General features: G+C 37.4%; 1 protein-coding gene across 1 annotated transcript; it reads left to right on the top strand.

The window, feature by feature from the left end:
* Positions 1 to 93,008: 93,008 nt before the first annotated feature.
* OPRM1 (opioid receptor mu 1) lies at positions 93,009 to 266,411 on the top strand. The gene is made up of 4 exons (XM_068550743.1): positions 93,009 to 93,301; positions 125,565 to 125,917; positions 126,829 to 127,349; positions 266,373 to 266,411. The coding sequence occupies exons 1-4, from the start codon at positions 93,009 to 93,011 to the stop codon at positions 266,409 to 266,411; spliced, it is 1,206 nt and encodes a 401-aa protein (XP_068406844.1).
* The last annotated feature ends 21,947 nt before the right edge of the window (positions 266,412 to 288,358 follow it).

Genomic DNA, 288,358 nt, shown 5'->3' with positions numbered 1-288,358 from the left:
AGCCACTTTCAACCAACACCGCGACTGCTTCTCCCTCCCAAGGGTGACAATTCACTGTGCTTTGTTTCAGGGTAGACCACAAGGTCAGAAATTCATATGTACATATGTCAACACCCAATCAACCTAATGTCTGGCTTTAGTCATAATACCTGCACTTCCTTGAACAAATCAGCCTTGCTATTTTTTTTTTTTTTTTTTTTTTACCTCTTCAGGAATTTCAGTGTCCATGTATTTAGATGTCTTTTGCCATCAGTAAAGAAGATAAGTTTTGTAAGCCCTGGACATTCGGAGAAAAAAAAATTATCCAGACTGTACAACATTTTCTAAGATGGCTCTCTGAGGTTTTCCCTGAACTTTAGCCCTCGTAAATCGTTTTTTGCCTTGCCTTGAAGTCATGGGTTTCCAGGCACTTTTTATTAAGAATTCGACAAGAATTCATTCATTTAATTGATATTCAGACACCACAGAGTTAGCCATTTCCTATATAGGCACATGTCTTAAAGTCATAGGAATGGAAATCATTTACCCAGGAGCCATTGGTAACCTTAATACCATTCAGTCAGCCATGAAAATAATCTCCAATCAATTGCCCAAAGGCATGAGAAAGTATCTCAGATCTAAAGAGAAGGAAAATGTATGCTGACAGCTTTTAATCAATCCATCAACTTGCTTTTAATGGGAATCTATCAGACATAAACTAATGTATGTCTGCCTCAGATACCTATGTAATTTCTCTTAGTTTAGTAATGGGGAAAAAGTAAGCGGGGGAAAAAACCAGGCACACAGAATGTTTCAGCTGGAAGGGATTTTGGCAATCACTTAGTTTGACCCATTATTCTATGAATAAGGAAAGGAATGTATAAATTTTAAATGACTTTCTCTAGTTCACACAGCAAATCAATGGCAGAACCAGAACTATGTTCTAGGACTAATTTTTTAAAACCACATAATGAAATATAATCATGGAATGGAAGAGTAAATGACCAAAACTGTAATTTATAGAATGAAAAAAGGAAATTTTTTTCACTAAGATCTACAGGAAATGACAGAATTCTTTTGATACCATCAATTAAATACTTTCCAACCTCATGAATGGATTAGTGATTAATTCTTAAGTCTCTACTTTTGTAGTATTACAATAAATAACTTTAAGTTTTAAGCCCTTTCTCTGTGTTAGGTACACTGTGTACCTGATGTCAAACCTCAGGCCTGGCTTAAAAAGGAGGTATCCTTATCCACAAACAGTGAGGGGAGCAAAGCATAGGGAGTTTGGGAACCTTGCCCAACATGTTTTAGATGTAAAACCAGTTTACCCACAGCCAACACTGCAGCCTCTGACCTTTGTCTACTCCACTATGTATTAATAGGATTTGCCAGAATTTTATTTGGCATTGTGCTTTTATATTTGGTGGTCTCTTTGGACTTCATTAAGACACTATTCGATTTGGAGGTAAGAAATTCCCGTTTCTTTTTTCTTTTCTTACTTTTTTTTGGCCATGCGGCAGGCAGGATCTCAGTTCCCCCACCAGGGATTGAACATGCACCCAGTGCAGTGGAAGAGTGGAGTCTTAACCGCTGGACAGCCAGGGAAGTCCTGAAGTTCCTGTTTCTTTCTAAATCTCCCGGTACTAAAGTTATCGTCTTGCAGGCTGACTCTCTGCTTTTGCTGCTACCTTGGAGGGATTAGAGCTCAATCCCGAGGTTTTAGGAACAGATCATCCACTTTCTCTATATATAAATCTCTATATGCAGAGCAGTTGAGCAATCCTTGATGAAACCAAAACCAGTTTACTAAAGATGGTGAGGATAAACAAGGATGCACAACACATACAGTTGGCAGGGACAGGTGCATAGATTACGGAGCAATTTAGGACTTACCCATGACAGAACAACCGTTTTTTTGGGGGGCGGTGGTTGCTCATCGTTTGAATACTTCTGTCTAGCCATGTGATCTCAATCTATTTCCAACTTAGGCTTCTTTTTCAGGTCTCTCTCAAAAGTCCATATTATTTGTCTGTTTCTAATCTTCCACTATTGCTGGACTAGGTGCAACTTCACTAACCGGGTCACCTAAGTAAGTGTGTTGCTTTATGAGCTATGGCTTCTCCAATATTTTGATTCCTTATCCTTCCCCCTCTCCTAGTTTTCCACTGTCAGAACCTCCTATGCCTACCTCAACCCCAGACCCTCCAAAATACTTCCCGCCAACCTATTCCTGAGTGTTGTGTTTCCCCTTATCTCTTCCTGATTTAGCTAAAGAAGTATTTTGTGTGTGTGATCAAATAACTATTGGCACTCTTCTTGTAATTTAACATAAATGTGAAAGGTATTACAATTTTCTAAAGGTGCCATTTTTTAGAGCAATTTATTGCAACCTAGTGAAATGTACATAGTTAAGTGTATATTTTAACTTGCTGCCTGCATTTATACAGGAATACTTAGTTTCAGCTTAGTTTCTTTTTATAACGTACAATCATTTGAAGTAGTATTTACCTCTACTTAGTTACAGAGTAATAGTCAATGCAGCTAGAATCTCTGAAGTACCTATGACTGTATAATCTTCCATGTTTACCCTTTGCAGGAATCATGCAAGAAAATAGAAACTTTTACTCAACTCAATATCCACAAATATCCATGAGCATCGTAAAAAAAAAAAATGTACATAAGCAAGTTTTAACCTTCAACCTGCTATTCAGCTTCCTGAGAACAACTTGGCTTCATTGTGAACACTAGATCAGAAAAGATATCTTGAACCTATTTAATGTCTTATCTCTCCTGCTTCCAAATGAATAGTGAGCATTTTTTGCTGCCTTTTCCACAGAATTCACACTTTTGCTATTGACAGTCAGCCATTTAGTTTGAGCAGGATTTGCCATCCTCAGCTCTAGGACAAAGCTCTGGTTGGCCTAAAATTACCCCACCGTTATTGGATAAGGAGAGGACACATAACAGAGACCTAAGTCAATCAGTAGATGAATGACAATTCTTCTGACTCACAGAAATTATGAAATACACACTTGATATTTTTATTTTTCCTCAATTAGGGTGAAGCCCACGACTTTTGTTCAGTAGCTTTATATTCTTTTAAAATCACATGGTGTTCAGATGTAAAGCCCGGGTCCACTGCAGACATTTCACTAACATGAGAGAGGATGAGGATGATACCAATACACAGAGCTCAGAGCTATGAGATCAGAGCTCAGAGGATGACCAAGAAATGGACCAAGAGACTTGTTCAAACTGAATGAGTCTCAAGCTTGCGCTATATCTGGGTATTTATAATTACATTATCCAACAAATTCCTATTCATGTTCCAAGCATTTGAACTATTAGTTTTCTATTACTGCAAATGAAAACATGCTAACTGATGCATCCTATTAAGAGCTAGGCACTAAGAGGAACGCTAGGAGTACAGTGCAGGGATGGTGGGTGGGGAGGCTTATCCCGTGTACTCAGAAAGCTCAGCTACTACTAGGGGAAATACTGTATTAACATAATTCATTGCCATCGATCCCATCCTTTAGCTAACAACTCTTTCTGATATGTACCTAAGACTCCTGTTGACATTCCCTTGATCTGAGAAAGCTCATGAGTGAAGTTTTTCAACCATATAATGGATAAGTGAGCAGAATAAAGTAGAAGAAACTCTCTAGTATCATGGTGACTTTTATTTAATAAGCTGGAATAAAGGAAGAGAAAGAGATGAATGCTTTATGTTAAGCAGCTGGTCATTCATTCATTTATTCATTAATTCATTCATTCAATATGATGTAAAAATCAGATACAAAAAGCTTACAGGTAAATGTAAAATGGCTACAAATGATAGTTGCTTTGTGTAGATAAAAGGACATTTAACCTAGTCATCAAGGTTAAGGAATACTTCCCAAGAAAGTGTCAACTGAACTGAAAACTAAAGAATGCATAAGAATTAAACAACAACAACAAAATTGAAAACTATCAGTAAAAAAAAAAAAAAAAAAATACTATGAGCCTATATAATTATTGCTTTAGCTATTTTAGATAATTAAGATATTCTATCGCCTAACTTTAAAATAGTATTTGGATTTAAATTTAAATAAACACATATTTATACGCTACCAATAAGTAGTAGTTTCAGCTATTGTGAGCTATTCATACCAGTTCTTGTGTTAATATTGGTCTTGGTTTGTGTTTTCCATAGAAACCATCAGACATTTTATGCTGATTAGAAATTAGGTAAATGAACCATAAGAATATCATTTTGCAAAATGTCATTCCTTCGTAGAAGCACTGGGTCAACACGTCATACTGCAAATACCGCTGCTGAAACCACTGAGGACTTCACTGATGTCCTAAAGCTTTGTCTAGAGACCAACAAAAAAGAAGAAAGGATTCTTTACAACAAAGGATGAAAAAGGAAACAGATTCTCCACTTGCTTAATTAAAGGTTAATGACTTTTTAAAAATTATTCTCCAAGAAAACACATACTTTTCAAAAACTATTTCAAGAATCCATTTATAAAGACATTCCATGAATTCAGGTAAGGAAATAACAAAATTCAAAAAACTCAAAACTCAAACATCTAATTATAGCTCAAGTTTCTTAGTAAAGTTATATCTAAAGCTTTTTTATTAAATTTCATCATTTTTATTAACTGCTGCAGCCACTGGGACAGTGCTTGGTACCTAGTAGGAATTCAATAACTATTTATTGATTAAAGCTAAAAATTAATTTGAAGTGTCTTCCAGCATCTCTCAAATCTATGGTTCTGAAAATATTAGCATCTGAGGCAATATTCCTGATAATTTTGCAGTCTTCTTCTTTCACTCTTTTTTTTTCAAACATTGTACCAGTGGGACTAGAAATGATACACTTGAAATCCATCAGTCATCAAAGTACAGGTTTCCACAGAAACCAGAACCCAAATGCTTTCATTTTTTTTCTCATGCAGAGATACAACAGCAGATTCAAAATTACTGAAGAGGATAAATACTGTTCAAATGATTACATGTTCATGTAATGTGCTAAATATATGATGAGGATTCTAATCTCATTTGTTTTTAGCTATGAACTTATTTTAGGGTTTGGAATTTCTAATTTGTTTTCTTAAATATCCCAATTGCTATATTCTTAAAAAAGTGTCTTTGTTTGTTTGCTTGGTTGTCTGGTTGGTTGGCTAGTTGTTGTTTTTGTTTTTTAGTGCAAGTAGTTTGAGAGATGATCCAGGAAAGCAGGGAAGTGAGACAGAGAAAGGAATTCAATATAAGGTGTGCTATTTAGTGGATTAGGGCTCCAGGCAAAGGGAGCTCCGTTTCTTTGGGCTCCTACGGGAGACAGTGTAGAGGTGTCTCCCCTGAGAGTGAAGAGACTATCCTTTATCCAGCAACTCCCATTTGTCATCGACTGAGGACTGCTTCCAGCGTTATTAACTTTGTGGCACTTCAGGACCCTTCTCAGCCTAAAGTGGGCCCACCTGATTTATAGCCATTGGAAGGAGCCCGAAGCAGAGGGTTGCACGTACCTGCAATGAGATGCCATCTTTGCACACAGGGGTAGTGAGTGCCAAGGGGATACGGGCAAGGCACCAATAGTGTCTGCTACTGTAGCCTAGAAAGTGTTTTGTCATTTTTATTGTTGTTGTTACATTGCATAATTATTTAATAATTATATTTGGTTATCTTGAAATGTTTAACTGGTATGTATCAAATTCATCTATTGAGCAACAACTGAAAGTATATAAAGGAATAAACAAGTAACATTTTAAAATGTCACTATTATGATATTTATATTTGTGTCACCAAACACCATATGTGGGTACAAAGAAAATCCTAGAACATTTTCATAAAAGACAATAGTTAGTTCCCTATGAAATACTGTAAAAATTCTCACCAGAACTTTCTGGAATTGGTCTCACTCCTGGTTGTTTCTTGGTCTATTTATTGTGGTTCAAACTGAGATTCCCTTTACGCACCCTCAGAAAATATGTGTGTATACAAATCAATACTTCAGTCACACACACACACACACACACACACACACACACACACACAGAACATCTTCTATAATTTCAGACAATTCACAGCCATTAAATATCTGCCAAACTTCAGTCCTAGGCAGTGTCTCCAAACATCATGAGCCACAGTGCACTTGAGTGAGGCAAAGTCCACAGGGTCAACCACCTGTTTTCTCACTCATCATTAAGAAATGGCTTTGTGGTAATAATGTGCTAATATTTAAAAACAATTATGAGGGTGGAGGATTTATGTGTATATCATAAAATATTTAAAAGGACATTTTAAACCGACAATCCAAGAAAATAGACACTATATTCTAAAGCAAGATGCAAAATGTATGGTAAATGGTTAGACATCTGGTTCTGAGACACTTAAAGCCTCCACACTCCTTGAAGGTATAACAGAATCAGGGATCGGAGATCAGAAGAGGAGTTTTTTGTTTCGTTTTTTATTAACTTTTATTGGAGTATCGTTGCTTTACAATGTTGTGTTCGTTTCTGCTGTACAGCCAAGTGAATCAGCGATATGTATACAGGTATGCCCTCTTTTTTGGATTTCCTTCCCATTTTAGTCACCACAGAGCGTTGAGTAGAGTTCCCTGTGCTATACAGCAGGTTCTCATTAGTTATCTATTTTATACATAGTAGTGTCTATGCATCAATCCCAATCTTTCAATTCATCCTATCCTCCCTTCCCCCCTTGGTGTCCATGTGTTTGTTCTCTACGTCTGTGTGTCTATTTCTGCTTTGCAAATAAGTTCATCTGTATCATTTTTCTAGATTCCACATATAAGTGATATTATATGATATTTGTTTTTCTCTTTCTGACTTACTTCACTCTGTATGACAGTCTCTAGGTCCATCCACATCTCTGCAAAAGGCACAATTTCATTCCTTTTTAATGGCTGAGTAATATTCCATTGTATATATGTACCACATCTTCTTTATCCATTCTTCTGTTGATGGAATGGACATTTAGTTTGCTTCCATGTCCTGGCTATTGTAACAGAGGAGGATTTTTGAAGAGAATTTCTTTTTAGAAAGCTTCAGGCATGGGATACTTCCTTCTTTAATATAGTCTAAAGGCTTTATTAAGGTCATTTGGAGCTTGATGTCATTCCTTTGCAACTTACTTCTTTGGAGAAAACATGGAAGAAGTCCACATTCTGATTTATCTGGAAAATCTAAGAGGGTGGTTAGATGTTTTAATGTTAGAATAAATAGAGGTTGCTGCAATGGGCATCCTGAACTTTTAGATCTTGTTGAGACAATGAAATAAATATCTCCTACAATCAAATTTAGGCCACATGCAAAGGAGGGCTTGCTTTATGTCTTTTTTCAATGAGACCATCTGGGAGAGTAAACAGAGTCCAGTAACATGAAGTTATCTAAAGGTATCACTAGTTGACCAGGCGCTGAGGATGGAGTTGATGATCAGCAGGAACAGAGTTATATTCAGCCTTGTCAAAATAATTGCACAGTGAGTGAGGCCCGACGTTGGGAGGGACTCCAAATGTCCCGCAAAAGCACTCCATGAGAATCAGTTTTAAATACCCGTCATGCATAGTATGAGTGTGTTTCATGTTTGGTAATTGCAATCATTGTTGCTTTTGTTGTGGGCATCCATGTACAATGCTTGGTGTCAGTCTATTTATCTCTTGTAAAAATAAAATACAGCGTGTGTGTGTGAAAAAAAAAAAAAAATACCCGTCATGTTTGGCAAGCATCAAAGGTAGATCAGCACCGTTGCATGAGTGAACTTAGAATCCTCCCTTCCCCTTGCCTCCTCTGTCCACAGCCTCCAACTCTGGAAGAGCCAACTCAATATCAAGATCTCATAAGCAAGTACAAAAAAAACAGGCCAATTTTACTTATAAATTTAGTTTCAAAAATCCTGACTACATTACAAAAATAATGTCTCATAATCAATTAGATTCCAGAAATGCAAGAATGAGTCAACATTTAAAAATCTAGCAATGTGATATTCCTCTTCAAATTTCAAAAATAAAATTAAAATAATCATCTTACTAGGAGTTGAAATGCTTTTAATGAAAACTATAAACTATAAAACTGAAAACTATAAACAAAAGCTCTTAGAAAACTAGAAATGCTGGATGAGGCTGCTCACAATAAAAGAGGAAGTTTCTTTCCCCAAAGGGACTCAGATCACAGGTACAAGACAAAAGGGAAATGAATGCTGGACAACACACCTCACAATAATCAACAGAAACCTCTGATAACAGAGACTGTCACCCTCTGAGCTTTTGCTCATATGGGAAGCTACCTACTGTCAGACCTAACAAAACATGAGGAATTAAGGCTGCCTGGAAATCATCTTCATCTTCATCTGAAATGGTGACATTCTCTGCTTTTCCTCTGGATTTCTGGTCCACCCATAACTGTGGCTTCCTTATCGTTTTGACTTGCCAGGAACCCAGAAGACCCTGCACCAACTCATGGCCTCCTTTCATCTTCAACGTCCATGCCAGCAACTCTGCTTCACAATTCACATCCCCAGGAGAGATCATCTGATCCGTCTTGCTTGTCTTTTTATATCAGTCCAGGGCACAGATTTGTAGCTGGCCTTTGGGTCAGATGCCTACTTTTTACCTAGTCAGCGGCTAACAGGAAAGTCACATGGTCTTCACAGCAGGGAATTCAGATGAGGAACTTTTATGTACGAGGGCTGTAACCTGGTACCTAACGAGACCTAGCTCAATGATTACGGAAATCTGAACAAATCACTTAATATCTTTAAGCTTTCCATGCCTACCTCACAAGATTTTTGGGATCATCATATGAGATAATTTACATTCAAGCTTTTTGAAATCTCTACAGTAAAGCAATATATGTGATATAAATATGCACAAATTTAATTTTTAAATCATTTAGTTCTGTGTATGCAATAACTGACTCTGTAGAACTTGTGGTCAGTCCTCAAAAATAAAGTGCTTGGTACAGATTCCCTCAAATATGCAGGGTAAAGCTTCCCTTAAAAAACAGTCTGAGTTATAACTTCTTAATTTAAATCAGTTGAGATGAAAATTTCTGTGATTCTTTTCAGCTGCCTAGCCCTGTGCAAAATGTCTTTCCACAAAAGGATTAAAACCTCATCTTGAAAATATTTTCTATGACTCTAATAATCATTGATCAATTATCTTGCAGGAAAGCACTAAATAAGGCCCTACCCTCAAGGTCTGACCATTTTGAAGGGCTGAAAAATGGAGTTCAAAATGCTTTAAAATATAAAAGAGAAACTACTGTTTTTTGTGAAATTTCAGCCAAGGGTACAGTCTCCACACAAGATCACCCTCATTTCTGACACCAATTCCATGTTTGGAGGCTTCCTAAAGGGAAGTGCATGTTCAATAATTCTCTGGAAGGACTTACAGAACTCACTGAAAGCTTAAACTCACAGTTATGGTTTATTACAGGGAAAGGCTGCAAATTAAAATCACCTAAGGAAGAAGTGCATAGGGCAGAGTCCAGGAAAGGTACCAGCTACAGAGCCTCTGTGGCTCTCTCTTCATAAGTCATGGACACAGTACATTCCCGGCATCAATGTGGGCAATATGCATGGAGTATTGCCAACCAGGGAAGCTCGTCGAAGTCTTTGATGTCCAGGGATTTTTACTGCAGTTAAATCACACACTGCCTATGTGGTTGAACTTTAGTTTCCAAGGTATCCCAGACAGAAGGCTGATACCTTTAGTTTCCTGTTCTTTGCAGAGGCAAAACTAATACCATGTAACCCAAAGCTCCCATCATAAATCACATCATTAGATTGCCAGTGGTCAAAGCCTTCAGGAAAACGAAGAATCTCCTATCAGGCAGGAAATTTTAAGGACTTAAGAGGTTGCCCCCTAATAGCAGAGGACAAAAGCCAGACCTCTCCTTGGGTAAGATTAATTCTTCACTACACAATAATTAAGTGTGATAAGTGGGATTTAACTCAGTCAGAACTTTAATAAGATGACCCTCAGGGAGATTAGGGACCAACAGTGAGGCTAGGGAAGAATCACATCAGATGGATATGATGTATACAGAGGTACAAAAGCAAACCAAGATAATCCAAGAAAGGCAAACAAGCCAGGTCTTTCTGTTTGCAGTCTGTCTTCCCACTAATTTGTTTAGACAGTTTTATTGAAGTATAATTTACATACCATAAAATTGACCCATTTTAACTGTACGATTCAACCATCTTTATTAAACTTTCAGAGTTGTGAAACCATCATTGCAACCCAGTGGGAGAACATTTCCGTCACCCCAGAAAGATTCCCTGCGCCAGTTTGTAATCAATCCTTATCCTTACTCCCAACCTTAGAAATCCCTGACCTGCTTTCTGTCTCTATAGACTTGGCTCTACTGGACATTGCATAAAGTGGAAACATACAGTATGTTGTCTTTGGCATTGGACTTCCTAGCATAATGTTTTTGGAGATTCGTTTATGTTGTAGCATTAATCGGTGGTTTAGTCTTTTTTATTGCTGAGATTATTGAGATATTATTGTATTCCATTGTATGGATATACCACATTTTGTTTATTCATTCACCAGCTGATGGCCCTTTGGATTGTTTTCACTTTTTTTTTTGGCTGTGTGGCATGTGGGATCTTAGTTCCCCTACCAGGGATCGAACCCGTGCCCCCTGCATTGAGAGCGTGGAGTCTTAACCACTGGACCGCCAGGGAAGTCCCTGTTTTCACTTCTTGCATTTATGAATAATGTCACTACTATGAACAAATCTTTATGTGGATATGTTTATATTTTTCTTGGGTAGATATCTCGGAATGGACTTGTCAGTTTTCATGATAAATTTAACTTTTTAAGAAACTGTAAAGCTGTTTTCCAAAGTGGTTGTAGCATTTTACATTCCTACTAACAAAGTATGAGGGTTTCAGTTGCTATATGTCCTTCTCAGCATTTGTTATTATCTGCCATTTTTACTATAGCCATTCTAGTGAGTAAGAAGTGACTCCTCATTTATTTTTCAAACAAATTTATTTTTATACTGCACTGGTAAGGTGCTATTACTATTAAGGTGTTATTAAGAAAAATACAAGGAAATAAGTTCAGTAAGAGTTGCTCTGCCCCTGCCTTTACCCTAGAGGAGACATCTTACTATGATTATTCTTTTCCTTTGAAACTTTTATATCTTAGACCTGTAACTTGCAATTATCACTGGAGAATACCAAATGCATTATTACTGCTCTTCAAATGACTGTCACATCTATTTATCTTTCTGGTGGCAGGCACAATGTTATTTCCCTGTAAAATTGCCCATATTTACTAAGAGAAACTGCAACAAAAGTGGAGTGGATAAAATATGAACAGGAAATATAGCAAGGGGAGGTAACAGAGAAACATATACTGCATTTAGATGAATGATCACAGATTTTATGATATAATGCAGAACAACATTGTAAACACTTAATAATTTGATTGGCTGCCTGATCTACCAATTAAACTTAAATTTACAATCGCAGTATCTACCAACTTACAAAAACCACCATGCACAATAAACAGGAAAGTGAGAAGTGAGAAAAACATGGGAAGCAGAAGAAAGGATACAAAAGGAGAAGGTAGAAAAAGAGATAAAGAGGATTATAACGTGTGATTTATAAATGGTATAAACAAGCACTTAAATATTTAATTTCATACAATTCACAATGTAAAGCACCATCAGGGTGATTAGTTTTGGTAGTGAGGGGAGAGGTATTGCTGAAGTTACCTTTCAGGGGATATAAGGAGCTGCAGGCAGCTATAGCTCAGGAGCTCCTGAGCAGTGATTCCATTTGTCCCCCTACACGATGATGTCACCTTAATGATGCTGAGTCTAGAGCAAGAACCAGGAGAGCCAATTCTTTGTAGCAACACCTTAATTCAGCTATGTATTCCCCAGGGTATATTTGGCAATGTCTGGAGCCACTTTTAGTTGTTACAACACCCTGCAATTCATAGGGAACCTCCCCACAGCAAAGAATTATCTGGTCCACTTCAGCAGTTCCGAGGTTGAGAAACACTGCCTTTAGTGGAAGCATACAGATAATTATTATAAAGTCTACCTGAGTAGTCATTTATGGCCCCCAATTAAAGCTCTGCAGAGCACAAAGAATTGACCTTTTACTGAAATTGCTGGCAGTCTCACCAGCAACTGCATATACTTTTTTGGATCCCTTGGCCAATGTGGTTTTTTTTTCTGCATGGTCACATTCCTCTTGGTAACATTTTTGTAGCCTGGTGAGTTAAATCGTGAACGTAATCTAATCTTAACAATGGACGGGAAGATGTGAGTGTTAGTGCACATGTGGGAGGTCTCTTGCTGCCAATCTGTGGCACACCTGAAACACTAAAGCTACCTGAAAAAATTAAAATCCATAGGTGGCCTGAGAGATATTTTAGACAAGTGCCTTTCCTTCTTGCCTTTCTGCAAAACTGCTTTAAAAAGAGTAAACTGCTTTTGAGTTTCATCTCTTATGTCTCCTGTGTAACTTATTTAAAGCTTAGAAAAATGCAATAACATGTCTTTAAAGGCAGGTTGCAGGAAAGAGGAGGAAAAATAAAAGATGCTAAAAACATAAACTGGAAAAACAATTCCTACAGAAATCCCTAAATTGACTCGAAAAATTCCTCTACTCGAAATGATTCTATTCACAGTATTTCATAACACAATTTCATGATCACTGTGAACTTCCCCAAATTCTTTTGTATTTTTTGTTTATCCCATTTTACAAGTCAGAGAAAAGACCCTCTTTCCATTATGCAAATTTACTATTATGACTTCTAGACTCACAGTCTGTCCATCAAGCTTCATGTAGGAATGAATGGGTTAGACATATTCTATCACAGTAGCTTTATTTTTTATAATTTCCAATTTTCTCACTGGAAACCTCTGGGAAATGGTGTGGAATATACCTCAGATGTGTCCCTTCCTCGAGAAACAAGGAAAGGGAAGCTGGGAATTTATCCTCTGGTTCCTGTCAATCATTGGCTGAGGACTGTCCTGGGGGCATCACCTCCCCAATTCTTCCAGCCTTCCCCATAGGCAGAGTAGGGCGCTTGCAGCAGGACTTCATCTGCAGGTACTGGAAAGTGAGCTCTTAGGAGATCAGGACAGGGCATAAAGGCCCCCTGCTAAATAACCCACATGTATGGATGGATGTAAGAGAAAATGTGGAGAGAGGTTAAAGGCACTCACTATTTTTTTATTCAATTGGTTTGTAGTGAGCCAGTTATACTTTTTTTTCCTAAACAAAAAGTAAATATTACATTGCTTTTAGTAAAGTTAAAAAACGTATCCACTAAATTAAAAAAACAAAAATAGCAATAATGTAACTCCCCCAAATCAAGAGACATGAATGTGGGAAGATGGGAGGTGGTAAAATTGCACTTTCCTCATCTTGCTTACCATGGAGAAAACAAAGAAGATTTACCATGAAATATAAATTGATGTTTATGATTTACATTTGAACTCTTTCTTTAAAGAAAAGTGGATAGATGGCAGTCAGCGGTTTTATGTTTCCTACCATTGCTTCCAGCCCTGCTACACTGAATCCTTCTTTCTTGTCCCTGAACTACATCTTGGGAGGATTCTGCAACTTTCTGATCACTTTGAGTTATTAAAGTCTAGTCTAATTTAAAGCACCAATCCTAAACTCAATTTAAACCTTAGCTCTTTCTTTCTTATTCCATGTCCATTTTCGAGAATATATTTGAGTTGCACCCTTAGTTTCCTGGAGTAATGGAGGAAAATGGAATCTTCTCGGACTTCCTTCTCTCCCTTTTTTCTGTTTAAATCTTCTTAGAGGAAGACTTGCAAAAGGAGAGAGAGTAGCGGTGAGGTTCATCTAAGATACTTACCTCAATGGTGAGAGTGGCCACCAGACTTGGCCGTGCTCTGGTTTGAGCTCGTGGTCCTTGCTGCTGCTGACCTCATGGTGGTGACAGCCCACATAGGGGGGTATGAGTGTTTTTCTTAGAGTAGCGTTCACCTAATATTCACCCAGTTTTCTCTGTCATAGATACCACATTCAGAGACAGCAGTATGTCTCCTGTTAGCTATGACAGTGGTTCATGCCTAGAACCACTTCTCTGGAAGGGACAAAACCTTACTAGGCTTATCAGTCACCTGGGCTCCTACTGCCTCATCAAATCTCTATGTTCTGCTTATGGAGCCACAGGAACTCCATACATCCTGTTTTGTACCCCTCCCAAGATCACAGAGAACTGAGATGGTTTGGGGAACTGGTTACCCCCGTCTTCTTTGCATAGCTCACCACGATCCCATCTCACACTATTATCACAGGCTACTCTAAGAAGCCTCCCATATTAAAAAGTCACAAGGCCGTAAATGGGCATAGTCTCTGTGTTTACATATGTCCCTAAACTCTGGGGGGAAGATTGACAAACTCGTCCAAGAACTCGCATGGTTCCTTTTACTCCAAGGGAAGGACCAGGGTGGCCATGTAGAGCAGGCAAATTAACAAATATTCAGCTTTGGATTGAGTTGCAGGTATTCATTTACTGTCAGCATCTTCTATCTATTACTGATTCCCTTGGAGCTTCTCTCACTTCCTTGGAACAGAGAAAGTCTCTCACTGTGAACACTATGTCTCAGTGTCTCTAATGATGACCGACTTAGACCCACCATCCTCTCTTGTCCTCTATATGGTCTAAGGGGAGGGGCATAGACTATAGTTGGACCATTTCTGCAGCCTCTTGTGAAGTGCAAGAGAAGGACTTGCCCTCAGTGGTTCTGTGTTTGGAATCCGGAGCAGGGCTTCTCAGACATCAGTGTGCATATATATCCCTTGAGGATGTTGTTAAAATACATATCCTGATCCATTAAATCTGTGATGAGGCCTGAGAGTCTGCATTTCTAACGAGCTCCCAGGTGGGCCTGATGCTGCTGATTCACAGACCACGCTTTACACAGCAGGGAGAGAGTGCCTCGCGACTCGATGACCACAGCTGTGTGTGCTCTAGAAACTAATTCCAAGGAGAGATGGGAGAGGGAGGCACACGGACAAGGCAGGAAAGGACACTTTTCTATTTCAAATCCCTTTGAATGAATTAAAAATGTTTTCTTTTTACTTTCATTAAAAATTTAAAAAGAACGCAGAGGGTTAAGCAACACAAAAGCATAAAAATAATTTTAAAAGATTGCTGTATTTATCAGGACTTTGACTAATTTTTTCTCTTCACTTTTATATGGAGTCTTCAATTCTGTTTTTTCAAATACAAGTGAAGGGACATACACAGCAGCTTATTCTGCTGCTAAAAGTAAGCAGCTTATGCCTTTCTCACTTAAGGTGGGTATCTTTGTTTACCAAATATCTGTAAACCAAGAGGAAATCTAAAATACATTAAGTTAGACTCTGGGGGTAGTACTCTATGACGACATCAAACTGCTTTTGGATTCCTATTTGTTAAAGACAGAAAAAGTACAATCAGTCCACTGGCCTTTAGAACATAACATAAAAGCATGAAAATTCCCATAGTCCTTCCGCTAAATAAAAACGTATTAAATATTAGAAAAACTTCTCTAAAGGGTTATTTAACCTAATAAAATAGAACTGATGCCCCAATTCTCTGAGTATTCTGATCTGTATTCCTGATGCATCGCAGGGCTCGTGCTTCTCCCCATATTAACCTGTCAGGAATTTCATTCCTATCTCGTTTCTAATGTGCGACTCCCAAACGCAAGGTCTGTATTTGTTCTTCACGCTTTTCTTTCCCTTCCTCCAGGGTCACTATCTTAGATGTGCTGCCGAGGTTAAATATGGATTCATGTTCACAGACTTTAGTCCTATTTCTTTCCAATTTCCGATTCGGGTAGGCCCTAGGTTCCCTGTACACTCAGCGCCATCTCTGGTCATGATCTGGAACTGCAGGCCAGAAAAATTCCGATGTCATTCTAAAGTCCAGCAGTGCTCTCTCTAATGCGTTCTGGGCTGTAGTTTTATCCCTGTATCTGCTAAAGAATCTGGCAATGGCTTACTGCCACACAGTCTAATCTTAGAGTAGCCAGTGCCAAACTAATGAATTTACAACCTCAAAAAGTGGAAAGTTTTAACTGAGAACCAATTAAATGAATTTGAGGTTAGGCTGCATACAGAGCAAGGTGAAGGCTTGAAATATGTTTTTTTTTCCCCCAGAAAATATCCTCAATTATTAGGATATTTTAGGTATACTCATTTTTCAGGGCTTCAGTAAATATGTAATTATATAGATAATTGCATCAAGTTTTTCTTTTGTGTGTTTCAGACATACTTTCTGTATTCATGCATTTTTATTTTGTCTGAAATCATGTTCAGTCTTTCTTGACTTTTTTCTGCCCGTCTTTCTATTTTTCTCCTTTCTCCACAGTATTCTTTTTTTCCCTCCCCTTGGGCCAAAATTTTTGTGGGTAAACCATGACTAAACATTTAAAAGATGGTACTTCATTTGTACTTCATTTCATTAGTTAGATTGATTTTCTGTCTGATTATAACTTACTTATCTTGAGATCTATATTTCCGACTGCACAGGATAGCTGGATTCCCAAGCTAATATGTTATTCAATATAATGAATATCTGTATTTTACCATTTAAAAACTATTATTTTTTTTTTTTTTTTTGGCCATGCCAATCTTTGTTCCCCAACCCAGGATCGAACCTGGGCCCTCAGCTGTCAAAGCACAGAGTCCTAACCACTGGACCACCATGGAATTCCCCCAAAATATTAAATTTTAACTACATCTTTATAGCCTCATGTTAAGAAGTATGTCTGCTGAAAACTTTTACCCTCATTTCAGGTAGCAAAGGCAGATATTTTGGGGCTAGGGAAGATTGTAGAATCCCTCAACCCATACTATAAAGCTGTTTATCTTTTTACATTGTTATTTTGACTGCAAAAAAAGTCAGTTGGCTATAGTTATAAGATGCAAAGTCAAATCTATACTAGCATAACTTGAATTGGTATACAGACATTCTAAATAGTTATTAAGTAAATTCTAAATTAAAATAGTACAGGTGATAGAGATAATGTCTGCACCATCACTTTTGAAAATTTTAGGGATTTAATTTTTTATACTTTACTAATTTTCAGTATTTTGCAGAAACATTTTTTTTTAATCGAGAGAAAGGCTGATTATCCAGATTATCTATCTGGAACGTGGTCTGTCATTGCCTGTTGAAGAATTTGGCGACTACTTCCATGATATAACTGTAGATTATACTTTATCAGTCAAGATTCTGACACCTAGATGCATATTTGAAACCTGACCCAGAAAAAACTTATTCTTATGTTAAGTAATGGCATAAAATTTAAGTCAAAATATGCTTGATCCCTATAAAAATGTATTAAGAACAAAAATAAATTGTTGATATGTTTTCATAGCATAAAAATATAAACTTATTTCTCTGCACCAGGTTAACTATCCAGGAAATAAGGCATTTGCAAGAGCATGACCTCTACTTCAATGGCCAATGGATGAAACTAGAAATTAGCAGAATTCCTGATTTACAAATTTATTTTTTGGTATTTAATTAAAAAATTAAAACAAAAAGACACAGAACTTCAAGACAGATCTGCATCTTCATAGCTCCACGCTTAGAATTTGACAGAAGGTAAATGACTGACACCTGTCTAGATGGTCATGTTAAAGACCTCCACCAGTGAACCGTAAATCCCAAGAGAATCCTGATGAAATCAAGAAGAGGGAGGGGAAGGGCTAGCTAGCCCCACCAGACACTAAAATAATCCAATCTATAGAGCCTCTATTTTTAAACACTGTGGGATTTGCACATTGTTCATACAGAACTATGAAAAAAGATAAGTATTCTGAAATACATACACAAATAGTATATGATAAAAGAACTCTTTTAAATTTATGGGTGTTGCTTTTTTTAATATGTGATATTGGGATAACTGGATAGTGTATACAGTAAAATTTTCCATTACTCAAACCATACAATAGGATTAGCTTCAAATGGATCAGAGGTTTAAACAAAAAGTGAAATCATACAAGTACTAGAAGAAAATTGGATGAATTACTCTATAATTTGCAATGAAAATAACTTAACCATCTAAGATTCAAAATCCAGAGGCAAAGAAAAATACAAAGTTTTGATCAGATTTAAATATTTTTTTTAAATTGTTAAAAACACTATAAGCAAAGCAGTAAGATAAATTACTGATCTGCAACTTAAACCACAGAGAAATAATTAATATCTCTAATATATTAAGTGCTTCTACAATAGAAAATGGACAACGACCTTATGAAGATGGGCTATAGAAATTAATAGTCAATTCACAGAAATAAGAAACTCAAATGGCTTTAACCAGGTGAATAGGTATTCAACCTTGCTCACAATGAGAAAATATGCAAATTAAAAGTACACCATGCACATATGGTCACCTTATTTTTGATAACGGAGGCAAGAATATACAATGGAGAAAAGAGAGCCTCTTCAATAAGTGGTGCTGGGAAAACTGGACAGCTACATGTAAAAGAATGAAATTAGAACACTCCCTAACACCATACACACAAAAAAACCCAAAATGGATTAAAGACCTAAAGGTAAGGCCAGACACTATAAAACTGTTAGAGGAAAACATAGGCAGAACACGATATGACATCAATCACAGCAAGATCCTTTTTGACCCACCTCCTAGAGAAATGGAAATAAAAACAAAAATAAACAAATGGGACCTAATGAAACTTAAAATCTTTTGCACAGCAAAGGAAACCATAAAAAAGATGAAAAGACAACCGTCAGAATGGGAGAAAATATTTGCAAACGAAGCAACTGACAAAGGGTTAATCTCTGAAATATACAAACATCTCATGCAGCTCAATATCAAAAAAACAAACAACTCAATCCAAAAATGGGCAGAAGACCCAAATAGACATTTCTCCAAAGAAGATGTACAGATTGCCAACAAACACATGAAAGGATGATCAACATCACTAATCATTAGAGAAATGCAAATCAAAACCACGAGGTATCACCTCACACTGGTCAGAATGGCCATCATCAAAAAATCGATAAACAGTAAATGCTGGAGAGGGTGTGGAGAAAAGGGAACCCTCTTGCACTGTTGGTGGGAATGTAAATTGGTACAGCCACTATGGAGAACAGTATGGAGGTTCCTCAAAAAACTAAAAACTGAACTACCATACGACCCAGCAAACCCACTACGTGGCATATACCCTGAGAAAACCATAATTCAAAAAGAGACATGTACCACAATGTTCATTGCAACACTATTTACAATAGCCAGGACATCGAAGCAACCCAAGTGTCCACCGACAGATGAATGGATAAAGAAGATGTGGCACATATATACAATGGAATATTACTCAGCCATAAAAAGGAACAAAATTGAGTTATTTGTAGTGAGGTGGGTAGACCTAGAGACTGTCATGCAGAGTGAAGTAAGTCAGAAAGAGAAAAACAAATACCGTATGCTAACACATATATATGGAATCTCAAAAAAAAAAAATAAAAAGGAATCTCAAAAAAATAAACAGTTCTGAAGAACCTAGGGGCAAGACAGGAATAAAGATGCAGACGTAGAGAATGGACTTGAGGACACGGGGAAGGGCAATGGTAAGCTGGGATGAAGTGAGAGAGTGACATGGACATATATACACTACCAAATGTAAAATAGATAGCTAGTGGGAAGCAGCCACATGGCACAGGGAGATCAGCTCGGTGCTTTGTGACCACCTAGAGGGGTGGGATAGGGAAGGTGGGAGGGAGACGCAAGAGGGAAGAGATATGGGCATATATGTATATGTATAGCTGATTCACTTTGTTATAAAGCAGAAACTGACACACCATTGTAAAGCACTTATACTCCAATAAAGATGTTAAACAAAAAAACATGACACCAAAAGAACATTTTTCATTTATTCCTTTGGTACAAAATCAGAATACATACTCTGTTAGCAAAACTGCAGAAAAAGAGGCACTTTCATTTCTCTTCAGAGAGAATGCAACATGGAACAATCTCTTTGGAAAATAATTGGGAAATATCTGGCAAAATTACATAGAAATTATCTTTTGACCCAGCAATATCTCACTTGCTCACTTGTTTGAATCTCACTGCTCACAGATATACTGGCAAAAAAAGGTCTTCTGTATTAGATGATGTATTGCAGAAATATCTGTTAGAGCAATCTAAATGTACATCACTGGTGATCTGATTGAATTGCATGCTACATCCACTCAATGGATTGCCATGTAGCTATAAAAATGAATGTGAAATATCATATACTACCAGGGATAGATCTCAGGGAAATATTTTTCCGTGAAATATCATATCAAATGCCATATACTACCAGGGATAGATCTCAGGGAAATATTTTTCCGTGAAATATCATATCAAATACCATATACTACCAGGGATAGATCTCAGGGAAATATTGTTCGTTGAAAAAAAGCAAGGTGAGCAAAAGTTGGTAGAGAATGCTACAATTTATCTTACAAAAAATAAAAAAAACCTGATGTAATTATATGTGCATGTGTATGCTTAACACAAAAAAATGAAAGAAAGTGAACATTTATACTGGTGGACACTAGATATCTTTAAATATACCTTGCTTTGATTATTAGATTGTGAACATTTTTTTTTTAATTTATTTACTTATTTATGGCTGTGTTGGGTCTTGGTTTCTCTGCGAGGGCTTTCTCTAGTTGCGGCAAGTGGGGGCCACTCTTCATCGCGGTGCGCGGGCCTCTCACTATCGTGGCCTCTCTTGCTGTGGAGCACAGGCTCCAGACGTGCAGGCTCAGTAGTTGCGGCTCACGGGCCTAGTTGCTCCGCGGCATGTGGGATCTTCCCAGACCAGGGCTCGAACCCGTGTCCCCTGCATTGGCAGGCAGATTCTCAACCACTGCGCCGCCAGGGAAGCCCGTGAACATTTTTATAATTAAAAAAATTACATTCTCAAAATATCTTAAGAAAACTTAAGACAATGAAACAAATGAATCTAATTAAACGTCTAGTTGGTGATGATATATTCACACAGAAAGAAACTGAACTAAGCGGCTTTAAAATACATTAGAGATTTACAATCAATACATATAACCTAAGGACAAAAAACAAAAACAAAAAGAAAAACAAAAAGAACTGGCAAAATAAATTGAACTATTTTGAGAAATCATATTGTTGGTAGTAGTGCTTATATTGTAATTCTGACAACATTGTATCTATGTTATGAGGTAAATTAAATAAAGATATTCCTTATATTTTATTCAAAGAAATTAAATAGCTCATTCAGCAGCTCTGGGCAGGAAATTAATGAAGTGGAGTCTAAAACATTTTGTTATACCAGGTAGAAAGAAAAGACTTGCATGGTCCTCAAAAGAACTCATGACCCGACTTAAGGAGACTCCATTGACCAATTTGAACATCAATAAGAAAAATAATTAAAATGGATTGAAAAGATGAAGTATGTGTCAATCAGTTCATAAATAAAAATCAGTTCCAAATAAAAATGTTTAAATTGTTGGCCAATTACTCTTTTGAAAACTGGTAAATAATTAAAACTTGTAATAAAGGTACTTGAGCTCTATCTCACTGATAGCCAAATAGTATTAATAGATGAGGAGCTGTTTCTATTTATCAAAGTAATCTATCAAATGAGGAATAGATAAAGTTGTGATACCACCATCTGGAAGCCCCTAATGGATTAATGAATCAAGAGTGTAAACAACTCCTTGCATCATAAAAAAAAAAGAGGTAACCTGACAGTAAGTGCTCTGATGCAAGAGCTACCTTTAAAGTAACCTTGTCAAAAACTTTGAACCTGAATACTATTAAGTCTCTAGATCCAGCTATCAATACAGACAGAAGAGATTTCAGAACATTGGAGAACATTGACACAATCTGCAAAATCCTGATAGTTGGAAACTCCCCTGGATAAATAACCTAATTTCTTCCACAAATAAGTTGTAAGGGGAAAAATGTTGGAGGGAGAACCTGTAGATAAGAGACCATTTACACTGTTTGCACCTTATTTCAATCCAGATCCAAATAGCAAACCATAGAACATGTAAAAATTAGAAAATTTCTAAAAATGATAACACATGTGCAATAGTTGGAAATCGAACACTTACTGGATATTTTGTGGTATTAAGGAATTACTAGTAATTCTTCTAGATAATGATAGAGTGATTTGGTTAAAAACAGTTATCATTAAGAGGTGTATACAGAAGCATTGACAGAAGAAATAATATGACTAATGGAATTGCTTCAAGATAATGAAAGAGGGATGAAGTACGTCTGAAAAATATTGACCATGAATTAAGAGTTGAAGATGAGGAATTGTTACATGGGATTTCATTATACTCTTCCGTCTACTTTTATATATGTTCACAATTTTCCACTAAAAAGAAAAAAAGCAATATGGTGCTCTTGAAGTACAAATGAAACTTAATCAGAGGTTAAGAAAAGGATTCTTAGTGAGAATAACAAACTGTAGAGGTGTAAGCAAGTCCAAGTCAAGAAGCAGACGTCATCTGTACAGTTGCTGCTTCGAGTTTAAAGAGCAGAGGGGATATAAGGTTGGGATGGTAGGCAGAGGTCAGGTCTTGGAGGATTTTCTGTCTTATGACAAAAGCTGTATTTTATTGTGAGGGGCATAGGGGCAACCATTAAAATTTTTTGAGCAGGATAGAGCATCACTGGAACTGGATTTAGAAACCCCAGATAGCACCTGTGAGGAGAACTGATTGAAGTGAGAATAGACGGTAGCAGAGCAGGCTATTAGAGTAATTCAGGAAAAAACATTTTTTAATGGAGATAAAATTGACAGGGACTTCGTCATTGGATGTAATAGATCAGAAATAAAGAAAAAGTCTAGGATGACTCCTAGATATTTGGTTTTGTGACCTGTATGATGGGAATATAGTTAAATTAAAATAAAATATAACCGGACCTCCCTGGTGGTGCAGTGGTTAAGAACCCGCCTGCCCGGGGGTTAGGTGGTATGAATTGGGAGATTGGGATTGACATATATACACTAACATGTATAAAATGTTTAACTAATAAGAACCTGCTGTTTACAAAAATAAATAAAATAAAATTCAAAAAAATAAATAAATAAAATAAAATAAAATGCTGAAAAATAGAAGAAACACCTACCATACTAGAATTATATAAACAGTGAAAATATCCTTAATATGAAAGCAAAATAAAGACATTTTCAGACAAAAAAAAAAAAAAAAAAAAAGAACTCAACTGCCAATGCAGGGGACACGAGTTCGATCCCTGGTCCGGGAAGATCCCACATGTCACATAGCAACTAAGCCTGTTCACCACAACTACTGAGCCCACAAGCCACAACTACTGAAGCCCGTGAGCCTAGAGCCCGTGCTCCGCAACAAGAGAAGCCACTGCAATGAGAAGCCTGCGCACCGCAACGAAGAGTAGCCCCCGCTCACCGCAACTAGAGAAAGTCCCTGTGCAGCAATGAAGACCCAATGCAGCCAAAAATACATAAATAAATAAATTTATTAAAATTAAAATAAAATGTAACTAATTTTTCAGGGTTCTGGAGACTCCTAATGTATCTTGAGCTAATGATATGCCTGGGTACTACAAAACAAGAGCTGCAAATCACAATTAAAAAGCAATTCTGACACAAGTGTCCACGGAATATGAAAACTTACAGTCACATAACATGGTTCTTTGAATCATGCAAATGATTCTCTACATGATGGTAAATAGACATTTAAATGTTCTGAGCCACCGTGTTGCAGATAAGAATATTTGCTTCACAATCATTTAGTAAGACATACAAAAAAAGTTTAAGTTCTTCTGTTTTTAAAAAAAATTGCATTTCACCCACTTGCTACAATTTTCTGAGTTGTTCTCTATAAAAGATAGGGGTTTTAATAGCTCTTTTCTGGTCTGTTCCTTTGAGGATAGTATGAAAGTATATTTTAAATATTAAAATTACGATTCTGGAAGTTACGAGATAGGTGAAACAGTGAAGCAGCATGAGCTCCTGAAAGAGTCTATAGCAATGTGATTGGTTCCACCGCTGGGTCTCTAACTTGAATGGCTCCAGAAGTAAAAGAAGTGGAAGTCCAGAGGACATATCTTGAAGTTACATTCAGATATAAAGTGTAATGCTTATATCTGAACAGATGTTTATGTGTAGCGGTGTTAGGAACTGATGGTAAATGAAAGAAGCTAAAACCCAGCTAACATTTGATTCTGCTGTTGATCACGAGGGAAGGTCTTCAAGTTCAAGAAGACGGTTCACCTCAATTCACTAAATCCAAGGAGGCAGAGAGCTGGCGCTCTCGTTAAGTAGCTTCCAACCAAGGTGTCATAGCTTGTGCACGACCACAGTGCACGTGACAACAAGCATATGAGATGTGAAAGCTACATCGCCACAGAATGAGCTGCATCCACTTCTTGCGGGTCAATGCTGTTCAAAGTCGTGAATTAATCTGGATCTTTAAAGTTAGTTTAGTGAACTAATTGATATTCATTTTTACTTAGAGGTATATGTAATATAAACCCTGCAGTAAGGTCCACTTTCTCTCCATTGGTGTCTATTACATGGAGGAGAATTTTTGCAGACAGCAAAAAATATTTGACACCTCTCTGGTTATCTGTTATAGACAATACAAAGAGCAGAAAATATTCTTGATTAAATGACACAATGCAAATCAAAGACATTTACTTCCAGGACTCATGGCCAGGTACCTAAAATGGCTCATGCACCCAGTTATTTCACCCTTAATTAAGATGTTTTAAAAGTTATAAACAAAAAAAAAACAAAAAACAAAAAAAAAGTTATAAACCTATCTTAATGGGAAGTCCTCAAAACATCCTTTTTCTTACAGTTTATTATGTATAGAGTATCTTTCTCCCATTCTTTTTGAGGTGTTGACTTTAACAAGTGATTAATCCTAATGGGATTCTTTGCTTAATTACATTTGATGAGATTTTGGTATAAGAACCCTTGAACATACAGTCCAATGTCTAGGCAGGGAGGAAATATATTTTCTTTGGAAAAGAAAAAAATACAGCAAAAAGTGTTAGCTATGCACTAAACATGTTCCCCACTCCCCGCTTGAGTATTAATTTCCTCTAGAATAAGGATTTGATCCACTCCAGATGTAAATTGTGATCCAGCAAATTTGATAGTACAGCTTTAAAAGTCCCTTAATTACTGTTAATTTCAGTGCCTTTTATATCATGATTGAAAGTTACACAAAAACATTCTCTGCCTCCTGAAAACTATTTGCTATGGAGGCACACACACACACACACCGCTTATAAAAAGTGATATGAAATTATGATAAATATATTTGGTTTTTCATTTTATACAAATAAAAGTTTATTTAAACAGGTGATATGAACCATTGAAGCACTTACCCAGAAAATTTAAAGCATAAGAAAACTATTCTATTCACTAAAATAAGAGCGATACAATTACAACATTTTTGAGCATTAAGAAAAACCCTAAGTCATTGTCTGAATTTCCTCCTTTTACAGAGGGGTGTTTGAAATATTTTACACTGATAAGATTCTAAGAATTGTTGAGAACAAAAAATGCATATTAAAGTATGGTTGAATACTATCTTCCAGACTTAGCAAAAGATGTTCAAGTAGTACTGGCCATCTGATAAGTGGCATTTTGTCTTGCAATCAGGATAATAGTATCTATTACAATATATCAAGTAATATTCTGGGTTCTATGATGGAAGGGAAATAAAGTTCGATTTCTGTAACTTTCTATTCTTTTGACATATTTATGTATGAATTTTCCACTATCCATTTCAAACCTTTACAAGTATGAATGCTATGTACACTAAAGATTTCTTCATGGCTCATTTTGCTCTTGTTTAAAGGCTTAAGCTCTGCATGTCTGCTATGTACAAAGCAGCTGTTGCTAGGATGCATCTGTTTCCATAGCAATAGACAAACTCTTCAAATGCATCTAGAATTCCTCCTCTTCTTTGCTATCCCTGTCTCCCATGTCATATGTAAATCAGTGTATCAGTGTCCAGATCTCTGACTGGAACAGAATCACTTGAAGTGATAATATCCTACATTTAATACCCATGTATGTGGAGTACAGTACAATACAATATTGACTTTTTCCCCCTTTAAGCTCTGCATTCTTTTCCGAAGCTGTTTAGTCTGCAGAAATTCCTATGACATGGAGATTAACACTGTGTCAAATTAATAAAGATCAGAAACATATTCTGCTAATGCACTTTTCAGAAACAGCAATTAATAGGAGAAAACAACTAGGTGCAAATTGACTCCTTTCTTCTTTAAAGAAAAACATTTAATGTGGAACCAAGAATGTGTTACAAAAGTAACCGGCATTATCCTCCACAAGGATTTGAGCCAGTTTATTTTAGACTCAATCTCAAATTGGACACGTCAGTTGAGGTTGACCCTTCAAAGCGTTTCCAAAGTTCTCAGGTGCTTGGCCTGAGGTGTCACCATAGCTTCTCCAACTGTCATGTGATAACTCCTGCTGGATCTGAAATTGTCACTACAGGTCTTACTTTCTGATGCCGTTGTTCAGGAGCTTCAAGAATCTGCAGATTCAATAACTTCACTCAACTAACTGACAAGTTCCTGAAGAAATAGAGAAGCAGTAGAGTTATCACTAGAGACCTTTCATTAGGCTCTACAAGTCCTGCCAAGTGCTAAACAGACTGAGAACTTTGCAATGTCTGGGAGAAATAGAATAAGTAAAGATAGTAGAGATAGAAATCCCTACAAATAATATTTGGGTGGACTCTTGGGAACAAACCCTTGTTTTGGGAACACCGACTTGACACTGGGTCCTTTACATAACTTCATATTTTCAGAGAGTGAAAAACATCACTTTCTGTTTCATGTTTCTGTTCAGACATAGGCTCTCTCTTCTGTGCAAGAAGCATTCCTGCTTCTCTACCCATCTATCTTCCCTAGAGGGAAACACAATATTCAACCAAACAATGCATGCTTGTGCCCTATTTGTCTATGATGAGAGAACATATATTGATTATGTCAAATTCATTGGCAATTATTTATTTCATTATATTTTCCAATGAAAATACACTGACTTTTGTAATAAGACAAATGTCTCTGGCATCACTATTACCTAAAGGGAAAAGAAATAGTAACTGTGAAAATTATCTTCCAAATATAAGTTATCTTTTATAAATCCATTTAGAGATACAAAATGATATTGTATCCCCTCTATATAAATATCTTAGGAAAGAAATTGGAAATTGGAAGCAATTTGTTATGTGATGTAATGTCTTCAATGTTACTTTTGTAAAGGAAAGTAAAAAACATGTATTTTTTTAAAAAATACCTACTGGCTAATTTGTAATTGCTATTCAATAATTTCCCCAAATTGGTATTAGACACATTAGAAATTGCATCCTTTTCCAATTGTGGATTTGACTTTTTTAAAAATTGAAGTGTAGTTGCTGTGCAATATTATATGTTACAGGTATACAATATTGTGGTTCACAATTTTTACAGGTTATACTACACTTATAGTTATTATAAAATATTGGCTATATTCCCCATGTTTGACTTTTTAAGATGGTTAATGGAGGAGAATTAGGAAGTGTCTCCTCAGAATGACGATGAGCTGAAACTTCTTTTTTTTTTTTTCACACACACACACACACACACTGTATTTTATTTTTACAAGAGATAAATAAACTGACACCAAGCATTGTAAATGGATGACCACAACAAAAGCAACAATGATTGCAATTACCAAACACGAAACACACTCATACTATGTCATAATATTGACATTCAGTCCAGTAATCCTCCACTGCAACAGCTCCTTTACTTTGCAGTGAAAATTGATTTGTATATTTTTTGCCTCTGAGTCCTTGTGGGATTTTTTTTTTTATTCAAACAGAAAGTCACAAAAATTATAATCATCCTCATCAGTTCACTCATTTCTCTTTTGTCCTCATTACAAGAAAATAGCAGAAGATAATTTTCAACACTGATTATATTCCTCACTAAGAAGTCAATTAGGGAAAAAAGGAACTATCTCAAATAAATGTCCATTTCAATAAATGTTCCTTATAATTTTCCTTTGTATTAACTTTTATATTAAATATAGAAACAGTGACTTAGAAATCCTGATTTCAAATTATTTTCCCATATTTAAGGTTTCATTCATTCATGTTCAATCATTCATTAAACAAAAATATAGACTTACCACTCTTTGAACTTGGGCTAAGTACTTAGGTCACAAAGTGGTCACATATAGTTTCTGCCTTTGCGGAGTTTTGTTTAGTTTTTCCGCAGTAGTAATTATTAGTATGCTACATATATCAAATAATAATTAATGACTATAATGAATATAAGCTTTTAAGAACTTTTTATTGTAAGATGTTATATGTATAATGAAAAGGAAAAACATGAAAGAGTTATATAGGTGATTTAGAATTTGTTTCACAAAGCTTTAAAAAGGCCTTCTTATTTCTTGGAAATTGCTCTAAAGAAATCATAAGAGTTTATGCAAAGATGTATGTACAACAATAGGGATTGGTTAAAATGATGATGAAATATCCATACAATGGATGTAATTCAGCCTTAATGTCATAATGTAGAAGTGTGTTTAGCAACTTATAAATATATTTACAAAATATGTTAAGCGAGTAAAAGGTGAATATACCACAATCCACTTTTTAAAATACATCAAAATGATAACAGTAGCTATCTCTAGGGTTGGTACTACAGGTGACTTTTTTTTCATTTTGTTTATTTTCTAATTTTGTGTAATGAACACATACAACATTTTCAAGTTATTTAAAAATAAGTGCCTTACCCCAGAACCAGGTATTTTGAAAATAAGTGTAAGAAGTAAAGACATCACAGTGCTTCTACTGCTAAATTACCAAAAAATTGCATCTCAACCTGATGAGAAACATACCAAAGATTTCCATGCTTTCAAATCCACAAAACTCTGTCTGAATCCTAAGTAAAGTAAATACAATAAGGAAACCCACAAAACTCTGTCTGAATCCTAAGTAAAGTAAATACAATAAGGACATTAATATGAACAAGCCATCAAAACCAGTTACATATGATCCTGCAATTCCACTTCTGGGCATATACCCAGAGAAAACCATAATTCGAAAAGATACATGCACCACCATGTTCATTGCAGCACTATCTACAATTACCAAGACATGGAAGCAACCTAAATGTCCATCAACAGATGAATGGATAAAGAAGATGTGGTGTATATATATATGTGTATATATATATATATATATATACACATATATATATACACACACACACACGTACATACACACACACATGTATATACACACACACATATATATATACACATATATACACACACATATATATACACATATATATACAATGGAATATTACTCAGCCATAAAAATTGAAATAATGCCATTTTCAGCAACATGGATGGACCTAGAGATTATCAGAAGAAGTGAAATAAGTCAGACAAAGACAAATATCATATGATACCACTTATATGTGGAATCTAAAAACATGATACAAATGAACTTATTTACAAAACAGAAACAGACTCACAGACATAGAAAACAAATTTATGGTTACCAAGGGGAAAGGTCGGGGAGAGGAATAATTTAGAATTTGGGATTAACATATACACACTACTATATATAAAATAGATAAACAATAAGGACCTACTGTATAGCACAGAGAACTACACTCAATATTTTGTAATAACCTATACAAAAGAATAGGGAAAAGAATCTGTAAAAGAATATATTTATATATATATAAAACTGAATCACTTTGCTGTACACCTGAAACTAACACAGCATTGTAAATCAACTATAATTCAACTAAAAAAATAAATTTACAAAATCCATCAAAACCAGAATGCAAACTTTTTTACCGTGAGTTTGATGAGAATTAGCCAACATGGAAGCTTCTGATCAACATGTGTTCAAAAATAAACCATGCACAGAGGTCAAGATGCGGTTGTGTGAGTGCAGATGTATTTGCAAGGACACTTTCCTATCTTAGCTAATAAGAATGAAACTTTATGAATGGTCATCCAGTCAGATATCAGAATTACATTTCTGTTGGTGATTTATCTTAAGAAGTACTCCATGAGAACTCTTGCTACAAAACACCCTCATTATTTCATTTGAGAATGACATAGATCTCCACTCCCAGAGCAGGATTTCCTGCCTCTAAGTCTTTTGTTCTTGCTATTTGTTTTGTCAGAAATAATCTTCCTCCAAATTTTGCCCAGAGATAATCTTTGTGTTCTTCAAACTCAAGTGCATTTTGTTCATTTCTGTTATTCCTCAGTGCATGAACCAAGCCTGGTACATAGTAAGAGCTAAATAAATATTTGATGAATGAATGAGTAATTGAAATGCTAATTCTCTGTGGCTTGCACTTCAGGTAAAAGTGTTTTTGCCTTCCTCCAAATGTCTATAATATTTTGTTGGTATTTTTCATAAGTTACTTAAAACATACTGCCTAAAACTACCGTTTTGTTCTTAGATAGGTTCCTCCCCAAAAAATTGAGAGACTATGAGTGATTATTGTTTTAATCTTTAATTTTATTTAAGAAATTTCCCTCCATGGGAAAAAAGACAGTTTAAAATAAAATAGTTTTAAATAAAAGACAGTTTTAAATAAAATAAAATAGCTCCTCCCCAATAAATTGAGAGACTATGAGTGATTATTGTTTTAATCTTTAATTTTATTTAAGAAATTTCTCTCCATGGGAAAAAAGACAGTTTTAAATAAAATAGACCAAAAAAGTAATACACAAGGGCAATCAGAATGGAAAATAAAATTTTAAATGTAACTAATATGTTTCTGGAGTTTTGTCCAAAATCTTATTTAGTCTACATTATTTCAAGTGGAATAAAGTACAAATAAAGAATTTATCAAATATGTTGATAAAGATAAACTTGATAGGAGTGTGAATTAATTGAACAACAGAGTTCATATCAAAAAAGAACTTTTTAAGGCTAAAAAGTGAAAGTCTAACACACTAGAATTTAATTGATATAATTATATGGGACTACATTCATATCCAGATAGAACAACTATATAAATTCTAGTTCTGAGTGATTTTAACTTAACAGTAACTTACATAAGACTAATTTAGTTGATTTTTTTCTACATTAAAATAAATATGCGCCAAAAACTTGATATGATGGTCAAAAATCAGCAGAACCGGAAGATGATATCATATTTACTAGGTACTGATAAGAATACCCTGAACAATTATATTCAGTTTTTTGTTTTTTTTTTTTAATTTTCTTAAAGACTTTTTTTTTGATGCGGACAATTTTTACAGTCTTTATTGAATTTGTTACAATATTGTTTCTGTTTTTTTTTATGTTTTGGTTTCTTGGCCACAAGGCATGCAGGATCTTAGTTCCCTGACCAAGGATCGAACCTGCACCCTCTGCATTGGAAGCATGGAGTCTTAACCCCTGGACCGCCAGGGAAGTCCCCATATTCAGTTTTAGACCACACTTATAAAAGGTACAGAAACCTGGAGAGCAAGCAGGTGGGTGATGGACCTGGAAACCAAGTTACACAGAATTCTCAGTTGAGTTCAAAGAAGAGTCAAGAGGACATGATGGCTTCAATTATTAAAGGAATTATCATGAAAGAGTGAAAGTCACAGAAAGAGAGGTTAGGACCCAAGTTAAAGTGGGAATGTAAATGGTCAGAGCTGGCAGGTGATAGACTAGGCTGATCCTAGAGAGATTAGGATTCCCTGCCACTGAAGATGTCCACATCCCTGATGAAGGACCACGTGATGTACTCTGCAGGAATAAGAGCATGATATAAATGATTTAAATAGATAATCTTAATGTGATTTTCCTTGCAAAGCTGAAATTCTAATTTAAGGTCTTAATAGCATAATTTGCTAAGTGAGCTGCTATGAAGACTCTCTCTTGGCTGTCCCCCTATATGCATTAGATTGGTCCAAGATTAGGGATCTTTCTCCTTCAATCTTGCCCACTCAGAAGAGCTACTACAATACATTAGAACTATTGTAAGATTTTCTTTGTAGTTTCTCTTTGTGCTGCAGTGTGGCAGCAAATGAAAAATCATCCAATAATTTTTAGTTGACTGAAAGCTTCAAACAGTAAGAATTAGTCTGCCAGAAACAGACTTAAGAATTAGATATGCTACATAAAGAATGAAAAAAGATAGCAGGACAGGACACCCAAATATGATCATTCAATCATGAAAAACAATAAGCTTATCAAAGCTGTGTACTGAAAACCAGGGACAAGCGAAAATTGAGTTGATGCTTATCAAATAAATGAGCAAGGAAAGATGAAGCTCTGAATGAATAGTCCCCTGTTAGCTATTGGTATATGACATGACAATCTCTTTCTTCCTGAACTTGAGATTCCTAATAAATATTATTTTCTATCTCTTAAGAACATACTAGAACAACTCATTTGCACCAACTTTTCTGAAGCTAATTCCTTAACACAACTTGTAGTTGTAGCTTTCAGATGGATGGGAATAAGGAGTGATAACATAGAAGGTCTGAAACAGCAAGTTTTTAATATTTTTTAATAAACTCTTAAACACTGTTATCCCTGAATTTCAATCTCTTCTGTCTCTTATTTATCATTCAATAATGAAAAAAGCATAAGATTTGAGATCAGGTAAGCTGGGTCTGAATCCCATCAATTCTGTTAATTAGATAGATGTATGACATTTCTCAAGTTATGTAATTTTTATGAGAGTTGATTTGGGGGAAAATGATCTTATAAAGGAGTGTTTTGATTTTATTCCTTTAAGTTTATGTGCTTACACTCTAAAAGGGCAGCTTGGAAGCAGAGCAGTAAGCTCAAGTTTGTAATACTTAACAGCTACTCAAAAAAATTACAAGATGTATGTGAGCAAAACTTGGCTGCGATAAATCCTTAAATTTCATTTTTAAAGCACTCTTTTAAACATTCTCCTAATGTTCCTGAAGAAATAACACAGTTTAAAGCACCTTGATTAGCTGGGCTGTACCTATTGGCTTGGCTGGATTCCATAGTTTTTCCCATCTTCATCTGTTTACAGAAATTTTTGCCTTCCATTGATCCTTGAATAACCCTTTTTTGCAGATACCTGAGCAATATATAGTACACACCTCTAGCTTGAAATTAGTCCTTGACAGTCAATATTATTCTCAATAATGTTTGGGGTATTATTTTTTAATCTTCTCTACTTCATATATATGATGCGCACTCAATAACATGTATCAAATATTCACTATGTACCTAGAACCAGGCTTAGCAATTTGTGTGCTCTGAAGAAGCCACTTTTCTATTGGTATTATGCATAGGGTTGCCAGATTTAGCAAATCAAAATACAGGAGGCCTAGTCAAACTTGAATTTCAGATGAACAACAAATCATTTCTTCATATATGTGTATCCCATGCAATATTTGGCATCCTGTATTTTATCTGACAGACCTAATTATGTTCCACATTGTATTATACAGCATTCTTCATGAGCACATTGCTGAGCCAGGTCTAAAGGATATTCAGATCAATATAATGTTTAGATTAATATAATATTGTAATATTAATACTGATGTATTATTGCTTATCTCAGATAAACTAGAAAATATAGCCATACCATCTATTCATGATGTTTTCTGAATTTGTTCAAAGCCACTGTATATGTACAATAAAGCCTAAAGCATCCTTAATTCTAACTGTAGAACTTTTGAATCTATTATTGTGCACTTTGCATTATGTCCTGAAAACAGTGCATGATAAGCCAAATATAGAAGGAACTTGACTATGGGTGGAAAGAAAACCAACTTTAGAAAGTAAACTCTTTGAAAACACTTAAACCTACATTAGCAAGACCCATGTAGATATAAATATTGAATTAATATTTTTATGCACATTCCCATTTGTTTTTCATTTTTAAAATCTATTTAACTTTATCTCTAAGAGATCAGTACCCGGCAGAAACAAATTAGGTACTAGTTCTGATACTATGTATAAGAAACTAGATAAAATTATATTTCTTTTTATAATTGTGTAATTCAAAGTTCTATAATTTCCAAATTTTATTTACTTTTAAAGAAGTTTATTGTAATTTATTTCCATGAATACTAGATGCTTTATATTTATATCAGGTAATTTCACAGCTGTGTTATCTGAAGTTTTGCTGATGCAAAGGGCTTATGGATTACCATTTTCCTAAACAAGGGTGAATTACTCTTCCTCAAATAAGGGTTGGAAAATAAGTCAAAATAATCTTATCCCACAGATTCACATAAAAATACTTGTTTGTCTGTCTTTAGAAATTGTCATATTATATGAAGAACTCATAGAACTCAAAGAAGAACTCAAGAGAGCTTTAAAAATAATTTGCAATTAAAAAATAATTCACAACTGAAGAATGAACAGCAGAATTTGTGTTGTCCATTAGCATCTACTAGGAATATATTCCAAACTGTTCATCACTTATAGATAGATTGATAATAGAGAGATAGAGAGATGATTAATAGACAGACAGACAGATAGATAGAGTGAGCTATTTTAAGGCTCTAATTTAATCCATAAAATGAATCAGAGCAATGATTGAAAAGTGGTAGAAATGCTTCCTCAGTCAGAGATTTTTATTCATTTTGGAGTTGGTAACACTAAAAGAAACTGTGAATTAGAATTTCATGTATTCTTGGGAACTATGCCTCCTTTACTCATGAGACTTGGCTTTCCTTAAATGCTTTGTCGACTTCATTTCACTGTAAATCTTGAAATGGTGTGAGTTTTCCTACTTTGGAAATTGGTTCATAAAATAAATCTCTGGTATTTCCATGAAATTTAATTCTCTGTGTGTCAACTTTTGTCATAACCATCCTGAAACCTCTGATGTCACTCAGCACTGTGTAAAACTATCACATACAATTATCTCTGGCAATTGGAAATCTTGCTGTCTAAAATTTGGAAGAATTTTGGGCAAATACTTGATGAATGCTTTACTATTCAAATTCTCCTAAAAAAAAAAAAAAGTAAAAAAACAAAATCTCCTTATTCATTCTGTGAAATCAAGGACCCAAATGGAATTGGATATCAATATAACCTCTTTATACCTGACATTGTTATTGATAGTTTCATTAATCAAACTCAGGAAATAGAGAGATTTGACTATTAGAATATATATATATATCCACAAACAAACAAATGTAAATATCTCTATGTTGAAAGAAATCAAAAGGTACCCTAATGATGCATTAAGAAAGACTACATGTTGGGCTTCCCTGGTGGCGCAGTGGTTGAGAATCTGCCTGCCAATGCAGGGGACACGTGTTCGAGCCCTGGTCTGGGAAGATCCCACATGCTGCCGGGCAACTAGGCCCGTGAGCCACAATTACTGAGCCTGCGCGTCTGGAGCCTGTGCCCCGCAACAAGAGAGGCGGCGATAATGAGAGGCCCGCGCACCGCGATGAAGAGTGGTCCCCACTTGCCGCAATTAGAGAAAGCCCTCGCACAGAAACCAAGACCCAACACAGCCATAAATAAATAAATAAATAAATAAATAAATAAATAAATAAACAAACAAACAAACAAACAAACAAACCAACCAACCAACCAACCCAAAAAGTTAAAAAAAAAAAATTTCAAGCAAAAAGCACTTTCTGGGATTTAAAAAAAAAAAAAAAAAGAAAGACTACATGTTGAGAAAAGGAATTTCCAAGTCTCCATCATAATAAAGATCAAGCTTAACATCCACTGAATAACAATTATTTTATAGCAAACACCATTCCAATCATAACTGCCTGGTTTCCATAGCACATAATAATACATTAAAATAATCGGTAATTTTAATAACAATAATCATTGGAATTATATATTTCTAAAAAGCTATGGATACCTTTTATTTTTAATTATTTTTTAAAAATATACAAAATATTTGCTGTCTAAAAAATATGTGTTCATGTATCTCCTATCACAAGTATTCCCCAAGCTGGTTTTTCCTTCCCAGCTTAACTGAAATGGCTGATGAAGAGCTGCTTTTAATATCCCACTGCTAATGTAGAAACATTTGGAAACTTGACAAAGTAACTGAGTATTATTAAAATTTCTTCAAAGAACTGAAGATGATGTATCTTACCTAACAAAAAAGATGTTGTTTTACCAATGCCAAGGGTAAATATACTTTAAAAGGTTACCTTTAAATAATCACCCAAGGAGGTAACACTCTCATATATAAAGCAACAATCAGAAAAAAATGAATACATTCTTTAGAACTAATTTTATTAGGTTTCAAACTACTGAGATTTCTTATGCTAAATTGATGTGATTGATTTCCTAAATTTATCACAATGTAACAGAAAACCTTATGTACAGTGTAAGTTCTTTAGAATATACTAAGGTTTCCTTTGAGACCTGGTACCTGATTGATTTTCTTGTAAGTGTGTTGTGAAGATAAGTTTACATTATCTTTCTTGGATTCAGATTCTCTCTATATCTTTTAGGTCAGTTTTGTGAATCATTTTTAAATTGTCCATATCTTGTACTTTTTGAGATTTATCTATTTCTCCCTGTGATTGGAACTTATGCTCCATTGGGTCAAAGACTTTGTCTTTTTTGTTATGTATATCTAATGCTAAAAGATTGTTAAATGAATGAAGAATTAATTATAATCAATCTCAGCAGTATTGGAAGGCAAATTAACATATGATTCTGAATATATTATTGAATAATAAAGGTACAATAATAATTAAAATGTGATAAAAATTAGAAACAATGGGTTTTGCAGACTAATAGATAATGGCATATTACAAAGCTATAAAAATTGACTTCTTTTAAACTTGATCCATGCTATTTTTTATTCTTTACATATTATTTGAAGAAGTATACCATCAGTCCATACAAAGCTGAATTGTTTCCTTCATCTGAAATAATAACAACAGAAACTGTAACAATTGACAAAAACAATATAAGACTAGGTAAGAAAGGTAAATAGAATTATCGAAACAAAATAGAAAATCCAAAAACACTTCTACATGTTTATAGAAATTGGGTATATAAAAGATGTGCCATCACAAACGCTCATGTAAGAGCTAACATAAAAGTACTCACTCTATGCCAGATATGATTATGAGTTCTTTACATAAGTAAGTCACAACTGTTAATGATATGCATGGTACTTTTATCTGCATTTTACAGATTAGAAAACCAAGCCATAGAGAACTGATAAAATTTGCCCAAGGTCAGAAAACTAAGAAATAGCAGAGCCAGAACTTGAAACAGGGTAGTCCTAACCATTCTGTCATGCTGCCTTTCCCACAAATAGGTGGAAAGGAGACAGATAACTTATTAAATGTTGGAAAAATGAGTTCAATACACAGAAAAAATGAAATTAAAATTAGACCATTTTAACACTTTATTAAAAATACAATACATAAAGTTTAAAGAAAAATGTAAAATTCAAAACTGCAAAATTATTCTGATAAAATATGAGACTACATTTCTGTAACTGAATTGGAGAACAAAGTTTTAAGTGTAAAACCTACTTCCAGTTCTAGCCATAATGGAGTAACTGATATCAAAGTTACCCAGTACCTTCGAAAATGAAATACATAAAGCACCCATTTTTAGGCATTGAAGGGCTGTGATACTTAAGAGAAGGGAAACACATGAAATGATCTCGGGTTTCTCTTGGCTTCCTGCCTGGTGGCAATTGTCAAACCATGGTCCCGAGAAGTAGAGTCCAAGCAGGGAAGATCAGCCTCACTGAGTGGAAGAAACAGAAATCAAGTTCCAGAGAGGCTGGGGTGATTGGAAATAGCGGGACAGGATTTCCTCAGAATATTTGGCTAAGAAACATCTATATAGTTTCGGCCAAATACGACCAAGCTGTTTACGCCAAAGGCAAGACTCAAGGCAAGCAAAAAACAGATCCTGTGGGTTGTAGGCTGAACGAGAGCCAAGAGATTGCATAGTGCTGGCAACATAGTGCTGACCATTCAAAGTGGACAGAATACACCGAACACCTGACCTTCAATAAAGACTTCAAAAAAGCCACTTCTTGAAAGTAGGGATAATCTGGAGAGAAAACAAAAATACAACTTTGGACAAAAGTTGATGCAGACCATTTAATACTGAATTAGTAATTATGTAAGGTAATGGATCTTAAGGCTGAAAAATGAATTCTTTGGGTATCTGTGCAAAAAAAAAAAAAAAATCAAGTAACTGTTATAAAGAGCTTAAAAATCAGGCTGGCTTTATATTTCTGCCGAGGCACATTCAATTCTGGAAACAATGAAGCAAAAATTTCTCAGCCTCAGCACAATGATATTTTGGGTCGCATAAATTTTTATTGTGAGGTGCTGTCCTGTGCCTCTATCTATGAGATGCCTGAAACACATGGCCCTCCTAACAAATACGACTCAATATTCCTGATGTTACTGCTATGGTCTGAATGTTTGTGTCCTCCCAAAATTCATATGCTGAAATCTTAACCCCCAAGGTGATGGTATTAGGATGTGGCGCCTTTGGGAGGTGATGAGGTCATAAGGGTGGAGCCCTCATGATAGGAATTAGTGCTCTTATAAAAGAAGCCCAAGAAAACCCACTTGTCCCATTTTATATATGAAGACACAGCAAGAAAATGCCCTCGTCAGATATCAAATCTGCCGGCAACTTAATCTTAGATTTCCCAGCCTTCGGAACTAAGAAATGAATTTTTTTTTAATGAAGTCACCCAGCTGACAATATTTTGTTATAGCAGCCCGAAGAGAATAAGACAATCCCCATAGTGGAGGATGAAATTAAAATTGCCTTGTCGTTCAAAACTACTGAGCTAGAGTATTAAGGTAGAGAGGGAAAGTATGATCTAAAAGTACTGTATCAAGGATGACATACAATCCAAAAAATGAAAGAATCATTGGAAGTCATTCTTGAATGATATGAATCATTCTTTAAAATGAAAATCAACAATAGAATCCAGGAGACCAAGCAATAGGAGTATATGTCAGAGTCAAAAGACTAGCGGCTTATGATTATTGACTCTATTCAAATAATAAGGAATAAATCTAAACAACCATGGATATACGGCCACAGAAGATAAAAGCTATAAATGGAAGAATCTAAAATAACACTTTAACAAGTAAAAACTGTGAGATGGTGACAGAAAATAAATTGAAGAATATATGTAATTTCATCATATGTCTTAAAGGAAATTCAACAGCTCTGGTAATGGATAAATTAAGGATGAATGTGATGTAAGTCAATTAGATAAATTTATTAAGATAGAAGAAATAAAATCTTTACAAGGAAGAAAGCAGATGTAGTAGAAATATGTTTATGTTCTCATCTTTCAAAATAAGATATTAATGGATGAACCTACAGTGGTTATACAAAGAGATAAAGGATTAAGTGTTATAAAGATTCTCACTAGAAGAAGTAAAAATAGACTAGAAACCTTAAAAACAGTCACATAGAAACTCACACATTCACTCTATTCCACATAAAACAAAACAGAAAAAAGGAAGTCCAACTAGCAAAAATAGAGCCTAGGAAACGTTCTAAACAGAAAATAAGATTTACAAATATACACTAGTTATATCAATTTTATCAGAAATTTTAAATGGAACTTAAACTAACCTGTTGAAACATAAAGATTCATACCTGGTTGATAAAACCAAAACAAGCTATACGTTTTGTACAAGTAACACAACTAAACTGTGCCTCAGATAGATTACAAGTAAAACGATGAAAATATTAAATCAAGAAAGTAATAACAAGAAGAATATTGGAATTGCAAAAATAATATCAACTAAGGTTGAATTCACAACAGGTAATGTTAAATAAATCAAAGAAGGGCACTTAATTTATAAATTAATAAAAACAGGGATATTTAGCCTCTCTAAAATATGGAGTCTTTCATTTAAAAAGCAAGATATTACAAAATGTATTTTAAAATTTTTTTAGTGTTCTTAAAAGTGTGTTTATCTTTGTATTAATAAAAAGAAAACTAGATTTTTTTAAATTACACAAACCTTTTGATACAGCACTCCTACATTGGGGACGATGTCTTACAGAAATAAAATTTCCATTATGTGAGGTTTTGTATGTAAAATTGTTTACCACAGCTGGGTTAGAAGATTGAAAGTATAATGTATGTACGTCCAAAAGTGAATGGCTGCATAAATTATGGTATATCAAAACTACTGGGAATTACTAAAAACAATGGGTTAACATAAAATCTATCAGGAACTGCGCTTTAAGTTGCAGATTGATATATAATGTATAGTTCTTAAACATATGCACAACACAATACCCATATTCCATGCATGCTTCTTTCTGTCTGATTAATCATAGAGCAACTTGTGGAGTATATACATCTAACTGTTAATATTTTTTATTTCTGGCAGAGAGATTTTACAGATTTGGTAAAAAGGTTTTATTTTTTTCTAAAAGCATCTCTTAATTATTTGATTTGCTATAAAAAGCAAGTATTACTTTGGCAGTTTAAAATATAAAATCTTAAGAATTCAAAAAGAAAATTTTAAGAAAAAGGCTGTTTCCTGAAAGATCCATTATTTAGTGTGAACATAGAGGCACTAAATATTATTCTAGATCAGGAAGTGGTGATTTGGTTCTGCAGTACCATGTGGGTGTTTTTCTGTCTCCTGTGTTAAGGCAGGCAAATGTTATCTGTAAAGGACCAAATTGTAAGTATCTTAAGCTTACAATAATATTAATAATTAAGAAAAATAATACTTCTATAGCAAAATATGGCCTCTGTCACAACTACTCAGCTAGTACAAAAGCAACCACAGGCAACAGGTAGACAGATGACAGTGTGTTCTAATAAACTTTATTTGTGGACACCAAAATCTCAGTTTCATTTCATTTTCATGTGCCACAAAATATTATTCTTCTTTTGATATCTTTTCAACTATACAAAAAGGCAAAAACCATCCTTGGCTCGCAGGTTTCCGCAAAACAGGCTTTGGACTATAGTCTCCAACCCTTGTACTAGGGAGTGCAAGTGGAAATGGAAATACACCTGCTGGAATTGGGTCACACTGTCCAAGCCAATGCCTTTGGGACCCTGGCGAGCCCAGTGCAGAACTTAACACAAGATTGGAGGTTATCCTTCCGCCATGACATGATATATGGATTTGGAAAAATAATATCTCTCCATGTTCTTTCCTGGTAAAATGTACTCGATTACTTTACCAGCTCTAATTCTATACTTAGAAGTCTCATTGTTTCAAAAAAACCAAAAAAAAGCTAAAATTCTAAGGAAGGGAAATGCATCAGGCTGTGCTCTCTCTCACTGTGTTGAATTGTGAAAATGATTTTCTCCTAACAACTGTACCCAGAAAAAGGAGGTTGTAATGGGGTAGAAGAGAGGAGGAAAGCCCCCTTTTAGGTCATGGACCACTACTAAGAAAGGCTGGATGAGCTGTGAAGGTGGGGTGTTGACCAGGCAAGGAGAGACGAGGCACGAGAGACAGGGCGAGGGAGGCAATGCAGACACTGAGAGTGTAGGAGCAAACAAGATAAAACAAATGTGTTAATAGTTGGCCCCATTCTGCTCAGCACTCTGTAACAACCTAAATGGGAAGAGCATCTCAAAAAGAATAGATACTTGTATACGTATAACTGAATCACTTTGCTGTACCCCTGAAAATAACACAACGTTGTTAATCAACTCTACTCCAATATAAAATAAAAATTAAAAAATAAAAATAGCTGGCCCCAGACAGTATCCTGGTTTTACCACTAAGATCGAAACTGAATTTTTTTAAAAGGCATTTGAAGGAAGGAAAGAAGAAAGGCAAGAATCGTTTCCACTTTAATTCAGATTTCTAGCTAGGAATTACTCAGATGTCTTTCAGTCAGAGAGCAAAACAGCATCATGCATTGAAAATGTGGGCCTCTAGAGTATGACTTAAAGGCCAACCAGGATTTCATGAAGTGTGAACGTTGAAAACTCTAGTAAGAAGGGAAAATGTTCAGGTTTAAAACAATTTGAGGAAGAATGTGTTAAGGAGGTTCATTTTCTGTAGGACTATTTAAAGTCTTAAATATTCTCATATGATTTGATAACCTCCAAAGAGAGTGCGTGTGTGTGTGTGTGTGTGTGTGTGTGTGTGTCTAAAACCTCTCAAGATTAATCCCCACAAAACATATTTTGGAAAAATACTACCTTAGTTATAGCATTCTATAACAAAAATTTGTCCTAAGACAATAGACATCACCAAGCACATACACACACTAATGTAGAGGGGGAAACAAAATTTTAATAAGCATTTATGTGCAGTTATATGCATTTAACAGAATTGTCCTCTTGTGGCATAGATGGTGGGAGATTTTCTAAAAGCAAATACTTCAAAATACCAAAGGGATTTCGTATTCTAAAAGTTCGTTTGTGTTACTCTTAATAACTCAGAATATACTTCTAATAGAAACTAATAAAAATGGTGGCGAAGTTCCCAGCCAAGCCTAATTCTTTTTAAAATAAATTTGAAATAAAATTACTGGTGATGCAGTAAAACTTAAAAAAAAAACAACCCACTATTGTTAAAACCATAGTAGTTAAATAAATGCAGAGACCTATTTTTAAAATAGTATATTAAATTTAGTGCTTCTGGAAAAGAAAAACAAGTGAAAGGAGGTATAAAAGTTTAAGAAAATTATAAAGGGAATTTTGTTGCCTGCCACAGCGTTGAGGTATTTGTTTTTATTTTTTAATAGTTTTATTTTCTTTCAAACTACAAACAAAATGGCATAACAAAATATGTAAAATAAAGAACATTGAAGAGTATAAAATCATCTGTAATTTTACCATACAGTGTAATTGGTTCAAAATATATACTCCCAGGCTGTTTTGTTTGTCTACATGCACATTTATCAGAAAGAGATTTTGCCTTAATAATATTCCTTTTAAACATTTTTATTTAAGCATAACAAAAACACAGAAAATGTGTTCAGAACAAATATTCATCTCTGTGATTTATCACAAGATGAATACCCTGTAACCACCACTTAAAAGATATTGTATGCACCCCAAAAGCATCCTTGAACAAATTCACAATCATTACCCCTCCCTCCTCACATATAACATGATCCTGACTTCTAACATAATCATTACTTTGCAAGTTTTTGAAATTTATGAAAAGGAAAAACACAGTATATCTTCTGCTAGGTATGGCTCTTTTTAGTCAATACTATGTTTGTGAGATTTATCCATGTAATCATTTCTTGCTGTAAATTGTTTACCTTTATTGATGAATAGTATACCACTATATGAACATGCTACTATTTAACTACTTTTATTTTCAGGTTTTGGCTTTTTTACATTGATATCTTGTTGACATCTAGCAGTGGAATAGCTAGGTCATTGGGACTAAGTACGCTCAAATTTAGTAGATAATTCCACAGTTTTGCAAAGTGGTAGTACTTATTTATATTTCTGCCAGAGTTTCCATTGCTTCATATCTTCATTAACACTTGGTATTATCAGTGTGTTGAATTTAGCCATTCTGTATATGTATGGAGTGTCATTATGTTTTAGTTTACATTTCTCTAATCACCTTTTTATATATTTATTGAACATTTGTGTATCTTCTTTTCCATTCAAGACACTTGCCCATAATTTTACTAGGTCATTTATCTTTTTTATTTTTATTTTATTTTAATAGTTCATATTATAGCCTGGATAAGCCCCATCTTATTTTTCAAATTATTTTTTTTAATTTCACATTTTGGTGAGTTTGTCAGGTTAAGCTAAGCATATGCTGAGGGAATAAATAACCCCAATGATCAATGGATTCACACATAAATGTTTAGATTTGCTGCAGGTCATTGAATTTGGGGACAGCTACTTTGTTCCACACTGTTCCTCAAGATTCCAGAGTGATCAGTGTTCCACCACTTGGAATGCTGCTTGTTACCAAGGCAAGGAAAAACAAAGAAACTGGAAAATCTCACACCAGAAGTGATACGTTTTATTTCTGCTCATATGACGTTTTCCAGAACTATTCACTCGTTCATACCTAACCATGAAGAGATGGGAGGTACAGTCTCCAAAAATCCCAGGAAGGAAAGGGGAATGCAATATTTGTGAGAACTAGTAATCTACCATGTCTGGACACTTTCCTTCTCAATAATATAAATCTACTTTCATGTTTCTAATATTTGCTGTACATTCCAGTGGGCTTATACTTTAGTTAATTACTTCTCCAAATTAGTCACACAATAGCACAAGAAAAAATAATATTTCTATAGCAACATGGGATAAATACTGGGATATTGGGTCATGCCAGTGGCATCTATATGGTGTGTAGTAAAACAAATGTATTACACTTTCTTTTTATTATTTATTAGAAAAACAAAGTGTTCAGTCATACAAAGCATGATGAATTTCTATAAAACATTGAAATTACAGGTTTTCAAAAATGTAAATGAGAAATTTGAACTTGTTTCTATAAACATGTACTTTTAATATCAGATTTTTGTGCTTGAAATGGTAAGAGGTAGTTCCTGATCAAGGCTTTTAAGTGATGATATTTTCAAGTTCTTGATGTGATCGTCAATAAAACTTTGTTCATAATAAGTTTGTGGGAAAAAAATTAAATTACCACATTACAAATTATATTTGAAGATTCCAACAACACTTCTTTTTCTTTCTTGACAAATTAATGTTGAAATTGCTTATGAAAATATGGATGGATTTTGAAAACCGATTCAACATTGTCAACTCAACTCTTCCAAATTACTGATGAAGGTCTAGTTTGCAGAACACGCATGCGTTGTTAGAACAGTACTCTACCACCAGCATAAGCATTGTAAAAGGGACACGGCCTCAAAGGGATAAAAGTATCTGATTTATGCAAAAACAAAAATTTAGAGATTGGGCCAGGTACACCCCACCAAGAGCCCCTGCCTACCTCGATACCTAGAACTGTGTGCATTAACCCTTGGACTTCCAAAGCACCGCTCCTCCTAGCAGCACACGGACTCCAGGATCCTGATGCACAGAAACATACTCTGCAGCTGGCCGCTAATGAACTTGTCAAGGTGATAGATGCTGACCAGTGTGCGGCGGAGAAGTCATTAGTGCCAGATGTTGCTGATCAGCTGCAGAGAACTTGAATGTATCACAGCCTAGCTCCAAGGAGCTCTGCGGGAGCTTCATGCTAAGGCAGAGGCAACTGGCAAGAAGATGTGTTTGGCTAAGCTCCATGTGGCTGGACTCTATGACTCTTTTCACAATAGTTTGGGCACCAATTAACTAGACTGAAACAGGAGGTCACAGTGACATTCACTCAACTCAACACATGAGGAATCTGGGGCACAGAAAGATCTAATGACTTTTGCATGGCGACACAGATTGTTAAGTGGGGAGTTAGGATTTGAAACCAGGGAATTTGGCTCCATTACTGGCACTCCACATTCTAGAGACATTCATTGATTTTTCTCAAGGTGAAACGAAAATGACACAGTTGACAGGAATGGATATGTTGTGTTGATTTTAACTATCCTCCAGGGTGTGCCCTGTTGATCTACAGATCCTAAACATCTGCAGATTTGCACTAAAAAATTAGTGCAAACACACTAATTTTTGCAACACATCATGACACTGGCTCTTCCTAACTGAACAAAATGAATTGAGGAGAACTAGTTTGCCTACAAGTTTAACATCTTAGAATGAATGATGAAAATTGTAGTGGTTACAGTTGTAGTTTGGAGAGAACGTTTAAATTTTTCAGTGTTTGAACATGGTGTTAATTATATCTTAAAATTGTGTTGGATACTTTTTTTTCAGGGTGAGGTAAGTAGAATTTTAGTTGCCAGAATTGGTCATTCATTAAATTAGAGCTTGAGTAGGTACATTATTTTAGTAACACAATTTCCCTATTCTCTTGTAACAATAAAAAAAGTCACATCTACACTAAGGAAATCAAAAATTACTTAAAGTAATGTGATCTTGAGAACTCTTTTTCAAGTATACTCTCAATCTATTTTCTTATACAAGATTCATCTAGTTAATATGATTACTTAAACTCTACTGATAAAGGGGTATTACTGTAGATTTCCTTAAAGTACATAATTACATTATAGGAGCTATACTAGCAGATTTAGATTAGTAAAAATAAATCTAGTAAATTTTTCTGACACCTAGCTCTTTAGAAATGAGGGAATCCATATGGCATTATCTTTCTAACTAAAGCAGATCTAATGATATTTTAATTTCAATCCAATACCCAAAATCTAAGAAAATATTACATAAGCTAAGCATAGTTTGAGCTCCAACAAGATCCTGCAGCAAGGTGTGCTACAAACAATATTATTCTGATATGGTTCTTGCCTTGTCCAATTTGTTCATTTTTGATATGATTTTGCAGCATAAATTGCAACTGAAAGGAAACAGGAAATAGCTTGTTATTTTGTTGTGTTTTCTGGAAGGCTATTTTATTCTTTTGGACTTCAAGTGCATAGAATTTGGGCAATCAGCCATAGTTTATGGCACACTATAATACTTGCTCTCTGTATTCTTCTTTTTAAATTTATTTTCGTCTGCTTTTATTTTCCTTACCTTTCTTCCTTTGTGTCATCCCTCATGTCACCTCATCTTCACCCCCACCCATCTTATCACCATAAATTATGTAAATACAATTTACCAAATGGCTTGGGGCTATTCAACTCTTTTTGGTTTTATTTTTTTACTTTTTGGCCACCCCACGTGGCATGCAGGATCTTTGTTCCCTGACCAGTGGTTGAACCTGCGCGCCCAGCAGTGGAAGCATGGAAACTTAACCACTGGGCCACCAGGGAAGTCCCTATTCACCTCTTTATGTTACTTCAACATTTTCGTTCAAAATACTCTTGTGAGTCTCTATCCTGTACCCTGCAGGCACAGTAGTTTCCTTTTCACTGTAGCGTGGTATTCCATCATTGGCAATACCACATTTTACCTATCCAGTCCCTGTTGATGGTTATTTAGATGGTTTCCCATTCTTTGATTTTACTAGCAATGCTGGAAATTTCTTTGTGTATATGTAGAATGGTTTTTTTCTCAAGAGTACATCTCAAGAAATAGAGTTGATGAGTTATGACATATGTACAGACACAAATTCACTGCAAATTGCCCTGAAGAATAATCCACCTATTTATATTTCAGAAGTAGGAAGAGATTCAGTTTTCCAAGCTGATATCCTATTTAATTTTGATGGCAAAAATTGGCATTTCATTGTTTCTTTTAATTTGAAAATTTTCCTCACTAATGAGATTGAACAATCTTTACAGCCTTTTAGGTTTCCATGTTTCTTCCTCTGAATGTAATTGATCTATTACCTCTTTTCTTGGCTTATTAACGGGTTTCCTGTTTTATTTTTTCTAAAGTAATGTCTTGTATGCTTAAGATTTTAATCCTTTTTATTTGTATATTGTGCCAGAATCATCTCCAGCTCTATGCCTCTCTGTTAATTTTGTCCATGATGTTATTTGGATAACAGAAATCTTTATTTGTGCTGTATTCAAAGCCCCTAAACTTTGCCTTTATATGTACGCTTTTTGCACATTTTATTTTTTAAGGTTTTGTTGAGGTCAAACATGCATAAAGAACACAAATTTTGAGTGTACAGTTTGATGAATGTTTATGAATGCTTGTATATGTGTAAACCGTTGCTTCCGTTCCCAGACAAAAACCCACTCCTATACCTCCTAGACCCAGATAGCCACCATTCTATAGCCAGACATTAGTTTTGTTTGTTCTTCAACTTCATATAAATAGAATCATACATTTTGTACTCTTTTTGTGTAGTTTTGTTTACCCATCATTATGACAGTGCGATTCATCCATGTTGTTGCAGGTGGCAGTAGTTATATTTAGTAGCTGTGTGGTTATATATAAATATACTGTAATGTATCTATCCATTCTACTATTAAAAGGCATTTAGGTTGTTTCCAGTTTGGAGCCGTTATCAATAAGATGTTACATATTACACAAAATATTTTACAGACATATTTTGTAAATATCTTTAAGTGGAAGTATACACTTATTTCTCTTGAATATATTTATACAAACTATATTACATTATACATAAGTATATATAAAATTTCTGTCTCAAGGGTTGTGTATGTATTTAGTATTAGCAGATATTGCAAAACTGATTTCCAAAGTGGCTGTCCCAATTTACACTCCAAAGAACAATATGTGAGAGCTCTAACTGCACCACATCTCTGCCAAGATTTTGTATTGTTGGTCTGTTTAATTATAGCCATTTTTGTGAGTGTGTAGTAAAATCACATTGTTTTCATTCTTTTTTTTCCCTCAATATTTGACTTCATTTCTCTGGCTTCTTTGTCAATTGTTTTGAGGAGAGCATTGCCTGGAGTACCACAGTACTAAAGTTGTTGCATATGGACTATTATTGCATATAGTATGGATAAATCAATTTCCTATTCCAACACATTATTTAACAAGATAAATTTCCAATCACAGGTAATAACCTTTATCAATTTTATTTTTCAGCATTTATTTACATGTAAAATTACTATTTTAATGTATTCATTGCTGAATTATATTACTAGCTTTCCTGGTGCTGAGCCTTTGTTATGTAACTAGAATAAAATTCAGTTTATTACACTGCTAATGTGTTGCTCAATTTTGTTTGCTTAGAATCTGTTTACTTAAACTGTTTCTATCAGTATCCATATGTGAGTTTGAGTTACTTTTATGTGCTATATTTTGGGGGAATTAAGATCAAGGTTATGTTTGTTTCATATAATAAACTGGAACTATTTTGTTTCTCTTCTCTGGAACTAGTTGAATAGTATTCATTAGATCTTGTTCAAAGCAAAGTAGAATTCTCTTTGCCTCTCTCTAGCCTGATGCTTTTTTCCGGAAGTAACATTTTGACAGCAATTTCTATTTCTTCTGTGGCATTTGGCTTGCTTATGTTTTCTTAGAGACAATGTCGTAAACTTGCTGAAATCATGGACTCTGGCGCTGGAAGCCCACAGTTAGAATCTTGGTTTCAGCACTTCCTAGCTGTGTGTCCCTAGTGAAGCATTTATCCTTCTGTGCCTCCATTTCTTCATTGAAGAATACGAATGATAAAAAATAATGATAATTCTTACCTCATAAAATTGTTGTGAAGATTAAAAGAATTAAGGTATGGAAAGCTCTCAGAACAGTACCTGGCACAGGATAAACAACACTTAGTACTATTATTTCCTCTCTTTTGGGGGCAGTTTGGGCAGTTTACATTCTTGTAGAAAATGTATTTCATCAAATTAAAATGCATAATATGGGCAGAACCATCTCTTTTGCATCTTTAAATTTCCTTTGTAGCTTTTGTTATTTCCTTATTATCATTTTTTATTCTTTATTGTCAAGTTCTCCTCTCTTTTCCTTGATTGGTTTTGCTAACAATTTTAACAATTTTATGGTCTTGTTTTTTTCCCTAAAAAGCCAAGACAAGATTTGTTCATTATTTCTAATGATTTTCATTTTCTAATTCATTATTTTCTGCTTTTACTTTTATTTGTTTCTTACTTGTTTTCTTTAGGTTTATTTTTTTTTCTAAGTTCTTATGTTAGGTGCTTAATTTTTTTTTTCTTTTCATATGTCTTGATTATTTACTTACAGTTTATTCCAACTATATGGCAAAGGTTCAGGTATGTAGTCTTTTCATTATTTTTATTTTTCAGGTATAGACTTCCTCTTTTACCAAATAATTCTTTGAGAGGTTTTTATCTGTTGATTTTGTTTTTCTATTGTTTCAATTTTTTTTTTATAAATATTGTCTTATTCTCCAATTCTCTTTTGAGTAAATTAATTTTTATTGAATTATGATCAAGGGAATTCCCTGGTAGCCCAGTAGTTAGGACTCTGTGCTTCCACTGCAGGGGACACGGGTTCAATCCCTGGTCAGGGAATTAAGATCCCGTAGCACAGCCAAAAAAAAAAATTCCTCTGAGTTTTCATAAGAAAATGTCCAAAGGTCTTCTGTTTTTCTATAACTTGTTTTTCACTTTTCCTAGTGTTGTCTTTTAATGAACAGAGTTCTTTAATTTAGGGAAATTTGTCAAATGTTTTATTTATTGTTATTTTGTGAATATTATTTTTAAAAATGTATTATTACTCAAAGATCACACAGGTTCAGCCTTCATTTTTTCTATTTTCATTTTGCTTTTCACACTTAATGCTTTAATCTACCTGAAATCAATTTTTGTATGCGATATGGGGTCCAATTTCAATTTTCCCCATTTCTAATCTATTTTCACAACATAGTCTATTACATTTTTCCTCTTCCACAATTCCACTTCTCATATCTCTTGTGTTTATATAGATTTATCAGTTTGTCTTTCCTAAGTCCAATACTACACGGACCTAAACTATCATATCTCTATAAAGGTTTGATGGTTGATAGGACAATTTTCTACCTATCATCTTAAATACCTTGCTAAATTTCACATACATAAACAAATTTAATCCTTATTGGAATTTTAATTTCAATTGTGTTCAACTGACAGTTCAGTTTGGGGAGAATCAACATCTTATAACCTAATAACACAATATACTTCTCTATTTACTTTCTTGACTATGTGTCAGAAGATGTTTACCTTTTTTTCATACATCATTTGCATATCTTTTGTTAGACTTAAATCTAGGTAGCTTATATGCTAGTTTTAATAGACATATTAATTTATTTTTCAAATTTAATTGCTTGTGTATAGAAAAGCAATGAGTTTTAATATATTGACATTACATTCAGCTGTGTTAGTGAACTCTATTTCTTCTAATGGTTTGAGTATCTTTTTAAACTTTGTTTCTTTTATTTTCTTGTCTTACAGTGGTAACAGTAATTTTATCTTATTCCTAAAATAAAATGAGTTTTTAAAATATTATATCATTCAAAATGTTTGCTTTTGGTTTATGTTAGATTTCAATTATCAAGTAAAGGAAATCCTATTTTCTATTTTGATAAGAATTTTATCATGAGGAGATGTTGAATTTCATCAAATGCTTTTCTTATATGTATCAGTATGACCATATATCTTTGTCTTGTTAATATGTTAACGTGGTAGAAGATATTTCTAGAGACTTATGCCTTCCTGGGATAAATTCAACTTGTTCATGATTTTATTCATTAACATTTTGCTTGGGAATTTTGCATCTTGTTGAGTGAGATAGGTCTGTAATTTTGTCTGATATGGACATAAAGTTTCTATTGGATTCAAATGAGTTAGGAGATATTATCTCTTATCCTATTCTCTAGAATTGTTTTTATAAGATTGCAATATTCTGTTCCTCAAGAATTTATTAGAATCAGCCTGTAAGGCCATCTGGTGCAAGTGTTTACCTTGGGAGAAAAATTTTCACTATAAAGTCAACTGTATGAAGATTGTAGGAGTAGTCAGACTATTTTTTTTAATAAATTATAGTAAATTACATTTATGCCCATTTTATCTCCCTAATCTTATTTTATTTTGTCTAACAGTTTTCTTGCTAAAACTCTACAAAGATTTTCCTTTTTTTTTTTTTTCAAAAGAACCAACTTTAGATTTTGTTGAGACTATGTCATCTTTGGTTTCTGTTTTATTAATGCCTCCCATAACCTCTTTATATTCTTCTTTCACTTTTTAAAAATTTTGTTCTGTTCTATATGTGTGTGTGTGTGTATATATATATATATATATATATATATATATACACACATTAAGTTCTACTCTGTTAGCAAATGTCACTTGTATAATACAGTGTTATCAACTATAGTAACCATGTTATACATAAGATCCTAGACCTTATTCATCATACAGCTGAGAGTAGTTCTGTTCTTCTTCTAATTTCTTAGGTTGACTGCTTAGCTCATTCATTTTCAATCTTTCTTTTGTTCTAATACAAGATTTTAAAGCTATCAATTTCCCTTTAAATAGTGCTTTTCTTACATTTCACTATTTTGCTATGATTCTTTTTAATTTTCTGCTTTATTTTCCTTTTGTTCTTTCATTCTTAAGTTTATATATATGTATGTATATTACACACACATATATATACATATTTGTGTGTGTACATTTGATTGTGTTTTCTTGTTATTGCTCTTATTGTGTTCTAGTACAATTACACTATAGCCAAGGAACATTGTTTGTATGTTCCGAAGTCATTTATTGAGGTAGACTTTAAGGCCTGTATGGGATCAAGTTCTGTAACAGTCCCATGCATATTTGAGAAGATTGTAGTTGGGTGTAGTTTTATAATTGTGCTTTTCAAATCTTAGACATGTTTTCTAAGTTTTTCATTTTCTTAGCTTCTCAGTGATTGAGAAAACTGTGCTAAAATCCAGTATGACAGTAAATTTGTCAGTATCTCCCAATAAGTCTCCAAGTTTTTGCTTTAAGTATTTCAAGGCTACTTTATTTGACATATACTCTAATAGAATTACTCTGTCATTTTGGTGAACTGAATTTTTTATCGTTAAGTACTATCCCCTTTAACTTTAATAATATGTTTTTTCTTAATGTCTATTTTTTTCTGATAGCAATATAGCTACCTCAGCTTTCTTTTGGATAGTGTTTGTACATGTTTTTTATATCTTTAAACTCCATCCATGTCCTTAAGTTTTAGAGTGCCTCTTGTAAACCACATACAGCTACGTTTTTAACTTATTTTGCTTCATTTTATTCAAATTCCACATTATTTTTTAAATTAACAAGTTAATTTGTGAATTATTAATAAAGTTACTAATATATTTGACTCACTACTGCCATAATACTTTTAGCTATTTTTGCTATTTTTTTCTCTTCTTTTTTCTCTGCTTTATTGCATTTTCCTATTTATTTCTCATATTCGATTTTACTCCCTCTTATCTAATTGTAATGTATACAATCTATTACTATACCTGTTAAGCTTAACAATGTCCAAATCGTATTTTTTAACCCTCGAAAACAATTCAGGAACTTTGATTGCTTAAGTGTAGATCAATCTCCCCCACCTTAAGTTCTACTATTGTTCCACTTTCTAGTGCTGTCATGTGGGTCCTAATAATTAGACATCATTATTATTACAATTTGTTATGAATTTCTTTGCACACCATTATTTCTTACATCAGAAGTTCCTTCTGAAATAAGTTGCCTGCTTCTGCAGATTCATCTTTTAGATTTAATTTAGTCTCTCTTCCTGGTAAATATTACTAATATTCAGCAATACCCTTCCCTTGTCTGATACTACATGGTTCCTGCGTAATTAGGTAGGCCCTTTGACTACTTCTTGGCTAAGGAAGTGAAAAACGCTTTCTCTGCCTTACAGATGAAAGTTCTATGCCAACATGGAGTCAGAAGATATAGTATATAAATTCCTAAGTAAAACATTTGGAAATGCCTACCTTGGAAAACCCTAGAAGCACAGCAAAATTCATATGATTAAGAAATAATTTTTTAATGTTTTCAGCCACTGAGATTTGAGGTGAATTCATACTGGATCCTAACCTAGAGTTACTCTGTCTAATGTAACATATTTTGTGGTGAACCAAATTTTTGTTTATTTGAAAAAGTCTTTATTTCTTCTTTGTTATTTAAAAATAGTTTTGTTGAGTACATAATGCTAAGTTGTCAAATATTGTTTCTCTGGACTTCACCTATATTAATATTATACTATTGGCTTCTGGCTTAATTTTTTTTTCCTGTTGAGAAATCTATTAACTGTCCAAACTTTATTCCTTGTGGGTGACTTCCTTTTTCTCTGATGGCTGTTAAGATTTTTCTCTATACCTATTGCTTTCTTCAGTTTCACCACAATTTATGTAAGTATAAATTTCATTGTGCTTATCCAGACTGATGGGTGTTTCACTTTCTTGGGTGTCTATGGATTTGTTTCTTTAATCTATCAAATACTCAGAGAGTATCTCTTCAAGTAGCTCCTTTTATACACTTTTTTCTATGCTCTTTTACTGGAAGTCTACTTAAACAGTTTAAACCTTCTCATTTTTTTATCCCTCTACCTTAACCTGTCTCATATTTTCCATCTCCTTGTCTCTCTGGGATGTATTAATTACCTCAGTAGTACCTTCAAGCACTTTTATTCTGAGCTATGTCTTTGAGTTATTCTAGCATTTTCTATTTCCAAAAGTTATATTTGGTTCTTTTCTCATATCTGCCTATTTATTTTTCTAGTGCCTTTTACTTGTTCATTTTTATGTCACTATGCATTTCTTTAAACATTTTATCCATAGTTACATTGTCTTTTCTGTTTCAAGGATTTTTACTCTAAGAGAGCCTACCTGAATTCTTCTACACCGACAGTTCGATAATTTCTGGAGTCACAATATTTTTTTCCCTTAGGAGATGGTTTAAGATGAGATTAGAGACCTTAGTGTTGCACATGAATAGTCAACTGTCAGACTAACTTTTTCCTTTGTAGATAACTTATTCTATCTCTATTGACATTTATAAGATTGTCCTGTATTCTTAGAGTTAATAAATATTATCAGAATATGTTTGAACCAGTTAATTTTTCATCTTTCCTACCAGGAGTTTGATAAGCCCTCTTCAATTTATAGATACAACTTTATCTTCAGCTCAGAGATTTTGTTTTTCTTTTTTTACGTAATACATATCCTTTATATATATTTTTTTCTTTCCTTTCACAATTATTCACGTTAGGTTCCTGGATCTATCAAGCAAATCTGTCATCTTTCCCCTCTTAATTGTTATCTCTTTGTCTTTATTCTGGGTTTTGAGATAATTTATGCTCTTTGACCGCAAAGGCTTTTCATTCTGGCCTCAACAGTGAAAATATATTCCCTCAATTCATCTACTGAATGGATTTATTTAGATAATCGTGGTTTTTAACTCCAGAAAAATCTTTTGTGTGCTGCATTTGTATCTCCTTAAATGCTGTCAGGGTATCCCTAAATTTTTTATCTGTCTATAAAAATCTGGTCTGTTACACCAAGTGTCTATTTGTTATAATTGATAACCATTTTTCCAGCTGTTGGATCCCCTTAGAGGAGATATATTATTCTTACCCAGTCATTACGAAAGCTGAGCAGCAAAATGCCTGTAATATAGAATGAGGCATGCTTCTTGCCAATGCACCTGGAAGAGGCCTCCCTTCTCTTCAGAATCTTGAACTCTACCGCCTCAAGGACTGGAATGACTTAGTCCTCCTTCAGCTTCTTTGACCCTCTGGGTCACGGAGACACCAAGCTCCCTGGTGGTAAGTTCTGCCCATTCTGCTGCTTTCCAGGGCTTGTCCCAGAACGCCAGGCAAAGCGTCAAAAGCTCTGCACAATTTTCTCTGCAGAGACCCCAAGGGAGCCCTATTGTTTGTACCTAATTGCCTATAGACCCATCATTTCTGTATTTTGGCTTTGTTTTCCACTATTTGTCCCTCATTTAGCTATTTATAGGAGACAGAGAAATATTTTAAGATTTGGTCTTATTCAACCATCTAAAAATGGTATTTTTTTTTTCTAGAACCTGGTTTGGTGTTATTGCTGTTGTTTTGTTTTCTCTATAAAATTTTTTTCCATGACCCTCCAGATTGGAATTATTTTAGTGTCCCTGTCCTCCAGATATTGCAATATTGCTTCTCTAAGTGCCTCAAGTAAGGGTTATTGCAATTATCAGGATCACCATTTAGTACTTGTGACCCTTATGGTTTTATGTAAATTAAACTGTTGTACATTTCCAAATCTTAGGAGATTTCTGTTTATATCCTGTGGCAGACAGAATGGAATTGGAACCAGACTCCTCATGTCTTCTGAATAAAACACAATAGAAAGAGAAAAAATACTTTTCCCTTGTGACAAGCATTGCCTTGGCTCCAAACGAGAAGTTGTTCCTTCTGAGAAGCTTCTTCCTCTGCCTCCTGAGCTCTAAACATCCTGGAAGAGCTCTCCTGGCACAATGAAAGCTTTGCCATTACTGTTCCATGGTGCCTGAGTTCCTCATCCATGTCCAACATCAATAGATGAGAAAAATACCCCAAAGTACACCAAAACTATATTTCAGGGGAAAAGTGAAACAGTCTAAGAAAATTAAAAGGCAAGTTAATATCATGTGGCTTTGTTTCACAGATAAGGAACTGCAAGGTAGGAGTCTTTACCATTATTTAATTCAGCTATAGTTATAATCCTAATTCCCAGTATTTCTATTGAGAACCAGGATATCCCTCTCCTATTCTATTCCACCTTAACAAGGCCAGGCATCCTCAGGCACCCTCTCGGCTTTTCCCTCTAGTGTATGGGAAACGTATGTTCTTTCAGCTATCCTCCCAATAACTGGTGTCTGGCCATGCCCTGCTACACCAACTTATTACATACCTGAATACCTTCTTGCCATGCTTTGGTCTGAGTTTAACCCCAGCCTGTGGACATCCACCAGTCCCATTTCCAAAAGTTCTATTACTTGGACTAAGCAGTTTCTCTAGAGACACGGGGCTGAGAAAATTCTGGGTGCTATCACTGTTATTTCAAAAGCTAATTCCCATTCCACAGAATGAAATATTTATCCTCCAGGGGAACCAAAGAAGCTAAAGAATAGGTTGAAATCGTCTGCCCATTATCACTTCTGAATGCTTTTGCTGCTCGTTCCATTAGACAATCAGTAACTCAAAGCCAGATTTTTTTTTTAATCCCCAAGTGAAAAGTCCTACATTTGATCTAAAATTACAAATATACTGCAGTGCAGAAAATGACACTCTGAAATTGGCCAGAGGGTTTTTATTTAACATCAGAGCACTTAGAGCATTTCTGAACTAGCACCAGAAATTTACCTTTCATAAGTATATTCTCTGTATCAGTATGTGTTTCATGATGTATCAATACTTACTATTCTGACCAATAAGACTTTGTCTTCATACAGCTCTGGTATGAGGTAAATGAAGTTATGGCTCAAAAATAGATTGTGACAATTTCTTTTTTCTTTTGGCTCTGGGAAAGACAAATCGCATTTCCCTGTTACTCCTCCATGAGTTTCATCACCAGGTCATTTCTCTTTTCCTTCTATGATGTTGGATGTTCTATTCATTTTTTTAAAATACAGTAACTAGTCTATTCTTAAAACAGGCTTCTGCTAGCAATTTTTTTATTTACCACTTGAATAATTATCTTTTAAAATCACATATATATATGTGTATACATACATATATATATATGTATGTATACACACACACATATATATATACACCTCAGGAATCCATGGTATTCAGGAGTTTAAGATCTTTCTGTAGTCCTATGGTTCTTCACTGATAAATAAGGAATAAGTCAGAAAAAAAAATGTGTTGATGGATGAAAATGTGTTGACAAAAATGCTGGAGCAGCAAGATAGAATGATAACACACTAATAATAATTCATAGTCATCTGAAGAACAAGGAACCATCCTGAGGCCAGCTGCATGGCTTCAGCAAGTCAGCAGATGCAGAGCAAACACAGTTTCTACCTCTAGAATGAAATAATATCCTTTGAAATAACTCTGCCATAGGGTGTTGTTAAAACTTTCACAATGACAGGCAAAGGCATTTCTGCCTATATAGAGTCTAATAAGGTGTCCTGATCAATATCTCACACAGCGGCACATCCATCCTGAATCTGTCCCCAACAGATATGGAATCTGGGACAATTCACTCAGCCTACTTACATAAGCAATCTGGCAATATTAATTCAGAACAATTTCAACCATGAGTTTTGGGCAGAACAGCACAGTATGTAGCAACAGGACAGAGAGTCAGGATCACATCATTCTTCTGTAGAGAAACAGAAACTCAGAACTTCAAATATGTTTCCAGATGCCTGGTCCATTCACTCTACTCAGATGCTTATTTCACAATATTTTATTTCTCCTCAAAACTCTATCACCATGTCCCCAAAACATCATTCTAGAAACAAAAACAGAAGCATCAGAAGATAATTTCCTCATTCCATTCCATCAAATCCACCAAGATCAAACATCTGTTCTTTGTACACTGCTTCCTTCCTGAATGATAGGTGAACAGCATTTCTCTTAGATAAAGTCAATTCCTCCAGCTATGTTCTGGATCTTAGCTCCTGAAATTACCTATTTCATCTCCCCTGCCATCAGGTTTCTCCATTCACTGGATTATTCTCAAGACATAACATATATGTGACATCTTCCTGCTTTTAGAAATCCTCTTGCAATCCTACATACCTCCAATTTTGATCATACTTCTCTGCTCCTTTAGTGGCAAAAAATTATAAAACCGTTTTTATCTTCGTTGTCTCCATTATTTCATCACCAGCTCTCTCTTGATCTTGTCATGTCAGGCTTTTATCTTCTCTACTCCAGTGAAACTAGTCTTGTTCTTGGCCAATAATGACAGTCATAAGGTCACATCCAATGGTCATGGTTGATCCTCTTCTTACACAATCTCTCAGGAGCACTTGACTCAACAATTCACACTTTCTTCTTTCAAACACCTCTTTACTTGGATTTAAGGACATCATATTTTTCTGATTTTCCTCTCTCACTGGTCATTTCTTCTTGGTCTCTTTTTTTGGATTCTACAAATCTTCCTGACTTCTAAGTACTGGCATACTTGGGACTACACCTTGGACTACTTCTATTCTCTGACTATAGTCATTTCTGGCTGACCTCATCCAGTACCATAGATTAGTGTCACCCACACATGAGTGCCTCCAATAGTAATACCTCAACTCCAACATTCCCTCTTGGATTTATCTAATTACTTATATGACATCTCTACTAGATATCTAATAGTCACATTAATAGTGATATCTAACAGCTAAACTCCTATTTGTCCTTCTTAAAAAGACTTTTTTCTAAGTTTTTCTCAACTCCAAGTGGTATCATTGCTATCCCAGTCATGCCAGCCAATAAACATAGAATGCCTTGATATTTCTCTTTATCTCCCACCCCACCATCAGTCCATCAACAAATCCCACCCTCTCTGACTTCAATGTCTTCTTACCTCCTGAAATGTTAGTTCAAGGCCACGTCATCTCTCACCTGGACTACTGAATAACCCTCTGTTCTCTCTTCCTCTTTTGCTTCTCCACATCCATGTTCTATCTATTGCTGTGTAACAAACTTTCTTAAAGCATAGTGACTTGAAAACAATAATAATTTTATTGTTCTTCATGGTTCTGTGTGATGACTTGGCTCAGCTGAGCAATTATTTGGTTCATCTCACTTGATGTCTTTAACACAGTTGCAGTTGGATAGTGATTAGGACACTGAAAAACCTGGACCTTTCTTTCTCCATGTGGTCTCAGGGTTTGTCCTTGTTGGGGCCCAGAGTAGGCCACCCCAAAATGTGCCTCCATGGCATATTGATTATTCTGAATTACAGTTTCTTAAGAAATGGCCAACACAAGAGAGACACTCTGACCCTCCTTTCTGTCTCCTTGAAAGCAGGAAATAAATCTCCTGCACCTGGAGGTAGAAGGACACCCTATCACCAAAGACAGGAACGTCAGGCTGAGAAGCCTGTATAAACAAAACTTGTTAGTTCTTTAATTTACTACTCCAAATGCAAACTCTGTTTAGATTCTTCACTAATTGGGTACCTAAAATCTGAGTTTCATTGTCCTGTCAGTTCTTCAGAAAGTTTTTCCTTCTTTGTCTAAAGAGTATGAAAGCTGCCTGCTTTGGCCACTTCTTAAGTTTCATTTCTATGGGACCTCGTTGTGCAAGAATTAAAATTTGCTTCTTTTTCTCCTGTTAATCTGTCTTGTGTCAATGTTATTATTAGTCCAGCTGCAAAAATATCAAGATGTATAGAGAGGGAATTTTCTCCCTCTCTAACATCTTCTCCGTTTGATCTCTTCAGTACGATAACCAGGCTTATTACATGGTAGGTAAAGACCCCCAAAGTAAGTGACAGTCCTCTTAAAAAACTAGACCTGGAACTGGTACAGCAACACTTTTGTATATTTTATTGGTTAGCATAAGTCAAAGGCCAGGCCATATTCATTGTGGTGGGAGAGAACTACACAAGTGTATGAATTCTGGGAAATATGGCCCATTTTGAGCCATCTTTGGAGACTACCTGCCACATTCTCCAAAGAGATCCTTTTAAAACATAAATTATATCGTGTAACTCTGCTCTCAATGCTCCAGAAAGATTTCCATGACTCTCAAAATAGATTTCAAAGTCCTTCACATGGCCTACCAGATCCTACACGACCTTGCTCCTGGGTACCTCGCTAATGTTATTTACTGCCACTCTCTGGAAATGCCAAACACAAGTGTACTGGTTTTCTAAATTATCTGCACAATGGCTTCCATGTTTTAATTCATCTTACATTTTTGGTCTCTGATGGACTGTAGGAAATGCTCATCCAAACAAAGTCACAGGTGAAAGATGAGTGGATAAGAAACTAGCATCGCTCCTGCAGAACCAAGAGACTCAAAAACACCATTTCTATTACCTTCTAGGGTTTTGTCGCCTATAAAGGCCATCACACTTATCACATCTCCTGAACACTGCACTAACTGGCAAAGTGGGAATTACTTTCCTAGTTTTCAATTTAAGAACCCATAGTGACTTTTCTAATGTCAGAGATGTAGTAAGTGGTAGAGCCACAACATAAACTCAACAACTCTAATTATTTACTCAGTGTTCTGGCTACTTTCTCATAATAAAAATTCAGATAGGAGAAACTCTGAGATATCAGACTATCACAAAAGAATAAACAGCATCAATTTATACTTGTAGTGTGTTGTCTTATCTCCTCAATTCAGTTACTGGATAAAAATTATGTTGCAAGGTGCTCCTTGGCATTTTATTTACTTTATTGTAAACAATAACCAGAGGCACATGGGCACAAATTATAGTCTTCACGAGCTTTTTAACATGGGCTGGAGTGATTTGGGGTTCTCCTTATCCTGGTAATCATTCATTTATCAATACATTCACACTTTCTTTCCTTCATTTGCCCATTCAACAATATCTTTAAGTGCCTTGCAACCCTTGTTTGTGCAATGCTTTTGTAACTGGTGCCACCTGTGCCAAATAAATAAAGGACAAGCTCTCCCCAAAAAGAATTTGAAGCCCAGCTGAAAGGATAAGAAGGAAATACATAACAATGTAAGAACAAAGCAAGAAATTTAGCCACAATGCAAAATAACAAAAGTAAATGTGGGCACGTGAAAGACTTTTTAAAAGTTCATTACCTCCTAAAGGAAGGTCTCAAATTATTACTGGTCCCAGGCATAGACTGCTTCTCACACCATTCCCAGGAATTGATGCTTCTCAACTGTTATTGGGAAAGCTACTCCCTACAAAGATCTGAGGGACTTTAGAATATATAGTTATTCTTTTGGACAACTCACCCACTTACATTACCTAAATATTTGCAATATGTTATCAATCTGGTTCACACTGATGAAGTCTAGTTACAGAATAAACTTCAAAACTTTCCTCATTTTGCAGACAAACATCATGCTCACTGTGCTTAACATTAAAGGCTAGAAAGGAAAACCCATATATTTTCATCATTAGCTTCAGAAATCTAACAAGCCATGCTGATTCACAGATAACCAGAGCAACCTCTCCTGTAGAATTTCAACCTCAAAGCAAGTGGGGATGTGTCTAAATATAAATAGAAGTCATAAGAACAGAGTGGAGCATATTTCCAAAGCAGTACACTCATGGATGTCCTTGTCCATTGACAGCCACGTGAATTGCCTATCCATCTTCTGAGAACCAGCAGGGAAAGGTACCCCTGGTCTCAGTAGCAGGAAGAGTTCTGCTTCTACAGAGAAACTAGTTATTGAACTCTGTGAAACACATAACCGCTTATATTCCTTTTTTAGCAAGTGTATAATATTTCGTGGTTGTGATGATTAATTTTGTGTCAACTTGGCTGGATCATGGTGCCCAGTTATGTGGTCAAATATTATTCTGATTATTCTGTGAGGGTTTTTTTTTTTTTTTTGGATAAGATTAACATTTGAATCAGAGCACTCTGTGTAAAGCAGATCGTACCCTATATGTGGATGGGCCTCATCCGATCTGTTGAAGGAATGAATAGAACAAAATGTTGACCTCCCCTGAGCAAGAGGGAATTCTGCCCGCACGTGGCCTTCAGACTTGAACTGCAGCATTGATTCTTCCTGGGTCTCCAGCTTGCCAACCCACACTACAGATTTTGGACTCACCAGCCTCCATAATCATGTGAGCCAATCCTTAGAATAAACATTTATTATTTATTATAAATATTTATTATATTTATTTCTTGAGTACATACTACATGCCAGGCTCTGTACAAAGCAGTGAACAAAACAGACAAGATCCCTGCCCTCACGAGATTTATAGTGTAGACCTGTGGTAATCAATAACTACTGTAGCTGCTAGACACATGTGGCTATGGACTACTTAAAATATGGCTAGTCCAAGTTGAAATGTGCTGTAAGTATAAAATGCATACTGAATTTCAAACACTTAGTATGAAAAAAAGTTAAATATCTCAAATTTTTATATTGATTACTTGTTGAAATGATAATAGTTTGGAGATATCGGGGGAAATAAAATATGTTAAAAAATTTTTAAAGACACAACCTGGTACAACTATTTCTACACATCCACAAAGAGAAGGGCAACCCTGGCAGAAAGAGAGCAGGTAACTAATGACTCAAACTATTTATCCTGAGATGTGGTCCACAATTGAGGTGGTAGAAACAAGAGAATCCTGGTAGCAGTGCATGCTGAGAACTGCAGTTTTTATGCTCTATAGTAATTCAAAGTATAAAAGGGAATTAAGAGCCCAAGAACAGGAAAATTATGATGAGCCCTAAAACCAGATAAAGTAGAGGAACTTCTAAATAAAATTAAATTAGGACTTCCCTGGTGGTCCAGTGGTTAAAACTCTGCCCTTCCACTCCAGGGGGCACGGGTTCTATCCCTAGTTGGGGAAGTTCCACATGCCGTGCAACCAAGAAATTAATTAATTAATTAAATTTAATTTAATACCAATATGAACTTTTTTTCTTAAAGAGAATCTTCATTTTGAGCAAAAAAAAGTATATATCTTCTATATACATATTTTATCTGTTCTGTTTCTCTGGAGAACCCTAATACAGTGGTGCACATTTTGGATACTGTGCAGTCTTTCGACTTTCACAGGCTTTCCTATCATTAATGCTTCTTTGACTGATTTCTCTTACCAAGTTTCATTTTAGTTTATCTAGAGACAGAGAAATGCAGTCCCTGACAGTCAGGAGTCAATCTGGCATTCATATCTAGACCTTGGTGCTCTCCTATGGAAAGTCATTTCAGAGAACATCAATGTCACACAAGGCCAACTGTGACTCTGATGGATCAAGGACAAGAGCATAATCACGTCTGAATACAAACAAAAATATTAACATTGCCGGAACCACAAAAATGTCTAAACATCCCCCTATCTTGGCTAGTAGGAATGACTACAATTTTAGCCTCAGTCTAGTCTTTTCTCCTTTTAGATAAGATTTATTAAGATAGAATTACTCCCACTCTCTGACAGCATCCAATTCAGAACAAAGTCTGCTTCCTCAACCCTATTCAAAATTGATAAACCCAAACCTTTTAAAAAGTTATTTCTAAAACTCTTCTACTGAGGTGACTCACAGTTCTTGCTGGTGTGCGTTTTCTTTTGAAGAAACAAGCAATAAACCCAATTTGTTCAACCATAAGTATATTTCTGATGGTCTTTGGCTAGAGAGTATTGACAACTTATCATGTATCATTAGTTGCCTTCAACTACTTCTGGATCAAATCAAGGTGGCTGCAATATTTAAGCAAAAACAACACAAAGTGTGAAATTTAAAAAGACCAATAATAGTTTTGTATTCTAAACACATTCTCAATGCTACATTTGCTGATTTCAATGTTTATTTTAGTATCTTATGGTTATAATCCAATACTGAATATCAAAAGCACTCTACAAAATTGCTGTCTAGGAGTATAAAATTAATCTCAAGTAGCTATATTGTTGCCTTTTCCTGAAGAAAACTATGGATTTATAATCATTGTAATTCTAGGTCTTATGAGTATTCTATAGCAAATACTTTTTAACTGCCACTGTTAATGCATCCACCAAAAGAAAAAAAGTAAGATTATAAATTCCAATTCAATTTAGGAGGTAAAGGAATGACACAGTTACAAACTCAAATGATAAAAAAGACCGAACAAATTTGGGCGCAGAAAAGAAGTACAAAGAGAAAACAGAAAATAACATGACAAACAAATCCAAATGTATAAAAATACAAAACAAATTTAAAGTTCTTCTACTATCAAAAATGGAGTTATAGAGACTTAATTAATGATCCTACTGAAGGAATCAAAAACAGGATAAAATAAGTAAAACAAAAGTCTTCAAGACATCGGACTATGGCAACAAAGGACAGTGATGCCTGAGAAATGCAGATGAGGTGAGCCCTAAAATTGCCCCTAAAATTTGCCTTGAGGTGTTTCTAGAGCACTGAAACAGGAAGGGGGAACTTAGGCAGAGAATCTGAGTCATAAGGAGATGGAGCTAAGAGGCCAGGTAAAGCAAGGCAACTAGAGTTTACCAGGCAGAATTCTCAAGAGGAGAGGGCTACACAGAGAAAGGACACTGAAATCTGCAGAAGATCCTTCTTGAGTATTTGACATAGTACTGAACATTGCATATGCATGAAGAAAATATCAGAGGTCAGGGAAAACACCACCCAAAAGGATTACCTGTCATACAGGGCTGAAAACAATGCCCGTTCCTACCAACCAAATGAGAAAACATTGTATTTTATGGAGCATTGGGTAGAGTATTCAGATAGTCCTCTATTCTAATATTCAAAAAACACACATAAGTACATGGGCTAGGAAGGGAAATGATGTTCCTGCAATTTTATTTATTTTCTTAAACATCAGCCTTTATTTTCATTAATTTTCTCTATTGTTTTTCTGTTTTTTATTTCATTGATTTCTTCTGTGACCTGAATCATTTCCTTTCTTTTGCTTGCTTTGGGATTAATTTACTCTTCTTTTCCAGTGTCTTAAAGTTGGAAACTGAGGTCATTAATTTGAGACCCTTTTTTTCCCTAATATAGGAGTGTAGTGCTATAAATTTCCCTCTAAGTACTGTTTTAGCTGCATCAGGAAAAGTTTAATATGTTGTGTTTTTCATTCATTTTCATTCACTTCAAAATACTTTCTAATTTCCTTTTTAATTCTTTGTCTTATGGGTTATTTAGAAGATCTCTAAAATTCCAAAGTTTAGTTTTATTATTATTACTTCTAGTTTAATTCCATCGTGCTCACAGAACATACTTTCTATGAACTGAATCTTTGAAAATTTATTGAGACTCATTTTATGTTCCAGAATATGATCTATCTTGTTTAATGTTCAATGTGCATTTTAAAAATTGGGCAGTTTAGTCTGGTTTGGGGGAATGTTCAATAAATGTAATTTAGTTCAAATTGTTTGAGACTATTATTCAAGTTCTCTACAACCTTACTGGTTTTCTGTCTACTTGTACTATTAATATCGAGAGTAGATGTTGAAATATTCAACTGTAATTGTGGATTTGTCTATTTTTCTTTACAGTTCTTTCAGTTTTTGCTTGATGTATGTTCAGGCTCTATTATTAAATGCAAAAATAATTAGTATTGTTAAGTCATCTTAATGAATTTCTCCCCCTTATCACTATAAAATGACTCTCTTTACTGCTGATAATATTTATTCTAAAATCTACTTTGATATCAATATAGCCACTCCAGGTTCTTTTGATTACTATCACAATGGCATATTTTCATTTTACTTTTATCTATTTCTGTCATTTAAAAAAATACTTCTTTATACTATTTTCTTATTCCCTTCTCCTTTGGGGACTCCATTTTACATTTATTAAGCTGCTTGAAGTTTTCCCACAGCTCTCTGTGTTATCTTTATTTTGTCATTCTTTTCCTCTATTTCATTTTGAAAACTCTCATTACTCTATCTGTAATTCTCTGATGTCTAATCTACTGTTAATCTCATCTAATGTATTTATCATCTTGGACATTGTAGTTTTCATCTTAAGAAGTTTGATGTGAGGATATATATATTTTCTTCATGTCTCTACTTAATATGCTCAGTCTTTTCCCAGCTTCTTGAACACATGGATTACAATCACAGTTCTAACATCCTTATTTACTAATTTTGTCATGTGTTTCATTTGGGGGTTGTTTTAGTTGATTTTTAGTTTTACTCCTCAATATTGATCATATTTTCTGCTTCTGTGACATGCCTGGTAATTTTTTATTATATGCCAGCATTATGAATTTCACTTCGTTGTATGTTGGATATTTTTGTATTTCTATAAATACTCTTTACCTTTATTCTGGGACAGAGATAAGTTACTCTGAAACAGTAGAATTACTTTGGGTCTTGCTTTTCAACTTTCTGAGGCAGGACCAGAGCAGTATGTAATCCATGATGAATTTTCCCTACTACTGAGATGAAAGCCTTTTGAGTATTCCTTGATGTCCTACGAATTAAGAGGCTTCCCACTCTGGCTGGTGGGAATAGGAACTATTCTCAATCCTAGTTAAAGTACTATTTTCTTTAATCCTTTCAGGTAATTCTTCGTCTGGTTTCAGATATTTCCTTTACATGCAAATGTTTAATCAGTATACACAGAAAGACTTGAGGGGGAATTCTTCAGCTCTCTCTATCTGCAGCTCTCTCTTCTCTGCTGCTTTTCCCTGTCAACTCAAGCCACCTTGGTCTCCATGGACTCACAACTTTCTCTTCTCAGTTGAAGGAGACCGTTGGATTCTATCTAGGTTTTCTCTGCCTGTAACACAGCCTCAGAGTTTTCTCCAGGCAAAAACCGGGGCAGTGTTCAAGTTCATCTTGTTTGTATACAATCTCCCAGACTTCATTGTCCTTTGTTGCCTGATGTCCAGTATCTTTAAAACCACTTTCGTGTATGTTTAGTTATTTCAGAGGTTATTTCTGGTCCCTTGTATTGCATCCCCACTGGGAGTAGATCCCAGAATTGAGGCTTTAAATTTACAAAATACTGATGGCAAATAGGAAAAAGAATCCAAGTTTGATATAGTATGCCCTGATTCTGCCCAAGTATGTAATTATTGGTCCAAGATATGAATGATTACTAAGAATGATAAGGATTGATATTTCCTTAATATTTTTTATTTCATACACAATAAAGGGAAGAAGAAAGATGTCTCCCATTAAAGGCATCCGAGTCTACCCCTACTTTTATTTTCTCAACTGTTATGGTCTATTAATTCTCCCATTAGCTACATCAAAGGAGTGACTGGATAGCTCTCATTTGTTATGGACACATTTTTCTGCATTTAGAACAATACAGAGAATCATACTGGCAATAATTTGGGGAAGAAAAGACTATGAACTGTGCTCATGGTGTTTCCTTTTTACTGTTGCTTTATGGACTTCATATCATACTTGGGTTGAAGTTCATAGAAGTTTTAATAAGTGTAAACCCAGGGAGCTCATAAGCCATGTCCCAAATTCTACAACTGTGGTCATTCTTTATTTTGCTCTGCTGTAAGGAATGCTGACTCATAACCATATCTCAAAGCAATTTTCCACTCCATTTAGCTTATGTGTTTATTTAGGAAATACGTATTGAGCGCCTACTATGTCAAGGCACTGTGTGAGACACTAATTTTATAAAATATGAAACAAAGAAGAGTCTCTGTACTAATGAAGTATATAATCTAGTGATGGCATAGATAATACAGGTTATCAAATAAATATGTATTTAAATAAAAAATGGAATTAATTGCTATGAAAGAAAGTAACAAGGGGCTATGCTAGAGAATAAAAAACAATCAATTCTGATAACATGGGGAGGTCCTATCTAAGACAGTAACATGTAAGTGACCCACTGAAGGAAAAGAGCTAATCATAGCAATAGCACAAAAGAGAGCTGACAGAGACATATGTTTGTACTGACGTATTATGAAAGGAAAGACAAAGTTGTTGTGTTCAAGGATATGAAATTAAGCCATTGTGGCTGAAGTGCAGCAAGGGAGAGAGCGGAACCAGAGGAGGTTGGGAGATAAGCAGATGCCATACCACACAGGGTCCTAAGTGCAATACTCATTGAAGAGTTTAAACCATGGGGATGTCAGAATCATCTTTATGTTCTTGGAATATTACTCAGCCATAAAAATGAATGAAATAATCCCATTTGCAGCAACATGGATAGACCTAGTGATTATCATACTAAGTGAAGTAAGTCAGACAGAGAAAGACAAATATCATATGATATCACTCATATGTGGAATCTAATTTTTAAAGATACAAATGAACTTATTTACAAAACAGAAACAGACTTACAGATATTTAAAAGAAACTTATGGCTACCAAATGGGAAACGTGGTGGGGGGAGAGATAAATCAGGAGCTTGGGGTTAACATACACACACTACTATATATAAGATAGATAACCAACAAGGACCTACTGTATAGCACAGGGAACTCTACTCAATATTCTGTGATACCTATATGAGAAAAGAATCTGAAAAAGAATGAATATATGTATACGTATAACTGAATCACTTTGCTGTATATCTAAAACTAACACAACATTGTAAATCAACTGTACTCCAATAAAAAAAATTTTAAGTAAAAAAAAGAATAATCTTTATGTTCTTGAAAGATCACTCTAACTTCCATATGTATAACAGATTGGAGGAAGCAAAAGTAGAAGCAAAGATATCAACTAGGGAACTAATGCAGGAGTTCAGATGAGAAAGATAGTGAAATACACTGAGGTGGTGGTGGTGGTGGAGATTCAGAGAGTGGGTGACTATATGTTAGGATAGAGAATTTGTTTATGGATGGATATTTGAGGATAAGGAAGGGGAGGAATAAACCTTAAGTCTCAAGTTTCTGATTTAACGATGAAATTAACAATGATGTTGTTTACTGAGATGGGAAAAGACTAAGTGAGAAAAAGTTTTAGAGGTGAAATCAAGAGTTCATTTTTGGGCCATTAAGTTTGGAATATCCAGGGGTTATCAAAATAAAGATGTTAAATAGCCAGCTGAATAAATAATTCCAAGGAGGAGTTTGAAATGGAAATACAATCTTGGTAGTTATTAGAATTTATGTCATATTTAAAGACATGAGACTGGATAAACTAGCTAAGGAGAGAATGTAATCAGGGGAACCTTGAGGAATTATCCTCAAGTATGATAGCTAATATTATATGTCAACTTGACTGAATCATAGGATGCCCAGATGTCTGGTTAAACATTATTTCTGGGTGTGATTGTGAGGAGATTTCCAGAAGTGATTAGCATTTGAATTGGTAGACTAAATAAAGTACATTGCCCTCCCCAATGTGGTTGGGCACCACCCAATCCACTGAGGACCTGAATAGAATAAGGAGGAGGAGGGGAGTATTTGCCTTCTCCCTCTGGCTGACTGTTGAGTTGGAGCATTGACCTTCTCCTGCCCTTAGCACTTCTGATTCTCAGGCCTTCAGACTCAGAATGGAATCTACACCATTGAATCTCTGGCTCTCAGGCCTTCAAACTATATGACTGGTCTTCCTGGGTCTCCAGATTGCAGATGGTAGACCATGGGACTTTTCAACCTCCATAATCACTTGAGCCAATACCTTTTTGATAAATAGATGATAGATAATAGATAGATAGATAGATAGATAGATAGATAGATAGATAGATAGATAGATATAGAGATAGGTTCTTTTTCTCTGGAGAACCCTGACTAATACACCAATAGACGCCAACATCTAGATTTCAGACAGAAGAAGAAGAGTACCATAGAAGAAGGGGGGGAAGAGGACAGAGTGATATCATAAAAGCCAAAGGAGGAAAGTGTTTTAAGGAAGAAAATGTGAGTAGGTTGAGGAAAGGCATGTGTCAATTAGTTTCAAGTGTCAATAGCGCCCTTGTGAAGAACAGTTTTTATGAAACATTAGAAGTAACAGCCAGATTGACTAGGTTGAAAAAAGGTAGGAAGTGAGGAAGTAGAGACTGCATGTGTGACAAATAACTTGGGAAAAAATTATTTGGAAGGAAATCAGTGAAGTGGGGTGGTTAATAGCGGGTGACATGGGGTTAAGAAAGGAGTTTGTAAAGAGATATATATCTATATATATAGATATAGATGTAGACGTAGGTATAGATTTAGATATAGATAGATATATCCTTTCTCATTTTTCTTACTGAATTAGACCCTGAATATTTGTCCTGATACCAATTTGAAACATACAAATAAGTTAGGGGAAAAAAATCAAAGTTACGTATCATCATCAAGGATGGAAGGCTTCATGGCAGTTCACTGTCCTGAAAGGTATGTGGAAAGCCACTCTGTCTATCAATATTTGTACAAAGTGACGTATTTTTAAAACTTATTAGTATCAACACAATTTTACAAAACAACTATCCAACCAAAAATAGCCTTTCTGTTTAACAAGAAGAAATGTTTTTGACACAGATCCTTGTAAAATTGCAGTAATTCATATGATATTTGTAGCTATGAAAAGCTTTCTTTCTCTGACTGTATAAAACTAAGCACTACCAGACCTAAGACAGAGGGTTTGACCTCAAATTTAACTTCAAGATTTGCTTTTCCTGCAATTTTACTGCAAAAAGAGCTAAACTCACAGGATATTTCCAACAAATATGAGAATTTTTCAGTTTTTCCCCACATATTGTGTGAGTTATGGATAGGTGAAGAGTAGATAAATACGCATAGATGAAGAAATTTGCAAAGCCCCTAATTACAAGGGAGCAGTTTAGAAACTAGTCTTATTATTTAATATAAAAACATATAAAGTTTAAGGGAAGGGATTGTTTTTTAATTTAGTAGTTTTTATCCAAGAATACCCAGCATATTCCATTCATTCTTGCTGAACACAATGAGGTTGACCTTATTATTTTAATTTTACAGATGAAGAAACTAGGTTTTATGGAAGTTAAACATCTTACCTAAGTATATACAACTGGTAAGTATCAGAGCTAGTGTTTAAGTCCAGCTTTTCCAAGTCCAAAGCCAATGTTTCCGAAGATATAGCATAATGATCTGCAGAAGAAGGAAGTGGTTAGGAATGTAGGCTAGGAACCAGGCTGCCTGAGTTCAATACCTAATTCCATTCCACTTTAATCTGTGAATTTGTACAAGTTATTTCTTCTGCTCTATCTCAGTTTTCTCATTTATAAAATGGGGGTAATGATATTTACCTCATAGGATTTTTATGAGAATTAAATGCGTTTAAACAGTGCTTGAACCCTATACCTCAGTAAATGACAACCATTAGCACACTAACATTCTTTTAAGAAAAACGGTTCTTCTCTATTTGGTAAGGTTACCCTTTTATGAAGAGTGTTCTTAGTAATTAGTGAGCAAAGATGCTTCACAGTCAAATCACCCTAAACTACTTTTGATCTTATATCTGAACACAGACAACCAGAATTTTAATTTCAAAATTCTGACAAAATTGTCTTCCGTCCATCACTGCTTATGTATTTGCTTTTTTGTTCAAGCTTTCCCTACCCCACCCTCCAGTAAGTCTTTGTTTATCTTCCTGTAAAAAAAAAGACAGTGACTAAATCCAGCAGCACCAAAGCTGGGAAAGCTTCCAAATTCATTTGCAGAATACTCCGCAGAGCTAGAGATGTGTGATCTGTCACAATATTGTAAGTTTGCACTAAGTCTGCATTCTAAAAACTCACTGGGAAAAAGGAAAGCAAACAGGAAGAAACAGCTGGGTCAGCGGGCTTCTCCATTCACTGCATGGTAATGACTTCGCTCACACTAATTGCCCGTTTCTCCTACAAACAATGGAATTCAGATGAGTAGATGTGGCAGAACTGGGTTGCTCTAAGATGACAGAAAAGGACTCCTATCTTTTATATAATTGTAGCCTTTTGTCCTTGTGGTTGTTACATGCAATAAATGTCATTTTAAGAGGACTAGCCCTTACATCCCATCAAAATCTTTCCCGGAAACCTGGAGCATAGAACTCTGGTATTCTCTCATATTGTGGCAGAAAAGCAGCAGTACAAGGCACATTACCGAAATAGCATGGTCCAAGGGAGGTAAAGCTGATCTGTTTTGTGGTAGAAAGCTTTTCCACTGAATTTGCTGGAAAAGCAGGAGAAAGGGCTACTTAACACTCATCTTTTGAATATTATGCATCCTGCCTTGTCCCTGTGATGGAAGAGCAGACAAATGAGGGACTGCAGACAGAAAAAAAGGAATCAACAATCTGAGGATAAAATGATACTGGCGTGTATGTGTGCATGTCCGTGTTTTCCTGGAGTGGCTAGGGAATAAATGATAGTTATGCCAAAGCGTGGCTTTATAGAAATTATTTCAGAGTTCTTGTGGCTACTCCTAAATTTTATTACATATTTGGAAGTTTGATAAACATAGGGGAATCCAAAGCTCCTAGCTCTGGGAATTAAATACTTAGAAAAATCAGCTAAAGGCAAAAGAGAAGAGAGAAAAGCTTCAACAGATTAAAAGTTTCACAAAAGTGCCATTTTCCAATATAAGTATAAACTACCTCATAATTGTCTGCATGTTTACCCGTGTGCATATATGTGTGCATTCACACATGGTCACATGCACAAAGAATTTAAAGCCAAGCAATTTGAATTGAAATAATACATATGTCTCAATTATCTGGATGCTACAAGAAAAAGCAAAAATGATTCTGACCACAATAACTTTTATAATTGTTTTAGTTTTCCATTTCAATCATGTGTAGACTATTTTAGAACAGTTTTTTCTTTTCTTTCTTTTTTTTTAAACATCTTTATTGAAGTATAATTGCCTTACAATGGTGTGTTAGCTTCTGCTTTATAACAAAGTGAATCAGTTATACATATACAATATGTTCCCATTTCTCTTCCCTCTTGCATCTCCCTCCCTCCCACCCCTCTAGGTGGTCACAAAGCACCGAGCTGATCTCCCTGTGCTATGCGGCTGCTTCCCACTAGCTATCTATTTTACGTTTGGTAGTGTATATATGTCCATGACACTCTCTTACCCTGTCACATCTCACCCCACCCCCTCCCCATATCCTCAAGTCCATTCTCTAGTAGGTCTGTGTCTTTATTCCCGTCTTGCCTCTAGGTTCTTCATGGCCTTTTTTTTTTTTTTTCCCTTAGATTCCGTATATATGTGTTAGCATACTGTATTTGTTTTTCTCTTTCTGACTTACTTCACTCTGTATGACAGACTCTAACTCCATCCACCTCATTACAAATACCTCCATTTCATTTCTTTTTATGGCTGAGTAATATTCCATTGTATATATGTGCCACATCTTCTTTATCCATTCATCTGTCGATGGACATTTAGGTTGCTTCCATGTCCTGGCTATTGTAAATAGAGCTGCAATGAACATTTTGGTACATGACTCTTTTTGAACTATGGTTTTCTCAGGGTATATGCCCAGTAGTGGGATTGCTGGGTCGTATGGTAGTTCTATTTGTAGTTTTTTAAGGAACCTCCATACTGTTCTCCATAGTGGCTGTATCAATTGACATTCCCACCAACAGTGCAAGAGTGTTCCCTTTCCTCCACAACCTCTCCAGCATTTATTGTCTCTAGATTTTTTGATGATGGCCATTCTGATCGGTGTGAGATGATATCTCATTGTAGTTTTGATTTGCATTTCTCTAATGATTAATGATGTTGAGCATTCTTTCATGTGTCTGTAGGCCATCTGTATATCTTCTTTGGAGAAATGTCTATTTAGGTCTTCTGCCCATTTTTGGATTGGGTTGTTCGTTTTTTTGTTATTGAGCTGCATGAGCTGCTTGTAAATCTTGGAGATTAATCCTTTGTCAGTTGCTTCATTTGCAAATATTTTCTCCCATTCTGAGGGTTGTCTTTTGGTCTTGTTTATGGTTTCCTTTGCTGTGCAAAAGCTTTTAAGTTTCATTAGGTCCCATTTGTTTATTTGTGTTCTTATTTCCATTTCTCTGGGAGCTGGGTCAAAAAGAATCTTGCTGTGATGTGTGTCATAGAGTGTTCTGCCTATGTTTTCCTCTAAGAGTTTGATAGTGTCTGCCCTTACATTTAGGTCTTTAATCCATTTTGAGTTTATTTTTGTGCATGGTGTCAGGGAGTGTTCTAATTTCATACTTTTACATGTACCTGTCCAATTTTCCCAGCACCACTTATTGAAGAGGCTGTCTTTTCTCCACTGTATATGCTTGCCTCCTTTATCAAAGATAAGGTGACCATATGTGTGTGGGTTTATCTCTGGGCTTTCTATCCTGTTCCATTGATCTATATTTCTGTTTTTGTGCCAGTACCAAACTGTCTTGATTACTGAAGCTTTGTAATATAGTCTGAAGTCAGGGAGCCTGATTCCCCCAGCTCCATTTTTCGTTCTCAAGATTGCTTTGGCTATTCGGGGTCTTTTGTGTTTCCATACAAATTGTGAAATTTTTTGTTCTAGTTCTGTGAAAAATGCCAGTGGTAGTTTGATAGGGATTGCATTGAAGCTGTAGATTGCTTTGGGTAGTAGAGTCATTTTCACAATGTTGATTCTTCCAATCCAGGAACATGGTGTATCTCTCCATCTATTTGTATCATCTTTAATTTCTTTCATCAGTGTCTTATAATTTTCTGCATACAGGTCTTTTGTCTCCTTAGGTAGGTTTATTCCTAGATATTTTATTCTTTTTGTTGCAATGGTAAACGGGAGTGTTTTCTTAATTTCACTTTCAGATTTTTCGTCATTAGTGTATAGAAATGCAAGAGATTTCTGTGCATTAATTTTGTATCCTGCTACTTTACCAAAGTCATTGATTAGCTCTAGGAGTTTTCTGGTAGCATCTTTAGGATTCTCTATGTATAGTATCATGTCATCTGCAAACAGTGACAGCTTTACTTCTTCTTTTCCGATTTGGATTCCTTTTATTTCTTTGTCTTCTCTGATTGCTGTGGCTAACACTTCCAAAACTATGTTGAATAATAGTGGTGAGAGTGGGCAACCTTGTCTTGTTCCTGATCTTAGTGGAAATGGTTTCAGTTTTTCACCATTGAGGACAATGTTGGCTGTGGGTTTGTCATATATGGCCTTTATTATGTTGAGGAAAGTTCCCTCTATGTCTACTTTCTGCAGGGCTTTTATCATAAATGGGTGTTGAATTTTGTCGAAAGCTTTCTCTGCATCTATTGAGATGATCATATGGTTTTTCTCCTTCAATTTGTTAATATGGTGTATCACATTGATTGATTTGCGTATATTGAAGAATCCTTGCATTCCTGGGATAAACCCCACTTGATCATGGTGTATGATCCTTTTAATGTGCTGTTGGATTCTGTTTGCTAGTATTTTGTTGAGGATCTTTGCATCTATGTTCATCAGTGATATTGGCCTGTAGTCTTTTCTTTCTTTGTGACATCTTTGTCTGGTTTTGGTATCAGGGTGATGGTGGCCTCGTAGAATGAGTTGGGGAGTGTTCCTCCCTCTGCAATATTTTGGAAGAGTTTGAGAAGGATAGCTGTTAGCTCTTCTCTAAACGTTTGATAGAATTCACCTGTGAAGCCATCTGGTCCTGAGCTCTTGTTTGTTGGAAGGTTTTCAATCACAGTTTCAATTTCAGTGCTTGTGATTGGTCTGTTCATATTTTCTATTTCTTCCTGGTTCAGTCTCGGCAGTTTGTGCATTTCTAAGAATCTGTCCATTTCTTCCAGGTTGTCCATTTTATTGGCATAGAGTTGCTTGTAGTAATCTCTCATGATCTTTTGTATTTCTGCAGTGTCAGTGGTTACTTCTCCTGTTTCATTTCTAATTCTATTGATTTGAGTCTTCTCCCTTTTTCTCTTGATGAGTCTGGCTAATGGTTTATCAATTTTGTTTATCTTCTCAAAGAACCAGCTTTTAGTTTCATTGATTTTTGCTATTGTTTCCTTCATTTCTTTTTCATTTATTTCTGACCTGATCTTTATAATTTCTTTCCTTCTGCTGGCTTTGGGGTTTTTTTGTTCTTCTTTCTCTAATTGCTTTAGGTGCAAGGTTAGGTTGTTTATTCGAGATGTTTCCTGTTTCTTGAGGTAGGCTTGTATTCCTATAAACTTCCCTCTTAGACCTGCTTTTGCTGCGTCCCATAGGTTTTGGGTCGTCGTGTCTCCATTGTCATTTGTTTCTAGGTATTTTTTGATTTCCCCTTTGATTTCTTCAGTGATCACTTCGTTATTAAGCAGTGTATTGTGTAGCCTCCATGTGTTTGTATTTTTTACAGATCTTTTCCTGGAATTGATATCTAGTCTCATAGCGTTGTGGTCGGAAAAGATACTTGATACGATTTCAATTTTCTTAAATTTACCAAGGCTTGACTTGTGACCCAAGATATGATCTATCCTGGAGAATGTTCCATGAGCACTTGAGAAAAATGTGTATTCTGTTGTTTTTGGGTGGAATGTCCTATAAATATCAATTAAGTCTATATTGTTTAATGTATCATTTAAAGCTTGTGTTTCCTTATTTATTTTCATTTTGGATGATCTGTCCATTGGTGAAAGTGGGGTGTTAAAGTCCCCTACTATGATTGTGTTGCTGTCGATTTCCCCTTTTACGGCTGTTAGTATTTGCCTTATGTATTGAGGTGCTCCTATGTTGGGTGCATAAATATTTACAATTGTTATACCTTCCTCTTGGATCGATCCCTTGATCATTATATAGTGTCCTTCTTTGTCTCTTGTAATAGTCTTTATTTCAAAGTCTATTTTGTCTGATATGAGAATTGCTACTCCAGCTTTCTTTTGATTTCCATTTGCATGGAATAGCTTTTTCCATCCCCTCACTTTCAGTCTGTATGTGTCTCTAGGTCTGAAGTGGGTCTCTTGTAGACAGCATATATATGGGTCTTGTTTTTGTATCCATTCAGCCAGCCTGTGTCTTTTGGTGGGAGCATTTAATCCATTTACATTCAAGGTAATTATCGATATGTATGTTCCTAGTCCCATTTTCTTAAATGTTTTGGGTTTGTTATTGTAGGTGTTTTCCTTCTCTTGTGTTTCTTGCCTAGAGAAGTTCCCTTAGCATTTGTTGTAAAGCTGGTTTGGTGGTGTTGAACTCTCTCAGCTTTTGCTTGTCTGTAAAGGTTTTAATTTCTCCATCGAATCTGAATGAGATCCTTGCTGGGTAGAGTAATCTTGGTTGTAGGTTTTGCTCCTTCATCACTTTAAGTATATCCTGCCACTCCCTTCTGGCTTGCAGAGTTTCTGCTGAAAGATCATCTGTTAACCTTATGGGGATTCCCTTGTGTGTTATTTGCTGCTCTTCCCTTGCTGCCTTTAATATGTTTTCCTTATATTTAATTTTTGACAGTTTGATTAATATGTGTCTTGGCGTGTTTCTCCTTGGGTTTATCCTGTATGGGACTCTCTGTGCTTCCAGGACTTGATTAACTATTTCCTTTCCCATATTAGGGAAGTTTTCAACTATAATCTCTTCAAATATTTTCTCAGTCCCTTTCTTTTTCTCTTCTTCTTCTGGGACCCCTATAATTCGAATGTTGGTGCGTTTAATGTTGTCCCAGAGGTCTCTGAGACTGTCCTCAGTTCTTTTCATTCTTTTTTCTTTATCCTGCTCTGCAGCAGTTATTTCCACCATTTTATCTTCCAGGTCACTTATCCTTTCTTCTGCCTCAGTTATTCTGCTATTGATCCCATCTAGAGTATTTTTAATTTCATTTATTGTGTTTTTCATCATTGCTTGGTTCCTCTTTAGTTCTTCTACGTCCTTGTTAAATGTTTCTTGCATTTTGTCTATTCTATTTCCAAGATTTTGGATCATCCTTACTATCATTATTCTGAATTCTTTTTCAGGTAGACTACCTATTTCCTCTTCATTTGTTAAATCTGGAGTGTTTTGACCCTGCTCCTTCATGTGCTGTGTGTTTTTCTGTCGTCTCATTTTGCTTATCTTACTGTGTTTGGGGTCTCCTTTTCACAGGCTGCAGGTTCGTAGTTCCCGTTGTTTTTGGTATCTGTCCCCAGTGGCTAAGGTTGGTTCAGTGGGTTGTGTAGGCTTCCTGGTGGAGGGAACTAGTGCCTGAGTTCTGGTGGATGAGGCTGGATCTTGTCTTTCTGGTGGGCACGTCCACGTCTGGTGGTGTATTTTGGGGTGTCTGTGGCCTTATTATGATTTTAGGCAGCCTCTCTGCTAATGGATGGGGCTGTGTTCCTGTCTTGCTAGTTGTTTGGCATAGGGTGTCCAGCACTGTAGCTCGCTCGTCGTTGAGTGAAGCTGGGTCTTGATGTTGAGATGGAGATCTCTGAGAGATTTTTCGCCGTTTGGTATTACGTGGAGCTGGGAGGTCTCTTGTGGACCAGTGTCCTGAAGTTGGCTCTCCCACCTCAGAGGCACGGCCCTGATGCCTGGCTGGAGCACCAAGAGCCTTTCGTCCACACGGCTCAGAGTAAAAGGGAGAAAAAAATAGAAAGAAAGAAAGAAGGAGGCTATAATATAGTGAAGTAAAATAAAGCTATTATAAAGCAGAGCTATACAGACAAAATCTCACCCAGAAGCATATACATATACACTCACAAAAAAAAGGAAAAGGGGAAAAATTAATATATCCTGCTCCGAAAGTCCACCTCCTGAACTTGGGATGATTCGTTGTCTATTCAGGTATTCAACAGATGCAGGCACATCAAGTTGTTTGTGGAGTTTTAATCCGCTGCTTCTGAGGCTGCTGGGAGAGATTTCCCCTTCTCTTCTCTGTTCGCACAGCTCCTGGGGATCAGCTTTGGATTTGGACCCACCTCTGCGTGTAGGTCACCTGAGGGCGTCTGTTCCCCGCCCAGACAGGACGGGGTTAAAGGAGCAGCTGCTTCGGGGGCTCTGGCTCACTCAGGCGGGGGGAGGGAGCAGTACGGAGGAGGCGGGGCGAGCCTGCGGCGTCAGAGCCCGGCGTGACGTTGCAGCAGCCTGAGGTGCGCCGTGCGTTCTCCCGGGGAACTTGTCCCCGGATCACGGGAGCCTGGCGGTGGCGGGCTGCACAGGCTCCCGGGAGGGGCGGTGTGGAGAGTGACCTGTGCTCACACACAGGCTTTTTGGAGGCGGCAGCAGCAGCCCCAGCGTCTCACGCCCGTCTCTGGGGCCCGCGCTGATCGCTGCGGCTCGCGCCAGTCTGTGGAGCTTGTTTAGGCGGCGCTCTGAATCCCCTCTCCCTGCGCGCCGTGAAACAAAGAGGCAAGAAAAAATCGCTTGCCTCTTCGGCAGCTGCAGACTTTTTCCCGGACTCCCTACCAGCCAGCTGTGGTGCGCTAACCCCTTCAGGCTGTGTTCACGCCGCCAGCCCCAGTCCTCTCCCTGCGATCCGACCGAAGCTGAGCCTCAGCTCCCAGCCCCGCCCGCCCCGGCGGGGGAGCAGACAAGCCTCTCGGGCTGGTGAGCGCTGCTCATTGCCGAGCCTCTGTGCAGGAACCTCTCCGCTTTGCCCTCCGCACCCCTGTGGCTGCGCTCTCCTCCGTGGCTCCGAAGCTTCCCCCCTCTGCCACCCGCAGTCTCTGCCCGCGAAGGGGCTTCCTAGTGCGTGGAAATCTTTCCTCCTTCACAGCTCCCTCCCACTGGTGCAGGTGCCGTCCCTATTCTTTTGTCTCTGTTATTTCTTTTTTCTCTTGCCCTACCCAAGTACGGGGGGAGTTTCTTGCCTTTCGGGAGGTCGGACGTTTTCTGCCAGCGCTCAGTGGGTGTTCTGTAGGAGCAGTTCCACGTGTAGATGTATTTCTACTGTATCTGTGGGAAGGAAGGTGATCTCCGCGTCTTACTCTTCCGCCATCTTCTCTCCTGCCTCAGTTTTTTCTTTTTAAGAAAATTCTTTGGCAACCATTGGAACGGAGAACAAAATAGGCCCATTTATTTATTTTTTTCAGATGGGCTACTAATACAGATGGTGCTATTAAAATTATGTCAAAGTAATGTTCACAGAAAAGTGGAATTTAAATTCAAATATTTTAAAACGTTCATTCAGAAAGAAAAAGAGTGATACTTTGAGTCAAGATAAGACAACCTTCCAATTTGAAGTATTATGCAATACTTCAACTATCAACAAAGTAATCTAAGTTATTGAACTTCCTCTTCCAAATGTAAAAATGTAAATACCTCCTACAATTCTTTTCATTATTCCATGGAGTCTTCATCTCAAGAACACTGGTAAAGGAGAGGAATAATCGCATCGTTAGCACTTGTTTGATGGGGTCTACTCAAAAATACCAGTGGAACTGACTATTTATAATTATTGCTTCAGCAAATGGTTTCATATGGGCTAAATAATTAAAAACATAACAAGCTAGGATTTCTTAGAGGTGGGCTTGAATATTTGACAAACTTCTGAAATAATCTCAAGCCAAGTAAAACTCAACAGAAATAAACATTTGTCTTCTAATTGCTGTCATGATAAAAACTTTCCATAACTTATAAATTATTGAATTATACTGCTCAGACTGAAGCAGTAGGAAGATAACCAACCTTTGGTCTAGATCATAGCTTGGATATATCGCTTTCCTTCCTCTGAGTTGTTGGGTAGATTAAGACAGAAAATACAAATTTGCAGAGCTCCCACTGTTGGCAGAACAATGGCATATATGACAACATCTGATTTCCAGAGCCCTTCTTAGGTATCATACTTCCAAAGGGTTAAAGTGGCAAATAATGCCACATTCTAGCACCTGTGAGCCAAGCTGGAATCTTACATTCAAAGTCAGAGTTTTTAGTCAAGATGGGTGTATGTTTTTAATTACATTTCAATCAATTTAAAATGTTTTTTTTCCTTTAAACTATTCATCCTCAGCAATAATGTTTAAAAACAAAAATAGGCTCTATGAAATATTTTCTAGAAATATATGAAATACGAGTAAACTTGTTTAGTAATATTTATTGTTCAATATCCTTAATCATTTACAACTTTAACAGAGAGAAGGAGAATTTTCCAGTGTGTTTATCCTTGAACTCTAAACATTTTGATTCCTGCCTTTTTGAGGCAGCCAAAAATCCAGAGAAAACAAGGATGATGAAAAGAGTTATATAAAGAGTCAACAACCAGTTGCAGTCAGAATACTTTCAAAGAATCGTGTATGAAATTCTAAGGAGAACTGACAGCTATGTACATTCAATTTAAATCACCAGCGCAAGTGTGTGTGAGAGAATAATTAGTTTGAAAAATTCTATTAGCAAAGTCATTCAAGTGCCTGAAATAATCAATGCATGTTGGCAAAACTTATGAAAATAAGTTTTATGAATTTATTCATATAACAAATATTTATTGAGAACTCCCTTTATGCCAGAAAAATTCCCTGCCTTCATGAAATTAATATTAAATAGTAAAAAACTGTATACGTCCAAATAAAATATATAATAGGTTGGCTGGTGACAAGTGTTAAATAAAACTTTATTTTATGTAGTAAAATAAAGTTGCAATGGTGTGTCTGTTAGTTATCTATTACCACAATATTGCAGCATTCCGCAATAGGTGTTTATTGCATGTGCATCAACTATGCTGATCTGGCTGGGGTTGGCTGGCTGTAGGATGATGAAGTCGATCTCAGGTGAGGTGATTGGGGCGACTCAGCTCTAATCCACGTGCTTCTCAACTTCTGGGAGGCCAGTCAGAGCAGGTTCTCAGGGCCTTGGAAGGGGTGTGAGGGAGCAAATGCAGCCTTCTCAAGAAGCCTTGAGACCTAGACTCAGAACTAGCACACTGTCACTTCTAATTCATTCTACTGGCTAAAGAAAGTCATATTATAGAACCTAGACTCAAAGAACAGTGTAGGGCATCCCACCCACTGGGAGAGAGAACTGGAGAGTCAAGAGTAAACAGTATGGATACAAGGAGAGGTAAAAATGGGGCCAATGATGCACTTACAGTGTGGAGGCTACTTGAAAAGAGTGGTCAAGAAAAGGGTTATTGATCTCTTTGATCCAATTGATCAGACACCTTAGGGAGGTGAAGGGGTGAGCCACTGGGATATATAGAAGAAATACTTCAAGTGAAATGGCCATGAGGCAGAATGGAGAAAATGAGGGGAAGTGGTAGAATATGGGGTTACAGAGGTGGTAAGGGAGGTGAATTGGAGCAAAGATCCTTCAGGGCCTTGTAAGCCCTTGAAAGATCTTTGATTTTACTCTAAGTAAGATAAGAAGACATTTAAAGATTATGGGAAAAGACAAAACATAATTTAATATTTAAGGAATTTACTACAACTAACGTAATGCTGGGTAGGCTAGTGGTTGTCATGAAAATTGAAAGATTAATTGAGAGCCATAGAGAGATATGCACTTATAGACAATAGGAGGAATTGGTAATTTCTACATGTGTGATCCTATATACAAAACTATGTATACAATACCTTAAAGGAAATTGAATGGTTATTGAAGGTAAAGTGAGTTACAACCTGCTTATGCTGAATTTAGAAAATAGCCCAGCTAAGCAAAGAGTTCACTATAGCTACGACCTTGGATGTATTACTGCTAGGCTCATTGAGCACAGATGTCCTTTACTTTATGTAGCATATGCATTTCTGAAAAGTTTTCTGGAGTTTTGGATTTTTAAAGTGAAGTAATTTCCCAATTGTTATAATTTAAAATATGTAACTGCATGCAAAAATGAATTGAAATTCCCCAAAATAAAAAAATTGCCATAAACAATGAGAGAATTTAATAAAGTAGCAGGTAAAAAAGTGAACATACAAAAAGCAATATCCTATGTGTATATAAATATAATCAAATAGAAGATTTAATGGAAAAAGGCCACATTTGCAACAGCAAAAATAATAGTAACAATAATATAAAATACCTAGGCTAAACTTTAAGAAGAAATAGCCACACCTCTATGCAGAGGTCTATAAAACACCCTTAAATGATGCACAAGTAGATGTAAACAAATGAAAAGATATACCATGTAATTAGATAGGAAAAATCAACATCATAAGTAGATCAGTTTTCCCTAAAGTAATCTAGAGATTTAATACAATACCACATGTTAACTAGAATGAGAAATAGACACGTTAACTATAAAGTTCATTTGAAAAGATAAACAAACAAAGATACTGAAAAAGAAGTGGGGGACTGGCTAGTTTTATCAGTTATTAAAATACACTATAGGGTCTCATAACAGTGTTTCATAAAAAGACAGACAAATGGAACAGAATAAAACATTCAGAAATAAACCCCATTACATACATATACACAGGTAAAATATAGAATACAATAAAAGGGACATCTCAAATCTGAGGAGAAAGATAAACTTTTTAGTAAATGGAATTACAATAACTGGAGAGCCATATGGAAAAAAAGATTAAAATTCCATTCCTTATACCATAAATGAGGATAAATTCCAAAAGTAGATTGTAAAAATAAAACATGTCATACTAGAAGTCAATATGGCTAAATTCCTATAATCTGGGAGTGGGAAATTTTGACTCCTTACTACTCAAAGTCCAGAAGTAATACAGGAAAATATGGATAAATTTGAATACATAAAATAAAAAGACACTTTTAACATGGCAAAATATACCATGAGCAAATAAAAAAGACAAATGACAAACTAGGAAAAATATTAGCTAAAGCGTTAACACCCTTAATATATAAAGAGCTCCTAAAATAAAGAAGAAAAAAGGCTAACAACTCTTTTTTAATGAAATAGAAAACTGTACAGAGAATACAAAGAGAACTAAAGGCAAATGACTCAACTCTAAGGAAAGATGTTCAACCTCACTGATAAAGAGATATAAAAATTAAAACTCCACTGACATATTCTTTCTCCACTACTAGAAAATCCAAAAGGTTGAAACCACATTCTGTTGTTAAATCAATGAAGAATCAGGCATCCTTATATAATTTTATTATACCTAAAAAATGTAAAATTCCTCAGGAGAGAAATTTAATAATATCTAGCAAAATAACATATGCATTTACCTTTTTTTTTTGGTTAACATCTTTATTGGAGTATAATTGCTTAACAATGGTGTGTTAGTTTCTGCTTTATAACAAAGTAAATCAGCTATACATATACATATATCCCCATATCTCATCCCTCTTACGTCTCCCTCCCTCCCACCGTCCTTATCTCACCTCTCTAGGTGGTCACAAAGCACCAAGCTGATCTCTCTGTGCTATGCTACTGCATCCCACTAGCTATCGATTTTACATTTGGTAGTGTATATATGTCCATGCCACTCTCTCACTTCGCCCGAGCTTACCCTTACCCCTCTCCGTGTCCTCAACTCCATTCTATAGTAGGTCTGCATCTTTATTCCCATCTTGCCCCTAGGTTCTTCATAACCTTTTTTTTTTTTTTTTAGATTCCACATATATGTGTTAGCATACGGTATTTGCTTTTCTCTTTCTGACTAACTTCACTCTGTATGACAGACTCTAGGTCCATCCACCTCACTACAAATAACTCAATTTCGTTTCCTTTTATGGCTGAGTAATATCCCATTGTATATATGTGCCACATCTTCTTTATCCATTCATCAGCTGATGGACACTTAGATTGTTTCCATGTCCTGGTTATTGTAAATAGAGCTGCAATGAACATTGTGGTACATGACTCTTTGAATTATGCTTTTCTCAAGGTATATACCCAGTAGTGGGATTGCTAGGTCATATGGTAGCTCTATTTTTAGTCTTTTAAGGAATCTTCATACTGTTCTCCAGGGCGGTTGTATCAATTTACATTCTCACCAACAGTGCAAGAGGGTTCCCTTTTCTCCACACCCTCTCCAGCATTTATTGTTTCTAGATTTTTTTGATGATGGCCATTCTGACTGGTGTGAGGTGATACCTCATTGTAGTTTTGATTTACATTTCTCTAATGATTAATGATGTTGGGCATTCTTTCACGTGTTTGTTGGCAATCTGTATATCTTCTTTGGAGAAATGTCTGTTTAGGCCTTCTGCCCATTTCTGGATTGGGTTGCTTGTTTTTTTGATATTGAGCTGCATGAGCTGCTTGTAAATTTTGGAGATTAATCCTTTGTCAGTTGCTTCATTTGCAAATATTTTCTCCCATTCTGAGGGTTGTCTTTTCGTCTTGTTTATGGTTTCCTTTGTTGTGCAAAAGCTTTTAAGTTTCATTAGGTCCCATTTGTTTATTTTTGTTTTTATTTCCATTTCTCTAGCAGGTGGGTCAAAAAGGATCTTGCTGTGATTGATGTCACAGAGTGTTCTGCCTATGTTTTCCTCTAAGAGTTTGATGATGTCTGGCCTTACATTTAGGTCTTTAATCCATTTTGAGTTTATTTTTGTGTATGGTGTTAGGGAGTGTTCTAATTTCATTCTTTTACATGCAGCTGTCCAGTTTTCCCAGCACCACCTATTGAAGAGGCTGTCTTTTCTGCATTGTATATTCTTGCCTCCTTTATCAAAAATAAGGTGACCATATGTGCGTGGGTTTATCTCTGGGCTTTCTATCCTGTTCCATTGATCTATATTTCTGTTTTTGTGCCAGTACCATACTGTCTTGATTACTGTAGCTTTGTAGTATAGTCTGAAGTCAGGGAGCCTGATTCCTGCAGCTCCGTTTTTCTTTCTCAAGATTGCTTTGGCTATTCGGGGTCTTTGTGTTTCCATACAAACTGTGCAATTTTTTGTACTAGTTCTGTGAAAAATGCAATTGGTAGTTTGATAGGGATTGCATTGAATCTGTAGATTGCTTTGGGTAGTAGAGTCATTTTCACAATGTTGATTCTTCCAATCCAAGAACTTGGTGTATCTCTCCCTCTGTTTGTATCATCTTTAATTTCTTTCATCAGTGTCTTATAGTTTTCTGCATACAGGTTTTTTGTCTCCTTAGGTATGTTTATTCCTAGGTATTTTATTCTTTTTGTTGCAATGGTAAATGGGAGTGTTTTCTTAATTTCTCTTTCAGATTTTTCATCATTAGTGTATAGGAATGCAAGAGATTTCTGTGCATTAATTTTGTATCATGCTACTTTACCAGATTCATTGATTAGCTCTAATAGTTTTCACATAGCATCTTTAGGATTCTCTATGTAGAGTATCATGTCATCTGCAAACAGTGACAGTTTTACTTCTTCTTTTCCAGTTTGGATTCCTTTTATTTCTTTTTCTTCTCTGATTGCTGTGGCTAAAACTTCCAAAACAATGTTGAATAATAGCAGTGAGAGTGGGCAACCTTGTCTTTTCCTGATCGTAGTGGAAATGGTCAGTTTTTCACCATTGAGGACTATGTTGGCTGCTGGCTTGTCATATATGGCCTTTATTATGTTGAGAAAAGTTCCCTCTATGCCTACTTTCTGGAGGTTTTTATCATAAATGGGTGTTGAATATTGTCGAAAGCTTTTTCTGCATCTATTGAGAGGATCATATGGTTTTTCTCCTTCAATTTGTTAATATGGTGTATCATATTGATTGATTTCCGTATATTGAAGAATCCTTGCATTCCTGGGATAAACCCTACTTGATCATGGTGTACGATCCTTTTAATGTGCTGTTGGATTCTGTTTGCTAGTATTTTGTTGAGGATTTTTTGCATCTATGTTCATCAGTGATATTGGCCTGTAGTTTTCTTTTTTTGTGACATCTTTGTCTGGTTTTGGTATCAGGGTGATGGTGGCCCCGTAGAATGAGTTTGGGAGTGTTCCTCCCTCTGCTATATTTTGGAAGAGTTTGAGAACGATAGGTGTTAGTTCTCCTCTAAATGTTTGATAGAATTCGCCTGTGAAGCCATCTGGTCCTGTGCTTTCGTTTGTTGGAAGAGTTTTAATCACAGTTTCAATTTCAGTGCTGTGATTGTTCTGTTCATATTTTCTATTTCTTCCTGGTTCAGTCTCAGAAGGTAGTGCTTTTCTAAGAATTTGTCCATTTCTTCCAGGTTGTCCATTTTATTGGCATAGAGTTGCTTGTAGTAATCTCTCATGATCCTTTGTATTTCTGCAGTGTCAGTTGTTACTTCTCCTTTTTCATTTTCTAATTCTATTGATTTGAGTCCTCTCCCATTTTTTCTTGATGAGTCTGGCTAATGGTTTATCAATTTTGTTTATCTTCTCAAAGAACCAGCTTTTAGTTTTATTGTTCTTTGCTATTGTTTCCTTCATTTCTTTTTCATTTATTTCTGAGCTGATCTTTATGATTTCTTTCCTTCTGCTAACTTTGGGGTTTTTTTGTTCTTGTTTCTCTAATTGCTTTAGGCGTAAGGTCAGGTTGTGTACTTGAGGTGTTTCTTGTTTCTTAAGGTAGGAGTGTGTTGCTATAAACTTCCCTCGTAGAACAGATTCTTCTGCATCCCATAGGTTTTGGGTTGTCGTGTTTTCATTGTCATTTGTTCCTAGGTATTTTTTGATTTCCTCTTTGATTTCTTCAGTGATCTCTTGGTTATTAAATAGTGTATTTTTAGCCTCCATGTGTTTGTATTTTTTACAGATTTCTTTCCTGTAATTGATATCTAGTCTCATAGCATTGTGTTCTGAAAAGATACTTGATATGATTTCAATTTTCTTAAATTTACCAATGCTTGATTTGTGACCCAAGTTATGATCTATCCTTGAGAATGTTCCATGAGCACTTGAGAAGAAAGTGTATTCTGTTGTTTTTGGATGGAATGTCCTATAAATATCAGTTAAGTCTATCTTGTTTAATGTATCATTTAAAGCTTGTGTTTCCTTATTTATTTTCATTTTGGATGATGTGTCCATTGGTAAAAGTGGGGTGTTAAAGTCCCCTACTATGATTGTGTTGCTGTCAATTTCCCCTTTTATGGCTCTTAGCATTTGCCTTATGTATTGAGGTTCTCCTATGTTGGGTGCATAAATATTTACAATTGTTATATCTTCTTCTTGGATTGATCCCTTGATCATTATGTAGTGTCCTCCCTTGTCTCTTGTATTAGTCTTTGTTTTAAAGTCTATTTTGTCTGATATGAGAATTGCTACTCCAGCTTTCTTCTGATTTCCTTTTTCATGGAATATCTTTTTCCATCCCCTCACTTTCAGTCTGTATGTGTCCCTAGGTCTGAAGTGGGTCTCTTGTAGACAGCATATATATGGGTCTTGTTTTTGTATCCATTCAGCCAGTCTATGTCTTTTGGTTGGAGCATTTAATCCATTTACTTTTAAGGTAATTATCCACATGTATGTACCTATTACCATTTTCTTAATTGTTTTGGGTTTGTTATTGTAGGTCTTTTCTTTCCCTTCTGTTTCCTGCCTAGAGAAGTTGTATTTACCTTTTGACCCAGAAATAACTCCAGGAATGTATCTAAGACACTCTGGCAAAAAAAAAAAAAAAAAAAAAATGTGAAAAGCACAGGGCTTTTTATTGCACTAGTATTTGTAATAGCAGAAGTCTGAAAACTCAATGGATTTAATGGACTGTAATATCCAGTTTTATATATAAAATTGTTTATGATAAAAATATTTATGGTGAAAACAACATTTTTAAAATTATTGTCTTTAAGTCAGGGAGGAAGAGAAAGAGGTGGTGGGTAGAGAGTAGTTAAACTTCTTTAGAATGCACTTGACTTTGTATAATTCTTAGAGTGTATAAATCACTCTAAGAGTTTAAATTTCTGATAATACATATTTTAATGTTTTAGAACTGACTTGAAGAATTTATACTTAAAGTCATTTTCAAGTCTGTCAATTCTAATTCAACTTTTGTAACATAACATTAAATTATATTATGCAGTTAGTCATACATATTTTGGCATGTGTGAAAGCAAAATATGTGTGGACCGTATTTTCACTGGGATAAGTGCTCTATTGTACAGTGGAGAAGCCTCAGTCTGGTGGAGAGTTTCTCAATTGGAAATCAGGTTATCAGACAAAAATCTAAAAAAGATCTTTAGAAATAAAAACTTTAATAGTTAATAATTGTATAAGAAAATAAAATTATTGGAGTTTATTCTCTTAATGGTTGTGTTCTCAAGGCTCAAATAGAAATGAAATTCCATATTTTAAGAAAGATATTTAGGCTTATGAATCACTTAAACTAAATGCTTGGATGAATTATTTGAAAGAGTTGATTGAGTTGGACTCGTAGACACCACCTTCAGTCCCTTAAAGGAATCTTTAGGGTTAATTCTATGATATTAAATAGAGCGTAATAATTTCAATAATTCTTCTTGCTAATCTCCAAGCTACATACAACAAGATATAAAAAACCAAAAGACAAAGGACAAATTCTTTCATGCACAAGCAGTCCTGCAAAGATCTCTTTGAAGTTGCTTCTCATATTTTTATTTTACTGCGGAGGAAACCCAGTATCAGGAAGCATGAGTAACTTAACTAAGTCACAAGGATGTAAATAGCAGAGCCTGTTTTCTGATCTATCCCAGATGTCTCTCTCTTAAGTTTATCAAGCTGAGGTAGTTTTGAAATTTTTGTTTGTTTGTTTGTTTTATTTTTACCATGTAAATAAGGATATCTGTTCCATTTCACTGGATGTTTATGCAACAATACAGAGATCAGAATAATATTGTATTAAAATGCATTTATAGTCTCATTAGTTATACAAATTTCAACATTAAATAACAGAAAAATCTGTAAACAAATACATAAAATGTTCTTCTAGTGAAACCTTGGATGCCCCTTTTTTTATGAGCTTCAAACCACTGTAATAGTTTCATGTGTATATGTCTGTATTCCTCATTAATAGCTGTTAACCATGTGTTCCATTAACAGCCACTCTCCAAAATATCAGGACTAAGCTATTAAAATAAGTGTGGGATGATGGCAGTTATATGAATAACTAAAGCCAATATATTTTGAAGTTCAAGGAAGAGGAGGGACTTCTGGTACTTGCCTACGATCCAGCCTAGCTTTTACTGAATGCGTTGCTTTGAAGCAAATATTTTTATGAAAAAATGTATGATATAGGTTTTATATCAATGGTAAATCTTGACTGATAGATAAGTTTTTCTTTCTTCAAATAGAAAATATAGGCTAAGCAAAAAATATCAACAAAATGGCAGATATTGCTAGCATACAGGTAACATAATAAGGCTCAAGGAAACTAAAGGTTATATGGTTAGAATCCATGTTATAGAAAATAATTAAGCTTGTAATAAATTGACTTATTTACTTACAGTCCACCTCCTTTCACAAGAGACTTGAGGTTTCACGTAGACTTGAGACAACTCAGCTAGGAAATGTGCAATTATGGAGAAAAGGAAGAACACCTCATAAGAGTAACTAAGATATAATGTAAACTGGAATTTGAAGTCTTTTTACGGAATATACCAAGTGATTTTTTTTTCTATAAAAGCTCTTTTCTGGATTTCTCTAGGCTGTCTTGATATTTGAAAGAGAAATTAAATTTGTTCTGCATTTTCCCAAATTGGATATTGAATAGATGGGGCATACTGAGATATAGATGTTAATACAACTTCAGGGAAGCCTTGCAATCGTGTCCAGAAAATCCTGCATTCGAAACTGAGATAATAATTCTCCTTAATGAAAACTGAGAAAAGTAATAGAAAAGGAAAATATCAAATTTCAGTTAAAAATATATAGTTAAAACACAAAGCTCAAATTCCTACTCCATAGAACAACTACACTTTTATAAAATAGAATGAAAAACAAAAATGTTTCTGGAGAAGGACAATGGAAATTGGATTGCTCTTTGACAGTAGTTCTAGAAGAAAAGTCACATGACCAGTTGATTTATCTACATATAAAGTCCTGGCTGGTGGACAAAATATACTGAGTTAAAAAAAGATTGAAATGTTATCATTAGAGTATACCTGAAGTTTTTAAGCTGTGCCATTTAAAAAATCACTCAAATTATTTTAGATGACATTATTGTCTTAGTCATTTTGGGCTGCTATAACAAAATACCATAAACTGAGTGGCTTATAAACAACAGAAATTATTTCTCACAGTTCTGAAAGCTGGAGGTCTAAAATCACGGCGCCAGCATGGTCAGGTTCTGGTAAGGGGTCTCTTCTGCATTGCAGACTTCCAAACTGCTGTCTTCTCATTGTACCCTCACATAGCAAAAAGAGAGCTAGGGAGATCTCTGGGGTTTCTTTTACAAGGGTAAAAATCCCACTCATAAAGTTCCCACCCTCATGATCTACTTACCTCCCAAAGACCCCATCTTCTAGCACCATCACTCTGGGGATTAGGATTTCAATACATGAATTGGGGGGAGGGGAAAAAACATTCAGTCCATAGCATTTATGAAACATGCTAATTAGTTTTCAACTTTTTTTTCCACTGATGGGAAAATTGTCACTCAGCCAGGTAAAGTAACAAATCCAAACTCCCTCAGCTAAAAAAGTTTTAAAAACTTACAAATCTAAGTTTCACAAAATGATCTGACTTCAAGGCAAGGGATTATTATACTGTGCTTATTTGTCTTTCACATGAAGTAAGTTTAGACTGAGTCTGTGTGTCCTCAAGAGATTGAATAATGGCAGACAAATTTCAGCTCAATATGAGTGAATTAATATACTAGTTCATAGGAGAATATGTGGTAAGGCATTTTTATTCGTCTTTAGGAGATCTCTGTAGCTTTTTTTTTTTTTTTTTGCTGAAATTATACCCTTCAACATAAAAAGATAAAAATAATACTGACCACTGGCCAAATCACCTATGATTAGTAGAGTTTACTGGTGTGATCTGTTTTCAAGACAAATGATAAAAATAATATTGGAATTAAACGTTCTTACCAAGCTCCCTACCTCACCCCCGTCCCTGCTCCCTAAGAATATAGCTTTCTACAACCAATTGGGGGTATTTAATGATAATCTTTCTGTTAAAATATATATACATAGACAAATATTCCCAGGTACAGAAATGAGAATTACTTCAGAATTAGTGTTAACTTTACCAAAACAAAGACAAAACAAAACAAAACCTTACTCCTGGTTGATTTACAAATTTATTTATAAAGTAGAAGCAATTGTAGATTTAGAGTTGAGTTATCAAATTTTAAAATGTATCAATAATCCTCAGCCTTGTGTGAGCCGTTCCAGTTCCAGATGTCTATGTATCAATCGTTTCTCCTGGAATGTCTACACTAGAAAACACTGAAATAATGCAAATGTTTGGTTTTCACAATCTTCTACTAAGAAGCACATGTAGGAAGTCTGGAGATAAAAACAATAATTAATAATTCCAAACGTATGAGATTTATATATGGAATGTCACCGTTATCTTTCTTTGACTTTTCTGGGTGCCACAACTCCCCGATTTCTGTACCCAGTTCCTATGCCTCTTCCTCACCAGAATAGAAATCGGATGCAAATAAAGCTTCTACTCTAGGAGAAATAAGGGAATCTGGAGTAAAGGGAATAGGTTTCCTCTCTAAAAGTTTGTTTTTCATTTCTTTTTCAGAGAAGGAATCACTCTTGTTTCAGGCAGGTTTGAAGGGTTGGAAATTCTCACTTGGTGATAAGAAACACACGGTTACATTTTCGCGGACAGGCGGGTCTGAGGCAAGGAGGGCTAAAGAAGAAGATTTTGTGTACCCTGCCCCCAAACGATTGCTTAGGCAGTAAGGATGGAAGAGCTCTGGGGTGCAGGGTGGTCAGAGTTGCATCACGTCATTGTCTTTCCTGTCATGTTATACTGAGAATACGGCGCTGGAAAAAGAGTGATGTCAGCCCCCTTTCTTATGCTTTACAGCCGCCAAAAACTAACTCTCTTGTTTGTCTCACTCCCAACCCCTTCTCTCCAACTCCCTTCCTGGTTCTGCCCCTCCTCAGAGGTGTTTGCACAGACGCGTGCCGAGGAGCGGGGAAACCAAGTCGTTGGATCGCTTTGCGCAAAATCCACTTCTCTCTCCTCCCTCCGCTCCAGCCTCTGGATCCCGCACAGCCCTCCTTCCCTCCCCCCCAGCGGTGTGGGGTTGACGATGTGTCTGTGTACTTCTAAGGTGGGAGAGGGTTACAAGCAGAGGATCCTGTCAGATGCTTAGCTCTCTCCTTCTGCCTGACTCTCCTCTCTGGCTCCGCCGGGGTTGGTCTATAAGAAATAGCCGGAGCTGTGGCAGCGGCGAGAGGAGGCAGCGGAGGCGCGTGGACCCTGAAAGTCCGGGTGCTCGTGGTTACTCGCAACGTGGTCCCAGCCGGCCGGCCGTCAGCACCATGGACAGCAGCACCGTTCCCAAGAACGCCAGCAATTGCACTGATCCCTTCACGCACTCTTCAAGCTGCTCCCCGGGACCTAGCCCTAGTTCCTGGGTCAACTTCTCCCACTTAGAAGGCAACCTGTCCGACCCATGCGGTCCGAACCGCACCGAGCTGGGCGGGAGCGACAGCCTGTGCCCTTCGACCGGCAGTCCTTCCATAATCACGGCCATCACCATCATGGCCCTCTACTCCATTGTGTGCGTGGTGGGTCTCTTCGGAAACTTCCTGGTCATGTATGTGATTGTCAGGTAAGGAAGGCTACAGGGCTCCGAGTGCAGATTTCAGCGGCTAATAGGGGCATAAAGGGTGTTCGGCGGGAGGATGAGAAAAGGGAGGTCAACAGGGGAGGGTATGGAGGTGACAGTAGGTGGAGAGGTTGCTGTTTGAGTACAAAAACCTACTTTCCTATTCTTCGCTCCGTTGATAAAGAAACAATCCAAAATTTTGGGAACAGAGAAGTTGCTCTGGTAAAACTATAAAGCTCTGGCAAAAAAAAAAAGTCTGTCTTACAGCTTGCTTATACTGAGCCAAGAGGGCTCTTGGCTCTTGGACACAGTGTCCCACATTCCTTCCAAAGGAGCTGTGGAAACAATAATTTGTGAATAATGGAAGAGAAATTCTAGTTATTTTGCCCCTAATTGGGGGGAGGAGGGGCAGGTTTCCTTCTCAGTTCTTTTCAGAGATGAACCTTGACAACTTTCCTACTCCTGCAGGTCCCAGTGGATTTTGCTGCACCACTGGCCCACCTTCCTCTTCCTTGGTCATAGCAGCCCTTATTCCACTCTTTCTTCCATCCTGAGGCCACACTCATAGAGGAAGTTTTTCTGGTGTCTTTCCACAGTAAATAGTACCGTTTTGCTGTAACAAACATGATAGCTGTGTTGTCCAGACCAGTTTGCAGTTGGCAGCTGCAGATCTGCTAGGAGAGTCACAAAGTGAATGAGGAATAGGTAGGATGGTTCAGAACTGCAGGACATGACGGTTTTCCAATGCCTCCAAAAGCTGAAACTAGTTAGAAGTGACCAAAGGCAGCATAATTCTGGATTATAAACTATTACATAAGAAGTTGTAATGGTTGCTCTTGAAAAATTAAAAAGTGTCTTTATCCAATGAAATTATTTCAGAAGAGTTTGTGGCCCACTTTCTATTTGCCCAGATGTTCCAGGTTTATTTGGCAAAGAGTGTGCAAACTCTCAGCATTAATTGAGATTGTTGTAAATAGATTGTGTTAGTGTTGATGTGCATAGTCAAATCCTACATGTTAATATGGAATACTATATTTTCACTTTTGTTGAAGTAGATAATTATTTTAATACTTTAAAATGGCTCCTGATTTAGGATTTTCTTTCTACTAGGAGTCCTATGTATGTAGCGAGCATGGCATTTTCATATTTGGCTACAACATTGGCTTCATCTATTCAGCAAGTATTGCAGGTTTCAGTGGAGCTCTTTAATCATTTAACAATCATTTTCTCCATTATGCTTCCATTGTCAACGTGCTGCAAGTTGCTTGTAATCAATTCTTTCTACCTTTATGTACGATTTCTTTAATTAATGATTGTTAAAGTGTAAAATTAATTTTCCTGATCTTTTGATGAGGAATAAGATAAGTAGTTTCTCTGAGAAAAGAGCACCATCTATTGCAAAGAAGGCTAACAACAAAAGGAAAAATGCAGGGAGAGAAGCAATGGAAGAATTTATTTTTTCAAACATTACTTTATGTAATTCAATATAAAGCTTCATATCAAAGATAAAAACTGTCTCTTTTGCATTTATGATAATAAAAATAACAATTAAAGGTCTGCTTCATGAAGGGAAAATGTTTCTCATTTCTCCTAAGAAAATTCATAGAATCATAAGTTTATAGGGCTAGAAGGGAAACTAGAGCTTTTCTAGGCTAGGTGATTAAAATGTAGCAGAGAAAATATAAATGATTTCTCCAAGGACAGATAATTCATTAGTTCAGCACCATGGAATTGCTCTCAGCCAATATAATTTTGTGTTTATTAGAGTGGCAAATCATGATTTGAGTTAATTCAACTAAAAGATTGACAGAGTAGGTTTAGATAATAATGTGGAAATAATAAATCAGTCTAAATTTATGTCTGTAATCCTGGGAAATGAAGGATAAATAGAAATTACCAAACCATCTTGATACCCTGCCATCTCAAACATAATCTTTTATGCTCTGTTATTGCTTCTCTTGGTATTTTCCTTCCTGACTTTTCTCCCCTCTAGTTTATGCTTTTCTATAAAGCGAGAGCCAATAGAGCAGCAGCTGGCTGTGAAGTAAGCAGATTGGTTTCATTCTAGTGTTTAAGAGATTACTAGTTGGGTGAGTTTGTTTTAAAGGCATTAAAATGTAAAGCCTCTGAACTTTTGATGACTTGGAAAAGGATGGTGACATTGTCTCTGAGAACATGATATTATGCTTTACTTTTCTGTGCTTAAAGTTTTAACAAAATACATTCACTTTGTTATACAACAGAAACTAACCCAACACTGTAAAGCAATTATACTCCAATAAAGGTGTTAAAAGAAAAAAAAAAAAGGGCACCACAAACACCCACCTGTGGCAAGTCAGATGTTTAATTCCAAGGTCAGGTAATCCTCTGGGTATATGACTGTGAAACAGAAAAATAGTTCAGTGACCAATGAAGTGATGAGGAAAGCCTCTGGGGAGTGAAGAAACTATATCTATTTAGCTGAGAAATTTAACTGGACTGTCTCCAGGCTGTGGTTATTTCACTACAGAATGATCAGTTAGGGGACATTATTGCCTCTGTTATAAAGATGAATATAATGCTGCATCTACTAAAGTACTGAGGTGAAATGTTTACTTCCCGCTATTATCTAAAATTCAACAAATACTTTTGAATTTTCAAGTAGTTACGGTTTTCTAATCAGATTAAGATTACATTTATTAGAATGTCTTAACACATTGAGTGAACCATGAGGTCCGATGACTATGGTAACAAAAACAACAGCAAAAATAACAGGTAATATAGATGCCATGAAAGAGTAATGATTCTCAGTTCTGTATCTTAACTCCACCATCATCATACCTTCATCAACAACATTATTAAATAATGTAACTTAAGTAACATTCTTACACAGTGCTGTTCTAAGGAACATAAGGGAGGAAAATAGATACTGCTACTTGATCTAAAGTTTTAAAATTCAGATGTTGAATGATAGACTGTTATAACTGTTCATTATCTGAAGGTTTGTTTGGTTGTAAAGAAAAAAATTACTTGCATGGTAACTATATATTAAAAATTACCACAGATATTCTGGAAAAGTAAGGTGATAAAATATGATAATATGTGGCAATCATTTAAAATGGGATAATAGTATATTATTGTCAAGAATGTTTTAAAGAAATAAAAATCAATCAAAGTAATACACAAAGTTATAGCCACCAGGAGTGTTTCACTTATTGAAAATACTTGACCAAAGTATAGAATTAACCATAACTGTAAAAACTGATATAGTCCCAGATGTATTTATTTTGTGAGTTTTTTTTTAAGAGATTTGTCCATTTAGTCATGGTCTATGCAGACACTGTTGGAAAAAGTAAAGGGTTAGAACCTGTTAGATCTCTGGGGGCTACGTAAGCTATCCTTCCAAATAAAGTTCCAGTGAAGAGTGCCAAATTATATGGGTTTCTTTTTTAAGATTATTTCTTAATTTGACGAGATAAATTCTCAATATGACTAGCTATCAGATAAGAGCATTTAAATATAGGCAAGATGTTATTGTCTTTGATTTCACTAAGAAGTATTTCTAATTTTAAAACATGTCCTATGATCTCTGTGTATTAAATATTATTAAATATTTGATTCAGGTTTAAAGTACAGAATGATCAGTGGAGAGCTCCTAGTAATTTCTATCACAATGTAAACTGTAACTGCTGTTTCCCATACAGGTGCTAATTCTGTTGGGAACACCTCTTTCTCAGTGTGTCCTGACAACACTAAATGGTTTTTCATTTCCTCTGTTGTAAGCTACGTCTCTGTCATTTGCATAGAGTTATCACTGAGTTTCTTTTCCTTCTCTCCTTTCATGAATGAGCTATCTTATACTTTATGAGATATTTCCAATGTAAAGAAATGTATAGAGAATAATATGATTCTTCACCTTTAAACCTTATATATAATTATGATAATTATATATACCTCTAATAATATATATGTTATATTATATATAATAATATATATTTATATATACATAATACATAATTGTATATAATTTACATATTTTATACAATACATATAATACATAATTGTATATACATAATAATATATAATATATATAAGAAGCCATCTCTCTTCTCCCATTATACTCCCTCCCCCGAGACTATCACTATTGTAAATTTGGTGGTTATTATTCATATACATATTTTTAAAATTTTATTTCACATGTGTGTTTCCACAAACGACGGGTAATCATTTAAACATGCTCTTCAAACTGCATATATTATTTATATTTTATATTAATGTTGATACACATAATTTCACTATTTGCCCAGAGTTGTTCAGGTTCCAGCAGATCAAGGATAGAAACAAACGTCAAACAAAATAACATAAAAGCAAACAAACAAACAAAAACTCAGGTCATTACCTCTCCTATATACTTTTAATTTATCTCTAAGGATGTGTTTTAAATTAATGTAAAGATTTCTTTGTGTTTTCCCATAGTGACAAATATTTCCATGTTACTTATCTACAATATTCAAAAAAATGTTTTCAGCAACTGCTGCAACAAATATATCTGTTCATGAATATAACCCAGGCATAATTTCTCCACTTCTAAGCAGGAAATAGAAATAATTTATGACTACTTCAAAATGTCATTCAAGATAAATACTGACAATATTTACTTTGGGGTTTTGTAAGCCTTGGAGGACCCCTTACACATAAAAGCTGAAATGTTATTTCTTTTAGTAATGCACTTTAGTTATAAATTGAAACCAAATTGTTTCAGTCGGCAGGAAAAGATAAACTCATTTCAATAGATAATAGCTGATTCACTTTGTTATAAAGCAGAAACTAACACACCATTGTAAAGCAATTATACTCCAATAAAGATGTTAAAAAAAAAGAATACATATTTCTTAAGAATCCTGTCTTATAACTTCTATTCTAAATCTTAGTTATAGAATTGTCATCATATAAATTAAAACAAGTTGCTTAACACTAAAAAAAAAAAAGCATTTTAAAATATATTGATGATAAATATGAAGACTAAATGTTGAGTGGAATTTTAAAATATGAGACTCATTTTCTCCTAATTCATAGAGAAATTACTTGAATATTTGCCTTCAGAAATTAATCACATTCTGGATGTTGCATTGCAAAACTGATCAGAGAGATAGTGGCTCTACCGAATCTAACCAAGTGAACCTTTATAAGCCAATGGGTAGGGCAGGTAGGGCTTTTACACATGATGAGACACGTGATGGGTTCTATCAAGTGAGAGAGAGAGATCAATCTATTCTAGATATCAGTTTCTGTCTAGGCAAGAATATTATCAAGTACAGTTTGCTTTTTTAATTCAATCATGTATTAGTTTATCAGTTGCATATATTTAAACTTCCGTTTTTAGGAATACAAGGGAATCAATTTAATTTTGAGAATTTTATTTCAATATGCAGAATTAAACGGACCACGTAAGTTTTTAAATTGGCGCGCCATACCTAGGTATCTAGTGACAGACTGATGATTGAAACATATGGACATCCATTTTGTTTTCAAGCTATTCCCTCTAATTTTGATAAATGATAATACAAACATAAAACTTATCTTCATGCCATGAACTCACTGTCATATTTAATATGGAACATAGCTTGTGGATTTTCTTCTTCAGCTGTTTTTAAATATTCCCTTGAAGAATGTTGCATATGTAGTCCACCTTCATTATTCATGGATTCTGTGTTTGCAAGCAAGCTTACTTGCTAAAATTTACTTGTAACCCTAAAATCCGTATTCATGGGCTTTTGGGGTCTGTCGCAGACATGTGCAGAGTTGCTCTGATGGGCAAATTCCCAGCTGAGGTCAAACGAAACAACACTCTGCCTTCCTGCTTCAGCTCTCAGAGTGTAAATATTTCCTTTCTGTGGTCTATTTAGGACTACATTTTTAGCATTTTTGATTTTTTTTGTTGTTGGTGATTTCACTGTTTAAAATGGCCCCAGGTGGATTGACATGTACACACTGTTATATTTAAAATAGAGAGCCAACAAGGACCTACTGTGTAGCACAGGAAACTCTGCTCAATATTCTGTAATAACCTAAATGTGAAAAGAATTTGAAAAAAATAGATACATGCATATGTATATCTGAAACACTTTGCTGTTCACCTGAAACTAACACAACATTGTTAATCAGCTATACTCCAATATAAAATAAAAATTTTAGACATAGCCCCAGGTGTAGTGTTGAAGTGCTGTGTAGTTTCCTAAGCACAAGATGGCTGTGAGGTACCTAATGGAAAAAGGAGGCGTATTAGATAAGCTTCACATGGGTGTCATAGGGGTGTTGGTCATGAGTTCAGAGTCAATGAATCAGCAATATATATTAAATAATATGCCTTTAAACAGGAACACACATAACAGAACGTTATGTATTGATTAGTTGATGAAAATGTGATTGGAGGCTCACAGGAAACTCCCCCTGTATTTATTTGCTCTAGAAGCAAAGCTTCAGTCTTCTCTAATTCCCTAGGTAAAGTGAGTCTATAGAACAAAACTACCATGAATGAGAATTGACGGTAATAGCTTTTTTTTTCACTTTTTAAAATTTTACTTTCTGTGTTTAAATTATAAGAGTAACAATCTATTTCCCATTCAAAGTTTGTGGATTTATGTGTAGATATATATATATATGTTTTATTTGAATTTATTATTTGCTATCAATCCACTGGTACAGCTCAGTTTCCATAATTTTGCATATTGAAATAAAATTCTCAAAATTAAATTGATTGCCTTATATTTCTAAAAATAGAAGTTTAAATATAATTGGGATTATGTAATAATCCCATGTGAATGTCTGGATTATACTTACAATTTAGGATTTAGTTCAGTTGTCTGAAGTCTTTTATTTATTCAGTTGTCTGAAGTGCTTTTATTTCCGGTAAAGCTCTAAACTCCAGAAAGAAAACTTTCACCTAATTAGTAGTATATAATTGCACTATAGTCATACAATCACAACTATTACTGATACTTTTTTTTTGCTCATCACTTTATTTTTTTAATTTTTATTTTATATTGGAGTATAGCTCACTTACAGTGTTGTGTTAGTTTCAGGTGTTCAGCAAAGTGATTTAGTTATACATACACCTATATCTATTCTTTTTCAGATTCTTTTCCTATATAGGTTACTACAGAATATTGAGTGGAGTTCCCTGTGTTATACAGTAGGTCTTTGTTGATTATCTATTTTATATATAGTGTACTTGATACTTTTACTCAACAAACTTCGGAGTAATTTTTAAGCCACAAAATTCTTACTCTAGTTTTCAACAAGAAACTAAACTGCCTACAATTTAATGGCTCCAGGTGTGTGAATTAGCCTGGTCCCTCCGCACTGAGAAGGGTGAGAATGCTCAAATATAGTAGGGATGTAATCTGGAACCTAAAAACCTATTTTATATCAAGATGTTTTTGTGAGCCAATGTAAAGTTTGGATTTAAATGATTCCAAGATAAGAATCTCACCTCATTTTACTTAATTTAGGTGCACATACAACTCACACCCATCAGGTGAAGAGGGATCACCTCTCAGTCTAGACCAGGGGGTGACAAATGTTTACTGTAAAGGGCCAGAAAGTAAATATATTAGGCTTTGCAACCACATGGTCTCTGTCACAATTATTCCACTCTGCCATTGTAGCCCAAAAGTAGCCATGGACAAAATGCAAATGAATGGACATGACTATGTTCCAGTAAAACTTTAGGTAGACACTAAAATTTGAATTTCCATATAATTTTCACGTGCCTCAAAATATTATTTTTCTCAACCATTAAAAAATATAAAACTACCTACAAACATATTTTTGTTTTTTGATTATTCTAACCGTGAAGATGTAAAAAGCAGACATGTAAAAACTTAGCTCCTAAAATATTTCTCATTAATGATAAAAAAAGATTGATTTTCTAACTCGCGTTTTTTAATAATTTTACCTAATCTTTTAGTTGACTTTTATGAAAATCCATACATTTGATTACCAGGAAAATAATCATGCCACACCTTCTTTTGTTAACTCATTTTACAAAAATGAAATGATTCTTCATTCAGTACAAAAAAATGCAAACCTTCATTTTGGTTTACTTGATTATACAATGCAAATTATTCCATAATAAGTGTTACCAAATTACTTCCTTGTAGCAGCCTCAGATTAAAAACAGCCAAACTAATTATTATACATATAAAAAAATTAAAATACAAATTAGAATGTAAAACCGTTCTTAGCTGACAGATTTGGCCCACAAGCTCTCATTTGCCAAACTCTGGTACAAATGTGCTAAATAAAACTAAGTGGTCATAAAAAAGAACATATCTCCTTCTTTGGCAAATTTGATTGCATTTTGTTGTTTACTAGATGGAAACAAAGCATTTTGTAAAAATAACCTAGTACCACCTTGCAGTATTTTTCAACATGAAGAAATATCAATACAAAATGAAGTTTAACACAAATCAGAAAAGCGGTCATAGATTTTTATGACAGAGGATACTGCTTTTCTGAAACTGATGTTGAAGTTAAAATGGTTAAAATAGTAATCACACAGGATCATCTCCATGTCACCCCAGGTGTCCATCTTCAACCCCCAACTCTTCATCCAACCCAGACAAACCACAATATTCATTACCACTCTTGGCCAGTGATTAGGGAGTAAGTGCTTAGAAAATAGCAGTTCTGAAAAATTTCCATCTATTAAATATGCTTTGTGGTTATCTTAAATCAGTGCAATTTTCTAGGCCTTTTCACAGTATTTTCATCTTCAATCATTTGAAGCTTTCAGGAAAAATTGAAATTGTCATCTGTAAACTCACATTAACTTCTTAGCAAATATGAAATCTGTCCTCAAAGACACCTATGCCTACACACACACCCACCCCCGTGCACCCAGATGGTGACTGGCAGCTTCATTTCCCTCCACCTCTCTTTAGGCCCTTTGAAGCACAAAACCTCATTGCTTGGATTTTTTTTTCCTCTTCTTTTTGACTTACGTAACTTGCTCATTTTTTAAAAATTTGTTTTCTGTGGTTCTCAAAAGTTGCTTTGAAAAATGTTATTCCCTGTGTTTTAGAACTTAGACTGTCCAGCTGCATAAAGAGGACTAGGGTAAGCCTAGGTGTTCTGTGGTATTTGTAATCCCTTGACTTCCTGCCCATGGTTTCCCTCAATCATTTCCTAAAACTCACTGAAATCTCCTCCCTGCCTGATTTCTCATCTTTAATTCAGTCCCCATCTGTATCCAAATGACTGCTTCTTTGACCACTTGTGTTCAGAGAGAACTTTCTAGCATGTACACGAATTCTTTAGATCAGCCAGATGGCCACCAGGTACAAGTTTGCAAGGAGAGCTAAGTTAGGGAGAGTTTTAACTGGGTGATAAATAGTCCAGCTGAAGAATGCTACAGTTCCCAGAATCTCTTAGGTGAGATTTGGATCTAAATTCTAGCAAGAAACCCAGACAGGATAAAATGAATAATAAAATTTGAATTTCCTTCCAATTAACTCATGGAACATCAGAGCTATTGCATAAATCCTTGCAACGCACTTAAGAGACAAAGAAGGAGAAGACCTCCCAGATAGTCCATTCCAGTGGTTCTCAATCTTGGTTGCACATCAGATTCACCTGGGAAGACTTTTAAAAAAGAAAGAAAGAAAACCCACTTCCACCTAAGGCTAATTAAATTAGAAACTCTGGGCATAACTCCCGGGCACAGGTAGGTCTAAAATCTCCCTTGGTGAGTCTAATGCGCAGTTGAGATTGGGGCACACAGATCTGGACCAACCTACCTATTTCATGGATGAGAGAGCAGCCCTGTTTGACAAGGAGGTTTAAGAGATCTGTCCATGTTTCCTTTCTCTGAACATTATGAAGTTGCTTGTAGAATAAATAGTAAATTAAACTACCTCCCAGAAAAGCTAAAGCTCAGGATGTTTTAACAATTTTCCTAAAGTTGACCAATCATCTCCCTTCATAGCAGGTGCACTGGCATGGAAACAGTGTTAATTCTGGAATGAGGAATAAAAATCATATTCAACCTCACATAAATTTTAGGTCCAAATTAGATAAGATATTTGGAAATGGGTGGTAAATTCTAAAAGTGTTATATGAGAGAAATGAGTTTTGTTATTTGCTTCCCTCCCACTGGGAATTTCTTCTCTTCCCTCCCACTGGGCTCACACCATCGGCATGCAAGATCTCAACATTCATCCACTACTCCTGCCTCACCACAGATCAATCATATTATTATTCTTACATTTTGAAATGCAGTTTATCATTTTGGAATCACAGTTTCTGCAGAGGCAAGGCAAGGCATTGCGTGAGTGTTACTGTTGTCATTCTTTGATTCATTCCAATGCACTGGATCACTCCAATATCATTTTGTTCAGCAACCATGAAGACGGGAAGAGAATTCTAAGGACACATAACTGCAGTTTACTTGGCTCCCTATTGATAAGTCTTTCTGTATTATATGATAAGTTAATGGAGAAAAAAGATGCAAACCAATTATTTTTTGGAAAAAGAATAGCTATTTTTAACTTAAATATTTCACATTTAAACTGGTGTTATAGTCCAAGTGTCTAAAGCAGAATCCAAGTTTAAATCCTGACTGCATATAATGAAACTCCTATTTACTCAGCAGAGTAGTTTACTTGAATTAAAAGAAATAACTTGTAATGATGGTGTCCTTTGAACACGAGCTTTGGAAATTCAGGAATTTAACATACCATCCCTGTGAAAAGTTCTGGCTTCTGTTATGAGTCTGACTCACTAATCACAGTAAAACTGTTCAAAAAGATGGAGGTCTTCACGGAGGATGCATTTGTGATGGTACCGTGAGTCCGTGTGAATGTCTATTCCTAACACCTTCATAATGGATTTTTCCAGGACTTGCAAGGCAATGCCTGTCAACTTTTAAATCAGAGTAGTAAACTCTATAAATAAAGCAAGCACAAGGTAGAAAATAACATCCTTGAGACCTACGGTGTCCCTGAGAACTGAGAGTATTCCAAACACAGAAACTGTGGCACAAGGAGATCAGTGAAAGAAAAGGCCTTTGCTTCTGAGCATTTTTTCACTGAAACACTGGGTTCAGTGCCACTGAAATGTTGAGCATTTTGTGGGGGACTATTAATGTTAATTGAAAAATGCTGCTGACAGTATAACCTGCACATCAGAACTTGATTGCGCCTGCCAAGAAGAACAAGGGAAATTTTTATCAACATTATAATTTAACACTTACTCAGCCCCATCAGCTCTAAAGAGGAAACCACATGGGTTGAAGGAAATTATATATGAGCATGTTTCTGATGATGTTGGTGATCCAAGGCCACGAAAATAAGAGCTTCTATTAAAAGCAGACAATGTTAATTGAGATCCTTCAAACTGTCATTCCTTCTGATGACAAAAGGAAGCTTATTTAACCACTTTGCAAAATAAACAAAATATGTATTTAAAGAATAAATATAATACCTTAAAATTAGGACTTTATTTTTTTCATTGCATTGAATAATTTGATTTTGTAAAATTCTTGTGAGTTTAAACAAGGAAAAAAATTGTAAGTCAAACTAATACTAAAGAAGATGAAACTGAAGCTCATTTATTTGCTATGTTTGTTCAACACTACTTACAAAGCACCCTCCTAGAAGTTCCAGAATCTACCACTGAGCAAAATAGACCCAGTCCTACCTCTCCCCAAAAGTACAGTCTAGTGGAGAAGAAAATTAAATCATCTCACCAGCTGATAAATGCCAAAGATAGGACCAGGATAACTAACCCGGTGTTCTTCAACCACACTATCAGACAAACACTATTCCCAAGGTTTATTACAATTACTGTAGTTTATCTTCCTCCATCACCAAGCCTAGCAATGGGAAACCTTTTGATTTAAGTCTTTATTTAATTTTCTGAATTTCGTTAAAGGTATTATTTATGTTTCAGAGACAAGATAGAGAAAAGTGAGTGGAGAGGGCCTTGGTTAATTTTCATAGAACAATGAAACAGAATCCTATTGACCAGGATTTACAAGTATTTCTCAAAGCAGATGTTATAAACATTCCACAAATACTAAGGATAAAACAATGGAATAGTAGAGTATGGAATGAATGGGATTCATAGGAAGAAAATCTCAAGAACCACTGCTGTAGGACATTCATTAGTGCGTCACTACACTGAAACAATGTCCATTTTATTTCTGAATACCCTGTCATACATAAACATAGGCAGCAGAAAGCTCAAGTTAAAAGTCAGACCCAAAACTTCTGTTCTTTAAAATTACTATCCATTTTGTGGAATTTAGGATACAAGTATCAAAGGAGAAATTGATGCCATCTTTTGAAAAAGGATCATTACTCTGAAAAAAAGTAGACATTTCCTGCCTATAAATGAATATGTCACATTCCCACAAAATACATTGGTACATTGGTACGAGTCAATGCCACAAAGCATATATTAAAATACATAAACCACACCAATGATAATTTCCACAAGAGTACCATTTTCTCAACACTTTAGAAACTCAAAAATAAGAGCATATGAATGAATGAATGAACGTGCCCATCTACACACCCTTGCAGACCAACTAGAGAATGGACTTGAGGATATGGGGAGGGGGGACGGTGAGCTGGGACAAAGTGAGAGAGTGGCATGGACATATATACACTACCAAACGTAAAAGAGACAGCTAGTGGGAAGCAGCCGCATAGCACAGAGAGATCAGCTCGGTGCTTTGTGACCACCTAGAGGGGTGGGATAGGGAGGGTGGGAGGGAGGCAGATGCAAGAGGGAAGAGATATGGGGACATATGTATATGTATAACTGATTCACTTTGTTATAAAGCAGAAACTGACACACCATTGTAAAGCAGTTATACTCTAATAAAGATGTTTAAAAAAATGAAAAAAAAATAAAGCATATTTTACATAAAGACATATGTCCTTTCTCAAAAAATGTACTCTTCTGGAATAGTAATAGAAACCATGCTTTTGTGTAGCTGAAATATTTTGTCCACACAGTAGTTTGAAGTTAAGTTGATATTTGAAACATAATATATTGGTCAACATTCTAGTTAAAATAGATGAAGAAGTGGAGTTTAACATACCAAATCTTTGGGTAGGGGAGATAATTGGTGAAGGAAAATAGCTGTGATTTTAGAACAATCTAGGCTATGATGCATCAGTTATCTTTAGCACACATGAGAAAGCATGCTAAAAAAATTAATATAAGCAAAAGTAACACTTTTATGCTAAGTATAAACATTTAAGCTGCGTCTTGTCAGAGAATAGTATCTGCCTCATTAAATTTGAAACCCATGAGAGGAATGATCATCATCAACATCACCTTAGCTAACATTTATTGAAAGTTATTACAAATTAGACTCCAAACCAATAATCCTTAAATATACTATTTTAAAATTTTTTCGTGTTTACACCAACCATTTAAGGAAGACACCAATATCTTCCAAGTTTTACAGATGAAGAAAATAAAACTCAGAAAATTTAATTAATAAGCCCAAATTTGTCCAGCAAATAAATGATAGTACTAAGATTTGAATCAAGATCTATATGACCCTGAAACTTAAGGTCTTTCAAAACTGCTATGTTTACTTGCGTCAAGGTGAGATTTTCAAGCTAGTTACTGAGGCTTCACTAGGATAGCTGATTAGCCTGTTATCTTACCTTACGTATCATACCTCCCGGAATGTTCCCTAATTGACAACCTGAAAAATGACTTTTTCTTTATTGATAGCCTGTACTCCCACTGAAGTGAGAATAAAGAAAATAGGAAACTTGTCTTTTCACAGGTCAAAATCTGGAGTTTTTCCTTCATATTAGGCCATGACATTTTGAATTGAACTTATGTCTCTGGGTTAACTGGATTCAGGTCTCTGAGTCTGTCCTGCAACTTGGAAAAAATAGAATCCATTAATTATTTGTGGAACTTCTAACTACAGAAACTCAATTGTGATATAACGGTACTCTTATACTTTATCCCCAGCAGCATAATTTTATGCTGTGACCAGTATATACAAATAATTCACATCAACTAACTGATCAGGAGGCAGCCAGAGTACCAGACTCAGTGCTGAGAGTGACAGATCAAACCAGGCTTTCTGGATCTGTTATTCAGCCAAGCACGAGGCCACTTTCATATTTCCCTTTATTTCAGTGATCCTTTTTTACATTTTTGAAAAAACTGAAATTTCCAATTTGGAAAATTGTAAGCTCCTTGAGGATGAGACTATCTTTTTTTTTTTTAACATTCTCCTATTCCTGAATTTAACAGAATAACAAATGGTAATAGGACATAATGTAGCTGAAATGTTTCAGTACATTGAATATACTGTTTTGTTAATGCTGTATTGATTTCAGCCCTCTGTGTTTCAGTGTCCCATTTCTGTTTGGCAAAATAAGAACTTTTAGAACATTGTTTCTCTGAGTGTTACTAGTTGAAAGAAACTTGGAATTCCCAAAAGTAAAATTTTTATAGTACAGGTAGCTTTTGTTTAATTTGAGAGCAAAAATATTTTCTGCATTCAAGTTGAGACGAGCACCTGAGTCCGTAGAGTCCCTGCCTTTTCCTTCTTCAACTTCATTGTCTGCAGGAATCCAAATGAGAGAGGGGTTATGAGGAGATAATAGTGACAGAAAAATTAGATCTGCAAGAACTAGTTCTGGAAGAATCTGAGAAGAATTCATGCCTCTGTCTCTCTACTGAGCAAAACACCAGACAAACAAGCGAGGGGCAAGTCAGCTGGAATTACTGCCAAGTGAAGGTAACCAGGCTTGTCAGTGTTACTCCAGAGAGCCTAAGTAAGGTCAACAGATGCTTAAAGTACTAAAAATCTTTCCTTCTCACTCATGACTCTCACCTATAACTTTCTTTGCTTCTCAAATATTTATGGAGTCACTTAGGAAAAGTGTGGAAACCTTTCCTATTCCTCTTCCATGCCAAATTCTTCCCATAGACTCTATCCCAGTTCATTTCACATTCCATGCTTTAAAAGCAGATTAGCGAACGTGAGGTATCTGGGGAGATCACTAGTACATGGAATTTTGCTTCTTGCATCAACATGATAAAATGAAAACTGACAGACGTTGGGAGAAGAATTCTCTGTAGAGACATTTTTTTTCTCCCTGAAAAATCAATGGACATATGCCTCCCCAGGAGAAGAAAGACGAGGTGACAATAGCCTTAATATCAGGAGAATAACAGGAGTGAGGTTCTTCCCAGGACATCGAAAGAGAGAAGTCACAAGATAACGTGTGACTAAGGAATCCAGATCCATCTCAGCGATGTGTCACACAAGAAGTCAACCTAGGTGACTAAAGGAAATTTTCTGGTCTCTACTATGGACCAACCATTTCACAGACTTTTAAAAGTACAAAGTTTAGGCCAAGAAAAAGACGTTCTACTTCCCTGAGCAGAAAATAAACCGGTAAAATTTGATAATTATTCACTATCAGTAAAATGGTAGTAAAATTTGCCAATTTAAATGTATTTAACAGAGGTTTGTATTTGTTTCTGGAAAACAGGTACATGATAGACTAATTGGAGAAACTAGATTTACATTTATTTCTGGAAAACAGACAATAGATAGACTTATTTGGGGTCAACCTTCTACTAATCCCTTCCTGCCACCATCAGAGACAAAATCCTTGGCAGCCTGGGCCAGTCATGTAACTCTGAGAAACAAATTTAATACTTTCACGGACACTCTCCATGTGATGAAACAAACGTCGAATAATTGCAACTTTCTTGAAAACTAAATACAAGTTTAGTACTTCTTTCAACATTGCCATATCACCGGTTACCTTGCCATAATACCTAACATACTGTTCGGAAAACACTTGGTTCTGGTCTCTCACCAGACTGAAGGGCCCTCCAAGATATGTCTCAGTTGAGAACCACTGCCCAGCACACTACTCGGCAAAAATAAAAATAAAAAAAGGTGTTAAATAAATGTATGCTTGACTCAGTGTTGACACTTAGAGGGTTTTATGATGGAAAAAGTCATTAGAAAAATACAAATGTGAATTTTTTTTATTTATGAAAATTAAAAACATGCGTATAATTCTTAAGATGTTCTATTTCATACATAAAGTCCAATATAATTATTAAGCTAGGAGAAATGTGAAATATAACTTTGATCACAGGGTTAGAGCATTAAACATAACAATGTTATGAGTTTATCTCTACCTATTAAGCTTATGGTGATTTGTATTTTACTTTTTATATTCTTCAGATTCTAAACAAATGGAAGTGCAGTGATATAATGAGGAAAAGCACAATTAATAATATGAAAATAAAAGGGGAGAAAATTTCAAAAGTAATAGATGATCCGGAAAGGTAATAAAATATTGCATTAGAGAGTTTTTTCACTAAAATATAAATCAAGGTCATGTTTGCAGTTTTCCTATTTAAAATACTGTTAACATACATTAGTTTGTGACTAAAAACGTTGTCAGTGCCAAGTGATTCTATTCCAAGTGGAAAACAATTCTATATTGATTTAATAACCCTTATTGCACCATAAGCCTAAAATTTCAAACTTTAAAAATTAAAGGGAGTTCCTTGCTTTGCCAAATTACTGGTTTATTCATGAAACATATTTTCTCCTAACAAGTGCTGTTGAATTCTCCAAAAGGGAAGGAAAGATACGTTCCAAAAAAATCTCTCTGCCTGAAAATACTTCTTTAAAAATCTCAACAAATTGCTTTTAGTTTCCTAGAAAAATCCCAGGTCAGCATGATAGTTAAGTTATAAAGGATTATATAATTCTTGGATGGAAAACAGTTATTATAAATACACGATTTTATATAAGCCAAGATCTACAGGCACTAATTGCATTACTTTTATTTTTTCCTTCAATTGGTCCTAAAAGATTTTTGGACAGCTACTGCTGCAAGAATTAATTGAATGTGAAAATATTTAGATATCAGCAGGTGCTATGACACATTAAAAGGGATAAACAGGGATTGCTCATCAACAGTTCTGACAAATAGAATTTGAAATTAAGTCTTCATGGATCTTAATTAAATCTCTGTTGCAAAACTCAGGAGCAATGAGAACATTCTTATTTCAACTCCCCACACAGTATCCTAATGTATAATTCTCTCCAACGTGTTGTGCTAATATTAAATGCTGCTAATGGTTCAATCTACAGGACACACACACACACACACAATAAAATATCCAACCTATCCAGGCATTTAGTTTTCATAGCAGCAAACACCCAAGTATTTCAAATTTAGTATGTTAAGCATTTTTGTCCTTGACAGCTGTTCTGAACCTCAGTTCTCTTTAAAATAGGGATAATACTCATAGTTGTTTTAGCTACTAATAGGATTTTTTTGAGCATCAGTTTACACAAATGTATATATAAGTGTTTGTAAACCTTACTGCACTTTATAAAAGTTATTATTTATCATACAGAGAGCTTATATTACATGGTGCATACTGTAGTAGTATAATGTAATAGCAAGGAGCATAAACTATAAAAAATAGGTGTGGACTTAAATTCTGCCTCTGCAACTGTTGTTCTTGAGCAAGTTATTCAACCTCCATAAAAGTTGGTTTATTCATCTACAAAAGAAGTGATAATGTGCAACTTATAAGTGTGTTACGAAGATTAAGTAAGAAAATTCAAGTAAACTGTGTATAGTAGTAACACCTAGCACAGAGTGAGCACTCAGTAAATGTTGGCTATAGTTGCAACGCTCAAAAAACAGCACCTATGACCATCATCATTTAATTTGTTTTAATGGTAATTTTTAGTGGTGATACAATCATGTCTTTACAGTTGTGGAAATTGAAGCTCAGCCACTTGGCCAAGGTCACAAGACGTAGCACTTAGACCCATGTATCGTACTTCCAAATCCAATATTCTTCCTACTAGGCTATACCGGAGAGTTTTACTCCTAACTTGATTTAAAAGCCAAATTGGGAGAAAATTAACAAAATCAAGGTACTTTTTGTTACTCACTGCTGTGTGGGTTCATAGCATTTTAATAGGGTTGGCCTTGCTCTTAAGATTAAGTAAACATTGGTGGGACTGAAGAATTGTCACGAATGAATGGTCCTGCCTTGAAAGGTAAGATTTTTTATCTTTAATCTCCTAACACTTAAGATTTTAATTAAGGGAACATCAGATAGTCATTTTAAAATTCAAACTACCTCTAAAAGATATTGAAAATAAGCACAATAAATATAAACCAGATGACTACAGTTGAGCAAGCAGGCATCTTTGCTTTGATGACTTCTAGACCTAAAGATGCACATTCAGCAGTATTTGAAGGGATGGAATGCATAATAGGTGAGGGGAGTTAACCTCCGGCCTGCTGAGGATGCAGCTAAGGATGCAGCGCTGGTTGTAGCCTCTGAAAGAGGGGAGCAGCCCTGAAAAACGGGGAGATAGTATCGAATGTGAGTTTTCACAGCCCCCAGTTCCACGGGCAATGGATTCTGTCTGCTACAGATAGACACTGGGTGAATGTATTTGCCAAGATTCCAGTGGTGCAGGCAGCTTTTGCGGCCACCATGCCCTCTAAGTGGCCTGTACCCGCCTGTGGGCATCACTGGAAGATACCCAATGCTTCCCGCCAGTCGCTGACTGCTGTTGGTCTGCTGGTGGTCCCTCCTGATGCGAGCACACGCTACTATCAATGCTCACCAGCCAAAGCCACCGGGAATACACCTGGAAACAAAATTTGGCGTATTAGGTTTGTTACAACAAGGAAGGCAACATCACAGGAATTTTAATTTGTATTTGGTGATTTAGAAGAGGATTCAAGGAAGCAGAGGTCTGTTTAGATAGGGCACTGTCTCAAAGCAAGAGGAATTTGATACACAAGCATCAAAGATTTTTTTTTTTTTTTTTTTTTATCTAGGAGACCGAATTAACAGAGTAGGGCTAGAGTCGTCATTGAATAATAAGCAGCGGTCAATTAATGTTAATCAGGAAAGGGAGATGTTTGTTATTTTTATGGTTATGGGTGACCTTGGTTTTATCTCTGACCATGCATGGGTATAGAGTCCACTTGTTTTTGTCCTGTGGCATCACGGTCACGAAGAGTCCTCATCTGAGGTTGATATTCTATGGAATTATGTTCCACAAAGGAATATCACAACCTGGCTGTTAGCAACTAGACTTGTTCCCTGAAAGCTCTCAGGGGTTTTTTTTCTTTCTCACTATTACTCAACCTCACTACTCTCACATGCCATTCCTTTTCTCCTCTGGCAAGAGGGGAGGCATAAAAATGTAGATCAATGTGAGAATGATAAGGTGACATAGGATGGGGAGGTATTTATTCTTAGGGGTGGGGAATGCTTTAAGAACATGAAATGAATAGGAATTTCATATTTAAAGAAATTACATAGATGTGAGCATTAGGGTCAGAAGAATTGATCCTGTCATTCAGACAAGCATGTAGCAGAGTACAGATTGATCCTGATCCCTATACTCCACAGGCTTACAAACAAAACAACAGAACAGATAATACTAATATAATCCACACATGTGCTACATAGCACTAAGATTTCATGTGCAAGCATACAAAAGGCTGAAATTTTGTCTCAAGTTCATTAATAGCACAAGATTGGCCTTTATTAAATGCTCAAACTAAAAGTGAATATGAAACAGTCTTTCATTTTCAGGATGATCAAGAACAGGCACAAAACTTTACTTCTGACCCCTGAACTCCAGAACGTCTTTCAGAAATTATCTTTTAAAAGAACACAAATTAAATCAATAAATCAATGAAGAGCCATACATAAATTTTTGAAAATGATAGAAAAATTCTTGGTAGGCAATATGAACGCTTAAATAGTCTTTTTTTAAAATAAATTTATTACATTTTATTTATTTTTGGCTGCATTGGGTCTTTGTTGCTGCACACGGGCTTTCTCTAGTTGCGGCGAGAGGGGCTACTCTTCGTTGCAGCATGTGTGCTTCTCATTGCGGTGGCTTCTCTTGTTTGTGGCACACGGGCTTCAGTAGCTGTGGCACGCGGGCTCAGTAGTTGTGGCTCACGGGCTCTAGAGCTCAGGCTCAGTAGTTGTGGTGCACAGTCTTAGTTGCTCCACAGCATGTGGGATCTTCCCCGACCAGGGATCGAACCCGTGTACCCTGCATTGGCAGGTGGATTCTTAACCACTGCATCACCAGGGAAGTCCCTAAATGGTCTTACTCAATGTCATTCCTACTTTCTTTGCTGATGTTTGAACCAACTGAGAGATAACACAAAATGAATTAGCAGAGAAAAAAAGTCAGCTTTATTACTGAGAAATACTTTGCTGATGTGACATAGCTGTACAGTAATAATGGCTTCTTAATTAAATCCCAGAATGAAATACACTAACCCACAGGTCTGGACCACTAACAACCTCTCCATAAGGGGACCAGCCCCTTTAAAATTTGGAACCTGGAGTAATGGGGATGTAACATGCATTTCCTTTGAGCAGCTGAGTCTCAGAAAGCAACAGGAGAAGGGGCAGAGCTGTACATAACCAACTCTTTATCCTAAACATAAACTAGACAAGTCATTCCTTCTTTTGAAAAGAGTGAATGATGCAACAGAAAGATCAATAATGTTAAGATCATAATAATGTTACTGACGACTTTACTCTCGAATTATGAATTCAGAAGAAAGGAGATTCTTTCACTTCAGATAAACTAAAATGCCAAAAGAATGCCTGGGACAGAGAATAGACAGTGTGAGCCTCAGGTTGGGGAGGCCCCCCTGAGGGTTCCATAATGGGGTAGATGTCCACAATGGTGGAGGCCATGTGGGCTGACCCTTGTGTGTTTTCCAGTCTACAAGCTAGACAGAAGCAATAATGTCCATTTGAAAACTGGTGCAGTGCTTGGCACAGAGATACTAGGCTGCACCTGGAGACCAGCAATGCTCTGGAGGATTAGAAGGTAGCCACCGGTGTACTATGTCGACCTCAAGCCCACCCCATCCTCCATTCTTATTGAGAACAGTATGGTACACAAGCCTCAGGAGCTGATTCCAACTCCTGTCCCGTCAGTGAACAGTCTAGCAAGGAATAGTAACTTTAAGGGTCAACTCAAAATCAATGGTCATCATATTGTTAATGAGTGACTACACCATGAAAGAGATGCGAGAGGGTGCACAACAAACAAGAATTTACACTTGAGGAAACAGAATTAAAAAGTAATCAGATAAGGACTTTAAAATAAGTTATATTTAATATCTTCAGAGAGGTGAAAGAAAGTATTGTTTCCATGAAACAAGGAGAAGCCATCTGAAAAAAAGAAGAGATGATAATTAACAAGCAAAGCATAGCAGCTAAGGACCCAAATAATGTGAGCGCAAACCCTGCCTCCAACAATTGCCAGTCAGGGGTCCCTAGGGCAAATTACCTAACCAGTTTGTGCCTTAGTTCGCTCATCTGTATAATGGAGCTAATCATAACACTTACCTAATTATTTAACAAATGTAGAGCACTCAGAGCAATAGCCTACATATAAGTGTTTGTTACATAAGAAACCAAATTTGAAATTCTGAAGATAACAACCACAATATTTGGCATTCAGTATTCTATGGGTAACACAAAAAGAGAGAAGATCAAGAGTATGTTCATGAGCTGGAAGAATGTTGTAAATGAGATAGAAATGGAAAGGATGAGAAAACAAATGAGATACCAGAAGTGTAGACAGAGAAAAGCTATCTATTAGAAGTAAACAACAGAGGGAATGGAAGAGAGGCACTATTTGAAGAATAGCCCCACATTTCCCGTAACTAAAGAAAGTGAAGAAACTTCAAACTGGAGGGACTCTCTGAGTGCCAAGCACAATCAATCTTTTAAAAAAAAGTCTCATCATATATTAATGAGATTCAAGAACATAAAAGAGATAAAATTGCAAGACAGAGAAGGGATAATTCATTGCGAAGGAAGAAAATCAGAATTTTCCATCAACACCATTGGAGTAAAGAAGAAGACGGATGGAATAAAGTGAGCCAAACCATTGTGAATGTCAAGCCAAAGTAGATATTTCAGAGGTAACTCCCTCAACATACTCTAGAAGCACGTTATTTAGAGATATTGAAGTAAAGATTAGATAATCAGTTACAAATACTGAAAATGACCACATTAGCAATAGGAATGAGATAGGAGAAGAGGAACTGGCATTTTTCATCACAAGGATGAAATTATGTTCAGGTGTTTCTTGAATAAAGATTAACAGTATGAACAGTATGGAGGTTCCTTAAAAAACTGAAAATAGAATTACTATATGACCCAGCAATCCCACTACTGGGCATATACCCAGAGAAAACCATAATTCAAAAAGACACATGCAGCCCAATGTTCACTGCAGCACAATTCACAATAGCCAGGTCATGGAAGCAACCTAAATGCCCATCAACAGACGACTGGATAAAGAAGATGTGGTACATACATACAATGGAATATTACTCAGCCATAAAAAGGAATGAAGTTGGGTCATTTGTAGAGACGTGGATGGATCTAGAGACTGTCATACAGAGTGAAGTAAGTCAGAAAGAGAAAAACAAATATCGTATATTAACACATATATGTGGAACCTAGAGAAATGGTACAGATGAACTGGTTTGCAGGGCAGAAATAGAGACACAGATGCAGAGAACAAATGTATGGACACCAAGCAGGGAAAGTGGCGGGAGGGGTGGGGAATGAATTGGGAGATTGGGATTGACATGCATACACTAATATGTATAAAATGGATAACTAATAAGAACCTGCTGTATAAAAATAAAATAAAATTCTAAAATTAAAAAACTAATAAAAATTAAAAATTTTTTTTTAAAAGATTATATATATTTTTAGATAACCAAATATAATAAGCATTTTTGAGTGTCTCCTATGTGCTGGGCTTGGAAGAGTAACAAGACTCAAATCCTACCTCTGTGACATTCTGATACATTAGAGGGGGGCAGCATGGAGCAGTGAACAGACCTGAGGTACAACCAGTTCTGTCACTTATGGGCTTTACAACGTTGGGTAAGGTAGCTGATCTCTGAGGACTAGTTTGCTCATCTGTAACATGGGGATGATTAAGTACCTCTCCCTTCAGTTTTGTAAATTTACTTAGTGCAATGCCAGGTCAGTAGCCAGTGTTAATGAAAGTTACTCTTCTCATGTATAAGAAGATCTTTAGAAGGATGTTGGCCAAAATGCTATCGCCAGGTGGTAGAGTTCCAGGTTTCTATTTCCTTTGTGCTTTCCTGTATTATTTATTTTTACAATAAGCATGCATTATATTTTTTAAATTAAAAATATATTCTGAAAAAATCTATATTTTAAATTATTAAAAGGAAATTTCAGACACATTTTAATAACTTCATAATAAGAAAAGCCTTTAATGAAAAATGGGCGCGCACACACACATACACACACCATCAAGGAGGTTAAAATTCGATAGTTTTAAGGAACAGCAAAACATGGTGAATGTTTTTAAACAGTAGCAGTCTGAGAAGAAATAGTTACAGTTACAGTATATATTTTAATCTCTGACAAGTCAATAAGAAAAATATGAGCAAAAATGAGCAAAAAATAAAAACAAATTAATAGAAGAGGCAATATAATTGACCAAGGAATACATAAAATTATTTTCAACCTCTAGAGTAATCAGTAAAATGTTAATTAAAATGACAACAACATATTACATGTCATTCATAGATTGGTAGATAATTTAAAGTTTTTTAACAATTCTGCATTATCATTTCTTATAGGTAAGTAGAAAATAATTTAATTTTTCCTCTAGCCTAGTTGATCAAAATTTATTTATTTTTATTAGGGCGATAGAAAAATGTCTTTCCATTCTACAAATTTATATTGGAATTGTAATGTAAATTTTTAAGATGATCAAATGTGGGGAAATTTCTGTTGAATTTCTTTCTTATATGAGCTATAAGATTTATAGGGAAATATGTATCATATAAGTAAGAAGTGATCTAATATATTAGAATATATAAAATGTATGAGTTCACATATAGACATACTCATGGCTGTGGTACTGCTACAAACTTGTGCTTTCAAAAGCAAGAATTCTGATAAATTCTATTTCAAGCAACTGCCATCAATGTTATAGTCTATGAATAATTGCATTTTACATTGTATAATCAAATATAGCCATGATAGAAAATAACTATTTTGTTGGTTATTGATAAAAATCAAATCTCCCATTTACAAAAATGTATGTCTGGTGATTAGAAGAGTTTTCCACAGAATAGCTTCCGGCTCTGACATTTTACAACTAATTTCTCTCCCATTCACATTCTGATGTATCATGTATAACATATTCACACCTTCTGTCTCTCCCTTGTTCTCTCCTTCTCTTCTTTTCTGTCCCTTTATGGAACTTTGTTCTTCTCTAACTTCAACATTCTTCACATTTTGCATCATACAAAAAGGCAATCTCATCCACTTGCATGACTGGAATTAACATCTAGAGGCTGATGACATAAATAAATTGCTCCAGCTGAACTGCAAACATATATTTGGGTACTCAATAGTCATTTTTCTTTTGTGCCGCAACACAGTACACTCAAAACTGAACTTTCTATCAACGCCAAAACTGCTTTTCCTCTCTTCCTTCTCTGTTAAATAGTGATATTACCATCTGTCCATTCTTCCATGCTAGAATTTGGGAGTCGTATTTCACCCTTCCTCTTCTACTCCCTATTTCTAAAAATTTAATTAACTTTTGTCTTCCTAATTATCTCAACTCTCCATTTGTTACATCTTCTTCAATGATGTTATTGATTATTTTGCTATTATTGATTGTGATGATGGTGATGGTAGTGGTGTTGGTGGTGGGTAAGAAAGAGTAAGCACACTTTGACAAGTATTGCGTTTGAGAAGTCAATAGCAGATTACAGATGTCCCAAAGAGAGTTGGAAAGGTAGTCATGGAATTTGAGAGAGAGGTTGTGTGTCAACTACATAGAACTGATAGGCTTAAATCATGGACTGTGAAAGAGTAAAGCAAAGGAAAAGGAGCAAACTCAATTCTCCTTTAAAAAATATGATTCTGTTACAACATTCGACATAATGAGAAAATATCTCAAAATTCCCAAGATATTCCCAGCATAGGCATCTTTGAAAAGAAGATTAAAAAGCTTTGCATGCCTACCTTGCTTTAGCTACACGGTGGGTTGTGTATATCAGCAATGAACATCCAGAAATACACATGGCCGACAATGCAGTTACAGCACAGAAGGTACATTTCGGTTTTAAATGAAGCTTAGGGAAATGGGGGGTAAAGGTCTCAAACATTTGTACATCTCTCTGTGCTTAGTTTCTTCCACCATAAAAAAAAAGGTGATCAGACTGTGTGGTCTTGAAAGCCCCTTTCAGATCTTACTTCTCATCGTTCCATGACCTTCTATGACCAAAGTTCTTTTTAATTTGACAACAAAATGACAAGGCAAAAAGGAATATTCCCTGTTTACTTTTACTTCAAAAGCCACGGGTTCCCTAAAAAAAGGGTTGTTTTGTCTTATTATAAAGAAAAATAATTATAGTCCAAACCCTTCTTCCTGTATTCAATTCCATTTACTGGTGACCATCTTGTGCTGGATTCTGTTTTGAATGGATAATTTGATTATCACTTTTCAACTTTTCTGTTCATGCTACCTTTCATATTGTACTTGTATTGAGTGATTATACACACAACATCATCACCAAAAGTATAGATGAAATCTTAAATTTGTTGCACTAAGTGCAGTAGATAATAATTCTACTCATAGTCTATTCTCTCTAAAAATTTATAATCTACAGCATACACTTGAGCTTCTTCAAAAAGAAATTTTCTAATATTGACATTGGTAGAATTGTTTATTGTATTTTGAAGTTTTCTCTTTTGTTCCTTCAATATTAAAGAAATACCTAGGAATATATTATTATTTGATGTTAGTGGTAATGCACATTTGATTATTTTTTACATTCAGAACTTTCAGATCCTAAAATAAGGAATTTCCTTTTCTCTTAGAACTCCCAAATTTGGAAGCTACAGTATTTCTTTTTTTTCTTCTGGCTGTGTTAGGTCTTCATTGCTGCTCACAGGTTTTCTCTAGTGCGGCAAGCTGGGGCTACTCTTTGTTGCGGTGCATGGGCTTCTCATTGCGTTGGCTTCTCTTGTTGCAGATCACAGGCTCTAGGCGTGCAGACTTCAGTAGTTGCAGCACATGGGTTCAGTAGTTGTGGTGCACAGGCTCAGTAGTTGTGGCTCGTGGGCTTAGTTGCTCCAAGGCATATGGGATCTTCCCGGACCAGGGATCAAAGGGATCAAACCTGTGTCCCCTGTATTGGCAGGCAAATTCTTAACCACTGCGTCACCGGGGAAGTCCCTGAAGTATTTCTAAATTTTAAAAACAGGCCTTTAGAATAAAAATAAAACATTGTTATCTATGAAGCAAAAGGCTGAGACAGATATTCTGATGCTGTTTTTGAAGTAATTTGGTCTAAAGAGATAAAAATCTATATTTCAGGAAACAAAACTCTAAAGTCACAGATAAGAATATTTCACCGAATTATAATGGTTTACGTACATCAAAGGATTTAGCATGGTATTATGTTTCTATAATAGGTAAATGTTATTTATCACAGAATACAGGAATCAAGGAAAAAACATTATTTTTTTCATATAAACTTCTGATGAAATAAATATTCTGAAGTATATAAAATTTTCAGAAATCAAATAAAGCAGGAAACAAGCACTTCCAAAAGGCGTAATGCAAAAAATGGTTAAGCAAAGTCTCTTGGCCATAATGGAAGAGTCTCTCTTTTCATTTCCTTCCCTCTCCATTGATGTGTGGCCCTGTTCTCTCCCCATCCTCCACCTCAGTTCCCAATTCTAGCAAGAGGATTTAAAAAGCCTTACAAAAATGCATGCAATAAAATAAGAAAAATAAAGAAGAAAATAGACAAATTGGAAGCCAAAAGAGAATGAAATGATGAGGTTAGCAGGATGCTCAGTACAATTGAAGTATCTTAGATTCTAGTGCCATTAGAATTCTATGCAATTATTAAAAGGAGCCACACATTTTATTCTGATTTTTTCTAGCACCAAATGCGAAAATAAAAATACGATCGGTTACTCGTTTTGCATTTTCTATTTATAAAGTTCATCCACTGCTTGAAGAAAGCAGATTTTTGTCCTTGTTCCATCCGAAGGCTATTTTTTTCATGAATTTTCATTAATGGGACATGGAGTAGGAGGAAAGTAGGAATATAGAGAAAAACAAAAAGGCGGTATGGATGAAAAAAAAAGAGTACCACTCAACGAAAAAGACTCTGATGGTTGTTACACTCCGGTGACACAGAGACAGAAAGAGGTAATTGACCTCTGGAAGGAGGTGTCTCTCTGTTTAATTTCCTGTAAACCTCTCTCTGTCTTCTCTTCTGAGGCAAATTAGTAAACAATAATCACTTTTCTGTCTGCAGGGATCAGAGGTCTCAGAATACTACTCTCTCCTTTTGCTAGTATAAACTCATTGGAAATTTGGTCACTGACCACAGAAACCACTTTGAAATAAATGTAAGTAAAATGTTTTAGAATATTTTATAGCAAAGTGAGAAATCCCCTGTTCCCTCCACTAAGCTAGTTGAGAAGATAACAGAAAATAATAAACTAATATACGGTCTCTTTCTGTGTTAATACCTAAGGAGAATGTATCATAGGTTTTGGTTGTTTTCAACCTCTCTCTCTCTCTCTCTCTCTTTTACATACACACACACACACACACACACACACACACACACACGTATGTTTGCCTGAGACAACAGAATGGAATGGATAATAAAGGAGAGATTCAGGTAGGTACTAATATGACCATTTTCTTCATCTAAATAATAACCTGAAATGTAGGACAAGTACCTTTATTTCATTGGCTTTATCCAATTAATCATGAGTATTAAAAGACAACACTCTAAGGAGGCTTTTTCTCCATTAAAAATATGAATTTCGGGGCTTCCCAGGTGGCTCAGTGGTTGAGAGTCTGCCTGCCAATGCAGGGGACACGGGTTCGAGCCCCGGTCTGGGAAGATCCCACATGCCGCGGAGCAACTAAGCCCGTGAGCCACAGCTACTGAGCCTGCGTGTCTGGAGCCTGTGCTCCGCAACGAGAGAGGCCACGATAGTGAGAGGCCTGCGCACCGCGATGAAGAGTGGCCCCCGCTCGCCGCAACTGGAGAAAGCCCTCGCACAGAAACGAAGACCCAACGCAGCCAAATATAAATAAATAAATTTTTAAAAAAATTCTAAAAAAAAAAAATGAATTTCTCTATGTGAGGGTAAGTGGATATAAAAGTCATGACAGATGTGAAAAAGGTATCTTTCCAAGCACAATGCTGAACATATAAAAGGGGCTCGTTGAATCCTTACTGACTTAGACATCTTTCTTCTTCACTGATATTAGCAAAAAAAAAAAAAAAAAAAAAAAACTCCATTTGGTAAAACATCAAAGGGCAGAAAATCAGCCCAAAAAGAGGCGAAAATCTTCTGTACATCCCAGCTGGTTCTATTGTGAACTCCTAAAATAGGTAGAGAGCCATGTGAAGCACATGATGGGGTACAAAACTGACAAGCTGGATTCTGGAATACTTTCTTCCTCTTTTCAAGCATCCTTGGTCCGTTTTATTTCTGGACAGAGATAGGGTCATCACAATTCAAGAATTAACTCAAAAACAAAATAGAACAACAACAACAAAAGGTTTACAAAGCCCATCCCATTGGTATACAAGAGTAATTTATTCAGTTTGGCTTCATTTAGCACAAGTGGGTCAAAAAACAATGATGATTGTGTAAGTGGTAATATTTGGAGAAATGGAATGAAGAATGCATCTGAAGATAAATAGGAATTATAACCACAAAAAAGGAAGGGTACTTACAAATAAAAGGCTGTGTATGGAACACAGGAGAACAGGTGAGCTGCCAATGAAATGGGCTTCATAATGCCTCCTCCCCAACACAGCATCTGGAGGCTTCATAAAATCACTCTAATGGGTCAAGCATTGAAGGTCCTGAGAAGGATATTTTTTTAAATAGTTGCATTGTAATTCATTTGGATTCATATAGCAAATAAACTACTCGGTCATTTAGAACAAGTTTTTTAAAATATATACTAGGAAAATTTCAGTGGGATAACTAGAAAGGAAAAAATAGCTTGGCTCACCACCTAGAGGAAAAGATCCAACTCAGTAGCGTAGCAGGAACAATGTCAAAAAGGCCCTGTAGTACAGGTGAGACACTCTGAGAACGTGTCACCTATCCCTCCCAGTTTGTTTTGCCCACTTTGCCACTAAACTCATCTATGACACAGTAAGAACTCATAGGTACAAAAGATGGAAAAAGGATTGTGTGTTGACATCCAGGAGTTCTACTCAGACCCACCCAGGTAAACTGAACCCAAAGGTAATCCTTCCTCCAGCTCACCTCTTTGGCATGCTTGCTAACTCTGGTTCGTATACTCCTATAACTTATAGCGTGACTCTGATTGTTCCTGTAACTTTCCTGGGGCAATGTTCATACCACCACATCAGAACAGAACAGAATGAAAAGCTCATGTTTGCTGGACTGCATGACCCCTTTTCTGGTCAGACTATCCCTTCAGATTGAAGCCTTTGGAGATACGCCAGAGGCAAGTGGAATTCCCAAACCTTTAGTCTTGTATAATTATTTTCTTTCACATATTTTGGAAACTGCTGAACTCTGTTTTATATGTTGCTGTGATTCAAAGGGTGAGTAATTGGGATATGAATACTGGCTATCTTTAGAGGAAATCTCTTTGGATAAATGGAGAAAAACAGCATTATTCCTATAAAATGCCAATTGACACAGCCTTTATAGATAAATATTCACTTTTCCTTTTGTGATGTGGAACCCTAACCTAATTTTGCTTCACAAACATCTCATTCTGGGGGAGGAAAGGATTTTTTTTTTTTTTTAATGAAACAATCATACATCCTTAAGTACCTGGTGCTTAGATGAGCCTGAAGAAAATGTTAAAAGTATGATGAGTCATAAACTGACAGTAAAGAACCTGATTATTTAACATAAAACTTTCTGCTAAAGATAAGATGTGAAATGTAAGGTCTGCTGGCTGGGAAGGTGACTAACGCGGTCGAGTATGCCTTTACATCATGCAGGCTTTAGGTATGGGTTTCTCTCTCACTCTCTCAGATCCACATGCTGTGGGTTAAATCCATTTTCAGACAGGCTCTTCCAACAACTACATACCTTGCATCCTCGCAGGTTTAATTATTTAAAAATAATATACTCTTTCCCCAGAAGTCCCCCCAAAATCTCACTGGCTCTAGTTGAAACATGAGACCATTGCTGGGCATTCACTTTGAATCTTCATGCCTTGAACTAGCAATGGAGCCCATCGCAAAGCACATGGACTGAGAATGGGAAATGAGTGGCTCCTTAGAGTGAAATTGTGGTCCTGTTACCAACAGCAGAGCAGATAGATGTGGAGTGTCAAATATATTTGACAATTTGACAATATATTTGCAAGATATTCTTCTAACATCAGATATAATTCATTAGTGTCTCGCCATACCTGTTTATATCTTCTACTTGGTAGTTCTAATTTCTGCGGCTTTGAGGACACATAACACTCCTAAATACTTATCCCAGAGACAGAAAGACATAAGTCCATGCAAATACTTGTACAAAAATGTTCATAACAGCTAATTTGTAATATCTAAAAAGTGGATGCAACCCAATTCCCATTAATAGGTGAGTGGATAAACAAGTTATGACATATCCATACAATGAAATACCACTGGACAATAAAAAAGAATGAATCACTGATGCATGCAACAACGTGAATAAATTTCAAAATAATTGTGCTGAGTGAAAAAGCTAGACAAAAAAAGAGTACATATTGGGTGATTCTATTTACATAAAAAGTCTAGAAAATGCAAACTAATCTATAATGACAGAAAGGAGATCAAGATCAGTGATTGCCTATAGAACAGTGGGAGTGGGGGTCAAGGCAGGGAGGGACAAGATGGAAAGATTAAAGAGCTGCACAAGGAAACATTGAGGGGGGAGTGATTGACATGTTCATTATCTTGATCAAGAGTTGGCATTTTTTGCTGTAAAGGGCCAAATAGCAAATATTTTAGGCTTTGCAAGCCATATAGTCTCTGTTGCAACTACTCAACTCTGCCATTGCATCATCAAAACAGTTATAGATAAGAAGTAATGAAATGGGTGTGAGTGTGTACCAATAGAACTATTTACAAAATCAGGTGCAGTCTAATTGAGTGTGCAAGCCAATCCCTGCTCTTGGTTATGATGATGGGTTCGAAAGTGTGTACATATAGCAAAACTTATCAAATTGTATACTTTTATTACATGCCTCCATAAAGTTATTAAATAATAAAAACAAGACAAACAACCTTAGCTTCCCCATCACAAAGTGGATAAAGTCTAATCTTCTTACCATGGTATACAAGTCCCTCTATGAACTGGCCTCTATATTCCTCCCTTATCAGATCCGTTGTCATTCCTGGTGGCATTTTTACTCTTTCAGTGCCAAACATACACATCATGCCATTTCACCTCTATGCCTTTGCTTGGGCTTTCTCTCTGTCTTGAATGACCTACTCCTACCAACTGTAAGATTAAACTTGTGCATGTACACTCCCAAGATGCCTTCCTTCTTTCCTTATTTTACCCCTACTATTCCCTTTGCCTTATCTCTATGACTCCATAATAGCCTGTATATTTATGTGTGTGTTCATGTGTATGTGTATACACGTACATATACATACACTCTTGCATGATTACAGTGTTCCATAATTTTAACTATATAGCTGAAATTTTTCTCATATATTTAGAATTAAAATGTATTATTACCCCATGTCTGGATACTTGACTGAGTGCTCCCTGTGTCTATTACACCTATCACAGTGTCTGGCACATTTTTTTAAAAAGCAAATAAACCAATAAATCAGTATGGCAGCTATTATTATAACTTTTTTACAGATAACGAAACTGATAGGTAGAGAAATTATATATATAGCCCATAGGCACATGGTTATAAATGGCCAATCTAGTACTGTGAAAGAGTTCCTCTGAATCTAATCTCAAATGCTTTCCACTAATCCTTGCAATTGTTTTTGCTCTGGTTTTGGGGGGTTTTGCTTTGTTCTGTTTTTTGTTTTTTAGTTTTTGCTTTTTAATTGAAAGCTTAACTATATTTCACACTGATGGTTTTATTTTTTTCTGGTGGTGCCACTGCACCTTCATCTCTTAGATACACCAAAATGAAGACTGCCACCAACATCTATATTTTCAACCTTGCTCTGGCAGATGCCTTAGCAACCAGTACCCTGCCCTTCCAGAGTGTCAATTACCTAATGGGAACATGGCCATTTGGAACCATCCTCTGCAAGATTGTGATCTCCATAGATTACTATAATATGTTCACCAGCATATTCACCCTCTGCACCATGAGCATTGATCGCTACATCGCAGTCTGCCATCCCGTCAAGGCCCTGGATTTCCGCACTCCTCGCAATGCCAAGATCGTCAACATCTGCAACTGGATCCTCTCTTCAGCCATTGGTCTGCCTGTGATGTTCATGGCAACAACAAAGTACCGGCAAGGTGAGTATGGCTGCAGGCCTGAGGGATAGAGAGAATATAGATAGATATGTTGGTGAAGTCATAAGCCAAGTAGAAATTATGGAGTGGTCCCATGCTGTAGTCAAACTGTAATTTTAATGATTCTTTTTAGCAAAATAGTTTTGAATATTTTGAAATAGGAATTTTCCCCTATAATTTTAAGTCCGGTAAACATTTGAAAGAGAAGATAAACCATAATCTATTGGTTCCTGATTTCTCTGCACTTACTTCATCAAAATGACGGGAAAATAAGAACACAGCTCTTTCAAGAGTAATTAGAGCTTAAACCCAAAGAACATTAAGTGGAGGCTTGTTTTAGAATCTCAAGTGGCTGCCTACATGACAAATTTATCTTTTTAGACCTCATTTCAGAATGATAAACCACCCATCAAAAAGTGGAGTTAAGGGAATCCCCTGGTAGTCCAGTGGTTAGGACTCAGCGCTTTCACTGCGGTGGTGGCTGGGTTGGGGAACTAAGATCTCGCAAGCCACATGGGTGGCCAAAAAAAACCCAGAAAATGGAATGAAGACATCCATTAGCTGGAAACTCCTATAGAATCTGGACAGTGATTATATTTTTATATCAACTTAGACCCCACAGTGGATCTAGCTCATGGTGACAGATCCATAATTGTTGACTGAATGAAAGCTTAATGTCATCAAAGTGGACAAGCTAAATGACATGTTTGGAAAACATAACTCTCCCTGAAAATCAAAAGAGAACTGAGTTTCTTCCATGATTTCTTTAAATCTTCCTTTTCTGGCTTGTGTAGTAATAGCCATAAGTTAACTCAGGTCAAGGCGATAAATTAGAGAGCAAAATGGCAATCGTAACACCTAATGACATCTTTAAAAGTTGTTGCTAATTCTTCCTTATAATTCTTTTCTTCTAGGTTCCATAGATTGTACACTAACATTTTCTCACCCAACCTGGTACTGGGAAAACCTGCTGAAAATCTGTGTTTTCATCTTTGCCTTCATCATGCCTGTCCTCATCATTACGGTGTGTTATGGACTGATGATCTTACGCCTCAAGAGTGTCCGCATGCTCTCTGGCTCCAAAGAAAAGGATCGGAACCTGCGAAGAATCACCAGGATGGTGCTGGTGGTTGTGGCCGTGTTCATTGTCTGCTGGACCCCCATTCACATTTACGTCATCATCAAAGCCTTGATCACAATCCCAGAAACTACTTTCCAGACTGTTTCCTGGCACTTCTGCATTGCTCTAGGTTACACAAACAGCTGCCTGAACCCAGTCCTTTACGCATTTCTGGATGAAAACTTCAAACGATGCTTCAGAGAGTTCTGTATCCCAACTTCCTCCACCACTGAGCAGCAAAACTCCACTAGAATGCGTCAGAACACCAGAGACCTCCCCTCCACGGCCAATACAGTGGATAGGACTAACCATCAGGTATGCAGCTTCTAGGATTGGGTGTACCTCCTGGGGATGACAGAAAAATTATAGAGCTTCTTAAAATCCAAGATTTGAATCCGCTGGAAGAGGATCAGTAACCAGGGGACTGAGATCAGTGAGGAGGCGGGGAGGAGGGGAGCAAATTATGATCATTGTGACAGAGAGGCACTTCGTTACATAAGCTGAGCTCTATGTATTTCGTACATATTCATTCAGATATAGAGACATTCCAATCAGATATCCATAAATCTACTAAAAATCTACTATCTTCACAGCCTTTGCTTCTATGCAAAATTAATGACTTCAGCACATTGTGGAAGTGATCTTAATCTAGAATTCTTCTCATTCCCCCCAATGTTAGGTGTTTCACGCATACCACTCCAATGTACCTGTCACTTCTCAAAAGCCAGTCCTGCTCTGGATCTATGGTTACAGAGAAAGTGTCAGCACTTTGCCCACTGTAGTGATGGGGGACGATGTTCCCAGCAACTCATTGTCACACCAAAGGAGAAAAGAGGATTAAATGGCCTGTCCTTAACCTTGTTAAGTCACTGATTTATAAATTTTTATACCTGAACTCTAGAGAAAACATCAAACTTATTACTTAATTTTTAGAACTAAATTAGTTTTGCAACAGTCATCATACCAGCTGAGGTTAACATAATGAGGAGTGACTATTTGTTGGAAGATATATCCCTATGCACAGAAGAGTACAGATGGGAGCTTGCACAGAAGATGCAAGGTTTACACACAACAGAATAATCACATGAGAAATCAAAAAGGAGGGAAGAGAAAAAAAAAATCTGTCTCTAAGTTAATATTGCCTTGTTAAGCCACTGGTTTGGAAACTTTGGAGTCTAACCTGTAAAGTAAATCAGTCACTTAATTATTAAAATTAATTTAAGTAAGTAAATTTCTGAATGATGGTGCCAGCATCCAAAACTCACAGCCTGTGTAATTTTATAACACAGAACTCAAATTCAAACTCCCTGTGAAAGTAAATCCTCATGTCAGAATCTTAGATAAAGTTTCTAGGGTCAGGGAGAAGAACTGTGGGGACAGATGGCTCCCTAAAAATGATCAGGAAGTCAAGTCAAGGAGCCAGAGGGAGAGCCTGGTTCCCTTAGGATGCAGCTGCTTCCTCTCTGCTTCCTCTTCCCCACCCCTTGCTGTCCCTTGTGACTGCCACTACTGCCACCCAACCCAGCCCAGGCTCACCCCTTCTCACTGACCACAGGACCGATGTAATATGGCCCAGAAGGATCTGCCGTAGCGACGTTAATCCTCATATTCTTGATATTAAATAATGCTAAAATGAACCCAGGAACTTGCAAGCCCTGGGGAACATGAGGTAATGATGGCAGGCCTATTTCCAACCAAAGGGAAATTATTAACTTATTATGTCTCACTTCTAATTCCATTTCAGAAACAAAAGCCAGAAAGAACTCTTTTTCTACTCTGTTTATTTATTTATTTTTTTCTTCACATCAAGATCTCTAAGCCTGCTCCATTTACTAAGTGGCTCTCCTTCTCAGGGACTCTGGAAATCTTGTGAATAACTTAAAGAGGGTAGGAATTTAAATAGATTTTTCTCTAACCTGAGGATAATACGTTAAGGAATGCAACTTAAAACCCTCAGTCCTAAACTAAGGTTAAAATATTTACCATTGGAGCAAAACGATGGCCATTGTAAAGGATTCGTTCTCTCTCCTTAAGCACCTGTTTATACCCTCCCTCTCCTTTCAGGCACTTCGGGGAGTGGCTGCTGGTATTGTACCCTGGACCACTGCCGGGGCCTCTTGTCATATCTGATCCTCTCAGAACCCTTCACCTGCCTTGCTTTCCTGGAAATACAGCTCCTAGCTTGTCTGGTGGAGCGTTTTTCCTGAGTTCAGCATGAGTGTCCTTCAGCTGCCCCGACACTGCCCTTGACTCCCCTCCAAATCCAGCAGTTTCACAGCCACATGTGTGGTTCTTGCACAGCCAGAGAGAAGAGAAAGGAAGCTAACTGGGGAAGCTCTGGGCTAAGTAACCAAAAGGTTTGCTTTAAAAATACATCCAAATGGGGCTTATCTTCATTGCTGCCTCTCTGAAGCAGCGTCAGTGTCAGATAACTGCAGAAACACATTAGCCCTGGAATTGGCTGCTTTCCCAAGATGCCTAGCTGGGAGAGCTGGACACAGAAGGGTGGATACCAGGAAAAGAGGAAAAGACACTCTGACATATTTGAAAATTAAGATAAATCAAATATCCCTTTCACTAATCTCCACTGATGAGTCATCATTAGAATCAAGGCAGTTACACACAGACATCTGGAACAATACATAAGTCTTTGGTAATATTTTCACTAATATATCAAAATAATAAAAGTATTTGGGGGAAAAATTGGAGACTTTACGGCTGTGTCCATAGGACGTTGATTCGCTTACAAATTCAGTATCTGACAGAGAGGTGTTTTTGGTTTTTTTTTTCTTTTTTTTTTAAGTCATGAACCGTCATGTTGGGAAACAAAGCTAATTGGATTTGCATTAACTGTTTAACTGCTGTCTGTACCATTGTAGATGTTTATGTCCTGCCTATCTACGTCATTTGTATTTTCTCCAAGAAATATGTTGTACTGTATGTGTCACACGTCAAGCACATTAGTCAACTTCATATTCTGCAGATCACAGATCCAATATCAAACCTTCCCAGGGTGTCTGTATTCTGACAACTGTACACTGAGATCATGTCCATGCAACGCAAAGTCAAGTGGAGAGTTGGCAGTTATCAAGGTAATTTGATCATATAAAAAAATTATGTGCCCAAGATAAACTTTGAGTCATACTTACATAGGTAAGGGCTACTTGGTCAGCTTTTGCTGCATAACAAATCATTCCAAAATTTAATGACTGAAAGCAACCATTTATTTAGTTTACAATTCTATAGATCAGTCATTTGGTCTGGGCTGGGCTAGACAGCTCTTCCAGTCTTAGCTGGGCTCACTCTGTTGTGAGCCCCTCTATGGGCTGTCAGCCAGCTGATCTAAGGTGGCCATAGTGAGAATGGCTAGCTCCTCATGCATCCTCATCTACCATCATCTGTGTTAGCCCAGGCTTGTTCTCACGGCCATCACAGGTTCTAGGTTCAAAGGGTGGGAAAACAGACTCTACCTATTGATGGAGCTGCAGTCACATTGTAAAGGGGTGTGTCCGTAGGGAGGGAAGTCACTGTGGCCACTTTTGCTAACCATCTACAGTAGGCACATGGGGCATGGGGCAGGTTAGCCTTAGCTTCCTGAGAGCACAAATTATATCTGCCTGGCTCCTTCTTGTATCTCCAGTATCTGCCTAGCACAGTGAAACGTACTCCAAAAACATCTGTTGAATAAATGAATGATTGAATAAATATCTTTTGATATTTCAGGAGATATGGAGGGGGTAGGAATGACCCCTTTCTTACCACTGATTGACAAGCTAAAGGATTGTGTAATACCCTGACATTATTTCAGGCTCTCCCTTCAGTAAAAAAAATGTTCACAGGAGAGATTCTTCATTTTTTCTCTCCAGCCTTTAGTCCTCTGATCCAAAGTTACACTTTTCAAAAATTTTCTTACAGTGGTGCTTGCCTTCTAATTTTATTTTTAATAAGTGCTATTGATAAGGAGGTCAGGAACCAGACTCAGGGCCCTAAAGAGCTCATACCCTGGTTCAATGTGGAAAAAAAAAAAAAAAAAAGATGGTCTCCTATTCTTTTATGCATTCCAGGGCCCAGCGTACTGCTCCAGCTGTAGTGATTCATACCTGATTTATGTTCAGCTTGTTGTCTTTATGTCTTCCAGACCTTTGGTAGGTAGACTTAGGCAAAGGCATTCATTTTCCATCTGCTCTCAATGCAATTTAATTTCTTTGTACCCTGTTGTTGTCCTCATTGGATTCCACTTGGCTTCAAAACACTCCCATCATTTGCTCAAATCAGTCCAGGTCCAACTCAGACCTGAGATGCTGGCCTGCCTTCACTGCTTGGTTTCCACCCTGATCACGTTCTCTAATGTATTTTTAGTTTTGACACCTAGATTATTTTTTAATGTATAACATTATATGGGAAAAGAAAACTCTGTTATGTCAGTTAGATTACTATTTAAAGAGTTTGCATTCACTATAACCATAATAATAATGTTATCTTACTCTTATATGATAGCATGCAGATTAAAAAGTGCTTTTATCACATCGGCTTCCTATAATAACCCTAATGGGTAAACATGAGAAAAATAAATGTTCAGGGAGGTTAAGTGATTATACAAGATCAAACCACCAGTAAGAGGCAGAACACAGACAAATATCTAGACTTCTCATATTAATCCAAAACTTTTCTCTGCTATCCCACAAAATACCACTTTGCACTCGAATATTAGCGTATGGTCTCAGGCAGAGGACCTCAAGCTTTACAGTGAGCTCCAGAAAGTGTAACTTTTGAGGAACTCTAAGAAATCTGGTTCATTGAGTCAAGGTAGGGTCCAATAATCTGAATTTTGAACAAAACACTAAACTGAAAGCTGATTTAAAATGTAACTTCATCCAAACACTACCAAAGTTACTGTTTTCTCTAACCTGAGTAACCCATTCGGTCAAGCTGATTGATACTAATTTTTTTCACCTAATGAATCTTGTGTTTAGCAAAATAATGTAGTTATCTTGTGACAAAGCCTTAACTTTCTAATATATCAATCAGTGAGTCTTATAGAACAAAGTAATATAACAATGATAAAGCTAACATTATGGTACCTCCTGCTAACTCCTCATCAATATGGCAAGCCCATTCCTAAACCCTTGGGTTACTATTTTTTAAGCAGCTTCTTGACATTTTGATCAAAGTAGCAGGTCAAGGAATAAGGAGATGCTTTGCATTTGTGTTAACTAAAAAACTATATTATCCCCAGCTAAACTAAAAGCAGAAGCCTAATTTGTCAAATCACTCTCAAAAGTTGGCTCTCGATTTTTTTACAAGACATCTGTGGAGAACCAATTTGAGAAGGAAAAGCATTTCAATTCCATGACAAAGTCCCAAATGAGGATAGCTCACAAAATTACCTGGTTTGACCACATTAATGCATATTTTGTGAATGAGGCCAAAGTGGCTATTCTTTCAATTCTTTGGTTTAAAAAGAAAACAGTTCCAGTTAGGAGTGTGTGTGTGTGTGTGAGAGACAGAGAGAGAGCATACACATGCATGATATAGGCGTGCTTCTATGCATGTGCAGTACTAGAGTATATCTAAGTTTAAAATGAATTATCCCTTTCATAAATATAGCAGAAGAGCTTAATATGTTTCTGTAAATTGGCTACAATCTGGGATGAGAAAATATTGTTTACTTGGAAATATGTTTATTGCCACAAAATATTTGACTATTAGTAATAACAGACCTAAATAGACATTTCTCCAAAGAAGACATACAGATGGCCAACTGGCACATGGAAAGATGCTCAATATCACTAATTATTAGAGAAATACAAATTAAAACAACAATGAGGTATCATCTCATACAAGCCAGGATGACCATCATTAAAATGTCTACAAATAATAAATGCAGGAGAGGGTGTGGATAAAAAGGAACCTTCCTACACTGTTGGTGGGAATGTAAAATGGTGCAGCCACTATGGAGAACAGTATAGAGGTCCCTTAAAAAACTAAAAGTAGGGTTACCATATGATCCTGCAATCCCACTCCTGGGCATATATCCAGACAAAACTCTAATTTGAAAAGATACGTGCACCCCAATGTTCACTACAGCACTATTTACAACAGCCAAGACATGGAAGCAACCTAAATGTCCATGGACAGAGGAATGGATAAAGAAGATGTGGTACATTTATACCATGGAATATTTCTCAGCCACAGAAAAGAATGAAGTAACGCCATTTGTAGCAACATGGATGGACCTAGAGATTACCATACTACGTAAAGTCAGTCAGAAAGAGAAAGACAAATACCATATGATATCACTTATGTGTGGAATCTAAAAATATGATACAAATGAACTTATTTCCAAAACAGAAACAGACTCACAGACACAGAAAACAAACTTATGGTTATCAAAGGGTTTAATGGCAGGGAGGAGATAAATTAGGAGTTTGGGATTAACATACACACGCTACTATACAAAAAAGAGGTAAACAAGAAGACCTATTGTATAGCACAGGAAAGTATATTCAATATCCTGTAATAACCTATAATGGAAAAGAATTTGAAAAAGAATATATATATATATATACGTATAACTGAATCACTTTGCTGCACACTTAAAACTAACACAAAATTGTAAATTAACTATACTTCAATAAAAAATGGTTTAAAAAAAGGGATTACAATATTTGCATTGAATAAATTTAGGTTTATGTTAAAAAAAAAAAAAAAAGACTGTTAGTAATAACATTTATTGACTGGTTTGTATCCAGTATATCTTATTTAATCATATGAGGTGTGTGGATTATCTCTGCAGTTGAGGAAACCAATGTTTAAGGAATTAACTTGCCTAAGGTCATAGGTAAAGAGCAGTGGCTGAGGAATGAACCCAGTTGAATTTGATATTATAACCCAGACTTTTAATTAATGTGCCCTACTATCCCCCTAGTCTGGTTTTCACTGCACTCAGTGGTGCCTCCTAGAACTAAATTTTAACATTTATATACTGACAGTTTGAATGCCATAAGGCCTTTATATAGGCTTGTTTAGATGTATTCTTAGTGTATTTGCATATCTGTATGTAAAAGTAAACACTCACATAGATTAATGACGATCACGGGGAATTAGAAATCCAATAATGGGGATCATGGTTACCATTATATGAGCTCATATTATTTGACAAAAATCTTTTGCTGTCAGTAAAGTCATATTGACTCTTACTGAATGATAGAATTTTCTTTTCCACAGTTAAAATTTTTCATTAACGTCAGAGAAGTTCATTTAATATTTTCATAAACTGACCTTTAGGATTGTGAGTCCAATCACATTTATCCTACTAGAGAAGGCAGCTTGGCAGGCTGGCGGTGCCAGAGGGACCAGGAAAGGGAGTCAGGTGAATGTTCTAGTTGTCGTGCTGTCCCTGACCAGCATGTGATGGAGGAAACCCTTCATCTTGCAAGAACTCAGTCTTTTCAGCTATCACCTTAGTGGGCTGACCCAGAAGATTGTTCTGTACAGCAGAACAGTACAGTGAACACTGATATATGAATTAGCTAGAGTTCTTCCTGACTGAATACTATGAACTTTCAGGGAGGTTGAGTTTTAAAGATTGGATTAACTAATATAATTACTGCAGCATTTTCTTGTGCTTGTTATTCCAATTAATGTAACTAACTGATAAAATATGGCAACACGCTTTTCCTTAAAAAATTAACTCAAAATGATGTCATTAATTTGGCAACCTTAAGTGGTAAATTGCTATTTTATAAACATTTATCATGAAAAAGTCCTCACATTGAGATTTAGTGTATTGGAACATGTTAATCTTATTTCCTTTTTTTTAAACTTTTTATTTTATATTGGAGTATAGTTGATTAACAATGTTGTGTTAGTTTCAGTTGTACAACAAAGTGATGCAGTTATACATATAAATGTATCTATTCTTTTTAGCTTTGGGAGCCAGCTATGAGAGGCAGATTCTTTTCCCTTTTAACTTTCTACAACACATGTACTCTTACTTCTACGTTTATGAATTTGAAATGCAGTTTTATAGTATTTTTTGCTTTTATATTTTTTTCCTCACTTCAAACAACATTACCATTGGAATGAAGATGACCAGCCACTAACTTTTGAATATCATTCTGATGTGGTTATCTTTTGGTCAGTTGCAATAAATATCTACAAATCGCTACAATTTTTTAAAATTTATAAAATTATTTTGAGGGTGACATTGTGAGAACTACAACTTTCTAGAATAAAATATGTCTTAATATTTCCTTTCTGATTATTATCTCCCTGGAAATCAAGAACCTAGAGCCATAACTTTTGTCTGCCTTTTCCCTTTACACTCAAGAATTTCTTTCTTACATAGTAGAGTTCCTAGCTTTGAAATGAGTAGAAACTTTTCATGATGAAAAGAAATATTAGAACCATATTGTCTATGATTTATACTTTTACTGCAATAAAATAACATATATATAAAATAAATAAAATACCATATAATATAACATACCAATACCAATAAAATACCATATAAATAGAATACTATATATATATACATACACACACACACACACACACACACATATATATATATATACATATATATATATACACACACACACACACACATATGGTGTGGGTAAGTGGAGGTTAGAAACAGGATTTATTCTGAGTGCTAAAAAATTGTAATAGTACTTTTTCAAAACATGAATGGCTTTCCTGATACATATCCAAAAGATTATAATGCCAGCTTTCAAGACCCCATGTGAGTTTGGTCATCCCCATTGCCAATGATGTATGCAGAAGGAATGAATATCTGGCAATATAAATATTAACCATACGTGGGTGGGAGATTAGTATGAATTTAATTTAGTGCTTGTTGCTTCACCGTGACTCAAAGGAAATGAACCACTTTTTCTTTCTATAACACCTACCTTATTAGGAACACATGCAAATAACTAGCCTGATAAATTGGTTCCATGTAATTACAAATATCAAATAAATATAAGCTGAAAGTTTCACTATAATTTAAAATAATGGCCCCCTCAGTCCAAGAATGAGAATGAATATGTAGAAAAATAACTCATACTATTTGTCTGTATAGAGTGCAGTATTTATTAGGAAGGAAGGAAGAAAGGAAGGAAGGGAGAGAAAAAAGCTGACTCACAGAATATATTTTGTGTTAGAAATTAGTCACATTCTTCCTACTATTCTGTTTTCCATATAGACAACAGAAATTCAGGGATACTGGAAATCTACAAAATCTATCAAGCCCTACTTATTTCCTTTTTTTTCTACATACATTATCAAATCTTCATAAAGATTAAAAAATATTATATATATTATATATATGATCCAGAGTCCCATATGATATGTCTAAGTCCCTTAAGGCACAAGAAATGAATAAAATTTTTCTTGTGATAAAATAGGTACCTCTAAGACATCTGATATGAAAGCAAAAAAGTAAAGTCTATGGAAATTGACATTAATAAATAAGAATATCTTAAGAAAAGTCAAATTACTAAAAATAGACTTAACAATGAGAAAATTCAGTGAATAGTGGATGTGAAATAGAGTATGGCCATTCTATGTTTCACAATGCAATCACCAATTTAATCCATCCCATAATTAACCAACTTAGCAAAAATAACTCACTCTTGTTGTTCTTTCTTTTTCTCTGTCATGTCAGCTAACATGTTCTTATACTCAGAAATCCTCAAATATAGTTACATGTGAGCTCATTCAAATTCAAAACATCAACTTTTAAAAAATGCTGTCTTTGAGATGCTCTTTGGAAACAGACAAGATACATGTCACTCCTAGAGCCTTAAAATGCTGCAGATAGAGGCTTGCAGAATGGCTAGTATGCACTTTAACAACTGAAGATTTTTCTGGTTATTTCAGAAATTCAGTGGAACAAATAACCTTTCAAATGGTTACACTGTAAGTAAATATCAATATCTAAATCCCAATAATGTGATTGGATTTATCAAGAAGATGAAAAATATTTACGGTTCTTAGAATATTGGAACTGAAAAAGTATATAGATCATCTAATCCAAACCTCCTGATCTTACAAATGGGGAAATTGTAGGCCAGAAATGTATTTTTTTATTGTATGCTTTTTTCCAAACATAGAATATATAATTGTGAGAGTCTTTTCAAATACCTAGTTTCCAAATAGAGTTTTTAAAAATTGTGACTAAAGAAAAAGATAGATAATTATATTTTATGCAAACTCTACTATGTGTAAATTTAATTTAAAATATCAGCAGATAAAGGGAAACTTTATAATTAAATAAGAGTAGCAAATATAATATAAAATCTTAAAAATTTAGATGGCTCATTTATTTGGTCAGATCCTACCACTGACCAGCTGAATTTCCCTGTGGAATTTTCTGAAACTGTCTATATTTCAATGCCCTTATATGTAAGAATGGTCGTAACTATAGTGTCTAACACTTATTTTGATGTGAATGTGATGCATAATTATCCATGTAAAATACATAGCACAGTGCCAGGAAACTGGCCAATAATACTAGTCTAAGCCACTTAGTGAGGTTTTACTGTTTTCATCTCCTCTATTCTCTTTCCCCCAAGAAGTTGAATTATAGCTCTTGTAATGAAAAGTTCAAAGGAATGAACTAATGCTGCTAAAAGGGATCGTAAAGTTGGTCTATCCCAACATTTCTGAACCTTGGCTCTAGTGACATTTTGGGCCAGATAATTCTCTGTTGTGAGGGGATGCACATTGCAGGATGTTTAGCAGTATCCCTGTCTTCTACCCACTAGATGCCAGTATCACCCACCCATCCCCAGTTGTGACAGCCAAAATGTCTCCAGACATTGCCCGCCCAAAAAAAACAATCAGTTGAGAACCATTAGGGTAAATATCAGTTGAGAACCACTGATCTAACCTGACCAACTATGTTTAATAGATGAAGAAACGTCAAGGTCCAAATTAGTCATGTCCTTAAAGCACCACCTGAGAGTTGGAACTAGACCCCAGGTATTCTGACTTTAGACTAGCTCTCCTCTGAAATATCACACTGATTTCTCAAATAAAGCTTTAGTCTGCACTGCTAACCAGTTGCAAAGAGTAAGACTCAATATTAATGGAAGACAAGAGGAAAGAAAAATTCTTCAACCCAGATTTTATTTCAAGCTTCTCTTTCAGAGAAACGATCTTCAGCCTGAAACATTATTAAGAAAGAATTGAAGACCAGTAAAGGTGAAGATATTGTTAGAGAACATTCAGAAATGAGGTTGAATCTCTTGGAGATCTTAAAACACTAAGAGAACTTGTAAATGAAACACAGTTAATGAAACACAAATCATAACTTCAAAGGCAAAGGAGTTATGAAAACTACAAAGACTATGTAGCTTTGCGCTAATTGTTTTTAGAACCTAGATCAGATTATTAAAGTGTATTTTGAGAGCACTTAGAAAGGAAGCAGTAACCTCTAGGAGGTGAGATAAGTTCTCAAGAATTAGTTACAAGACAAATTTTATTTTCTTAGAGGACAGAGAAATCAGGTACCCCAGTATCAATAGTGTTTTTAACAAGAGATTTGACAAGCTCTTGTTAATTTCTACACTTCTATCCTATATTGGATTATGATCTGAATATAATGGTACAGCTTTGATTCCCACCTGAAGGGTCCCAATCAATGGAGAAATACTCAATAACCTATGATCAGGTAAGGAGTCAAACGTACTAGAAGAGTGAGAAAAAAACTAAAACTATAGTAGTTACTAGAAGAAAAACTTTAGTCCAAAAATCCAATTATAGAAAGATAGAATGTGAGTGATAACAGATGTGAAAAAAGTCATAAAGATTTTATTTCATGAACCAACAATATGATATAGGCCATATCAACTCTTGCAATTATAGATAATCACGTCAATAGAATTTTGGTGTCTAGAACCAAAGAAATATTAGCCTCACTCTAATAGACAACACACTTCAGGAACGAAATAAGCAAAATAGATTGTGTTCAGAGACGAACAACCAAGAAGGCAAAAGGAGTTAAAATTCCTTAATATGACAAATGGTTGAAATAAGTGCACATGATTACCTGGGAAATAGAAGGCTCAAACGGCACAAGATAGTTATCTTCATATACTTAAAGGGATGTGAGCAGGGAATTGGACTTACCAATACGACTCCAACAATTAAAGCCAATAGGTGGAAGCTACAGGGAAAGGGATTGCAATACAACCAAAGAAAGAATTTTCTAAGCTTTGAGACACTAAGATTCCCTTGTCACTGGAAGTCTTGAATGCCCAAACATCAGCATTTTGCCTACATAAAAGAGGATGTTACAAGAACGCAAGTGTTAAGATTTGATGTTTAGGGAATCAGAACAAATGACTCTTTCATAAGTTTTTTAGTTTTTACAAGTTCTACTGAGTTCCTATAGAAAATGCTAATATGTGGTCCGTTAAAAAATAGCTTTTAGACAAATGTTCAGAAATGTTGCATATCTTATTTTGGTCATGGGGACTGATGCTTGGATTAGCATTTTAAAGGCTTTGAAAAGCCCTATTATATTTGTGTGTGTGTATGTGTGTGTGTGTGTGTGTGCTGCATTTAGCTCTGTATATATACTTGCCTCTTGTCCTTTAAGCTAAAGTTCTCAAATTTATCTGAGCACAGTCTCAGTTTTTCAAGAGACATGTTGTAACATCTCACAGAATGGTTTCCGCTAAGCATTTCAAAAAGCCCACTGTAGATCATTAGTCCCAGTTATGGACAAATCTGTTCCAAATCCAATGTTTTACTAGAATAAATGGCAATGTCCCATAATGTCAGGCATTAACCAGGGTTCTAAAATTGATTATCAATCTCTTATTCTCACTCATTCAAAATATATGGTCTAAATACAAACAAGATATTGAAACTTCATATCTCTGAAAATAGAACAGGTTGTGTTTTGTTTGGGTTTTCACTTTTGTTTTGCTTTGTTTTGAAGCCTCTCACTTTCTGGTTACAATCCTAAAGGAGGAAATCTTTTAAAAGTGATCTATAGTCAACTGTGAGAAGCGTGCCAAAGGTTAAATAATTACAATCTTTCTTGTGAAAGAATGCAAGATAGAAGCCAAGCCACCTGGGTTCTGGTGCCAGGCTGCAGATAACCAGCTGTGTGGACTTGGCATCCCATGCTAATGGCTGCCAAGGGGATCTTTTCATAAGCAGGACTTTCCCAGCTTCTGTTGACGGCCAGTGAATTAGGGCTCATTTCTGGGCTTGATTAATTACCCCTATTCAGAGTCTGGGGGCTAGCTTCTCGTAGTGAACAACAAAAGTAACCACCAAAGCTTCCTTTTGTGAAAGAATTTATTATATTGAACAAAAAATTTATATTAAAAGCAGAAGGAAGCATATGGCATATTGAGTCTGGATCCTTTGAACTACCAGATTATTCCACCTCTCCTTGAATTCTCCTTCACTGAAGTGTGACCCCTTGTTATACTCTAGATCCCAATATGTTTGATTCCGGCAATGGAACTTGCAAGAAGGGATGAGTTATCCATTATTTAGGTAAATGGAGATCTTTACCTATGAGTTATCCACTCCCAAAGTTTTTTTGTGTGGCTCTGTTATTATGGCTTCTGTAATGAATGGGATTTTGAAGTCCATTACTGGCTGAAACACTAATCAGCTTCAGAAGTACCCAAGTCTGGTACTGGCTTCAACTGTAACTTTGGATGGCATCACAAATAGGACAGAGAAAATGGAAGTGGAAGAGAGTGCTGCAAAGAGCAAAAATAAAAATATTAAACGGGCTTTTCTCAACCAATACTCTTGGGCCTGTCACTTCCCCTCTCAAGACCTCTATTTCCTCCCATAGATTAATGAAATTGGAAAAGGCAATCTTTTAAACTCCTTCCAGGGATAGGAAGCACATGTCAATCATTGTATGGATAGAGATTAAAAGTGCTTTAAATAAGCTTCAGTTTGAACCTAAAAGCTTTTCAAAACTTTATTTTTCAAAATAGGCTAAAAAATAGCCCAAGGGGATTTACTAGTTGACTTCCTGGAAAAAATAACAGTTTAAGAAGCTCTTGAAAAAATTGGAAAGCTGATGGTAGATGAAAATATTTTATCTATGTCAAATGTTAAATTTACTGAATCTATAATGGTACTGTGGTACTGTCAGGAAAGAAGCCCAGTCTTAGAAAATGGCAGGGAGCAGCAAGTTTCCAAAAGAGTTATCTCAGCAAATAAGCAGTTCAGCTTGTTATGACTCTCTGGGTGCCAAAAATAGACAATGTGACCCAGTGGTTCAGAGAAAACAGTTTACTACCCACAGCACAGCAAAGAGTAGGAGCATCAACACAGGAGTGCTGGTTCCCTTGCCCCCATGTCCCGTGGAGTGACACAATAGACCCTGATCGTCACTATGCACACAGTTGATTGCACCACAACTGACAAGCCCAGAGCCAGGGCTTCACCACCTTTTGTAGCAAGCAGTAAACAAAGCAGTCTTCCTCCTGTAAGAGCAAGGAATCGCAAATTGGTCCTACTGTGGTCCTTATGTGGTTTGGCAGTAAAGGGTCTTACTTGACTATGTGACTATAGAAACTACTTGGAGTCAGAAGCTAGTAAGGCCTTGCGGCTCAGCTCGGTCAGCAAGAATGTACAGGGAGGCTTGATGAACTGCCTCTCACAGTAATTCACCTGTCAGCTCCACTTATTCTTGGCTCAATTCAATGTTCATAGGATTATGCCACCCCATCAGCAATTTGGATTAGACACACTGATAGAGGCTAGGACCGAATCTGTCTCATTTATCTCAATAAATACGTGATTAGGATTATTGTTCATAGAATCCCTATCAACAGGATCAGGTCAATCTGCACTTTTGACCTCAGCCATGTACTCCCAGATCACAGACTCAACTGATTAAGTCCCAGAGAGGGCTAACAGGTCTTACTGCAGATAATCAGGTAGCTTCTTTCTCATGATGTGCGTGGATTGCACCACAATATTGTTATTGATAGTATGAATGCAAACACAACAGGAGTGGTTGGCAACCATACTTATCGGAATGTAGTCAAAGGCCAATCAGTGACTCATTTACAATCAGGGAGTTTAGCCTGACCTGTTGATTTCCTATGGCATATTCCACCTCATTGGCTATGGTAGCTAAAGTCAAGGCTGAGTGCCTGGCCTATCTCTAGAATGAGGACTCTGATGCCAGGGGACAATACTCACACTGCTGTATGACACAGGGATTCATGTCTCCTTTGGGTAGTGCAGTCTTCTTTATTTGAGGGCCTAACGAAAGGAATGTGATCCAAGGAGTAGTGTCATTGCCAATAATTGCAGGGGGTCCAAGAGGCACTAAGCCTCCCGTCCCCATGCCTAGTAGAGAGATATCCTGTAGCACTCTCTCTCCCATGTAACAAACATATAACTGAAGGAGACAGGTCATTCCAATTCTAGATTTGTTGCTAAGCTTGATTTGGATCACAATTACATTGATTTGGATAATCCATAGGAGGAGGGTCACCAAATAGTTGTGGCCTTGATAGCCACATATGGCATGACCCAAGGGCACTCGGGTATCAGGAGAAGCTTATGAATTGGTATGAGCTTAAATGAAACAAGACTGCCTCTATCTGTGTGTGTTTGTACGTGTACAAGGTTTTCACATTTAGAAGCTGCATTAGGCATAACTCAAGACCAGCCAAACCCACAAGAGTTTCTCTGACCTCACAGCACATAGACTGGGGTGATAAACCCTGCAGTAGGTCAGTTTGGCAATCAGAGCTGTTTCTTGTCCAGTGGACCATGTAATTGCTTTGCCAGGCTGCGGGGCTGGAATCTGGAGACAAAGAGAGCATTAATCATTTCCCCCTGCCAGCAACTCCAAAGCCTAAGATATTCCTTCTGCAGCTGAAGTGGGGAGTGGTGCCAGGAAGGCTCGTAGGGATACCCCTCATGGAGGCTGCCTCCTCTTCCAGAAATCTGTAGTTCAAAACGCTCCAGGGCTGGGCTGCTCTTGCAGTGCCTCCAGAGCCGCCTGCTGCTTAGGTCCTCAGCCAAATTTGACAGATTATCTGATGAACTTGCAGGCAACTAAATGCGTACATAGACAAGGCGCACATTGTCTCCAATAGCTAGACAGTGAAATGAAGTGCTGAGCTATGTTTCTGGTAATGGGGAGTCATAGTGCAGAGAATGTTTCCTTTATTGCCTCTGGAATCCACTTTTGAGTCGTAGCCCACCCAAGATTTTGACAGCCGAGGTGCTTCGTTCACCCTCTAAGTGCATAACCTTCCTCACTCCTTTGTCAGCTCTGGGTCTAACGGTTGCTCCATCTGTTGATCGAAATGCCCCTGGGCTTGTTTCCTTTCCCTCTCACTAAGGGTCCATAAGTTGGTGTTCACTGTAGGGACATATTGACCTCTGTATGTTCCTGGCTGTGACTTAAGACCAGATGCATTTGTGCTTTCCTCCGTGGCGGGGCCTAGAGTGCTCTCCTAGTGCCCTCGTCCACAGGAGAGCAAGCAGCAATCATGGCACCACTTGGGAAGCTGCTTAGATTTTTCCGCTCACCACTCAGCCTCCATCCATCAACTCAACTCATGTTTATCAGCAGGTAAGACAGGGTGGACCATTCACTCCCTGTCTCTGCACCACGTGGGCCAGAACATTTGCCACTAGCTCCCAAGCAGTTTCTTCACCTCCTCAAATCTCATCCAGGAGCCCTTGTCTTTTCTCTTTCAAAAAGTCATCATCCACCTTGACACACTGTTTGTTGTACAGTTTGGGAAGAATCTCATCCTCTTAGAAGATGACAAGACGTAACAAGACTCCAAAGGAGATGACTGAGCAAGCAAACACGTTGTCTTGCCACAAGTCCATAGGGGTCCAAAGTAGATAAAAATACTTAGGTTATTATAGCTCAGAGAACTGTAGAAGCTTTAGCTTGGTAGAGCCTCCCTGCTCCCAAGTCCCACGGGGTGATGCCATGGGACCAGATGTTGGCTGCACGCACAATGGATTGAGTCACAGTCACGGAACCCATAGCTTAAATCTGGTTTATTGGCAGCAAGCAATAAACCAGCCTCCCAGGAGTAAGCAGTCCACCGTGATCAATGCTGTGGTCACCTTGACCTACTTAATCGCCTAAGTTACCACTGTAGGAACTGTTCAGGGTCAGAGATTGGTTAGCCTTACAGTTTGGCACAATCAGCAAGGATGAGCAGGGGCATCCAGGGCTCATGGCAGACTGCCTCTTCCACAGCGATCACATAGTGATCACTCCATGCCTTATTCCTAGGAAATGTATACTGAAGTATAGAGGGATCAATTTAGCATCAAATGGTTCAACAAGATAATGTGTGTGTGTATGTGTGTCTTTGTGTCTGGAAGGAGAACAAAAAAGAAGAGAAAGCAAATGATATAGTGAAAGGGGTACAATCTTAACAGTAGGTGAATCTGGGTAAAGGGTACACACGTGTTCTTTGTACCATTCTAATTCTTACACTTTTCCTGAAGTTTGAAACTTACCAAAATAAAGTTAAAGGAAAACAATTCTCATCCCTTTATACTTACTATACAAACACCTCCTTTTTTCTCAGCAAAAATTTTAACAACCAGGACACAGCAATTATCTGTTCATTATAAAACTTGTTTCATGTCCATAATCCTCCTCCCTTATTTGAAAATATCAAGCCATAATTTTGTGTGTGAACAAATGTCCCATTTTTGCTCAACAGATACGCTAGCTTTACAGTGGAGGTGGGGATGGGGAAATCTCTGAGCTTCAAATCAGTTGCTTCAGGAAAAAGAATCCACTGATTTGGAGAATTGGGTGAAATATAAATTTTCTTCACCTAGAAATAAAGAACGTAAACAGTACTACAAAAAGAGGTGTTGCTTTTCTTTTGAAAGTTTGGTCAAATCATGAATAATTTGAAGACAAGGAGGGAAGAGAGTCAAGGACAGAGGGAAACAGAGTTTGGGTTAAAATATATTTTTTCAAGAACCCATCAATAACATCTCTTTCATGACTAGTGTTTAATTCCTATTCATTAGTGTGTACAAATGCAATAGCATATTCATAATGACCCAGGAGATTAAATAACATCTTGATATTTAGGAAAAACTCTGAGAGTTGCAGGTGAAAGTATACATGAAGGTTCTCAATATAATTCTGACACAAAGAAGATGCCCAATAAATGTGCACTGCAACCCTATCTGAAACATTCACTGTCTTTGCTCTTTCTCGTCTTTCAGCTAGAAAATCTGGAAGCAGAAACCGCTCCACTACCTTAACTGGGTCTCATGCCATTCAGACCCTCACTGAGCTTAGAAGCCACCATCTATGTGGAAGCAGGTCACTGCAAGAATGTTGGAAAGCTCTGGTTTCCTAGGAAAGTGCCTGCTCTGAGTCATCAAAACTCTTTCCTCTCTGGCTGCTCCATTCTGCACACGAGAGGGACAACCAAACTAAATCAAGCACTAGGAAGGAAAGAACCAAACCACACTGAGTTTGCTTGTGTACATAATCACAAGGAAGATGCCCAAAGGGACCGAAACGTGCTGTGGTATGTGCATTGAGGTTACCATCGAAGATGGCCCTTCTGTATGTAATATTGTTTTCAAGCGAACATTTATAGTCTCATCAAAGAAAAACCATTAATTATTAAATTCACCGTAATAACATGTAAAGTAAATGCTACCTCTGATCAAAGCAACTGATGTGGAATTCCAAGACTTTCCAGTCTTCTGTAAGAGAATACTTTGCTCTATTTTGATCTTTAATGTTAACCTTAAAATTATCTTCAGTTAAGACATAACTTCCACCTTCATGTCTTGTTTTGCATTTTTTAAAAAACTAACATCTCTTACCTAGCTCCATTATTGCAAGGGAAGAAATTAACATGAAAGGTAATCTGAAACCCAGTAACGTGTCGGCTGCAGAAAGGCTGATTTTTGTGCACTGCCAGTACATCCTGAGAGTCATAATGGGAGATTTTCCACTCTTAGGCTTTCAGTGGTTTGCTCCCCAGTTTTAACTGTGCAGTTTCTTTGCTCCCATCCAAGTGTTCGAAAAGGTAATAGCGGGTCGATGAGCTCATCACTTTATCCCTGCAGGAAGTCACGCACTAAAGTGTACTCTTTATTTCTCAATAATTTCTCCTTACTACATGCTCCCTTTACATCATATTTTCTTTTTTTAAAACTCTGCTCATAATACTTATGCCTTTTGAATCAGCAAGATAAAATGACAGATGTTTTTTATTGATTTTCAGAACAGTTTAAACTTTTTAAAAAAATATGGATCCAGTCAGCTTAATCTCAAAATAGAAAGATTCAAATGACCGTGGAGAAAAATGGGTGATCTACTTTTCACTCCTCTGTAGTTACCTGGACATGAAATATTAACAATGACCCAAGAATATTTTTCTAATATTATGTTTCTATAATGTCATCACCAATATGTTGGTGTTTTTGATCTTTGCTAAATGTCAAGGTTTCCTTTGTAAAATGTCAGTCCTCTAAGTAGTTTCTCTAAGACAATTCTTCTCTTTGGTTTGCTTTGGCATGAAATACAGTTAGAGATTTGGCAATCATCCATTTTATTTGATCTATATAAACAATCAAATTAGATGGCCCATGCCCTAAAGCTCTCCACTTTGAACTTTTGTCTGCATTGATTAAATGAATCAAGTACACTGTAGTTTTCTTTGAAGACACAGTACAGAACAGCGTGCCAGCTTCCCTTATAAGAATATTCCTGAGTCTACAATCTGCCAGTAGTCTGAACCTTACAATCTGCATTCATTCTTCAATCTAACAAGGCACAAATATGCACCGGATATCCAAGGGCGATGTTTCAGGAAGACAGTTGTCGTGGATTGGAATAAATGAATTTACTGTCTCAGATCCTATAGGCTGTAGTTATGTGGATCCAGCCCACATCTCTGTTGGATGAGAAAAAAAAAAAAAACACAGGATAAGTGTTTTAGTGTTTCCTTCTGATGAAGTCTTATATTTGCCTCTAATAATCTCCATTTCTCAAATATAATGTCCCAGAATGGATATGCATTATTTTTTAATTTTTTACATTTCCTGAGCAAAATAATTAAAACCAGGACCGTGAAAAGATTTAGAAAGTCAAGTAAATGCATTTGTTTATATACATTATATACATAATATACATATATACACTACTAGAGCTTCCACAAGTAAAAGGGGTGATTCAAATGAAGCACAATAAGGGAGAATGAAATATTTGTATATAAGTCATTGGGGAGGAAAGTTCTTATTTTTAATGGGCCATAATAACATGAGTTTTCTCAAGGGATTACATAGTACAGCTTTCTGCTCATAAGGCTGTTTCTCAATAATCATTACTTCCGCCTAATGACCAGCTCTTAGTTAAGACATTCTAAAGTGAATAACACAGTAGTGTGTTGTTTTTTTGTTTTGTTTTTTTTTTTAATGTATATTCTTTTTTTTTTTTTTAAACATCTTTATTGAAGTATAATTGCCTTACAATGGTGTGTTAGCTTCTGCTTTATAACAAAGTGAATCAGTTATACATATACAATATGTTCCCATTTCTCTTCCCTCTTGCATCTCCCTCCCTCCCACCCTCCCCATCCCACCCCTCTAGGTGGTCACAAAGCACCGAGCTGATCTCCCTGTGCTATGCGGCTTCTTCCCACTAGTTATCTATTTTACATTTGGTAGTGTATATATGTCCATGACACTCTTTTACCCTGTCACATCTCACCCCACCCCCTCCCCATATCCTCAAGTCCATTCTCTAGTAGGTCTGTGTCTTTATTCCCGTCTTGCCACTAGGTTCTTCATGGCCTTTTTTTTTTTTTTTTCCCTTAGATTCCGTATATATGTGTTAGCATACTGTATTTGTTTTTCTCTTTCTGACTTACTTCACTCTGTATGACAGACTCTAACTCCATCCACCTCATTACAAATACCTCCATTTCATTTCTTTTTATGGCTGAGTAATATTCCATTGTATATATGTGCCACATCTTCTTTATCCATTCATCTGTCGATGGACATTTAGGTTGCTTCCATGTCCTGGCTATTGTAAATAGAGCTGCAATGAACATTTTGGTACATGACTCTTTTTGAACTATGGTTTTCTCAGGGTATATGCCCAGTAGTGGGATTGCTGGGTCGTATGGTAGTTCTATTTGTAGTTTTTTAAGGAACCTCCATACTGTTCTCCATAGTGGCTGTATCAATTTACATTCCCACCAACAGTGCAAGAGTGTTCCTTTTCCTCCACACCCTCTCCAGCATTTATTGTTTCTAGATTTTTTGATGATGGCCATTCTGACCGGTGTGAGATGATATCTCATTGTAGTTTTGATTTGCATTTCTCTAATGATTAATGATGTTGAGCATTCTTTCATGTGTCTGTAGGCCATCTGTATATCTTCTTTGGAGAAATGTCTATTTAGGTCTTCTGCCCATTTTTGGATTGGGTTGTTCGTTTTTTTGTTATTGAGCTGCATGAGCTGCTTGTAAATCTTGGAGATTAATCCTTTGTCAGTTGCTTCATTTGCAAATATTTTCTCCCATTCTGATGGTTGTCTATTGGTCTTGTTTATGGTTTCCTTTGCTGTGCAAAAGCTTTTAAGTTTCATTAGGTCCCATCTGTTTATTTGTGTTCTTATTTCCATTTCTCTGGGAGCTGGGTCAAAAAGAATCTTGCTGTGATGTATGTCATAGAGTGTTCTGCCTATGTTTTCCTCTAAGAGTTTCATAGTGTCTGCCCTTACACTTAGGTCTTTAATCCATTTTGAGTTTATTTTTGTGCATGGTGTCAGGGAGTGTTCTAATTTCATACTTTTACATGTACCTGTCCAATTTTCCCAGCACCACTTATTGAAGAGGCTGTCTTTTCTCCACTGTATATGCTTGCCTCCTTTATCAAAGATAAGGTGACCATATGTGTGTGGGTTTATCTCTGGGCTTTCTATCCTGTTCCATTGATCTATATTTCTGTTTTTGTGCCAGTACCAAACTGTCTTGATTACTGAAGCTTTGTAATATAGTCTGAAGTCAGGGAGCCTGATTCCCCCAGCTCCATTTTTCGTTCTCAAGATTGCTTTGGCTATTCGGGGTCTTTTGTGTTTCCATACAAATTGTGAAATTTTTTGTTCTAGTTCTGTGAAAAATGCCAGTGGTAGTTTGATAGGGGTTGCATTGAATCTGTAGATTGCTTTGGGTAGTAGAGTCATTTTCACAATGTTGATTCTTCCAATCCAGGAACATGGTGTATCTCTCCATCTATTTGTATCATCTTTAATTTCTTTCATCAGTGTCTTATAATTTTCTGCACACAGGTCTTTTGTCTCCTTAGGTAGGTTTATTCCTAGATATTTTATTCTTTTTGTTGCAATGGTAAACGGGAGTGTTTTCTTAATTTCACTTTCAGATTTTTCGTCATTAGTGTATAGAAATGCAAGAGATTTCTGTGCATTAATTTTGTATCCTGCTACTTTACCAAAGTCATTGATTAGCTCTAGGAGTTTTCTGGTAGCATCTTTAGGATTCTCTATGTATAGTATCATGTCATCTGCAAATAGTGACAGCTTTACTTCTTCTTTTCCGATTTGGATTCCTTTTATTTCTTTGTCTTCTCTGATTGCTGTGGCTAACACTTCCAAAACTATGTTGAATAATAGTGGTGAGAGTGGGCAACCTTGTCTTGTCCCTGATCTTAGTGGAAATGCTTTCAGTTTTTCACCATTGAGGACAATGTTGGCTGTGGGTTTGTCATATATGGCCTTTATTATGTTGAGGAAAGTTCCCTCTATGCCTACTTTCTGCAGGGCTTTTATCATAAATGGGTGTTGAATTTTGTCGAAAGCTTTCTCTGCATCTATTGAGATGATCATATGGTTTTTCTCCTTCAATTTGTTAATATGGTGTATCACATTGATTGATTTGCGTATATTGAAGAATCCTTGCATTCCTGGGATAAAACCCGCTTGATCATGGTGTATGATCCTTTTAATGTGCTGTTGGATTCTGTTTGCTAGTATTTTGCTGAGGATTTTTGCATCTATGTTCATCAGTGATATTGGCCTGTAGTTTTCTTTCTTTGTGACATCTTTGTCTGGTTTTGGTATCAGGGTGATGGTGGCCTCGTAGAATGAGTTTGGGAGTGTTCCTCCCTCTGCAATATTTTGGAAGAGTTTGAGAAGGATAGCTGTTAGCTCTTCTCTAAACGTTTGATAGAATTCACCTGTGAAGCCATCTGGTCCTGAGCTCTTGTTTGTTGGAAGGTTTTCAATCACAGTTTCAATTTCAGTGCTTGTGATTGGTCTGTTCATATTTTCTATTTCTTCCTGGTTCAGTCTCGGCAGTTTGTGCATTTCTAAGAATCTGTCCATTTCTTCCAGGTTGTCCATTTTATTGGCATAGAGTTGCTTGTAGTAATCTCTCATGATCTTTTGTATTTCTGCAGTGTCAGTGGTTACTTCTCCTGTTTCATTTCTAATTCTATTGATCTGAGTCTTCTCCCTTTTTCTCTTGATGAGTCTGGCTAATGGTTTATCAATTTTGTTTATCTTCTCAAAGAACCAGCTTTTAGTTTCATTGATTTTTGCTATTGTTTCCTTCATTTCTTTTTCATTTATTTCTGACCTGACCTTTATAATTTCTTTCCTTCTGCTGGCTTTGGGGTTTTTTTGTTCTTCTTTCTCTAATTGCTTTAGGTGCAAGGTTAGGTTGTTTATTCGAGATGTTTCCTGTTTCTTGAGGTAGGCTTGTATTGCTATAAACTTCCCTCTTAGCACTGCTTTTGCTGCGTCCCATAGGTTTTGGGTCGTCGTATCTCCATTGTCATTTGTTTCTAGGTATTTTTTGATTTCCCCTTTGATTTCTTCAGTAATCACTTCGTTATTAACTAGTGTATTGTGTAGCCTCCATGTGTTTGTATTTTTTACAGATCTTTTCCTGTAATTGATATCTAGTCTCATAGCGTTGTGGTCGGAAAAGATACTTGATACGATTTCAATTTTCTTAAATTTACCAAGGCTTGATTTGTGACCCAAGATATGATCTATCCTGGAGAATGTTCCATGAGCACTTGAGAAAAATGTGTATTCTGTTGTTTTTGGGTGGAATGTCCTATAAATGTCAATTAAGTCTATATTGCTTAATGTATCATTTAAAGCTTGTGTTTCCTTATTTATTTTCATTTTGGATGATCTGTCCATTGGTGAAAGTGGGGTGTTAAAGTCCCCTACTATGATTGTGTTGCTGTCGATTTCCCCTTTTATGGCTGTTAGCATTTGCCTTATGTATTGAGGTGCTCCTATGTTGGGTGCATAAATATTTACAATTGTTATAGCTTCCTCTTGGATCGATCCCTTGATCATTATATAGTGTCCTTCTTTGTCTCTTGTAATAGTCTTTATTTTAAAGTCTATTTTGTCTGATATGAGAATTGCTACTCCAGCTTTCTTTTGATTTCCATTTGCATGGAATAGCTTTTTCCATCCCCTCACTTTCAGTCTGTATGTGTCTCTAGGTCTGAAGTGGGTCTCTTGTAGACAGCATATATATGGGTCTTGTTTTTGTATCCATTCAGCCAGCCTGTGTCTTTTGGTGGGAGCATTTAATCCATTTACATTCAAGGTAATTATCGATATGTATGTTCCTAGTCCCATTTTCTTAAATGTTTTGGGTTTGTTATTGTAGGTGTTTTCCTTCTCTTGTGTTTCTTGCCTAGAGAAGTTCCCTTAGCATTTGTTGTAAAGCTGGTTTGGTGGTGCTGAACTCTCTCAGCTTTTGCTTGTCTGTAAAGGTTTTAATTTCTCCATCACATCTGAATGAGATCCTTGCTGGGTAGAGTAATCTTGGTTGTAGGTTTTTCTCCTTCATCACTTTAAGTATATCCTGCCACTCCCTTCTGGCTTGCAGAGTTTCTGCTGAAAGATCATCTGTTAACCTTATGGGGATTCCCTTGTGTGTTATTTGTTTTTTTTCCCTTGCTGCCTTTAATATGTTTTCCTTATATTTAATTTTTGACAGTTTGATTAATATGTGTCTTGGCGTGTTTCTCCTTGGGTTTATCCTGTATGGGACTCTCTGTGCTTCCAGGACTTGATTAACTATTTCCTTTCCCATATTAGGGAAGTTTTCAACTCTAATCTCTTCAAATATTTTCTCAGTCCCTTTCTTTTTCTCTTCTTCTTCTGGGACCCCTATAATTCGAATGTTGGTGCGTTTAATGTTGTCCCAGAGGTCTCTGAGACTGTCCTCAGTTCTTTTCATTCTTTTTTCTTTATCCTGCTCTGCAGTAGTTATTTCCACCATTTTATCTTCCAGGTCACTTATCCTTTCTTCTGCCTCAGTTATTCTGCTATTGATCCCATCTAGAGTATTTTTAATTTCATTTATTGTGTTTTTCATCGTTGCTTGGTTCCTCTTTAGTTCTTCTACGTCCTTGATAAATGTTTCTTGCACTTTGTCTATTCTATTTCCAAGATTTTGGATCATCCTTACTATCATTATTCTGAATTCTTTTTCAGGTAGACTACCTATTTCCTCTTCATTTGTTAAGTCTGGTGTGTTTTGACCCTGCTCCTTCATCTGCTGTGTGTTTTTCTGTCGTCTCATTTTGCTTATCTTACTGTGTTTGGGGTCTCCTTTTCACAGGCTGCAGGTTCGTAGTTCCCGTTGTTTTTGGTATCTGTCCCCAGTGGCTAAGGTTGGTTCAGTGGGTTGTGTAGGTTTCCTGGTGGAGGGAACTAGTGCCTGAGCTCTGGTGGATGAGTCTGGATCTTGTCTTTCTGGTGGGCACGTCCACGTCTGGTGGTGTATTTTGGGGTGTCTGTGGCCTTATTATGATTTTAGGCAGCCTCTCTGCTAATGGATGGGGCTGTGTTCCTGTCTTGCTAGTTGTTTGGCATAGGGTGTCCAGCACTGTAGCTTGCTGGTCGTTGAGTGAAGCTGGGTCTTGATGTTGAGATGGAGATCTCTGAGAGATTTTTGCCGTTTGGTATTACGTGGAGCTGGGAGGTCTCTTGTGGACCAGTGTCCTGAAGTTGGCTCTCCCACCTCAGAGGCATGGCCCTGATGCCTGGCTGGAGCACCAAGAGCCTTTCGTCCACACGGATTTTCGAGGGGAGTGGTTCGGTATGACCCAGTCGCGGAGCTCCCTGCAGTCGGCCACATCAGACTCGGAGCAGAGCCAGTAGTGTGTTTTTTATATTTTTCATTCAAAATCATTTTCTTTTATGTTCATGGAAACATTTCTCCTGTTCTTTTTTTTTTAATTTTTATTGACATATAGTTGATTTATAATGCTGTGTTAGTTTCAGGTGTACAGCAAAGTGAATCAGTTATACATGTACATATAAGTACTCCTTTTTATCATAAATTTGCTAGAACTACATTGCAATTCCGTGGCAAATAGAGAAGTAACAGCCCGGACTCAGTTGGCTGAGCTAAAGCTTTTTATGAAATCAAGATTAAGAAAATGTAATGTTCTGCTTTGTTCTTTGTTCTTTTATTCTTTTATTTCACCCTTGTCCTTATGCATGGGATTTCTTCCTCATTTGGCATTTCAGTAATGCCGACTCTAGATACAAAGTGGAAGTTTTGCATCTTCACCTGATTTCTTGCTGTGGAATTTCTCATCTCTAGTACGTAGTGGCCTTACCTCTTTGGTCTCTACCTTCACTGTTATTTTGCTCCGGCATCCTTCTCTCCCTGGAAGGAGGTGAGACTCAGCTGGAGCAAAAGTGAGTCACCAGGACTTTACTGCCAACACCCCTACTCAGGGGAGGGGGTCCTCGGAAGGGGATTTGATCACACGTTTGTTTTAAACTTTTGCTGTAATATTCTGGATCCACCCTAGCAATCTGATGATATCAAATAAAAGAGTTTAGTGGAGAAGCTAAAAGGTTGAGTTTCAAGGTCATCAAGATCCATGTCTGAAAGCATATTGCGGCATTTTTTGGCTTTCTGGCTTTGAGCACCGTATTTCAGCTCTTTTACCTTCAGCCTTCTCTTAAAAGTAGGGCCTATGGTAGCACCCTTATGGGGTTATGGTCAGGATCAAGTGAGGTAATGTATATAAAAATCTAGACCTACCATGTAGCAAATGCTCCCTATGTGGCGTGAAAATTATAAATGAAAACTATCCAGGGCTTCCCTGGTGGCGCAGTGGTTGAGAACCTGCCTGCCAATGCAGGGGACACGGGTTCGAGCCCTGGTCTGGGAAGATCCCACATACCGCAGAGCAACTAGGCCCGTGAGCCACAAGTGCTGAGCCTGCGCGTCTGGAGCCTGTGCTCCGCAACAAGAGAGGCCGCGATAGTGAGAGGCCCGCGCACCGCGATGAAGAGTGGCCCCCGCTCGCCGCGACTAGAGAAAGCCCTCGCACAGAAACGAAGACCCAACACAGCCATAAATAAATAAATAAATAAATAAATAAATAAATAAAATTAAAAAAAAAAAAAACTATCCATGTCAAAAAAAGAAAACAAAGAGAGAGAGTAACTTGGTGAATTCATTGGGAATCACCTCTACTCACGTTTGGCACAAAACCCTGAGAGGGACGTCTTTTGAGAAAACAGGAAGCACCTCAAGCAGAATTTCCTGTGATAGAATAGCATCCCAACTGTGCCATCAGAAGAACAAGACTCTTAATTCGGCCACTTGAAATACTCCTCAACATTGAAATAGACAGTTGGCAGTTTTACAATAAGGTCATCGAAGAAACAGCTTTGAGTTGGTAAGAGGATATTCATTTCCTTAGATAATATGACATGTTTTGCTAAAACTGATATCCATTCACTTGCAAATTTCATTATTGAAAAAGCACACTTAGCTTATTTAATATTACCCCCCAAAAAAGATGCTAATAAAGTTCTGTTTTCAGCGTTATCACCGCGGGCCCTTTATGTCTCAAGATCCAGGCAAAAGTTGAAATTCAGAAGCACAGATTCAAAACCTAGTAGAGAAATGTAACTAAGGTACAAAGAAAGTACCTCTGAAAAGATTCTCTCTGACCACATTTATTACAAAGACCCCAAAGCTTTCAAAGTCCTTACTTAAGTCAAGTATATATTTTTTTTAATTTTATTTTATTTACTTTTTTATACAGCAGGTTCTTATTAGTCATCAATTTTATACACTTCAGTGTACACATGTCAATCCCAATCACCCAATTCATCCCACCACCACCACCACCCCCCAGCCGCTTTCCCACCTTGGTGTCCATACGTTTGTTCTCTACATCTGTGTCTCAATTTCTGCCCTGCAAACTGGTTCATCTGTACCATTTTTCTAGGTTCCACATATATGCGTTAATATACGATGTTTGTTTTTCTCTTTCTGACTTACTTCACTCAGTATGACAGTCTCTAGATCCATCCACGTCTCAAAAAATGACACAATTTCGTTCTTTTTTATGGCTGAGGAACATTCCATTGTATATATGTACCACATCTTCTTTATCCATTCGTCTGTCAATGGGCATTTAGGTTGCTTCCATGACCTGGCTATTGTGAATAGTGCTGCAGTGAACATTGGGGTGCATGTGTCTTTTTGAATTATGGTTTTCTCTGGGTACATGTCCGGTAGTGGGATTGCTGGATCATATGGTAATTCTATTTTTAGTTTTTGAAGGAACCTCCATACAGTTCTCCATAGTGGCTGTATCAATTTACATTCCCACCAACAGTGCAAGAGGGTTCCCTTTTCTCCACACCCTCTCCAGCATTTGTTGTTTGTAGATTTTCTGATGATGTCCATTCTAACTGGTGTGAGGTGATACCTCATTGTAGTTTTGATTTACATTTCTCTAATAATTAGTGATGTTGTGCAGCTTTTCATGTGCTTCTTGGCCATCTGTATGTCTTCTTTGGAGAAATGTCTATTTAGGTCTTCTGCCCATTTTTCGATTGGGTTGTTTTTTTTTTTAATATTGAGCTGCATGAGCTGTTTATATATTTTGGAGATTAATCCTTTGTCCGTTGATTCGTTTGCAAATATTTTCTCCCATTCTGAGGGTTGGCTTTCCATCTTGTTTATGGTTTCCTTTGCTGTGCAAAAGCTTTGAAGTTTCATTAGGTCCCATTTGTTTATTTTTGTTTTTATGTCCATTACTCTAGGAGGTGGATCAAAAAAGATCTTGCTGTGATTTATGTCAAAGACTGTTCTTCCTATGTTTTCCTCTAAGAGTTTTATAGTGTCCAGTCTTACATTTAGGTCTCTAATCCATTTTGAGTTTATTTTTGTGTATGGTGTTAGGGAGTGTTCTAATTTCATTCTTTTACATGTAGCTGTCCAGTTTTCTCAGCACCACTTATTGAAGAGACTGTCTTTTCTCCATTGTATATCCTTGCCTCCTTTGTCATAGATTAGTTGACCATAGGTGGGTGGGTTTATCTCTGGGCTTTCTAGCCTGTTCCATTGATCTATATTTCTGTTTTTGTGCCAGTACCATATTGTCTTGATTACTGTAGCTTTGTTGTATAGTCTGATGTCAGGGAATCTGATTCCTCCAGCTCCGTTTTTTTCCCTCAAGACTGCTTTGGCTATTTGGGGTCTTTTGTGTCTCCATACAAATTTTAAGATTTTTTGTTCTAGTTCTGTAAAAAATTCCATTGGTAATTTGATAGGGGTTGCATTGAATCTGTAGATTGCTTTGGGTAGTATAGTCATTTTCACAATATTGATTCTTCCAATCCAAGAACACGGTATATCTCTCCATCTGTTGGTATCATCTTTAATTTCTTTCAACAGTGTCTTATAGTTTTCTGCATACAGGTCTTTTGTCTCCTTAGGTAGGTTTATTCCTAGGTATTTTATTCTTTTTGTTGCAATGGTAAATGGGAGTGTTTCCTTAATTTCTCTTTCAGATTTTTCATCATTAGTGTATAGGAATGCAAGAGATTTCTGTGCATTAATTTTGTATCCTGCAACGTTACCAAATTCATTGCTTCGCTCTAGTAGTTTTCTGGTGGCATCTTTAGGATTCTCTATGTATAGTATCATGTCATCTGCAAACAGTGACAGCTTTACTTCTTCTTTTCCAATTTGTTTTCCTTTTATTTCTTTTACTTCTCTGCTTGCCATGGCTAGGACTTCCAAAACTATGTTGAATAATAGTGGTGAGAGTGGACATCCTTGTCTTGTTCCTGATCTTAGAGGAAATGCTTTCAGTTTTTCACCATAGAGAATGATGTTTGCTGTGGGTTTGACGTATATGGCCTTTATTATGTAAGTCAAGTATATTTATATGTTCAAAAGTGAAAACAAGATCCTCTTGATAAAGCTTGGACTAAATGTTTCATTCAAAATGCATGGAAATGATAAGATGTCTGCTGCATCTCATTTAATGGAAGTAATCAGTTTATACAGACCTATTCTCTGTTTACTGGCAATTACCAAGATGAGGTGGCCCACAGGTGACTTTTCCAGCTTCAGCCATGAATACTGCAGGAGGTGATATTATCCCTTGGGGTTTTCCAAGCTCTGCAGTGTTCTAGCCAGAGCAGACTTAGGATAGGACATGGTAGCCTCAGCTTCTTGGCTTCTTTACTGACCACATATGTCTCTGCTATGGCTGTGCAACTCCAGAAGTTGGTCATAATCAAAAACACTATCCTCTTCATAGGCTATCCATCAACAGGAAATGAGTGCCTTTAAGAATCCTTACTGCCATTATAGAAGCAACAAAATTCTTGCCTAGATTCTCAACATAATTCTTTTTTCAAGAGCCATATTGCTTGGGTTAGGGAGGGGATGGGAACAAGCATGAATCTTTATCAATGTCTTGGCTTAACCACTGTATTTTCCCTGGTGTGAGACACTTCAGGATTCATAGTCACAGAACACGGCATCCAGATTATACTTAAGACCACTGTTGTTAGTTGCAAGAAAACAAGCTCAGGGCTCCCACTGATTCTGCATTATGGTGAGTTGTATAATTATTTCATTATATATTACAATGTAATAATAATAGAAATAAAGTGCACAATAAATGTAATGCGCTTGAATCATCCTGAAACCATCCCTTCCCCCCACCCCCGGTCTGTGGAAAAATTGTCTTCCACGAAACCAGTCCCTGGTGCCAAAAATTTGGGGACCGCTGCTATAGAATCTATCAGACCAGAAGCAAGACCTACTGAAACCACATATGAGTGCAGGTAGCTACACTAGATAGTTTTACAGCTCTGTGTTTCTGGAAAACCTCTGCACTTGTGGCAATAGCACAAACAGCCCTATGTTAGTGTAAAAATTTCCCAGTGTTAATCATAGCAGCTCCCAGTTTTTCAATGGAAGCATAAATATGTTTATATTTTTCAGATAGTATGTCTTCTTCAGTTTTGGCTTTGAAAGAATGGTTCTTGACACATGACTTACAAGTATATATCTTATGAAAGGAGATACAGTTTTCATAGTAACTAAATTTGCCTCTGTCTGTACATCTCAATGATTGCACTTCTAATGATTTGCTGTCACTCAAATCTACCTCATGAATCAAATATACTTTGCTTTTCACCCCACAGTCATGTGCATGAAGTCTAGATCAGTGCAATCAAAAAAGGGGGTGACTATTACTTATGTTCGAACTAATAGTATCCCATTCTTAGCAAGTCTTTATAGACTTACGTTGTCTATAAAGAAAAATGCATATTTGTTTAATGGTTTCAGAGAAGGAACACAGGGGTCCTTTTGGAGACAGTGAGGAAAATTCACCTTAGTATTGTCACATGCCCTGTAATAAGAATGTTTAGCAGCAAAAAATCTCATGAGACAAGGTGGTTTTAAACATTACCTGCACGTTCCTTCTTCTTACCTTGCAATTTGATTTTTAAAAGAACCTAAATCTTGAGAACAGGCTATCATATTTGCTGTCAAATCTCTTTAAAAAATTTTTTGTTGTTTTACTTAAAATACATAAATGTCTTATTTAATTAGCATTACCCACTAATGTTAGAAATTTGTCAATGAATCAACAGGATTACGAAACACCAAATGGAAATGAGAGGAGAAGTAGTCCAAGCTGAGGGAGATATAAGAAGGGGATAGGAGAGAATAAAGGAGACAACTCTTTTCCTAAGAATCTGAGTGAAATTGAGCATACTCACATACACTGGACAACACGACTGAGCTTCATAAATTTAACACAGTAAAAATATTTTAATTAATGAATACCAGAGAAAAGGGAGAGGAGATTACATTTGTGTGACCTGATGATTGTGATTTCACCATCCTCAGTGGAGGACAAAGCAGATAAATCTCTGGGAAGAACAACAATTATTTTTTTTCCCATTTCTAGGAGGGCAGAAGTGTTCCAACCCTACAGGATATTTGCGAAATCCTTACGTCTCCTAGGCGCTCCTTTCTCTGGTTCCCTCAGAGATGGAGGGAAGCTCCTACATGGAGCTTTTGGGTTGCAGAGACACTTTTGATATTCCATATCCGGTTGTGGCCATAATGTCACCACCGCACACTGCCATGACACCCAAACAACCAAGCCTAGAGATCGTGGCTTTTCTGGGTTGCAAGAAATGCCTGGGTAGATTTGGCTTCCAGTTCTGATTAGGAAAGCCTAGTTACAAGCAGAAGGTCTTCATTAAGACCTCAAAGGATCTCCAATCATAGGTAAACCCATGGGTCCCCCCAGTTTTTGAGTGACAGATTAGACTTCTTACTTTTTCCAAATAAGAAAATGCAATTTGCATGAAGTTTCCATTATAGAACATAATACTGAAATGCAGTATCAAATTCTATAGTTTTCCTGGAAGAGTAGTACGTGTGACTTTTCTCTTGCTGTGGTCAAGATATCATGCTCTGATGCCTGACCACGTGCACATTATTGTCTAAGCTTTCTGACAACCAGAGACTTCCAAAAGAGAAGAGTTCCCATTTATAAAGTGAATTTGAATAAAATGGTCAGTTAGGTGTTTCAGAATGCCTGTTACTCATTTGTTGACCCTTGGAGACTTTTTTGTTAGTTGGCTGGTTAGCTAGATGGTTCGGGGGTTCTTGCTGCTGCTGTTCAAGATTTGTCAGGTCTCTCTGGAATGTTTGTCACCACACAGATACATACTTCTCTATTCTCCCTACTGAATGGATTTCCCTATGCAGTGACCAGTGTAGGAGGTCAGCATCACTGGAATAAAGTGGAAAATTGAGACTACCTTTGCTGATGGCTTGACATCATGGAGGGGTCACCTACATTCATTTCACCAAACAATGGCCCCCTCCTCTACATAATTTTGATTTTAGAACTAGTCAGAATTCAATCTCCAATATCCTATCTAGCACAGGAAAGCCATCTTCTGAATCTCTTCTGCATCTCTGCAGGTGGTAAACATGATTCCCATCGACTGCTCCGGGGCCTCCGCAGGGGTCCATTCAGAAACAGAAAAATAACAATGTCTTCCTGTTACTCTCTTTGGCTGTGAGACAATTTGTTCCCATCTGCCCCCAGGCTCACCTAGCACTCTGACTCAGCTAGAAGCTGCTACCGATCACTGCTGTATTAACTAATTTGCTTTATGGAAATTCAGGGCCCTTATTTCTCAAGGGAATGGAAAAACCAATAGACCTCCTACCAGCTGGGTACTTTCCATGCAAGCTCCTGCATCTATATAAATTAAGTTCAAATAAATTATTTTCAGGATTTACAAATTCAATATTGCAAAGAGTAGAACCTGGCAGATGTTCTCAGGATCCCCTTGCTGCCTGTGAGCCAATCACATAACTTCTATGTGGACTGGGGAAAAATAACAACAGTAAGAAAAACTTGGGTTTACATGAAAAACTGACCAGTGATTTTGTTTGTTTGTTTGTTTTAATAAACTCCATCCATTTACTAGCGGGGGTTGGGGGGGAGTAAACCCTGATTACATGATTCCTTTTTCACTTTTATTATGAAATCCTTCCTTCTCCAAGAATGCACTAAATCTTATCATAACCATTTCACATACCAATTTCAGTAGGAAATTGGGAGATCGATTTGGTTAGTTTTCTTATTGATCCTGAAGATCTTTGAAGCAATTTTGCTAGTTGCTTTCTAACTGGCTGGTTTCTCACTTAGAGACAAGTGAACACTGAGCAATTAAAGACACCATGAGGAAAAAAAAAAAAAAAAAAAAGGCTGCCTTATACTTCCCGCAGGGCTGAGGGAGAAGAGAGGGGAATGCCTGTACCAGCCATGCTATCTCTGACATAAACTGGAGAACCAGAAGTGTTTCCTCTAGCTCTGTTTTTGCGTAGCACACAGATATCTTTGTAAATAACAGGAAATTAATGTTAGGTTGGATCTATAAACTAAGTCAATTTGACTCTGTTATGTTAAAAGAGCATAGTTTCAGCCTGCATCCGTATTTTAAAGTATTCGAAATCTAAGAAGTTCATGTCAACATGATATAATATTGGAGACATCCACATACAAATATTATTTGAGTTTGAGTGCCCCTGTCTGAGAAAATGCCTAATGGAAAAACTAAAACATCAATCATACTTTTAGATTGTATTTTATTTCTTGTAAGAATATCTACATGCATTTGAAAGATAGTTCTACGTATTCTCAAACATATTTATTTAGTTCATGGCTTGATAACATGTGACTCCCTAACTGTTAGGAATAGCTCTGCAGCCTCTTGGGGATCAGAGAACCCTGTGATTTTTGAAATGGCTAGTTTGGATGAAGTTTCTGTTATCAATCAGGTACTTTACATTATACAGTATAACTACAGTATAACCTTTAAAATAACTATCATTGGCACACACACACCACACACACACACACACACACACACACACACGCACACATACACACACACCCCATAGCAAAATGAAGCCTTGGAAATTATATGGTAATTGTAATCAAAATAGAAAGCAATCAATAAAATGAAAATTAGAAAATGCTTTCAACTACACATTCTCGATTTAAATCTTAATTTGAACTTTAAACGATACTATGGTCTCCACCCAAACCATCAATTTCAATGAAAATTTGAACAGTCATAAATCCTGAATCCATAAAATTCAATGCTACTGTTTATAATTTAATACTCCCACCATAAAAAATTTCTGCTCTATGAATATCAGTATATAAATTCCCATTAATTTAATGAGAAACAAATTAGAAATATTGGCATATATATTTTCCATTATATGTCCCATTAAATGTGAATATATCTCTCATATAAGTGGAATATATAAAGGGAATATATATATTGATATAAACTTACCTGTATATTTATATTGGCATATAAATTCCCATTAGTTTAATGGGAATTAAAGAAGAAATGCCAGTTTCCACTAACTCATCCTTCCCTTCGTAAAACATTTTCTGAACTTTTCATCTACTGATGTAATTCTGGAAACTTAAAATAACAAGTTCCTTGTTTTCATTTTGTCCTGTTAAATGAAAAAAAGAAACCATTGTGCAAGTGGCGCTTTAAAAGAAAAAAGAAATTGAAAAATCTGCTCTATCAAATGGAGAAAAAAGACAAGTTTAAATAAAGTGTGAATCAATATTAGGTGCTCTGTCACTCATCATTAAATTTTTTGTAACATTATTGGCACATTGTTGCTTTCTAAAGGTAATTTCCATTAGAAAAGAGAAGATGTGCTATATGTTTTCAGTTACATTTGAAATTCAGGTAACTAAACACATTTAGTTTATAAAGGTAACCATAATGTTTCTGTGGGGAAAATATCGTAAAGGAATATGTTTCATTAAATGAGATTCTCTGTAGTTGACTTAGTTCAAATATTTTTAAACAAGTCCTTGCCCACAAACTGCTTTTCTCCCCAGCAATAGAAATGGTAGCAGAATTGTTACTTCCTGTTTCTATAGCTTTAAGAAGTCAAACCTAACATAAGCAATCAACTCAATGCATGGATCTCATTCAAGTGGCTCCCATCCAGGGTCTGAGAGAAGAGCAGAATTGATCATTTTCCTTGAAACTATTGGGAGCAAAAGGAAAGAAACAGATCTGCTGTTCTGCCTATGGATTCAGTTTTCCTGCAGCAATTAATTATCTAAAGAGCAAGTAGAAGAAATGCCAACCAGTAACATAAAAAGACAGTGTAGAATAGTTCATGTTTTACAGATTTTTTTATCCAAGTAATGAAATCATAACCACATCTTTTGAAACATACTATGAAATCCATAAATTTAACAATGACTACAACATGCTTCCTGTATTTATTTTTCAGATCTTCCCCCCATATCTGTCTTCACCACAATAAGACAAAAGTATTGCCTGGTATCTATACTTCACCTATGTGCCCTCACCAGGAAAACAGAGACACATGAATATATTGTTGGTTACGGTAACACACAAGGAGAACGTTTTTAAAATATACAGCATTCTTTTCATTTTGATGGTCTGGTAGTTTTTCTTTATCTTTTTGTTTATGTTTTGGTTTTAATTAGTGTGTTAGTCCCATCAGAATGTCCTTTTCACTGTTGAAAAACAAATATTTTCACTTGCAGTAAAGACTAAGCTATCATTTAATGCACATTTCCGAGTAGGATAGGATGATCAGCTGTAGCTTTCAAAAGAATGAGCTGTCAAATCACAATGGTCTCATATGCAGATCAAGATGTTGACCCGCACATCAAACAGTGAGCATATTGCTAAATTAATTTTACATTATTCCTATCTGACAGTTTAAGATAGTTGTGTGTAAAAACATAAACTTTTGCATTGTATTACTCTTGTGACGGAATATATATACATTTTGGTCTATATTGTGATTTTTTTGCATGTAATGTATGATGATATATTTGACCAATAAAGAAAAACTGATAATAATAGAAATCTAGAATTTCCTCTTGTCTTTTTCATTCACACATAATAACTGGCCTGTTTAAAAAGAATATTCTCCAGGTAAATGTTCCAATGTACGTAAAGAGCCTAAGAATCAGACTAACAGATGACTTTGATACTGAATAAGCACTTAGAAATGGATGAAAGAAGTGGGCTTTTTCTCTTCATGAATTACTTCTATTTTTAGAACTAAAGTGTCCTTAATCTTAACTTCATGACTCCTTCAGCTAGAACTGCCAACCAAACTGTACAAAGAGAAAAAAAAATCCTCTGCTGTAAAGTCCATAGTTGAAAATAAACATAGCTTCATTCACTTCTAGTCTATTTTTTTTAATGAATTCAATATCTTAAGCAATGAAATTCTTTACAAGAAACAAGAAGTTCAACAGGGTGAAATTTAAAGCATACTTTAATTTGTTAGGTATGATTTTTTGAATGTGGAAGTAATCTTGACATGAAAACACTTTATGGTAAGAAAAAACTATTTCAAAATAATATTGGATCACTCCAGATTATATATTAAAAAAGAGTTGTAAACCTGAACATTTTGAAAAGAAAAACCTATGTCCAAATCCCAATATGTGCAAACATCTTCTCTGCATAGCATGACCAGATGCAACTTCTTCATTCACAACTCTGTTCTCTGCTCAACACCTCTGAATGGTGTTCTATTACCTAACAATTAAAGTCCAATCCCTTTGCATGACATCCAAGGGACTTCATACTTTGTGTGAATATGCCACAATTTATTCATCCATTCACTTATTGATGGATAGTCAGGTTGTTTCCAGTCTGAGACTATCATAAACAATACTAGTATATACATATCTTCTGGTGCACATATATTAATATATGCATTTCTCCTGGGTACGTACCTGGGGATGGAATTATTTGGTAAATGAATACCAAATGGTTTTCTCAGGTGACTTCACAAATTTACTCTCCCTCGAGCAGCGTGTGAGAGAGTTCCAGTGCTACACAACCTTGCCAACGTTTCATTTTGTCAGTTTTTAACTATTTTAGCCATCTTGGTGGTATCCAGTGATATCTAATTATGGGTTTATTTGCTTTCCTCTGATAGTAATTATGTTGAGCATCTTATCAGATCCTTATTGGCATTTGGAAATTCTCCTTTGTGAAATGACTGTATGTTTTTGCCAGTTCTTTATTGGGTTGTATGTTATTTTCTGTTGACTAATTGTTCTTTATAGTCTCTGGTTACAAGTCCTTTGTTGGATATATATAATGGAAGTACCTTTTCCCACTCTACAGCTTGACATTTTATTCTTTTACAGGCATATTAGGGTGAATGGAAGTTCTAGATTTTAATATAGTCTAATTTATCAGTGAGAGTGGTTTTTATGTCCTGTTTAAGATGTCTTTATCTAGTACAAAGTGAAGAAGATATTCTTCTATGTTTTATTCTAGATGCTTTTATCTTTCACAGTCTATAATCCATCTGAAAATTGTTTATATGTATTAAATGAAGAAGGCACAATAGGCACAGTATTCATTGTTGTTTCCATATGGACATCCAGTTGGTCCACTGCCACTGATTGAAAAGACTATTTCCCCTCTGCACTGCAGCATACCTATGCTGTAATTCAGGTAACCTTATATGTGTGGGTCTGTTTATGTTTACTCTGGCCCATTGGTCTATTTTAGATACCATAACTTTACAATGATTCTTGATTATCTAATAGCATATGGCCTCCTTTGTTCTTCATCCTCAAGATTGACTTTGCTATTCTTGGTCCTTTAAGTTCCCATACAAATTTTTGAGACAGCTTGTTGATTTCTGCAGAAAAGGCCAAAGGCATTTTTTTTCTTTAGAATTTTTTTTTTTTTTTTTACATTTTTATTTTATTTATGGCTGTGTTGGGTCTTCGTTTCTGTGCGAGGGCTTTCTCTAGTTGTGGCAAGCGGGGGCCACTCTTCATCGCGGTGCGCGGGCCTCTCACTATCGCGGCCTCTCTTGTTGCGGAGCACAGGCTCCAGACGCACAGGCTCAGTAGTTGTGGCGCACGGGCCCAGCTGCTCCGCGGCCGTGGGATCTTCCCAGACCAGGGCTCGAACCCGTGTCCCCTGCATTGGCAGGCGGATTCTCAACCACTGCGCCACCAGGGAAGCCCGGCCAAAGACATTTTGATTAATATAAAGTGTTGCCCGCTGGCAATGGCTTATGACTGAGTCATGGGGTTTGAGAGCTGAACGACGGAAGAAGCTTTAACTTTGGCTAAAGCCAAATTTCAAAGGACTTGGATGTCATTGAAGAAATGTAGACTTTATTAAGTCAGATGATTAGATTGGCATTTTTGAAAGATCACCAGGAAGCAGCATCCATACCCAACTCCATCCACCGAAATTCCCAGACACCCACCTTAAAAGTAGGGTCATGTTCATACCCAGGTGCTGAGAAATGAGTTATTCCTTCAGGAACCCGAAAGCAGAGAAGTTGTTTCATGCCTAGTGGTGGCGGGGGAATGTCGTCCCCTTTTAAAGTAAACACTGCCAGCAATGTGCTCCTTTCCAATGTGCCAACATTCAGTCCAAATTTTGGTCTGAGAGGCAGGAGAGGCAGGCTACCCTCTCTGAACCACTTTATATCTGCAGGGAAGACATGGAGTTCTCTGGGATGTTGAGATGATGAGAGCAGATACAATGGCTCTGGTACTTCAGTTGTGCCCAAATTACCCATCCTCTTCTCCACCCATCCCTTCCCCTTCATCTAACTCCCAGACTGAGGCAGGGAACATTCTCAGCACTAAAAGGGCTGGACATAATACATCCAGAAGCCGCATTATGTGCAATAAAATGCACACAAAACAGCAGCTCGTTAAAAGATATTCAACCATGACTCAGGTTTCTTCCCCTCCAACTTCTGACCCAGATAGCAGGAGCAGTCAAGCAGTCCTGCAAAAGTACAGACAGTTCTTTTCCAGAACCTGCTGGGCTGAGCAGCTCATTTAAAAATTCATATGCATTTTTAGGACAAGAGTCAAAGGAAAACACTCTTTGAGAAGAGGAAATGGGAATAGTAGCTAAACCACTTATCAAAAATAGATGGCAGGAACTATCTATCTAAATTAAATTTCATGTTGAAAAGAGAAGACCTCTGAGCTCTTCTTTATTTCCCACCCATCCCCTAGGGGATCATGGGACTTCCAGGGGCAGTTTGATGGCAGACTGAACCTTAGATCATTTCTGTAGGTCAAATCTGTACTCCACCTCTTGACAAAGCTTTGTTCACTGTGTGTATCATGGAATTGATTGTAGATGTCTTTTGCAAAACCAAAATAGACCATAATAACTAGAAGTCTATGAGAACAGATATTTTCCCTTATCAAGTCTGTGTATCCATCCTAAGGGGTATTGATAGCCTGAATCTTTGTCCGGATCTAAGGGAAACTTTAGTTCTCTTTTAAATTCTGTCTTCTCCCTTGACATCTGCAAATTTTCCACGTTAGAGCAGTTAGCTGATGAATTTCATCCACCTCCATTTCCGCGTGTAGGACCGACAGACACACAGACGGACACCCGAGGGCCACTTGTAACCCTGATGGAAAGAGCTGCCAGGCTCGCAGAGCTGCATTTACCCATTTCTCTTTTTTGCTACTTTTTGTTGTTTGTTTCTTTGTGTTGACTTTGTCCCTGGCATAATTTTCCACTCTAAGTCAAACAAGTCTCCTACGTATTGTGTATGTTTAAAACGACAGAACTATTGCTTCTTCATTTGGAAAAAAAAAAGAGATTCAATCTTTCATCACACACCCTTTTCAAACAAACGTCACAGATCTCTCCGTGGCACGATCGCTGTTTTGGGTGCCATCGCCAGCTCTCGGCATCGCCCGGCCAGCCGGCAGCCCGGTAATGCTGCGGTTCGCCCCCCTCACGGCAGGAGCAGCGGCTGCGATGGGGCAGAAGCTGCCTGCTAACACCAGGGCCTTGGAAGCAGGCGCCCTCCGTCCGGGTGAGCATTGGACACACCCAGCTTCGCAACAGGAAATGCTCCTCCACCTTTTAGAACTGACCGGTACTAAGGCTGACTTCTCTCCCACAAAAAATAAAAGCGAGAGGAAAGGAAACAAAGGTGAGAGAAGGAGAAGTAGGAGACCCGCAAGGCCTCAGCCCACGTGCCTCCGGAAGAAAGCCACTCACCTTTCCAGAGGGTTCTGCAGGTCAGAGCTGAGCAGCATGCAAACAGAAAGAGGGCTTTGGCCTTATTGTGAATTTTTTTAATGTCATCGTCATAACATTATTTATTTACGGGTAGTTATTTTGGTATTTAATTTTTTGTTTAAAGAGAGGAAAAACCCCTGTGTTTTCCTAGTGGAATGAGACGGCTCAGAATGGTAGATTTAGGCAATTTTAAAACATTCATTATTTCCCTAAAGACCGAATATGATCAATCTGTTCTAAGTATTGTGTGTCAGTCCACGGCATGGAGCTGTCACAATGTTATTGCAGATAATGCATATTAAACATTATGAAATGTAAATAAATAAATAAATTCTGTCTTCTCCCTCGTGACAGGCTCCTTGGTGGCGTATGAAAGGCTTGGACCAGCCACAGTGCCCAATGTTTCTGAGCCATCTGGGCCTCATATCCAGGCCTCCAGTGCCTCTCAGCTTTGGCAGGGACACACGGACGCTCCAAGACAATGAAAGCAGTAGTTGGAGCGCCATTCAAACTCTTCCTAGTGCAGCCTGATGCTGGAGCAGTGCCAAGCTTTCCCACTGAATCTAGACATGCCCTTTCTTAGAGGAAAATCAAAGCAGGTGTGTTAAAAACACCAGGACAGAGGGAAAATTGAAAGAATTTGATATTTAATATTCCCTAGGGAAGAACCAATATAATCATAAAAGAAAAATTCAAGCTCACTGGACTTTCTTTTTTTTAGTGTTGAGTATTTTCACTATTTTAATTTACATATGGAAGGTGGGGAACCACTATCTTTTGCATGTTTAGGACCTCTAAAGACATAATTCAGTTCTGCCCATGCAGAAAGCCTGAGACATTACACCCAGAGAGACCTGGTTGGTCACATGGAAGTGACTGAATGAATTTTTTGGGACCTGGTTATCATAAAAGAGTGAGAAGCCTTATCAAAGGGATCATATGCACAATCTTACCTGTGTCACAACCTGTCACCAGTGCTGTTTTCCTGGGATGCTACTTCTCCATCTCTCTGTCACCACTCCGCCCCGCCTTCCCCATTCCTGACTGCACCAGAGTTCCATTCTGAGGCTCAGTATTTAATGTGAAAAATACTCTGCCCAAGGTAGAAGGACAGAAGTAGAAATAAGAGAAACCTCTATGGGAATTTATGACATTCGGCTATCCTTGACTCTTCTAGTAAAACAATGGTATCAAATTTCAGCTGAATAATGTAGAAAGAGATGCTAGATATATAACCAAGTGGTTCTGCAGACTAAGCTCATCTAAATCTCTCATGCTGACCTTTTGCTCCCTCTTTAGAATGGCTAGGGGACCTCATGTCCCACCTAAACCTTCAGCCACTCAGCCCCTTTCCTGAGTCCTCTTCCCCCCCTGGCCCAGCATCCCCATAGACAGAGGCCAAGCCACATTCTGAAATGTAGGCACAACACAAATGTACAGCTCCTTAGATTCCAATATGTGGGGAGTGCAATGAAAACCACTACTGCTTTTCGGGATCCACCCATGCGATGTGGATGGAGTGGGCTTTGAAGGGATTCCAACCTGTTCGTTCACAATAGGAAGGCAAAAGAGTGAGGCAAGCAGAGTAGTAGGTAGCTGCCCACACCTACCTGCTGAAAAAAGTCCCCACGACTAGTTGGGAATATAAAGTGCACTCATTTTTAAACTCTAATAATGATAATAAAGATATAATATGGATATTGTGAACATTCATCAAGTGCAAACTACAGTTGTTCCACTAAGTGCTTTATAATTATTATTTCATTTAATCTTCACAACAACCTTCTCAGGCAATACTACTGGTATCCCATTTTGCAGATGCGGCAATCAAGACTGAGAGATTATATTCTCCTTAGTAAACCAGGGAGTGAATGATTTCAAAACTGTGCTCTTAACTTCCACATTATACTACTCCTTTCAAAAATTATTTCCCAAGCATATAGGTAACATTCAAATGAAATATAAATAAAAGCCCATGATTGGAAAACTAAAGCTAGAGATGAGCTTATGGTAAAGAGAAGAATTACAGCTATTTACAGTGATAAAAAGAATTAGATAAGAGTATATTTACTATTTAAAAACATATCTGTCACTGAATATGTTTATTTTCTGTGGCATGACTTGTGCAAGATTAATGAGTTATTTTATGGTTAAATAGATAAACCTTTATATATTCAGTTCTTTATGCCAATAATTTTATTTTCTAATGTTAGAAATACTTTTTTCTGTAATTTGGACAGACTAATTTAAACAGACATTAATTAGCAAGTGCTCTATACCTGGAGTATTGGGGGTTATTGGAAATTCAAAACAGAAGATTCTGGTCTGTTTACAGTCTTACTCCAATTATCTTACAAATCCAAATGGGAGTATATGGTCTTTATACGTACAACACAGAATGGTACAGATTTAGTCATAAACCAAATAATATAATACATGTGTTAAGTGCCATGAGAGGTCAAAGAAAGAAAAACCATTTCAGCCAAGTTAGCCTGGAAAAGTAAGTAGGAAAAGGTAGGTAAGATAAAGCAAATAAGTATGATATGGAGATCAATGGATAGGATAATGTACGACATTGGAGGCAGAGGGATTCGCAGGAGCCAGGTGCAAAAGAAGAAATGACTCGTTAAAAACAAGGCAAAAGGCTCAAAATGGAGTCGCTTGGGCTAAGCCACATGTCACCAAACCAGGACTTAAATACAGATTCTGCTCTCCCAGAAATGGAATCTTAAACCAGTCACTTAGGAATCGCCTGATCAGCATTAATAGGTAATCTCCCTGACAAACCCCCACTCTCCCCTGTAAGGAAAGTAACCTTGCAATAACCAACCCACTTTTCTGCCTAGTGCAGCTTCCTCGCTCCTGCTCGCCTCTGCCTCCAGCATCTCTTGCCTTGTGTAGCTCTCTGGAGTTCCTCTCTATCTGCTAGGTTGGATGCTGCCCGACTCATGAATAAAGCCATTAAGATCTTTGAAACGTATTCAGCTGAATTTTGGTTTTTAACTCTCTGAAGACCCAGAAGTCAGTGCCAAGACCCATCTCGCTACTGAAAGGCCCTGGAATTCTTGAACAACATATAGTATTCATCGTGTCCAACTATCATCAGGCATAGTGCTGAGCCCTAGAAAGAGAGCGATAAAAAGACTTCATCTTCTCCTCCAAGGGGCTCAGATCCCTGTGCAAAAAAAAAAAATTAAAGCAGCATCTGTAATGGTGTAGTAATTAAAATTCTGAGCTTTCGAGCCACACTGACCAGGTTTAACCCCTCACCCTTTCTACTCACTAGCATTTTCTTAACCTCCCTGAGCCTGTTTCTTTCTGCCGGGGCAAAATCATTAATAACTGACATGAGGATTAAGTTAGACGATATGCAGAAAGTTTTCAGTAAAAAAAAAAAAAAGTGACAGTTATGTGGCTTTTGATAGTGTTAATATTTTATTAGAGTGTCTTCGTATAGAAGTGATTCTCATCCCAGTTATTCATTTAAATCTGATTGTTTTCAAATAAAAAATACCAATGCCTGGGCCCTGCTCCAGATGAATTATATCTGTTAAGTGTCTGGAGGTGCGGCCTGGTCATCAGGACATTTTAGAAGTCCCCAGGTAAGTCTCACATGCATGCCTTCCAGGTTGAACACACGGAAGAGGTCAGGAGCTTTGCCCATGTGCTTGGAGGGCAGGGAGACAGCCAAGGTGGGCATCCCAGAATTGATGAGTCCTGCCTTGTGCAGCAGGTATCAGAATCCCGCAGAAAAGATGGGAAAAATATCAGATGTGTAACAGACCTTGGAGAGATCACGAGCAAGGTTATATTTCTCCCTTAGGGGACATAAAAATGTGTCCCCTTCCTGGTACATCTCAAAGTCATTGAGTTCTCCCCTTGCAGTCTCTTGCCTTTTACTTTTCTTCCAACCAGGAGCAAACTACAAACCAGAAAATACACAGAGTTCAGCAGCTGCAGTGGAAAAGGGCAGCAATCAATAACAGTGGCCCCGTGAGCGGTCCCCTGTCCATCTTCACTCTGACCATGTTCCCTCGCTCTCATCTGGTAACTGGAGTGGCAGAAAGAGCCCCTAAAGTGGAGGGCGGGGTACGCACTGGGAACGTGCTTTTTATTTATTTATTTATTTATTTATTTATTTATTTATTTATTTATTTATTTACATCTTTATTGGAGTATAATTGCTTTACAATGGTGTGTTAGTTTCTGCTGTATAACAAAGTGAATCAGCTATACATATACATATAACCCTCTAGGTGGTCACAAAGCACCGAGCTGATCTCCCTGTGCTCTGCAGCTGCTTCCCACTAGCTATCTATTTTACATTTGGTAGTGTATATGTGTCGATGCTACTCTCTCACTTCGTCCCAGCTTGCCCTTCCCCCTCCCCGTGTCGGAACACGCTTTTTAGTTTAGAATTGTCCTGAAGGAAAGAAAGGGTGTCACCGTGGCTGCAGCCGTGTCTAACACAGCTGTCAGTCTGTAGTAGGCTAATACATTTTCAGAGAAGCAGTCAGAGTGGAAAACACTGAAGGACCCCAGCAAGTGTGGGTAGCCACTTACATCAACTCCTAACGCCTAGCTTGCTAGAAATTTAATCAAAAGATTTTCATTTTCTCCAGTGTATATAAAATGAAAAACATGATGTGTAGACTGAAACGGCCAGCAACAAGGAACACTGGTCCCACGTGTTACGTTTCCTGGTAAGGATATCTCTTGGCCAAAGTCACACTTGAACCGGTCCTAACCTGCAGGAAGTTGGAGAAACCAGTGTGCAGACTCCAGTAACGACACTCCAGCTCTCAAAGAAAACCAGCACAAGGGGCCTGAAACATTGATATGCAAGTCACTCTCGGGCTATGAGTCAGTTTCTTCTTGAAGCAATTAGCAGTTACCAGCATTTAGTCAGTGAGCAGGGCTCAGGCAGACAGACACTGACAGTCTGTCATTATCACAACAAAAGAACCACAGCTTTTATCCTCCCCAGAGGAAGTAAGATTTTTAAGGACTCCAACTTTCCATCTCACACTCTTCCCAGACCTATGATTTATTTCATCATCAACCTTAAAAATAAAGTTCAGCCATTTATTTATGAAAGGCTGCTCACAGAAGGGCCTCCCAAGAATCACATGCAGCCTCAGAAAACTCTTAAAAAACTACTGGACAGAGAAACAGAGATTTAATAGGTCAACTCCCAGGGGGCGCCACCTCTACATTCACCCCAATTGACTACAGTCTGGGAAAGGGCACCCTTTCTTCAAACTTCCTGCAGACCGCTTCCCTTTCGTTACAGCCTAATCACTCAGCTGCTGTTCTGATGTGGTCAAAGCAATCATTATTTGTCACATTCTGATTATAGGCTAATATTAGACCCTGTAGAAGCAAGAATGAAAAAATGAGCCATTTATGCTCTCAGCTCTTGAGTAGTAGACCCTACAGTTTTGTCGGAGCTTCAGTAATGGAGCCACAGTCAAACTGGAGTCAAACCAAATCCACCTCCAGTTCTTACTGGATGCACAATTTAGGGCAAAGCATTTAATCACTCTGAGCTTAGTTTCCCCATTTATCAAAAGAATAAAACCTACTTCACAAATCAATAAATGTGATATACCACATTAACAGAATGAAGAATAAAAATAATATAGTGTAAAACATACTGCCTTACACACAATATGTGGGCGATATGTATTAATGTCATTAAGTCACCAGTTTGTCCCTATCTTGACCAGCTGATAAGTATAAATATTCCAGTAAGGAGTAAGGAAATTGAATCAGTAATCAAAAACCTCTAGACAAAGAAAAAGCCAGGACCTAATGTCTTCACTGATATATTCTTCCAAATATTTAAAGAATTAATGCCAAGCCATCTCAAACTCTTCCAAAACAAAGAAGAGGAAGAAACACAAACTCATTTTATGAGGCCAGCACTACCCAAAGCCAGACAATAATAGTACAAAAAAAAAAAAAAAAATTACGGGCCAATATCACCAATTAGCATAGATAGAAATATTCTCAACAAAATACTAGTAAACCAAATTCAACAGCACATTAAAAGGATCATACACAATAATCAAATGGGATTTATCCATGGGATACAAGGATGGCTTAACATACACAAATCAATAAATGTGATATACCACATTAACAGAATGAAGGATAAAAATCATATGATCATCTCAATAGATGCAGAAAAAGCATGTGACAAAATAAAACATCCTTCCATGATAAAATCTCTCAATAAGTTCGAAGGAATACACCTCAACTTAGTTAAGGCTATATGTGGCAAACTCACAACTTACATCATACTCAATGGTAAGCTGAAAACTTTTCCTCTAAGATCAGGAACAAGGCAGTGATGCCCAGTCTTGTCACTTCTATTCACTATTGTACTGGAAGTCCTGGACAGAGCAATTGGACAAGAAAAACAAAAAGCATCCAAATTGGAGAGAAAAGGTAACATTGTCTCTGTTGGCAGATGGCATGATTTTATAGACAAAAAAATCCTAAAGAAGAAAATTCTGTATTTGTGACAGCATAGATGAACTTGAAGGACATTATGCTAAGTGAAAGAAGACAGGCACAGAAAGGCAAATACTGCATGATCTCACTTATATTTGGAATCTAAAAAAGTCAAACTGATAGACGCAGGGATTAGAATGGCAGTTGCCAGGGCGTAGGGGGATAGGGCAAAGGGGGAGATGTTAGTCAAAGGGCTCTAAAGCTCAGAATTTCTGGCCATCTGTCACAATGCACAGCATTGTGACTGTAGTTAATAATACAGTACTATATAACTGAAATTTGCTAAGAGAGTAGATCTTAAATATTCTCACCACACACACAAAAAAGTGATAGCTTTGTGAGTTAGTTACGTTAGTTAGCTTGACTGTGATAATCATTTCACAGCATATACATATATCAAAACATCACTTTGTATACCATAAGTATATACAATTTTTATTTGTCATTTACACCTCAATAAAACTTGGGGAAAATTCCAGCAAGGTTTTTTTCCTGGATATAGACAAGATTATTCTAAAATTTACATGAAAGGACAAAGAGCTAGAATAGCTAAAATATTTTGCAAAAGAAAATAAAGTGGGAGGAAGCAGTCTGCCCGATTTCAATTTTTATTTATATAGCTACAGTAATCAAGGCTGTGGGATACTGGCAGAGGGAGACACACACAGATCAAATGAACAGAACAGAGAACTCAGAAATAGATCCACACAAATATGCCAAACTAATTTTGACAAAGGTGCAAAAATTCAATGGAAGAAAGATAACATTTTTAAACAAGTGGTTCTGGAGCAATTGGACATCCAGAGGCAAAAATTAACCTCAATTCATAAGATAAGAAAAGTATCACACTGTCCTTGATAAAATGGGCTAATGATAAGACAATATTAGGAAGAGACATCTCTGCAAGGCAGTATGATTTTTTTTAACTTTTTATTTTATATTGGAGTATAGGTGATTAACAATGTTGTGTTAGTTTCAGGTGTATAGCAAATTGATTCAGTTATACATATACATGTATCTGTTCCTTTGCAAATTCTTTTCTCATTTAGGTTGTTACATAATTTAGGTCGAGCAGAGTTCCCTGTGCTATACAGTAGGTCCTTGTTGGTTATCCATTTTAAATATAGCAGTGTGTAAATGTCAATTCCAAGCTCCCTAACTCTCCCTCGCCACCACCATTCCCCCCTGGTAACCGTTTTTAGAGAGGTATTTGCTTAACTTGGATGTTTAGGTAAAGAAAGTGAGAAAGAAAATCTCACAATCCAACTCTGATCAATAATTTGCCAAGATGGGTGATGACAAGAATAAACACTTAAATTCCAACCAATGCTTTAAGGGTATGAAATGGAGCATTTTGTGCATAATGTATAAAACTAAGATGTGTTGTGTGGTTGCTAATGAATGATTCTGACTTCACTCATGGATTGGATGATACTTAAGGTATATTAAGGTGATGGGTTAGGAGTGTGAAGTAAAGAGCGTTTGCATTCTGGGTTTATTCTCAGGGCTGACAAATTATTGAGCAAGGAGAAATACAGTATCATCCTCACTATACTGTGCTTCCCCGGGTGACCTTATGCAGCACAGAACAAAAAGAGCCCCCCATGTGAACAAAACAAACAGAGAGCTGGATAACTGTCTTAGATAAGTTTCCATAGAAGCATGGCGCGAGACAGAGATATTTGTTGAAGTGATGTATTGAGGAGTGCCCTCAGGAAGAGGGACATGGGTGAACAGGACAGGGTAGGGGAAGAAAACTAATGAACAAAGTGGTTTGGATGTAAACTAGCTTTGATCTGATCTCAAGGGCCACTCTGAAGTACACATTGCACCACAGAGTTGGTCCTATCTTAATACAAGGGACACAAATTTGTACCCTCGTAAACCAGTTAATATTGCTCCCCGGCCTCTGGGGGAGAAGGGGGGAAAGGAAGCAGGAGGACAGCCTGTAAGAAGGCAACTGCTATTCAGCCAAAGGCCAATCTCTGGTGAAAGGGGCAGTAGTGAGCTGTTAGCAGCCAACATTCACTGGGGTTTGGGTCTGTCTGGATCTGAACGATGTACCATCTACATCCAAAGGAGTCTACCTCCTGAGCTCTTGTTCTTGATTTTCCTAGTGTTTACTATATTTAGGCACAGTCACAATTTCTGAGCAAACTTCTAAGAGGCAAGTTAGGATGATGAACTATAGCCCAGCTGCGCCATTGGTCCTAAGGCTTCCACTGACACTTTATCTCCTTCCTCCAGCACACATCCTAGATTCCCCTTGCCTTGCACGTCTGCCCTCTGTGGTCCAGACCCCCACCCCTGAGCTGTCAAGAGCTCCTGGTCACCATACACTTCTCAGGCCGGTTGCTGTACTTGCCCTTGTACTGGGCAGGTTATAACTGGGCATGAGTACCAAGAGATGCCCCAGTGGATTGTCTGAGTGCCAAATGCAATTTTCACTTTTCCATTATGTAGCAGCGATCTTATCTCTTCGTGATTATCGTAGTCAATGATCCCTGCCGGTATGGTAGAGTCTTTCACTGCCTGCTGGTCTCCTAGCCTGAGGAACTAGGTGGCAGCCATAGTCTTTGGTTTATTGGGATTCTTATGCCCACCCCCACCCCTATCTCATAGAAGTAGGACCTCTGGACCCACAGAGCCTGACGCTGTAGGGATGGAAAACACAAATTCCCCAACTTAATCACTTGGAGTGATGTTGGCCAGTCCCAACTGGCCAGTCCTATTTTGGGACTCTTGTTCCCTGACTTATGTAATTTAGCCTGTTGTGAATAGGGTACCATACAATGGCCACTGGCTTTTGAAAAGTACAGTATATTCTGAAGGATGGCACTCCACTCTCATAATGTGTCTCCTACCAGTAGGTGCCTCAGCTGCCCCTTCAAGAGACCTTTCCAAAGTTCTTTCAGGCCAGCAGCTTCTGGACGTACAGCATGTGATAGAGCCACTGGGTCTCACGGTCATGTGCCCACTGCCTCACTTCCTTGGCCGCACAGCGGGCTGCTTGTCAAGGTAATGCTCTTAGTCTACTCAGGTGCTCTGACAACATACCGTAAAGCAGGTGGCTTGTCAACAACAGAAATTCATTTCTCAGTTCTGGGTGCTGGAAGTCTGAGATCAGGGTGCCAGTGTGATCGGGTTCAGGCCAGAGCCCTCTTCTGGGTTGCAGACTCCTGATTTCTCAGTGGATTGTCACATGGTGGAGAGAGAATGAGCTTCTTATAAGGTCACAATCCCATTCATGAGGGCTTCATCCTCGTGACCTAATTACCTCCCAAAGGCCCCACTTCTAAATAGCATCACATTGGGGATTTGATTTCAACATATGAATTTTGGAGGGACACAAACATTCAGTCCATAACGGTGATGTTATTCAGAATCCCGTGCGTAGATCAGACATTCTGTGAGCCTTGGATGAATCCATATGTGGATCCTCACCAATCCCAGTCAGGGTGAAACACTGCCTTTTCCCAGATGGAAGGGGTCCAACCTAATCAACTTGCCAACAGGTAGCTGCTTGGTCTCCTCAAAGCATGATACCTCCTTGGGACTCAGCATTGGTTTTGTTACTAGTGGGCGAGACATTCAGTCGGAGCAGGAGCTTTCCCCCTTGAGGAGGGAGCATGCGATTTGAGGCCCATGGTTAACCTCTATCTCTGCCACTATGGTTTCTCCCTCATGAGCCCGTGTGCAAGCCCTGGGGTGGTCAATGCCAGAGCTTAGTGGACATCAGTTGGCTGACTCATCCGTCTACTAGGTTGCTTGGTGCCTCTTCAGAAAAGGATGCTCTCTGATGGGTATGAACATTCAGTACAAAGATCAGATTCTCACATATTATGCCCACTCCCATGGGTAGATCCTCAAGCTTCGCCCCCAGACCTCTTTGTCCTCAGTGTTACTTGGGCCACCCCTCTCTCCACGCAAAGTGGAGAACCAGTCGCACTGCCTGAAGCTCTGACTCCTGGGCGGTTTGCTGCTCACCACTGGCTTTCAGAGTCACCCATAAGTGAGACTATAGGGCAGTTCATTTTTGGCTTAAACTAACATATAAAGTCAACCCACCAATTATCTAGGTTCAGGCATTTTCCTCTTCTGTCTGACAATGAAAACTTCCCATGGCGTCAATGTTAAACTAAGGGAGATGACGGTGCAAGAGTGATAGGTGGCGTAGATGCCTGATGCACCTGTTTATGCCATTTCCTTGTGCCCTCTAGAGCTGCTTAAGCCCAGTCTTGGCTGTGCCCCTTCCACTTTACAATAAATTACTTCTGGACCACCCTAAAGTTATGTCTAGCAGTACTCACCTCTTGATGGTTAGTTCTGGCTGCAAAGTCAGCAGGTATGCCATGGCATGGCCTTGGTCCAGAATCCTAGGGATCTGTGCCGTGACTCTCATGTTGAAAGCTGTCATAGACTCCACATTATTTCTTTCTGTGTTGTATAAATCTCTACTACCATGGGAGCTGCCAAGTCACACAGCCCAAGCAAGAGGACTACTTGCACCACAGCCTATTCTTACTGTAGAGCCCATTCTTGTTCTGGCCTCTAAAAGCCTTCCCTGTCACTCAGTGGATAAAGTCAGAACAATCCTCCCAATTACAGGATATGTTGCCTTCAAAACTTGAGCAGTCTCACGAAGCATAATGCTTCTTTCTTATTGGTAGTAGTCTAAGGCATGATAACTAGCCCTTTGCTTGAGATGTCCTGGTTTTCCCCAAGCAATTGGACCCCTAGATATTTCACATATTTAGCAAGATTTTGAATCTTTGTAGGGTTTATCTATCACGCTCTGGAGTTCCTGTGTCAAATCATAGCCTCCAAAGCACCTGCCACTTCTTGCTCATCAAGTTTTTATTGTTTATTACATGACGTCATCGATATGGTAAATCAATGTGATTTTCTGTGGAATGTCCTAATGGTCTGGTTCCCTTTTAACTATTTTGTGACACATAGCAAGAGGGTAAACATAGACCTGGGGCGAGACCATAAATGTATATTGTCATCCATCTCATATAAATGTAAAATGAAGGATATTGAAGAGAATCCCCTTACCCAGCCAAGGTCTATGTACTTGAGGCTGTAATCTGCTCTAGTAAAGGGACCACATCCAACACCGCAGCTACAGTTGGGGTTATAACTTGGTTAAGTTTGCAAGGATCCACCACAATTTGCCATGATTCATCTTGGTTTTTCAGGAGACAAACTTGTAAATTGAAGAGGTATGACTGGGAACCACTACCCCTGTACCTTAAAGTCTTTTAAGGGTGGCACTAATCTCTGCCATTCCCCTTGATGCAATGTTGATTTTCATTTACTATCTTTCCTGAAGAAGGCAGCTTCAGAGACTTCTATTTGGCCTTTTTTTTTTACTACAATAGCTATTACTTGTCAAAGAACTGACATGAGAAGTCTTCCAGCTGCTAAGCATGGCATTTCCAATTGTACATTTAGAAATAAGAGGGAGTTCCCCGGTGGTCCAGTGGTTAAGACTCCACGCTTCTACTGCAAGGGGTGCGGGTTCAATCCCTGGTCAGGGAACTAAGATCCCACATGTCACATGGTGTGGCCAAAAAATTTAAAAAAAAAAAAAGAAAGAAATTAGAGGACATAGGCCATTTATCACTTGGCGTGTATATGCCCCTCCCCTCCCCTAACCCATTGGCCATATTATTTGGGGGTGGTTCCTAAGAATCAGCAACAATTTGGGCCCCTTATCCAATTTCCCTTGAATATATTTCTACATACTGTTGGCTTCCCATGTATTTTTGTCTCTGGGGTACCATTTTCTATTAGCAGTCTCCAAGGATCCATATGGTCAGCACCAGACCCAGGCTGTCACTACTGTCCGTTACAGTAATTCTGACTGCCTTGCTTGTGATTGTCAAGTGCTGCCATCTGGCCTCGGCAGTTATTGGCCTCGGCAGTTATTGGCCACGGCCATCCTGGTTGAGGATGAGGAGCATAGCGTCCTGGCCTGAGTGGCTCTCATTTAGCTGAGGACAGTTTTCTGGAAAAGGGGGATGCTGTTAAGTGCAAATCCTGAGGCGTGAAAGCTCTGGCCCAGTGAGGGGGTCTGGGCAGGCATCCACGGTGTCCTCGACCATAACCTTTGTGCTAGGATAGTAACTGGCAAAATATCCAGGCCCCCTGTTTGCCTGGGAGTTTTGTCCCTTCCCCACACCACCTGCTCTGGACAGAACTGCCAACACACACTCAGCAGAGACTTCGGTGTAGGCAGAGTGCTTATGACTTCCTAAACCACGAGACTGGATAAACAAGCAGAGCAGCATCAAGGAATTACCTGTAAAGATAGGCTTGTTTGGGTTTTTTAAGAGAAAAGGCAAATATAATACTCGGATTGTGATTTATGAGGACCAGGACCTATCGAAATTCTATGCCTATCAGTACATTTGAACATTATAACGCTCTCACAAGAGTCTCTGCGACTCTTTCATGGGAGAGTAAGCTGGGACTCGGCCAGAGCCCTCAGTCAGTCTGACATGGCACAGAGCAGCTCATAAACCTAAGATTGTGAGACCTAAATTATCCTCTGCGTCATGATACTCAATTCTCAAAAGTGACATTCTAATGCTTTGTCTTTAAATGCAGGTATTATTAAAACTTGATCTGATTGTGAAACTACTGTACCTGTCAAACCTGTGTATGTGTGACTTTAAAAACTAGAAATTTTTCCCCTTCCTCCTCGTAAAGATGGAATTACTTTTCCTATGGTGAACGTACTTTGATGAAATCAAATTCAAGCCACATGGTATGACAAAGGATTTCATGCTTGTCATGAAAATTTAGACATCCTGGAATTTCTGGAAGAAATTGATGGTTCAGGGGGACTAAGCAGGATATTTGAAATGGAGGTTTACAGTCGACAGAATGATGACCATGAATCACTGGACCTGAGTCTATGTTACAAAGGGGAATTAAGGTTGCAGGTTGTATTCAGGTTGCTAAAACAGAGAAGGTCGCCTGCATTATCCAGGTGGGCCCAATGTAATCATAGGGTCCTTAAAAGAGTCAGTCTGATATATACACTACCAAATGTAAAATAGATCGCTAGTGGGAAGCAGCCGCATAGCACAGGGAGATCAGCTCAGTGCTTTGTGACCACCTAGAGGGGTGGGATAGGGAGCGTGGGAGGGAGGGAGACGCAAGAGGGAAGAGATACGGGGATATATGTATATGTATAACTGATTCACTTTGTTATAAAGCAGAAACTAGCACACCATTGTAAAGCAATTATACTCCAAAAAAGATGGTTAAAAAAAAAAAAAAGACACACACACACGCACACACATACACGCACACCCCACACACACATCACACACACACACACACACGCTCGTGCTCACACTCACCTGTCCCTGGGACTCAGAACTTATCCAGGAGAGGAAACATTTGCCCTGAGGGTTGAGCCTGGACAAGTGGGACGTGACAGTAAAAAGATTTTGCGGCCGTGGAAACGACCACCTTCTGTGATCCCGCAGCCTGAAAACAGGCTTCTGCTGAAGGAAGTCGGACCAGCAGGGGAAGGAAGAGTGTCTGTGATGGAACAGCTACGTGATGAAGGAGCAGATCCCAACTGCAGTGACAAGGAAGACCAGCCCGTTCTGAGCCTGGCGGTCACGAACAAGCACCAAGAAGCGATCCCGGTTCTCGTGCAGAGGGGCGCGGACGTGGACCAGCAGTGGGGCCCGCTCCAAAATACAGCTCTTCATGAAGCAGCTCTGCTTGGCCTGGCAGGAAGGGAGTGCATCGCTGCCTTACTGGGATGCAACGCAAGCATTCAGAAGAAGAACACAAGAGACCAGACAGCGTATGACCTGGCCCTGGAAACTGGGGATGACCCCGTCATCTCGCTCTTTGCTGCTAAGCTCAGCCTGGATGACCGTTAGCCCTGAGGGCCCCGCAGGCTTCCTTTAAAGAAACCGCCCAGCTCTGGCTGTGCTTTGTTCTCTTCCTTCTGAAATGCGTATTTGAGGTTTGGAAACTGAGCTGAGAGGCACTCATAAGCTTTTAAAAGGTATGTGACAGTATAAGCCCCCAGCACCCCATGAGTATTTCCCCAAATGCCCTGGAGAGTGATGAATTTAGTGTATGCTTTCAGTGGTGTATTGCTGCTTGTCTTAGAATTTGCTCTTTAATATTATTTCTCAGTAGATAAAATTACACACGGTTCTAAGCCAAAAGGTATAAAATGTTGTGAAGTCTCCCTCTCGTCCCTGCCCCACAACCACCCACGTCCCCTCCACAGAGGCCACCAGTGACATCTGTGTCCGTCGTGTCTTTCCAGAAGTAGTGTAGGATTATATAAGCAAATGTACGTAGTATGTGTATGTGTTCGTACAGGGTACACGTAAAATATAAGTAGAGGTAACACATATATTCTGTCCCCTTGTCTAAGACAAATCGTGGGAAACCATGTACTGTTCTGCATGTTGTTTGCTTAATATCTAGTAAGTGGTTCCAAATTAGTTAGTGCATAAAGATTGAGCTTATTAGAATTTTTCCTTATTAAGCTAAACTCATCAATATTCCTGTTGTTATGGCTTGTTCTTTGGTTGACAAGTAAGCTTTGAATAAACCAATTGCAGGAATGTGTAAAAAAAAAAAAAAAAAAAAAAAAAAGTCAGTCTGGGGAAGGTGTGACTAGAGAGAAAAGGTATAGAGAGATACCTTGCTGCCTTTGAAGATGGAGGACGAGGCAAAGAATGTGGGTGACCTGGAGAGGGCAAGGAAATGCATTCTTCCTTGGAGGTTCCCCAAGGAACACAGTTCTGACCACACCTTGACTTTAGCTCAAGGAAACCGGTGTCAGGCTTCTGAATCCACAATTGGAAGAAAACACAATTTTTAAACTACTGCATTTGTGATGATTTGGTACAGCAGCAATGGGAAACTAATGCAAGATTGTTCTAGAAATCCAGAACATACTGTATCAATGCCTTGTGCTAATCTCTTTGGTCTAGAATAATTTGTACTGCTTCCGTGTGGGAGCCTAGACAGATCTGGTGTTGGCAGATGGAGGAAAAAGAGGATGGGCCTCAGCATGTAAAGTGAAAATTTGGAGAGAGAGAGGAAAAAAAATAACACTTTGTGTAGACAGCAAACAAGGAGGTGCGAATCAAGTTCAGTGCAGGCTAACTTCCTCTCATCAGTGGATCCAGAATAAAGGCAATTTATTATGCTACTTCAATATTTTCTTTGTTCCTTTTTCACAGAGATAGCTTATGAATTTTAAGGAACTTACGTGTTACCGGTTGTAACTTTTATAATCTTCAAATTTTTAAGATTCTGTAAACAAAATGTGGGTGCCTAATAATGAGTCAAATTGTGTGCACCGACAATTGTGAAAAATATAAATATCTCGGTACGAAGAAACCTGTAAGCTGAAGACCATTGGAGGAGGCCACATTAGATTTCTCAACATAATTAAATCTTTCATTTAATAATAAAAACATCGATCGTCTCGAATCAATTATTTGGCGGCTGCCACCAGAGGGCGCTATAACCTTTTGTAGATGATAAAAACCCAGCCATTCCACACTTCCCAAGGAGTTTTTATTTTGAGGAAGCAACATTGCAGGGCAGAAAACGAACACCAGTGGGACATTTCCAATGTTTTCCATGTCATTTTACTAGATCTATTTTCTCCTGTTTTTATTTTTATCTTACAAGTCATCCTCAAACACATAAAGCAGGAGAAATGAGTCATGCCTCTTTTTTCAGTTCGGTCAAAGAGGGTAGAAGACAGAGAACAAAAGTACGATGAGATTGAATGTATCATTTCTACGTTAACATATTGCCCCCAAACACCATGCAGTGCAAAAAGTCACATCCCCATCATGCAAGGACATTAAAATGGTGGTTTAAAATCCTGGGCTTTATTAAGAGATGCTTGATGTCTCCCTGGGGCATGCTTCCCCTTTGGACTCAAAGAAATAGCAAAACAGGGCAGTGAAGTCTTCTCACAGCAGGAGAAATAGAACTATTTTTTAAAATACCGAATCTATTTTTTCTTCTTCGTTTTCTCTGTAGTCTGTGGTGACGTGAGGAAGAATAAAGATGTGCAGAGGAGGCAAGAGCACCACTTCCTGTCTCACAACATAGAGAAACATGTAGCTGTTCGTTATCTTGTTCGCTGAGACGAGCAGCTCTCAGGCCTGGGTGGAAGGATTGCCCATCCCCAGTCCATTTCCTATGAGTGGTTAAAATCTAGTTTCAGGGGCTTCCATTTTTAGTGACATATTACAAAACCACAGGCAGGACAGTCACCTCACATTTCTAGGACTCCACTCCTCTTATAAGTGTACAAAATAAAATTGAAAGGTGAAATAAATTGGAAAACCCCAATCAAATATCAAATTCTATTAGACGAAGAAGAGAGGCATCCTAAAACTTCATTTGGACACGGCAGCTTTGCAACATAAAGTGACTGTTGGATGGGCACCTTCTGTACCTAAATTACTCACTCAATCTTCTGTGTGGCCTCATCAGAATATTATCTTTCAATCAGAGTATCGTACAAAGAGGTATGTGTCCATGAATTTAAATATGGCTGGAATGGGTATAGCACCTCTCTTCAAAAGACTTAAAAGTATCTGGTTCGTCTCTATGATATTGTTTGTGATTTAGAGGCTGTCTGAGGAAATTAGCATAATTACATGAAAAGGAATGGAGAGGAAAGTTAAGGTCCTAACCCTTAACTAATCACTAAGCTCCGTCTCTGGCATCTCCTGACACGTTTTAAAAGGAAAACAAAATACATGGATCCCTTTCATCCAAGGATCTCACAGCTCCTAACAAGCAGTGTACTTTACAGAAGGAAGGAAAGGAAGCAGAGTGATAAGTTGCACCCCAATCCACAGCCAGCCCAGCAGCAGGTCACTGCAGGAGGGACAGTACCTTTCAGGCCATGAGGAAGAGACTGAACTCAAGGAAAAGGGGCCCTTGGGTTTCCAGCGGATGACCTCGCAAAAGCCACCACGGCCCTGTGCCCATTGCAGCGCGATGGCATGTACAGTCCAAGGCCAGCTGCTGGGTCCCTGCAGCCACTGCACAAGGCAGAGGCAGAGGGAGGAGGGAGACTCAAACTCACGTCCTGGCCGTACCACGTGGGGCTCTCCGCAAGGCACCTCACCCCTTGGTCACGAGGAGTAATGGTAATCCACGGCCGTCCCCAGTATTACAGAGACCCCTGGGGAGAGGGAGGGGGAGCCTGAAACACCCCCATTTGCAAACTACGAAGTGCTACTTAAACCCAAGGCATCATCGTTTCACCATCACCGTGAAATCTGACTCCAGCACAATCTCTTTCTCAGTCTTGCTTCCTGGAATCTTCATAACAAGTGTGCTTTAGAGTCTTCCTGGGACTTGGATGTTATGCTGAGGTTGTGGCACAACTAAGAAGTATTAAAAGCAATAGATACCCTTCAAGTGTGGGACGCGACTCAGCAAGAGGTACTGCAATGGTCCAGCCATTGAGACCATCACATCACGCACCAGTTTGGGTCTACAGGTCACCAACGGAGGGAAGCAGTCCCTCAACCACAACCCCAAAGAGGAGTCCAATCCGGATCCTAATCATGGCAGGTGCCGCAGTTTTGGACCCGGTTATCCTCAGAGATTCTCCACTTCCTGAGTGGCCATGGTCGTGTGCCATTCTGCAGCCCTCGGAGCCCGTGACAACAGCGGTGGGTTTAGGAGTGTCCCCTTAGAGCCCATGAAAGGGCCCAAAATCCATTTCAGAGATGGTCCAATCCCCAGGAATAAACCAGAAATAATCCAATTGTCTCAGTATCCTTCGGACCAGAAAAATGGCTTGAGGCCAAGAGAGACTTGCTGACGTTACTTCTGAAGAATGTCACCCCCTCTTCCTCCCACTGCCCTCTCTCCCCTCAACCCTCCTCAGCGGTCAGAGCTGAAAGTGGGAACTCACAGCAGCAGCGCCCCTACTTCCCAGCACAACGTAACACAGAGTGAAAGCATCCTCAGAAGGGAAGTCACAAGCGAGCAGGTGAGTTTGGTCTAGAAGAGGCGGGTGCGAAATCGTGCATCTCAGTTTAACTTTCATTTGGGAGGTTCTGCAATAGTAACTGTTCTAACTAACAAGGCAAAAACATCTCGACTAACTTGACTTTGAAAAGTAACTGAAAAGCTGGATTGAGTAATCTCACGGATTTGTTTTGCCTTTAAGTTGGAGTGGTACCAATGGACTTTAAAAGGTCAGTTAAATATGTCTTCATGAAAAGTCAAAGTAAAGCGTTAGAATATATTTGCAAGCCCTGGCCAAAAGCTTTCGAAGCACTTCACTTTAGGAAAAACTGGTTTAACGTTTATAGGTTGGTGCTGGAAACCAAAGAGAAAAAGGTAGAAGAATGCCTTATCATACCATCCTCTCCTCCGTGACTATTTCTCCTTTTCTCACCACTTTGGTTACTTTGTGAATCCTAAACAGTCCACCTAATTATGGGAAGAATTAGATGCTGCTAATTACAGAAAGAATCAATGCTGATTTCTAGAGTAAAGAGATTAAAGCACTGGCCTTCAAACCAGAAACTTCAGGGTCCAATCTGAGGACCTAAATGTTTGCTTCTCTCTGTGCCAACAGTAAACTCACAGAGGGCCAGGTCCCCTCTTCTAGTGGGTCTGAGCCCTGCCCAGCTCGCTCCACCTGTTGCAGCAGCACCTAAATGTTTACTGGGCCAAACTGACTAGCATGGCCTTTCAGAAGCTTCTAGTATTACAACTTGCTTCCTGGTTTTTTTTTTTTTTTTTTCTTAATGCTAAGGTTGTTTTTTGTTTACAAAGTATTAAGACTTCTTAGTAAAGCTTAGGGAAAATTTCAACAACTGTTTCCATTTAGTTTGCAGATAAAATTCAGTGGGTTATTTCCATTTGAATGTCAAGCCACATACTTTGACACTATAAAGCCAACGATGTTGTGTTGACAATTTGCTAGGGGTTAGGCCAAAATGGGTCTCTGATGGGTTGTGGTTATTCTTATGGTGAGAAGTATTCATGGTGATTAGTGGGTGAAAACTTTCCTATTGTTTCTCTAATAAAATGAGTTCTCTTAAACGGTAAACCCCAAAATTTCTATTGGTCTTCCGTCAAAAGACTGCATTAATTGTGCTTCATCTGGTTTAGGATATGTAAGCATAAATGGCATAAAACTTAAAGTATATTTACTAGAAGGGATAATGTAAGAGGAAAGTCCTTTTCTGGTTAGGAGAATGGTTTACAACAGATAGAAATCTAAGCATTTTGGAGAGAGAGAGAAAAAAGAGAGAGAGAAGCAGAGAGAAAAGCCAGAAAATAAAGATTATTAATGCATGCCCTACACTTATCCCACAAGATTTCCTGAGCATTCCTCAGACATTATAGTGCAACATAATAACTCCAATGAATCAATAGTATTCCTATTTTTCTCAAGCAAAAAGTATATACTTTGAAATATATACTGAACAAAACATATAATAGTATATCATCTTTTAAGACACTAGTAATTTGAACTTCTATAAATATTCTTAAATAACAAACATATTATATTTAGCTCTTCACATAGGACACAAAGTGACACATAAACATACAAAAATAAAACAGTCATGTTTTAACTCTTTTGTTGTTTCTGTTGGGTTGTTTTTTTTTTTTTTAGATACTAAAGATATTAAAACAATTCAGACACCAGAATCATCTTGTCAATACTGACCCTGGGGAATCTGGATGTACATTTATGTATTTTTTTATTTATTTACTTATTTATTTATTTATTTTAGGCTGTGCCGCGCTGCCTGGGGGATCTTAGTTCCCCAACCAGGAATTGAACCCGGCCCCTCGGCAGTGAGACCGTGGAGTCCTAACCACTGGACTGCCAGGGAAGTCCCTGGTTGTACATTTATACTGTGCATAGCTACCACACCCAAGGACAAAGGCAGTAAACATTCCTCGCTGGACATATTACTATGTCCTACAGTGGTTTAGAAAAGCTCGGAGGGAATAGAGGTGTCCAAGTGTAATAAGAGAGTTTTCTTTAGCTGTTCTGTGGAAAGGAAACATTAATCAGATCCCTTACCCAAACTGGATAGAGTCTGAAAATATTAAGCTGTCCTTTGAGTGAGTGGAATATAGGACACGCCTCCTCCTTGGGCGCTCCCGTACACCATTTGCTATGAAGTATTTCTCAACACGTGGAAAAGGCACCACCATTCTGGACCAAAGGCAAGGGATTTGGGTTCCACAATACCACATCTGTCCTGCTCCGGTTACTGCTATAGATAGCATTCCTCCACTCAAAAGATGACTTGGGGAACTCAGCTACCCAACCAGATGGAATATATACATTCTTCTTTTGGAAAACAGAGTATTTCTATGAATAAGTATCCCTGGTAAAAAGTGATCTTTTGTCCATGGAACGTTGTCATTCTCTTGAGAGCAACAAACAGAGGTGACAGTTCTCACATCCCACCCAGAACTTCGCATGGCCGGGGGCTCCCAGAATGAACACAGAGACCATTTGCTCAGCTGGACTCCATCCCTCCAGCTGGGGTGGAAGCACTGAAACTGGTGACGCAGCATCAGTGTTTGTCTTCACCCCAGTTGCATCCCTAGAGGAGGAGCTGGTGCTTCCAGGAACTGGCTTTCAGTTTTCCCTTATAAGGAAAAATGTTAAGCTACTACAACATCTTGAAGAGTTGCTTGGGGTAAGATAGAGGGGGAGAGCATCGTGGCTTGTTCTCAAATAGAATTTTCAATGCAGGCAGAGGAAGGTGGTTTCTCGAGTCCCTGGAGGGAGCCTTCGGGGGTAGACGTAGGCGTCCTCTGCTGCTGATGCTGCTGGTAGATATCCTGGATGAGCAGGGTGTTCACGACCTTCCACTCCCTGTACTTCCTGGCTGTCAGCTTCGGATCATCCAGCAGCTGGTTAATCATGGCCAGGTCATGTTCTTTACACTGTCCAAGTAGAAAAAAAAAAGACAGAGGGTGAGATGTGGTGACTGCCTTAATTTCAATAAACCATCTTCAGCCCTTTTACAAATAAACGCACATATACCTTGACCGTAAAATTATCAAAGTGTTTTTACATATTAATATTCAAGTCCCTACAACAACCCTAAGAGATATGGCAAGACACCCATTTACATAGGCTGACCACAAAGAAGGTAAGCGTCCCACCCAAGACTTAGGGGAAGAACTAGGCATACAACCAAGGTCTCCTATGTCGCTCTTCCCTGATCAATCCACTATTCCACACTACAGTCATATTTCTAGCTCGGTGTGAGCTTTATTCCTCCTGGAATGGATAATTGTATAATCATGCCGTTAACCATCCAAACTTCACTAAGTTAAGTTGGGACATAGTACTTTTCCTAAGACATAAGTCAGTACAAAAATATATCTTTTTAGAGATAGATAGATAGATAGAGATAGAGATATATATTGGATCTGGCCCAACACTGAAATAACCCACTGAATAACTCATTAGTTGCCTTATGCTTTGCATATATCTTACCCTTTTTCCTTAAGAAAATCCCTTTATCAGGGAGCTCATTATATTGGGATAATCCTATTCCTTTATAGGGACTTCCCTGGTGGCGCAATGGTTAAGAATCCACCTGCCAATGCAGCGGACACGGGTTCGAGCCCTGGTCTGGGAAGATCCCACATGCCATGGAACAACTAAGCCTGTGCGCCACAGCTACTGAGCCTGCACTTTAGAGCCCGCAGGCCACAGCTACTGAGCCCGTGGGACACAACTACTGAAGCCCGTGCGCCTAGATCCCGTGCTCTGCAACAAGAGAAGCCACCGCAATGAGAAGCCCGCGCACTGCAATGAAGAGTAGCCCCCGCTCGCCACAACTACAGAAAGCCCGTGCACAGCAATGAAGACCCAATGCAGCCAAAAATAGATAAATTTATTTAAAAAAATATATATATCTTTTTATTTTTTATTAAATTCTACCAGTTTTTAATAAATTTCACACATTTATTTAATATATACAGAATAAATATGTAGGCTATCATTTTATTCAAAGAAAAGACTATTAAGCTTCTATCCAAATAGTGCATATTTCAATGATGCTAGTAGACAATCTATTCATATTATTTCACCTGCCTCCTCTGTAACCAATGACACATTTCCGAAATGTCTGTCTCAGGTTAGGGGATTTTTCTGTAGTCAAGGAATGGAGTGAAACATAAGACGTATCAGCCGCCACATTCAAAAACAGATCTCTCAACCTGACATATTTATCTCAGATCTATTCCTGTTCCCTTCATCCCTGTGAGCATAATCCCACTTTCGGATATAAGGTCCAATATATCACACTTGATCTGCTGCTACAGCCTCCCAAGTGAGGTTCCGGCCTCCAGTCCCCACTCTGTATCCACCCTCTGCCCAAAAGTGCAAGAGGTCCCCCTAAAATTCCAAGTCTTCTTAATGGTTCCCCTTCATGCCCAAGGTTCCGTGGACATGAGCCCATCTGTTGATCCTCCACTTCCTTCTCCTTTCCTCTCTAAGAGTGTTGATGTGGATTTTCTCCCTGGCACGGTGCTACTTCATACCCCCAGGACGTGTCACACAGAGGACCTTCCTCACCTTCCTTCACCTGGTGGACCCTAATTCCTTGAGGGACCTTCACATGGAACATTTCCCAGTTTTTTTTTTTACTGGATTTTACTACAACTCATAAAGGTATACTCACTTCAGGCATCATGCTCTCCAAAAAAACCTCTGAACCCCCAGATTGAACTGAGAAGCTTTTTGTATGTTCACGTGCCTTCCAATGCTGGGATCCAGCCCTCTTAGAACTTACCATGTTACGCTTAGATGTTCATGGCTCTGTCACATCACCTATTCTAAAGCTTCTTAAGGAAGGTGACAGGGAACATATTTTATTCATTCCTGTATTCCCTGTACCTAACACAGTGATGAATGACAGGTAGACATTCAATGCCTATTCATGACTGAACTAATCTCTCTGCCTAGATCCAGGTCAGCATGTGCTAAATATTCACAACTGTGCTCACTGGTCAAAGTTCAAATTCATGACCAGTGCCATTAAATGGACTTTCACTACTATTCAATAATTGTGTTTTCTTATCCCTTTTCTCTCCCCCTCTCCCAAATGGCTATTTCAAAACTTCTCATTTCTACTCAAATCTCCTCCGCAATCCTCCCTTGTAGCTGATGACCCTGCTCTTTATTTTTTAGAGGAAATGGAAACAATCAGAAGAGTAGCTCTCCCAAGCTCCTAGCACCTTCTACGTACATCAGCACAAATATAAGCTGCCTTCCTTCCTGTTCATTTGGGTGAAATATCTGTGCTCCTAGCAAAGACCGATCTCTCTACTTGTGCAAGTGCTTCCTCTCTCACATTCAAGAAATTCACTTCAGCAATTCTCCCTTCTTTCTTGTGACTTGTCCATTTCCTGTCTCCATGTGATCATTCTCATGGGCGTACAAGCATGCTCTAATTTCTCCCATCTTAAAAGCCCTCCCTTGAGCCCACTTCCCTATTCCTGCTAATGTTCAGCTCTTCTCTGTCTCCAACATCCTTGTGCCCCTTCTTTCACAGACCCTCTCCAATCAGGCTTCTGCCCCCATCCTTCCACCAAAACTGCTCTTGTTAGGGCCATCTATGACCACCATGCTGCTAAGTCCAAGGATCAATTTTTCATCTTCAACTTATACTTATCAACAGCATCTAAAACTGTTGACTACTCCTTCTTGAACACCTTCATCATGTTGCTTCTGTGACACATTCTCCTGATTTTTCTCATCCCAGAGTGACCGCTTATTCTCAGCCTCCTTTGCTGGTTCCACCCAATCTCTTAACACTGGTATGCCCCAGAGCTCCAGATTTAGCCTATTCTCTGTTTTATTTACATTCATGCTCTTGGAAATTTCATGTACTCTCTTCCCCTCTCCCTACACACTGAAGGTCCCAAATTCATCTTGCCAACCTTACCACCGCCCTGAACTCCATACTTGTTTATCTCTTCAGCAGCTCCACTTGGGCATCTCCAATATAACATATCCAAAACTTACTTCCTGTTATTCTCAATACCCCCACCTACTCCCAATACGTACTGAAACCTGCTCCTACCGTAGTCATCCTCAAAGCACCTCATAGCAACTCCATCTTGCCAGTTGCTCAGGCCAGACACTGGAGTTCTCCTTGACTCATTCTCTTACTCCCAACGTACCAGCAAATTCAGATGGTTCTACCTTTGAAATATGTCAAGCCATGGCACAGCTCTTTTGAGAGCTTTCCAAAGGCTTCCTATCTCACTCTGAGCTGAAGCCAAGGTGTTTGCAATGTTAGGGAGGCCTTACAGGCTATGATCCCCTGCTGCCCCTCGGACCCATGGCTCTGCTCCCCGTCTTGCCTCCCCACCCCATTCCAGCCACACTGACCTCCTTACCCATTCTTAAATGGACGAGGCACACCCCCATCCCAAGGAATGTGCGTTTTTGTCCCTGTTACTCGAAACACTCTGCCTCAGCTAGACTGAAGGCTCACTCCCTGTCCTTTTTCAGATTTTACTCAAATTCTATCTTTTAAAGAGGCTTCTCATGCTTATCCTAGGTACAAATCAGTCCCTCAACATTCCTTATTCCCCTTCTCTTCTATTTGATACCAAATGTATCATCTCTTAGCACGCTACAAATTTAACGTGTTTATCTTTTTCTCCACCTAAATGTAAGCTTCATGAGGTCAAGCACCTTTGTCTGATATATAGCCAGGTGTCTGAAAGAATGACTGACACATAGTAGACTTTCACTAAATACCTGTTGAAAAACATGAATGTATCAAATAAGAAATGAATGAAAGAACTAGTCACCCATTTGCCTTTTAACCTCTTTTGCATCATGAACCCTATTTAGAGTCTGAGGCAATCCTCTCCATAAACAGACAAACAAACAAACAAAAAATATATATGTATAAAATTCTATATATGATATATGTATTAGTGAATATATCTGTATTATATCTACATAATATGTAATATGTTATATAGATATACATTACAGATATATAGGTAGATACAGGCATAGACGTAGACATAGACATAGACATAGACATAGATATAGATATATCCACACATTTGCATGTAGTTTTAGGGATTCTAAGAATTGGCAGCATTTATTTTCTCCAAATGAGGTATCTGCTCATGCATGATCCCAAATATTAGTGGCACACAAATGTATTTTCTGTACTCTACAATTAGCTTTAACTTACATTTTATTTGGGGTGTTTTATTACATTTTCTTGTTTTCTTCTTTTCCTATTTCTAAATGTCAGAATAATATGGATTTCGAGGGAAAAGTACCACACATATAGTAATCTGAGTGGTGAGATTTATAATTTTAAAGCAAGAGAGCAAGGGTGTGGTGATAAATGGAGATCAAAAGATATATTTGGGTTTCAGGAAGGAGAGAAAATTGTGCAGTAGGAAAGTAACCAAAGAGGGATATGAAGCAGGTTGGCCAGGACCCAGAAGCGGAGGGAAGAAAGGTTAGTTAATAAGTGGGTAACTAGGAAGGATTGCTGGTAGAAAGTCAACCAGGACCAAGACAGTTTCCTTTCTTCTCTCTGAGTTCTCCACATCTCTACTTCCAAAAACAACCTTTTCCAAAAAAAAAAAAGTTTTCATTCTCTAATATTAGCATAGTGTTATTCATATGAAGTTACTTAAGGAGTGTTACTTTGTTCTTAAGAAATTTTGACATCTGTGCAGAGAGAGATCCTAATATTTTATTGAAAAAAACTAAATAAGATCTTGGCAGATCAACCAAATTTGGAAAACTGATTTTTTTAAGGCAAAAATGAATTCACCACCACTCTAAAGGGGATAAAAGCTTTTAGGAAAGGGTCTCTTCAACTAACACTTCTCAAATGGTTTTTAGCCCTAAATAATTCAAATTTCTTACCATTCAGCTCAAGTCCGTGTTAATTCTTTTATGGGTAAAAGAAAAAACTGTAGATAAGAATAGAGAGGAAGGAAATTAATGAAACAACTTAACCCTCCGAGCTCCTTCCTTGACTCGGCACCCTGGGGTCAACGGGCATCACGCAAAGGCCCTGAATGCTCTGAACTACTTTTACAACATACTCCTGGCTTTCTGGCAGGCAGGCAGGGTCTGGTAGGGGTTCTGAAAAATAACGTAGTTTCATTCTTCACTCCAAATATTCAGTACGTGGCTTGCCTTAAGACCTAAGCACTGGAAATGTGTTCTACCAGAGCAGATGGGCAAAGAAGTGTTCGTTCCTCTTTTGACATAGGCAAGAGTAACCTTGGGAGAAAGTTTCAGTTGGACCCATTAATCATTCCATTAATCATTCATTTAAAAATAAATACAGGCTTAGCCAAAAGTCCGGGGATGTGGAGCTATCAGAAACTCCTAAAGATCTAATCTAAAGGCCTTTAGTGTGTGACATGATAGTCTGCTCAACTTCCTAAAAGAATTTCCATGAAGAGCATTCATTCCAATACAATCCCAGTGAGAGGATTTTTCTGCATTTCTGGAATGTGCCTATTACTAATATAAACATTATTATTAAAACAGTTTCCTTGTTTCTGCATGAAACTGTTCTTTTTGCTTGTCCACACTCCGGCTTTGAAGTATTTTTTAAGTAAACATTTATATTGCAACGTAACACACATAGAGAAAAACACGCATATAAGGTTTGTGCTTGATGAAATTATCACAAAATGAACACATCTGTGTAACCACCATCAAAGTCAAAAAAGACTCTTACCCGGCATCTCAAAAGCTTTACTTGTGGCCCCTCCCAGTGCATATCCTCCCCTCCCCCTCCAAGGCAACCACTAACCTGACTGCTTTGAGTTTTAAAGACAGTTAAAATAAAATAATTCTGATAGCTTTGTGACATGAATGAACATGCATGTACCAAATAATCTTTCTCTAATGAATAGGTTGATGCGCTTTTCTCCTTTTTTGCAACAAGGTCAATTTCCACGTCATCATGCCCTCCTACCTCCTGGGAGGTTCACAGGAATACATAACATGGGGTACATTTCATCAGCCCCAGCGTAAGGGATCTGTGGAAAGGTCTTCTTTCCAGAAATGTTCAGAGAATGCAGTTCTTCAGCTGGGTGGGGTAGAGAGCCCCTGAGATGGCCCCAATGTTCCTTGCTCCCCAGTACTCATGCCCTTCTGTAATTCCCCTCCTTGACTGTAGGAAGGCTGACCTAGCGACTTGCTTCTAATGAATAGAATACTGTAAATGCGATGTGATGTCACTCCTGAGATTGGGGTATAACCCACCCTGCTCGCTCACTCTCGCAGCTTTACTGCTCTGCAGGAAGCCAGCTTCTATTTTGGGAACTGCCCTATGAAGAGACTCACATGGGAAGGAACTGGGGATGGCCTCCAGCCAACAGACAGTGAACAACTTAGACCCTCAGTCCAACAACCTGCGAGGAACTGAATCCTGCCAACAACCACGTGAGAGAGCTTGGAAGCACACCCTCCCCCAGTGGAGGAATGAACGCAGCCCCAGCTGATGCCTGGATTACAGCCTTATAAGAAACGTTGAAGCAGAAGCACCTAACCAAGCCACACCCAAATGCCTGACTCACAGAAGCTGTGAAATAATGAATGTCTATTGCCTGTAGCTGCTAAGTTTGTGCGTATTTTGTTGCCTAGCAATAGATAACTAATACCTGGGAAGAAAAGAAAAAGATGCTGAGTTCATCAAGTCTGTGGCCATAGTGCCTGGAGAACAAGAGGTCACAGAGAACCAGCTGGGTCGGTGAAACCTTTGAATTCTTTGTACAAACCTGCGCTCCCAGTTTCCAAGCCCCTGGCCATGGTCGGCTGAAGGTCCAGAATCCTGAGTTTCCTGCTCTTTGGAAAGCTGAGACCACCGTCTTTCTCCTTCTAGAAGTAGCCTGAACTGTCCAGGCTCTCCTTAGCCTCTATTCCCTATTTCTCCCAACGTGGGCTGCAACATCTCACCCACTGACATACATCTGCCTAGGCCAGCTCCTCCTCCTTGAATGCACTTCCTTCTCTTCCTGATTTTCTTCATCTCTTATGATGGGCCAGTTTCAGCATCTCCATGGCATTGTCCCTAATGGCCTCAGGTAGGCAGCTGTTTCCCTCCTCTGGGCTACCAAAGCTGATATCAACTATAGCACTTATCACATCGCATTGTAATTGTTTTCCTGTATGTTTCCATTGTCCAGTGGGGTCTTCTCAGTGGTCCCAGGGTCCTAGAGTAGTGCCTCATACATAGTAAGAGTCAGGAAGTATTTGTTCAATAAAAAATGTATTCACTCATATCACTTATCACAAATAAGACAGTAAAATCCCAACATAGTATGGCATATTACATTGGATGACCAAACACATTTATCAACTCTGTAAATACTATGGAATATAACATATTTGACTTTGAAATGAGTGCTAGTGATGTCTTTCATCATTAAATGCTAGGGAATTTCCTCTACATTTGGGTTTTCTTGTATAAATAAATTACACCTTTGCCTTTTATTTTTCAGCCTTATTTTTACAAGGCTTTTAGGGTGCTTAGGTCTTCCACTGACTAACTGGGACATCTGACTGAGAGTCACTCCACCATCTTTTGTAGACTTGTCCTTTTGATTGCTGATATTTCTTCCTGGAAAGGGATTCAAATTCATGATGCAAAAGGACATGTACAAAACAGAATTAAATTGCAGGTCTACAAGGTTTTTCAGAATCTATAAATCTTCTGCTGATTCAGGACTGTTTTACAAAGTATTCTGGCCTCCACTTGTTTGTGCTATAATCTAAATGTGAAAGCAGGATGCTTTTGTTATAAAGAACCATTTTAGTTATGGGAGGCCATGAACATAGCTTCAGTACATCCTGTGCCCTGTCCCTTATTCTCATTGTGAAAACATCTGCTCGTCTGCTACCATGAAGTGTCTGTTTCCCACTGCCCAGCTCTCATGGTGTTCTTGGCTCCAGACTCAGCAGCCTGGCATCACCTAAGTCTGCTATATCTGAAATGTAGAAATTTTCTTCTGGATATAGTATAAAAGAACGGCACCCTTTAATGAATCAGGCAAAATCCCAAGATCTTATTAAATTTTACTGTGTATTCTCACCAGTTGACTATCTCAGGCTCTCAGCAACATTTATTATTCCAGGTAGAAGGGTACAAAAACAAATTACACGTGATCCTTACCATCTAGGAGCTTAGTATTTGAAATTTCACTCCAGAGTGAATGCAAAAATCAAGGCCTATTGTAAAAAAAAAAAAAAAAAAAAAAAAAAAAAAAAAAAAAAAACTGCATTGGGTGCTACTGCGTGAATTTCCTAGTGCCTTAAGAATGTCAACGGTCAGCTCACCCTATAGAGACTGTATTGGCTTTTACTTCCTTTCCCTACCCTCCACCCACACATGTGGTTAGCATAAATCATTCTACAGAACCAGCATTTTCTCACCCCACATCCACAGAGTTCGTCCACAGTCTGAAATTTCTTACCTTTAATGTGCTATTCAAAGTTCGGATTTTGTGGAGCTTCTCATTGATGGATGGATTTTTGCACCGCTTGACAAACGACTTTCTCAACTCCTTTTTGGTTGAAGGTCGCCGGTCCCCAAGAGGAGATAGACTAGCTTGTTCTAACGATTTGTAGAGCTTCTCCATTTCATCATCTTCAGACACTTTTGTCTCTTCTATTAAAATAAATAAATAACAATAAACCCAGTTAATCAAGGACAGAACATTTTTTGAAAGGGTGGTCCTAAAACAAGGCCCTCCTGATACCTTGATCTTAGGCTTCCAGCCTCCAAAACTGTGAGACATAAATTTTTATTGTCTAAGTCGCTCAGTTGGTGGTACTTTGTCATAACAGGGCCATGTTCCCTTTGAAGGCTGTAGGGAAGGATCTGTTCCAGGCCTCTCTTCCAGCTTCTGGTGGTTCCTTGGCTTGCGGCAGCATAACTCTAATCTTCACATGGTGTTTTACAGTGTGCATGTCTCTGTGTCCAAATTTCCCCCTTTCATAGACACCAGTCATATTGGATTAGGGGCTCACCCTATTGACCTCTTAACTAATTACACCTGCAAAAAATAACCATTTCCTAATAAGGTCACATTCTGAGGTCTCAGTGGTTACAACTTCAACACAGGAACTTTGGAAGGACACAATTGAACCCATAATAGTATACCCTCTAACCTCCCAAAATTCATGTCCCTCTCACATGCAAAATACATTCACTCATCCCAACATCTCCAAAAAGTCTTAACCCATTCAAACATCAACTCTAAGTCTCAAATCTCACCCAAATATCATCTAAATCAGAGATCGGTGGGCCTCAGGGAATGATTCATCCTGGGGCAAAGTTCCTCTCCACCTATAAACCTGTGAAACCAAACAAGTTCTCTGCTTTGAAAATACAGTGGTGGGACAGGATAACCTTACAAACCAGCACACACTCTACAGCTTGAGAACCATTGTCCCAGATCACTTTTTAATGTCCTTCCTAGAACTGTTCTTTGAACGAAGGAATCCACCTGTGGCCTGTGGCTTTCAGCAGATAATAATAACTCCTCATGCCACACACCTCCATTCTCTTTGTTAACCACACCTTGCCAGCCTCAGCTCAAATGCTTCCAGTAAAGTGACTCCACCCAGGATCCGGGGGGACCCCATGTGCTAGGCTAAGCCAGTGGCAGTTCCATCATGCTAGCCTCAGTCATTCATCCAGGGATGAGCACGTGTCTCAGATCAGGCCCACTGGGGCCAAAGAGACTCAATTCTGAGACTTTGGTTTGGGGCATCAGGGAATCAATTTCTCTATTTTCCTAAAGTGAGTGGTGTGATGATGTAACCTGGAAGATTCCAGAAATCATGCCAAGAATCATGAGAATGGAGCCAATCCATAGGATCCAGCTGAGACATGGATTTTGGTGATACCATTAGTGCCCTCTTAGCTTATGGGAGCCAGTACATTGCCTTTGTTAAGATATTCTGAGTGTTGTTTTCAAGCATATGCAGCTGAAAGAGTCTCAAATGATATAGAAAGTTACTCAAAGAAAATCATCTCTTGATGCTGCTTTAATTTCTTACTAAGAACTTCAGTCCTTTATTCACTTCAGTCTGAAAATAATGTTGGGAAAGATAGACAATAAGATTGTTTTCTACCATGTACTCCCTAGTGTCTATGCATTTTAGCTCCCGTCCTGAGAACAAGCTTGATAGAGGATCATATAGGAAGTACGGCCTTAGAAGAGCTGGAAAAAAGGTCTCTCCAAAGAGAAAAGCATACAATGGTAGTCTAGGAGCATCAAAATTAAGCACACTCACTCACTTTACAGTTTACTCGTACAAGATTAAGTGTCTTGAGGCAATAGTTTTCCCCCTTCTACACCAGAAAGTCCACAGGTGTGCCCAATACTCTTTCATAAAATGAAGAGCAAAGATGTTGGGCTAACTTTGCAAATAAATTAAAGTACTGGTCATTAAACGTCTTTGTTCACTAGCACAATATTATCAAAAAAGGAGAAAATATTCAAAACTACATTTGGACACAATTAGACTTTTTGGCTCAGTCTGTGCAGACATCAAAAGTAGGTTTTTGTCAATAAGCACATGAAAAGATGCTCAATATCATCAGTCATTAGAGAAATGCATATCAAAACCACAATGAGATACTATTTCACACTCACCAGGATGGCTAAAATAAAAAAGGCACAATAAGAAGTGTGGACAAGGACGTGGAGAAACTGGAACCCTTAAAGTTGCTGGTGGGAATATAAAATGGACCCACCACTTTAGGAAAGCGTTTGGTAGTTCCTCAAAATGCTAAATGTAGCATTTTAAGTTACCACCAATTCCATTTCTAGTTATATACTCAAGAAAATTAGAAACACGTTAACACAAAACCTGTGCATGAACGTCATGAATGATATAGACAAAAGGTGCGAACAGCCTAAATGCTCATCAACTGATGAGCGGGGTGACAGATTGTGGTACACGCATGCAATGGAGTATTAGTCATTAAAAGAAATGAAGTACTAACACATACTAAAACATGGATGAACCCTGAAAAATTCTGTGAAGTAAAAAAAAGCCAGTCACAAAAGACACATACTGTATCATCCATTTATAATGAAATGTCCAGAATAAACAAATCCATGGAGACAGAAAGTAGATTAGTGGTTGCCTGGGGCTGAGGAAGGAACAAGTAGGAATGCAGAATGACTGCTAATATGTATGGGGTTTTTCTGTGTGTGGTGTTGAAATGTCCTCAGATTAGATTGTGGAGCTAGTGGCACAACTCTATGAATATACTAAAAACCACTGAACTGTATGTTTTTATGTGTGAATTTTATGGTATGAGAAGCATATCTCAATAAAGCTATTAAAAGTTAGACTTTTATAAGATTATCATGATAACTGATGACACTTGCATAGGAGAAATACTAAGCATGGCAACAGTCCTGGAGTTAAGCTGGAGACATTAGAAAGTCTTAAGAAATTTAAATGAAAAGACATCTGACTCTTAGAGGCGAACATTAGCATCGAGGACTCTGGGAGTTTTCAGTCCCACAGGAACACAATAATTGTACACATCCTTTTTTTACAGATAGGCAGGTGGGGACTCTACTTCAAATAAAGCCTGAATACATAGCTTTTAATACCACAGTATTTTTAAAGTAATATATATTTAACAAACCTCAAGAAACAAACCAAACAAGTATACAACAAAGAAGATAAACAGAATGACTTCTTTACTTTCTCTGTGTTCACCAAGCTACTCAGTTGTGCTACTAAAGGTTGTGATAGAAAATAAAAATACTTTTGTCTAACATATTAATTTGTAAGTATGTCAGAGTAAAATGATTATATTAAGATCTTATATCTAATTCAACAAATATTAAATCAGTAAAGATGAAAATAAACTTTAGAATCTTGAAATAATATGGCATAAAGTACATTCCCTAAATGAAATATAAAGAGGACCGCCCCTTTGGATAAGTTTATTATTATTTAATATATTTATATCAATATATATTACCTTTCAGTTAAAAATATCAGAGATTATCTCCCTCCCACACACATATTCCTGTCCCTAAATTAAGCTTTGGGGCATTAGACATGAGGATGTGTGTGAGTGAGTGTGTATGTGCATGTGCGTGTGTGTGTGTGTGTGTGTGTGTGTGTGTGTGTATAACTTGATCCTCCAAGAAATAGTGGAACTTTAAAATAAATACACAGTAAAGTGGACCTGTTGGGATTATAAAAAGTTAATACAGAATTCACCTAAAATATGACCAAACGATGTTCAAAGAAACAAACACTTTCTCATTGGGATTCACTTAGAAACTGGAGATAACAGTAAGGCATGAATATGTTCAGATAAGGTTAAAGCTGTAGGAGAAATGGGGAAAAATGAATTCAAATTACCATTATGTTCTTACCTCTCAGCTCTCCATCTCTCCTCAGAGGAAACCTGAGACTAAAAGATCATGTGTCTGACCTCTAATAACCTGATTCCAGAATCACTCACAAAGGAAAGGATGGGAAAATAATAAATGATGATGTTAAGAGTCAAGAAAATACCCTGATTGCCTTTTTTGTATCATAATCTGAGAGATATACAACATATTGCTAGATACTCATGGGAAAGACCTGTGATCTAACCTCATCCATGACCGAAATGGGGATTTTATACTGTTTTACTGTTGCTAATGGCTGGTGCCTGGGTCTTCACAGGACAATAAAATGAACATCCAGTAGTAATGGAAGCAGATGATAAATAGGATCATAGGACAAAAAAAGGACCCAAAGGGTACAAGCACACAAGAAAACACAGCTTGCACCTGACCCCAAAGCTGGGGTGAGAGTCCTTCCTCGTCGTTGTATGGAAGACCAGCGCTGGCTGGCTAGTCCTACAGGGCTATCCCTGTACCTTTCAAAGCTTCTCAATAAAGTAATATTTTAAAAATCTCCATTTCACCTTTTTTATGTAAATATTTTTCTAAATTCTAATATCATATTAGGAAACACTAGATTGTTCCCTTATCTTACCAGATTATAAAAAGAGCAAAAAAAAAAAAGACTGGCAGAAAAGACCACTGGTCTCTCTCCCACTGGAAACAGAAGCCAAGTTAATTATTTCTATCTCCCTTGTCTTCTGTGGCAAAATAAAAGAATTTTGTCTGACAATCAAGTGTTTCCAATGCAACTGTTATCCTTCCTCTCAAGTGCATATTTTAGTCTTCTTACATAAAATAACAGGACTTTAATTTCCTTCACCACATAAGGCATCACGCCTCACAAGTTCTTTGCCAAGGAAGAGGAAAACTATTTTTATTTTATAGATGAGAAAAAATGTGGAGATTCTTGGAAAACAGTAAGTGATCTTTCCAAAATGTAAATCAGTGTAGAATTAGGAATAAAAGTTTGATTCCACACTGTGCAGGCCCATGCACTTCTGGACCAGTCTTCTCCAACTTTAATAAGCAAACAATCACCTAGGGATCTTGTTAAAATACAGTTTCTGATTCATTCAGTCTGGGATGGCAGGCACTGAGATTCTAAATTTTTAACGAGCTCCTAAGTGATGTCAGAAGTGCTGGTCCATGGACATACTCTGAGTAGCAAGGCTAGACTGCTTCCCAGCAATTAGTCATGCAGAAATAGCCTCAGCTCACTGGAAGGGAAAAGGACTGAAATTACAACTAGAAAGTTGAGACTTGTCCAGAAAGCAGCATCTATTTTCTCTGTGCCATATCATAGTTTTTAAAAAAATCTGGCTTGCTCAAGGGAGGGTTCCAGAATCCCTGCTCTAAAGCATCAGTATCTCAATATTGTTGAGTTGGTAGGAATTTGGGGTAAATGTTAGTGACCCTTGACTTCTGTTAGACCGGCTCAGAATGTCTGGAGGGGTCAGACTAGTAAACGTTCTCCAAACTTAGGTCAATAATCTAATGATTTAGACTCAAGAAAGGGATGATATTTTTTTAACAAGATCTTTCTTGTTGACATTAGCGAAAGACCAAACATTTTTAACTAATGGTTACTAGTTCCCTCCCTTCCAAGACGATGCCAAGTGTATATGCTCCTCTCTCACTACATCCCAGGTACTCAGCCTATTGTGTACTTCTGACAGGACAGGCACGCTCCCGCAGGCCCAGAATTTGGCTGTTGAGAACACTGTATGCAGATTATCTCTTTAAATGCTGTATTGTCAACTTCGCCTCCCCCACTATCTTATTTTTGGTGTTTCCTTGTGCTTTCTAGAATGTGGTTTTTATTTTCTACTTAGAACATAAATGCTGGCCTCCAGAGACAAGAGAGGAATTCATATGCCATATTTCATATCAGAATTTGAAAGGAAAACTTTTTTGAGATTGGAAAAATCTAGATGATGTCCCAAGGAAGATAATATTTGTTCCCAAATATGAAGCACTTGAAAAGGTTTAGGTAGAAAACAGTATTTCCTGTTTCATGTGCAACGTTCTAAGTATCTAAGAAAAGAAAGACCATGAAAGGCACTTGTTACAAAGGGAAGAAATAACTACATAGTCATTTGGACATTAAGACTTTAAGACTTTACAAAAGTCATTTACTATAGCACCTGATGCTAAGAGATCAAAAGCTTTTTACAGGCTTCCTTCAATTGGTGATTCGGACAACTCTACAGCAAGAGACTTAGAATCATAATGACAGACAAATTTAAATTTTTAACTAAGATAAACCCAGATAACTTATTTTAACCATAAGGATACTACTAACCAAGAACATTAGCATAGTATAATTTTGAGAGACAGATTGCCTATTTCTGCTGCTGTTGATGGTGGTAGAGATCATTATCATGTATTTAGTTTTTAACTAGGTGACAGGCACTGTGTTAACTGCTATACCAACATTCTGTCATTACCTTTGTAACAACCCTACAAGGGAAGTATTATTAACCCTGATATAAAGGAGAGAATGTCAAGACACAGAAAGATTAAGAACCTTGACCAAATTCACAAAGAGACAAACCTAGGTTCTGACCCAAAGCTTATTGCCTTATACACTATTCTTTATACTATAAGTACATTTGATATACTTTCTTTTGAATAAAGTTCAGTGAAGAAGATTTTGAATCAGATAATGCATAGTCATCAAGACGGTAGATGGCGAGGCCAAGGCTCAGATGCCTAGCACCACTACTCTATCTTCCAAGGGAAAAGTCCCCACCCAGAGCCTCTGCTTCTTGAGGTGCCCAGGTTTTATACCTCAGATTCTGTTCTCACAGGGCCACACGGCACTAGATCCCAGGTGAGGAAATTCGTAAGCTGGTCAGCAACCTAAAACACAGACTGCATAATCAGATTCTCTGCTTGGGCATTTGAACTGGGCACCTGGGGATAATGAACCAGTTTGAATCAGGAGCAGAAGACAAGAGTCGCTATCACGGTAGACTGGTCCCTGTATACAACAAAGGTATAAATGCACAGAAATGGAGAATGCAAAGTCGGGGTCTAAAAAAAAAAGATGGCAAGTAAAAGAAATTCTATAAGAGAAAAATCAGATTGAGAAAGTCAGAGAAAGCATCCAAGTATAAAGCAAGTGTTTTTACTTGTGTTCTTGTAACTCGGAGAGTAATTTCACTTTGGTTTCCCTCATTTTCCTATATTTGCTTTACCTTCTCTGCCTGTCAGTTACCTATTTTCTCTTGGATATTTGATGTTTCTATTAAGCAAGGCAACTCAGTATGCTTGTACTGTATTATTGCTTTTATTGATAATAATAAACCTAGTCTATTGGGCGAACTTTAGGGTTTGTTTTTCTTTTGTTTTATTATTACTGCCTCTGTGGCAGTGATTTTCAGAAATAATCTTAGCTTGAGCTCATTGCCTAAGATTCTAATAAGTAGCTTTACATTCTTAAAACAAAGATTCCAGTTGTTTTCAAAATGTATTCTTCCAATCATATGAGCACCCTGGATTAGGTGAAATATTTAATGCAGACATAAAATTTCTATATCTGCTCACATCCTAAGAAGACAAAAAACATTGGCATGCACATAAAAAGGTATTTGGTTAGGGTTTTTTTTTTCTTTTTTAAATATATTCATGAGGTGAAGTTTGAATAGGAAATAAATGGGAAAAAAAGCTTGAAATTGCCTAAAATCAAGGATACAAACCCAATGCACAGTAGATTAATATGTCAACCTTGGCTCCGTAACCTGCTGGATCTATCAACCATATGGATCCATGATGCGGACAAATGAGCACAAAATATAAAAACGGAAGATTCAGAAGGAGGGGAACGATATGAGGGGCACTTCATGCCAAGAGAAGTGAGGCAAGAGGAAGAAGAAGTTACCCCAATACAATTTCACAAGCAGAAAATGAAGCTTTGGAGCAGATAAATGCCCTTACCTTTTCAAGATGGAGCTCTCTTGTCCTTATGTCTATGGTTATAATCTAGTGTGATCTGTAATTACTTGCAAGACATCCTTATTTTTGCCTTATAGGAAATCCTCAGTGTACACATTTAGAGCTACATATTTCAACATGGCCATTAAACCCCTACTAACACACCTTTTCCCAGGAAGTGATAAAAATTCTATACAGCTGATAATATATTTCATGCCACAGGGGACTGAATGTTCTGGAAAACTTATGACTCATCCTTGCTTCCACTCTTTCCCTCACACATTTGATCCCTTTATTAAGTTCATCCATCACATATCTTTGAATGTCCACTGTGTACTCGGGCAGTGCAGTTGAAAGACTAGGGATAGACTAAACCAGGCAACAATCCTTTATGAATCTTACATTCTTACATTGTATGTTTATAATATATCCCAAATATGTGTATTTTTTCTGCCCCCCACCCCCATTGCTACCATCATTTCATTGTTGGTCTGTTTCGACAGCTATGTTCCTAATATCCATTTTCCATACAGTGAAGTGATCTTTTTAAAATGTAAACCACACCAAAACATTCCTCAGCTTCAGTTCCTCCAAAAATATCTCATTGCACTTAGAACAAAATCCAAATACCTTAAAGGACCCTGAATTCTCCAATATCTTCCTATGCTGCCCCTACCCACTCTGCTCCAGCCATGCTGGATTTATTTCTGTTTCTTGAACCGCAAAATTTTTGCCAGTACTAGAGCATTTATACTCCATTTTCTCTCTGTCTAGGGCATTTTGCCAGCTATTGTTTATATGCGTAGGTTTCCTTGTGAAATTCAGGTCCCAGATCAAATATTGCCTCCTCATGGAGATCCTCCTCAACCAGTAATCTAAATAAAGGTCCTTCTTGCTACCTCCATTATTATATACGCTTACCTGATTTCCCTTATAGAACTTACTCAGTACCAGAAATTATCCTGTTCTTCTATTTACCTAATTGTCTCCAAACCCTGCCAAAACAGACATACGCACCGGACTGTAAGCTCTATGCAAGAGGGCTATTGCCTTTGTTATCTTCAAAAAGCATCTCCAAATGCCAACAATTGAGCCAGAAATATAGTACCTCCTCAAAACATGTTTGTTAAACATTCACTGTTTGGTCAAAATTTCCATTCTTAATCTCATTCTCACCTCCTTCATATATCCATACATAATAAACACAGTGAGCTAATTTTGGATTTGGATTCTTTAAAAACTCAGTAAGTAAACTATACTTATTGAATGTCAAGTGTCCAGATAGATTAAAAGTAAAAATTAAAATTTGTTTTCGGTTAGAGAAAAAGGGAAAGGACACAAATTACTAACATCAGAAATGAAAAAGAGGGATATCACTACAGATCCCATGGGACATTAAAAGGATAGTAAAAAAATACTATGAGCTATTCTGTGCTCACAGATTTAATAACCTAGCTGAAACAGACCAATTCTTTAAAAGAAACAAAACTCACACAAGAAGAAATACATGATTTGAATAGGCCTATATTCAATCAATAATTGAAAAACCTTCTAATTGAATCAATAATTAATAACCTTCTAAAACAAAGCACCAGTCTCATATGGGTCCACTGATGAATTCTACCAAACATTTAAAGAATAAATTATACCAATTCTCTACAATCTCTTTCAGAAGATAGAAGCAGAGGGAATACTCCCTGACCCATTCTATGAGGCCAGCATTACCCTAATCATCAAATCCAGACAAAGACATTTCATTGCTGAAAACCAATATACCTCATGAACATAGATGCAAAATTCCTCAACAAAATATTAGCAAATTGAAGAATAAAAAAATTTTACACCATGACTGAGTGGGAATTATCCCAGATATGCAAGGCTGGCTCAACATTTGAAAATAAATTAATGTAGCCCATCACATCAATAGGCTTAAGGGGAAGAAGGAAAAAAACACATGATAATATCAATAGACACAGAAAAAGCATTTAACAAAACCCAATACTCATTTGTGATTAAAAAAAAAAAACTTCTCAGTAAACAAGGAATAAAAAGAAAATTCCTCAACGCGATACAGAATATCTACAAAAAACCTACAGCTAGCTTCATACTTAATGGTGAGAAACTGGAAGCTTTCCCGCTAAGATCAGTAACAAGGCAAGGATGTCCCCTCCCACTACTCCTCTTCAACATTGTACTGAAAGTCCTAGCCAACACAATAACACAAGAAAAGGAAATAAAAGTATACAGATTGGGAAGGAATAAATAAAACTATCTTTGTTCATATATGACATGAATTTGCATCTGGAAAAGGCAAAACTATGGAGATAGTAAAACGATCTGTGGTGCTAGGCATTGGGGAAGGGAAGGATTAAAAGGTGGGGTACAGAGAATTTGTAGGACAGTGAAAATACTCTGTATGATACAGTATTAATGGATACACGTTGTTATACATTTGTCCAAACCCACAGAATGTAGAACACTAAGAGTGAACCCTAAGGTAAACTATGGACTTTGGGTAATTATGATGTGTTAGTGTAAGTTCATCAGTTTTAAAAAATATACTACTTTAGTGGGAGGAATATTGATAATGGAAAAGGCTATTATGCGTAGGGGCAGGGGTAGACAGGAAATCTCTGTACCTGCCTCTCAATTTTGCTGTGAACCTAAAATTGCTCTAAAAATTAAAATCTACTTTGAAATATTTGTCAATTGGCTGGTTACTATAGTTTTGTAGTTTGAGGCAAATAGAACCTTATTTGCTTTGGCTTTAATTAAGAAGAAATAAAATTGTAGGGAGAGAAATTAAAAATTAACAACCAAAGGGTAGTGCAGGAAAAGATGTCAAAGGCTTATGGTGTTGTCTTGATAAGAAGGATCTACCTGTAAAAACTGATCTTATATTTTCCATTTCTAGTTGAAAATTCAGACATGTGCTCATATCATTCTAGTTCCTTGCTCTTGATGCATACGGTGACATATATTCAGGAGTCTCCGGAACAGCCAGGAAGGGCCAGGAAGGTATAATCAAAGAGACAAACAAATGAATCTGAGACCATAAGGTTGGGAGCATCTCAAAGGACTGCACAAGATTCTTCACAGAAAAAAAGTATAAACTGCAGGTGTATGCGTTCAAGAAGACTTGCAGATCAGGGACGTCATTCTCAGACCAGGGGCACACAGAATTTTCCCCAGCTTTGTGTAAAAATACCTGGAGACAAATGAAAATGGAAACACACTGATCCAAAGTCTATGGGAATAACAAAAACAGTTCTAAGAAGGAAGTTTATAGTAATATAAGCTTACCTTGAGAAACAAACAAACCAACAAAAATCTCAAATAAACAATCTAACCCTGTACCTAAAGGAACTAAAAAAAGAACAAACAAAACCCAAAGTTAGTAGAAAGAAAGAAATAGTAAAGATCAAAGCGTAAATAAATGAGACTAAAGAGTAGAAAAGATCAGTGAAACTAAGATCTGATTCTTTGAAAAGTAAACCAAACTGCTAAGCCGTTAGCCAGATTCATCAAGAAAAAAAGGACTCAAAAAAAACCAGAAATGACAGATTACAACCAACACTACATGAATACAAAGGATCATAAGAGATTACTACAAACAAATATACACCAATAAAATGAACCTAGAAGAAATGAATAAATTCCTAGAACATGCAAACTCCCAAGACTGAATCAGGAAGAAATAGAAAATATGAAGAGACTGATCATCAACAATGAAATTGAATCAGTAATTTAAAATCTCCCAACAAACAAAAGTCCAGGAACACACAACTTCACTGGTGAATTCTACCAAACATTTAAAGAAGAGTTAACACCTATTCTTCTGAAACTATTCCAAAAAAATTGAAGAGGACAGAACACTTCCGAACTCCTTCTAGGAGGCTAGCATCACCCTGACACTAAAACCAGACAAAGATACTGTAAAAGAAGAAAATCACAGGCCAATATCACTGACGAACACAGATGTAAAAATCCTCAACAAAATATTAGCAAACCAAATTCAACAATACATTAGAAGGATCATACATCACGATCAAGTGGGATTTATCCCAGGGATACAAGGCTGGTTCAGTAACTGCAACTATAGCAATGTGATAAGAAATCACATCAACAAATTGAAGAATAAAAACCATATGATGATCTCAACAGATGCAGAAAAGTTTTTGACAAGGTTCAACATCCATTTATAATAAAAACTCTCAACAATGTGGCTATAGAGGGAACATTTCTCAACATAATAAAGGTCATGCATGAGAAAACTACAGTCAACATCATACTCAACAGTGAAAAGCTGAAAGCATTTCTTCTAAGATCAGGAACAAGACAAGGATGTCCACTCTCACCACTTTTATTCAACTTAGTGTTGAAATCCCAGCCACAGCAGACAAGAAAAAGGAATCCAAATTGGAAAGGAAGAAGTAAACTGTCACTGTTTGCGGATGACATGATACTATAGGTAGAAAATCCTAAAGATGCCACCAAAAAACTATTGATCTCAGTTATATGTGGAATCTAAAAAACAAAACAGGGACTTCCCTGGTGGTGCAGTGGTTAAGAATCCACCTGCCAGTGCAGGGGACACGGGTTCAAACCCTGGTCCGCAAAGATCCCACATGCTGTGGAGCAACAAAGCCCACGTGCCACAACTACTGAAGCCCGCACACCTAGAGCCCGTGCTCCGCAACAAGAGAAGCCACCACAATGAGAAGCACGCACACCGTAACGAAAAGTAGCCCCCGCTCGCCGCAACTAGAGAAAGCCCGCGTGCAGCAACGAAGACCCAATGCAGCCAAAAATAAATAAATAAATTTATTAAAGAACAAAATAGTTTTAAAAATAAAAACCAAAACAAAACAAAAACAGACTCATAGATACAGAGAACAAATAGGTGGTTGCCTGAAAGGAGGGCAGGGTGGGGGGGAGGGTTAGATAAATAAATGAAGGGGATTAAGAGGTACAAACCCCAGTTATATAACAATTAAATCATGGGGAAGTAACATATAGCATAAGGAATATGGTTACTAATATTGTAATAACTTTGTACGGAGACAGATGGTCACTAGACTTACCATGGTAATCATTTCTAATGTATGCAAATGTTAAATCACTATATAGAATACCTGAACTCACATAATATTGTTCATCAACTATATTTCAAAAAAAATGAGATTAAGGTCTGAGAACTACAATTGACCTAGTTATATTGCATAAATTTGCAGGTAACCTAATCAGCATTACTTCATGTCATCATCTAGGGATTTTTGGCCACTTGACATGAAGCAGAGAAAGCAGGCGGTGGGTCATCCATGCTTGAGATTAATGCCATTGAGGTCAAGAATTATAGATTCAAGATTTTTCCAGTAGTAAATATTTACTCCCATTTTCAAATCACTTCTCAAATTATAGTTTAAAAAATAGGATCACTAGGAAATTTTCTAGGGACTAAATTAAGTAGCAGAGATACAAAGACCAAGATTGGTCTTCACCTTGATAGACATACTATAGAACCCCTCAAGTAAGTCTCTCCTTTGCTTCTTATTCCCACTGCCACCCCAGCTATTACACAAGCTTCCTAACTCTTGTAATTTCCTTTGTCCCCTTACACCTTTCTACCCCCAAATTCTTAAGCTCATGTAATTTTTCTAAAGTACACCTCCAATTATATGATTACCCTGATTAGAAATCGTCATCTATTATCTATTGAAATAAACTAACAACAAGCCCAGTATTCAACATCACCAAAATTTATTTTCCATTCCTCTTTGCCATGGCTCACCTCTCTATGTGCAGACCTTCCCACTTAGATCTTAGATCAGCTTAGATCACTTAGATCCAATCTTCCATATTTTGAGTTCCTGCTCTCTTTCAAATCCCTCGAGTACTCTGTATGTCTCTGTGGCACTTATTTTACTCTGCTTTCTTTTGTTAAATGAGTCTTATTCTTCCCACTCTCCCCATTACACATTAAAATATTTTAGACCAGAAATTGTAACTTGCTTGTTTTTGTATTCCTATTAGCACAAAGTACATAAGTACATGTTAGGTACTCAAAAAAAAATAATAATAATAATAATAATAATGCTTAATTGAATGGAGTTCACTAATCAACTTTTTCTTATTATTATCTTGCTTCCTAAAGAGACATACTTCATAATTCCTACAGCATCATCTGAGGTAGCTAGCTAAAATAATGTAGCATCTGTACTGTTTGCCCTAAAATTGTGTAAAATTTTTGGTAATTGTTAAATCCTAAAATCTGGCTCATTTATGTCACTTTCCTGAGATGTCATGCATGCGCTAGTATGTATATATCTTCATTAAAAATGCATTTTATTCAACATGATTCCCAGGTCCATTCTGTCTGTACCTGCACTTAACAATTTATTTGCATAAATTGGGTATTAGTCTCGTTAGTGGTTATTCAGCTTGTCAGCGTCCAGGGTAGGGTCACCCCATTCGTGGAGTAAGTATAAGTCAAACTGTCCCCACATTGCCAGCATAATGTAAGCAGAGAAATACAATGTGGGTCATCATCACACAGGCATGAGTCATGGGCCAAATAACCTTTCATTAAAGAAAGAAACGGTATAGAGTAAAACTGAGCTGAGATGGATATTCCATTTAACCCCATCACCTCTTACCCCATTACGCTTTGTGGAAAGACTCAGTGAAGAGTCTGAAGAGCTCTGGAACTCCCAATGCAGAAAGGCAATAGAATGCAATTAACACCCTGCATTGTTTAACTAGCTTACTCTGCAGGGGAAAAATGTCTAAAAAGGTTTATCGGTATAAAATTCTAGCAACCGCAATTCTAATCGCATACCAACTGCAAAATATTTCTCTCATTGTCTAAATAAAAAGAAGCCTATAATACATTGTGTCTGCCTGTTTCAGGGCTCAGTTGTTAACCTTTCAGAATCTTTTCTAGGATAAAAGCCTCTTTCTCCAGCAAACACATCTTGAAACTGGGACTTAATCTAAAATCCTAACTCCTGTCATGGACCATGTCGAAACTTCAATCCCTATCATACAAAATGCTGAACAATATTTCAAACACAGGAATTTTCGCACTTTCCTTCTTTTTTAATTGGCAGCTAAAAATATAATAATTTTTAGAAGTCACAAAAATGAAACGCTACCTTCTTTTCTAACACACAAACACACATGTAAAAAAAAAAAAAGGAAAGAAAAAGCACAGTACTCAGTCTGATTACTCAACAGCACGTCATCGCAAACGCAAGCGAAAACTGGGTTGCTGTTTCCATAGCAATGACTTTATGTGGTTTAACTCTGCTGGGAATTTAACCAAATCCCCAGCAGCAGGAGAAAATCATCAGCAAAAATTTTGTAACATATGGCAAGTGCCAACAAATCAGTGAGGGGAAAAATAGTTTTATTTTCTCTTCCTTTCTACTCCAAGGAATACCTTTATGTCAAGTTGTTTGAAGAAGCATACAGATATTGCTGGTCACTCTGCACCTAACTCAAAATTTTAAAATACCTGGTTTCTTCCTTCTTAGATTAAAAGAGCTGTTGGTACTCAGCCAGGCTCTGCAGCACACTCACGCCCAGAATGACATTAGACATTGACAAGAATTGCGGGCATCTTCCCATGACTATCAGGTTACTCGCCCTAAAGGAAAACTCAATCCGCGGTGTTATCTCTTGAGAATGAATGAAAATGGAATTTTATTCTCTATTTTGCTTTTGAAGCCATCCTCATCCCGGGGTGCTGTGTGTGTGTGTGTGTGTGTGCACATGAGTGTATGTGTATTTGTGCATGCATGAAACAAACATTTTAGTTCTATTAATGGCCCAATAAATAAAGCCAGAGTTTTTAGCAGGAAAATAATAGATATGGTCCTCTTCATTATTTTCTGTAGTTCCACCAGGCCTATATCTGGAAGGATCTTCTAAGTATCAAGTTAGAGGCCATCTAGTTCAAGGTACTTAAATTCCCTCTTCAGTATATCTTCATAAAAAAAAAAAATTGTAATCGGCATGCAATACGCAATTAATACCCAGTGAAAATGGTTGTCTCAGAAAAAGTAAACACCTTCAATGACAAGGAACACATTACTTTCTAAGGAGCCTATTCAATTTTGAACAGTTCTCAATGTTAAAAATAAGTTTCTTATGCTGAACTTAAAATTATCTCCTTTTTACTTGCACCACTGGCCTCAAAATTTGCATCAATTTCATACTTCCACAGAGGTACAAATTAAGCCCAATACCTTCATATCAAAACACCTCACAAAGCTGAGGCCAGCTTGAGTCTACTGCCTTCCATTCTGTACAGTCCAATATTGATCCCCCTACCCCTACCTCATTCACCTCTAAAAGTAGGTTATTTTGGCAATGACTTCATTTACTCCATTTTTTTCTAATTGTAAAGTAGGTAATTGGTCTAAATTAGGGGTATCAAACAAAAATGACATCAGAGGCCAGGCAGGTAACTCAACTGTGTAAAGCATCTTCACATAAGGTCACAGGGAGCAGTGACAACAGACACATGGGTCTGTAGTTGTAATTCTTGGCCTAAATTACTCTAATACCAAATATCAAATTAACAGGGTAACTATGAAAATTTGAGAACTTAAAGAAACTTTCCCTGATTAGGCTGGGGGAGAGGGGACAGCTGTCACCTACGTCATCAGGCCACCCTGACTGGCGATCATGGGAATTTAGCCAGTCAACTTCCCCTCAATGGTACACTGAAAAAATACAAATCAAACTCGTCATTCTCTCATTTTTAAGTATCTGCTATCAGCTAAGCTTGTTTTACACTGGAATGAATAAGGCACAGACCATCAGGAAAGACCCATCATGATTGAAAACTAATCATTTTTTAAAAGTTAGTCTGAATAAAAGACAAGGACCAACAATCATGGAGTATTAAGAAAGCTCACACTCTTCATTTCTATACTCCAATAAACTCTTTCATTTGCTAAGACTTAACATGCTTTTTTCCAAACACATAAGCTGTGCTCTCCTTTGCTTTTAAAGTTCTAGTGCTGCCCCCCCAAAGTGCACGCAGATTGTCTGTCTTCCTGTTCACCATGTAGGAAGGCCCCTCGGGAGCTGACCTGCTAGGACCCAGACCTCATCTGTGCTTATAGTTCAGGGAAGGTGGTAGCTCTGCGTATGTTTGGAACCGTGGTGGTGATGTCATCTACAAAATGTTGATCTAATCACCACAAGCTCCAGAGCACAGCACATGGGACCAATAAAAACCAAACCAAAACAAAACAAAAAACTCAAGTTTTACCTCAGATTGGTGAAAAAGTATCATTATTTTGTGAACACGTCTTATAGTTGCAGGCATGTGGTTGGTGACACTTACAGCGGGTCATAAATGGTCCTGAAGCTGGAGTTTTCTACATGCGATCTCCTCTCCTCTACAGAAGTAGCCCCTGGACTTAGCCCCACTTGACCGTTTAATTATTGAATCATTCGTGACTTTAAACATTCTTTTTACAATCGACATTAGCATTCCACATCCACATACAAATATTCATTCTCAAAAAAGAGTAAAGAGTTTCTTGGTTTACCTCTATCCGTCATCTTTGATCCAGCCGGCTTGTCTGGGAGAGTAAGATGATCTAGGTTGCTACTCAATGAAGAAGTGTCATCAGTGGATAAAGAGTTCAAAAATCCACTTCCTGATGTGGCGAAGCTGGTTTCCAGGGCCCTGCGACCATTTGCCTCTGAGGGTGCAGGTGAGCGGCCCTGCACAGTGCACGTCACAGACTGTCCCACGTCTTCAGCGGCAGACGAGCCGTCAACCACGTCCATCCAGAACTGTCTTTCTCTAGATATGGAGGAAGACAAACTTCTGGGTGTCTTTTTTAGGTTTTCCATGGAAGAGAAAGAACGCGATGTTTCATTCAATTTGGGTGAAGACGAAGATGCTCGCTGGGCAGCCTGTTTTTCATAAATAAAACAAAAAGAGAATAAAATAAATCATGATAAAAGTCAGCATTCTCTACTTTTCATTTTCAAGGAAGGTACTCCAGGGTTTCAAAAAGTTGCCAATAATAAAAGAATCAAAAGAAAAATAGATGGTATTTATACCTGTATGACAGACATTATGATCCCATTTTCCAAAACCAAACTGTATAACTTTGAATTCACTACTCTAGGATCTGAAAAATCTCCATGTCATGAATTACCCTACTCTTCAATGCTCTCCAGATAACTAAAAGACTCCTTTGAGGAATTCATTGGAACACTGAAGGACGCTTTGAGCAAAAAGTAGATTGCAATCTCTCACTGAATTCTAACCAATTGAGCAAAAAATCTTGAGAAAGGTGATTAAGAGAGAGAAAACAGGGCTTCCCTGGTGGCGCTGTGGTTGAGAGTCTGCCTGCCAATGCGGGGGACACGGGTTCGAGCCCTGGTCTGGGAAGATCCCACATGCCGCGGAGCAACTGGGCCCGTGAGCCACAACTACTGAGCCTGTGCGTCTGGAGCCTGTGCTCCGCAACAAGAGAGGCCGCGACAGTGAGAGGCCCGCGCACCGCGATGAAGAGTGGCCCCCGCTTGCCGCAACTAGAGAAGGCCCTCGCACAGAAACCCAACTCTAACAGAAGACCCAACACAGCCAAAAATAAATAAATAGATTCATATTTTTTTTAAAAAAAGAGAGAGAAAGCAAAAGCTGGAGCCAGACGGGAAGCAAAATAATATTAACTGAGTGGAAGACCAGTGATGTGGGTACAACACATACATTTACACCCTCAAATATTTGTCACAGTTCCTTCGCACATGACCAGTATAAGCTCATAACTGCAGAGTTAAGTGAAATAATGTTAACTCATTCACTCTTCAATAATTTTAAAATGTCAAAAAAACTTTCACCAAAGAAGACAGGACTACATAGGCAGGCTCCTAATTCATTAAAGGGAAACCAAAAACTATGAGAAGTGGGTTGACGGTGTAGGATCTTCTGAAAGCAGCTCCTGACATACAACCCAAGGGTGAATGCCAATCCTTGGCAAAATTTTCACCAGTCCACGGAGAAAACATCAATGCGGCATCACCAATGTCCTCTCTGGGGAAGGACTTCCTTTATTCTGAGATTTTATCTTTGTTACATTTTGATGTGAAAATATATGCCTTCTTTTGGAAAACGGTAACGGTAGCTATTAGCTTTTGTCTTTTGGAGATTTTTTTTTTAATGTTCTCCATAGCAAAATAAAGATTTGGCAACTCTATGTTGTTCCTCCATTTTTAAATTTATTGGTCAATAAAAATCCAAAAAATCTAAACACCAGTGCTCTAGGGGTCACCCTATATCTCCAATGGCAGATGAGACAGAGAAGGCTTTTTCTGGTTCGGTTTCATTATGTCATCCTATGAGATACTCCTGTCAACTTCAAGCATTCAGAACTCCAAGGAAGTGGAGGAACTGGTAGGGAGGAGATTGCCAGAGGGAAGAAGCCAAAGGGCAAAGTAGGCTCCTCTCCCCAGAACCTCAGAATCACTGCAACTAACTCGAGATAGTTGACTTTGTTCCAAATTAATATGTGCCCAAGAATTTTGCAGGTTCTAAGCTCTGAGTTCTGATGGAAAAAGTCAGTAAGTGTCCGATGAGTGCCTAGCTGGCTGCATGCTAGACATGGATTGTCAAATAAGCAATAAATCCACTCTTTAGTAGCATGACACTAAAACATCTAGTTAAGATACTAACTCATCACACATATCTTCTTAATAATAATATATTTGGCATGACATGAAAACTTTCCTTTCAGGAATGCGTCAAAAAGCTTTCAAACCAGCTGCCTTCAATCACCCAGACCACTTAACTAGGAGATCCAGATCTGTAATTCACTAAATAAAACCCTAGCTCCCCAGAGGAGGTAATGCACCCCCTGCCAAACTGTCCAAATAAATGCCAAGACTTGTTTATTCGTTAGCAGGATCTACGGAATAAATGTTACCAAAAATACCCATTCAGGCCCAGTCCTGACACAGTCCCCTATTGTGAGCTATTTTAGTAAAACTTGGCTTCAGTGGGATCAGCTTCCTTTTCTGAAAAGAGACCAAACACGAGCTTTTCCTGTTGCTCCTGTTGATACTACTGTAATTTGATTCTAGCAAAATGGGCTATTTGTGCAAAAAGCTGTTGCTGCAGCACTTTCCATAAGCCTTTTTAAACTTCAAAACTCTGCTTAAAAGACTGAGGAAAGACATATTCAATGAGCATCAGAAATTTCCGGGGAGTGTATTCCTGCTTTGGTTCTCCTCAAACACAGCCAATGCTTCCAGGCCACTTTCTCTAGCACCATGTAGCATGTATAAAGCTGATTTTCAAACGGAGAAAAGAAGACTGAGGGGCAGAAAAAGGAAAAGAACTAGAGAGAAGGAAAAACAAAATGAGAAAAGGATGGTGTGTACCAGGTCAGAGGGAGTTTTCGTTAGAAGAGAGATTGACACAAATCAAAGGTTACCTGGAGTGCAGTTACAGAGGATCGATAGGGGAATGTGCTTTATAAACCCTGTGGTGCTAAATCCTGCTTTATTATTTCTACCATTCTCTAGCTATTCGTAGCCATAAGTCAAACAGAGAACCTTTAGCTCAGTGCCTTCTATGAACCATCCAAGTAACATATCCAGAAAACTCCCCACTGCAAATCACATGAAGGTAGAAAGGAGCGACAGTCTCTCCTCTCCAGCCCACCCCTGCTTGGCTCACACAACCCCATCCTTCAAGGGTCAGTTCAAGGGCCACCTCCTCCAGGAAGCCTTCTCCAGTGGCCTCAGGGCGAGGTAGGTACATTTTCCCTGTGCTCCTGGGCTTACTTCTATCACACCAGGTAGAGTATCATTTTATTTGTCAACTAATACTGTAATTGTTGATGGATTTGTTCCTCTTTTTCGGTGAGTTACTTGAGAGCAGGCTGCTTTTAATCATTTTTGCATCTCCATTTTTTTGCATTTGTGCCTGACCTTAGTAAATTAATAAATTAATAGCTAGCTGGTAATAAATTAATGCTACAAAGACTGGTCTAGAAAACCAGCTATGTGAAGGAAAACAGCCCAGAGCAGTTCAGTCTCTTACTCAGGAGCACCCTGAAATTTTCTGTAAAGTTGCTATGGATGATTTATCCTAATCCTGGGATCCAGGGGTGACCATTACTGATTGCAGTGCAAATACTGCCACAAAGTATTCTCAGAATCTCAAATAAAATTATTTTATTTATTAGACATTAATAATTGTATGTTGCTTCATTTATTTCAGAACATTTGGGCTTCAAATTTTTATTTTTTTAATGAGAAAATGAAAGACATTTAAAAAATCTTAGTTTTAATGAGGAGAGTATGTGCATGATTAAATAAAAAAATCAATATTGCTTTTCTCCATTTTCTGTATAAGAGATTTTTATTCACTGAAGAAGCTTAGTTCAAAAGCTGATTAGCTCTAAAATTCTTTTCTTTGAATTGTTTTTAAAACACAAGTTTAACATGGGGAAAAAAGAGTTGAAAATGGCCACCAAAAGCCTGTAATTAGAAAGGAGTGAGTCAGCATATAAATCTTAAGCAACATTAGTCAAAGTATATGAAAAAATAAAAGAAAATACAGGAATAACTTAAGACTAAACAAAAAATACAAATAAATGAGAAAAAAAGGAAACTACACAGCTGTTCTTTCCTTCCATTGGCCATATTAATGAAAACAAACTAACCAACTGCTGTTAAGCCCTAGGAGGTATTGTGTGTATAATTCTACCATATGCTAGTAGAAACATTATTCTTAAAACCCAAAGACTTTGTATGGTACACTGCCCCCTCTGTCACTAGCCTTCTGCATGACCTTGGGCAATGAGTTGCAGAAGGTCCACTCCTCACTCCAATCTTTAGTATCCAAGTGGCCTTGGAGAAACCACTTTACTTCCAGGTCCTAGCTTACTGACTTCCTGCCTCTACCATTACCCACCCCCTCCCTACCCCGGTCCATCCACCAAACAATAGCTAGAGCATTTCTAAAGCAGAAAGTGCATCATAATATTGTCCTGCTGAAAATCCTCCAGTAACTGTCCATCATGAGTAGAATATCCATAGTCATCATTATAACCAAGACAACACACACGGACCCCTACCTACCTCTCCAGCAACATCTCCTTCAACCTCCCCTTCCCTCTCCTTTCCAACCACATGGTCTCCTCTCTGTTCCTTGAGCACGTCTCTGGTTCCTTCTGCCTGAAAAGCTCACTCTGTGGATTTTGGGTTGGCTGACTCCTTCCCATCGCTTTGGTCTCAAGTCAAATATCACCTCCTTAGCAGGCTCTTCCCTGACGGTCGTAGGCAAAGCAATATCCTCCCCAACCTCAACCCCAGCCACTCCCTAGAACACTGCCCCAGTTAATGCTTCTTCATAGCATTTATCAGTACTTGAGACTGTTTGAATTACAAATTATTGGGACTTTTCTTCAACTTAGAACTTAAGATGCTCCAAGGAAGAGACTGTCCAGCTCACTTCAGCATCCCCTTCTTTGAAAAATACCTGGCATGTGGTTGATGCAGGAAAAAAAAATTTGTCAGTGGTTTGTCTGTCTGACTTAGATTATCAAAAAGAGCAAATGAGAGAACATAAAAGATACTCGTAATAAAAGGTAAACTTAAGCTTGCAAAGGTTACTTAAGATAGTTCTATTTACTCCTCTGGCACTTGACTTCTTCATTTGTAAAAGATGGGAATTTTATGAGTCGAATGAAGTCATCCTTCTCAAAGCCAAGTGAAATCACTAGACAAGTGTAAAGTAGTAACTTTCTAATTCACATGAGGGAATATTTGTATAGCTACAGATCTGTGGAGGAAGTGGATGAAGTCACAATCATCACTCACTCGCCCATTTATCAAGCCATTAAATAAACATTTAATTAGGTTCAAATATGTGTTAGACAAGGTCACAGATGTTGCGGGTAAAGAAAAAGATATTGGACACTGCCTCTGACCTTAAGAATTTAATAATTAGATAAATAAACCAGACACACAAAATCTATAATTCAAGGCAGAGACTAACACCATGAAAAAAGAATCCCAGAAAATGCACTATAGAAATGTAAAGAGTTCAGAAGAAGGACAGATCCTCCTGTCTCAGAGGACCAGGGAAGGTTTAATGAAAGAAGTCACATTTAAACCAGTCTTGAAAGATATTTAGAAGGCGGAATTGGGGTGAGAGTGAATGGTGCCTGCAAGTGGAGAAACTTTGTAAATACAGGTACAGGAGCAGGAAAGTCTGGAAAGCTTTGGGGAAATAGGGGGCAGTTTATTGGGCTGATGAAAAAGGAGGAATCAGCAACAAGACTGTCATGGCAGTTAGAAGTAAGCCCAAGGGCCTGAAATACCAAGCCAATGAATTGAGAATTAATTTGATAAGCAATGAGGATTCACTGAAAGGTCTTTTGTTGTTGAATCAATTTATCAGAACTGTACATTAGGAAGACTAATTTGGAAGTGTTTTTTTTAAGAGGAGAGAGAGATTAGAGACAAAGAAAAAAAAAAAAGAGGCTGCTATTTCAAAATAGCCTGGGCAAGAGCTAGTGCAAACCTCAACTAGGGCAGGGGCAAACAACATGGAAGGCCCGGGAGAGGTTGCGGGACAGCCCCTCTGCCTTGTTGTGACTGACGGCCAGAAGATGAACTGTTAAAACAAGAGGCGAAATGTAAAATCTAATTTTAGAAAAATCTTAAACAGTTAAGTGCTCAACCATGGAGCTTAAGAAAATTTTTTGCATCTTGAGGACAGAGGGTGAATTTCTCTTTCTTTTCTTTGTAAGTATATGTACTCACTAACAACTTTTCATCCAACTATCTCACTTGAAAGCATTTCTATTATTTTATCATAGTACACGTATCGAAAGATCGTGTCTTTTAGTAAACAACTGTGCAAGAGCCATCCTACTAAGATTAAATTTGAATTTCTAAAATTGATTTTACCCCTTTTTGTGTTTAATCTTTGACCTCTGGCCAATGGGCCAGAGTGCACAGGGTTTCATTCCCATCCTTTGGATATAAAGGAATTGTACTTCTGAAAAAGCATCAAAATATAAGGACTGTCATGTTAAAATAATCTGCATGAGCTGCTTAAAACTGGGATATTTATCTTCTCTCATATCTGATCCACCTGTAGGTCTGCCTTCCAACTACGTTCAAAATCCAACCATTCCATTTCTCAACTATGCCCTCATCCCAGTCATCAGGTTCACTACACTAGACTACTGCACACTCCCCCTCAGACTTCTTGGCTTCTATACTCTCCCCCTATGTCACAGGGTCTCTCCCCACAGCAGCACGAGTGGCCCTTTTAAAATGGAGATCAGTCACATCACTCTCCTGCTCAAAACTTCCAAAGGCTAAGGAACTCAAAACATCAGAGTCCTTAATGGTCCACAGGCCCCATACATATGGACACAATTACCCTCCAACCTCATTTCCGGCAACTCTCACCTTGGTTCACCCTGTTCCAGCCATACTGGCCTCTTTGCATTGCCACCTATGCACCAAGGAGATCTGGAATCTAACCGCTCCCTTTGCTTGGAAAACACCTTCCCTGAATATCCACCTGGCTGACTCTTACACCACCTTTCAGGAGTTTTGCTCAGATCTCAACTCTCACTCAGGCCTATCCTGGTTCCCCTATTCATTGTCACAAACTGTCCTGACCCCCTCAGCTCCACTTCTTCTACTGACCTAGCAGATAATTTACTCATTATGTTGATTGTTTATTTTCAGTCTCCCTCAACCAGAAGTTTGGCTCCATGAAGAAATGAATCTTTGTTCATTTACTGTTGTGTCCCAAGTACTATTTAGAATAGTAGCTCTCAATAAATATTTGTTAAATGAATGAATAAGCATATAAGCACAGCTCAAGTTATCAGACACTTTTTAAAAATTAAACTTAGCGGGAAAATATTTGTAAGAAATTTTTAATGATCTTTGATCTCTTGAATCACTTTATCACCTATAAAATTAATGAGTTGGAAATGTAATTGAAGTCAGTTCCTTTTTTGCTCTTTTGTGAGTTTCAAGGAATCACCGGTAGTGATTTCCACAAAGGATCTTCCAAAGTGAAACCTACAGAGTTCCATCTGTTTTGAGCCTTGTGGAAAAACTCACCATTTTTAATTTCTCTGTAAATAAATGGATGTTCTTTTCACTATCCATCCTGTGGAGCTTTCTCAAGAAGGAAAAACATAAATAGAAATCTCTTGTTCACTCAAAGAAAACCCTGTAATGTTCTTTATTCTCTGCAGAATGTGGTCCCACCCATTAGAAACAGAGGTCCAAATTGGTCTGGTGCTGAAGTCTTACTGTTTATCTTTATAGCAATCAAAATGATTGGACACAGAATTAAAGTTTTAGTTCAAGATTTTATAATTTTGAGATAATTTCCCAGAATAGTATGATTTTATACTCTTGAATTCATCATTCCAAAATGAAAGTTCATTATCCAGAAATTTTTTTAAAAGCAAGAACTTGGGAAAGGTTTGGGTGTTTTTGGTTTTTGTTTTGTTTTGTTTTGTTTTGTTTTGTTTTCTTGCCTAGGCTTATATGGCTCAGTCATGGCTAGCTTATGCCAGATTGAGCCAAAACAATAAGCTGGTTCATGCTCTGGACAAAAGTTACCATGATTTTTAAAATTTCATCTGTTTAGATAAAAAGCTTAAATGTTATTTTAACCAAGTGTCTGGCATGTCTGTTTTTCAGAAACAAGAGAAAACAAAAACAAAATCTGCCTGGGAAATACGTGAGTAGAAGCAACACACTCTGTTGCTAAGGAAAATAAAATCTAACTGTTCAACATTTATCTATTTCTAATACATTTCTTCAGAAAAAATAATGTTAGCCTTAGTGGTCTTCAAAACAATGCTTAACTTCTTAGAACTTTAAGGAATAACATTTGATTGACATTTAGAATGCCATTCAAAAGAATACTCCCACTTCAATGACCTAACTTACTGGTCTCACATCCATCCCTTCATTTATTTGTTTTGAAACAAGCATTCTCTGGGCTCCTACTCTAACTCTAGTCTTATGTAAGACTATCATTGTATAATGCAATTGAGCCATGATCCTTCACCTAAGAAGACAACTTCGTTGCTTTTACTTTCATCAAGTAGAGTTCTAGATGCCTGACAATGCTCTGTGTAATCTGTGATATAGTTTGCTGTTATAAAACTGAAAATCACAGTATTTTAGTACAAGACTAAATCATATAAGAGACAGACAAAAATGGAGAGACACAGAGAAACAGAGATGAAGGCAAAAAGAAACTAAACAAAAATACAGGCTTCTCTCTTAAACCAGCAAGGCACATCTATCTCATTTTTTCTAAATGCAGAAACTGATTTTAAAAGAGGAGATAGACTCCTTCAAGGGAAAACTATATTAAGAAAGGCTATATTGTAAATCTAGTTCAAAAATTGGTCGACATTTTACCATATTCAAAGTTTAATTTTATTTATGTCTTGCTTAACTTTGGCTAATCCTATTTAATAGGTTTTTAATAAATATTCATTCATAAATATTTATTTCTGGTCTCAGCTGCTAGCCAAAGAAATTAGAAAAGTGACCACAATTCCCCACTGATAGCAGATAACAACAGTAGAAGTCATTATTTAAATGATATTAACACCTTAAACCCAGGAACTGGCAAATAAACATTAAAAACCTTATCACACAAAACGGAAAATTCTGGCAGAAGAGGTCTGGTAAGTGAAGGAGTTGCAGTAACCTATTAGAACTTATAGTTATTCGGGTCCATGGATGAACGAGTGTCATAGTAGAATGGAAAGAGCATATGCTATAAAGCTAGACAGACCGGGGTTCCCATCTCAGGTGCTCCATTTACTGGGGGTATGACCAGGCCATTCTACCTCTCTGAACCTCTGCTTCCTAATCCATGAAATGAGATAGTAATATCTACGTCCTCATGACCTGGGAATAGGAAACAATATGTAAGCCAGAAACAAAGACACCAACCACAACGGAAGTGATGGATAAACCTGACGCATAGAAATCAAGAGCATCTGTCAACAAAAAGAAACAGAGTTTAAAAAACATAAAAGCCATAGACTGGGAAAGAAGATCTGCCTCATTTTTAACTGACAAAGGACAAATGTACAGAATAATAAAGAAATCCTATAAATCCAAAATAATAGTAGTAAGACAGCTAAAAATGCACAAAAGACTTCAGAGACGCTTAACAGAACAGAAAATCCAAATATCAAAAAAAAAACATGAAAAGATGCTTGACCTCATTAGTAATCAGGGAAATGCAGATTAACTAATACTGCATTTCAGGTTTATCTGGGGGAAGTAAAAGACTATATATTTAAAGTACCTATATAAGTGCTGGTATATGGTAGGTATAAAAGCCATAAATCAACTTCGCCAAAGATCTTTGCTTGACTCCTTCTACATGCCATCGCTATAACGCCCATGAACATCCAAATATAAAGCAACTCTCCATAGTCTTAACGTCCATTAATAACCTGAACTTACACTGGATGCTTCCAAAGCTTAGACTCAAACTTGGACTTCTCTCTAGTAAATATACTGAATCATTCCATACCCAGATTTAATGCACTAACCCCACTCCTTGCTTCCTGCTATCTTTCTGCTTCTAATTTTCTCTTCATGTTATTGCCTTCATCCCCTTTACATTCATTTTACATCATTAGAGTGCATGCACCTAGGCAAGATATTTTCAATTCTTTCTGAGAACAAGTAGGATACAAATAAACATTATAAAACAAATATTTGCAAGCATTGGCCTATTACCTAGAAGTCCTTTGCATTACCATGAATCCTCTGAGCATAATACCTCTGTGGGTCACACACAAATGCACCGAATTTGTCATTCCAATGGGTTGCTATGGAGAAGGCTCAAAATCAGCACCCTGAGAATTGCACTTGCTCTTTGGCAAGTACCTTAACTTAGCCTACTCTAAAAATGTATTAGTCAAGGTAGTTCCTACCCAACTGGAAGGAACGACATCCACACATTTGATCGATGACCAGCAGACCAATTACGTCGGTACGTACCAAAGGAGAGAGAGTCTCCGCAGAGTAATGAGGGGGTCGTGTCTCGACAGCTATTTCGGGATCTTCCTGTTCACTCTCACTGTAGCATTCTATAGCAAAAAGGAAAATGCTGAATGTTTCAACACTGTCATCACTTATTCCATAATGCATGAGCAGAGGTTCTTCTCCATCTGGCTATTGCATTTCCAATCCAATTCAGAAAGCACTTATCTAGTGAGCTACCTGATACATAAGAGTTTCCCTCTGTGAGGGTTTCTGCCCTCAAAGAGTGTCCAATAAGCAGAAAGACGACTAACCATAGCTCAGGGAAAGTGAAACTAATTCCTCAAAAGAGGTGTGAGTCATACACTAAGGGAGCATAAAATCAGTAGTGATTAATTTTGAGCATAGGAATCTTAATGAGCTGAAAATGGCAGGATAAGTAAACCATCAATGGTGCACACAGAGTAATGGGGGTACCAGGCTGAGGACACAGACTGAGCCAAGAATTCAGAGTCCCCTACGGGGCAGGGTGGAAAACAAAGCTGAAAGGATGCTTGAGGCCATATCACAGAAGGCCTTACATACCAGGAAAAGGAGAAGGTTTTTGTGTAGTTACTTTTTGCTCACAATCTATAAATATACTTCAAATACATAATGGGTGTTTATTTTATGGAAAAGAAGACCAAGGAGATGATTAGGACACTGATTTCACAGTATTGCATTGCACTTCTTTATTGTTTTAAATCAAGCTGTCACCTTTTCATTTCTAAATTTAAGATTTTATGATTTTGTTCTCCAAAGATATAACTCCCTACTTCCAATTTCCAAGTTTTATGCGGTCTGAGCATTTCAGAAATAGTGTCAGCTCTGTGACCCTGGCACCTAAATCCTCTTTCTTCTCAATATTAAGGAGTAACTGCATCATTAAGAAGAATTAGACTCTTGTAGCTTTTGAACCCTGAAAGCTACAGACTGAGCTAAAAATATGGCCTCTGTCCCAATCTGACATTCAGGCTCCTGGTACAGACTTAGGGTAATTAGTCTCAGCACACACCTGGTGGAAATACTAAAATATCAGAGAGGAAACAGTGGGCTGAAAGTTATCTGTCTCGAACATGACGAGATCATGTCTATGAGTAAGAATTCAGTAAGTGGGGCAATAAAACATTTGCATTGGCAATCGGTTGCGATCTCAGCGAAGCCTACAGCTGCTAACGTGTGGGTGAAGTGTGAAAAGCATTCTTAGCCAGCATGGGAAGCTCTATCCCATGTTGGTGAGCCTGTGTGTCTATGTCTGTCTATACATATTTTCAGATAATTTTAAAGAACAAAGTATGGTTCATTAGAACAAGACTATACATAGAACTTGACACTGTACTTTCACCCTATTCTAATACTCTTGCTAAATTTTCAGAAATCGAAAATAGAACATACCTTCATCCTTTGTAATGGATTCAAGATGGATTACAGCCGATCCAAATTTGTTTAACCACCTAAAATTCAAATAGAAAATAAATGTTTGACCAGAGACACTGGTCCCCGACATATTCACCTTTACGCTAGACCCTAAAGGAAGGTCTTGTACCAGACTTCACAATAAAATTAAGTCATAGTGCTATGGTCAGTCTAAACATTTCTAGAAACAGCATAAGTTTGTGGTATGTAAATCTGAGACCTCTGGTTTCACAATACTGTCCGTACTTAGGGCATTCTTTGTCAGATAAGAAATGAGGTGGCCCATTATACAGCTAGTTAAAGTGGGCAACTACATTAGATATTCTAAATATACGAACAAATATACGTTTTGTAATTGTGTATTTGAAATTCTTATCAACCATCAAAATGAATTTCTTAACTTGACCTTTAAAGTTCTATCTCTTTAATTCTTAAAATGTAAGCTTATTTCACACATACACACAAAATGAAGATGATCTATTATTAAACCACAATCTTTGTATCAATCAGTAAAAAGATCTGGCCAGAGCTTCACAGTTATTCCTAAGCTGGGGAAAATTTCAATTGCTTGAAAAATTTTACATAAGGTAAAAACTGACAATGTCTCATCTTCCATTGATTTACCATTTTACTGGCAATGAATTTCAACTACCCATCAATAATGAAAAAAGAACTAGACAAACCTTAAGGAACACAAACTTGGCTTATGACTTCAGGCCACTGTAGTTCCTTTTCAAGGGTTCAGTTAGAAACTTATTTTAATACACAAATTTTTAAAAGACACAAAATGTATCTATTTCATATGTTCCTAGCTACATAACCTTCTATTTAAAGGGAAAATATCATTTTGGGATAGCGATAAACTAAGTGATTTATTTCCCACTTCTTTCCAGTTTTCCTTATTTTTAAAAAATATCCCATAATGTGTATTCATCTTTTTTGGAAACATAAGTAGCCTAAGTCAATCAATATCAACAAAATGATAATAATAATGCTATGCATTTATTGATTCACCTATACGTTTTATTTTTTCTAGTCCTGTAATTCCTGGTAAATCACCCAGCTACACCCCTACCATAGCACAAATATTGCACATTCCCAAGTCTGCAGTTGTCAACAAACTAGGAACACTTACCCAACCCTCATCCTGCCATGGTCTTGCTGTATTGATTATTTTTTAACAGGAAATATGTAACAAATTTTATTTTTAAAAATAAATAAAATAGAACTGCCTACAAGAAGGAAGATGAGCGCCAGCCTCATTTAGAAAGTCCCCTTTTGCACCATGATAAACATGAGTCTCTCATGGCCACTTAAAACTAGACCAATACCTGGGCCCAGATCATGCCATAGGAACTGAAAAATGCTCATCAAGACTCAGTAGAAAAATAAACAAAACTAAGAAACAGAAAATGACCAAAAAAGTACAAATGGCTAATAAATATATGGAAAAATTCTCAGCCTCAGTAGTATTTTGGGAAATGCACAAGAAAATATTTTCCACCACTAGATTGGCAAAAATTTTAAATATTGCTGATTTCTATTAGATTTTAGGAAAAACATTCGCATCCTTTGTTGACCATGAAAAACTGGAACAGCCAATATTAAGCGGGTAATTTGATGATACTATTCAAAACATAAATTTTCATCCCCTTCGCCCAATAATCCTAATTATAAATATCTATCCTACAAAACACACCTTCATGTACATAAATAAATGTGGAAGAATATTAATTCAATAAGGCTTGCAAAGGCAAAAAGAAAAAACTGATACAATATAATTGCCCATTAACAGGAAAACGGATAAAGTATGGTACCAATTCCAAAAGTACCATGTTATTCAGAAGCTAATAAAAAGACTGAGATGGGCGGGGGGCCTTGTAATGACCTGGAAAAATCCTAACATACTCTTAAGTGAAAAAAACAAGTACAAAACAAAGTGTTTATCCTGATTCAATGTGCTTCTAAAACTATATATTTGCATATGTATTATGCAAGACTTGGTATGCAAAGAAAAGCCTCAGAAAGGACATAGTCATATTGTGAAAAGTGGCTTAACCTTAGGGAAAGAAGTAGAACGGGAAGGTAAAGTTGGGGGAATGGGAAGGTTTTCAGTTTACATACTTCTGTATTACATGATTCTTTACAAGAATATGTTTTATGCATTACTCAACTAAAAGAAACACTTAGAAGTACATTTTTAAAAACTGATCAGGCAAAGCACAATGAATTTAATGGCTCACTAATTCCTAGTTTATTCCTGATTTCATAATTGTATAAGCTGACCCTGCCCACAAAAAAAAATCTCAAAGTGAAATAGACAAACTTCTTTTTTTAACATAACAAGACAAAAAAATAAATGAAGCGAGAATGCCTGAAATAAGAAAAGACGTTTCTAAGTTCCTTTCCAGATATAGCAGAAGAGTATTGAACAGTAAAGCGGATTCCTCTCAGCCCTTACCCAAAACTCATATACTTTTAATTGCCACCATCAGTTACTTGCTGGGAAAAACTAGTGATTGATCAGAATCTTGCTTGTTTTCTTTCTAGAACCCACGGGGTTGGAGCACCTCCTTTGCCAAGCACTTTTTTTTAAAAACATCCAGACAGGTGCAAACTTTCTATTTGTGTCTAAATAGATAGATGCACAAAAAGACATATTTACATAAAAGAAGATGACAGATGTTTCCTGGGGGTTTGTTGTATGTTAACTGGATGTGAATGTGTGTGTTGAAGAAGCACAAGTGTTAAGAAACTGATGTACAAAACGACATTTTTCCCACAAACACCGTCTGAGAAAGGCAGCTACCACCAGTCTTTGTTTAGAAACCAACGCTTTCATTACCTTTAATTACTCACCCCTATACTTGTGAATTGAGGGTCCCTGCAGAACACACAGTGCTTCTATTAAACTTAACTACCTTTTCCTTCATCATCACTGAGAGAAACGTCACCACCCAGAAAGGCAGTTTCTCAAGGAGGCGAAATTCTGAAACAGGATCCATCTCTCCAAATACCACTCCATCCTTCCCTAGCACCTCTGCATCTCACTAAGAAATACCCAGATGCACTCCGTCCTGGCTTAAACAGACCTCATCAGTAAGAAAGGAAGCTCTTCAGGGGCTACTGCAGAACAAAGCTTTAAACCCCCTCTGCCTACTCTTGTGGGAGAAGGAAGAAGTTAACTTGCAGGCCCGAAGGGATTCTGCATTGTTGGCTATTAGAAAAACCACCTTCAGAATAATAAAGCTTATTAACGACATTATAAATGAAAAATTATGATACATTAATTGTGATATATTCAGGCACAGACAAATGGGCCATTTATTTATGAGTAGCCAGACGGACAATTTTTGAGTATAAAGGTCACGGAGAGATTCAAATGTATGGGGTCATGACACCTCACATTCAAATTTCAATTTTACATCTTGTTTGTAAGCTGGAAAGATAAACAAATACTAAAATAATTTCAAGTAAAATTAACAGATCTTCACAGCATAGATAGGCCATGAGATCTTGGCTTTCATAACTATAAAAGGCTTTGGTTTAACAGTCAAATAGGCAGAGTGTGTAGCTAATACTCATGCAACTGTACTTGCCATTAGATAGAGCTCTGCAAAGGGAGTAAGTTGAAAGTGAAGATAAATGGACCAGAAATGTAAACAAAAACTGGAGGAGTGGGTGGGAAGGGAGCTAAATAACTCTGATGTGTGATTTAGAAAGCACATCTGCCTGAAGTAGAACCGACTCAGATAATCTTGTAAGGGTCTCACACTTTTACTGGCTTAAAATGTGTTTCACCGTGTAGGTAGAGAAATTCTCTCGGTAACAAAACCCTTCGCAGTCATTGTTTTTCTGGTAAACTCAGTCTTACTCTGCCCTTGTCGGAGAGAACAGAACGACTTTGAAAGAACCAGTCGCAGGATGAATGGGAAGGATGTGGACCGGAAGAAAGCTGGAGATACAAGAAGCTGTTTGGGAGAAGCCAGGCACCAAGGGAGCCTGTGGGGGTGGGGAGAGGTTGCTGACGGGCAGCCCTGTTTCATCACCATTAAAGCTTAGAAAGGACCACTTGGCATTGATTGATGGATGGCTCGGCTCCGCTCTGACACTCACTACTATATGATTCCAAGGACCGCTGGGCAAGACATTAAGCTTTCCACGCACCTAGACCTTGCTAGTCAATAGGATTTAGCGTTACCAACGCAAATAAAAAGAGAAATAAAGAGCTTTGACTGTGAAGTTTTTATCTCCTCCTTTTGTGGATCTGCTCTTATTTTTCTCAGATGCTTGAGAAAGCCGGGGCGTGGTGGGGTGGGGCGGGGGGGGGGAAGCTAAAAGTCAAAAAGAGGATAGAAACAACTTCTTTCCTTGTCCAAGTAAATTAAAGACTTGTTTGGAAGACGCCGTTGTCAATACCTTGCTTTGTTATTTCTAACGCAGGGTTCCCTAACTTTCTCTGGTAAAGAGCAATTCCGCCCTCATCTAAAGGTTTGTGGTGGCGAGATAAACGCAGGGAACAGATGAGAATGCTTCTAGGGAGAAAAGGCTTCCCTGGGGATATGGTGTAAGGCATTCTGCGTGTGTGTGTGTGTGTGTGTGTGTGTGTGCGTGTGCGTACGCGTGTGCGTGTGCGTGTGTGTGTGTACTCTTGCTCATACATGTTTAGTAAAAAGCAGCTGTTTTTTCCTTTACATTTCTAAAGCAAGAGGCCAAAGAGAAATTACAGAGAGCAGATAGGTAAGAAAATCATTATGTCTAAATAAATTAATATGAGGGGTGGGATAAGGAGGATGGGAGGGAGGCTCAAGAGGGAGGGGATATGGGGACACGTGTATGCATATGGTTGATTTTCTATCTTGTGCAACAGAAACTAACACAATATTGTGAAGCAATTATACTCCAATAAAGATCTATTAAAAGATAAACTGATTAATTAAATAGATATAAATATATAATTAAATATAAATAGATTAAAATAGATTAAACGATGAGCTCTGTGAATGGAGGGATTATGTCTCTATTCTTCATGTCTAGTGCCTAGGATCTGCTGCAAGGAAGCGCATAATAGTTATTCCATACGTATATTTTTAATTAATTAAGTGAAAGTAATAAGAAATACTGAATTCTGAGACTAGAACTTAAATTAAATAGAATGCCCTCTGATGCTTCAAGCACCTTAAATATATAGAGCCTCATCCAAATAACAGCCACTGCGATCACACTGTAATCTGAACCAGCAGGGGATGTCGCCAGGCGAGTAATACTCTACCAGTATATTCCACTTACTTAAACTGAGCAAACAGGAAATGGAGTTAGGGATATATATTTATATTAGAGGTACTCTAAACAAAGATGTTTTGCAAAACTTGGGGATAGAACATGGAGACATGATAACCATGAATCATCATGATAATCACACAGCACGTGTGAAATGCTGCAGAGATGTTTTTCATGTAGAATTCTGAAGGCTGTGGGATGGGTTACACAATTCTTTCAAGCCTTTCTCCCTGGGATGCTGATTCTCATATTAACATTTTCTTATAATGTCTTCTATTCCTTTCTCAACTTAGTGGTTCCCTCAGAGGAACCTTATCACTTCTTCCTAAAATAGCCATTTTGATCTGTGTAGTTCTCCAAAATGCTTCTAAATACTAGAAAAGAAAGCAAGAAGGCTTTATAACTGCTAAGGAGATTAATCCTTAAAGCAGCAGAAATAAAAAAAATAATAATTGATATGCACATGTGCTTAAAATTCGGACACCTGACCAGAGTAATCTATTCCCATAAAGGTAGGATTTAGTGATTTTTCTCTACTTACAGGTTCATTTCCTGCACATTCTCAGCTGCAAAATAAAAGGTCTTGATCTCTGGATGGCTGATCTTAAAAGCACTTGAAGGGGGAAAAGCATAGACACATAAGAAATTAGAAGTTAGTGTAGTCAACAATGTAGTCGAAAGTAAAACAGTCAAATATAAGTATGGTAAGTTCATCTGCTTTCTTTGTTAATTTACAAAAACAAAATTTTTAATTACGTTAAACACCTATTGTCTAATCTCTATTTTATTAGAGAGCAGAGGGGTAATTCATCATGTCAGGACATCCAGACCAGGACTGAGTCGTGGCTGATCAATAGTTTCTATTTAAAACATATGGATATATTCTTTTATTTTCATTTGCTGTTTTGCTATAAGTGGACAATAACTTAAAATATAAAGTGATAGATGTATCACTTCAAAATAGTCAGATCAATTCCTTCCAGCAAAGTATTCATTCAAATTCAATCAACATATACAATAATTGTATTTACAGAAAAACAATCAAGTATAAAACTTCTACACTGTGAACACACATCAAAAACTTTATCCAAGCTATTCTCTACTAGTGAAGGAAAAATATAAGGCATATTTTTAGTTTAAAAGAAAAGTATAGCACGTTGAAGATAACAAAGTATTTCCCTTTTACCATTTAGACAGGAAGTCCTGCTGTACGGGCCAGAGTTTTTGTAAATGACCAGTGTGGTCAAAAGCACAACCTCGTGTATCACTAAAGATAGGAAGCTATATCAGAATGGCAAAGACTTAAAGCCAACACCAGTTTATTCATTAAAAAAAAACTAATCAGTTGCTGCCACTAGGAACACAGGTCAATAGGGAACTGCCCCACTCTAATAAAACAGGAAAAGATGTCAAAAGCAGAACAAAGAATGAGTAAAAGGTGAAGAGGGCACATATGCAAAGTGCAGCTGGATCCTATCATGGGAAGAGCACTTAACTGGGAGTCTGGGTAGCTGGTCTAGAGTCATGGGCTGGTGACTCTTGGTTCCTGTCAGCTCTCAAATCTTTTGGACTTCAGTTATATCAGGGGGCTAATCCCCAAGTCTAAGACATCTCAGAGAATTCAACTTCAAAGGTGCTACTGACAATTTCATGAACTAAGGAAAAGAAACTGCTTTTGTATCATATCTGCAGCTCTGGTGAGTTCTATGTAGTCATTCTCTTTACAAGGACACAGCCTTGACATCTCATGACCCTGCCAGCCCTGGATGGCAGCTTGCTTTTCATTGGATCACAGACACCGTCATTAACGGCACGCCCTGCCAGGGCTCCGTGGGGTTTTAAATTCCATCTGCTCCACAAAATGAAATTCCAGAAAACAAGAGGTCAAAAGCTTCTATTATTGTTTGGGGTTCCAACCCATAAAGTCACAATTCTCAGACATTTGAATGTCACCGTCATTAACGTCCAAATCACCTTATCACCTGAGGAACATTATAAAGAGATGTTAACATGGCTCCATATTTTGTGGAAAATGATAGAGAACTTACTGCTTTTTCTTGCACTCAGACGCTCTCTCTACGGTGAAATCAGGCAGGTTGATAAATCCGTCAGCTTTCTCTGCCTGAAACAAATACATACACAAATATGAATAAAAGTGTCCGTCTTAGCGGTGCACTGATTGAGGTCACATATGTTGAACAGAGAGAGAGTAAGTGAAATGGAGGTGTGTCAAAAGATACCCCTCTGAATCAGCATTGGACTTAGCCCAGATACATCTTTTTAAGAGGAATTAATATTCTTCTGATAAATCATCCAGAATCTTTCCCTGAGAAGTAACATGGCACAGTTTAGGGACAGCCAACGTGTGGCACAAGCAGGACCTGCCCGACCCCTTTCTGTCTTCCTAGAAAACATCAGAGCTCACCTATCAAGAGCTCCACTTCCTGCCGAGCTCACAGCTATCCTCAGCATCTGTCTCATCCTACTTCCCTCGCAAGCCACAAGCACATAAGAAGGAACCCAGTTAGCACGCTATTATATGGTGTGCAGAGGCCTGACTTCGGAGCTAGTAAGTTGAGGTTCATATCATGGATCTACCACTTACTGGTTGTTATAGGACTTAGGTGAGCTCAGACAAATAAAACACTTAACAGATACTCAACAAACATTTTTTCCTCTCCCAAGTCTTCAGGAAGTTCCTTGGGGGTTAAATCACAGAGCCATGTCTTGGAAAATCTCAGTTCCATAATCTATTCCCAGGAGTTTTTTCTACAAAGGAAAGACAGCAGAGGAAAATGGCACTTTTAAGGATGTAGAATGAATGCCACTTTAAAACACCAAGAATTTTATAGGAAATGTAACCATTGCTCCACCTCTAAAAATTTCTCAGTCTTTACTTTATGAATAAAATTTAACTGAACCATAGGAGGCTAGATTGCTCATCATAGGCAGAACTCAAATCTTCCACCTACACTGGTGTCTCTGAATGGAGAATTACAATCCACAAGATTAAACATAAAAGAGTCAGTTATTGGGAGATGAGTAAAAATTGGTTTTGAAAATACAATCTTAATTTTTAGAGTCAGCTAGCTATGAAATCAGCACCATGGGTGCCCTTCATCTGTGTTTCTTTCCCTTATCACCAAATAGGGTGCAACTTGCACTCTTTCTTCAGAAAAATTAAACTGTGAAACTTCCAACCTTAGCCCTGTCCTGTCTTCTCTCTCTTACATGAGTCAACTTATCCAAACTCTTCACCTGAAGTGCTTTCTTCTTATAAAATTCAAAACTCAATTCGAAAGGGCACTTCCTTCTTTAAAAATTTTACATATTTGTTTCACTCAGCTTATCTCTCTTTTGATGTGTTATTTAATTACTGAATGGTGGTTTCACCAATCCTATCTCAAAGAGAATGCAAAGAACTTGAAAAGAGACTGGGTAAGTCAACTTTTTCTACAATGCACAATGCTTCTTGTGAACTCTCAGTTAGCATTATATAAAAGTATAGTGTTTAAAATTTATCTTAAAGACGTATAGTTGATTTACAATGTTGTGTTGATTTCTGCTATACAGCAAAGTGATTCAGTTATACATATATATTGATACACTCTTTTTCACATGCTTTTCCATTATTGTTTATCACAGGATATTTAATATAGTTCCCTGTGCTATACAGTAGGATCTTGTTGTTTATCCATTCTATAGATAATAGTTTGCATCTGCCAATCCCAAACTCCCAATCCATCCCTCCCCCACCCACACTAAAAGTATAGTTTTAAAAAACTATGTTAGGCTCCAGCAATTTCACTCTTAGATATATACTCAAAAGAAGTGAAAACAGGCACTCAAATAAATATATGTACATGCATGTTCATAGCAGCATTATTCACAATAGTCAAAAGGTGGAAACAGTCCAAGTGCCCATCAACAGAGGAACAGATAAATAAATGGTGGTCTATCCATACAATGGAGTGTTATTCAGCCATAAAAACAAATGAAGTACTGATACATACTCTAATGTGGAGGAACCTCGAGAACATTATGCAAAGGGAAAGAAGCTAGACACAAAACATCACATATTGCATGTTTCATTTACATGAAATATCCAGAATAGGTAAATTTATAGAGACAGAACACAGATTAGTGGTTGCCAGGGGCTGAGGGGGGAGTAGCGAATAGGGAGCAACTGCTTAAAGGGTATGGGTTTTCCGTTGGGTTGATGAAAATGCCTTGGAACTAGATAGAGATCGTGTATACAATACTGTGAGTATACTAAATACCACTGAATTGTTCATTAGAGAATGGATAATCTCATGTGAATTTCACCTCGATTAAAAAAACCCTATTTTAGGCTAGGTTATTTTAGTGTAAATTCCTGTAATTATTTTAGAAAGAATAAAACAATTTATAGTCACCATTTGTTTCTACTTCCTCCCCGCATTCATTTCTATGCCCACTATTCCACAGAAGCGGTAGTTACCATGAACCCCAGTGATTTTCATGTTGCTAAATCCCATCTACCCTCTTTAGCCCTCATTTAATTGAACTCTAGGAACGGACACTACAGCCCACTCCCTCTCTCTTGAAACGCCTCTTATCTTGCTCTTCCGACAACACATTTCTGCTTCCCCCTTTCTCCTCTAACTACTCCTTGCTTTCTTTCATAGGGTCTTCTTCCCCCCCATCTGTTTCTTAAATGTCAGTATTTCCCAGATTTCTAACCACAGACCTACTCTCTTCTCATTCCAGTACTCTCCACAGGGAATCATACACACACCCATGACTGCATGTATAACCATTGTACACACATATCCAAAACCTATACTTCAAACTCATTTCAATCCTGGTGCTTCCGTCCCAAGATACAACTGCCTAGTGTACCTATTCAATGGGTGTTCCACAGACCCAATATTTGTGCCCCCCCATCCCAAATTCATATGTTGAAGCCCTAAACCCTAAAGTGATGGTATTTGGAGGTGGGGCCTTTGGGAGGTAATTAGGTTTAGATGAAGTCATAAGGGTGAAGCCCTTACTAATCGTATGATGGGATTAGTGCCTTTATAAGAAGAGGAAGAGACCAGTGGTTCCCCCTCTTCTCCCTGCTCCTCCTCCATCTAAGGATATGGCAAGAAAGCAGCTGTCTGCCGACCAGAAAGAAGCCCCTCAGCAGACATGGAATCTGCCAGAACTTGATCTTGGACATCCCAGCCTCCAGAACTGGGAGGAACAAAGGGTTGTTGTTTGAGGCACCCAGACTATGGTATTTTGTTATGTGACAGCACAAACTAAGACTCTCCCCAAGAGTGGAAAATCCAAAACCAAACTCATCATTTTACTCCATGAAATGCCTGCTCCTCTTTCTCCTGTGTTCTCCTCTTCAGTGAATGATATCACTTTCTATCCAGTTGTCCAAAAAAAAAAAAAAGGAAATATGGAAGACATCTTTGATGCTTCAACCTCCTTCTCAGCATCTGTGCAAATAACCACTAAGTTGTATCATTGCTGCATCTGCCACAGCTCTTCAATGCATCCCTTATCCACCACCTCCTTCAGACCACCATTAACTTTCACCTGAATTACTGCAAAAGTCTTCTAAACCATTATCCCTCTCTCTAGTTCATTCCTTTCCTCTGATTTAGTGTCCAAATCACAATCACAGCAAATCTTCACTCCATGAACTTCTTTCATTAAAATCCTGTATGGTTCCCAATTGCTCTTAGATAAAGTCTAAGTGCCTTAGCAGAGTATAAAAGGTCCTTCATGATCAAGTCCTGCTTAATAATACAATTTCATTTCCTCCAGGGTCCCTACCCCTTATTCAACCAAAATAAACAAAAAAATTAAAACACAGAGAAAAATACTTCCATTGAGCTGAATTACAATTAACACCCAATTTATAGCATTATTAGTCTCTAGACAATTTGTTTTCAGTACAAGAAGCCCATATTAAATGATAACAACACAAAAGTCAAGCAACAAAAAACTAAATACAGATATATGTAAGAGATAAATTGTAAGTCTTCATTTGGGTGGATTCCTTTCCTGCAAAACGGAGATGGCTGAGATTCCTTCAAATAAGAGCCAAAATGAATATGAGTAAAAGATGCTTTAGTATTTCCCCAGTAATGTTTCCTTTATGAGCAAAGGCATTTTTCATTGTACCTAAGACATTCAAGCTGTATTCAAAATCACAACTGTGCCAAAAATTGTCTTTGCTTATTTGACTTGCAAAAAATGCCTCAAAAATGACAATCACAGTGGGAAAATCCTAAGGAAATGACAGTTTTCTCCTCTTCTTCCTCCTTTCCCTCCTCCACCCCCTCAGATCCCTTGTTCCTTATTGTATTAATTAAATAACTTTCTCAAACGGCATCCTTCCTCTTCAATCATTCCTAAATTTCTGAAAAGTTACTTGAAATTTCTGCATTGGTACCTGCAATTTTTTCTCTGGATTCTAATGTAATAAAAATCTTGTTCTCTTACCAGAAGTATCAAACCTTCCTTTGGTCAACTGTGCAAACTTGTCTTAACCAAATCTAGTCTTAAATTCTGAAACAAGACACTGCTCTTCACTTTGTGATGTGATGTTCTACAATCTTAAAGGTGTTCCTCCTCATGTACCCATCCAACCACTTTACCCAGCGGCTCTGATTTTGTTCAACTCAGTGAAGTTTCATCTGTAGTTGGTGTATTATGCAGCATTAAACACGCATGTTTATCAAAACTGTTTGTGGTTATACATTCATTTATTCAATAAATATTTATTGAATACCATTTCTTTGTGTCAGGTACCGTGTCAGATACCGTGTCAGATATTTGGGCTTTATCAGTGGACAAAACAGACAGAGATCTCTACTTTCAAGGAGAAAAGAGACAATAGCTCAACAAATGAACACATAAATTACATAGCACACTGTAGGCAATAACTGCTATGAAGAAAAGTAAAGGTGATCTGGGTAAAGGGGTTCTGACCGCAAGCAGGGCAGGATGCCTTCTGCTGCTAGGCTTATAATGCCCTTCCTCCCTCACTCCCCTAGATATGTCTCCACAAATCAACTTCGGTGTGACCTTCTCCAAAACTTTTCCCTGCTCCTCCAAGCCTGGAATTGTGCCCTCTTCTTTGCACCTCAACCCCAGCGGTGGACTTTGCTTACCATACTTCTCTTACTGTATTTAGTTATCTAGGTATTCCTCTGGTTCTCCAACAGATGGTGAGCACTTTGAAGGAAACAATTTTGTGTTTATGGTTATATCATTAATTCTTGGGACAAGGTACGTGCTCAACACATGCAAAATAAAGAAATGAGTTCTGTGAATGAATGAATGAATGACAGAAACATGGTCTTTTTCCTCTGACAATAAAGAAAGCGCTAAAATGAGATGCAGAAGCCACTTTGGAAAAACTATGGGCAGTTTCTAAAAAATATAAACATATAATTACCATACAACCCAGCAATTCCATTCCTAGGTATCGACCCAAGAGAAATGAAAGCATATGCCCATGCAAAGATTTGCATGCAAATATTCATAGCAGTACTATTCATAATAGCCAAAAATGGGAAACAATCTAAATATCCATCAACTGGTAAATAGTGTGGTATATTCATACAATGGAATATTGTTTAGTGAACAATTGACACGTGCTAAAACATGGAAGAGTCTTGAAAACATAATGCTAAGTAAAAGACAGACAGACACAGGAAATCATGTAATACTGTATGATTCCTTTATATAAAATGTAGAGAAAAGGCAAATCTATAGAGACAGAAAATAGAATAGTGGTTGCGTGGAGTTGGGGGTGGAAATGGAGATTCACTGTAAATCGGCATAAAGGATTTTATAGATATGATTAAAATGATTTAAAGCTGATGTATTATGATGGCTTATCACTCAGTAAATTTACCAGAAATTACTGAATTGTAAATTTGAATAGGGTAATTTTATGATATGTAAAACATATTTCAATAAAGCTGTTTTTAAAAACATGAGATGCAGGAAAAGTTTGGGGAGTAAAAAACAATGAATGAAATCCCTCCTGTTTGGCTATCAGTAAGACTCAAATGAAGGTAAAATATGAGGTCTCTGATGATCCCGTTGATGACTCAATATGATTTGTTCAAACTTTAGACACAAAAGTAGGTTAATATTTCTTATTTGCTTCAATTTTGGACTACAGGAATATTAGAGTCAAAATATTTTACATAGAATTTGCCACACTCAGACATACTTTTAAAAATTAATTAAGATAGGACATCAAATTTTAATATTTAAATGCAAAATAAGTGGTCATTGCCATCAGTAAAGTTTGGCTTTTTCATACTACAAACCTTGCAAAATAGACAAAATCACTTTTTAAGGAACTACATATGAAAGGTAGAGAGGAGACCTAGAAAAATAAGAATGATATATATATTCCAGAGGATAAGTAGGTCAAAGAAGACCAAACCAGAAGCAAATGAAGTATAATACAGGAAATTATTATGTATTTCATGGTGAAAAATAAAGAGTATAATTATCTCTCTATTCTCAGTGGAACTCTATTTCCTTGATTCTGAGAAACCTGATTTTTTACATTTCAATAGTTCTGAAATCAAGAAGCACGTTAGAATCTATATGAATTTTCATTGTACCATTTCCCCCAAAATCCTGTTATTAAATAAAGTACAGGTGTTTAAGTGAATAGAATCTTAAGTTCAAGGAAAAAATTAGTTTAAAAAACAAAATATAGATTTCTTTGTAACATGCTTTTGCATTTATGTGTGAATATGGATTTGACAGTTTTAGAATTACTTTAAATAAATGTAAGTGGCGTTACCCTATGAATATCAGAATTAGGAGCTTTGCAAAACTCCAGTTCTCCATATAAATCCGTGGTTTGCTCAGTTCTGCCCTGAAACCCCCGCTATGTCGGAAACGAGCAAAATCTAAACTCTATGCAGAGCTGTTCATTCTCATGTCACTTTGGAACAGTTGTCACTAAATTCTAATGGCCTATAATTTTCTTTTTTTGCAGTGTCTTTGTCTAGTTTTGGTATCAGGGTAAAATGTTGGCCTTATAGAATGAGTTAGGAAGTATTCCCTCCTCTTCAATTTTTTGGAATAGTTTGAGAAGGATTAACTCTTCTTTAAATGTTTGGCAGAATTCCCCTGTGAAGCCATCTGGTCCTGGAGTTTTGTCTGTTGGGAGTTTTTTGATTACTGATTCAATTTCAATACCAGGAATTGGTCTATTCAGATTTTCTATTCCTTCCTAATTCAATCTTGGAAGATTGTATGTTTCTAGGAATTAATCATTTCTTCTAGATTGTCCAATTTGTTGGCATGTAACTGTTTGTGGTATTCACTTATGATTGTATTTCTATGACATTGGTTGTAACTTCTCCTCTTTCATTTCTAATTTTGTTTATTTGGGCCCACTCTCTTTTTTTTTCTTAATGAGTCTGGCTGAAGGTTTATCAATTTTATCAATATCTTTTAAAAATACAACTCAGTTTCTTTCAATGATCTTTTCTACTGTTTTTATAGTCTCTGTTTCCCCTCTAATCTTTATTATTTCCTTCCTTCTGATGACTTTGGGTTTTGTTTGTTCTTCTTTTCCCAATTCCTTTAGATGGAAAGTTAGGTTGTTTATTTGAGATTTTTCTTCGTTTTGAGGTAGGCCTACATTGCTAAAAACATCTCTTAGAACTTCTTTTGCTGCATTCCATATATCTTGAAAATTTGTGTTTCTATTTTTATTTGTCTCAAGGTATTTTCTGATTTTCTCTTTGATTTCTTCATTAACCCATTGGGTTTTCTTTAGTAGCATGTTGTTTAGTCTGCATGTGTTTGTGGTTTTTCCAGTTTTATTCCTGTAATTGATTTCTAGTTTCATACCATTGTGGTCAGAAAAAATATTTGAAATAATTTCAATCTTTTTAAATTTATTGAAATTTGTTTTGTGGTTTAGCATGTGATCTATCCTGGACAAAGTTTCACGTGTATTTGAAAAGAATGTGTATTCTGCTGATTTTGGAAAGAATGTTCTGTGAATATCTATTAAGTCTACCTGATCTAATGTGTCTTTTAAGGTCACTGCTTTCTTATTGATTTTCTGTCTGGATGATCTGTCCATTGATAGAAGTGGGCTGTTAAAGTCCCCTTGCATTATTATATTAGTGTCAGTTTCTCCCTTTATATCTGTTAATGTTTGCTTTCTATATTTAGGTGCTCCTGTATTAGGTGCATAAATGTTTACAAACGTTATAACCTCTTCTTGGATTGACCTGTTTATCAATACATAATGTCCTTCTTTGTCTTTTGTTATAGATTTTGTTTTAAAGTCGCCTTTGTCTGATATGAGTATTGCTACCCAGTTTTCTTGTCCATCAACAGACGAATGGATAAAGAAGATGTGGTATATATATATATATGCATGTGTGTATATATATATATATATATATATATATACACACACCCAGTGGAATATTGTATATATTGTGTATATACATATATATACAATGGAATATTACCCAGCCATAAAAAATAATTAAATTTTGCTATTTGCAACAACATGGATGGACCTGGAGGGTATTATGCTTAGTGAGTTAAGTAAGACAGGGAAAGACAAATACTGTATGTTTTCACTTATATGTGGAACCTAAAAAATAAAACAAATGAACAAACAAACAAATGAACAAACAAGGCAGAAACAGACTCACATATACAGAGAACAGACTGGTGGTTGCCAGTGGAAAGAGGGGTGGGGGGAGGAGCAAAATGGGTGAGGGGGATTAAGAAGTACAAACTACCTGGTATAAAATAGATAAATTACAGGGATATATTGTACAGCACAGGGAATATAGCCAATATTTTATAACAACTTTCTATGGCGTATAATCTATAAAAATATCAAATTACTAAACCATACACCTGAAATTAATATAATATTCTAAATCAACTATAGTTAAATAAAAATGAAAAATAAATAAATAAGTAATAAATAAGTAAATTCTATTGGTACACAGACTCATGACACGAAAGAAATTTGAATTATATCCTCTAAAATACAAGGTAAAAATAAACTGAGGTGGGCTTCCCTGGTGGCGCAGTGGTTGAGAATCTGCCAGCCAATGCACGCGACACGGGTTCGAGCCCTGGTCTGGGAAGATCCCACATGCCACGGAGCAACTGGGCCCGTGAGCCACAATTACTGAGCCTGCGCGTCTGGAGCCTGTGCTCCGCAACAAGAGAGGCCGCAATAGTGAGAGGCCCGCGCACCGCGATGAAGAGTGGTCCCCGCTCGCCGCAACTAGAGAAAGCCCTTGCACAGAAAAGACCCAACACAGCCATTAATTAATTAATTAATTAATTAAATAAACTGAGGTGAAAGGAAAGGTGAAATCAATTTTTAAAGTTCTAGCTCTATAGAGAAACAGTCATTCTCATTACACTGTTAGTGGTAATGCAAAATGGAACCCCGTAGAAGGAAACTGAGCAGTAACTAACAAAAATGCATTTACCCTTTGACCCACAAATCCCACTTCTGAGATCTGTCCTAAATATAAATATGTTAAATGGCATATGTATTGCAACATTATTTGCAAGAACAAAAGATTGTAAAGAATTCAAATGTCTATCATCAGGGGACAGTTGAATAAACCATGGCATCTACATATAATGAATAACTATGAAAAATGACATATATACATATAGAGTAATCTCCAGGACAAAGCAAGAGAAAAAGTAGGGTACAGTACAATAGATACAGTGTGCTAATTTTATGTAAGAAAAGAGAGACAGGATACCCCTCAGTATACATCCTTGCCTATATTTGTAAAAAGAAACAGTAGAAAAAAATTTTTTAAACAAACATAAAAGGAGGGAGGAAAGTGGGTAGAGGAACGGGATGAAAGCAAGGCTTACCTGGTTGTAATTTGTAAATAGTTTTGACTTTGGAACTGAGTAAATGATTTATATTAAAAAAATAAATAAACTAAAAACAAACAAACAAAAAAGAAGCAGTTCCACAAATTTAAAACAAATAGAAACCAATGAATCTAACTGAACACAAACATGGTGACATAACCCCACACAAATAATAATAGAGCACAGAATTTTGACTATACATATTTAGTGGAACACAGTCTAAGAACTTTTAGTAGTGACATTGTTACTATTTTTAGATAGTTTTAGTAGTTTTTCTTCCCCTCAAAAAATTGCATGAAATCTAAAGCTTCCCTCCTTCTCTCCAGATGACAGATTATGTGATGCTGCTTTGTTCTGATAAGCAACTCAACTCCCTCTTCCTTTCAGGAAAGGAACTAGGAAGATTATATACCAAGGCAATCTCCATTCTGCGAGTATTACCTGGGCCTTCAGGCAGAGAGCTGAGCTTATTAGCACTGGGCTATGACAAGCACTGCAAGGGAAGAAGAAAAAATAATTTTTTGTTTTCTGTTGTTTTGTTTTGTTTTTAGATATCAGAAGCAGGCCTGGTAGTGAGAATGCTTGAAACCCTTTTAAGAAATATAATAACTATAATAATCTTGAGTACTATCTAATAAAACCTTAACATTTATTGAGTGCTAAGCATATGCCATCTAGGTACTATTAGCCTTTAGAGGACAATTAATCATATTCAAGTGCCAGAATTTATAAAATTGATCAGTTTTTAACCTAGACATCAAACTAGATTGGCATTATACAATAGGAAAGTTATGTGATGTCATTAGAGTGACAAAACTCAGACCAGAACTCAGTTAAATAATTCTAGACAAAAATTTCTTCAGTCTCAGACAAGAGCTGAAATAGAAGAGAATCTGCAGTTGACGGATTGCATGGAAGGAAGAATCCTGGATTTGAATCAGAGTATCTTGAAGCAAGCCACTTAATGTGTCATTTTAGGCCGAGCAACTTAACTTCTCAGGCCAGCACCACATGCTGGATCTAACCAGAGTCTTCAGGCTAACTAGAGTTAACATGAATCTACGTAATACTGTAAAATTGTCAGGGCAATACATAATTTAAGATTTTATGATTAATGATAAGAATTGGGGAAAGGCTGTCCACTGTCAGCAGAGCCCTCTGAGTAGCTCTTTCTGTGTCTAAGCTCTCCCCGTTTCCTCTGTGTCAGATTAATTGCTGTAAAAAACATTTTAAATTCTTTGGAGAACAATAATGTTAGCAAGCTCTCTGTATCCTTCATACATTATCTGGGGTATGCTTTTATTAAAATGTTATTGCATTGGGGTTTATCTAGCATTACATTATGAATATAATGAGATTTTCACCCAGAAAGTCTTTCTTCTTACAAATAGATGTTCTACATAGAAAACATTTGGTAAGTGTTCTTGATTAATCAACAGAAAGACCTGATTTCCTACAGAACCCACAGATTCCTGGCATTCATTATAAAAATGGACTGAAGGTGTTGATGGTGATAATCATGATGGTTCTGAAAGGCTGAGGCTTCAGCAAGGGGGAGAGAAAAGGGCTCTGAAGGAAGCAGACCACTTGCAGCGGATGCTGTTAGCGACCCAGCCACATGGCCTTCTCCTGATCACCTAGGGCACACTGGCCAGACTTCACTGCCAGTCCTTGCATCTCTTTGTGGGAGGACTTCTCTGGCTGCCAGATTCCAATTCCCCACCTGTGCAGAGATGCATTGCCCCCAGGACAAGCCCTCAACCAATGACCGTTGGGATTTGGTATATAAATATTCCAGTGCCCCTGTCCCTTGGGAGGAAAACTCAGAAGTGCATGTTTTTCACAGGCTCTCAGAGTTCCCCAGCAGAATTAAGTTTCAGTTACACACAGTCATAATTTACTTGCTCAAGACAGCTTTACCAGCTAACTTTCCACCCTTTCTCACTTCCTCATTCCCTTTCCAAGTATTTCTGGTATTGCTACCCAAATAAATTACTTGCACCCAAATTCTCTTCTCAGGGTCTGCTTCTGGGAAATCTAAACCGAGATGCTATTCCTCTCACTGAAAATGTCCTTACTCGTGGTCCCTGCTCACAAACAGCCCATCTGCTTGACACCATAATCCCTCTTCACTATTTCCTTTTAAAAATCACTCAAGAATGGGACTACTTCATTATCATATTAGGTCATATTTAAGTGATGACCAAGAAGCGACTGGCATCTTACTGTATGATTTATAAATCAGCTCCCCTAGCTAGCCATTCTTACTTACATTCTTCCATTCTCTCCCTATGAAATCATATTTTAAATGAAATTAAGTTACTAGTGAACTTTCTGGTAGTCTGACATAAAAGATAGTCATTATCTTCTGAAATATTTTCAGAAACAATTAAGATGGAAATCTTAGCTCAAAAGAATCTTGTGTTGTTTTTCTCTGTAATATAATATCCTCACCACAGGGCACAAGCCTTAGTACATGAGGCCATTCGTGATCTGCCCCATGCAGCTTCAACTCCCATCAGTCTTTTAGAAGCCTTAAGACCCTAGAGATGCTATCACTTTCCCCTACGTAGAGTTGGTCTCTTCAGCAACATGGTCAGAAAAAATAAGAAAGAAAGCACTAAAAAGGAAGGAAAAATTTTTAATGAATAGGAAGACATTTGATTAAATTTCACTATTACAGAATAAATTGTATCTCTTGCTTCCCAGTAATTTCATCTACCATCCCTGGTTAGAGCAGGAGTGAGGGAAGAGTAAATAAAGGAACATCATTTAAGAAAACTTGAAATCTGGTGCATTTGCTTTCAATATTAGAAATTTAAGAGAAATAAAAAATAAGGTTAGTTCTTTCAAAATCACAGTTAGCATAGCACATAATTGTGCCTTCACGCAATGCATATTAAATCTTCCAATACTTCAGAAACTTTCAAATCTCTTCAAACTGTTTTCATAAGTTTCATGAGTGCCAATAAGTTACTACTGAGCCACAACAAAACAACCCCAAATGGGAAAAGATAGTTTTCCAAAGAAGATATATAAATGCCCAAAAGGCACATGAAAAGATGCTCAAGGTGATTAATCATTAGGGAAATGCAAATCAAAACCACAGTGAGAGGGCTTCCCTGGTGGCGCAGTGTTTGAGAATCTGCCTGCCAATGCAGGGGACGCGGGTTCGAGCCCTGGTCTGGGAAGATCCCACATGCCGCGGAGCAACTAGGTCCATGAGCCACAACTACTGAGCCTGCGCGTCTGGAGCCTGTGCTCCGCAACGGGAGAGACCGCGATAGTGAGAGGCCCGCGCACCGCGATGAGGAATGGCCCCACTTGCCACAACTAGAGAAAGCCCTCGCACAGAAACGAAGACCCAACACAGCCAAAAATAAATAAATAAATAAATAAATAAAATTTAGAACTGCATTCTTAAAAAAAAAAAAAAAAAGCTTCATCTTAAAAAAAAAAAAAAAACCACAGTGAGACACCACCTCACACCAACTAGTATGGCTACTATCCAAAAACAAGAACAAACAAAAAACCAGAAAATAACAAGTGTTGGTGAAGATGTGGAGAAAAGGGAACGCTTGTGCACCAGTTGTGGGAATGTAAAATGGCCACCATAAAAAAATAGTATGGCACTTCCTCAAAGAATTAAAAATAGAATTATCATATGATCCAGCAATTCCACTGCTGGATATAAAACCAAAAGAATTGAAAGAAGGGTCTCAAAAAGACATTTGTACACCCATATTCATGCCAACATTATTCACAATATCCAAAATGTGGATACAACCCAAGCGGCTGTCAACGGATATGAATTGATAAACAAAATATGGTATACACGTACAATGGAATATTATTCAGCCTTAAAAAGGAAGGAAATTCTAACACATGCTACAATATGATGCAAGGAACCTTGAAGACATTATGTTTAGTGAAATAAGCCAGTCACAAAAGGACAAATACCTTATGATTCCAGTTATATGGGGGACCGAGAGCAGTCAAATTCATAAAGACAGAAAGTAGAATGGTAGTTGCCAGGGATGGAGGAAAGAAGGAATGGGGAGTTCTTGTTTAGTGAATACAGCGTTTCCGTTCTGTAAGATGGTAAGACTTCTGGAGATGGTTGCACAATATGTGAATGTACTTAATGCCACCGAACTGTACCCTTAAAAATGGTTAAGATGGGAAATTTCACATTATGTGCAGTGTACCACAATTTTTCAAAAATAAATTCTAAAAAATGTTAAGCTACTACTCTGAAAATTATTATTTGTCAGTAAAGGATGAGAATGCATTTGCCACAGTAAGTTTCCTAAGATTCAAAATAGGAAAATATCAGTGGTTAATATGCTGTTCGTGAGACCACCTGTTTCCCAGGGAACAGCCAGCTATCCACGTTCCTATTTCACAGATAAGGAAGAAAGCCCAGAGAGGGTTGGGGATTGGCCTAAGTTGTTAAGTGGCTGCAGCGTCACGGTGGGACCCGTCGTCCTGATTCTGAACCCAGGGACATCTTCGACTATAGCACGTCATTTCCTTGTGTCCTTATTGAAGACATTGTTTCAAACATGTTTTAAATGCTGACTCCTTAAAAAAAAATACTTTATATATATTTATATATATATATATATTTCATTTCCACTGCATAGCTTCCTTTCCAAATGTTCTTGAAACATGTTTTATGGGAAACCAAACACAGCAGCACAATGACAGACGAGTTTATCAGCTAGCTTGTCGGTAGAAGAAGCTGGGCCCTTGGTCCTTAAAAACCTTGCTCCAGGGGGATGATAAATGTTCACATAATGATTTCTCAGGAAAATCCTCAAATCTAACCAAAAGTTCAGCTCATCCCATGGGGCACTTCTCATTCTATTGCTCCGGAAATGTGCACACAGCCCGTATTACCTAAACTCTTCCTCCAGGTTAGGAACTACTGTGCTGAAGAATCCCCCAGGGCCTCCTAGTTCACTTTCCTGTTTTATGGCTTAAAATCACCCTTGACACAGGGTCAGTAAGCGTATTTTCAGAATCTCCAGCACACGATAGCTATTGCCACCAAGAAAACAAAACACAAAAACAAAAACAAACAAACACTTCTGGTGTCTGAAAATCCTTAGCACAATTCTTCTGCATACTAAAATCACAATATTATGTAAGCACATCTCATCTAAAGCATATATAAAATTGTCTTTCTTTATATGATTTTTTTTTTATCGCTTTAAGATGCATTTGATCTTCTCAAATATCACTCTGAATTATGTAGGGACAGCATTCTTGGTCAAAGTGTACTTGTAAGAAAATGGATGCATACAGAGTTACATCACTGACCTAGGATGACACAACTTAGTACGAAAGGGCAGGACTAGAATCCTGGTGACGTTTGTCCTTCACACCCATGCTGGCGAAGCTCACCTTCCTGCCTGCTTGCTTAAAAGAATAACTGAGTTATACACACACACACCTATCAATATATTTATATACATATTAGTAATTATATAAACACATATATTAAACATACATAACTATAAATACATACTGCTTTATATTCAATTTAGCATACGTGTGCTTGTATATTCTATTTTCTGTTAGATATTTTAAATGATTTTAAAATAACAGGATTTCTGATTTCAAATTCTATGGATTGATAAACTATGATATATCCATATGTAATACAGCCATTAGAAATGATGTTGTGGATATATATGCACATTGACATGAAAATATGTTTGTAATATATTGCTTAGTGAGAAAATCAAGTTATAAGTTTATTTTTGGAAAACATAGAAAAATGTTTGGAAACAGATACATTAAAATGTTTACAGTGATCGCACCAAGGTGGTGGGATCCTAATTCATTTAAATAAATAAATGATCTTAATTCATTTATTTCTTTCTGTCTGCCTCCATATCTGTCTGATATTTTAAAGCATTTTCTTAATTATTTAAGGCATTTAAAAAATTATTTAAATTTTCAAGAAGGAAGAAGCTGGATCCTACCAAAAAAAAGATAAAGTAATTTAAGAGAGAAAGGTTGTGGAAACACCAGAAAAAGCACTATGCCCTGCCTACCAGACGAGAGAAGATAATGCTGCATCCCCCTGACTGGGCATTTCAGTCACTGCTGTGAGCTAAGAAGACTGTCCTCTGATACAGCCCAACCTACGTCATTAACTCTGGCGTCCTCTTCCAAATCAGCAGTGCCCGAGCATACCACGGCCTCATGAGAACAAGACAACAAATGAAACATTTCACAGCCTTGGTGTTTCACAACTGCTTTTGCAAAGTTTGGAAAGAATTGAAAGGAAAATAATATTGGCAACATAAGCAGTTGTTCCCACATTGTGTGAATTTAGCAACAAGAAGTTATTAAAAAAACAAAAAAACCAAAAAAAAAACAGCCTGCCTCAGCTATTGACCGCCCTGGTCATAAAGATATGGGTGGGGAACCATTATTTTAGAAATACATTCTGGAACCTACCAAGGAAAATAAATGTTAGGACATGGTGATAGCATCATAAACAACAAATAAATTAAACCAAAACCAAACATACTACAGTGAGGTATCACCTCACACTGGTCAGAATAGCCATCATCAAAAAATCTGCAAACGATAAATGCTGGAGAGGGTGTGGAGAAAAGGGAACCCTCTTGCACTGTTGGTGGGAACGTAAATAGATACAGCCACTATGGAGAACAGTAAGGAGGTTCCTTAAAAAACTAAAAATAAAACTACCATATGACCCAGCAATCCAACTCTGGGGCATATACCCAGGAAAAACCAGAATTCAAAAAGATACATGCACCCCAATGTTCATTGCAGCACTATTTACAATACCCAGGGCATGGAAGCAACCTAAATGTCCATCAACAGAGGAATGGATAAAGAAGATGTGATACATATATACAATGGAATATTACTCAGCCCTAAAAAGGAACGAAATTGTGTCATCTGCAGAGATGTGGATAGACTTAGAGACTGTCATACAGAGTGAAGTAAGTCAGGAAGAGAAAAACAAATATCATATATTAATGCATAAACGTGGAATCTAGAAAAATGGTATAGATGATCTTATTTGCAAAGCAGAAATAGAGACACAGATATAGAGAACAACATAAGGATACCAAGGGAGAAAGCGGGGGGGCAGGTGGGATGAATTGGAAGATCGGGATTGACATGTATACACCCCTATGTATAAAATATATAACTAATGAAAACCTACTGTATAGCACAGGGAACTGTACTCAGTGCTCTGTGATGACCTAAATGGGAAGGAAATCCAAAACAGGGGGGATATGTATACATATGGATGGTTCACTTTGTTGTAGAGCAGAAACTGACATGGCAGTGTAAAGCAACTATACTCCAATTTTAAAAAAAAATCCATTTTAAAGATCTTTTCACTTGCCTGAAACTATGAGGGAAGTAACAGAACTCAAAAAGTCCTCAATAATTCCTATGTTCAGGTTTTCAAGTGGTACCTAAACTGTCCTGTTTACCCCTTTCACCCATGTGGTCATCTTGAAGTAAACTGCTCACTTACAGCTGCTGAAACATCTTTTGCCCTGTGTGGATCTGTCATCATTTCACTTTCTCATATTCCTTTCCCATACAAACTCTAGAAACACAGGTTGGCAAAGAGTTTATCAGTTTTACTTAATTGGTTTGAATTGTCTTCACTGAAGAAACTTTTCTAAATATTGGAATTTTGTTCGGGATACACACAGAAGCTGGTTGTTAGCCGAAACAATGAATATGGATATCAAACACATTAGAAGCCCATAATTCATAAAGTATCTCATTTTGTAGAACTCTCAGAATATATTAGGTGTTCAAAATGCTTTGATTAATTGATTTATATAGTTAATTGATAATTATGTAATGTAATAAGTAATTTTCTCAAAAAATGACTGGTGCCTACCCCGTGCCTACTGGTTCTAGGCTCTAGGGACACAGTTTAAACCTGAGAGGTAAAGAATACGCCCTCAGGTGTTTCCTTTATAGTGGGGAAAAGAAAACAAGAATATAATAAGCTCTGATTGCACTATAAATTCCTACAGATTCTTTTTATTTAATCTACTTTTTTAATTATTAATTTTATTTATTTTTTGGCTACGTTGGGTCTTAGTTGTTGTGCACCGGCTTTCTCTAGTTGTGGCGAGCGGGGGCCACTCTTCGTTGCGGTGCGTGGGCTTCTCATTGCGGTGGCTTCTCTTGTTGCAGAGCACGGGCTCTAGGCGCGTGGGCTTCTGTAGTTGTGGCTCAAGGGCTTAGTTGCTCTGTGGCATGTGGGATCTTCCCGGAGCAGGGCTCGAACCCGTGTCCCCTGTATTGGCAGGCGGATTCTTAACCACTGCACCACCAGGGAAGTCCCAGATTTTGTTTTCAACCTATGCTAAACTTGCTGAGACAGTTTCCCCAAAATCTATGCTGATAGGTGATTAATAATGAAAGTAAAGAAAACTTAAATGTCTCTTTCAAAGGGAGAATTAACCCATTTCTTATTTTTCTTATGCTGAAAAAAAAAGGTGCTCTATATTTACTGAAACTTTTAGAACAGTTGTCTCATGAAAAGAGAAATTCTGGCTTTCAAGTAACATTTTCTGCAGAGGTATATTCAGTTTAATCTAAAAACTGATTAGGTTTTTTCTATAGAGATTCTCATAAAACCGATTCCAAGAAAAATCCCTTCCAAATCTAAGATCTTCCAAAATTCACATGACCTGCATATACAGCTAAATACTAAAAACACCTGATATAGTCCTGGTTACTTGAACCTGCAGACACATGGAATCATTCAGACGGTGAGGGGGAAAGACGATCACATTAGGGCACGCAGGTTGGATTCTCAAAAAACTGAAAAGTCTGCATATGTATTAAACCACATAGTAACCCACAAACCTCACCAGTTTACCGAAAGTTTTTATGAAATAAAGAGTTGGTGATTCACCTTTTCTATAAGAGACCCAGGGCTCCCTTGAACCACTGGGCTCCCTTGAACCACTGATGCAATAGCACAAATGGCATCAATAAATGGTTACTTCACTACTAAAGAACATGGGTTTCTAGCAATTTTATACAAAGAAAGAGTGTACAAAGCTAAAACAGACCAGAAAAGTCAATGACATTGAATCTAAATGGAATTCCACATTTTTAGCCACAAACTCATCCTTCCTCAATTTTCATATTATTTTCCCAGTCTCCCCAGGCTCCAAAACTTGGAGTCATTCTCATTTTAGCTTCAAATATTTTGTGTCCTATATCAAGTGCTCAACATACCTTGCCCTTTCGTATTGTGTAGTGTGTCCCAAATTTTCAGTTTCCCCTCTACTCTAGGAGTTCATGTCTCAATACTTGCATTCTGTCACCATCTCTTAACTGACCCTCTGAAAACTCCTTTATTCTCCAATACATCCCCTTTATTATTGCTTGGTTAGTATTTTCACGTGCCAATTTCATGAGATCAACTTCAGACTCAAGAATCTGCAGCGGCTCCCTACTGCCTACTGGATCAAATCCACATTCCTGCCCTGTGCATTTGAGACCCCATTTACCAGCCCTGGCTCACCTCTAAATGGAGAAGCCATGCAGCCCAGGAAATAGCCTGGCTTCGGTGTTGGTGGATCTTGTTTTTAATCCCAGCCCTGCCATATACTCCTTATGCAACTTTGAGCAAGTTACTTAAATTCCCTGAGCTTCATTAAACTCCCTTGAAAAATGGGAATAATACAATCTATCTTGCCAGGTTATGATGAGAATTCAATATAATGCCTAAAACAATGGGTTGGCACAGCTCATGTATATTTTCATTCCTTTGTTCACATTAGTCCCCAGACAGGAATGCCCACACACTACCCTCTATCCTTAAAACAAACAAACAAAAAACTGCCTTCCAAGGCTGATCTTAAGAGAATCTTCTCCATGAAGACTTTCTACATCCACTGCAACCCACAGGAATAATGTTTTTTGATTGGTGAAAATTATGTTTATCTAGTAAAGAAGGCTGGCCTCTTTGACCAGGGAAATCATGCAGCTTTGGAAAATGATAAGAAAAGAAAAAACACACCTTCCTAGGTAGAAAGGAGAAAGAATCTTCCAGGAATAAAAGTTGCTTGGCAGAACTCTCTCACATTCGACCCAAAATATTTTCCTTACCCCTGGAATTTACAGGATTCATCTGTATTGCTCAATCTCAGAGCCATTTTTTTTCACCAACTTTTCTTTGATCATGTCACTTACATAGGTCTTTTCCTCTCCACCAGTCTATAAGTTCTTAAGAGAGAAGAATTGTAGTCTCTCATTTACTTTTAATTCTACGTTTACAACAGTTAGCCCAATTATTTTTAAGTCCTCGATAAACACTGTTGGAAGGAAATGTAGGTGGGTGGGTAGGTGGACGAATGGATGGATGGATGATAAACTTTTCATGTTGGGCTCACTTAAGAAGAGACTTTTAATATCTGTTATCTGTAACTAATATTAAACTGTGCTTTGTAATTAAAGCCTAAATTGTTCAGGCAATGCCTCCAAGTTGTATACCAGCATAATGCATTTGTTCCCTTGATGTATTTTGATAGCTCACATGTACTCTTGGATAAAGTAAGAAAATACACCACTAAGATGAGTAAATGCTCCTTGAGTAGAAACATTTAAGAATCTCACTGATTTTATGTGGGTTGTATAACATAATAATATATATAATATTTACCATATGATTGGTCTTGGGTATAAATAAAATCCACAATATATTTCCCAAGGAACTATGCTAAATTTTAATTAAGAATTCTTAGAAAAGAAAAATAAGAAGTTATAGCAAAAGACAGAAATCTAAAAACTGAAAGACATAAGATAGTTTTAACAAATAAGTAATCACATCTTAAGGACCTATACTGTCACTATTTCGTAGCAACATGCCTGAAGGAAAACAATAATTCAGAACTTTGTTTCTCCTTCTCCAGAGAGAAGATATTGATCCCAAACATCAGTCTCCAGCTGTGCCTGAAATCCAGGTGAAATGCTAGAGTAGAGGGAATTCCCCGGGAAAGCTTTCTCTCTTTCAACGTTTCTGCCCCCAGCCTGGCGATCTGGATGAATGAATCACTTGTCTTCAGCCAGAGGCCATGGCTAGAAAGAATCTAATAAAATAAACTCTGAAAAGATGTTAGCAAAACGGGAACTGCTGTGTGGGACCTATTTGGGACCGTGGAGCCCTTCTAGCAAATCTCAAATTGGACCTTTTCCTGTATTTTTAAGAATAGACGTGACTATACGTGACTATTTTTAAAAGAGACATAGTTTTGCTGGAAAATTATTTTCCATCAAAAGCAGTCCTGGGGCATTCTCTGGCACTGAGACAAAGTGGCTGTCTGCAATTCAAGAAGAGAGCCCTCACTAGGAATCAACAATGCTGGCACCCTAACCTTGGGACTTCCAAGCCTTCAGAACTGTGAGGAAAAAAAACTGTTATTTAATCCATCCAGTTTACGGTAGACTCTTCTGGCATTCAGATCTTCAAAGGGAGAAGGTCTTCAGCTTCTGTAAGACTCACTGGTTATAACTGTCTCTTGCTGGAAAAGATGATCTTTCACTAGAGAACTGGAAGTATCATCTTCACCTGCTTAATGGGAACAATCCCCAACTCATTCGTTGCCAGAATGTAAAAAATGACAACAAAATAAGATACCTTCGCTCTAACAAGAATTTAACAAATCATACCAAGGATTGTGCTGTGTGATACGAGGGATCAAAGAAGGAAGACACTAGTCCATGTAATTTTAAAACAGATTTTTTTTCCCTCCATATAATTTGAAAGCTCCTTCATTTGACTCTGAGAAAGACAGGGGAGATTGGTTCAAGATGGTGGGGTAGAAGGACGTGCTCTCGCTCCCTCTTGCAGGAATACCAGAATCACAACTAACTGCTGAACAATCATCGACAGGAAGACACTGGAACTCACCAAAAAGATACCCCACATCCAAAGACAAAGGAGAAGCCACAATGAGATGGTAGGAGGGGCGCAATCACAATGAAGTCAAGTCCCATAACTGCTGGTTGGGTGATTCACAAACTGGAGAACACTTATACCACAGAGGTCCACCCACTGGGGTGAAGGTTCTGAGCCCCACGTCAGGCTTCCCAATCTGGGGGTCTGGCAATGGGAGGAGGAATTCCTAGAGAATCAGACTTTGAAGGCTAGCGGGATTTGATTGCAGGACTTTGACAGGACTGGGGGAAGCAGAGACTCCACTCTTGGAGGGCACACACAAAGTAGTGTGCGCATCAGGACCCAGGGGAAGGAGCAGTGACCCCATGGGAGACTGAACCAGACCTACCTGCTAGTGTTGGAGGGTCCCCTGCAGAGACGGGGTGGCTGTGTGTCACTGTGAGGACAAGGACACTGGCAGCAGAAGCCCTCCCAGACTCTGCCATTAGCCCCACCAAAGAGCCCGGGTAGGCTCCAGCGTTGGGTCGCCTCAGGCCAAACAACCAACAGGGAGGGAACCCAGCCCCACGCATTAGCAGACAAGGGGATTAAAGTTTTACTGAGCTCTGCCCACCAGAGCAACACCCAGCTCTACCCACCACCAGTCCCTCCCATCAGGAAGCTTGCACAAACCTCTTAGATAGCCTCATCCACCAGAGGGCAGACAGCAGAAGCAAGAAGAACTACAATCCTGCAGCCTGTGGAACAAAAACCACATTCACAGAAAGATAGACAAGATGAAAAGGCAGAGGGCTATGTACCAGATGAAGGAACAAGATAAAACCCCAGAAAAACAACTAAATGAAGTGGAGATAGGCAACCTTCCAGAAAAAGAATTCAGAATAATGATAGTGAAGATGATCCAGGACCCCAGAAAAAGAATGGAGACAAAGATTGAGAAGATGCAAGAAATGTTTAACAAAGGCCTAGAAGAATTAAAGAACAAACAAAGAGATGAACAACACAATAACTGAAATGAAAAATACACTAGAAGGAATCACTAGCAGAATAACTGAGGCAGAAGAACGGATAAGTGACCTGGAAGACAGAATGGCCGCAGAACAGAATAAAGAAAAAAGAATGAAAGGAAATGAAGACAGCCTAAGAGACCTCTGGGACAACATTAAATGCAACAACATTCGCATTATAGGGGTCCCAGAAGGAGAAGAGAGAGAGAAAGGACCCGAGAAAATATTTGAAGAGATTATAGTCGAAAACTTCCCTAATCTGGGAAAGGAAATAGCCACCCAAGTCCAGGAAGCGCAGCAAGTCCCATACAGGATAAACCCAAGGAGAAACACACCGAGACACATAGTAATCAAATTGGCAAAAATTAAAGACAAAGAAAAATTATTGAAAGCAGCAAGGGAAAAACGACAAATAACATACAAGGGAACTCCCATAAGGTTAACAGCTGATTTCTCAGCAGAAACTCTACAAGCCAGAAGGGAGTGGCATGATATACTTAAAGTGATGAAAGGGAAGAACCTACAACCAAGATTACTCTACCCTGCAAGGATCTCATTCAGATTTGATGGAGAAATCAAAAGCTTTACAGACAAGCAAAAGCTAAGAGAATTCAGCACCACCAAACCAGCTCTACAACAAATGCTAAAGGAACTTCTCTAAGTGGGAAACACAAAAGAAGAAAAGGACCTACAAAAACAAACACAAAACTATTAAGAAAATGGTAATAGGAACATACATATCGATAATTACCTTAAACGTGAATGGATTAAATGCTCCAACCAAAAGACACAGGCTTGCTGAATGGATACAAAAACAAGACCCATATATATGCTGTCTACAAGAGACCCACTTCAGACCTAGGGACACATACAGACTGAAAGTGAGGGAATGGAAAAAGATATTCCATGCAAATGGAAATCAAAAGAAAGCTGGAGTAGCTATGCTCATATCAGATAAAATAGACTTTAAAATAAAGAATGTTACAAGAGACAAGGAAGGACACTACATAATGATCAAGGGATCAACTGAAGAAGAAGATATAACAATTATAAATATATATGCACCCAACATAGGAGCACTTCAATACATAAGGCAACTGCTACCAGCTATAAAAGAGGAAATTGACAGTAACACAATAATAGCGGGGGACCTTAACACCTCACTTACACCAATGGACAGATCATCCAAACAGAAAATTAACAAGGAAACACAAGCTTTAAATGACACAATAGACCAGATACATTTAATTGATACTTATAGGACATTCCATCCAAAAACAGCAGATTACACTTTTTTCTCAAGTGCACACAGAACATTCTCCAGGATAGATCACAAATCTTGATCACAAGATTGTGATCTATCGTGGGTCACAAATCAAGCCTCAGTAAGTTTAAGAAAATTGAAATCATATCAAGCATCTTTTCTGACCACAATGCTGTGACATTAGAATTCAATTACAGGGAAAAAAAAACGTAAAAAACACAAACACATGGAGGCTAAACAATACATTACTAAATAACCAAGAGATCACTGAAGAAATCAAAGAGAAATTTAAAAAAATACCTGGAGACAAATGACAATGAAAATATGATGACCCAAAACCTATGGGATGCAGCAAAAGCAGTTCTAAGAGGGAAGTTTATAGCTATACAAGCCTACCTCAAGAAACAAGAAAAATCTCAAATAAACAATCTAACCTTACACCTAAAGGAACTAAAGAAAGAAGAACAAACAAAACCCAAAGTTAGCAGAAGGAAAGAAATCATAAAGATCACAGCATAAATAAATGAAATAGAAACAAAGAAAACAATAGCAAAGATCAATAAAACTAAAAGCTGGTACTTTGAGAAGATAAACAAAATTGATAAACCATTAGCCAGACTCACCAAGAAAAAGAGGGAGAGGACTCAAATCAACAAAATTAGAAATGAAAAAGGAGAAGTTACAACAGACACCACAGAAATACAAAGCATCCTAAGAGACTACTACAAGCAACTCTATGCCAATAAAATGGACAACCTGGAAGAAATGGACAAATTCTTAGAAAGCTATAACCTTCCAAGACTGAACCAGGAAGAAATAGAAAATATGAACAGACCAATCACAAGTAATGAAATTGAAACTGTGATTAAAAATCTTCCAACAAACAAACGTCCAGGACCAGATGGCTTTACAGGTGAATTCTATCAAACATTTAGAGAAGAGCTAACACCCATCCTTCTCAAACTCTTCCAAAAAATTGGAGAGGAAGGAACACTCCCAAACTCATTCTATGAGGCCACCATCACCCTGATACCAAAACCAGACAAAGATACTACAAAAAAAGAAAATTACAGACCAATATCACTGATGAATATAGATGCAAAAACCCTCAACAGAATACCAGCAAACAGAATCCAACAACACATTAAAAGGATCATACGCCACTATCAAGTGGGATTTATCCCAGGAATGCAAGGATTCTTCAATACACGCAAATCAATCACTGTGATAAACCATATTAACAAACTGAAGGAGAAAAACCATATGATCATCTCAATAGATGCAGAAAAAGCTTTTGACAAAATTCAACACCCATTTATCATAAAAACTCTCCAGAAAGGGGGCATAGAGGAAACCTACCTCAACATAATAAAGGCCATATACAACAAACCCACAGCAAACATCATTCTCAATGGTGAAAAACTCAAAGCATTTCCTCTAAGATCAGGAACAAGACAAGGATGTCCACTCTCACCACTATTATTCAACATAGTTTTGGAAGTTCTAGCCACGGCAATCAGAGAAGACAAAGAAATAAAAGGAATACAGATTGGAAAAGAAGAAGTAAAGCTGTCACTGTTCGCAGATGACATGATACTATACATAGAGAATCCTAAAGATGCCACCAGAAAACTACTAGAGCTAATCAATGAATTTGGTAAAGTTGCAGGATACAAAATTAATGCACAGAAATCTCTTGCATTCCTATACACTAATGATGAAAAATCTGAAAGAGAAATTAAGGAAACACTCCCATTTACCATTGCAACAAAAAGAATAAAATACCTGGGAATAAACCTACCTAGGGAGACAAAAGACCTGTATGCAGAAAAGTATAAGACACTGTTGAAAGAAATTAAAGATGATACCAGCAGATGGAGAGATATACCATGTTCTTGGATTGGAAGAAACAATATTGTGAAAATGACTATACTACCCAAAGCAATCTACAGATTCAATGCAATCCCTATCAAATTACCAATGGAATTTTTTACAGAACTAGAACAAAAAATCTTAAAATTTGTATGGAGACACAAAAGACCCCGAATAGCCAAAGCAGTCTTGAAGGAAAAAAACGGAGCTGGAGGAATCAGACTCCCTGACTTCAGACTATACTACAAAGCTACAGTAATCAAGACAATATGGTACTGGCACAAAAACAGAAACGTAGATCAATGGAACAGGCTAGAAAGCCCAGAGATAAACCCACACACCTATGGTCAACTAATCTATGACAAAGGAGGCAAGGATATGCAATGGAGAAAAGACAGTCTCTTCAATAAGTGGTGCTGGGAAAACTGGACAGCTACATGTAAAAGAATGAAATTAGAACACTCCTTAACACTATATATAAAAATAAACTCAAGATGGATTAGAGACCTAAATGTAAGACCAGACACTATAAAACTCTTAGAGGAAAACATAGGAAGAACACTCTTTGACATAAATCACAGCAAGATCTTTTTTGATCCAACTCCTAGAGTAATGGAAATAAAAACAAAAATAAACAAATGGGGCCCAATGAAACTTAAAAGCTTTTGCAAAGCAAAGGAAACTACAAACAAGACGAAAAGACAGCCCTCAGAATGGGAAAATATATTTGCAAATGAATCAACAGACAAAGGATTAATCTCCAAAATATATAAACAGCTCATGCAGCTCAATATTAAAAAAACAAACAACCCAATCCAAAAATGGGCAGAAGACCTAAACAGACATTTCTCCAAAGAGGACATACAGATGGCCAAGAAGCACATGAAAAGCTGCTCAACATCACTAATTATTAGAGAAATGAAAATCAGAACTGCAATGAGGTATCACCTCACACCAATTAGAATGGGCATCATCAGAAAATCTACAAACAACCAGTGCTGGAGAGGGTGTGGAGAAAAGGGAACCCTCTTGCACTGTTGGTGGGAATGTAAATTGATACAGCCACTATGGAGAACAGTAGGGAGGTTCCTTAAAAATCTAAACATAGAACTACCATATGATCTAGCAATCCCACTACTGGGCATATACCCTGAGAAAACCATAATTCAAAAAGACACATGCACCCCAATATTCACTGCTGCACTATTTACAATAGCCAGGTCATGGAAGCAACCTAAATGCCCATCGACAGACGAATGGGTAAAGAAGATGTGGTACATATATAGAATGGAATATTACTCAGCCATAAAAAGGAACGAAATTGGGTCATTTGTAGAGACATGGATGAATCTAGAGACTGTCATACAGAGTGAAATAAGTTAGAAAGAGAAAAACAAATATCGTATATTAACGCATATATGTGGAACCTAGAAAAATGGTACAGATGAACCGGTTTGCAGGGCAGAAATAGACACAGATGTAGAGAACAAACGTATGGACACCAAGGGGGGAAAGTGGGGTGGGAGGATGGTGGTGTGATGAATTGGGAGATTGGGATTGACATGCATACACTGATGTGTATAAAATGGATGACTAAGAAGAACCTGCTGTATAAAAATAAATAAAATTAAATTAAAAAAAAAAAGCAGTCCTTATTCACCATCCCATTTCTCAAAATTCCTGTGGGTAAGGTAAATGCTGATGATTCCTAAATCTGATTTATTTATGAAATCAACAAATATTACTTGAGTGCCTAGGAAGTATCAGACACTACCTAAGGTGCTAAAGATATACTATGGTCTTTCTCTACAGAGATTATTATCAATGATGGAAAACAGCAAGTCTAACAACATGTACGAAAGAGGAAGATAAGTGTAATAAGTATAGCTTGCTATGGGAGAAGAAGAGGCAGCCTAATTTGGGTCAGAGGAAAGGTAAGAACACCTAGAGGATGCGCTATTTAAACTAAAATTTGACTTAGGAGGAGGAATAAGCTTGATGGAATTGGGTGGGAGAAAGACTGTACAGCATGAAGACAAAGAGCTTTCTGAGCTGAAAAACAGCATATGCAAAGGCTTAAAGAGACAGCCGGCATATATGACATTAATAAGGAATTAAAAGCAGTTCTGGAGTTGAAGCTTGGGTGGAGGTGGGGAGGCTGGGAAGTAAGATAGGTACAGGTCAGCAGACTCTCAGGAGCCAGGAAATGAATTGGTAATTTATCTAGAGGCAAAGGAAAACAATTGTGTGGATTTCAATCCAGGATTTTAAACAGCCTGGATTTTTAAGGCTGTTCAACTTGAATATGGTTTTGTAAGACGTGGCATAAATTCTTGTGTGCTGTATCACATTCTATGCACATAATATGGGGTGTGAAAAATGGTAGATGAGTGTCTGGACTTGACCTTTCTCAAGGAAATCTGGGTAGTACTTTTTAAAGCAGCAAAGAGTGACGGAAGAAGGCAGTACACCATGCGTCAGTTACTAGGTAACAACAATGACAAAACGCTGAGAGAGGTGAGGGTGATGTCTCCTCAGGTTGTGTCAGGGAACAGGAGAGACAAGCAAAGGGATCCCATGAGCTCACTTGTACTTGCACATAAAAACGGCCCCACGTGTCACTTCTAGAGTTGTTCTCTCCAAACCCCATTGAACACAGACGATAGGGGAGTTGAACCACCTCATTTATCCTGGTCCCCACATGGGGTCAGGTTGGCATATGACAACAACCGGGGGCTGAAGAGTCAAAGGGGCTAAAGAGGGTCTATTTTACCTCCTCCCCTTAGGACTTGGGTCACTTGGAGAATGTACACTAGTTCTATGAGTCTCAGCCTTCCCATCTTTCTAAACGTGGTGACAGTTGCTACCTTGGAGGGTATTTTGGAGAAGTTAAAAAGAGAGTGTACGAAAGGTACCTCGACTCTCCCTTGATGTAGGGTAGGCATTCGATAAGAGGTGGCTCTGGCTGTGATGCCATCAGCTCCGTTACCATATGAGAAAGAATGGGGAACGGGGAAGGCAGAGGAAGCAGAAGTTTGTTCGTAAGACATTGGTGCCTTGGGAGCTACTTTGTTGAATCTGAATTCCTTGACTGGCAGAAAGTAAATAAATGTTCTCAGCCTGAGGGTATGTGTTTGGCAATTATTTCACAGTTGATATTCACACAGATAGCAGGATTATGACTGCTCATTAAGTGTTCACTGAGTAGCCTTTTCTCCCCCAAACAAACATATAATTAAGATGCCAGGGTGTGTGTGTGGGTGGGTGTGTGTGGAGAGATTATTCCTCTGTAACACAGAGTCATAGAATTAGGAAGTTGAAAGGGTCCTTCTGCTATATACCACAAGTTTAATAGAATAATTCTGTGGCCAAATAACAGTAAATTTATTCTCCATTCCATGCTGCTAATCTAATTCCATTCGAGTACGTGATTGGCTATGTGAATATTGCTTTATCTGTTCGCATGACAGCAAGTGAGGACCGGGGTGCTCATGGGGGTCCGATGCTCCCTCCTTTTCCTCTTTCTAATCTAGTCTCAGTCAACAGTGCAGCTCCCTGTGGAAGCATGAGATTCCTAGTGCCTAAAATAGGTAATTCATTGCTCTTCTAAGAGAAACTTAAGCCAAATGAACTTATGAAGCCAAATAAGCCAAATCTGTAACTATGTGTGGTTCAGAGGGGACTCGAGTCTATGAAGACAGGAACAGCACCAGAACATACGTGCAGAATAATGTGACTGAATGAGAAAATTAACGCCATGCTTATATCTGAGTTTTGTTACTTCCCACAGATGTGTCACGCTCCATCAGCGCCCCATCCTTCCAACAGCCTCGGAAAATTCCTAGAGAGCCATTAAAAGGTAAATCAGTAAGCCCTCGCATTTCACAGAAGATGCAAACTCTCACTTGCACAACTAACCAAAAGCAAGAGCCTAAAATATTATAAACGAGAGGCAGAAAGTTATATTAACCATAATTAATTAACCTTCGTTAAGAAGGAAGCTGTATTTGTTCAGGAAAAATCCCTTAGGGTAGAAGGTGAGACCCCAGCTCCAGTTTGCCTTAATTTGGGTAAAACTATTCCATGCTAGACAAGATGGTAAATGTATCCAGGAGGGGAGAAGAAAAGAGAGAAAAAGAAGATAGTGGAAGACTGCATACTCTGCAAGGTGTTTCTTTCTTGTGAAGCTCCCAAATATTTGATAAAATTGTTAAAACTCGCCAAAAGCTCAAAAATATATATTTTTATAAAACTCAGTGAAGAATTTTGTACCATGTTTTGGGTGAAACCAAATCTGTAAGCTTGGGAACGGGGGACAGGGGAGGGGGAGTACAGAGAAAAGCACAGGGGACGATGCTTATTCCGGGGCACTGGAATTGGATTTGGGTCCAGTTTAATCACATCCTTACAGGACAGGTGCCTTGGGTTATGTGGGTACACAATTTTTTGATTAGTGGCCAGTGAATGTAAACTTATCAACTAAAAATTTTACCCACAAACTACACGGGGCACTTATTTTACATTTATAAAGTTATTTGCCCTAAAGCTCTGTTGCTTGAGAGATGGGCATACACAAGTCATTTTAAAAGCATGGTGTCACATAAAAAGAATTTTTCTGGCTTGTGGTCAATTTTTAAACGATTTTCCCTCAATGGATTAAAGGACATCCATTGCTGACCTTCACTCTACCACAAAGAGAAACTCAGGCTCTCGTGAGATCGGCAAATGGCTACTCGGTGTTCGTGGAGAGAGTTCCTTTGTGAAAGGTCTCTACTCAATATTCGACAAATATCGTTGTTTTCAGAATGTTTCAAGCCAGGAAAGATCAGTACACATTTTAACAGTAACTTTATTTGCAGCCTTTTCCAACAGAAAACTCGCCTGCAAAGCAGACCACAAAAGTGAAGTGCCTATTACAGGATAAGTGAGGCAGCTTTCTTATCAAGTGTTGTCCAAGCATCATTAGTTTAATGCCTTCCCTGTACATGCCAAAGAACAAGAGATGACAGTCACCAACACAATGCCGGCACACAGGTTAGCGATTCCAAAACCAACCCACCTAATAGAGAAGGTCGGAGGAAAAGAAGATAATAAAGGAGGAGAAAAGAAAATAGCTTGCTGTGGACTGAATCAATTTACACCCCAATAAAGTTGGGTCCCTTTTTTTTAGTAGAGATCTTAACAATGTCAAGTTCCCATATCAAGTGCTGTCCAAGGAATTCCTAAAATGATTAGCATCTATCATGGAAGACTAACATTCATAGGCCCTGAAATCCTCCTTCAATAAGGATATATGTTTGGATGCCCCTCTTCAACCAAAGATTAGTCAAGCAGGATGGTTTTCTCCTCCGTCAGGTATAATAGAATAACCTACATATCTACAGAAACAGTTTCTACAACTTATTTGTTTCTTTGCTCTGTTCCAAGTCCCAGAAGTAAAAATGATCTTTCCCACAGGGATCACCTGCTCCACAATGACCTTTGACCCACCCTTTGTTAACGAGTCCTGGAACAGGAGGGGGACAGAGGACTCACCATTTGATTGCTGTACCAGTACAGTGATGATCCCTTCAGGACCACCCAGAACTTTTTCCATTTGTTGCCTAGGAAAGTTCCTTTTTCCTTTTTCTTATATAGCCACCCTTGGCAGTCAGCATGCCCCAGGTCTTTACATGATATCCTCCTCCGACTCATGGTGAAAAAACCTGCAACAATCATGCGAAAAGGTAGGTAACATCGTACCCTGATGTATGTGACAGACTGAAAGGTAACTGTTCGCTGTTTACCTCCAGGAAGTTGGATTTTTGTACCAAGATTTATGCAAAGCAAATGCAAAAAGAAAGTAATTTATCGATTTTATTTTTAACCATTCATTTGGTGCTTAGAAGGTGCAAGATATGAATGATCAAAGAAACAGTGAGACTCACATGCAAGTGTTAGTCTAAGAATATTCTTCAATGGAATAAGCTGAAAACATGAAAATCATGAGTCTGGCAGGCACATCACTGCACTAACACAGCTCGTTTCAACAATAATAGCAGTAGTTATGCAAGAGATGCAAAAGGGTTAATGCCCACCTAGAAACACGGCCACTTCCCCGACTCAGTGCCAGTCTTTCTAAGCTCTGTTGACATTACCACGGGGGATTAATCCAAATGAACAGCATGCCGTCATTTCTTAAAATCGATCCAAAAGAACCCCAAATTAATCTGCCATCCACCTCCTGATATTAGCATTAAGACAGACAAAAATCAGATCCTAAAGAAGGCATCCAGGAGAAAAGGACACTCACACACACAAACGGGATAAAGAAACAAAAGATCTAATTACCTTTAGTTTTCTTTCTCTGCTTCTGACGCAAGGGAACCTGCTGGAAATGCAGGAAGGAAAGAAAAGAGGAAATTTCTGATTGTGTTGTAACATTTGTAACGAGAGAAGGAGGGAGGAGGTGGCAGTATGTATGAGCAGGATGGAAGCTAAAAAAAAAAACTCTCCAGGCAGAGCTAAAGGGGAGCTACTAGCTGAGGCACGAAATGTGCTAATTAGAATCAATAGACATGGAGCTGCACCTGAAAAAAATACGTAACAGCGTTTATCACTAATGTTTCCTGTTTCCACCCACAGGCATCTTTCTCACTACCGCTTTAGTTATGAAAGGACACCGTTCACTCAAGTTCTTAAAAATAATAAAAATATTTCCCTTTTTATTTTTTTGTGGGAGAAGACAAAATTATGTTGTGCTTCTTTTTGTGCCATTTCTAAATAACAGCAATTATTTAAATAAACCTGCAAGATAACCATTGCAATGTCGCAATACTACAGGTTCACATCAGATTGTTAAATTCATGGTCCTGCTAACACCATGGGGTTGCATCTAAGCCACATGAAGTAAACATCCCAGAAAAAAGAAGTTCCACAACCTCTTTTGGTGAGATCTAAGTACCTATCAACCCTCCTTGTCAGGAAATTCTTATTTACATCTAGATTTAAATTACATATTGCCTTAAGTATCTCTGAATGTTTCTCGTATGTTTTATGGAAGATAAATTAATTGCCAATTTCTATTTGACACTAGCTCTTCAAATATTCAAATCAGACAAAAGACAATCTGAAATACATGTTTTTCACAATACATTTTAAACAATTCATGTAAAATCATCAGACTATCAGCCAAAATAGAAAACAAAACAAAAAAATGCTTTCAACGGCTCTGTGTGTGTGTGTATGTGTGTGTGTGTGTGTGTGTGTGTGTGCAGAGAGAGAAACATTTTAAATTAAAGGAGTTTCATTTTTTCCTCCACAATATCTAAACCAAATTTAGTGAAGTTTAATTGACTTAATCTTTTCTGGTAACAAGTGGAGAATTTGAAAAAAACTGTACATAATTGAAAAGCAGTTCTAAAAATTGGAATGCAATCTTATTACAAGATTTTATAATGTTATTTTAGATGCACCTGGCTAGTATTCTCCATATCTAACTAATGATCTAATAGCTACAATGGTTCTACGATATGTTTGAAGAGAGAATACGACAGAGTGGAAATAAAATGGGATTTTAAAATCCAGAGGCCTGAAATCAACTCACGGTTGTCATACGTAGTAGCTGTGTTACTCGGGGAAAAATCAGTTTATTACTCGAAACCAACTTCCTCATTCGTAAAATCAATATATTTATAATAATTCCAATCCTGTAGGTCTCAAAAATATTTAACAAGATTGTACCTGAAAATGCACTAAAAACTAAAAACACTTTATGTGACTATGTACTAGAATACATGATTATAGATATAAACAGGTACTTCATATCTAATAAACAAAAATTTCTAGTAATTTTCAAGATAGGTAGGACTTGTATTTTCTTCAGCAACAATGATAAAGTTAAAGTGCTTAAATTATATTTCCTGGGAAATCCCATGCAGACTTTTTATTTTACAAATGTTAGAATAAAATTTTATTCCTGAAGAAATTAATCATCCTTGTGAAAAAAGGACGTGACAAAGGCAATAATTGCTCTAAACTTTAGTCAAGAGTAGACATGCTAGAGTCATGACACACAACTAAAATTTAGGCATTTTTGACCAAGTTCTAGTCTCAGCTCCGCTTCATAAGATATCTCCCACACTGACCTGCAATCTCGGTCTAAAATTCCCACCATTCCCTCATATGGTCTCCTGGAATCTTTTCTATAGGCAATTATCTGAGGTCAGCAAAACCTATTAACAAAATATATTAGCCCAAATATCTTATTTGCATAATGTATACCATTTGGATAGCTAGAACTTAGCTGAGAGCCAGGACTAAAGGTGAAGAAGAGAGTAAGTCAATTTAGATAGTGCGAACACTTTTAGAAAATCTGGGCTCCAGGAGACCCCAGGAAGCACTCAAGACAAACTAAGAACAAGGGGAATAGGGAGAAAAGGGAGTTGTAGACAGAGGCATTCCTAGAACGTTCTGGCCCCATCTGAACAAGGTAAATCACATTAGCTTATACAAAAAGAGCAGCTCTGAAAAGAAGAGAGAGAGGAAGTAGGAGAGGACAGCTGTAGGATCTGTAGAGGGAAGCATCACCCACTCCAAGCCTCCTGACTGGGAGCCAGTGAATCTCCTCCATCCATCGCTTATGGGCTCCCAGTGCAGCAAGGGCTCTCCAGCTCTACCACCCAACCTTACGGCTGGTTCTAGAGAAAGCCCCCTATCAAACTGTAGGCTCTGTCTCAACTTTGCCCCAAACCAGGCCTTGGTGTATGCTAGATTCTTGCACCTGGGCTGGAAGAGAAGTGGGGCTCTAAGCAGGACAATACCTCAAGCAACGTGAGCACCCAAGACCGAGAGGACTTTATTCAGACTTTTTTAAAGGGGGGCAGGGAGTTTAGTCTTTGAGTCAGCCCTCCTCAGACAGTACTTCTCCTAAGGCAAATTATCGTAAAATCTATATAACTGTTCAAACTGTTTCCCCCAACCAGAAGCAGAACTGCATATTATAGAAATGATAAATTAGAGAGAATTTCAGTTTCACTTGAAATATATGAATTTGAAACCTAAATTGGTTTACATGAAAGAATGAAAACAATCTTGAGAACTTTAGTGAGTTTGAGATACATCTAACCTCTCACAACAGGAAATGGAACCCACGAACTAGTCGGTTTCATAAAGATCTTGCATGTGGTTTATTTCACTAGGTGAGTGACAAAAAGCCAAGCAAGCAGTGTGCATTTTATGAGACAGTTTTTCGATAGGGAATTATAACAATCATAACAAATATCTGAAGCCTAATAAGATATTTTTCTCACACAATTTTCTTCCCATTGGCATGTTGTAGGTAAAACTGAAGAATTACTCTAAATTCTGAATTTGCCCTAACTCGGTTCTAAAACTTGAGAAAATTTTCTCTTTTAAATAAATATTTCCTTTTTATTGAAAAAGCCTATTTTTCTTTTACTTTTTAAGGTGGTTAAAAAAATTCACTTGGTCATTAATCACTCAAAATCACACGTTGTATAAACTTAAAAAGGAACCAGTGTAAAATATGCAAATGGACCTCCTCTGATATTGAATGATGGCGCTCACAACGAAGATCAGGGCAATTATTATACTGACTTCTAATATATATAGTAACTATTAATTCTTACAGGTACAATTTACCCCCCATGATATACTAAAATTCACCATAAAGTGGTTTGTCATTACATCAAACTTCACAATGGTCCTGGTATTAAGCAAAATTATATAGTGTTATGCTGGTCTTGATTTGTGGCATTTACCCAAGTTCCATGGTGTAAAACCTCACATGATTGCCAATTTTACCACTACTTTAACAAAGCCACAAAAATTCCTAAATATTTTAGATCCAAGCCAGCTCCAGCTGATAAAGCTGTTAGGCATGTTTCTCCACAAACACCTTTGCCCCACAAACATCTTTCCTCCTTCCTGGCGAATTGAACTCAACTTTGTAAAGAGAATTTTAAAGCTTTTATATATTAAAATTTTACCTGTAAAAATACATGGAAAACTTGCTTAGTTTTTTTCAGAAGACTAACCACTTTAATATTACTTAATAAGTTAATATGAAAAGAAAATCTCTAATAGTGAAAAATGAAGACAGATAAGAGACTTTATAATAACAATAGACAGTAATTGAAAACAATAACTAAGAAATATATATAAAGCTTATACTCATATAATGTTTGCCATAGGCCAGTCACTGCTCTGAGTCTTTTCATAAATACCTGGATTGAATTCTCACAACATTTATGGCTTAGGTGCTATTATAATGCACATTTTACAGATGAGGAAATTAAAGCAAATGGAGGTTCAGTATTGTGCCCAAAGTCACAAAAGTAAATGGTAAAACACAAATATTTGTTTCAAGAGTAAAATTCACAAAGTAGTAGCCTTTAAGGTATTTGCTTTGGTTGTTGATATTATATAAAGGAGGAGGACAGAAAAGCAAGGACTAGAGTTTGAGGGGAAGCTGGAAGCAATGGCACTTTCTACACAGAAGAGAAATTCGAGAAATATTATAAAAGAAGGACTAGGGCGAAGGGGAAGTAGAGAGAGAGAGGAGAAAAGGAAGGACGACAGGGAGCTGAGGGGGAAGAGGAGGCGGAATTTAGAACATGGAAAGTGCGGGAGAGCAACGTGGCAGGGAAAGATTTTCTAGCTTAAGCAATGGGATAAATGACATCAATATAGAGAACACAGTCATATATACTGAATTATAATATATTCAGTAATAAACATATTGAGTTTGATGTACATAAGAGGCATCTGATGGAAATAGTTAGTATATATAGTACTTAAGGGTTTAAGGATTTGGAGGAAATCTGGAATAAAGACGTAAAATTAGGAATCATCAGTGTACAGAGAGTGGAAGTCTTGAGTTTGGATAAGATAACCCAGATGTGTAGAATGTCAAAGGGTTGAAGTCAGAATCCGAAGGAAGACCAGTATGTTTACACGGAAGCACCAGGAAAGGTCAAGGAGACTGAGCAGAACGGCAAAGGACAAAAGAAAACCAGGAGAGGCGCTGTCATGGAAGTGAGGGAGAGATTGAAGGGAAGGGTGAGCCCAGACCATTAAATACTACCAGTGTCAAAGAGAAGAAAAAGTTACTGGAGACCTTGGCAAAACAGTTTCATTGTCGTGTTGGCTGGAAAACAAATTCCAGTGGGTTGGGGAGGAATGGGAATTAAAGAAGTCAACAAAGCACTGAAGACTAGTCTCACCAGAACCTTGATTGAAAAAAGGAGACATGATAGTAACAGGAGGGCCTAGGGCCAAAAGAGAAATTGTCATGTGTTTTTTCAAAACCACACTCCTATGCTTATAATCTCTCCTGCAGTAAATTACAGATACACACTTACTCACTGATAGTGGGATGTGGAAATTGAAAAGCAATTTAACAACATGGTATCAAAAGTCTCAACTCTATGATATTCTAACTCACTGAGCACACATCTCTTTCTTCCTTCTTTTCTTTCTTACTCTTTGATTTTACTTTTAAGGTAATGAAATCTAAATACACTCATGTCTCCCTATGTACAACTTCCCTTTTCCATTTCCCTCTCATTCACCCTAGGTTACACTAAGCTGAATGTGATTTTTATCATTCCCATGCAGTTTTAGTATTTATAAGCAACATTCACAATACTATAAATAATAGCATTAATGGAGATAATTTTTAGTATTGTGTTTTTGAGATTTTTTTCCATGTTGAGACAAGTAGTTCTAATTCTAATATAGCATTGTAGTGAATGAAAATGACACAATTTATTTATCCATTCACTTATTGACCCACATTTAATTTACTATCATAACACTGTTGCAATTAACAACTTTCTATAACTGCACTGTGCACCTGGACACGTGTTCCTCTGGGCTATTTATCTGAGAGTGGACTGCACGGCCATAGGATACGTGCATCTTTAATATTGCAGGTATCCCCAAATTGCTTTCAAAGTGTCCTACTTATAATCCCTCCTGCAATATATAAAACTTTCAGTTCTCTACAACCTGGAATATGTTTTGGTCTTTTCTTTCAAAATTTCAGCAATCTTTCTACCTGTTTCTTTTTTTTTTTTTTTAACTATTCCATTATTTTCTGCTCTTAATTTTGTTTGTCTTAATTTTTAATCTGTTTATCTCCCTGTGCCATACGTGTCCTGCATAAATTTGTCAATTTACTAACACTCTTTTAGAAAGTATCCAACATGGAATGTATGCCATTTACTGAGCTTTCTATTTCAAAGATTATGGTTTCTTTTCCAATACCTCAGTTTTTTCAAAGCCCACTTGCATTTTATACTTTTTCATTTATGCCTGCTTTTCTTTCAAACTTGTACAAAAGATTCCTTGAGCTTCATACTTAAAATTTTTTGTCAGGCTTTAAAATGTTGTTCTTATGTAAAATCAAGTTATACTTGAATTTTGTATTTGAGAGTCTGTCTTTCTTAGCATTTCTCAAATCTGTTTTGGACTTTTAAGTTTGCAGAATTGTGAGTGCAAGGGCCTCATGTTCTCTCCCCCTCCCTCTCTCTCTCAGTCTCTCCCTCCCTCTCTGCTCCCCTTTCCCCCATTACGGCCGCACCTCCCTCCTTATCAGTTTGGACGTTGCCTCCACCTGATGTGGAATCGGTCCTACAATCAGGCCCTGACGCCGTCCTGGGAGCTCCTGCCTGTCCAGTTGCTGGTCCGGCTGGTGACTAGGTTTCGCTCCTGATTTGGATATGTGTCCCTATTCCTTCCATTATTGAATGGAAGCCAGTCATTTCATGTATGAGATTCCATCTTGAAATCACAGTTTAAGTGACAAGCGAGTCCCTTCCCACAGTAGCTTCAATATCCCACCAAGACATCTGTCCAGTTCCGCTCCTGGCACCTTAAACTTTTTTCTATCCTACAGAAATGTTGGGCACTTTAACAACTCCATACTTTTGAATGCTTTATTCTCTTCCCCCATTTTTCATCTGCTTAATGCTTACTCATCCTTTCAGATCGAGGCCAAATGCCACCTCCACCATAAAGCCCTTTCTGACTTTAAAAGGCAGTGAGCTCTTATAAAAATCTTACATTCACTCAGTGTTATTTATTTGTAGTCACTGTAGCAATTGATTTATATTTTTTCCCAAAGATCTTCATGGTAGGTACTATTTTTACCTTCCTTTCCACAAATGAGGAACTTCATCTCGGTGTGCTTAAGTAACTTCCCCTCAGATCACACATAGCTAGTAGCAGAGCCAAGACTAGGACCCAAGCCAGTCAGACTCCTAAGCCTATTGTTTAACTCAGTGTTACTACTTCTTCTGTGTTTTATATTCCACAATGCTTTGCTGATGCCTCTTAAATGGATATTATAATCTATCTGTTTATATATCTGAGTGGTACATACATGGTAGTAACACAATCCATCTAATGGTCCAACCCTCTATCCCACACAGCTACTCAATCACTTCCCCTGTTAATGTTGCTTCTTAACGTTTATCAAATCTCTTTCATCAGCTCCGTAATTGAATGATGACTCTGCTTAGAGTCAATGATTGGCCAAGAATTCAAGATAGAATTGATGTTCTTGAACACGTCATGACTTCAAAATCTAGCACCTAGAGTGATGCCTGACACATAGGAAGCGTTCAATAAATATTTACCAAAAGATTAACTGGGTCTTGTATCAAATTTTACTTCCTATAATGCCTTAATAATAGTGCCTGGTACAAGTGGAGATTTAACAAATATCTTGAAAGCCATCTCTATTGTTTGATTACTCAGAGCTGAAAAATACCTCCGCTAACATCAGCAGAGAAAAGCAACATAAAAGTTGCTCCAACATCTTTCTCCCCCCAGAGAGGCACATACATAGAGAAAAGCCCCTGGGATCAATTGACACTAAGTTTGAACCCATCTGGAGAGATGACCCTTGGTGTTTCCTTGAAGGTAAAATACTATTTCCTCAAAAACCACAGTAGCTTTCTCCAGCATCCTGTTTTAACCATATCCACCAAATACTAAGAATCAAGAACCCAAGAAATAGGAAGGCATGGGGTGGAGGAGAGGCGCTGGGAGGAGGGACACAAGTTTTCCACTGGTAGCTAACAAGCCCTCACCCAGTCTGTTCCCCAGATAGCTGTCATGCACTTCTCCACTCGAAGTCCTACTTGGGACAGAAAATATGCAAAACAGTCTCCTGCGTCCAAGACAGCATTGGCACAGGCAATTCAACATAGAGTTCTGTTGATGGAGCCTAAAAAAACAAGCTGCCAACATTGCAGCTCTTTCTAGTTGATCAAAAAGGTGGGAAATAGATTCCTCACTTCATCCCTGAATATCACCACATCCCTGAGACACACACCATGAGCACAGGGATGGAGTGGGGGGCAGAGCAGGTTCCCATGGGGGCTGGAATCATATCTGGGCTGCTCACAGCACACAGTACACATAAAGACCAGGCAATACATGTTCTGTGAACAACGAATGCAGAGCTCTCTTGTGAAGCAAAGGCATCAGGGACCAGTCTGCTGTTAGATCACCACACAGATGACAGTCCAGGCAACAGCAGATAACCCAATGACCACGGTGCCAGAAGTAAATGTCCATTCACATTCAGTGAGCTTGTCCTCATCAGCAGAAAAATTGAGCAATGTGACCATGATTTATACGCAGAGACCTTCGTTTCAGGAAAAAGTTTTCACTTGACATTTTTTCCAGACCATATTTACTGAAGGAAATTTATTTTAAACAATTTTTGAGAAAACGCTGTCGTAACGTTTTGATCTAAGATAATTCTGACATTTCTTCCTCACTAGAGCAATCCCTGAAAGGAATCCCTGAAAGCTTTAGGTAAAAGAATTGTGTCCAATGGTAAAAGAGGTGATGTGTCACATTCCCTCTGAGACTCGGCATCATTAAATTAAGGCTGTTTTCCTTCTTTAGCTAGAATGTTGTTACTAAAATCTGAGACCAGAGAAGTTTCTTAACCAAGCCTTAAGATTCACATGCTGGTCGTTATTATTTATTTATCTATCTCTATCTATTTATTTTAATAAGAAACTAATCATAAAAGAAAACCAAGCCATACTGATTTGGTGCATAATGCTTAATCACCACAGTATAATGTACGGAAAGCCTTATAAACATCAAGAACTACACAAATGGATGTTTAGCGATTGTACCAAATTTAATCATTTATGTTAAAAATTTCCCAAAAAAGCTATGATCCGGATCCTACAGGTGATTATACTAGTGCTTTCTTTCAGGGCACAATTTGGTAAATTATGGCTTTTGTTTATTCAACCACCACTTACTGCACAACTACTAAGTGCCAAGGACCAGAGATTCAATGGCAAGCAAGTTCTAACACAGCTTCCAGTGAAACACAGACGAAAGAGAGCTGAACAAGATAATGAGGTCTGCACACCATTACAGTGCTTACCTAGAACCGGGGAGTCAGGGCAGGCCCTCCAGATAAAGACCTGCGCCTGAGAGGATGTGATACAGAGATGCAGGTACAAGCCAGGAGGCATTGACCACCGAGCGCAGGTAGGTTTTGGAGGTGGTTACCACATTCAGAGTGGCCAAGCCACGTCATGTAAGTTATGTTTGAAAGTATGAAGTTCACCTGAAAGCCAAGGGAAGCCACTGAACAGACAGAAGCAGGTGGGTGGCAAAATCACATCTGAAGTTAGGAAAATCCACCCTGGCTGTTGAGAGGCAACGGAGAGTAGTCGGGGGTGGGGTAGTTGGGTGCAGGTGCAGAGAGAGGCAAAGAGCCCAGTGAACAGAAGGAAGGGCAAGTGTTGCGTCTGCGAAGACAGAGAAATATTTAGGAGGTAAAACAGACAGAACTTGGTGAGTTAATACTTTTTGATTCTGTGTGAAGCTTTAGCTTTGAAAATTCTGCTCTTTCCCTTCAGAGGAGAGAAAACCGGAGGAAAGAAAAGAATACCATCAGGTAACAGCAACTCAGCTTAACAAAAAAAGAACAATGCTTTTTTGCTATGCACATAATAAGACTTCAGATGCTTAGAATCCACTTTCTTGAACAGTTTTATTAGCACCACTTTACCATCACTCTGCCCCAACCAGGTGGTCGGCTCCTCCTCTTTGTACCCCAGCACTGAGCAGAGAGCTCAGCACATGTAGCTCAATAAATGTTAGTTTAGTGGAAGTGAGGTGTAATTCGGGATGCGATTAGCTCAAATGTGTCACGCCTACCGAAACTACCTAGCGTAAAAATAGGTCTCCTGTGCTACATTTTATTTAGAGAACAAATGACAGCAGAAAATTGAACTAATTTTCTGAATGGAAAGATAAAGTAGGGTAACCACTGAAAAGCAGCTGGAAGAAATGCTTAAGAGAGACATTAAGCAGTACTGCCCAGACACTGATGGCTGTGAGATAAAAACAACAGGTAAATAGACACACAAGGAGAGCTGAGCTGATTGCGTCTAGGAGTGGAGGATGGCTCGTGAAATGAGAAAGACCCATAAATAGCCAGAGTTCCCACCAAGAAGAACAGAATCCACTTGTGCCCAGGACCAAGGGGAAGCAGGTTACCTATTACAGCGGTAATAGCTATAGATTGGGGGCTACAGAATGATATGTTAGTCCTTTGGTAATCACATCTGCCATCTTTGTTCCAAAACCCAAGGCTATACTTTTTTTTTTAAGATGTGGAGATTTTAACTTGTTTCAAGTCACAATTAAATCTCCAATTCCCACCTACTACAGTGATTGACACTTGATAAACTCAGGAGAGGTAATCAGTGAGCATTAAATGAATGTCTCAATGAATGAATGAACGAACTTATTCATTTAACATCCTTAGGTGGTCTCGTATTATCTTAATTTCCATTTCCTCTTAAACATATAAGATGAACTCCTTCCAGCTGGAAGACTACATTTTTTCTTCAGAAAAAGTGAAGCAGTGTAATAATTAAACCCTCCATTACCTTTCTCAAGGATCCAACAGTCCTAATTCTTTGTTTTCATATCTTTGTTCCACATAACACATACACATGACACATATGCTTATAATCCCATGCATTTTTTTCTTTTAAAATTTTTCATAAACTCTGGATATTCTGAACCTGAGTCTCCCTGACTCTATCTTTACAGATCTGTGACATCCATTTGCTTTTGCCCTTGACCATAAGACCCTCCTTTAACACCCTGTACAAACACCTTTATATCTAATCCTAGCAAAAATCTTCCATTGCAGCCACATTTATTCTCTTAGTTGTTCTTCTTTATCTTCACTGTGATTATTCACATTTCTATCATCAAACACACACACCCATTCATGTCCAGAGACTCACACTTTCTTCTTTCTGCAAGTTTTAGATAGCGAATTTCCTAGCTTGCCTAAGTGACTGTGATTTGCGTTTTCATTTTTAGTTTTCTGCAGTCCTGTCTCCCTAAGTGTCCACCATTTTTCATCACTAGCAAGCTTTCCCTCCTCATTTAGACGTAGCATCAGAATTAAAGTGCTCTCATTGCCTTCTCTCTCTCTGGAATATGAAATTGTTAACAAGCAGAGAATTACTATGCTGTCCTGCTTTTTAGTAAGGTGGCCCTTCCAGGAGCTGTCTGACTCCCTCCATTTCTCCATCATTATTATTACAACCTGCCTTGACATCCATTTCCTAATGTGCATCAGGAAACCATTGTCCAGGTTCCCTATTTGGCAGGAAGTCTATACTGTATTTTCTCAGCGCTCCACTTCTGATTCTGCTTTTGGCTGTGCTCCAAAAACTCTGTCTTATGCGTCCATCATGAAGTCATTAGATTTGCCAAAAAATGGACACTATCCAATCCCACACTATCCTACATCCCCTTCTATTTGAAGTGTCATGTTACTGATATCAACTTCTCTAATTTCCCTGCATAAGTTGCCTCATCTAATAGAGGAAATTTGCTCAATTGACTTACTTAATTTAGGCAAGTTTATGGCTATAAAATTATTTTTAAAAGAACCTACAATTTCACCATAATAATTAGCAGACTTATTCCCATAGAAGTTGCATGAGAGGTTACACTATAACATAGTTAATTTTAAATGGAGATAATTTATGTACAGTATGTTAAAATCATGGTTATGTTTCTTGCTCTTTACAAGTAAATAGCTAGGAGTCTTAAACAAATGCTTGGTGATCACAAGAAACCCTCAGACTCTAACAAGAGGATCATTTAATTCCATTGTGACTAACGAAATGGAGGATAATAAATAGCTAGCCAAACTTAAAATCGACCTAATTTTTTACTCATTCATCAAACTGACAATTAATATCTAAAGTCTGAAGTATTCCAAAGGGTACTTACAAGATCACTGCCATCAGTAGCCATGTATGATGCCAAATTGATAGAAACAAAAACTAGAAGAAAAGAAGGATTTTCAGTTAAATGTGGGATTAAATTGTTCATAAAAGCGTATATCTCTTTGACGGGAAGAAGGGCATTTCTATTCTGATTGATGAATTTCACAATAAAAGTGATTCATTACCTGGCCCTTTAATCCAGAATAAACCAACTGTTAAAAACTGAGTTCATAAAATAAGCCAGAATTTCATCTGCAAATTTGTCAGGATATTTTTCAAGTCTACAGCAAGATGTATCTATTTTTTGTCTACTTAATATTGTATAATACATAAACGTATATCTTTGAAAAGTGGAAATATTTTCATCTTCATGATGAACAACATAATGTAAGATGCAGAAATATTTGGTCCATTACTATTATTCTGATTGCATTAATTTAACAATTTCAAAAATGTAACTAATCCTTCTGCCTCAGAAGTCCCAACTTTAATATAAAGATGAGCCCCTTTTGATGTATTGCACTTTGTAGTGGATTACCTGAAAAACAAGACACTCTGGTTTCAAGAAAAGGAGATGAAAACAAAAAGAAAAAAAATCTCATATCTTTAGACTTTGACAAGCGAGGAACTTGGTAAACATCCACAAGCCACTGAAACTCTCCCCAAAGCAAAGAGCCTTTCACCTCTTCCCAGTGACACCATAAATGCAGATCCATACCCCATGTGACTTTATTTCTTATACCAATGGTTCCCAAGTTCTGAAAAATGTATACCACTTTTTATGTCAAAAATGCCATATTTATATTACATAAATATGAATAAAACATTTATTTGTAAAATGCCAAAGAGAAAAACCACAATAAAAAAGACCGACCAATTTAATCACTTAATTTTTAAACTACTTGTTTTAAAAAATACACTAAAATATAAATAGAAAATCAAATCACAAGCTGATGAAAATATCTGCAATATACATTTAATACATGAGAATCATAACATAAAGAGTCCATACTCACCAATAAGAAAATAATAAGCAGACTGGGAGATGAAGATGGTGAAGTAGAAGGACGTGGAGCTCACCTCCTCCCACAGATACATCAAAACTACATCACATGTGGAGCAGTTCTCACAGAACACCCACTGAGTGCTGGCTGAAGGTCTCATACAGCCACAGCTGCAAGAAAGACCACCACATAACTGGGTAGGATGAAAGGGGGAGAAAAGGAAACAGGACGGGACCTGTACCCCTGGAGGGAGCTGTGAAAAGTTCCCTCACCCTGGGAACACCCTTCACCGGCTGGGAGATCAGCCAGGTCAGATAGGAAGCTTCAGGGGCTCAGAGGTGAGTGCAGCAACAAGCTTGTAGAAGGCAGGACAAAGAGAGACCTGCACAGAAGGTCCTGGCCACCTCACCGCATGCCCCAGCCCAAAGCACATACCTGCTGGAGTGCTCGCCGGTGGCAGCTGGGTCTGAGACTTGGGCTTCAGCAGACAAACCCAGGGAGAAGATTCAGTTTGGCCATGCAGAGACAGCCCCAAGGTCCTCGAGAGTGGTCCAGGCCACAACTGGCGGTGTGTGAGGACAAATAGGAGCCCTATTGTCACTGCGAGTGCAAAGGGAGGGGCATGGCCCTGTCACAGCAGCCTCATCCTCAGCCTGCTCGCAGAGGGTGCAGCCCCAGCTCTACAAGCTCTGGGCGCACACACACACCTGCAGGTTGCCCACACACAGAAGTGGGGCTGAAATCTGAACTGATTCCTGGTGGGTGCATGACTTCCACAGATTTATGCCACTGGCAGATTTGTGAGCACAGTGCCTGAGGGACTTGCAGCCTGATTGCTAGCTTTTCCTCTGCTGAGATGGGGCACAGGGTAGTTTCAACAGTGTACTTTGTGAGCACGCACAATGGTGACAGGCAACATCACAGAGCACACATCTCAGTGGACGGCTCCTGCGGAGGAATACCCAGTGGCTCCTTTCCCAGCGAGAGTGCGCCAGTCCCACCTACCTCACACCACAGCTTAGAACCAGACCTGAGGGCTTCTATTCCAATAACTGGGGAGCAGGCCCTGCCCCCGACAGGGATATGACAACCATGGAGCAAAGAGGAGACCCCTCCAACATCCAGTGCAGGCTTTGGCCACCACAACATCAATCACACCCCCTATCAAGGGGATAATGGCCAGCACACACTGAGGAAAGATGTGGCAGGCATCCATACCGAAAACAGCCCTAGCACGAAAAATATTAGACTCATACAGGACGCTCCCAGATAAAAACAGCCCTTCAAGACCACAATAGATAACTGCTTCTCCTAAAGTAATAGAGTCAGAGAAATATAAGTAAAATGAAGGAGAAACCATTCCCAATTAAAAGAAGAGAAATCCCCTGAAAGAACAAACAATGAGACAGACCTCTCCAGTTTACTAGACCCCAAGTTCAAAAAGGAAGTAATAAAAATCCTGAAGAAATTAAGAAAGACTATGGATAGAAGTATGGATCACTGTAATGAGGAAATAGAAACTATAAAGAGGACAATTAAAATTAGACAACTCAATTGCCAAGATGAAAACTGAACTAAGTGCAATAAATAGCAAACTAAATAATGCAGAAGAGAGAAGAAGTGATCTGGAAGATAGAATAATGGAAATCACTCAATCAGAATAGCAGACAGAAAGAAAAACGAAAAAAATGAAAGCAACATGAGACCTATGGGATAATATAAAGTGTGCCACAGGAAGATCAGCTCGGTGCTTTGTGACCACTTAGAGGGCTGGGATAGGGAGGGTGGGAGCGAGACGCAAGAGGGAGGAGATATGGGGATATAGGTATATGTATAGCTGATTCACTTTGTTATAAAGCAGAAACTAACACACCAATGTAAAGCAATTATACTCCAATAAAGATGTTAAAAAAAAAAAAAAGCATGCCAATCTACACATAACAGGGATCCAAGAAGGAGAAAAAAGAGAAAAGGGGACCAAAAAAGTATTTGAAGAAATTATGGCTGAAAACTTCCAAAACCTAAAGAAGGAAACATATCCAGGTACAGGAAACACAGAAATGAAATGAACCGTCAGAAAAAAAAAAACAAAAACCTCTTTTAAAACCATGTCAAAAAAAAAATACCTAAGAATAAACTTGACCAAGGAGGTGAAAGACTTATACACTGAGAACTATAAAACACTGATAAAGGAAATTGAAGATGATTCAAAGAAAAGGAAAGATACCCCATGCTCTTGGATTGGAAGAATTAATATTTTTAAAATGACCATATTACCCAAAGCAATCTACAGATTTAATGCAATGCACCCTATCAAATTACCCATGACATTTTTCACAGAACTAGAACAAATAATCCTAAAATTTATATGGAACCACAAAAGACCCAGAATTGCTAAAGCAATCCTGAGGAAAAAGAAGAAACCTAGAGGCATGACACTCCCAGACTTCAGACAATACTACAAAACTACAGTAATCAAAATAGCATGGTATTAGCTCAAAACAGACATATGGATCAATGAAACAGAATAGAGAGCCCAGAAATAAACCCACACACCTATGGTCAATTAATCTTCGACAAAGGAAGCAAGAATATACAATGGAGAAAAGACAGTCTCTTCAGCAAGTGTTGTTGGGAAAGCTGGACAGCTGCATGTAAATCAATGAAGTTAGAACACTCCCTCACAACATACACAAAAATAAATGCAAAATGACTTAAAGACTTAAATATAAGACAGAACACCTTAAAACTCCTAGAAGAGAACATAGGCAGAACATTCTCCATCATAAATTGTAGCAATGTTTTCTTAGGTCAGTCTCCCAAGACAAAAGAAATAAAAGTAAAAATAAACAAATGGGCCTAATCAAACTTAAAACCTTCTGCACAGCAAAGGAAATCATAAACAAAACAAAAAGACAACCTACAGAATAGGAGAAAATATTTGCAAACAATGCAACCAACAGGGATTAATTTCCAAAACATACAAACATCTCATACAGCTCAATATGAAAAAAAAAAAGGAACAACCCAATCAAAAAATGGGCAGAAGACCTAAATAGACATTTCTCCAAAGAAAACATCCAAATGGTCAACAGGCACATGAAAAGATGCTCAACATCACTAATTATTAGAGAAATGCAAATCAAAACTACAAAGTGGTAACACCTCACACAAGTCAGAGTGGCCATCGTCAAAAAGTCTACGAATAGCAAATGCTGGAGTGGGCATGGAGAAAAAAGAACCCTCCTACACTGTTGGTGGGAATGTAAATTGGTGAAGCCATTATGGAGAACAGTATGGAGGTTCCTTGAAAAGCTAAAAATAGTTATCATATGATCCAACAATCCCACTTCTGGGCCTACATCCAGAAAAGACAAAAACTGTAACTTGAAAATATACATGCACCCTAATGTTCACAGCAGCACTATTTACAATAGCCAAGACACGGAAGCAACCTAAGTGTCCGTTGACAGATGAGTGAATAAAGAAGTTGTGGTACATATATAATGGAGTACTACTCAGCAATAAAAAAGAATAAAATAATGCTATTTGCAGCAACATGGATGGACCTAGAGATACCATACTAAGTGAAGTAACTCAGACAAAGAAAGACAAATACCTTATTCTTTCAGTTATACATGGAATCTAAAAAATGATACAAATGAACTTATTTACAAAACGGAAACAGACTCACAGATAGAAAACAAAATTACAATTGTCAAAGGGGAAAGTGAGGGGGAGGGATAATTAGGAGCTTGGTATTAACAGATACACACTACTATATATAAAACAGATAAACAACAAGGTCCTACTGTATAGCATAGGGAACTGTATTCAATACCTTATAATAACCTACAATGGAAAAGAATCTGAAAAACTATATATACATATGTGTATATACATATATATGCATAACTGTACCACTTTTCTGTACACCGGAAACTAACACAACATTGTAAATCAAATATACTTCAAGAAAAAAACCTAAAAATTAAAAAAATAAAATAGAGAACTAATAAAATAACATGTGAAGGAAAATTCAAAACATAAAAATAGAAATGACTAATGTTTAATCTCATTAGTAATAAAATATGTGCAAAGTAAAACAACAGCCTAATTCCATTTTCATTCTTCAACATTGGCATACACAAAAGAATTGTCAGAAGCCAAGTTTGCTGGAGGTGTGTTGAAAAGAATAATTTGTTGTTGGGATGTCAAATTATTACAGCCTTGCTGGCGGGCAAGATGATGTTGATGACAGTGGTGACAATTTCAATGGCTGCTGACATTTGCTGAATCTTTACTATGTGCCATCAACCATGCTAAGTACTACCATACCAAACATGTGAAGAGTTTTCAATATATTCTTAATGAAAAAGTAGGGGAAAATATGTGCGATTTAACTTCATTCAATTTTTATTATAAAAATGTGGGTTTATATACATACAACTCAAACATCAATGCATTGGGGAAAAAAGTCTGAAGAAATCTACAGCAAAATGTGTATATTTAAAAATGTGTTTATTTATTTTCCTACAATAAGTATTTATTTATAAAATGAAGACGTTCAGGTAAAATACTATGAATATTTTTTGATTCTGTATACTAACGTATTTTTAGTATCAATCAACTGAGCAAATACATAATAAGTAAAAGCTAGTTTGAATTCAGCAGCGCTTTTAGGTAAAGAAGCTTGCAGAACTTGTAGAAGTTAAAAGCAAAGCTTTGGGGCTTCCCTGGTGGCACCACAGTGGTTGAGAATCTGCCTGCTAATGCAGGGGACCTGGGTTCGAGCCCTGGTCTGGAAAGATCCCACATGCCGCGGAGCAGCTAGGCCCGTGAGCCACAACTACTGAGCCTGCGCATCTGGAGCCTGTGCTCCGCAACAAGAGAGGCCATGATAGTGAAAGGCCCGCGCACCGCGATGAAGAGTGGCCCCCGCTTGCCGCAACTAGAGGAAGCCCTAGCACAGAAACGAAGACCCAACACAGCCAAAACAAAAATAAATAAATAATAATTAAAGGTGCTAATAATTAAAAAAAAAAGCGAAGCTTTGAATTGGTCTGGACTCAACTTAAATCCCAGCTTAAATGCAGCTTACTCTGTAATCTTGGGCAAATAACTGATATTGTGAGACCTCAGGACTCCCATCTGTGAAATGTGGATAAGAATTGTATTTTCTTCTTAGGATCAGATAAGAATTAAATGAGAAAATATCTTTATAAGGCTCACATGGGGCTTAACATAGAATAAATGCTCAATAAATTATTTTATTGTCATAAAACATACTCATTCCCTAAGCAAGCATTTATTAAAGGTCAATTATATATACTCTTTAAATAAGTTGTAACGGATCACAGTGTAACCTTTCCTGACTCTACCCAGTCGGCTAATTGGCCCCTCCCCTATAATAATATAAATTGATTGCATTTATTAAGCAGTTACTCTGTGCCTGACCAATTGATGATTTCATATATCATGCTATACTATTGTTAGAACCACTTTATGAATAATATACTATTATTAGTCCCATGTCTTAGATAAGGCAATTTAGAGGAGGAAGTTAGTAAATAGGTATTTCCAAATTCAAACCCAGAGTCCAGAGCCTGCTCTCTTAACCACCACAATACTATCCTGGCTCCCTCAAAGTCTCCCACTAACTCCTAATGGCCTTTGTATTGTACCATGATGCTCTGGACAGGTCTTCCTGGTTTGACAATGAGAATGTCAAAGGCAGAGGCCAAGACCCAGTCTTCTTTATGTCCCACGTTCTAGCCCAGTGAGGCACACAGCTTAGACTGTACCCTCAGACAACTTTATTATTTCAGTGGAAACTTAAACCCCTTCACTCAGCCAGCTTTCTAATAGTAAAACAAGCACAGAATTGACAGGAGATGATGGAAGACAAAGGGAAAAATTCACCTCTAATTCTTCTCCTAAGCATTGGGATAGGTAGACAATACACTTCTTCAGTCACTGATATTAAGCCTTCCTTGGATCTCGAGGAATATTTCCCTTGTACATATTGTACCTCTTTACCACTTGACTATTCTTAAATGCATCCATTCTGTCTATGCCCATTGCTACCACCCTAGCAATTGGACCACTTTTGGACCACTGCAGGAACATCCTAGCTGATATCCTGGCTTTCCTTCTTGCCCAGAGTCATGTTTTTTCAATGCACATCTAACTATTCATCTCTTTCCTTACACTTCTACAATAGCTGTTGAGTCTTGAGATAAAGACCAAAGTTATGAAAGGAAGACTTCGTACTACCAGGTCTCTGCTTCCTTCTCCAACCCCAACTTGGATCATTTCCATGTCTCTTTCTTTCCATCTCCCTGACTCACTAGATATTTTTTAAATTCCTTAAACACGTTTCTACCAATCTCAGAACCTTTGTTCATGCTCTTCAACAGTCACCAGCCAAGATGACTTATACCATCTAATCTTTCAACACTCAGACCAAATATCATTTAGTCAAGAAAGTTTTCCATGATCCTTATTAGAGATCAATCTCCTTTTGTTTGCTCTCATAGTACCTTATCTTTTACTTATAGAAGTTCTCATAGTTGTACAGAATTATTAATTTTGCAATTAGTTCTTTAACATCTGACTCCCACTATAGTATAACTTGTCTAAGGGCAGGCACTCTGTCTTACCTTTTCTATCTGTTTACTGCTGTATCCACAGTCATTGTATGCCAGGTGATTAAATAGACATTTGTTGAGCAAATGAATTAAAAATACAAAAAATGAAAGTACTAAACTATAGATGAGTTTCCATAAAGAAAACCTATGAATTACAAATTTTTTCATTTAGTGAAATCGTACTGTCATGAGTATCCCATGAGAAATCTTCCCAATCTGCAGAATATGGAAATGAAACTGTGTTGATTGATGTCAAACCTCCCAAATCAAAGAGCAGGTGGGTAGAAATAATATGCAATCACTGGTGCAAGGAAGCACAGGTGAGGGGACCTAGGAATGAATGTACCTTTGTGGAGGCTATGTGAGTGTTTACTTAATGATTTTGGAGTTTTGGTACTTTGTTTCCTGAGGTAGTTGACATATATAAAATCTAAAATTTCACCAAAATGATTCAATGATAAATAATATGTACCTCCAAGATATGTGTATCTTGGATATGTGTATGTGCTCCAAGATAAAGCACACCATAAAAGTAACTCATGAAAAATAATAATAATGCTGGCAAAAGTGCTTCGGAAGTAATAATTTTTCCATTTTCCCAACCTTTCTGAGAATGTCAGTTTGAGCAAGGTGCCCATGAGTGAAAGAGTTAAAGGAAGAATTAGTAGTTATTTGATATGTCTTGATAAAGAATTTTTGTGTAGGTCCCAGGAATTAAAAACATATAAGAGCCTAATGACAGGGTAACAAATAACATTTGTAAATCAAGTTTCCAGTTCTTTGCTTTCAACAAAATTGAATAAAAATCTACTTTAAGTCTCTTAATCATTAAAAGTAGTTGTTGTGATAAATCACCATAATATTTGGCATATCCTTGGAAGGAGTTCAAAAAGTGCTCCATTCCCATCTATTTATGTGAAAAATAGTTTTAAGTGCTTAGCATACATAAAAAACAATAATAGGATTAAAATTGGTTCTGAACTCTCATTCTAGAAGTAAATAATTTTCATGGGTATGTTACATAATTAGAAGGAAAGCTTCATCTATGTCATTAAACAATGCATTTTCAATAAAAAATATTTACTTCTTGTAGTTATCATTATCTGTCAAAATGTGTAACATATTCATATTGTTTGTTATGTACCAATAATAATTATAATAATAACTCATTCCAAATGAAATAATTTATGGCTTAAACAATTATGTCACCTCAAAATTTTAAATTAATTTAATTTTAAATATATATATAGTTGAAATGTATTACAGACTTATCAATAAATTATTATTAATAATTTATTAATTATTATTAATAATTATCAATAAATTTTTAGTAAATTTTCAAGCATAAAAATATTATATAATTGAACAAAAATCTATGGAGTACTGTAATGAAAAAATGAGCTCCGGGGGAAAAAATAAAAAAGAGCTATGTAAAATCTAAAACTTCAAAGATTACTTTATAAAAATAACAAGACAGGTCAGATTTCAGTTTATATTGCATAAGTTATATTTAAAGAGAAATATTACCTTTTTCGCTATCAAGATTTATAATATGCCAGAAATTACATCTTTCGCAACTATTTAAACATACGATAAAAACTCTGAGTGACAATTTAAACTGTGAGGGAGCACATAGGGTTTCCATATTATTTTATGGGTAC

This window comes from Eschrichtius robustus, chromosome 9, assembly GCF_028021215.1.
Source record: "Eschrichtius robustus isolate mEscRob2 chromosome 9, mEscRob2.pri, whole genome shotgun sequence".
Taxonomy (NCBI): Eukaryota; Metazoa; Chordata; class Mammalia; order Artiodactyla; family Eschrichtiidae; genus Eschrichtius; species Eschrichtius robustus.
This window is presented reverse-complemented; position numbering and strand designations above follow the sequence as displayed.

What these genes read in the sequence shown, in the direction of transcription:
- OPRM1 (XM_068550743.1), top strand. Translation starts at nt 93,009, where the DNA reads ATGGACAGCAGCACCGTTCCCAAGAACGCCAGCAATTGCACTGATCCC. An exon ending in AACAACAAAGTACCGGCAAG is followed by an intron (nt 125,918 to 126,828) that starts GTGAGTATGGCT and finishes CTTTTCTTCTAG; the next exon opens with GTTCCATAGATTGTACACTA. An exon ending in TGGATAGGACTAACCATCAG is followed by an intron (nt 127,350 to 266,372) that starts GTATGCAGCTTC and finishes TTTCTTATATAG; the next exon opens with CCACCCTTGGCAGTCAGCAT.